Source organism: Elephas maximus, chromosome 22 (genome assembly GCF_024166365.1).
Source record: "Elephas maximus indicus isolate mEleMax1 chromosome 22, mEleMax1 primary haplotype, whole genome shotgun sequence".
NCBI classification, from domain to species: domain Eukaryota; kingdom Metazoa; phylum Chordata; class Mammalia; order Proboscidea; family Elephantidae; genus Elephas; species Elephas maximus.
In genome coordinates this window covers 14,336,060-14,579,852 of record NC_064840.1, presented here as the reverse complement: position 1 = coordinate 14,579,852, position 243,793 = coordinate 14,336,060, and the positions used below count along the sequence as shown (strand labels likewise).

The following is a 243,793-nucleotide window of genomic DNA, read 5'->3' as shown; positions in this document are numbered from 1 at the left end:
CTGCCGCCATTTTTGAATGATCTTCAGCATAATTTTTCTTCAATGTAGTATTAATGATATTGTTTGATAATTTCTGTATCCTGTTGGATCGTCTTTCTTTGGAATGGGCACAAATATGGATTTCTTCATAATTTTTGATAATCAAAAACATCTCCAGACATTTTTGTCTCCTGGGGTGCAAAACTGCCCCAATTGAGAACCACTGATGTAGGGTAAATAGCTAGAAATGGAATCACCAGGTCATAGGGCATGCACTTTCAAGTGTTTGCAGATCCCCCAAACTCTCCTCCAACATTGGTCCTTATTTACACTCCCATCAGTATAATTTCAAGTCTGGTGATTTGCTTGTTTAAACGAAGCTCAGCCACCTTCAATAAAGTGATTATTGCCTGAGTAAAGGACAACATGTCTGAATTTGCACAGTAGGGGTGGACGTTTAATTAGCCCTCTCTCTTGTGGCTCTGCTAATAAAACCATTAGGCTTTATTTAAGTGAACTATACTCTTCACACTTAATGTATTGATGAGACAATAAATATGGGCTGGTTAATGTTTCTCCCCTCTGTGGACATTTGTCTGCTGTTCTCTCTTTACTCACAAGAAAAAGATCCTTGAGGGAAAGGTATCAAATGAATAATTACGAAGTCCCTGGAGAAGGGGTTACCCCATCTTTTCAGGTACCCAAGAGTTAAATAGGAGAAATATGAGAGATGATATCCAGGGTTATCGAATGGAGTGAAGCTTCCTGGGAGTAAGTGTCATGTAATTGAATATCAGACTCACTGAAATCTGAGTCCTCTTCCCAGTGGGTTTAGGTCTGAGTCTCTGTTCTGTTTCTTAAGTGGGTGCTTACTAACCTTGAGATATTGACAAGGACAATAACATTTATTGTGTGCCAACCACTTTGCTAAACACTTGGCATACATTATCTCCTTTAATCCTCACAACAACCCAATGAGGTAGGTCCTGTTATTATTATTCCCATTTTACAGATGGGAAAATGGAGGCTCAAAGAGGTGAAAATATGCCTCAGGTACCCAGCTGTTACACGGTAGGGCTAAGGTTCAGATCCAGGTCTCTCTGGCTTGGAGTGTCAAACCACCAAAAACCAAACCAAACCTGTCGCTGTAGAGCCGATTGCAACTCATAGCTACCCTAAAGGGCAGGGTAGAACTGTCCCATAGGGTTTTCAAGGCTGCAATCTTCACAAAAGCAGACTGCCCCATCTTTCCCCACTGCAGAGCAGCTGGTGGGTTTGAACCGCCAACCTTCTGGTTAGCAGCCAGTCGCTTAACCACTGCACCACCATGGCTCCTTAGAGTCAATCCACTCTACTATTACTCTGACTTCAGTTTAAGAACTCTGTCGTTCATCACGCAGACTCCTGGCACCAAATCTGGCCCTGGCACTAATATGTGGCTTCAGGAAACACAGGTATCTGGAGGAGGTAATAGCTGTTCATTCATTCACCACTCCACCAAGCCACACGAATTGAAACACCATAAGGTAAGGCTCACTCGGTCTTGACTGCTAGCATAGGTAATTATTGTTTTAATTAGAGAAAAGAAATACCCCCTCATTTTCTACGCAAGACACTTTAGTATTGATTTCTGCAGGAGGTAACAGAATGATTCAGGGCAAGAAATATTTTTTATGTTATTGATTATAACAATTCCACATACATCAGTGTGTATAAGAAAGGGAGGCAGATAAATAGGGATGCTTAACATATGTTCATTCATTTTTTTTTAATAATATTTTATTGTGTTTTTGGTGAAAGTTTACCCAGCAAATCAGATTTCCAAGTTGACAGTTTCTGTACAAATTGTTCTGTGACATTAGTTATGTTTTCCGTGATGTGTCAACATCCTCTTTAATTGCGTTTCGGGTTGTTCTGTCTCTAGTGCTCTAGTTTCCCTGCCGCCTTATCTTATCTTTGCTTTATGGTAATTGTTTACCTTTGGTCTCATACAGATGGTTTTTAAAAGGAGCGCTGTAGTCACAGGTAACATCCTTTATTTTGTGTGCCAATCTATTATTTTGCTAAAAGGTGACCTTAGTGGATAGTTTTGGTTCAAGGTTCAAGGATTATTTCAGGGTGGTAGTCTCAGGGAGTCCTCTAGTCTCAACTGGTCTATTAAGTCTGGACTTTTTAAGAATTTGAATCCTGTTCTGCATTTTTCCCCCATTCTATCAGGGTTCTATTGTGGCCCTGATCAGAACGGTCCATAGTGGTAGCTTGGCACCATCTACTTCTGCTCATTTCAGGGTAGATGAGGCCATGGCTTGTGTAGGTTATTAGACCTGTAGACTAGTTTCTTCTCTGAGACTTTGGTTTCTTTCTTTTTCTTTTGCTCCTGATGAGTAGAGACCAATAGTTGTATCTCAGAAGGCTGCCTGCAAGCTTTTAAGACCCCAGACATTACTCACCTCACTACAATGCAGAACATGAACTTGATGAACTATATTATTCCATTGACTGAGTTGTCCTATGAGTCATTCACTCATTTTTTTCTTTCAACAAATACCAGAATGCATGCCTCATTTCTTCAGTCTATGTGAGTGAGGTTGTACATCTTTGCAACTGGTAGGAAAAGTTTTCTCCACATGAAGGTATCAACTGGATTTCCAGGAACTGTTTTCCAGAATGTCACTGTTGTTAGGTGCTGTCCAGTCGAATCCGACTCATAGTGACCCTATGCACAACAGAGCAATACACTGCCATCCTCGCAATCACTGCTATGTTTGAATCCACTGTTATAGCCACTGTGTCAGTCCATCTCGTTGAGGGCCTTCCTCTTTTTACTGACATTCTACTTTACTAAACATGATGTCCTTCTCCAGGAACTGATCCTTCCTAGTAACATGTCCAAAGTACGTGAGCTAAGTCTCGCCTTCTGTCTTCTAAGGAGCCTTCTGGTTGTACTTCCTCTAAAACAGATCTGTTCATTCTTCTGGCAGTCCATGGTATGTTCAATATTCTTTGCCAACACCATAATTCAAAGGCATCAATTCTTCTTCGGTCTTCTTTATTCATTGTCCAGCCTTCGCATGCATTCGAGGTGATCAAAAACACCACGGCTTGGGTCAGGCACAGCTTAATCTTCAAAGTTACATCTTTGCTTTTTAATACTTTAAAGAGGTCTTTTGCACCAGATTCGCTCAATGCACTCTGTCATTTGATTTCTTGACTGCTGCTTCCATAAGTGTTGACTGTTGATCTAAGTAAAATGAAATCCTTGACAGCTTCAGTATTTTTTCCATTTATCGTGATGTTGCTTATTGATACTGTTGTGAGGATTTTCATCTTCTTTATGTTGAAGTGTAATCCACGCCCAAGGCTGTCGTCTTTGATCTTCCTCAGAAAGTGATGTGAGTTCTCTTCGTTTTCAGCAAGCAAAGTTGTGTCATCTGCATATCGCAGGTTGTTAATGAGTCTTCCTTCAAATCTTGATGCCACACTCTTCCTCATTTAGTCCAGCATGTCTGATTATTTGCTCAGCATACAGATGGAATACGTACGGTAAAATGATATAACCCTGTTTTCAAAATAATCCCCCCCAAAACTTACTCCCTTAAAGGTCTCTAGTAAGACACTTAAGAGGAAGAAGGGGGACAGTTCAATAGTACTAGATCTCACCACTTCTCAAGAACTCAAAAAATGTGCAACTACGTGCCCACCAGTAAGGGCAGTCATGGTCTAGTGAAGTCTCTGCTTCTGGTTTTCCTTTTATGAAGTTTCTTCATTGCAAGTTTTCTTTTTTTTTTTTTTTTTCCTCCTTCTTCCCAAGTCCCCAGTGGTGACATAATGATAAAGAGCACAAACTCTGTATGATCTTGGATAAGTTACTTACATGCTTTGCCTCAGTTTCTTCATCCACATTACAGGACTAATAAAGTACCTGTCTCGTAGGTTTGTTAGAAGATTAAAGAAGTTAATATCTAAGGCACTTAGAACAGTGTCCAGCACAGATCTAGCACCATGCAAGCGCTGGTTCCAAAAGACACGGATACTATGTGACTTAAAATTGGAAAAGATGTGCACCACGGTTGTATCCTTTCACCATACTTATTCAATCTGTATGCTGAGCAAAATAATCTGGGAAACTGTGCTTTATGAAGAACTTCACCAGGATTGGAGGAAGACTCACCAACAATCTTTGATATGCAGATGACATAGCCTTGTTTGCTGAAATCGAAGGGAACTTGAAGCACTTACTGAGGAAGATCAAAGGCTACAGCCTTCAGTATGGATTACAGGAGAACATAGAGAAGACAAAAATCCTCACAAGTGGACCAAAAAGCAACATCATGATAAATGGAGAAAAGATTGAAATTGTCAAAGATTTCAATTTACTTGGATCCACAATCAATGCCCATGGAAGCAACTGTCAAGAAATCAAACGCAGATAACCCAAAACTAGAACACGAGACAGAACAACCAGATATCAACCCAGATAGGGAAATCACAAAAATAAATCAAAGCTAAAAGGCTCAAAACAGGGAAACAGAGACGTCATTATGTAAAAGATAACAACATTAAAACAAACAAAAAAAAGGGACTAAAAAATGTAGTCATAGATCTTTCATATGGAGAGGAAGTCAAGGTGATTGAAAGAAATAAGAGGTTGGTTTAAACTTACAAAAATAGGGGTAAATATTAAGGTAACCACAAAGGAAACTAACAATCCTACACATCAAAATAAAAAACAAGAAAAACATAAAGACTCAGCAAATACAAAGTCAACAACAATGAAAAAGAGGGAAAGAAAATATGTAAGGAAAAATGACTTAGCACAGAAAATTAAGTGGAACAAAGAAATTGTCAACAACACACAAAAAAAGATATCAAAATGACTGCACTAAACTCATACGTATCAATAATTACACTGAATGTAAATGGACTAAATGCTCCAATAAAGAGACAGAGAGTGGCAGAATGGATAAAAAAAAAAAAAAAATGATCCGTCTATACGCTGCCTACAAGAGATACACTTTAGACTTAAAGACACAAAGTAAAATCCAAAGGCTAGAAAAAAAAGTATCAGCAAACCACAATCAAAAAACAGCAGGAGTGGCCACATTAATTTCTGACAAAATAGACTTTAAAGTAAAATCCACCACAAAGGATAAAGAAGGACACTATATAAAGATTAAAGGGTCAATACACCAGGAGGACATAACTATAATAAATATTTACATACCCAACAATAGGGCACCAAAATATATGAGATAAACTTTAACAGCATTGAAAAGAGAGATAGACAGCTCCACAATAACAGTAGGAGACTTCAACACACCACTTTCAGTGAAGGACAGGACATCCAGAAAGAAGCTCAATAAAGACATGGAAGATCTAAATGCCACAACCAACTTGACCTCATAGACATATACTGAACACTCCACCCAACAGCAGCCAAGTAAAATTTATTTTCCAGTACACATGGAACATTCTCCAGAATAGACCACATATTAGGCCACAAAGCAAGCCTTAACAGAACCCAAAACATCGAAATATTACAAAGCATCTTTTCTGACCATAAAGCCATTAAAGTAGAAATAACAGAAAAAGCAAGGGAAAAAAAATCAAACACATGGAAACTCAACAACACCTTGTTCAAAAACTATTGGGTTATAGAAGAAATTAAGGATTGAATAAAGAAATTCACAGAATCGAATGAGAATGAAAAACACATCCTACCAGAACCTTTGGGACACAGCAAAAGCAGCACTCAGAGGTCAATTTATAGCAATAAATGTACACATCCAAAAATAACAAAGGGCCAAAATCAAAGAATTAACCCAAGAACTTGAACAAGTAGAAAGAGAACAGCAAGAGAAATCTTCCAGCACCAGAAGAAAGCAGGTAATAGGAAATCAAACAACAGATTAAATTGAGTAATTCTGCTGCAAAAGACCTTTTTAAAATCTTAAAAAGCAAAGATGTCACTTTGAGGACTAAAGCGCACCTGACCCAGTCCATGATCTTTTCAATCACCTCGTATGCATATAAAAGTTGGACAGTGAAAAAGGAAGACCAAAGAAGAACTGATACATTCGAATTATGGTGTTAGCAAAGAATATTGAATACACCTTGGACTGCCAGAAGAATGAACACATCTTTCTTGGAGGAAGTACAGCCACAGTGCTCCTTAGAAGTGAGGATGGGGAGACATCCTCTCGCTTTCTTTGGGATGTTATCAGGAGAGAGCAGTCCCTGGAGAAGGACATCATGCTTGGTAAAATACAGGGTCAGAGAAAAAGAGAAAGAGCCTCAATGGGATGGGTTAACACAGTGGCTGTAACAATGGGCTTAAAAAATAGCAATGATTGTGAGGGTTGCGCAGGACTGAGCAACGTTTTGTTCTATTATACGCAGGGTTGCTGTCAGTCGGAGCCGACTCGATGGCATATAACAACAATAATGTGTTTATTAATTTAAACATTAAAATAAAAAACTCGTTTATACTAAAGTGTTAACCCATTACCATCAAGTTGATTCCAACTCATAGTGACCCTGTAGGACAGAGCAGAACTGCCCCACAAGGTTGCCAAGGCTGTAAATTTTCGTGAGTACAGACTGCCACGTCTTTCTCCCATGAAGCAGCTGGTGGGTGCAAATCACTAACCTTCCGGTTAGTAGCCGAGCGTTTAACCACTGTACCACTAGGACTCATGGTACTCTCCCTGAAACTTTGCTTTTTCTGGACACTGCTTAAAAAAAAAAAAAAGTTACCACTGAGTCTCTTGCTACTCATGGCCAACCCATGCGTGTCAGAGTACAACTGTGGTCTATAGGGTTTTCTATAGCTGATTTTTCAGAAGTTGATCACCTGGACTTTATTCCGAGGCACCTCTAAGTAGATTTGAACCTCCAGCCTTTCAGTTAGCAGTCAAGTGCATTAATTGCTTGCACCACCCAGGGACTCCTGGACATTGCTCAACATCAGTGAATTCATAGTAGGGCAACTACATATTTGAGGGTGTGAATCACCGACATTCTTTGAAACATATCATTTAGTGATTACACAATCTATTTTAAAATATTAATAGTAGCAATGCCAGGCACTGTGCTAAGAGCTTTACCAACATTATCTTACTTAATCCTCCCAACAACCACGTGAGGTAGGTACTGTTATTATTCTCACTTTGCAGTTGAAGAAACAGAGGCTCCAAAAAGCTAAGGCCCAAGGCCAAGTCCTCCAGTTAGTGGGTGGTGGGATAGGGCAGGATAACTCTATTGTGAGCAGATTAGGGACTGTCAGATGCAGAACAGTGGGGAGAGAGTGATCTCCCCTCTTTCCCACTTTTTCATCACCCCCTTCTCCTCTCCCTCGGCTGAATCATGTGTCCCCCTGGCCAAGGCTGCACTCTGCTGCAGAAAACATCCAAGCGGCTGGGACCCGACCCAGCCACCTCGTGAGCCCAGCATTTCGAGGGGCAGGCTTCCAAACAGGGTAATAATCGTCCCATTAAAATTAATGTCCATGAAGTGAGCCGTTAAAAGTGTGCAGATTAAAAAGGGGGGGAGGAGGGAATTGTTCAATTTAAATCCAAAGGGCTTTTTAAATAGACACTGTATCTTCATTCTTGGAAGGCTGCACTTGGGCAGTGGATCAGGGCCCCTTTGCAAAGACTAGAAAGGATTAAGGAGGCAAGTCCCAGGAGAATGGGGAAATGGTTCTGGCCAGAAGCAAAGGGAACCGAGGTTTATCCAGGCCTCACTGCATGCCAGGTGCTTGGCATACATTTCTCACATTTAATCTCTGCCCCAATCCTGGGAGGGAGGTATTATACTCACAGATTACAGGGGGCAGTATAAAACCATGGTTAAGACTTTGGAGCCTGCAGCTGACTGCCTGCCTGAGTTGAGATGCAGGCTGAGCTTTTTACTAACTCTGTGAGCTTGGGCAAGAGACCTTCCCTGCTGTGCCTCAGTTTTCTCATCTGTAAAATAGGAATATAAGAGCACATTCTCCATAGAACTGTTGGGAGATTTCCCTGAGACAGCATGGGCTAGGATCTTAGACCAGTGACCCACACAGCAGGCTCAGTTAAGTGCTGGGTATTGCTGAAGGTAGGAAAACCGGCTCAGTGAGGGTAAACGCCACCAAGACCACACAGTAGCGCTGACAATCTGAGCCTTGATCTTTTCATTTGAACATGTGCAGAAGCCAAGGGGAAATAGCTCCTCCCGATAAATCTTCATAGGCTTCGAAGAACATTTTCCCAGGTACTAAAGGAATCATCGGGCCTTCCGGTAGGTAGCAAAGAGAGAATGGAAGGACCGAGAACCACCGGCATCTTGGAGCCACCTCTGGGGTCCTCCATTTCCTGGTTCCCAAAGTTGTCCCCAAAACAACTCTCAGTCCTCAGCCTTTACACAGTTTCTCTCCCAAGGAAACTTGGCCACAATGAGGGTGGGGGCCTGTGATTGCTTCTTTTTGGAGACTTAAACCTGTCCTTTAATCTTGTATGAACTTAGGGGCCTACATGGAGCTAGAGGTGTGCAGATACTCTGATGTGCTGTGGGGGAGGGCAAGCCCCCCCCCCCAATCGATTTAAGATTGGAAGATCTCATTCTCCCCCAAAGAATCCTGTGTCCTTCTCGCCCATCTGTACCTTCGCTAGTGGTGTGGTGACAACTGCAGAATTTCTCAACTGGAGGGGCACAAGGGCTGCTGTCAGATTGCAAAGAAGGGGAGCTAAAGTCCCCCTCCCCTCCGCCGGCCACTTAGGGTCGCCACTGCGCATTAGTTGGGGATCGCCGCTAGAAACTGTAACCCTGCTCGGATAAATAATATTCACAAAAGCAAGCAGACAAAAAGAAGAGTTTCCTTCTAGAAAGGCCCTTGTGAGGTTCTCTTGGGTGCGGGCGCTCCTTGCCGCGAATGTGTGTGTCCGCGCCCTGTGGGTTTAAGGACCGACCTCCCCAAACCACCCCTCCACCATCACTGTTACCTTGCTTCGGGTGCATTAGGGTCAGGCCGCGAATCCCAGGGGCGAGGTGGGGGAGTGTGCCTGGTGTGTTCAGGTGCCAGCTTAGCCCTGAATTAGGCAAGTCGGGTTGAATCTGGCCCTCCCATAAGGTTTTGAATCAACCCACCTCCCCAAAGCCAAACAACAATCTCGGAATATTTTTGAATAAAGCAGCAGAATTCGATATTAGCTTCATCCAAAACGGCAAACAAGCTTCCTCTTCTCGCCAAATCGGAACTGGAGCTGAATTCAGAAAAAGGGGAAAGAAGAAAACCTCTCCTCGCTTCCGCGGGGGCCTCCCGTAGCCCCCAAAGCCCAGGACCTCCGCAGCTGGGCGCCTTCTCGCGTCCCCGCGCGCCGCGCTCCTTCTCTCCCCCACCGCGCGCCCCTCGCTGCCGGCGTCGCTAGGGTTAAAAGTTACCTCTCGGTTTCTTCTGCCTGCAGCCCCCCCCCGGGGGCCGGATGATGTAACCCCCCTCCTCGCGCCCTCCCCGCCCCCCTCCACCATGTGACACTTTAATTAATAATAGCGCCGTCAGCACAACAAACGCACAACACAAGGAGAAACTTGGTGTCCAGGGGAGGCCCCCGGCTGCTGGAGCGCGGAGGCGGCGGCGGCGGCGGCGGCGGGCGCACAGGCCGGAGGGAGAGGACGCGAGGCGCAACCCGAGCGCGGGGAGAAAGCGAGGCGAGCGGTCATGTGTCCGTGCCCCCTGCACCGTGGCCGCGGCCCCCCGGCCGTGTGCGCCTGCAGCGCAGGTCGCCTGGGTCTGCGCTCGTCCGCCGCGCAGCTCACCGCTGCTCGGCTCAAGGCGCTTGGAGACGAGCTGCACCAGCGCACCATGTGGCGGCGTCGCGCGAGGAGCCGGAGGGCGCCGGCGCCCGGCGCGCTCCCCACCTACTGGCCCTGGCTGTGCGCGGCGGCGCAGGTGGCGGCGCTGGCGGCCTGGCTGCTCCGCAGGCGGAACTTGTAGGAACGCAGGGCATCTTGGTGGGGCCGGAGCCGAGACCCAGCCGGAGCGAGCAACAGGTACGCGAGCTAGAGCCAGGGCGCGGCAGCTGGGGATTGGAGACTGCGGGCTGGCCCGGGAGCGGGAGCACGACAAGTTTAGCTTTCTTCTTTTCCCTTCTCTTTCTCCCCTCTTGCCGGGATCTCCATCCCCTTCGACAGAGTCCCAGTCTCTCCTTCCAAGAATCACGTCTACAGTTTCGGTCCATTTCTCTTCTACTTCTTAAGCACATCTTGCCACTCCCTCCAGCCTGGTGGCTTGCGGGGTGGGGGGATGGGGCGACCGTTAGCCCCCACAAGCCCTTCAGGTAAACACACAATGCAAGTAAAAAGTGTGCTTGCTATGAGAAGGTAGTTTCAAGCCTCGGCAAATAATTATAATCTATCGCGGTTTCAAGACAATTTCAGGTCCCCTTCGAAGCAGTTCTCCGCCCCTAAGTCGCCACTGTCTCCATCACCTCTGCTTCCAGCCCGCTTCTCAGCTTTCTCCCCTCTGCGTTTCCGGCTGGCTCTGTCTTCCTCCCCAAGGCCCGCGCACTTTGCAGTTTCTCTCCACTCTGTCAACTTCTTAGCTCCTTCTCCAGTGAGGTGTCCCGTTTAGGGAGCGTCGCCTCATCTTCTCCAGACCTGACGGTTGGAGCTGCGATGGAGAAGATGTCCCCGAAGGAAGTTGGGATCGGAAGCCCTAAGGCAAACCCCTGAAAAAAAAAAAAATTTTTTTTTTTTTTTTTTTTTTTTTTAGAGAGGCCTTAATCTGAGCATTTATTGAGCTCCTTCTGGGTGCTGGGTCCGGTTTAGGGAGGGGATGTTTTGAGAGCAGGCAGTGGAGGTGCGGGTGTGTATTGAGCGCCTAGAGTGTTTGATACCATGGGAGGACGGTACTGAGCACCTACTGTGCGCTAGGACTTTGGAGTGAGGAAATTATTGAGCACCAGCTTACGCCATGCAGTGCTCTAGGCGCCTTGGGGGAACAAACGTGGGTGAGGAGCTCCTTAGAGGTTTTGGAGATGAGGAGAGCGCCACAGAGAAATTGGGTGGAGAGAAGCTGGCGGAGCCCATCAAAGGTGGGTCTAGGGCCGGAAGGTGAAGGTCGAAGGTGAGAAAGCCAGAGGCACCAGGATGAATACACGGCTCACGGGTACCCTGCGCTCAGATGCGGGCCAAGCCCCGCCGTGCACCGACACCTCGGGAAGCTGGCGCGGCGCCCGCAGGCGAGGCCCGAGCGTCTGCGCCCTCGGGGAGAGGCGGCAGCCGGAGCGTGGGGGTGGCAGCGCCCGGGGAGCTGCGGGGGTGCGCGGGGTGTGAGCCGGGAGCGCGGGCGACAGATGCCGCGTGGGCCGGCGCAGCTCGGGCGCTGGCGACGAGAGGTGAGCGCTTCAGGCCGTTCTCTGCCCGGCTCGCAGGCGGCGCCCAGATCCCGGGCGCTTGAGGTTCCCCTCCGTTGCTTCTGCCCCACCCGGAAGAGGGGCCCGGGGCTCCCTCGGCCGGAAGAAGCGTGGCCTGGGGCTGCCGAAGTCCGGACCGAGAAAACTGTTGGGGCAGAGCGCGGGAATGGAAAAAGGGATTCAAGCGAAAGAGAGAAGCGAGGAATTTGGGGGAAAGGAGAAAGGAGAAAGGAGGAGAGGGGAGAAAACACAGGCCTCGAGACCAGGAGGGAAAGGAAGGCCGGAGGAGCTAGAGCAAAACAGAAATTGAGTGGAGAACAAGTTGCAAGACAGTGGAAAAGTGAATTTAGAAGGGAAGATGGGAAGGGAGAGAAGTCTCCTAGACATGGGGGAGGGGGCCGGAACACGGCTTCCTCTGGTCTTGGTATCCAGGCCAGTCTGGGAAAGCGCTCCCTTTCTTGGGACTAGGGGGTGCAGGATGCTAGGCCCCCCACTCAGGGGGGGACTATGTGTGTCCGTGAAGGCGTGTGTGTGTGTGTGTGTGTGTTCAGGGTGGGGGCACTCCGGGACCTCGAAGGGGAGGCTGCGGGCCTGTAGGTGGCCTGAGGCCACCAGGAGGCCGCGCCAGGCGGACAGAGTGCGCCCCTCTGCGCCCGGGCGCGGGAGAACATCTGGGAGACTGGGGCCCACACCGCAGAGGTGACAGGCAGAGAGGAGTTTCTCTGGGGCGGCGTCTTGGTGGAGGGACGACGTCACAGAATTTCTTTCCCCTTCCTCACTATGTTTCTGCCCCAGTTAGTTCTCTGCTGCGTCCTGACCTCCGGTCACCCTCTCACGACGCCTCTAGGTTCTTATACTTTCCGCACTCTCCAACCTGGGTTTCCCCAGCAGCCACAACTTCCGGGGTTCCCCCGCTCCGGGGGGGCCCTGACCCCGGAAAGCCCCGTGGCTGCCCTCCAGCTCCACCCCTTCCGCGCTCCCCTCCCGGGCTCGGCCTGCCCTGGACCACTCCAGCGCTGCCAACATCCTGATCTGAGTACCTGCAGCTTTGAGCTTTTTTTCTGGTAGTTTTGGTTTAATTTGTGGAAACCTATCTTTTCCCAGGTCCAGTAAATTAGGAAGAAGTGAAAGAAGATCCACTAAAGAAAGGACAATATGTTGAGCTCTGTACGAACGTAGGGTGTTCTCCACCTTTCCTGACCCTATCCGAGCAACGGGAATGGTCATCAGTACCATAGATGTTTCAGGGAGGCCTGTCCCAGCCACAGAGGGCAGGAGTCACCACTTCTAATTCTTCTCTTAGATATTAAGGGTGGACTTACCTATATCTATATGCAGGATCAATAGTTTCAACAAACTTGTTTTAAATGTTTCCTGTGAGCCCCGCCATCCTTTTCTCAGAAGACATCTAAAAATGAAAGCCTGAGACTCAGTGTTCCCATATGTAAAATGGCGACAATAGCTGCACTTAATCTAAAGAGCTGTTGAGAGGACTGAATGAATTCATATACAGAAAGCTGTAGAACAGTGCCTGGTGCATAAGAAGCAGACATGAATGTTGTATTATAGTGCACTTAACATTTTTCTTTCCCAAAGTAGACAACATTTTACCATTGTTTTTGCTAGCAATTCCGCACCATTCTTACTTGCCCTCTTGGGAAGTCAGTGCCAGAAGGGCCAAGATAGCATAATGATTAAGAGCATGGGTTTAGGGGTCAGATGGAACGGATTAAGTCCCAGTCCAGCCCCCTGCTGGCAGTGTGACTTTGGGTAAGCACCCTTACCTCTCTGAGCCTATCCTTTATCTGTAAAATGGAGCTAAGACCACCAGAAGGAGCCCTGGTGGTGCAGTGGCTAACTGCTCTGCTGCTAACTGAAAGGTCAGAGGTTGGAATCCACCAGCCTCTCCGTGGGAGAAAGATGTCGCGATGAGCGAAGATCTGCTCGCATGAAGATTTCAGCCCAGGAAACCCGACGGGCAGTTCTACTCTGTCCTATAGTGTTGCTATGAGTCAGAATGGACTCGATGGCACCTAACAATAACTTCCCCTAGGGCTGTTGGGAAAATAATAGAAGCTCATCCGTTAAAAAGCCCAGTCCAATGCCTGGCACTTAGTGCACCCAAGAGGATGTTATGATATGGTTACCAGAAAACCAAACCAAATCTGTTACCATAGAGACGATTCTGACTCATGGAAACCCAACGTGTTACAGAGTAGAACTGCTCCATAGGATTTTCTTGGCTGTAATCTTTACAGAAGCAAATCACCAGGCCTTTCTTCCGCAGCACTCCTGGGTAGGTTCCAGCAGCCAAACTTCCAGTTTGTTAGTTGAGCACAAATTATTTGTGCCACCCAGGGCCCTATATATTATATGATTGGTTCCCATTCTTATTATTTCAAAGGGGAAACTAAGGACAAAAGAGTCCACTTGAGTCATCCAAAGGATCAAGAGCAAAGTCAGAACCGCAGTCTCTGTTTTTGAGGGCCTGCTTCTTGAAGATGCCTTGGGGAATGCAGGAGAAGAAAAGAAACACTGGGCAGCAAGCAGAGGGGTGGTGAGCAGTGAATTCTTGCACTAGTGAGATTCCCTGGGGGAAGCTCCTCAGGAGGCTGGGGAGGCCTGGAGGAGGATGGGTAGGATTTAACCAGTCACTGCTCAGAGATACAAGAGAGAGGAAACAAAAGATGCTTTATGGTGAGTGCTGGCTGGGGGAGGCGTGGGAGGGAGAAGAGAGGGGGCGGGAGGGAGAGGGCATGGAGCCTAGGAATCTGGCTGGGAAGTGAGGCTGGGATAGGCAGACTCCTGCCTTGGGACTGCACAGAAGGGAAAAAGGAGAACTCTGCAGGCTCAGGAGGCGAGGTGGTCAGCGGCATGGAAGCTAATGGGCCAGCAGGAGCCTGCTTTAATGAATTAATGACAGCTTGGCCCACCAGCCAGACTCGCTAACTAGTTCTTGGCAGGTACTTTGGGAATTAAGTGGTTAAACCTGCAGGCACATCCCGCAGGCCAGCCTCCCTCCTTGCCCGCTGCACCCCAGCCAGGATTACATTTACATCTTGAAAGCCTGGGCTTCTGCTAGGAGGCTGGGAGGGAGCTGGAAAGGATAGCTGTTGGGGAGGAACCCCGTGAAGGGGCCAGATGTGCAGGTCCCTGGCAGCCTTCCTGCCACATGGTCCCTGTCGAGAGTCATAGGCTTGTCTAGTGAGAGGCCAGCACAAAAGTGACAGAGCTGTGGATGTAAAAACAGCTACACTCAGGGATAATTAAATACACCCCCAGATGTGGCTGGGTGGACTTGGCAAGCTTCCTCTGGTTTTTGAAAAGTCAGCTTTTCAGACCTGCGTTGGGGGGTAGGGAGGGGTGGGATGGGGGCTTCTGTTTCCCTCCTTATCATCACTGAGTGAATTGTAGAATTTCACCAGAACAGTGAGCTAGCCCCTGGTGTCTTGCTTGTCACATAGTAGGTGCACATTAAATATGTGTTGAATCCATGAGTGAAAAACTATTCAAGATAGGTAGTATTGTTCCCCAAATTCAGATTATTTCACTCATTCAGCTATTAACTATTGCGTGCCTACAGTGTGCAGTGCACTGTGATACACGAAGGACCTAGACATATAAGCTGCTGCTCTCAGAGAGCTTACATTTTAGTGGGAGAAGACAGACAATAAGAAAATAAAGATTGTTCTAGCTACTATAGCTGTGTAACAAATTACCCCAAAATTTAGCAGCTGAAAACTATTTTATTATGCTCACACATTCTGTGGATTAGGAATTCGGGCGGGGCTTAACAGGGGTGACTTATCTCTGCTTCAGGATGGTGGGGGCTTGGAATCATCAAGAAGCATCTTCATTTATATGTTTGGCTGTTGATGCTGGGAGTCAGCTGGGATCTCAGTGTGGCTGTCAGTTAGAACACCTCCATTGAGCCTCCTCACGTGGTCTGGGCTTCCCACAGTATGGCAGCCTCAGAGCATGGTGACTCAGCTCCAAAAGTCGGTGACTCAGCTCCAAAAATCGGTGACTCAGAGAACAAAGTGAAAGCTGCTTCGCCTTTTCTGACCTAGCTTTGGAGGTCTTGTTGATTAGAAGTGAGTTTCAAGCCCACCCAAATTCAAATCAGATGCTACTTCTTGGTGTGGGGGAGTAGAACCTTCTACAGGTTCTAGAAGACCATGTGAAACAGGAGATATTGTTGTGGCCATCTTTGGAATATGCAATCTTATGCAGAGATAATTTCAGAAAGTGCTGAGGTTCTCTGAAGATAATCCGTGAAGGTCAGTGGAAGCTTGTGTGTTGCTATGGTGCTGGACTGGTTTCAGCAGAGCTTCTAGGCTAAGACAGGCAAGGAAGAAAGGCCTGGTGACCTACTTCCAAAAATCAGTCAGTGTAAACTCTGTGGGTTGCAATGGTCCAATCCTGTTGTGCATGGGCTTGCCATGAGTCGGGGGCCAACGGCATGGCAGCCGACAACAACAATGCAGCAGAAAGTGCCTGGGGACTCCTTACCCCTGGTAGCTAGGGAAGGCCACTTTGAGGAGGAACCACTGGAGTTGTGACTTGAATGACAAGAAGGACGTGGCCATGTGAAGACCATGAAAGACTAGGAAGTCCAGTGGCCTAGAGGTCAGACTCTGCACGGTGTGCATGAGGAAGGGGAAAACGAGCAGTGTGGCTAAGGCCATATGAACTTGGGGGAGAAGAAGCCAGAGAAGTAGACAGGGGCTAGACTGGACCATGGGTGGGAGTTTCAGTTTGAGTCTGAGTCTAAAGATTGATCAATGGGAAGCCACTGGACACGCTGAAGTGGGTGAGAAAAGCAAGCTCAGAGAGGTTTTCCAAGTAAAGGGATTCACAAATGCCAATGGTGAATGAGGAGACACTTAACAAGAGTGGGATTAGATAGGCTGCAATAAAGGGGACTGAATCCTGTCATCAGTCGTCACCCATTTGCAAACATGAACTGAGCACCAGCTCTGAGCCAGGCACTAGAATGCGGGGATGCAGACATGGCCAAGGCCAGGCCCCTGCCCTCCAGGTGCTCCCAGACTCCTTCAAGAGGCAGGAGGCCTGGCTCTGAGCCCTGCCCTAACCTCTCAGGGGAAGTGAACCACTTCAGCTCCAAGCCAAGGTCTGCAAGGTCCTATCGACCCCTGTGCCAGCTCAGACCTCAGTGTAAGGGGGCATGTTATGGATACTGGTTGCATTTCCATTGCCTAAGAACTTTCACCATTCAAGCTGGCATTATTTCCCCTCTGCTTCCTGCTGTAAACTACGCTCCTGCTATTGGGTGGGGGATTTGCCTCTGTCTAACCCACATCTGTGAGATGCATCCTTTTATTACTGCTGGATACCAAGAAAAGGAGAAAGCTCCTTTACCCCTGTCTTAGGTTCCTACAGTTGTCATTGAGTCGATTTGGACTCATGGCAACTCCACGAGGGTCAGAGTAGAACTGTGCTCCATTAGGTTTTCCATGCCTGATTTTTGGAAGCTGATTGCCAGACCATTCTTCCGAGGCGCCTCTGGGTGGACTTGAACCTCCAGCTTTTCATTTAGCAGCCAAGTGTGTTAACCATTTGTATCACCCATAACAAAGTGCCACACAGTGGGTGGCTTTAAAGAACAAAAATTTATTTTCTCATAGTTCTGGAGGCTCGAAGTCCAAATGCAGGGCGATAGGATGGCATGGTTTGTTTTTGTTTCGGTTGGGTGGCACAGTGGTTAAGAGCTTGGCTGCTAAACAAAAGGTTAGCAGTTCAAATCCACCAGCTGCTCCTTGGAAACCCTATGGGGCAGTTCTACTCTGTCTTACAGGGTTGTTAGGAGTCAGAATCTACTCTACGGCCCCGGGTTTGATTTTCTGGTTTTACTTCAGTATGATTTAACTGGTAGTATCTTCAAAGAAAGACCCTATTTTCCCAAACAAGGTCACATTCACAGGTACAGGGGTTAGGACTTCAACGCATCTTTTGTGGGCATATAGTTCGATCCGTTAACAGTCTGCTGTCTGGACAGAAAATCGGCCTGCCCAAATGGCTGCCCCACAGAGGTTTACCACCACGGAACCCTTGTCCTATGGGCTGCAGAACTGGGCAAGATGAAATTTTTTAATTGCTCTGGGAAATTTCATGTAATGTTCCTTAATTTTTTTGTGTGATTATAAAAAATATTGCAAATTCATTATCAAATATTTGGAAATGATGGAAAAAACTGTTAGTTGATGGTTTTTATCTCTCTACTGATTGTTAACATTTTGGTATATTTCTTTGCATTTTTTATAATGCATCGACAGGTACTTTAACAAATGGAATCACTCTGAATATATTATTTGTAATCTGCCTTTTTCAGTACATCATGGACATTTCTCCATGTCATAAAATATTTTTCTATCACATTCTTCTTAGTGGTTGCTTAGTATTTATTATAGGGGTTTTCCATCATTACTTCCCAATCTGCTATTCTTGGACATTTTGATTGTTTCCAACATAGTGAACAGCAGCATCCTTGTAGATAACTCTTGCTGCGTATCAATGGTTATTTTCTTAAAAATTTCTAGAGGTGGAACTTTGATATCAAAGATTGTGCTAATATTCTTTTATGAAGATTATCTAAAAAGCAGTTGGTGTCAAGTCAACTGATTCATGGCAATCCCTTGTGCATCGGAGTACAACTGCGCACTGTAGGATTTTCAGTGACTATTTTTTCGTAAGTAGATCCCCAGGCCTTTCTTCTCAGGTGCCTCTGGGTGGACTTGAACCTCCAGCCTTTCCATTAGCAGCCAAGTATGTTAATCATTTGCACCACCCAGGAACTCCGTAAAGGTTGTCTGAAGAGTATAAAATCTTGTGAAAGGGTCCATAAGGGTTTTCTAGACAAATATTACCATTTGTTCCCATTTCTCGTTCGTAACACTGACCATGTACTTAACGTGGCTATTGACTTGGCTCTTGAGCTGGATGTTACTGTCCTCAGCTAAATCTTTTGTCTCCTTGTTGAATGTTGTTTGTATCCAGGAGACCAAACCTTAGTGACATCACTAGGATTTGCAGCCTTTTTTCTGAAGTTGGGACAGGCATGCAAGGAGCCACGTGTGCTCTCACATACTCTAAAAATGGCTAGATGTCACTAAGGTTTGGGGAGCGTCCCTGCTTGCTTGGTTGTACTCAGTCGCCCTGAGGGCAGGAATTGTGTCAATTTGATATTATTGGGTGTAGCGCGTATTGTTGTTAGGTGCTGTCAAGTCTGTTCCAACTCACAGTGACCCTGCCTACCCACAGCCGAACAAAACTGCCTGGTCCTGTGCCATCCTCACAATCCTTGCTGTGTTGGAGCCCATTGTTGCAGCTGCTGTCTCAATCCATCTCATTGAGGGTCTTCCTCTTTTTGGCTGACCCTCTTCCTTACCATGCTCAATGTCCTTCTCCAGGGACTGGTCCCTCCTGATAACATGTCCAAAGTACATGAGACGATGTGCCATCCTCACTTCTAAGAAGCATTCTGGTCATACCTCTTCCAAGACAGATTTGTTCATTCTTCTGGCAGTCCGTGGTATATTCAATATTCTTCACCAACACCAGGAGTCAAAGGCATCATTTCTTCTTTGGTCTTCCTTATTCATTGTCCAGCTTTTGCATGCATATGAGCTGATTGAAAATACCATGGCTTGGGTCAGGTGCACAGTGCTTAATAATTACAGATAGTGGGAAACTAAGAAAAAGTAGCCTTGGGGGTCCTCAGAGAGTGGGGCTGTGTCAGGGGACAATGAAATGGATGGATTCAAGAAGAGGTATCACATATGCAGTCATTCTATGTTCAAGGACAGCCCCAGTTTAAAATATTTTAGCACTGTTTAGCAATAGGTAACCACTGGCCACCGTTTGTCTTACTCACCAATATTTTAGGCTGAGGCAGGGCAGCTTGGTGGAAAGTGACATGAACTTTGGAACCAGGCAGATTTTCTGATCAGGTCTCCAATCTGCCGTTTATCAGCTGTGTGACCTTAGGCAAGTCCCTTTACCTTCTGAGCCTCAGTTTCTTCATCTGTGAACTGGCAATAATAATAGCACCTGCATTTCAAGGGACATGGTGTATAAAGGGCCTGTCATGTAGTAGGCAGTCACTAGGTGTGAGTCACTGTAAGAGCTGACCTTGTCTTGTCTCTGTCATTAAGCTGTGAGCTCCTAGTGTAAGGGACACATGCTATGATCTAACTTAGCACAGGATAAACCATGCTGTTGGTATTCAGAAAATGGTGAAATGATGTGCAGTATATGTTGTCTTAAAAAAAAAAAAAAGTTGCCATTGAGTCAATTCCAACTCATGGCCACCCCATGTGTTACAGAGTAGAACTGCTCCATAGGGTTTTCTTGGCTGTGATCTTTACAGAAGCAGATCGCCAGGCATTTCTTCTGCAGCACCATCGAGGGAACCACCAACCTTTAGGTTAGTAGTGAAGAGCACACTGTTTACACCACCCAGGGACCTTGGGTGTTGTCCTTATTTGGTATAAAATTCAGTCCAGGGGTCAATATTCATGGCATGGATGGGAGCTCTGGGGACTTATCTGAGCCTTTTCCTTAAAGCAGTTGCTAATCCTGCCTCCCCAACAGCTGCTTAAGCCACTTGGCGAGGTCTGGGAGAATCAGAAAGACAGGGCTTCCCAACCTGGCCCATAAGAGTGGAGACCATGTCTATTTTGCTCATGACTGTATCCTAGAATGGTGACATGGTGACTGGCACAGAGGGGGCATTCACTAACGAATGAATGAATAAGGGTAGGCCTCAGGGAATTTGTGAACCCCTAGAAATTAGACATAAAATCAGCTGATTTCATACTCCTCTGCTTCTCCCTACCTGAGAGAGAAAAACCATAGTTTTATCCAATTCTCCAAGGATCTGTGACTCTAAAGGTCACAGCCAGAGCTCAACAGGACTTTGGAGACCATCTAACCCAACTCCCTCACCTTACAGATGGGGAAACTGAGGCCCAGAGATAGCACAAATACTCTTGTTAGGTGCCATTGAGTTGATTTTGACTCATAGCGATGCCATGTGATGGAGCATAACTGCCCCATAGGGTTTTTGAAGCTGCAGTCTTTACAGGAGCAGATCACCAGGTCTCTTCTCCCATGGAGCTGCTGGGTGGGTTTGAACTGTGACCTTTCGATTAGCAGCTGAGTGCGTAAATTCTAGTTGGTTTCAAATACTAGCTGACTCAGAGTATAAGAAAGTCTAAGTATCTAAGGAAGGGGTGGAAAATTGGTAGACTGTTGGGTTGAGTTGAGTTTTATTGGGGCCCTGGTGCAGTGTGGTTAAGCGTTGGCTACTAACCAAAAAGCTGGCAGTTCAAATCCGCCAACTGCTCCTTGGAATCCCTACTGGACAGTTCTACTCTGTCCTATAGGGTTGCTATGAGTCTGAATCAACTCTATGGCAACGTGTCTGTTTTTTTTTTTGAGTTTTAGTTGGCTTGCATATTTTTCCCCCAACACTTAAAAATCAGGCATTTTCATGTAGATGCCTGTATATCCAGTTTTCCTTGAAAAATGGAAAGATCAGATAACGCTGAGTCTATGTTCCCATATGGCAGCAACAGGCTGGAGATGAGGGTCAAAAACATCAACAGATGGGATGCAAACACTTCAGCTAGCTCCAGTCCCTAAAGGGTGCACTTTATTAGGCTCAATGCCTTTAAATTTGTGACCCTTGATTTAGGGGACCATCCAGCCAGACATTCCTTGACGCCTGTACACACCCTCACATGTATTCTATTTCAAATACATGAGATCATACTGTTCATGCTGTTTGGTAACCTGCTGTCCGCGCCCCCCCCCCAAAACTAGGTCGTTGGGGTCTCCCCATGTCTATGAAGAATGGTTTTCATCATCCTTTTTAGTGGCTGCATGCTATTCCAGTGCTTGGATGGACCATGATTGACTTAATCGGTCACTTCTCCCAAGGGACATTTCAGTCATCTCTCATTTTCTGACCCTGTAAACAAGGTTGTACCAAAAATTCTTGTTTGGACAACTTTGCAAACAGAAAGTGAAGTTCCTAGAAGTGAAACTGCTGAGTTAAGGGAGAAGCATATTTAAACATTTGGTACATATAAAAAAACCCAAGCCATTGCCATTGAGTCGATTCCAACTCATAGCAAGCCTATAGAACAGAGTAGAGCTGCCCCATATGATTTCCAAGGAGCGGTTGGTGGATTCAAACTGCTGATCTTTTGGTTAGCAGCCGAGCTCTTAACCACATCACTACCAGGGGTCTTTTGGTACATATGACTATTTTTATAGGTCACAGTTTACTTTAAGAAAGGTCTGCACCTTTTATTTGGTGTTGATTCTGTGCTGAGCTATTTCCTCCCAAATCTCAGTGCTTCTCCTTTTGGAAGTCAAGTTAGTTTGGCACTCAAGGCCCACCTACCATAATTTTGTAGTGGGTGGGAGCTAGGACTTTTCTAGTCTTTGTTCATAGACTTCGGGTACTTTGGGATTCCTTAGCCCCTGTAACCACATGAGTCAGGAGAAGCCTCTAGCCTGACACCTGTCCCACGGATTTGGGACTTGCCAGCCTCCACAATGGCATGAGCCATTTCCTTGAAATAAATCTCTCTCTCTCTCTCTCTATGCTTCACCGGTTTTGCCCCTCTGAAAACCTAGCCTAAAACAGTGGCAGGGGAGAGGAAGATAATCCAGGGGCTGGGGACAAACTGGGTGAAATAAGAAACCACCAGATGGTTATATGAGCTTGTCCAGTCGATTTGCCTAATGGTATTTTAAGAGTTTCTGCTCTTCCTCCTAGTTCAGTGGGTAGTACCTGGGGTATTAAAAGCTTGCGAGAGGCCATCCAATATACAACAATTGGTATCTAATCACCTGGAGCAACAGAGAAAGAAGGAGATCCAGGTATCAGAGACGGAAACAGTTTGCAGGTCTCATTGCCTCCGTGAAATACTACTTCCCTTGCCATGAGACTTTGGGTACTTAATTACTATTCATTGATAACATTGGTTACTATTCACTGATAGTTAAGGGGGTGGACAGAGGGGAGCAAATACTTCTTCCAGAGGCTATCAGATGGCCTCTTTTTTGCACACTCAAAACCTCAAAGTCTTCCTAGCATACGGATTCCTAACTTGCCAGTATAATCTATATGGATGGATGGAGGCTTAAGTGATAAGAGACCAAAGCAACCTTCTTCCTTCTAGAAGAATTTTTTTTGTGGAGAGCTTTTCCCCATGGATCTTAGGCACTAGGACAGCTGGTATCATTTGAGCTCCCTGGTTAAAACCAACTCTCTGAAGCCAAAGATGAAGAGCTGGGAGGTTGTCACCATTATTCTCTTGCACTGAGCACCTACTATGTGCCAGACATTGTGCTGAGCTCTGGGGACATAATGGTAGGCAGAAAAAAATAAAGGCAAACCCACTGCCATCAAGTCAATTCCGACTTACAGTGACCCTAAAGGACTGAGTAGACCCATAGGGTTTCAAGGTTTTAAATCTTTACAGAAGCAGACTGCCACATTTTTCTCCCACAGAGTGGCTGGTGAGTTTGAACCAACACTCTTTTGGTTAGCAGCCGAGCACTTTAACTACTGCACCACCAGGGCTCCTTAAATAAATAAGGTGTCTGTAGATGCACACAAAATACTTTGGGAGGCTATACAACCAGCTGTTAATACTGGCTGCCTTTGGGAAGGGGAGTGGGATTTAGGGTAGAGAAAAGGGAACTTTCCTCTTATTTCCTTCTCTCTTATTGGAATTTGTAACTTATCATTTGTACAAATAGTAAGCGCCAAAAAAAGGTATTTTTTAAATTAAAATTGGGTTCAAATTCTTATAGAAGCCAGATTTCCTGGACCCATTGAGACTGGAGGAAGCCCTGAATCTACTGCCCTGAGATAATCCTTTTTTTTTTTTTTCCTATTGTGGCATTTTTTATTTTAGTTTAGTTTTTATTGTGCTTTAAGTCAAAGTTTACAGATCAAGTCAGTCTCTCATACAAAAATTTATATACACATTGCTATATATATACTCCTAGTTGCTCTCCCCTCAATGAGACAGCACACTCCTCTTCACCCTCTATTTCCGTGTCCATTCAGCCAGCTTCTGTCCCCCTCTGCCTTCTCATCTCCCCTCCAGACAGGAGCTGGCCACATAGGCTCATGTGTCTACTTGACCCAAGAAGCTCACTCCTCACCAGGATCATTTTCTATCTTATAGTCCAGTCTAATCCCTGTCTGAAGTATTGGCTTTGGGAATGGTTCCTATCTTGGGCTAACAGAAGGTCTGGGGACCATGAGCTCCGAGGTCCTTCTAGTCTCAGTCAGACCATTAAGTCTAGCCTTTTTACAGGAATTCGAGGTCTGCATTCTACTGCTCTTGTGCTCCTTCAGGGGTTCTCTGTTGTGTCCCTTGTCAAGGAAGTCATCGGTTGTAGCTGGGCACCATCTAGTTCTTCTGGTCTCAGGTTGATGTAGTCTTTGATTTACGTGGCCCTTTTTGACTCTTGGGCTCATGATTACCTTGCGTCTTTGGTGTTCTTCACTCGCCTTTGCTCCAGGTAGGTTGAGACCATCTGATGCATCTTAGATGGCTGCTCGGAAGCGTTTAAGACCCCAGGCGCCACTTGCCCTGAAACAATCTTTAAACCTTGAAACAAAACTATTCCCTGAAGTCATTTTTTTAAAATAATTTTTATTGTGCTTTAAGTGAAAGTTTACAAATCAAGTCAGTCTCTCACATATGAACTTATATACACCTTACTACATACTCCCACTTACTCTCCCCCTCATGATTCAGTCTGCTCCCTCCTTCCAGTCTCTCCTTTTGTGACCATTTTGCCAGTTTCTAACCCCCTCTACTCTCCCATCTCCCCTCTAGACAGGAGATGGCAACATAGTCTCAAGTGTCCACCTGATACAAGTAGCTCACTCCTCAGCATCTCTCTCCAACCCATTGTCCAGTCCAATCCATGTCTGATGAGTTGTCTTTGGGAATGGTTCGTGTCCTGGGCCAACAGAAGGTTTGGGGACCATGACTGCCGGGATTCTTCTAGTCTTAGTCAGATCATTAAGTCTGGTCTTTTTATGAGAATTTGGGGTCTGCATCCCACTGTTCTCCTACTCCCTCAGGGGTTCTCTGTTGTGCTCCCTGTCAGGACAGCCATCAGTTGTAGCCAGGCACCATCTAGTTCTTCTGGTCTCAGGATGATGTAAGTCTCTAGTTCATGTGGCCCTTTCTGAAGTCACTTTTAAGCCAAACAACAGCTTAGCTCAATTAGTAAAGAGTGTTTGCCTTGAGCACTAAGCTCTTTTAAAGAATTATATACTGTATATGAGATCAAATTGACAACAGTAACTCTAAAGCACAGATGATAAGTTTAGGGGGCAGAGCCCTGGTGGTGCAGTAATTAAGGGTTTGGCTGCAAACCAAAAGATCAGCAGTTCGAATCTACCAGCCGCTCCTTGGAAACCCTATGGGGCAGTTTTACTCTGTCCTACAGGGTCATTGTGAGTTGGAATCGACTCCATGGCAATGGGTTTGGGTTTTTGTTTTTTCTTTTTTAGTCTAAATTAATGGTGGTTAAATTTGGAAAGACATGGTGAGAATGAAGACACAATGTGAAGAATGTAACCACTGTCACTGAACTGTACCTATAGAATTTGTTGAATGGGTGTCGTACTTGGCTGTGTATATATTTTCACCAAGAACAGTAATTTTTTTCTTTTTTTTTTAATTGGGACCTCTTAGGAGGGAACCTATGAGTCGGAATTGACTCAACGGTAACAGGTTTTGGTTTAGGAGGGAACCGAAGACTTCGAATACCTAACAACACTCTTCTCAGATGTGATTATTCCCTGCTTTTCCAAAGTTCATTTTTCACTTTTACAAAAGATCTACATTAGTACCTGTTTTTGACAACTGAAAGAAATCTGAAGAGGATTTCTGATTTTACAAAAAAAGGTAAAAAGCGGGAATAGCATTCACTGTTTTGCAGCGAGCTGTTAAAGGCAGTGTGCACCCCGACCATCCAGAGTACAGTCACCAGGCTCCTTCCCAGGGAACTACACTCAGCATCAAGCTGTCGTAGCTTTGAACTGCGTCTGTGAGCATCTGTGGTTTATCGCGATTTATTTTATTTATCCATTAGCAAGATGTGTCCTGAGGTATTAGAAAAGCCTAAGATGAATTAGTAGGTTATTTTTGGGGCCTGGGAATGTTTAAAAATTTTTCCCATATAAATTAATGGTAATCGATTCTCTGCTTTATGCCATTTCAGCTTATGAAAGGTTTCGTGGGGGAGGAGGGATCTTGTACAGGAAAAGGGGAGTGAGGGTCCTGATTCACTGAATACTGCAGTGAGGGTGTCACGGTTTGCAGCTCAAGAAGTCAGGACCCCGAGCTTTCACATTCCGCACCTGTGCCCTCCTCTTCTCTCCACATGAAAATAAAAAACAAACCAACCTTTGCTGTTGAGTCGATTCCGACTCATAGCGACCCTATAGGACAGAATAGAACTGCCCCATAGAGTTCCCAAGGAGCGCCTGGTGGATTCCAACTGCCGACCTTTTGGTTAACAGCCATAGCACTTAACTACTACGCATCAGGGTGAAAAGTGGGACCAGGGAAATTTTTAAAAAGATGTTTCATTACTGTCTTCAGTCTTGAGCTTTGGTTGTGAGTCAGCATCTGAGAAAGTTCTTTATGAGCCAAGGTTGAGAGGACACATCCCTAGTGCAGGACAGTGACACCTAGTTGGTGGTGGACTTGACGGTTTTAAAATAGCTTGCAACTATATAATTAATACTTGCTCCTTCCAAAAAAAGAAAGAGAAAACAATACAAAAGTATGTAAAGTAAAGCGATACAGGTACGCTTATTTCGCCCACACAAAGAAATGGAGGCCCAGAGAGGTTAAACAACTGGCCTGAGGTCACATAGATTTAAGCGTCAGAATCAGGATTCCAACTCAGGGATCCAGCTCCAGAGTCTGTGCTCTTATTTTGCCTCTCTGTCATACCTTTTTATGTGCTTAAGTACAGCCAGAATGCTCCTTAGATGCAAAGACGGCAAGACTTTGTCTTGCTCACTTTAGACATGACATTAGGAAAGACCAGTCGCTAGAAAATGACGTCATGTTCAGTAAAGTAGAGGAGGACCTTCCATGAGATGGACTGACGCAACAGCTGCAACAATGGACTCAAACATACTGATAATTGTGAGGTTGGCACAGGACCAGGCAATGTTAATATATAAGGTTCCTATGAGTCAGAGCTGACTTGACAGCAACCCACAGCAATACTTACATGCAGATATATATTTGCATGTGTATCTATCTATCTATAGATATGGAGCTCTGGTGGTGCAGCGGTTAAGAGCTATGGCTACTAACCAAAAGGCTGGTAGTTCGAATCCACCAGCCACTCTTTGGAAATCTATAGAGCAATTCTATTCTGTCTTATAGGGTCGCTATGAGTTGGAATTGACTCCATAGCAATGGGTTTGGGTTTTTTTTTTTTTTCAAATCTATATATATGAAACACATGCACACATATTAATTAAAGGAAAACCATCTGGGATCATGCTCTGACCATTTTCTTTTTTCAGTTAAGAATCATAGCCATTGTCCTGTCTGAGCACAGTTTAGATGTACCTCTTTCTACAGTCCCTTAGTAGTGTAAACGGTTAACACACTCAGCTGCTAACTGACAGGTTAGTGGTTCAAACTCACCCAGAAACACCTTGGAAGAAAGGAATGGCAATCTGCTTCCAAAAGGTCCCAGCTACTGAAAACCCTATGGAGTGAAATTCTACTCTGAAACACGTGGGGTTGCCAAGAGTCAGAATGAACTCAACAGCAATGGGTTAGTGAGTCATGAGATTAATTTAATGGGTCACAAGCAGCATTTAAATAGTAACTAAAATAGAATAAAAATAGATCTACCTCTTTCTAATATGGAGTCTTTCTAAGATGTGTGTAGCTTAACATGTTAATCTAGTCCTCTATCAATGGCCAGGTGGGTTGTTTCCAAGTTGCTGTTACTATGAATACAGCTGGAGGGAGCACCCTCAGGCATACGTCCTTGCACATTTATGTGACTATTTCTGTGTGCTGGATCCCTCGCAACTTTCTCCGGGTGGCGTACAGGGTTAAGCGTTGGACTACTAGCTGAAAGGTAAGCCACTCGAACCTACTCAGAGGTACCTGGGAAGACAGGGCTGGTGATCAGCTTCTGAAAGGTCACAGCACCGAAAACTCTGGAGCAGTTGTAGTCTGCACACAGTTCTAGTCTCACCACGAGTCGGAATCCGCTCTGTGGTAACTAACGACAACAGATCCCCAGCTTAGGGTGTCCAATTTAGATCCCTTCAAATGGCCCATCCCCTGATCATGGGACATGGTGACATGGTGTCCGTGGCACGGGAAACACACCTCTGTTGGTGCTGTCATGTTTCTGCTGTTGATGTGTCACTGTGGACACCAACCCAGACACGTAAGTGGGTGCAGGAATTGTCTGGTTAACCACCTCAGGAAACTCCCTTAGAAAAACGCCCTGTATACTCAGCAATTTAGAGGCAGAAGAATGAAAATCAGATAGGCTGCCTACAGAGAATGCTACCTAGAAGTGAGAGTGACGGGACTTGTGTCACGCACTTTGGACATGTTGTCAGGAGGGATCAGTCCCTGGAGAAGGACATCACACTTGGCAGAGGGTCAGCGAAGAAGAGGAAGACCCTCAACAAGACGGAATGACACAGTGGCTGCAACAATGAGTTTAAGCATAGCAACGATCGTGAGGATGGTGCAGGACCTGGCCATGTTTTAGTTCGGTTGTACATTGGGTCGCTATAAGTCGGAACTGGCTCGACAGCACCTAACAGCAACAAGAAGCAGGTCAAAAGCAGAAGGCTTGCAGTCATGAATTCTGATCCTTATGATGGTCAGCTAACGTGGATTGTGTGGTCCAGTGTTCATAACCCACCTTTTGGTGGCGTAGTGGTTAAGAGCTACATCCGCTAACCAAAAGGTCAGCAGTTCGAATACACCAGGTGCTCCTTGGAAACTCTATGGGGCAGTTCTACTCTGTCCTAGAGGGTCGCTATTAGTTGGAATTGACTTGACGGCAACAGGTTTTTTTGTTTGTTTGTTTCTTTCATGCAGCTATATGTACTGATCAGGGCCCAGGAAAGAGGCAGAGAGCACCCCCAAACTGAGAAATCACAGGAGAGTTTGGTAAAGGTTTGGGCCGGTATGGGCAGTATGTAGGAAACCAACAAGGAGTGATGCAATACCCCAGGGTTGGTGATGGAGGGGAGCTGTTACTACTCCTAGCCTGAAGGGGCAAGCGGAAAAAATAGGATCTGGATCTTAGAGAGGGGGCTATAGCTCTACCAGTGGGCCACCTGGCAGGAGCTGTGGCCAGCCTGTGTCCAGCAGGAAGCCAGAGAGCAAGAGAGCCTCTTGATGAGGTCAACATGTGGGGACACAGAGCATGGGGGCAGGGGAAGGAGAAGGTGAGTTTGGGTCTGGAGGGACGAATGGGCGATGTTGTAGCACACCATTCCTGTTCTTCCAAATGGAAATAATGTCATCTCTCTTCCTTCTCGCTTTCGTCTATATCAGCTGGTTTGCATTACACGCACGGCAATTATTGTGGAATGTTTTTATCTCCCCTGCTAACTCGTAGCCCTTGCTAATTGCCCACACTCCTCCCTCCCCAGGCTTCATCAACCATCTTTGCATGAGCTTCAACAGCTCCAGCGGGGCCCTGACCTAGTCATGCTGTTTCGGTCCTCTCCTTTTGCTTTCTCTTGGGCTGTTTCTTCTCCCTCTTCCCCTCCACCCTATCCTCCTTCTCTTCTCCCTTTTTCTGATATAATTAATGTCCCATAAACTCTACCCTTTTAAAGTATGTAAGTCATTGGTTTTTTGTATATTCAGAGTTGTGCAACTACCACTAGAATCAATTTTGCGGTTGTTATTGTGTGCCTTTGAGTCCATTCTGACTCACTGTGACCCTATAGGACAGAGTAGACCTGCCCAATAGGGTTTCCTAGGCTGTAATCTTTATGGGAAGCACATCTTGAGGTCCTTTCTCCTTTAGAGCAGCTGCTGGTTCCAACTGCTAACCTTTCGGTTAGCAGCTGAGTTCTTAACCATTATACTACCAGGGCTCCCTATGATCAATTTTTAGAGTATTCTTATCTCCCCCAAAGAAACCCTGTAGCCATTAGCAGCCACTCCTCAATCTCCGTCCCCCTAGCCCTAGGCAACCACTTAATCTGTTTTCTGTTTCTAAAGATTTGCACATTGTGGGCATTTCATGTCAAGGGAATCATGTAGTATGTGGCTTTCTGTGCCTGATTTCTTTCTCTTAGCATAATGTCTCCAACTTTCATCCATCCTTTTTTATGGCCAAATAATATTCCCTTGTATGGACAGACCACAGTGTATGTTTCCATTCATCAGTTGATGGACATTTAGGTTGCTTCTACTTGGCTATTCTGGATAATGCTGCTTGTGAACACTGGCGTCCAAGTTTTTGTGTGGACATGTTTTCATTTCTCCTGAGTATGTGCTGTTTCTTCTGCTCTGCCCAGAGTGCCTCATCTCCTCTTCCTGGGTAATTCCCTGATATCCTTCCACACTCAGCAGGGGACCCCATCTTTCTCCGAGGACTCCCCCTTTCCCACGTGAGCCGCCCATGGGCACCCAGGTTCATGCTTGTCACATAAGACTGTCATTATCAATTTCTTTCTGTCCTCCTCTGTTGGTGTCTGAGCCCCTCAAGGGCAAGATCGTTGGATCTTCAGCACCTTGAATGGTGGTTGGCATGCTTGGGAATAAATGAGTGACTGAATGAATGAATGAAAGAATGAGAGCAGAGGCTGTCTTGCAACTCTGCCTTGACGAGGGATCTATGAAATAAATAGATGAAGGTCCTGTTCCTAATCTGGAGGAGTGAGAAGATAGCATGGCTGTATTCTTGTTTTCAGACACAGAAGATGCTTATGTAAAGATCTAAGTCTGAAAACAGAGCAGGGTGTTGTGTGTGTGCAAGTGTATACTAAGCGAGCTTGCTACACGGACAGAGCTAATGTGGAGACCCCAAAGACTAGCTCTTGGGGACCTTTCTTCCAAAATCAGAGCTCGGTGTCTAGTTGCTGTCCCCATCCCCCCTCTGCCCCGACATACAATTGGAGGCTGGCTGTGCAGAGCCCTCTGCGCTGACGTCATCCCCATCAGCTGTCTGCATGTGCCTACTGACCGAAATCCAAATCTTTCTCTCTGCAGGTTGGTAAAAACCCTGTGTCCTTGGAGAAAGCTGGTTCCCGTTTTCCTGAGGGGGAGCTCAGAGCTTGAGAGGCGGTGGTTGGCACTTCGAGAAGGAAGTGAAGAATAAAGACAGCGCCTGGAGCAATAGTAGAAATGTGGAACAGGACTGGGGAAGCCCTTTGGCTATACAGCTGCAGAAACAGACACCCTGATGCTATTTACATACAGCTCTATATATTAAAAAAAAAAAAAAAGAATATGAATATTGCTAATCAGTGCATGCCTTGTCGAGGACGTGGTCCCCTTCCTTTTCTGCACCTTGCAATGTGAACTTTGATTCTCTTTCATGTCTGGGGCACCCGAAGAGAGATGCCTGCCGAGAGAATGTCCAAAGACTGGTGGGAATTAGCCTCAGAGTCCACCAACTGCCTGGGGGATAGATGCTGGTGGTGGAGGAGGGGAAATTGCAAAAGGCAAGATAGAAAAGACATTGAGGTGGACTGGGAGCCAATTTTGTGAGGGCGGTCTGGGATATCTCCATCTCTAAAAATCTTGACAAGTCCTAATCTCTCTATGTCTCCATACCTAGATAGATGGATCCCGCTGTCACAGCAAGAGAAATGGGATTTTTTTTTTTTTTTCCTACCGATTTGGTGTCTCTGGTGCTTTATGTAAATTTTGCCGGTGCTACCTGTGGTTTTTTTTTTTTACCTGTGTTTTTGCTGGTGCTGCCATGTTATTTTGTTGATAGACCTCTAAGGCCAGGGGACAAGAGAGATTTCTATTTTGCTGTTTAGGGTTTTTTTTTTTTTTAAAGGGAGGAGTCGCAAAAGTGCCACTTGATTCTTTATTCTCTTTATACTGGGATGGAGCCAGAAGTGTTGTGGAGCAAACCTTGGGCTCTGGGAGGGAAAAGAGAGGGGATGGCATTGAGTGACTCCATGGTTTCCAGTGATATGGAAAGGTGGCCTTATAGGTGACAAGTTTGTCTTCTTTCCACCCCTGCAGAAGTATCCTGGGAGTTCAGCCCATGGCCTCCCCCACTCCTCAAGGGGATTTCAGGGTTTAGGTTTTATGGATTAAAGAGCCAAGAAATGGCTATGTTCTGGGTCAAGGGTGATTTATAAGCAAGGGATGTTGGGGGAGGGAACAGGTCATTCAAATGAAATGCACCAGCGTCTCAATGACTGACAGACAGTCTACTTTTTCCAGGATAAGCTGCTATTTTCAGAAGTTTCTAGAAGGGCTTTAAAAAAAAAAAAAAAGATGTGTGCTGGACTGAGACTTGGCTGCAAAGACTCTTCAGGGAGCAATAATTATTTTTTGCTTTCATTTTTAAAAATCCAATAAAAACAGGTATTATTTCTCTGAACAGAGTATCAGGCACATCCATTTTCAAAGCTGAAATGGTGGGGTGTCAGGCTGCAGATTGAGATGGAGTCATTCTACAAGGCTGGCTTTGCAGTCACCACTCAATATGTATGGACAGGGGGTCCAGTGGGTTCAGTGGGCTGGCTGGCAGAAAGCCTTCCAGTTCTAAGCAGTCAGCAGAGGGATCAGGTGTTGTTAAGGTCCCTCCCCACATAGCCTTTGCTGCAAATAGCCAGGTCCCACGTCCCATGCTGCTGCAAGCTGGGAGCATGGTTTCTTTTCTTACTTTCTTTTTTATTAATCCATGCCTTATGTTTTCCTAAATAACCTTTGAAAGAAAAATGCAACCCAGAACTGCTGAAGGCAAGGGAAGCCCCTTCAGACACCTTTGAACTCAGCAAAGCGAAAAGGAAAGCTTGTTTGTGGGGGAACTTGTTTCTCAGCCTAGCTCAAGCCCTCCCTACAGCTGATGTGTGCAAGGCACAGGCACTTAAGCAGGGGTGGCAAGAGCAGCTGGTGACATCCCCACCAAGGCATGGACTTAGAGAAGGCAAATTAAATAGAAGGGTATGAGACATGGTCTCTGCTTATATTTAGGCACCTGTTAGCTGCTGGGTTTTAGCCGTAGCCTAGGTCTTTCCAGCTCACCCCATTTTCCGGGGGAGGGGGTTGGCATCGCTACTGTTGGATTTGATCACAGTTCTCTGCTTTTAGAAGCCTGTACCTTCAAGACCACAATGGGGACATACTTGGCCACTTAAGCACAGGAGAAGGGTGAAAGATCAGAGAAACCCTTGTTGGACCCTGACTTGCCTACCTTAATACAGCTCCCCTGAAGGATCCAAACTCCCAAATGGTGGGGTTGGCATTTCGGGCCATTTTGATTTCAATGAAGCCAAACTGCTGAGAGAGCTGGGCACCCATGACCTCCTGAGGATGCTTTACAGCCAAGTTCCTTGTACATAATTCTCATGTATTATTACAAACCGTGTATTTATCCAATCCCTGCATTTTCTTGCACATCATTCGAGTGCACTTCTCGACTGCCCCCGATTTTTGTCAAGGGGTTGTTTTTAATGCTTGTTTTTATATGAAATTTGACTTCTTGATGGACATTTGTATTAGGAAATTGAGGCATGATATATACACACATATATATATATGTATGTATGTGTGTATATATGTATATATTGCTCCCAGTGTCTGTCCTGTTGCATTACTGGATTGCATGAGATAGCGGGGTGGGTTGTTTTTCTTGTTACTATTTCCACAGTGTGCAAAGTGCTGGCACCATCCCTCCCTCTCTCTCTCCCCTTTTTCTCCAGCTGCCAAGGAGTCATTGATTTTGATTAGCTTCACTGTAGAGCATCCGTGAAGAGCGAGCGAGTGAGGGAGGGAGGGAGGCTTTGAAATAAATTTTAAAAAAGACCTCATCGGGTTTCAGCAGACAGTGGGGTGTGTGTGTGTGTCCGCACAAAGCAGAAGGAGGCCTCTGAGATCATCGTTTAGGTAGCTCACTGCATAATGAGGTGAGGGGCAAACGGAAGGGCCTCCTCATTGCTGATGGGGCTGCTTGCTCTCAGAGGTGGGGGTGGGGGAGGCCATAGAGTCTGGGGCCTCCTGGGACTTCAGCATCCCAGATGAGATCCATTCCCTTCTAGGAAGCTTCTCTCCCCCACCCTGTGTGCCACAAGCAAGTAAGATCTCTTTCCTCCCTTTCAAACGTGGGCTTCCATTTCGTATTCCCCTTGCCATAGGTGTACCATGAGTAACATGCCTCTTTGACCAGTTGCCGTGGAGCTGATCAGATGCATGGTGACCCCATATGTGCTCCATAGGGCTTCCAAGGGAAATAAATCAGCAAGCCTTTCTTCCAAGGTGCCTCTGGGTGGACTTGAACCTCCAACCTTTTGGTTAGTAACCGAGAGCTGTTAACTGCACTACCCAGGGACTCTGAAGTGTCTCTTTAGGGAAGCCTGCTAGCCCCACTGGCCGTTGTCCATTCTGTCATGAGTCTTCTAGGGCACAATTCGTGTCCCCCCCCCTTCATTGCGATGCTGGTGACTTCCGCTTCTTCCAGTTGTCACTTTTTTCCTCTTTTGATGAAAAACTAGTGATTTAAAAATACTGTCACAGAACAATGGAGCTGTGATTTCTGTTTCACAATTTATGTAGCTGATCTGTTGTATTTCAGACAGCTACAAAACACCACTTCCCCTTGCTGGGAAATTAGGGGATCCCTCCCCCATTCCTACACAAGTATCTTTTGGGATACTGGCTCACCCCCGTGGACTTTTTGAGGGTCCACCTGGTGTTCGAAGCTGCAGTGACTATCACACAAGTTTTGTTCCTTTGTGTTGATACTAATTCCTTTTCTGGATGTTCCCTTGAGTCAGCCTGGGTCAGTCAGAGGGTCAGAAGCAAGGGGGTCGAAGGAGCAGGCTAGACACCCTGGCCTTGACCCATGGGAGTTGATGGAGGAAGGAAATTGATGTCAAAGTCCTTTTGAAGTTTAAATAAATTATTTTAAAAGATTTCATTCACCCATTCAACATTTACTGAGCACCAACAATGTGCCAAGTTGTGGACACCGTCTTGAAGAGACTCACTTACTGATTGTGGAACCAGATGATGTTAGATGCCCCTTTCGTCTGCTTCACGATTTTTTACAGATTTCTTGGATCACCACTGTAACCCCACACCTTGCTGGCAGGTTGCTCTGTGGTGTTTAGCATGCTCTTGAGGCATCTAAAGGCTGTTAAAAATTTTTAGCCTATGATCTTAACTCATTCCCAGCATGGGAAGCCTGGCTTTTGCTGCTTTCCACAACCATAAAAGCTACTACTCATTGAGTGCTCACCATTCCCGAGCACTGTGCTGAATGCTTTGTGTGGAGTCCCCTCAGTTCTTCCTCACACCAACTCTAGATAATGACTCCCCTTTGGCAGTTTAGGAAACTGAGGCTCAGAGAAGTTAATCAACTCAGCCCAAGGCCACACAAATAGTTAAGTGGTTGACTTGGATTTGGTTACATCTGTGTGATCCCCAAGGCCATGAATGGACTGCTACGCTAGTGGGATCTCTTCCTGATGTCCTTCCATGGAGTTGTTTGTTCAAAGTGCACAGCAGGAAGCCTGACTTAGGTCTGCTGTAAAGTGTCACCTTTGGGGATCGTGAGAGGCAGGTTGGACAGTTTAGCTTGGGATTTTATATATTTATTCCCTACCCTTCCTGTTCCAGGTTTCCATAAGGTCCCAGGAGAAGCATCTAATTTGCATACAGGGTCCGTCCCACTTTTCTCCTAGAACATGGGATGCTTTTACTTCCTCCTTGCCCTCCCCCCAACCTGAGCCCCCAAGTTGCTCCCCAAGGTCTTTTGCACTATAAGTGTTGAGGAGCCTGTGTGCGTGGTAGGGATGGCTGTGGGGGTATTTGGAACCTCGGTGAGGCCCCTCACCCAGCCACAGAGGCAATAAGCTTGGGTATATTCCGTTCTGGTTTCTGACGTGGTTGGTTCATTCATCTTTTGTAAGAGGAATTTCATACCTTGGAGACTCTTTGTACATATTTGTAATGACTTTATTAAAAAATTGGTTGTGTACTTGTAGCCAACAGTCTTTGTGTTTTCATTTCCTTTTGGAAGGTTGATCCCCAAAGACTATGGGAGTATCTGGCTTCACAAGAGGGAGAGAGAATCCTGGCCCCTGTATCCTGCACACCCCAATCTTCCTTGGGGACAGAAGGCCAGACACTCACCTCCCTTCTCTGTCCTATTCCTAAGAATCCCCCAAGAGAAAGGTTACCCTAAATAGTACCCTTGGGTTGGGCAACAGAGTTTGGGAAACTTACCCAGCATTTCAAGGCCAGTAGACAAAACTATAATTAATGTATGGCATCATGTGATATGTTCATGAGCCTGTAGGTTGATTCTCTAGCTATGGGCAAATAAACCACTCTGGGTTGGGTGATTTTCACCTGCTTTTATCTGGTCTGAGATGTACCAGGAAACCAGGTTCTAGTATCTTCCTAAGAATGATGGGCGAAGGGCAGGTTGTTTTTCTAGAAAATCGATCCCCTCCTTTCCTTTGGAGACCCTTGCTCACCCTCAGTCCATGTGATTTAGGGGGGCTGATCCCATCCTTCCCACTCACTTCTATCCCTGTCTCCAGGCTTGACACCTGACCCAGGCCTGACTAGAGCTCTGTATCCCACAGACTATAGTAACTGTTTCAGGGACAAACTAATGAGAGTCAGGCTCAGGTCTCTTGTGGGAGCTTTAAGGAAGCTGGAACTGTCTTTGCTGGGGTTGTTAAGCTGGTAGAATGTGAGCATAGAGATGCTGGAGGCCATCTTGCACAGGATGCAACTGCCCGAAAATAGACCATCTCAGAGGTAAACAGCATCAAGGGATGGGGAGACATGCTTCTAGTGTCAGCACTGGAGCCTCTGAATCCAGCTGTGCCTGAAGCCTATGCCAGTACACAAGCCAAATGAAATCCTTCTTTTATTCAGGCCAGTTTGAGTTGATTTTCTAACACTTGGAGCCAAAAGGTTCTGGGTGATGATACTTTTCATGGTTGGCCTCATAACGTTGCCCTGAGGGGCAGGAATTGTCACCTAATGCTGTTAATTTACATTTAAATGTCTATCATAATCTGGCAGCACTTCTTGACCAGCCTCTATAGTCTGGGTCCATCCAACCTATAGTTGACCACTTAGTGGGCACTGTGGGTACCACACTGAAATCCCACAGCTTTGTGAGTTTTGCTGGAGCCTTCAGAGGCTTGCCCTTGGGCACTGGAGCCTCCTCAATGGAGAGCCTGAAGTGCTTGCAAGATCCCCCCACCAACTCACAGGCAAGGACTGACTGGCTCTCCTTGGGGACAGACAAACTCTGAGGTGCAATTTCTGCTCCAGAACTCCCTGCAGGATCAGGCTGAGGCTGGGACCTACCTTGAAGTCACACTCTTGACTGGCTTCTTCCCCTTCTCTGTCCTATTTCATTCATTTATGGATGGTTTCTACTGGGATGGGGGTGCTTCCACAGTAAATCACGTGTACCTCAGTAGGGTCTGCTTGAAGGATAACTCCACTGAACTAGGGCTTTGAGCCAGTTCTTCCTGGTTCAGTCATGGATGAGGAACCAAAACTGGAACAGATCCAATTTTTAAAAATTTTTTAAAAATTTGGGTGAACCAGATGGATAATTGAACAAAAAATTGAGTTGAGGCCCTGCTAGAAACCTAATCTCCCTCTTAGAAAACAAGGGCAGTGTACATGTTGTATAGCAACCAAATCTCTCACCTAATGGATTTTGAGCAGAGCAGGAAACGCCACTCAAAGATGGTGGCTGACTGAGCCACTTCGAATGTGTCATTCTCCACAGTCTTGGCAATAATCCAATCTCATGCATCAGGCTCCTGAAAGGGCTCACTACACCTCTTCCAAGTCTCCCATTCTAGGGCTTCAACCTGTAATTTTTGTCATTCCAGTTATCTCTCTGGATCACTCGAATTCCAACAATTTGAGTCTGTTCTGGTTTCGCTTCCTGGGCCACGAGTAAACCGGTTTAAACCGGTTGGAAGCCATATACATTGAACAACCATGTACTTCTCATTTGTTCTAAAACAGTTCCACTTGGTTCCAACAGGGGAAAGGAGAATCAAGACCACAAACACAGGTTACATTGAAGGGTGATATTTATCAGCAGACGGGAACTTACGACATTAAAAACACCACAGGCAGCTCTGTTTGGCTCAGAGCACAAGTACTAGAAGATTCCAACAGTCACCTCACATCTCCTCTCTCCAATTCCAAGTCATAGCAGTCTGGATGCCTCCCCAGTGTTTAGCACGCTCTCCTCTTTTGGAAGTGATGAAATTATACCCGGGTCCAAATCATGCCTTTTAATTCTATCGCATTTCTTATTCTCAAGTTCTTTTATATTTGTGGAACTCGAGTCAGTGAATCATAAAATATTAAGAGCAGGAGACTGTGAACTTGATACTTGATTAATCCTTCTTACAGCAAATGAGTTACAGAGCCGAGACGGGCAAAGGAGAGTAATGTTGTTCTTGATTTACAGCAGGGACTCCAGGCTGCTGTTGAACTAGCATTGGGGAAACCATGCAGCCCGATTTTCCTCTTTGACGCTTAGAACATGGCATTCTCCACATTTCCTCTTTTGGGCAGAAGTTAAATCCTCCCACCCACAAGGAAACCTCCAGATGGGGCTTCCCCGCAGAGGGTTTGGAATGAATAAATAAAATCCTAAATTAAACCAGCCCACCCACCCCCGAGCACACCCCACATATCATGCTCTTTACAGCATCAGAGGCATGGCTCATTATTTTCAGAATGTTAGAGAAAACCACTGGCATATTCACTGGTAAGCTACACTGTTACCCAGCAGGTAATATACTACATTTTGTCACCACGGAGATGGCTACAGGGAGTTAAAGTGACTTCCCAAATCCATGCAGAGTTTGGAATCAGAGGTCCCAGGTCTGACTCCCAACAAACAGCTTTGTCTGCTCCATCCCAAGCGGCCCCTTTAATAAGTCTTCTCCAGCTCTAATTTATTGTGCTTCCTTGGTGGCATCTGCAGGCAGGGAGATCTTTCTGACAAAAACCAATGACAGAAGCTCCTGTTGCCTTCCTTCAGTTACTCCTCAAGGCGTAGAGAATAGAGCAGCCACACCCATCCAGCCCCATTTCCCTTGGCTTCCCCTTCCTACTTGATTATCTGGGCAAGTGGGATTATAACATCACGGCCATTTCCATAGTAACAGAGCTTGAAAGATGCCACACTGCCCTGGAAGAGATGTCTTGCTGGGTACTGAGAAAGAGCCAGGGTTGTCAAGCAAAGGAAAAAGTGCTGGCTTGGTGGCATCCGGGGGCAGATGCCCTGAATCTACAAGGGTGAGGAGCATGTTAATACAGGCTCAGGATGAGGGGGTAGCCAGGGGCCCACCATTTCTTCTGGGGCTCGCAGGCTAATCTGCTTACCAGCCTTACAGATTGCTTTCTTGGTAACGCCGCGGGCACCAGCCGGTTGTGCTCAGGCTGACAATGAGAGAATAGAGTTGGGAGAGGGGTAGGGCAGGCAAGATTCCAGTGGCTTCTATGTGGTCACCTGTTCCATCGTATCTCAGACTTCTAAGGGGGGAGGGTCTCACAGGTGGAGAAGGAGTTTTGTTACAGACATTACAAAAAGAAACACTGATTGCAACTGTGCTCTTTGCCACCACTGTGGCTTGTGGAAAAACCCATAACATGGATCGTCCCTTTTGCTCTGAAGGCTACTGGCGGAGAAGACAATCTCCACAGGAGCTGTTGACAGGCCTGAGGCTTAAGTGAGGGAGAAGGCAAGGACAGAAGGAAGAGGAGAGAAATAAAGATGGGAGTGGTCCCCCGAAACTATGGCCCCACAAATACCCTGCTAACCCAGAACCAAAACCATTCCTAAAGCCCACTTTTCAGACGAAGATTAGACAGGCCTATAAAACAAAAAATTACACATGTGAGGAATGTGTGTCTTAGTTCAATCAAACATTATGAGACCAAACGGGCAACTCCTGTCAAAGAGCAGGATGAGAAAGCAGGAAGGGACAGGAACTGAAGGAATGGACACAGGGAATCCGAGGTGGAAAGGGGGCGTGTGCTGTCACATTGTGGGGACTGCAACCAATGTCAGAAACTATGTGTGTAAATTTTTGAATGAGAAATTAACCTGAGCTGTGAACTTTCACCTAAAGCACAATTAAAAAAAAAAAAACAAACAGATGGGAGTGGGGACTGGGTGGTACCCATATCTGGGCTGTAGCTTGCCTTTCTTGATACTCACATGTGACTCAGCATCCCAGGCACAGCCCAGAAAAATAGTAATTTTAAGGACCCAGTCTTTCTGTGGATTCGGCCGCTACTAGATTTTAGGAGATGATGTTCACTGTTAGCATACACTATGCAGTCCAACTCTTAACATGCTGCGAACCTGGACCACTGACCCTTAACCAGATAGGGCATCAGAGTCACCTGTTGTGATTTTTTAAATCACTTCTCCTGGGCCCTGCACCTGGGGCGTCTGAGCGGATGGTCAGCACTGGTGGGTAACAAAGCAGACTCTGAGACCAGGCAGGCCTGTGTTGGAAATTTGGCCTGCCACTGCTGGCTGGGTGACCTTGGGCGAAGTCACCACATCAAGCTCTGTGCCTCAGTTTTCTTATCTGTAAAATGGAGAAACAACAGTACCTCTATCATAGACCTGTTGTATTACCTAAGGAATCCCAAGCAGGATGCGAGATACTGTACCTGGTACATGCTAAGTGGTTGGTACATTAAATGAGTATAGGTATATGGTGGGGCCTAGCATGTGTACACTGAAGATGCTTCATAGTGACTCTAATCCGTGGTCCTGGGCCATTTTGTGGAGAGGCAGGGCTCTTCAGGACCCTCCCGGTTCACAGCCTTAGGTACTAGGTCACCACGAGTTAAAATAACCAAGAGGTGGGACTTTATGTATTATCAGTTCCCTTTCAACTGACTTCCATTGGGGCTGGAGGAAGGCTTCCCCATTTACAGGGGAAGGGTGCACTGCTCACACAGAACGAGAGAGGAAGGAAAAGGGAGGGCGGCAGAGGGCCTGGCATTGATTCCTCGGTTTCCGGCCCTAATACACCTGGAAGTGCGCAGAGGTGGCCCCATCCTTCCAGCATCGCAGGGTGTCCACAGCAACGGAGCGGCAGAGCGGGCAGGTGTGCTCGCGGTCCAGCCAGAGGCACAGGCACTCCTCGCAGAATACATGCTGGGGGGACAGGAATCAGCATGACCGGCCACTAGTTACTGAGCATCAACAGCATGCCTCCCTCGGCTCTAGGAGCTGGGGACACAGCGGCAAACAAAACAGACAAGCCCCACCCTCAGGAAGCTTGCATTCTTGTGGGGGAGATGATGGACAAAATAAATCACTAAAATACAGAGAAAGTTTGTGGTAAGTGGTAGGATGAAAAAGTAGGCAAGGGGTGGATACAGAGTGCTTCAGAGGGTTGTGATTTTAAACAGGGTGGCCTGGGAAGACTTCAGTGAGATTAGTGACACTTGGGTAAAACTTAAAAGATGGTGAGGAGTGACCCTGATGATATCTGGAGGAACAGCATTTCTGGTACCTGGAACAGCATGTGGAAAGGCCCCAGGGTAGGAGTGTGCCTGGTTGCTGGAGGAACTGTAAGGAGAAGAATATGGCTGAGCTGGGGCAGGGGTGAGGGGAATAGAGGAGATGAGGTCAGAGAGGTGCTGGGGAGGCAGACAGTGTAGGGCCATGTAGGGCATTGTGAGGACTTCGGCTTTTATTCTGAGAGAAGTAGGGAGCCCTGGGAGGGCTCTGAGCAAAGGCATGACCTAATTTGATCAATGTTTTAAAAGGATTCCTTTGGCTGCTGGGTTGAGTAGAAGGCAGGGGGACCAGAATGATCAATGATGAATGAGGCCAGAAGGCTCCACCATTTTCTGGCTCTATAAACTTAGGCAAGTGACTTAAGCTCCATGAGTCCCACTTTCCTCATCTGCAAAATGGGGATAATATTAGTAACCCCCTTATAGAAGGATTAATTAACACAGGAAAACTACTCTGACATGACAACCAAATGCAGTACATGATTTTTGATTGGATTCCGGATGGGGGAAAAAAAGCCCTAGCTATAAAGCACATTTCAAAAACAACTGGGGAAATCTGATTATGATAATATTATATCAGTTTTCCTGGCTGTGAAAGTGGAATTGTAGTTATGAGGGAGAATGTCCTTCTCCTAGGAGATGCACACTGAGTATTTAGGGATGAAGAATCAACATTTCTGCAATTTACTCTGAACTGGTTTAGGGGAAAAAATTGTACCAAGAAAAGGAAAATGGGGTAAAATGTTAATGATCTGCAAATCTGGGTGAGGGATAGAAGGACGTTCAATCTAACGCCCTTCAGCTTTTCTGTAGGGCTGAAATTATTCAAAATAAAAGGTTTGGGGGAAATAGTAATATAAAAATCTAAGCAAGATAAAGTAAAAAAATTAACATCACTTAGAATAATGCCTGGCAAATAGTAAGTACTCTACAAATATTACCTTTACTATAATTATTATCCTATGTTTATCATTTATTATCTCCTTTTCCAGGCCAGACTATAAACTCCTTGTAAACCCTTTCCTAGCACAGCATTCAGTAGGTGCCCAGTTGTAGATACTGCTCTACAGGAGAGCTCCATGGTGCTACGGGGGTGTATAACAGGATGGCCAGACTGATCTGGGTGTGGTCAAGAAAGGCTTCCTGGAGGTGGGGATGCATGAGTTGATGTCTGAAAGATGTACAGGAGTTAACTGGGTGGTAGAGAGAGAGCATTACAGGCTGAGAAGCTGCTTGTGTGAAGCTCCTGAATCCCGCCAGCATCCACATGACTGAGCTTGGAAGCCGATCCTTCACCAGCCTGGCTTTCAGATGAGACCCCAGCTGTGACTGACACCTTAACTGCAGCCTGTGCAAGACCCTAAAGCAGAGGACACAGCTAAGCCGTGGCCAGATTCCTGACCCATCGAAGCTGTGAGATCATAAATGTGTGCTGCTTTAAGCCACTGAGTTTCAGGGTAACTTGTTCTGCAGCAATAGATGACTGACACAAGAAGTGTATGAAAGCAGGTACTCTTGTCCAGCTGACCTAGAAGACCATGACTGTGTCTAGTGATCACACATTGAAAATGTGGGAAGGGATGTCTGAAGTACTTCGAAGATTGTGAAACATGACATTATTGAGAGTGCAGCTACTGCGTGTTGCTATGATGCTGAAAAGGTTTCAGTGGAGCTTCCAGACTCAGACAGACCAGGAAGAAAGCCCTGGCGATCTATTTCCAAAATAAGGAAAATGCTATGGGTTGCAATGGTCTGATCCACAACCGACCATGGGGATGGTACAGGACTGGGCAGTGTTTCGTTCTGTTGGGCATGGTGTTGTCATCAGTTGGGGGCCAACCTGACGGCAGCTAACCACCACCACCAGACAGGGAAAAGACATACACGCACCCCTAACCGCAGACCTTTGATTGCACAAACCAGGCCAGCTATGTCCAGACCTTTGAATTAAACACTAATGCTGAATATTGGTGCAGCGCACTATGATTTTCAAAACCCACGCATAGCTATCTTTGCACGTCATCTCATTTGACTGTATTAACATGCAGGCTTTCCAGACAAGTGTTTTCATTCTTGGGTGACAAATGACAGGGAGGGTCCCAGAAGAGAAATATTCTGCTCAGGATTAGGAAGTCAGTGCTTGAGATACTGTAGGTGCTCAATCAATAGCTGATGCATGAACGAATGGGTGGATAGACGGATGGGTGGATGGACAGATGGGTAGACGGACGGACGGACAGACGGACGGATGGCTGGATGGATGTAGGTGTCGGAAGCAGGTGCGAAGAGCTCTGATCTCAGCACGGCCATTCCTTCCTTCCTGGGAGGCAGTGTGTTGTGCACAGGCTCAGGCAGACAGGGGATTCTCAGGAATGCCCAGGAAAAGCACTTGCATCTTTTAATGCAGCCTTTAGAATGTCTCAGAACAAGAGGTTAAGCCTGGTGGAAAAGACATGGCCTCTGGATCTGGGTTTGAATCCTGACTCTGCTATTTAGGAGCAGTGGAACTGCGGGCAAACCCACTCACCTTTCTGAGCCCAAGATTCCTTCTCTAAAATAGGACTAATATTTCCTTCATGAGATGGCTGTGAGGACAGAAACAGACAAGACCTGGAAAAGCATCAAGTGTGGGCACAGTGAATGCAAAATCAGTAACAGTCACCATTCTCTTGCCCTTTTTCCTTTATATCATAAAGCATATTAAAACAAAGTCACCAAGAATTGCAGCCAGGTTGTTCTCTAAAAGCACTCTTAACTCTTCTCTTTAGCAAAGGACTCCTTCAAATGAACCAAGTTTCTGACTTCATGTTCCAAATGCCCTTTCCCTGGACCCCTGTAGCCTGAGCAGGAGGCATGCCGTAGATACTTGACTGACTAACTGGGCAGATGCACTCTGTCTGAGCCAAGAGTTCCAACCTCTGGGTATGCTCAGCATCTGCCTGACTAGCTTCAACAGACAGTCTGCTTCCCAGGCCTGGCTCTGGGCAGGAGAGGGGTGGGAGTTAAATACTGAGCTTAATTTGATAACCCTTTGAAAGGGAGACAGGATGTTCCATTGGCCTAGTGGGTTCTTCATCCACTCCTCTGTCTATCCATCCCACTCCTCTATTCATTCATCCATCATCCAACCATTCACCCATCTACCCACCTCTTCACCCATCCACCTGTCCATCCATTTGCCCATCTATTCGGTCACTTATCCACTTATACCTCTATCCACCCACGCTTGTACTCACCTGCTAACTCCTCCACCCTGCCACCATCCATATCCATCCATCCATCCATCCATCCATCCATCCATCCATCCATCCATCCATCCATCCATCCATCCATCCATCCATCCATCCATCCATCCATCCATCCATCCATCCATCCATCCATCCATCCATCCATCCATCCATCCATCCATCCATCCATCCACCCATCCACCCATCCATCCGTCCGACCTACCCCATCCATCCAATGTTTACTAAGCCATACTATAGCTCTGCTGCTAAACAAGGCAGACGTGGTCCCCAGTCTTAAATTGCTAATCATCTGGCACAGGTGAGACAGACCTGATACAACCATTTAACCATGCTGTGAAGGAAAAGCCCAGAGATCTATGAAACCAAATAGCTGGGAGCACTGCCTAGTCTGAAGAGACAGCATCAGAGAAGGCTTCTTTGAGGAAGCAACATTTAACCTGAAGCATTTATTCATTTGTTCACTCATTCATTCAATGCATTTAGGAATTCATTAGGTGCTTTCACCCATAAAGTCATCTCTACCATTCCAGGTCTGGCTCACAGCCCATCTCCTCCCCACGACAGAGCAAGACTAGGGTGTGTGCTTGTGCTTGGCCTGGGCATGTCTGTGGTCCTGAGCCACCACTGGGCAGGGTCATTGCTCCCAGATCTGGGACAGTGGTGATTCTTGTCTGGCCCCTCCCAAGAATTCTATCAGGTTTGTGAAGAGATAGTGGTACCAGGAGAAGAATAGAAGAGAGACAAACAGACGGAGGCTTGGAGAGATTGCCAGAAAGGAAAGAAAAAAAAAGACTCTGACCTTGGCATCATGCTCAAATAATCACTGCTACTGAAAAGGAAATACAGATGGTTGAAGCATATGAAAAGATGCTCAACCTCACTCATAATTAGGGAAATGCAAATGAAAGCTGCACGGAGATAGTGTTTTTCACCTGTCAGATTGGCAAAGCTCAAGGGAAAAAAAAAGGCTTGACAACGCAGTGTTGGTAAGGGCGGGGAGCAAGAGGCCTTGTCACACTCCGCTCTGGAGGCATAAACTGATACGCTCTTTATGGAGGGCAATTTAGCAATATCTGTCAAAACCATACACCCTCTGGCCTAGTAATTCCACCTCTAGGAATTTATCCTACCAAGAACTCGCACATGTGTGAAATGTATTGTGTGACAATAAACCCAAAAACCCAAACCTGTTGCCATCCAGTCGATTCTGACTCCTAGCGACCCTACAGGACAGGGTAGAACTGCCCCATAGGGTTTCTAAGCCTGTAATCTTTACAGAAGCAGACTGCCACATCGTTCTCCCACACAGTGGCTGGTGGGTTTGCAGCTGAGCACTTAACCACTGACCCACCAGGCCTGTTTGCGTGATAATAAGAGCTAGTATTTTTTTGACCATGTGCCAGGTGTGCTTCTAAATGATTCATCTGGATCAACTCATTTAATCAACACAATGGGCCCAGGTAGGTTTGATTAATCTCCCCATCTCCCAGATTATTCGTGACAGCCCTATGTGTAAAGATAACAGAAGATCATAAACTATTAAATGCCCATCAAGTGGAGAATGGTTAAAAAAATTGTGGCCTAGCCATAAAATGCAACGGTAGGCAGCTATAAAGGGAACTGGTGATAATGGTTTGCCTTCGTCGGTAACTAGAGGGTGGGAGGCTTGTCATCATTCTCTTCTTTGTATCTTAAAACAATTTTTTATTTTTTTAGTAACTCCCTATTGCCCCCTCTCCCCAACCCGTGGAAACCACTAATCTACTTCTGTCTCAATGCATTTGCCTAGTCTAGATATTTCATGGAAGTGGGATCATACGATATTTGTCCTTTTGTGTCTTATTTCACTCAGCATAATGTTTTCAAGGTTCATCCATATTGTAGCATATATCAGAACTCATTTCTCTTAATGGCTGAATAATACTTCATTGTACATGTATGCCACATTTTGTTCATCCATTCATTAGTTCATGGACACTTGGGTTGTTTCCACCTTTGGGCTGTTGGAAAACCCGTTGTCCTCAAGTGGGCTCCGACTCACAGTGACCCTATAGAACAGAGTAGAACTGCCCCATAGGGCTTCCAAGGAATGGCTGGTGGATTTGAACTGCGAGCCTTTTGGTTAGCAGCCGAGCTCTTAACCACTGCGCCACCAGGGCTCCTTGGCTATTGTAAACATTTTTCAGGTAAACTATTTTGGAATAATTTTAGACTTACAGAAAAGTTGCAAAGAAAGCACCCCTCACCCAATTTCAGTCTCCCCTAATGTTATCAGGTCACATGACCGTGGTACAAGCGTCACAAAGAAAAAATCTACATTGGTACCTAAAAAAAAAAAAAAAAAAAAATTCAACTCCAGAGTTTACTGGATTTCATCCATTTTTCCACAAATGGCTTTTTCTGTTTCAGGATCCAATCCAGGTCCCACACTGCACTGAGCTGTCATGTCTCCATAGTCTTTTTAAATTTGGAATTGTCCAAATATATGACCAACTTAAAAATAAATAAAATTAAAACCAAACAGTCGCTGTGGAGCTGACTCCAACTCAGGGCAACCCCACGTGTGTCAGAGTAGAACTACGCTCCGCAGGGTTTTCAACTCCTGTTGCTTTGGAAGTAGATGGCCAGGCCTTTCTCTCAAGACACCTCTGGGTGGACCTGAACCTCTAACCTTTCAGTTAGCAGCCGAGTGCGTTACCGTTTGCACTACCCAGGGGCTCCAAAAAATTAAAATTTTTGTAAAAAATTAAAAATAATCCCTAAAACTCCAAAACTGCAATCACAAAGTATTTTTTTCTAATGTACAAAAAGGATCCCTGGGAAGACATGGTGGGGGATAGATGCCTTCCCACTCCTTCAGGTCTCCAGGCTTACCCATTCCCCTAAAAGCCTCCCCAGTCTGGAATCCCTCACTTTCTACCCCCGTCCCCAGAGACAAGGCATGAATCTCTCTTACACAGCATTTATCACTGCCTGCCTTGTTTCATAGTTATTTATGTATGTGTCTGTCTCCCCAGGGAGGCCGTGAGCTTCGAGAGCAGGGGACAGTGTGTGTGTGCCCTCTGTCCCCCACCCTGATGTCTGCTGTGATGCTTTGACTCAATACACATTTGCTGAATTGATATCTTTGTCCCTGATGCTGGAAGGAGGTAAAGGGATGCCTTTGGGGAGTGGAAAGCAACTGAGCAGCACTTACCACCATATGACAGTGACCTACAACTAATAATGAAAACAAATGATAATATTGATTGTAATGATATTAACAGCAGCTTCTATGGCTGAATAATTCAAATGTAGCTCTTTTCATAGATGATCTCATTTAATCATAATAATAACTCTATGAAGTAGGCGTTATTATCATGCCTACAGCTCTGGGTGACAAAGTGACCCACCCGGCATAACAGGTACCTCTGGGATTCAAATGCAGGATATTCTGACCCTATGTCATGCTGAATTTGGTATTTTACCGATGAGGAACCTGAGGCTCGGGGAGGTGAAGTATTCACCATTTTATCATTTCACTGGATGGGTATCTGGTGAAGAACATGGACTCTGGGACTCAGACTGAGCCGAGTTTGAAATCTTGTCTTGCTGCATGTCCTTGAGCCTCAGGTTTCTCATCTACAAGATGGGCCACCCAGCTAGTAAGAAGCAGAGCTGAGATTTGAACCTAGGTCTGACTGATTCCAGTCTTGATTAGGCCAGATTGCCCCCAAAGACCCATCCCTGAGCCCCAAGGTCTGGTCACGGGACAGACTTTCCCAGCTTTCTCATGGGACCTTGCTGTCCCCAGCCTCAAGCCTCCCATGGCCTCAACCGAACCCCGCTCACCTGGCACACGAGGACCAGAGGCTCTCGGAACTCAGCCTGGCAGATGGCGCAGATATCACCGGCTTCCGTGCACTGCTGCCCCGTGGCCCGGACCCCATAATTCTGTGTGAGGGAGGAGAGGGACAAACTCAGCGCTAGATTCTCAGAGGCGCGACAGCCTCGGGGGCACTGTGAGATCTGTGGGGTGAGAAAAGGACCGCTTGGGCTCCCATGACCTCCATCGGGACCCTCTGAAGCCTACTCACCTGAGAAGTGCACAGAAGCTTCAAGGCTTTCCTAACGCCACCCACGCGGCCACAGATGTCAAATGACTGAAAGGACAACAACAGGGTGATAGTTGAAAGGGTTGTCCAGGTTCTCTCCAACCACCCCTGAACAACTGCCCTGTTATGGATTGAACTGTGTCCCCCCAAAAGATGTGTTGAAGTCCTAATGCCTGTCCCTGTGAATATGACCTTGTTTGGAAACTGGGTCTTTGAGATGTTATCAGCTAGGTTAATATGAGGTCATACCGGAGTAAAGAGGGTCCTGATCCCATCTGAGTGGTCTCTTATAAAAAAGGACAGACACAGGGAGAAGACGCCACGTGACAGTGCATCCCTAAGCCAAGGAACACCAAAGATCGCTGGGAGCCACCGAAAGGCAGCAGAGAGACATGGAGAGGTTGTCACCCAGCGTTCTCAGAAGGAATCAACATGACTGATAGCCTGATTTGGACTTCCAGCCTCTAAAACCGTGAGATAATAAATTTCAGTTCTCCAAAGCCACCCACTTTGTGGCATTTTGCTAAGGCAACCCTAGGAAATTAAGACAACCCCAGTCTTTGACTCAAGAATTTCTCAGAGCACCTCATCAGATTCGAACTTTCTTATCCCTGCCAGGTTTGCTTGCCTTTTGTCTTGTTGCTTTGTATCAATAGTCTCCCATTCTGCCTAGGCCAGGATTGCAAATATGTGGCACGCATACTACCTTTTTCCCTCCCGACCCCAGGACAGGCATTGCTAATTGATCACAGCACTCTTCTTCTCAGCCTGACCACCAAACCTAAACCCATTGCCACTGAGTCAATTCCAACTCATAGCAACCTTACACAGGACAGGGCAGAATGGTCCCATAGAGTTTCCAAGGAGTGGCTGGTCGATTTGAACTCCTGACCTTTTGGTTAGCAAACAAACTCTTAACCACTATGCCACCAGGACTCCTCAGCCTGTTCAGAGCCTGATAATCCTTTTCCACCCGGCACTCCAGTCAGCCACTACCAATCAGAATCTGCAAGTAGGATTAGCTCCGATGACTGGCGCTGCCTGGCTAGTCCTCCTGGGAGGCAGGAAAGAGAAGAACACATGTATTTTCCCCAGAGTTCTCTAAAGCCAGAAATAGAGAAAGAAAGAGGAGGGTATTTTTATTGTTAGGGAGAAAAATCAATTTGTAATAATGATGAAGAGAGAAGGACTGCATACTGATTTGAGGAGGTACAGGTTGTGCAATTTAAGAAGGACAGAAAACAAGTTTAGTGGCAACGTTTTCCGTCAGTTGAAAACTCCAGGTTTTGGGGGGCACCTCTGCCTGGGTTTCATGCTCTTCCTATTATCTCTAGCTGAGTGACACCTTGGGCAAGTTATGTTATCTCCCTGGGCCTCAGTTTCCTCATTCATAAAATGGAAGCAATATTGGTATGTATCTCAAAGGGTTGTTGTCAAGAGGACTGTGTGAAAGGTTAGCATATGCTGAGCTTCACAGGCAAGAAATTAGGGTGGTTGTCCCATGGGGACTCCCCAGTAACTCCTCCAGTCCCCAAGCCACCTCACCTTGCAGAGGCTGTAGAGAATGATCAGGACCCCTCCCAGGAAGTAGCTGTTGGAGGAGTCGTCGCCCATAATGTATTTGTACCAGAGCTGGATGGGGACAAGTGATCGGAACAGCTGGCTCAGCTCCTCGATGACTAGATAGAACTTTCCCTGCAACCACACCAAGAGCATCAATTATTATTAGCCATAAAGACCCAAAGGACCGAGTTGGGGGGCCCTGGCCTGAGCAGTAATAACATTTCAGGTCACTGGCAGACCATTAATCAGCTTTGGAAAGCACTCAGACCCACTCCTAATGGGGCCGAGATACAGCTGGGGAGATGCGGCCCCTGCCCACTGCCCTCGCCTGTAGCCCACCAGCCCTGAAGATCAAACCACTGAGTGTCGCATTTCAGGGAGGCAGAAACTGTACACCTCTGGCAGAGGACTGGAGCGTGGAGTCACTCCCTGGCTCCTGCTGCAGCCAAATGTGGGGCCCAGTTCCTGCCCCTGCACCCAGACACCATCTCCAGAGGGCTGACTTAGGCATGACTGGAGGCTGTCTCCGGGGCCATGGGCTGGGTATGGGCCACAGGGTGCAGGTGAGGCCAGGCCATGAGGCTGAGAGCTGGGGAGACACGTGCCCTCCTTCCCAGCTCCACCCCTTACACCCTCCAAGGAGGCAGGAGGAATATCTGATATATGAACATGAACTCTGGGACTCAGACTGAGCTGGGTTTGAATCTTGACATTGCTGGACGTTCTTCAGTCTCTGTTTCCTCATCTACAAAGTGGGAATCATAATTCCTACCTTATAGGATTGTTCTGAGGATTACATGAGCTGAACATGAAAAGCACCTAGAATTGTGCCTGACACAGAGCTTGTTGTTGTTAGCTGCCATCGAGTCGGCCTTGACTCGTGAGGACCCTATGCACAACGGAAAGACACGGTGCCTAGTTCTGCTCCATCCCCATGATTAGTTGCAGACTGGACTGTTGTGATCTATAGGGTTTTTGTTGCCTGATGTTCAGAAGTGGCTTGCCAGGCCTTTCTTCCTAGTATTCTTAGTCTGGAATCTCTGCTGAAATCTGTTCAGTGTCATAGCAACCACTAGCCTCCACTGACAGATGGCTGGTGGCCACGCATGGGGTGTATTGACTGGGAATTGAACCTGGGTCTCCTGCATGGAAGGTGAGAATTCTACCCTTGAACCACTACTCTTTACTTGGAACAGAGTCTTGCTGGGTGCCATCGAGTTGATTCTGACTCATAATCTGCCCCTCTTTTGTACATTTAGTTTGTCACTTTTTTTTGTTATAAAGAATGTTCATAATGTTTCCAATTGGCACATCCTTCACATGTCTCTGATTATTTTGTTGACCCCATGTGACAGAGCAGAACTGCCCCATAGGGTTTTCCAGGCTGTAATCTTTATGGAAGCGCCCTGGTGGTGCAGTGGTTAACAGTGGGGCTGCTTATCAAAAGGTTGGCAGTTAGAATCCACTGCATTCACTAAGCCGCTCCTTGGACATCCTATTGGGCAGTTCTCCTCTGTCCTATAGGGTTGCTATGAGTTGGAATTGAAGCAATGGCAACAGGTTTCGGTTTTTGGTATTGCCAGATGTTTCTCCCACAGAGCTGCTGGGTGGCTTCAAATTGCCAGCTTTTCAGTTAGCAGCTGAGTGCTTAACCTTTCCACCACCAGGGCTCTTTCTTGGTACGGAGTCAAAACCAAAAACTCATCACCGTGGAGTTGATTGCCACTCATAGTAACCCTATAGGACAGAGTAGAACTGCCCCATAGGGTTTCTAAGGAACAGTTGGTGGATTTGAGCTGCTGACCTTTTGGTTAATAGCTGAGCTCGTAACCACAGCACCACCAGGGTTCCTGGTACAGAGTAGTGGTCAACAAATTCTACTTCCCTTCCTCCTTTTGCCCTTGGACAAGTCCCTCAAGCTTTCCATAGCCTGTGCTATAAAATGAAGGTGAAAATAACCCTGCCTGTAGTTTCTAACAGACTTAAACACACATACCTAGCTTACTGCCAGCAATTCCATTCCCAGGTATTTACCTGGGAGAAATATAAACATTATGTCCATTTACGGTAGAGGCTAGACGAACTTCTGAGACTACTGCCCTGAAATACTCTTTAAACTTGGAACTCAAACTGCTCCCAAAGGTCACCTTCCAGCCAAATGACTGACTGGCCCATAGAACAAACAATATCACTTGTGAGTACTGTACTCCTCAAAATAATTGTCTAGATGAAACCAAATGGTTAACATTTACTCTAGACCAAAGATGAGAAGGGTAGCGGGGACAGGGAAGCTAGATTAATAGAAACAGAACCAAAATGGAAATAACGAGAATGCTGATACATTGTGAAGAATGTAACCAAGGTCACTGAACAATACAGACAGAAATTTTTAAATCAGAGTCCAATTTCCTAAACTTTCACTGAAAACATAAAATATTTAAAAAACAAAAATTATGTCCATTTGCATGCAAATGTTCATAGAAGCTTCATGCATCATACCCCAAAACTGGAAATAGCCCAAACATCCATAATGGAGGAAAAGACAAACTGTGGTATATTTATAAGATAAGATACTACTCAGCAATAGAATTGAAGGAATGGCTGACATGCAACAACATGAACGAATTTCATAGACATTAGTGTCAACTCAAGGACACCAGTCCTAAGAGTATATACTATATAATTCTGGTTTATGCGGCTTTCTAGAATAGGTAATGCTAAACTGTGAGTACAGAAATCAAATCAGTGGTTGCCTGGGGTAAGGGGTGAGGGGAGTGAACCTCCAGGGGGCAAAGAGCAATCTTGATGGGAGCGTGATGGAAATATTTTATATTTTAATTGAGATGCTGGTTATATGGATGTGTATGTTGGCTAAAATTCATTGAAATGTATGCTTCATATATTTTTGTGCATTCTACTGTATTTAAATTATATCTCAGTAAAGCCGATTAAAACAAACAAACATACAAACAAGTAACACTGTCTCAGGCATCCATAGCCTTAAAAATACAAATAATCTTTGCTCCAGCAGTTCTACTTCTAGGAATGTATCTTTACAAAATAACCGGGGAGAGGTGCAAGGCTGTGCCAGTTGGAAACATCACTGCAACACTCTTTGTAACAATAAAACAGGAAAAAGGTAACAAACTAAAGATACAAAAAGAGGGGCTGATTCTGGCAGAACTGGACAGCAGAAAACCATGTAGCCACTAAAAAATTATCCTAGAAAAATAGTAACTTCACAGTGAAGAAACAGGCCATGGGACACATTAACCAAACAGTCAAGATTATGAAAGACAAAGAAAAAGCCAAGGAACTGTCAGATGGGAAAAGATTATGGAGCCATGGCAAATAAATGCAATGTAGGATCCTGGATTCAATCCTAAAAAATCCTAGATGAGAAAAAGGACATTAGTGGGACAATTGGTGGTTTGAATAAGGTCTGTAGTAGTTAATGGTATCCACCCTAAGTTCCTGGCTTTGCTCACTGTTCTATCATTATGTAAGATGTTAACATTAAGAAAAGCTGGGCGAAGGGTATATGGGAGCTCTCTGCTCTATTTTTGCAACTTTTAAGTCTAAAATTATTTCAAAATTAAAAATTAAAAAATATTCATCCTGGTAAAGACTGTTATTAACCTATGCTGCATACAAAATGATTCATTTTCTTTGTCTTTTTCCAATTTTTTTTTGTACTAAGCATATATGTTTAAATTGGAGAGAAAAAATAAATGTTATAAAAATATATTGTATATCCGTCAGATGGATGATACCTAGCATGTGGATGGAGACTTATAAAACCAAAAAAAACAAGCCCAGTGCCGTCAAGTCGATTCTGACTCATAGCGACCCTATAGGACAGAGTAGAACCGTCCCATAGAGTTTCCAAGGAGCGCCTGGTGGATCTGAACTGCCGACCCTTTGGTTAGTAGCTGTAGCACTTAACCACTACGCTACCAGGGTTTCCAGAGACTTATAGCCACCCCTTTATATTCCATTCTGATGGGCAGGGATCCCTTGAAGCAGATGTTCCCACATCTGCCAAGGATCAAGGACACTCACCCAACTGCCTGACCTTGTGGCTGTTTGGCCCCCTCCCCATTGTGAGATCCCCATTTCCCAAGGGACTTTCCTCTCCTTACTCCCACAAACATCCCTCTGGAGCCTGTGGGAAGGCAGAGGGGGCTGCGGAGGAGAGATGTGGGAGATGGCCACCATCTTTGTTTTACATGACCAATGGCATGATGGGATACTGGACCAATGGTATAGCTGCTCAGTGAATGACTAGGGCTGCCCCATCCTGTCTATATCTTGACAGCAGGCCCCAGGCTCTACAGAATACCCATGTTTTGGACTTTGTTTTCCTGAACCACCTGACTTCAGCTGCCCCACACTTCCCTCTTTTCTCTCAAATTCCTCAAATAATGCATGTTCTATCTCATCTAGGATCAACAGCCCAGTCTCTCCCAACTTTCCACTTTTAACTTGCTTTTGCCATGCCTCTGTGACTTCAGGGCATTCCCAGAGAACGCTCCTTTCCTGTCTTTGTGTTTTTCTTCCTCCCTCCTTTCATCCGTCAATCCACCCTTCCTTCTTCCCTCCCTCTTGCCTCCTCTCCCATCCATCCATTCAACATTCCTTCTTTCCATTCATCCTCCCACCCATCCATCCATCCGTCTTCTTTCCTTTCTTCCTTCCCTCCTGTGGAGAGCAGGCTAGCTGAAAGCAAATGTAGAAGCGAAAAACATGTGAAGAAAAGAGATAACGAAGATGATGTAACCTAGAGGAGAAAAACCACCTTATTAACAGAAGACACTGGGACCAACGAAGTCACAAACAAGGACTTATCAATACCAACCAAACGGGCTCAAAGAGCTCCAGTGTGTACAAAACAAGGGACACTATGACTCAGCTTTACTTGGAGTCATAACCAGAGCCACCTCGGTCATACGTTGTGGACTCGGAGGCAGCGGGTTGCGGCAGCTCACCTGAGCTTACTCCCAGGTCCTAGAGACGTTGCTAACTCAGTCATATGTTGCAGACTGGGAAGCAGTGGGCTGCGGCAGCTCGCCTGGGCTTATTCCCAGGTCCTAGGGACGTTGCTAACTCGGTCATATGTTGTGGACTGGGAAGCAGTGGGTTGCGGCAGCTTACCCGGGCTTACTCCCAGGTCCTAGAGACGTTGCTAACTCGGTCATATGTTGCGGACTGGGAAGCAGTGGGCTGCGGCAGCTCGCCTGGGCTTATTCCCAGGTCCTAGGGATGTTGCTAACTCGGTCATACATTGAGGGTCGAGACTCAGTGAGCTAGGAAACAGTGGGCTGCAGCAGCTCACCAGGCTTACCTTAGTTCACTCCCGAACCGACACATGTTGCTTCAGTCATACGTTGAGAGATAAGGGATAATAAGCCCTTGTCCTCAAGGGACATGACAAAAATCCACGAGAGATTCTCAGGGACCGAGGCTGATGTGACATCTGAGCCACCAATGATGGCGTGGTCAAGAGTTGGCCTGGACCAGAGAACAACAAAGCCCAAATACCATCCTCATTTGCCGTAAGCTTGCTTGCTTTCCCTCTCCTTTCCCCTGGTGAATTGAGATCTCTGGCATCCAGGGTAGCCAAGAACCTGTGTGCCTAATAACTAATGAAGACATTGTGGAAAGACACAAATCGTCTGGAGTAGTCATTGCGACCCCCTCCTCATGACACCTCTCATCCATCCATACATCTATCCACCATCTACCTTCCCCTTACTCCTTCCCTCCCTCCTCTCACTTTCCCACTATACTCCTCTCTCTCCTGTTACTGAGTGCCCACTGTGAACCAGGCTCTGGTGATATCAAAATAACTAATACATCATTGCTGTCCTCAAGGAACTTGCCACCTATTAAGGAAGACAGCAGTAAACAATTTATTACAATATAGTGTAGTAGAACTATGCTTGAGGGAAACACCAGGGGAACCCGGGAGCAAAGCTGAGGTATGGTGTGTATCGGGGTGGGGGTGGTGATGGTGGTGGTGGTTAGGCAAGCCTTCTAAGAGAAGGTATCACCTAAGGTGATGTTGAAACCTTTGCTACTCAATGTGTGGTCCATGGACCAATAGCATCAACATCTCCTAAGTGCTTGTGAGAACTGCAGAATCTCAGGACTAACCCCAGATCTCCTGTATTGGAATCTGCAATTTTACAAGGTCCCCCAGGTGATTTCTGTGCACAGTCATGTTGGAGAAGTGCTATTTTAATGGGCAAGTAGGAGTCAGGCAGGTGAAGGGAATGTGGGGAGGACAAGGGAGAAAGAGTGAGAGAAAGGATGGCTAATGCCCCTGTGCTCTGTCAGTGGGCAGTCTCCTGCTCAGTCTGCCTGGCTTCATGGCATGTCAGGACACATCCACTAGATAAAAGGTCTTATGTCCCTGTGTCTCTGGGAGTCTCTGCATTCTGGTGTCTGGCTGACTCTCCTGACAGATCCTGCTGGCCCCCTTCTGCTCCCCCTCTTAGGTTAACCTCCCATAACCAGGCTGGCTTAGTGGTTGAGGGCAGCCTTGAGAGCTAGACAGCCTGGGCTTGGAGCCTGGCTCTGTCACCTACCAGCTTATTATTCTTATTTAGACTTGATCACTGTCGTTGGATCCCTCAATCCTCAGAGATTAGCTGTGAGTTCACCCCCTATCCCAGACCCTAAGCTTCTCACTTGTCTATTGAGGTGATCTAGAAGAGAGTTCAGCAAACTTTTTCTGAAAAAAGACAAGACAGCAAATACTTTGGCTTTGCAAGCAATATAGTCTCTATTGCAGCTACTCGACCGTGCCCTTGTAGAGTGAAATCAGCCATGGAAAACATATAAGAAATGAGCATGGCTGTGTATCAATAAAACTTTACTTACAAAAACAGGTGAAGGGCCATATTTGACCTACAGTGCATAGTTTGTCAATCACCTGGTCTAGGATATCAGAACCGACATAAGTCACAATGGGGACTCCAACACATCCCTAGACTTTCTCAGGAGGCTCAAATGCCAGCCTCTTCACCCTTCCTTCCTGTTCCTTGACTACACCAAGCTCTTCCTTTGCTGATGGAGCACCAGTCCCCCTACTCTTTGTTGGTAGTCTCTGGGTGGTACAAACAATGACCGCGCTTGGCTGTTAACTGAAAGGGTGGAGGTTCAAGTACACCCAGAGGCACCTTGGAAGAAAGACCTGACAATCTACTTCCAAAAAATCTGCCATTAAAAACCCTATGGAGTCTCATTAGGGGGACAGCAACTAGGAGTATATAGCAAGGTATATACAAATTTTTGTATGAGAGACTGGCTCGATTTGTAAACTTTCACTTAAAGCACAATGAAAATTTAAAAAAACCGAACCCTATGGAACACAGTTCCACTCTGACACACATGGGGCTGCTGTGAGTTGAAGTCAATTCGACAGCAATTGGTTCTACTCTTTGCTGAGCTAACACCTACCTATCCATTTTTTGGGTCTCAGTTAAATGTTACCTCCTATGAGAAGCCCTCCCAGGCTCCTTTACTAAGTTTGATCCTCCTGTTATACCCTCCCAGAGCACCCTGAAGCAGTCCTTCAAAGTGCTTCTCACAATGTTTTAAAAATTATCTTAGTATCTGTCTCTCCCACTGCAGAGACAAGATAATTTGCTTTGTGGCTGCATCCCCAGCATCGAGCACACAGCAGGTGCTCATTTAATACTCGGGGGCCTCAGAGGCTAAAGCTCACTTCTAGAGTTCACTAACGGAGAAGGAATGTTGGAACATGGGAGAGAGAACTTCTCTGTGTAAGCAAGCATCGATGTCACGGAAAATGAAAAGGAGTGAGTGCTCCTGTGGCACCATGTTAGAGGTAGCAATTAGCTGCGGAGGGGCGGGCCACTTTGAGAAGGAGATAAAACCACCGGGGAAAACTGGGCATATCCCAGGGAAACCATGTCTGCCTAATTAAGCAGTTTTATAATTCCAGGTTTCTTAAGCATGTTATTTCTGACGACCACCAAATAGAGTGTGTGGCTTCTCCGGGGTGTCAGAGAACAAGGAAAGCAAACAGACGCTGAGCAGTCTGGCTTCCCTGCCACCTGTGACGGGGGAATGGGGAACGGTAGCAACTGCTGTGGAACGTGCTTGGGCACCGAAGGTTCTCCGCCTGGATTCTGATACTCGGGGCGGGAGCAGTCGTGTTTGGAAGGCGGATTCTATTCTGACTTTTCGGGTGGGATGGAAGGTGGGGTGGAGGGCTTGACAAAAAGTGAAATAGGAAACAACAGAGGGCTGACTCCAGAAGGGGGTGGTACGTGAAGGAGAGTGGGATGCTGAGAAGCAAGGAGCAATGAACAGAGAAGGGGAATTTTTTAAGGGAAAAAACACATCTACACAGGAAAGATGATTTGAAGAATTACAGGGATGGGGAGGAAGGGAGGAGACACAAACTCAGAGCGGTTAGTGGTACAAATGCATCAAGGATGGAGAGGCAAATGAAAATTTTTTTTCTCTGCATCAAGATTAATAATGAATTTTTATACAGCTCGGCCTCTTTACCAATCTCTTTCATACACACTCTCTCATCTAGAGGCAGGATGGTACAGCGGTTAAGGGTATGGGATTTGAGATTCCAAGTTGAAATTTGCCACTTACTAAATCTTGATTTTGGATGCTAATTTTCACCTCTCTGAGCCTCAGTTTCTTCATCTGTAAATTGGGGATGATTTTATACATATATATGAAATCCTCTTTGCTACTCCCTCACTGAGCGTCCAGAGGTCACCTTCCAAAAAAACAACTTGCACACAAATCCCTGTTTCAGGGTTTGCATCGGGGGAACCTTGTGAACTTGACAGTGCCTACTATATACGGTTACCATGAGCATCAAACTGAATCAGCACTTCTCAAAGTATGGTCCAGGACCTTTCCAGAGGGTCAGTGAGGTCAAAACTACTTTCATAATAATACCAAACCAAAACCCGTTGTTGCAGAGTCCATTCTGACTTATAGCCACTTTACAGGACAGAGTAGAACTGTCCCATAGAGTTTCCAAGGAGCGGCTGGTGGATCCGAACTGCTGATCGGTTAGCAGCCATAGCTCTTAACCACTGCACTGCCAGGGCTCCACTTCATAATAATACCAAGACATTACTTGCTTTTCACTCCCTCTTACAAGTACACTGTGGAGTTTTCCTGAAGTTACATGACATGTAATGTTCCAACAAATGTGAGAATCTTGGTATCTTCTATTAAAAACCCCTTGAGGTGGGGTGAATTCTGACTTACAGTGACCCTACAGGACAGACTGGAAGTGTCCCACAGTGTATCCAAAGCTGTAAATCTTTACAGAAGCAGACTGCCACATCCTTCTCTTGAGGAGTGGCTGATAAGTTTGAACTGCCGACCCTGCAGCCGAACACTTAACCACTGTGCCACCAGGGCTCCTTATCATCTATTAAGCCAGTCACTAATGAAATTTGCAAAAATGTAAAACAATGCCCCTTCACAAAAACAAAAAAAAAAATTTTTTTTAAGTATAGGTATGTTTCATTTAAAATATTTACGTTAACAGTGTAATGGGTTAATTAGTGTTCCTTTAATTAGTAAATAAGTATTGTAAAAAAAACTCTCAAAAGATCGTTGGGGGTCTTAAACAATTTTTAAGAGTATAAAGAGGTTCTGAGTCTAAAATATTCAAGAATCTCTGAATTTAAATAAGCCATGTAAAGCACCTGGCAGAGTAAGTGCTCAATAACTTTATTACTGCTGTTGTTACCTGTTTCATTGATTAGGCTATGAGCTTCATGAGTGTAGGCAACCATATCTCGTTCCCCATCTTTCCCCTGTGGCTAGCTAGGGTGTGGTGCTAGCTACTGGCTGTCACCCCTGCATCTCTTTTTCTCTTCTTCCTTAGTACTACAGCCCTCAATTTCTTAGTTGGATGCACAGCTATCTCAAATGAAGACTACATCTTCCAGCTTCCCTTGCATTTAGGTGTAGATAGATATCATTTTAGTCGCTAAGACATAAATGTAAGTGTCATGTGGCAATTTCAAGGAACTTTTGGCCTTATTCTTCCCCCTTTCTTCCATCCTGTGGTCTGGAGCTTAGATGTGACGACTGGTACTCTAGCCACCACATTGGACCATGAGGAGGAATCCCACACCCTAGAACTGGTAGGGCAGTAAGCTGGAAGGAGTCACCATACCAGGCTTGGACTGCCTATCTTTGGACTTTACATGAAAAAGACATAAATTTCTCTTTTATTTAAGCCACTATTATTTTGGGTTCTTTGCCCTTTGTCTCTTACAAGTTGGTAAGACCCTGGAGTCTGAGCAAGCATGATGGTGAAGTCATGAACTCTGGAGTCAGGTGACCTGGGCTTGAATTGCTGGGTGATCATAGGCAAGTTGCTTCATCCCTCTATGCCTCAGTTTCCTCATCAGTATCTACCTCCTAGGATTTCTGGGATGATAAATGAACTAATTGACTTGACGGCACTAGGTTTTAAATGAACTAAAGCATGGATAGCACTGAGTTCAGTGCCTGGCACATGGTATGTATTCAGTAAGCGTTAGCTATAGCCATGGCTAGCAATTTGGCAACCATTAAAAAAAAAAAAAAACAGACAAAATGAATTAAGCCTGATTAAACGGGATGGCAGTGGACCAGGAAAACAGGGTGGGAAAGAATACATTTGTGATATGAAGTCAATGTTAAAAATGTAGAGTTTGAAGTAAGCTAGCTAGAGTGTATCCTTTGTGGCCCCATGGCCTTCACAAATTGCTCTCCCTTTCTGGGCCTCAGTCTTCTGTTCTGTGTAATGGGGGTGTTGGTCCAGTTCTGATATTCTGGGCCCCAAGCACTGTTACAAGAACTAGTGATTTAAGAGTATGCATAATTGTGTCACTTTTGGTTCTAACTGACAGAAAGCTAACTCAAGTAGTTACACAAAGAAGGAGATTTATTGGGTCACAAAACTGGGAATATGGAGGTACCTCTGGCTTCAAGTACAGTTGGATCCAGGAATGCAAACAATGTGGTCTAAGATCTTTCTATATTGCTATACAGCTTTGTCTTTCTCTCTCTCTCCTCTTCTTCCATACCTCTCAGCCTGGGTTGTCTCAGCTGTTCTTGGTGTGCAGGCCTCATTATCTCCTGCCAAGGGGATACTCTTCCACCATAATGGCAACGATAATGATGACGATGATAGTTCATCTCCTACTATGTGCTAGGGACCACTCTGCACACAACAGTCTGAGTTAAGTGCTATTAACACTCATTTTACAGATGACGAAATGGAGGCACAGAGAGGTTAAGTAACCTGCCTCTAGTCACACAGCTAGAAGTGCTGGATCCACCTATATCTGGTAGGAAAGATGGCCACTGGCAGCTCCACGTCAATACTCTTACAGCTTGAATTCCAAAAGGAAAAGTGACCCTCTTCCTTCCTGGGTACAATTACCAAATCGAGTGGAAGGTATTGGAAGCCCTGCTGGAGTCCAGTGTCCACTGGTAAAAACCAAGGTCTCAGAATAAGCAAGGTGATGGAGTTCCATTATTGGTCAGGCCCAGTCACATGGTGGGACAGCGCTGTGACTCACAGTCACCTTGAGGGAGAGGACACCCCCTTAACAGAAAGCTAGCCAGAACTACTGCAGGAAAGGAGACCACATTTAAAAGCCCTCCTTTAACTTGGGGGGAAAGTAAGCAGAAATTTCTTCTAGCCTCCATTGTCAGAAGAGCCCCTGGGAAGTCCAAACAGTCATTCTGTCTCTACGGTGATTTTCCCTCCTTTGCTTTCCTTCCCCTGGACTGCTTGTTAGAGCCTAACGGCCACAGGGGATGGGGCCACATTTCCTGCTCTGAAACGAGCAGGCTGGGCAGGTGCAGGGGCCTGAAAACAAAGACTTGTTTTCCTGGGAAGGTGGCCTGCAGGTCTGTTATGATTGTAGGGCTCTGGTGGGGACAGCTGCTGACAGAGCCCTTCAGAACAAAATAGCCTGAACACCGACCTCTGGAATGCTGAGCTGATGGGTGGAGGGGACAAACCACCCAAGCCAGGTCTGCTCCATCTTGAGAAGGCTTTAAAGGCAGGGGGAGGTTTGACAAGTAAGTTTAGAACTAACGTAATCATGAGAGAAAGTCGTGTTGATGCGGGGGGACAAGCAATGGAAGAAAGTCTAGAGGGGGATGCAGTAAGGGAGGGAGGGGGTGAGATAGAAATAGAAGGGGAAAAGGGACTGCAGGCAGAAGAGAGGGGAGAATGATAGTCACAGGCCTGAATAAAAAGGGAACCTGGGAGGGAGAGACCAGGAGAGGTGGAGGTGGAGAGGAACCAAATTTATCTCTTCATTAAGCACTTACTATGGGCCGGGACCACCATCCATCTGTCAGTTTGTTCTACTATGGGAGCTTGTGTGTTGCTACGATGCTGGACATTATGCCACCAGTATTTCACATATCAGCAGGGTCCACCCATGGCGGACAGGTTTCAGTGGAGCTTCCAGAATAAGACAGACTAGAAAGAAAGGACTGGCAGTCTACTTTTAAAAATCAGCCAATGAAAGCTTCATAAGTCACAACAGAACATTGATTGATATAGTGCTAGAAGATGAGGCCTCTAGGTTGGAAGGTGCTATAATAGTTGCAACAATGTACTCAAACATATCAATGAACATGAAGATGGCATGGGGCCAGTGAACATTTTGTTCTGTTGTACATGGGTTGCCATGAGTTAGAGCCAACGTGATGGCAACTAACAACAACACGGACCAGGAATTGCACATCAGATCCTCCCCATAGCCTTATGAGGTAGGTATGGCCAATTTCCATTTCTCAGGTGAGAAAGCGCAAACACAGAGGCAGAGGAGGGAGGGACAGACTGTCGGAGGCTAAGCAAGTGAGAGGATTACAAGAGGGCAGAGGGACGAGACCAGTGGAAAAAGGGAAGGACAGGGATGGACCTGGAGCCCTGGTGGTTCAGTGGTTAAGAGCTATGGATGCTAACCAAAAGGTTGGCAGTTCAAATCCACCAGCCACTCTTTGGAAACCCTATGTGGCAGTTCTAGTCTGTCCTACAGCGTTGCTATGAATTGGAATCAACTCAAGAGCAATGGGTTAGGACAGGCTCATAATTCAGTGATGAAATTTTCTTGGTTGAACACTTACTACCTGCAAGCTGCGCCCAGACTCTAACAACAAACAACCCTAGGAGATAGCACCAGGTAACACCAGTTAACAGTTAAGACCAATTAGCAGCAGTTAACAGATGAGTAAAATAGATACTCAATGAGGTGAAGCAACTTGTCTAAAATTGCCAAAAAGCAGTAGAGCTAGGATATAAATCCAACGTGACTTCCCACCTGGCATTTTGAGCCACTAAGACAGGGAGACTCAATGAGAGAAAGTGTGATGTGGGGAGAGAGGAAGAAAAAAGAGAGATAACGATAAAATTCAGAATAATGGTATCTTTGACAGAGTACTGACTGCAAGGGGTCACCAGGAAGCCTTCCAGTTAGATGCTGAAAACGTTATAGAACTGCACTGCCTAATACAGAGCCATTCATCACATGTGGCCACTGAGCACTTGAAATGTTGCTACTCAGAACTGCAATGCACCAAAAGTGTAAATTACATAGGGGGTTTCAAAGCATTCAAAACCCCAAACCAAACCCATCACCGTTGAGTCGATTCCGACTTATAGTGACCCTGTAGGACAGGGGAGAACTTCCCCACGGGGTTTCCAAGGAGCTAGTGGTGGATTCGAACTGCTGACCTTTTGGTTAGCAGCGGTAGCGCTTAACCACTGTGCCAATCAAAAGGAACAACAACAAAAAAAAAGAGGTAAAAAATCTCCTTTAAATTTTTTATACCGATGACGTGTTGAGATGATTGTATGTTGGACATATTGACCGAAATAAAATATATTCTTAAAATTAATGTCACCTGTTTCTGTTTACTTTTTTTAATGTGGCTAACTGGAAAATTTTACATTGCCTATGCGACTGTGTTCCATTTCTATCGGATAGAGCCGTACGATACCCTGATCTGGGTAGTGGTCAAAAAAAAAAAAATTTTTTTTTTTATACAAAATTCACCGAGCTTGTATACTGATAATTAGAGCACTTTACCGTACGCGGGTTATATCTTAAAACAAAAAGAAAAAAAAAACAGCGAGCAAGGACAGAACGATGCCGAGAGCGCGGCCGTGGGGGCGGGGCCGGCGGCCGCGCGTCGCCTGGCAACGGGCGCTGCCGGTGACGTCACCGGCCGGCGGCGGCCTTCGATCCCCGCCCCCCCCCGGGTGGCGCGGGCGGGCCGGGCCGCCTGCCTCCTCCTCCCCCGGGCCCGGATGAGATCACCGCGGCGGGCGACCGTCCGTCCCCGCGCTGCCAACGAATCGACTCCTCGGCGAGCGCCGGCATCTCATGATCTCATGGCCCCGCGGGACGGCGCTGGCCGATGAGGTCACAGCCCCGCGCCCCGTGCCGCCCGTGCAGCCGACTCCGGGCTGGTGCCTCCCGTTGCCCCTGGCCAGTAAGAGACCCCGGGCCTGAGGTCCTTTTGGCTCTCTGGACAAAGGAGCTGGCCGTTTGCGAAAGGCAAAGGTGTCGTTTCCATTTTTTTTCGACGTGTCTTCGCCCGCTCACACCAGCCCTTTTATTTGAAAATGTCATCCGAGTGTCCCCTGGACTTGAGCTCTGGAGCGGTGCAAGGTGACTAGCCTGCATCATTTCACAGCCGCCCGGTGAAGGAAGTTTTGTTCTCAGCCTTGTCTTAACAGACCAGGGAGCGGAGGCTCAGAGGGGTAAGGGACCCGCCCCAGGTTACCCAGCCAGGGAATGGTGGCGCAGGCACATGAATCGAGGTGGTGTTAGTCCTTTGCCTTCCCCTCTCCCTAGTTTACCCAAAAGGCTTTTGAGGAAGTCACCTCCGCACCTTTTCCTCAGTTCCTCTTTGCTCTAGTGGGAACAGTGACGATAATGGCCCATACGCTTGCTGGTGTTCATGATGTGCTGGGCACGTTATATTGAAGTCACTGTTCCACATGACACACCCACCAAAGAGGTATTATTACATGAACCATTTTACAGATGAGGTACAGAAGGCTCAAAGAGGTGAAGTGACCTGCTGCCGAGCCAAGATTTATACCCAGGCTTATTTGATTCTCCAGCAGAATCTTTGTATTACTCTCTAGCACCTTCTCTGGAAAAAGATGAAGCCTCTCCTGTTGACAGTGGACAAACCCCCCCGCCCCGTCCCTCGTCCTCCCCTCACCCCCATTACAGGGCTCCACCCTTCACTTGCCCGCAGCAAGTTCTCCATCGCTGCACTAGACCTGGGGTTACAACATGTGCACTAACACAGCTGCTTATGAACACAACTTCTCAGCAGACGTCCAGCAACACACTCCACCAAGGTGGACAGGGAGCAAGAGACAGGACATTTCCTGAGCTCTGTGCTGGGCTAGGCACTGTGCCAAGGCCTGTAACCACAGGCAAAGCTGTGAGGAGGGCGAGTATCACCAGCCCCATTTTGCAGATGAGAAAACAATTTAATCTAGTCAGATGACAAAGACGTTTCAGCTTCGATGTCATTTCCACAGAGAAAGCCCCATTATGCATTTATTTGTTTAACGGTGATTTTGATTTCCCGAATTGAGATCAGGGGCCCTGTCTGTTTCATTCACTATCATACTCTCACACGAGTGCCTGGCAGACTGTAGACACTCCATAAATAACTTTGTAGTGAATGCTAAGAATTAGTGGCGCAGGCTGCGGGGGAGTGCTGATATTCAAATCCAGGTTTGTCTGAGCGTGAAACTTGGGCTCATTCTGTACTTTCTAGGAAGTCTAAGCCCCTTGACGTATGCACTTTACTCAAAGTAAAGTCCCTCTGCTGCTTAGTCAGGGCCTATTAATTCTGCATTTACTACAGTACTGGTAAGTTTGATGTCTAGTTTCCCTTGCTTGGTAACAGAGAGGAGGAGACAGGAGGAAGAACTTTGGTAGGAAATTGTATGTGGAAGGGAGAAGGTTATACTGGTCTTTAATAATCGCTTAGCAAGGAAGGAGATAGAAAAACTACGAAGAGTTGGTTCCAAGGGCAAAGGGAGGGAGAGAGGGAGAAGGATGGAACCCAGGAGGCATACACAGGGGGTTTCTAAAGCACTAGTAAAAATTTCTACTTAAGCTGGGTATACAGATATTATGTTGTTTTAAAAAAATGCCACAAGCGGAAAATGCACTTGTCTACCTTTTTTTTACTGACTATATAACAGCTCCATGAGCAGGTAAGATTATTACTTCAAATTTGCAGATAATGGAATCTAAGACTCAGTTTCAGAAAAGTTCTTGAAGTGGCAGAGGTAGGATTTGAACCCAGGTCTGTCTGATGTCAACTCAAAAAAATGCTCTTACTTACTACTGTCTCCTGCCTCCTGATAAGGGGACACTTACTATTAAAGACCAGAGCCAGGGAAAATGTGTGTCACCTTCTCCCTCCCACCCCCAATTTCCTACAAAGATCTTCTCTCTGCTCCCTGGCTCCCATGCCCAAGATGGGGAAGAAGCCAGAAAGCATGCTGGTGGCCAGGATCAGCCTCTTTGCTGAGGTCCCTGGGGCCAGCTGCAGGGAGTCCTTGGGGTCAGGCTGTGGCCCCACAGGAGCTGCTAAGCTGCAAGAAGAAATCTGTCTGCCAACAGTAATAGTGAGGAGCTTAATTTCATTGGCCATGGTTCCAGTGATTTAAGAGCCTCAGGTCCATGAACGTCAAGGGCCCAACCCACGTGCCCCAGCAACATGGCAGGGGCAGGGCTCTGCTCCCCTGGACCCAGGAGAGGCCTAATTATAAGGTGTTGATGATTAAGCCTGGGGTGGCCTGGGACCCTGTTAGCTGCGGAAAGGTGGCCTCTTCCCTCTGTCCTGGTCCCAGGTGGATGGTTGTGCTTATCTGTCCCTGTGTCACCTACAATCTTGGGCACAAATGCTCTGGGCCTCAACTGCCCAAGCCTGACTGCCTCCCAAAGTACAGGGGGAAAAGTGCAAGGGAGAGAAGGAGACAGAGATAGGCAGAGGCTACCTCCTTTCCTGCAGGTCTAGAGCCCACGACTTGGAACTAGACAGATCTGGGTCCCAATTATGGATCTGTTCTTTTGTTTGGTGGGAGGGGGGAAGGGAAAGGATGACTTTGGCCCAGTCACTCCTCTGGGCCTCAGTTTCCTCATCTGCAATGCGGGGGAAGTGATAGGCTGAATAATGGATCCCCCAAAAGATGTACATGTTTTAATCCCTGGAGCCTGTGAATATGTTATTGTACATGGAAAAATGAACTTTGTCAATGTAAGTTAAGGATCTCGAGCTAGGGAGATTATCCTGGGCGACCTGGGTAGGCCCAGTGTAATCACAAGGGTCTGAGGGATGCGGGAGGGCCAGAGGGAAGGAAGCGGATGTAACGCCAAAAGCAGAGGCAGCGAAAGAGGAAATGTGACAACAGAAATAGAAGTTGGAGTGATGCTCTTTGAAGATGGAGGAAGGGACCACAACCCAAGGAATGCCGCTGGCCTCTAGAAGCTAGAGAAGGAAAGGAAACAGGTTCTCTCTTAGAGATTCCAGAAGGAATCACCCTGCTGACACCTTGACTTCTGCCCAGTGAGACTGATTTTGGACTTCTGACCCCAGAACTGTACGATGATAAATTTGGGTTGATCTAAGGCCCTGTGTGTAGTAATTTGTTACAGAAGCAACAAGAGACTCATGCAGGGGAGAAATTGTTCCTCACCATGAGGACCATCAGGACGGACTAGTCAGAGCATCTCACTTTAAGATCTCTCCCTTGATGGCTGGCTTCCAAAGCAGGATGGGAAGAGGTCAGAAAATACACCCAAGACAAGCAGTGGCCTCTGGTGCTGTGATTCCTTGCCATCTTTCTGACTGTATGTCCTACCACCAGGGCCCAGTGTAAAATGAAAATGCAGGACCCCTTATAAAAACAGTATTAAAAATTTTAAGATGGCAACCAAAAACACCAACCTGTTGCCCCTGAGTCAATTCTGACTCAGAGTGACTGTACAGGACAGAGTAGAACCTCCCCATAGGGTTTCTAAGAAGCGGCTGGTAGATTTGAACTGCTCACATTTTGGTTAGCAGCTGAGCTTTTAACTGCTGTGCCACCATGGCTCCAAACCAAGTGCAGGGCCTTTCTAAGCATGGGCCCTGTGCGACTCACAGATCACACACCCATGAAGCCGGCCCTCCTCCCATTTATCCCCTGACTGCCATTCTGCTCCAGCCACACTGGGTTGCTGCTCCTTGAACTCACCAAGCATGCTTCCACCTCAGGGCCTTTGCACATGCTATTTCTTCAGCCTGGAATACACTTCCTGCAGATAACTGCACGGTAGGCTCCCTTGCTTCCTTCAAGTCTTTGCATAAATGTCTCCTTCTTAGTGGGCCTTCCCTAACCACCCTGTCTAAAAGAACAGCCCCCCACCACTCCCACCACGGCACTCCCTGCTCTCTTTTCTCCACCTGATACATTTCATATTTATTTCAGCATCTCGTTTATTATCTATCTCCCCAGCAGTACTGTAAAGCCTTGTCTTATTCACCAATGCATCTCCAGGACCTAGAACAAGGCCTAGCATAGTGTAGGTGGCCAAACAAAAGCAAAAACTTGTTGAATGAGTGAATGAATGAAAGAGCCTAGGACAGTGCCTGGCCTATAGGAGCTGTGTGGCGATTGGCTGCTGTAATGACTTGCTATCATCAGACTCCTGAGGAATGACGGGAAGGAGCAGTGTCATGTCTTCTGGGGCCCCTTCTCCTCTGCCTACTTTATTTTTTCATTAAATAATAAACAGTGGCTACCACTTATTGGGAGTCCCTGGATGGTACAAATGGCTAATGCGCTTGGCTACTAATTTAAAAGGCTGGAGGTTCAAGTCCACCCAGAGATACCCTGGAAGAAAGGTCTGGCGATCTACTTCCAGAGAATCTGCCATTGAAAGCCCTGTGGAACACAGTTCTACTTTGACACACATGGGGTCGCCACAAGTTGGACTTGATGGCAACTAGTTTACCACTTATTAAGCCGCACTGATCAAAAGGCTTTATTCACAGGCATGATCTCCTTTAATCTTCCCACTGAAACTATCCCCATTTAACAGATGAGAAAACTGAGGCTTATTAAAATCTAGTGACTTACCCAAGGTCCTATGGCAAATGAGTGGAGCTGCTGCGACTGAACCTGTTCAGTTTTACTCCAGCTCTAGCAGACCATTTCCACTGGTCTGGCACTGCCTACTTTAGAGAAAAGGAGCCCTGATGGCACAGTGGTTAAGTGCTTGGCTGCTAACCAAAAGGCCGGCAGTTCGAATTCACCAGCCGTTCCTTGGAAACCCTATGGGACAATTCTGCTCTGTCCTACAGAGACACTATGAGTTGGAATCGACTCAATGGCCATGGGTTTTGGTTTTGGTTTGGAGAAAACATGCCTTTGCAACACTCAGTCATTAGTTACTTAGTTCAATGTATGTGTTTTGAGTGCCTACTTCGTGCACCGGGCGAGGGATAAAATGAAACAGACCAGAGACCTGGTCTCTGGCCTCACCCAGTTTGCATTCCAGCGAGACAGACAAACCAGTAATTACAACATTGCATGATGCATGCAAAACAGAAGCAACCCAGGGGAACATGCAGGTGAGTGGTCCTACCAGGCCAGGGTTTGGTCAAGGCTTCCCAGGGGAAGTGCCAACTAACCAAAGACTTGAGGGAAATTAGGAGTCAGCCTGACGGGACTGGAGCTAGGGAGACAGTATTCCCAGCAGAGGGAACAGCCACTGTGCCTTTGGCCAGGAGGAGAGAGGACAAACATGTGATTCGTGAGGGAACTCGGAGACATTCATACATCTGGAAAGCGGTGGGGTCTGCTCTAGAACCTTTTGACAGACTGAAACTGAGAAAAGTCATTTGTAGGTTCCCTCGACCCCCTTCCTTCCCCCAAAGGAAAGGAGGAGCTTCTGGAGAAAAATGAGTGAGTGCAGGCCAACCTCAGCCACCCACCCACAGCAGGAGGAGCAAACGACAGGAACCTAACCTCACCTGGGGCTGGCGTCCCCTGTGGACGGGCAGCCCCTCACACAACCAGGAGGGAGGTGAAGTGGACGCCGCTGAGGCCACCTCAGGGAGCCTGGTTACCTCCCTAATCATTCAGGTGGAGAAGAGGCAAATAATCACCACTTAGCTGGCTAATTAATCCCCGCAGCACCCCAGAGTGGTGGCTGCAGCTGCATACCCATAATGTGGTTTGGGAAGGTGGGCAGGGCGGGTCTGGGAGCCAGGGTGTGGGCCTCCCTGCCTTGCCCTTCATGCACATTCATACCAAACATTTATCTTTCACTCACTCACTCGTTTGCTGCTCATTGCACACCTACTGTATGTCCCTGTGCATAAGAACGAGCATGGCAGACATCATCATCGCCTTCATGGAGCCTGGAGTCTAGTGGGGATGAGACATTCAACAGTTACCCAGAAATACGGAAATATGCACAGGCCACACTGTCTCCACCTTCTGTGTTTTGGCTCCAGCTGTCCCCTCTCCCTGGCATGCCCTTTTGGCTTCTCTTCACCCACCTAACTCCCATCCATCTTCTAAAACTGAGCCCCAAGGTTGCCTTCTCTAGGAAGATTTTGCTGGGGGCTGGCTTAGGTGGCCCTTCTCTGTTTTCCCACAGGCCCTGGGGTTACTGCTTCCCTGCCTGCCACCCTGCCAGAGTATGAGCTTTGAACTTGAAAGTCCTGCGTCTGCATAGCCTAGCATGGTGTCTGGCACTTGGAGTCTAATAAATGTTTGCAGGATGAACACATGAAAAGACAAATTACGTGACCAGGAACCAGTCACTCTTGGTCCTTGGTTTCCTCATCTGGAGGATGGTGGGGGAAGAGCCTTCCTTGGTGGTGCACATGTTTAATGTACTTGGCTGTTAACCAAAAGGTCAAAAGTTCGAGCTCACCCAGAGGCACCTTGGAAGAAAGGCATGGTGATCTACTATAAAAAAATGAGCTGCTGAAAATGCAATGGAGCACAGTTCTACTCTGACTCCATGGGGGCACCAGGAGTTGAAGTCAACTAGATGACAGCTGGTGGTCGTGGGTCTACCACCACCCACTGGTCGGTCTGTTGTACTGTGTGCTTTGCCTCCTTTTGTGATGCTGGAAGTCATGCCACCAGTATTTCAAATCCTAGCAGGGTCACCCATGGTGGACAGGTTTCAGTGGTACATCCAGACTAAGACAGACTAGGAAGAAAGACCTGGTGATCTGCTTGTGAAAATCAGCCATTGAAAACTCTATGGGTCACAATAGAACACTGTCAGATATAGTACTGGAAGATGTGCCCCCTAAGTTGGAAGGCACTCCAAATCACAGTGGCTGCAACAATGGACTCCAGCTTACCAAGAATTGTGAAGATGGTGCAGGACCAGGCAATGTTTTGTTCTGTTGTACATGGGCTCGCCATGAGTTGGAACTGAGTCGATGGTAACTAACAACATCCTGGGTCTAACAGTCTGTGAACAAGTGGGCAGGGGTGCAGCTCAGCCTCTGAGGGATCTGAGGCCTCAGGAATGTCATCTCTAATCATCTCAGTTTGGGCCCCGTCAAAGACAGGAGCAGACCAAAGCCCTTTTGGAATCCCTTCAGCCTTTGCTGAAGGGGCTTGTGGATGCGAGAAAGTTCTCTTTGCCTGCGAGGAACTGAAACCGACCCTGGCCCGCTTATGCACGAAGGGACTTTGGAAGGATTCTGAGTCATCTCAAGCTTCCAAGAAGCACTGGATCACCAGACCTCACAAAGGGCAACTCGGGAAACCTTGCGGTACGAGTGGGAGCGGAGAGCCTCTCCTTTTGACCAGCGCTGCTCCCACTCTGCACAGCAGTCACCTGGGGAGATGGGTAACATGCAGACTCTGAGGCAGCAGGACCATGGAGGAAGCCCAAGATCTGGCTTTCAGGCAATTGCTGTGAAGGGGTCTCAGTTCTAACCATCATGCCCGGCCTCTGTGGGAAAGTGTACTGGGTGGGCCCTGGTGGGGCCAGGCACCCGCCCAGGATGGTCAGTGATGGTGAGGGGAGCAAGGGCACACCCAACAGCCATGACCCAGCACCGCTTCCTGGTATCCTGTTGTTCTCAGAGAAGAGTGTGCCTTGGGGCGGGGCGGTGGCTCTAAGCGCGGTAGAGCTGGCCAGCTCTTTAGACAGTGACCATCAGTGCTGGTGAAAAGTGTCATCTTTCAACCTGGAAAAAATGATTCCAAAGGCTCAGTGCTCTGGAAGGGGCTGGGTGGGGGGTTAAGAGGTGGGCTCGAGAGTTTAAATAGCAGCTGTGTTCCTAATTTCCCCAGGAGGAGGCCTGGCCGCCACTCCTCTGTGCTGAGTGTTTGCCATTAAAAACAAACAGTATCATTTGGTTCAATATAAAATGAATTAAAGGAAATTAAACTGCAGGGGCCATGTGGCAAGCCCTGTCCCCCATTGTCTGAGACCGTTTTTCATCAGCCCCAGTGGGGGAACAACAGCTTGGGGGGTGTGGAGCAGGCAGGAAGAGAGAGCTAGATAATACAGAATACGAAAGGCCCATGCAGAGGCTGGGTTCGGGAAGTCCCAGGTGTCTGCTTGGGCCTGTCCCTGCTGCATCCCTTGTCAGCAGAACGTAGCCTTTGAAAGTCTCCCAGGCAATGGAGTGAAGGGAACAAAACAAAACAAAAACAACAACAAAAAGTGATATGCTGGCTCCTAAGACGGAGGAGGGAAGGCTGGGATAGCTGAGAAAGGAGGAGGAGGTGGGTCCGAGGATACTGGAAGAGGTGGTACCTGGTGCAGGACTGGTGGGGAGCCATTCTAACTGACTCAGCTGCCGAGTAGTTGCTGCTACCATTTGAGTTGGGGAAACTGGGTCAGCAGGGCAGGAGGTGGGGGTGGGGAAAGATGGACACAGAGGTAGGACTGTATACGGGGTTAAAAGCATGGGCTCTGGAACTAGACTGCCCAAGTTCAAATCCTGGCTCTGCTACTTAACAGCTGCGTGACCTTAGCAAGTCACTCACCCTCTCTATGCCTGCAATACCATTTTCTTAAAATGCTGTCTTGACACAGTTTTGAGGCTCTGGCTGGAGGCTGGTCCTTTCCTCCTTCTTGAGCAGTTAAGTCCACTCTCCAGCCACTCCCCTTATCAGGTTCTCAGCTCCTAGACCACTACACACTCATCCTAATTGTCCCAGGGCCAGCTACCCAACAATTAGGAGCAGTCCCTTTGTCCCCTGAACCTGCAGAAATATTCAAAATGCCCAGTCCCCAGGGAGTCCCCACAACCTAGCCAACCCCACCTTGCTTGCCATACATAATTCGTCTCCTACAATTCCAGCTTGTGATTACCTTGTCCCTGGCACACCTCCGTGTGGCCCTGCGTCATGGCCTTCTGTGCTTCCTTGTCTCTGGAACCTGTGAGCACAGTGAATCTAGTAGTTACCTTTCACGGCCTTCCTGACTCCTGTTTCCTGCATCACACCTGACTCACCCTTCCACCAATCCGTCAGAGCAGTACCTCAGTTTCCTCGTCTGCAAATTGGGGGTAATGAGAGTCTTTATTTCATAGAGGGAGCCCTGGTGGCACACTAGTTAAGAGCTCAGCTGCTAACCAAAAGGCTGGCAGTTCAAATCCACCAGCTGCTCCTTGGAAACCCTATGGAGTAGTTCTATTCTGTCCTATAGGGTCACTATGAGTTGGAATTGAATTAATGGCAACAGGTGTGGTGTTTTTTTTTTTGCTCCATAGAGCTGTTGGGAGGATTTAGTTAACACATATGAAACACTCAGCACACTACTTGGCATATTAAAAAGCTATTTACTAAATTATACTACCATGTACTATTTATGATACCATTACTGTTGCTCTCCAGGGGCATCTCCCTTGGTGTTCAGGAGATAGGGCCTCAAGTCATAGCTCTGTTACATTGCTGTGTGAGCCTGAGTAAGTGAACGTGCCTCGCTGAGTTTCTCATAGACTAAAGGGGGATAAGCATCCTGGGACACAGACTGCTATTGCCTCCCAATATTCATTCTTTTCTTTCTCCTTTAAAACAATCTTGATTTTTGCCTAGGTCTACTGTCACACTGATGAGCCCTGGTGGTGCAGTGGCTAAGCGCTCAGCTGCCAACCTAAAGGTCGGTGGTTTGAACCCACTAGCTGCTCTGCAAGAGAAAGATGTGGCAGTTGACTTCTGTAAAGATTACAGCCTTAGAAACTCTAGGGGGCAGTTCTCCTCTGTCCTATAGGGTTACTTCAATGTGTTATCGACACCCAGCTGCAAAATGTGGCTCCCCAGCCTCCCCTACAGCTAGTGTGACTCAGTGGTGGCCAATGAGATAGAAGTGAAATGATGGGAGCAATTTCTGGGAAGTCACCTTAAAAGGGAGAAGGACTCCTATGAACGCTGACGCAGATGTCCTACGTGAAACAGCAGTGCACAGGATCCCGAAGCATATTAAAAGGATAATATATCAAATAGGGCTCCTTGCAGAAACTCAAGGGTTAGTAGGAAACCTGATGATGTAGCTCTTCCTATGAACAGGTCTCAGGAGAAAAATCAAGTGCTTTTTGATCAAGCCCAACAACCTTTTTTGAATTAAAACTTCAGTAAGTTTTACTGTGATGGAGACTTCCTTGACATGAGGCATCTGCCTCAGCCCATTTAAAAATGGGGCCACTGAGGCTCAGCGAGGTTCATCAAGGTCCCAGAGGCAGAAGAAGGTGGTGTGGCCGGGACCTGAATCTAAGTTTAATTTCAGAGTCTGTACTCTTTCCTTAACCCTATGATTCTGCAGAGAAAGACAATTTCTTTTTTATGAAACTGAAGACCAACCATTGTTTTTTCATGTGCTGTGGTATCGTTTATTTAACTAATCCCCTGTTAGTGGGCAGTTAGGTTGTTTCCAATTTTTCTTTAATTGGACATTTGTATGGATAAAACTTTCTTTCCATCTTTAATCATTTCCTTAGGATACATTAATAAAAGTAAAAATACTACATCAGTGTCTGAGACTGTCCATTTTCGGATTCCTTCACTAAACCTGAATATTTCCATTATTTCTGGACTTGGAAAATTTGATTGGTGACAGTGGTATCTTTTTATTTTACTTAGCACCTCTTTGATTATTAATCAGGACTGAATAGTGAAAGACAATTTCTTAGCCTTCTGTATGGGCTCTAGAATCTTCTTAGCAAGGACAGATATGGAGATAAAGTTTTTAAAGAGCATAAAGCACACTAAACTTCAGGTAATATTAATATTGCTAATGATTAGTATCTTTGTTGCTGACTTTCTGTTCCATCTGTGAAAACTGATGATGAGAGAACTTTAATAACAGCTGTAGACAGACAGATCACCCTTCTGGGCTCACACTCTGTCTTTGCTGCTGGCTGGCTGGGTGACTTCACCTCTCTGACCCTTGGTTTCCTCCTCTGTAGAATGGGAATAATAACATTACCAACCTCATCGTGTTGTTGACAGGACCAAACGAAATAATGTAAATAAAGTACTTCACACAGTAGTTAAATAAGCCAACAAGGAAAAAAACAAAAACAAAAACCTGACAAATATTAACTGTTATTGTTATATCTTAAAGAGCTGGGTTTGAGTCTTAGCTTTGCCACCTACAAGCCTAGTGACTCTCGACAAACCAGTTAGTCTCCCCAAGCCTCAGTTTTATTTATCTATAAAATGGGTATAGGTAAACCTGACCATTCATCTCACAGGGCCAATGTAAGGATTTTTTTTTTTTAAAGAGGTGGGTTACATCAGTGAACGACAGACGTGTGTCTGTCCATGGAACTTATAACCCAGTGGAGGAGATAAGTGACGGGGGTGGTGGGAAGGTAAAGGAGAGGCACTAACTGTGTCTTGACAGGGCTGTGGGGAAGTAACACCTAAGCAGAGTCCTGAAGAATCAACAGAGTCAGCTGGGCAAAGAGGGCTAAGCAATTCAAAACCATCCAAAGAGTCTCTAGAGGAATCCCTTTCAAAAGTCCTTAATCCAAACACAATAAGAAAATCCAGGATTCTTAAAAAAACAGAAAAAGAAGTTAACTTTTATATAGTGCATACGAGGGGATGTGCAATTGAATCTTCTTCGTAACAACTTTTCGAGGTAGTGTGGTGGGCAGGATTCTAGGGTGGCCCCTCAATATTCCTCCCCTTGATCCCCAGTACTGTGAATATGATGAGATGTCATGTTACCTGACAAAGGGGATTCTGCAGATGTAATGAAAGTTAGTAATACGTGACTTCGGAGTTAATCAAAACAGAGATTGTCTGGGTGGGTCTGATCTAATCACATGAGCCTTTTAAAAGCAGAGTTTTCCCTGGTTGGTGCAAAGGAGACGTCAGAGAGATGTGAAGCCTGAGGGTTTGAGATATTGTTGCTGGCCTGAAGATGGAGGGGGCCACATGCAAGGACCAGCTAGTGGCCTCTAAGAGCTGAGGGGAACCCCTGGCCAACAACCAGCAAGAAACGAGCAGCTCAGTCATGCGGCTGCACAGAACTGAATTCTGCCAGCAACCTACATGAGCCTGGAAGTGGATTCATCCCCAGCGCCTCCAGCTAAGATCCCAGTCTGCTGACACCTTGGTTTTGGCTTTGGGAGACCCTGAGCAGAGAACTCAGTCAAGCCCGCCTAGACTTCTGACCTATAGGACAGTAAGCTAATAAACAGGAGTTTTTAAGACATTAGCTGCTAACCAAAAGGTTGGCAGTTCGATTCCATCCGCTGCTCCTTGGAAACCCTAAGGGGCAGATCCACTCTGTCCTACTGGGTCCCTGTGGGTAAGAATCGACTCGATGGCAATGGGTTTGAAGTTCGTGGTAATTTGTCAGGCAGCAACTGAAAGCTAACATAAGCCTGTTGCTGTCAAGTTGGCTCTGAGTCACAGAGACCCCATGTGTGTCAGAGCAGAGCTGTGCCCCATAGGGTTTTCAATGGCTCATTTCTTGGAAGCGGATCGCCAAGCCTTTCTTTCAAGGTACCTTTGAGTGGGCTTCAACCTCCAACCTTTAGTGTTAGCAGCTGAACACGTTAACGATTTGTAACACTCAAAGACTCTGGAAACTAACATAAAACCGAATCTGTTGCTGTCGAGTCGATTCCAACAACTAATATAGGTACATACTATTCTGTTTTACAGATGAAGAAACAGAAGCAGGGAGAGGTGAAGTAACTTGCCCAAGGCCACACAACTGGTAAATGGCAACAGGTTTCTCAAACAGGATTTGAACACAGGCATCTGGCTCGAGTTCATGCTTTAACCATTATGCTATATTTTCTGTGTAGCCCTGGTGCTGCAGTGGTTAATTTCTTGGCTGCTAACTAAAAGGTCGGTGGTTCAAACCCACCAGCAGCTCCGCAAGGGAAAGATGTGGGAGTCTGCTTCCGTAAAGATTAAAAAAAATAAAAAAACAACCCATTGCCATTGAGTTGATTCCAACTCATAGCAACCCGATGGGACAGAGCACAACTGCCCCACAGGGTTTCCAAGGAGCGACTGGTGGATTTGAATTACTGACCTTTTGGTTAGCAGTCAAATGTTTAAACCACTGTGCCACCAGGGCTCCTCTGTAGACGTTACAGCCTAGGAAACTTGATGGAGCAGCTCTACTCTGTCCTACAGGGTCACTACAAGTCAGAATCAACTTGATAACAATGGATTTGTTTTTTTTTTTTATCTATAAGGAACAATCTCCAAGACAGATATTTAAGTGTGTAAGTAAAATGACAGCTAAGTATGTAATATTACCATTGGTAAATATAAAGGTGGATTAAGAGAATACATAAATTCATTTGCTTTTATATATATATTGTATATACACATACATATATAATAGCTATGAACGGATTCAGGGATAATACTGTGGTTTCCACGGAGAAGTGAGTGCCTAGGGTCAGGAGGAAGGAGACTTTTCACTGTGTACCGTAAAACCTGTGAAAGTCAGAGCCTGTGTAAGGCACAAACCTGTTAGAGAAGGAAAACTCAAATATTTTCCACTACTAGACTGTTACGGAAAGGTGGTATGCTGCACCCTGTCAAAGGTGGGAAACTTGAGAGACCTGGAAAAACAGGGCAGTCCCACAGAGTTCTGGCTCTCACAGATTTCAGTGTACCATTTTGGATACTCTGACTTTTCAACCCTGTGATTACATTATCTATTAAAAAAAAAAAAATCCTTAAAGGGATGGCAAAAAGCTGGGAAACGTCTGAATGAATGCAAAAGTGTTCAACAGAAGAGAGAACTACAGGTGAACTGGTGGGTGGGACAGGTGACCCAGGGCCACAAAGCAAACCTGTAACCCAGGTATCTCTAACTTGGCACTATGGACATTTTGGGCTAGATGATTCCTTGTTGTGGGGGAGATACTCTGTGCATTTCATGACATTGGTGGTTCACTGGTAGAACTCCCGCCTTCCCCACAGGAGACCCAGGTTCGATTTTGGCCAATGTACCTCATTCACAGCCACCTGTCAGCGGAGGCTTGTGTGTTGCTGTGATGCTGAACAGGTTGCGGCAGAGCCTCCAGACTAAGATGGACTAGGAAGAAAGGCGTAGCAATCTACTTTTAAAAAGGAGCCAATGAAAACCCTACGGGTCACAATGGTCTGATCTGCAGCCAATCCTGGGGATGGCGCAGGACCAGGCGACATTCTGTTCCACTGTGCGTGGAGTCGCCCTGAGTTGCAGCTACCAACAGCAGCAGCATCCTTGGTCTCTATTCACTAGGTGCCAGTCGCACCCCCTTCCCCAAGTATGACAACCAAAAATGTCTCCAGACATTGCCCGATGCCTCTTGGGAAGCACAATCACTCCAGGTTGCGAAGCATTGCTTTAGCCCTTTCCAGCATCCCACGTAACAAAGCTCTGGTTCCTGGAGGGGCGCGAACACACTGCCTTTATGCCTAGAGCGTGGAGTGTTGCAAGAACCACAGTGCAGACCTAGAAACTCAGAGCTCCCCGGCGTAGACAGGTGTCTGCTTGGGAGGGGAGGAGTGGAAAGGGGGAAAGCTTGCCCTCCAAGAGGGAAGATGACTCAATCAACGGGAAAGCACTCTGAGGGCAAAAGTGCTGGGTTCAGGGCCCAGAAACTGTAGGGATTTCAATGGCACAAAAAGCCTCGTGAATCTTCTTGGCTCTCACGTTTGAGAAAACTACTTTTCTTACTTTGGTCTGCCCTGCCCTCACCCAATCCTATACTCAGAGAAAAGTGCTCTATAGGGTTTTCAGTGGTCGATTTTTCTGAAGTTGATCCCCAGGACTTTCTTCCAAGGCACCTCTGAGTGGACTCGAACTGCCAACCTTTCAGTTAGCAGCTAAGCACATTAACTGTTTGCACCATCCAAGGATTCACTGTAAGCGAACAGGTCCTTAAATAACGTGGAATTGGTGAGAGAAAGGAGAAGTGGCTGAGAAGAGCTCTCTGCAGCGGGGGATAAGCAGGTGGAGGGCAGTGGGGGTTTCCTGGTTGCTGCCTTCCATGCGGGAGACCCAGGTTTGATTCCCGGCTGACGCACCTCAAGCACCGCTACCGCTTGTCTGTCGTTGGAGGCTTACATGTTGCTGTGATGCTGAACAGGTTCAAGGGAGCTTCTAGACTATGACAGAGTAGGAAGAAGGGTCTGCCAAGCTACTTCTGAAAATCAGCCATGAAAACCCTATGGACCACAATGGTCTAATGGGTGACCGTGAGTTGGGGTTGACTTGACGGCAGCTAATACCAACAACAGATAATCAACTATTAACAAGGCACTTCACTCAGCCATTAATATCTATTACACGCTCAAGGCAGACCGACTCTCAAGACAGACCTAGTGGCCCTTATTCGCATGAGCTCACATTCCAATGGAGAGAGAAAATCAACGAACAATCTGATCATTTGAGATACTGGTAATACATGATACGAAGGACATGAAATGGGGCTATCAGAGTGGTAGTTTGTGGGAAACTATTTTTAATAGTGTGGCCTAGTACAACCTCTCAGAAAAAGTGACATCTGAGCCAAGAGTTGAATGATGAGAAGGAGATGACCATGGGAACATCAGAGGAAAAATCGCTCCAGGCAGAAGGAATGGTATGTGCAAAGGGCCTGAGATGGAAGGCACTGGGCGCATTGGAGGGACAGTGGGGTTGCCATTGCGACTGGTCCAGAGTGAGCAATGTAAAGAGCCACGGGTGATGAGGTCAGAGTGGTGGGCAGGCACCAGATTAGACAAGGCCACAACATATGGGTTATATATAAAAGTTATTTGAATCCAGAACCAAAACCATTCCCAAAGGCCATCTTCAGACAAAGATTAGACTGGACTATAAAATATAAAACTTGTGAAGAGCGTGCTTCTTAGTTCAAGCAGATACATGAGACCAAATAGGCGGCTCCTGTCCAGAGGCAGGATGAGAAGGCAAGAAGGGACAGGAGCTGGTTGGATGGAGGTAGGAAACCCCGAGTGGGAAGGGGGAGTGTGCTGTCACATTATAGGGATACAACTAGTGTCACATAACAATATGTATATGCATTTTTGTATGAGAAATTAAATTGAGCTGTAAACTTTCACCTAAAGCACACACACACACACACACACACACACACAAAATTTATCTGGATCTATAATCACAAACGGCAGCTCAACACCCAGCCAGAGTGGTGGTTTGGGTTGAGTTTGAAGACCAGTGGCTGCCATCTTTAACCTCATCCTCATCATAGCTGGCCAACCAGCCTGATTCTCCTGGGAGGCCCAGGTGTGCAAGGATGCCTACCAGACCCTCCTGTGTCAGGAAGCAGGTGGGAATTGGTGTTGCCAGAGGAATGATTAAGAACAGGAGGAAAATGAAGAGATTCCCAAAGTCCCCAGACAAGATGGCTCACTCAGCTTCACACGTCGGGGGCCTTCGAGCAAACCCAAATACCAACAGCCCTTCCAATAGAATAATGATCATATTAAAAAGAAGCCCATCCTCTCCGTGGATGGTGTGGAGGCCCAAGGAAGAGCATCTGTGCTGTGAGCCATTAGGGGTCTCTGACAGATGCGCTCTTACCACCCTCCCACCCCAGCTGCAAATGAAGACCTGTCCTTTTCTTCTCCCCAGACAAGGATTGATGAGGATTTGGGACAGCACTCAGACAGGCAAGAAAAGGCTGTGAACCTTTTCCAAGCCTGCAATTTATCTTGAGGAGACTATTCACATCACTTTTCACAGGCTGGATTACGTTGTGACCTGCAACATTAATCTCACCGAATAAAATAGTAATAATCAAAAAGAGGGAGCTGGACAGTTGCCAGGGAGGCATTAATAACTGTCGCCCATAACTCGGTGGTGTAGGAAAGGGGTACCGGGTGCCGTCCCCGCCCCCTCAGCCCCCAGCAGCGCCTGCTATACAGAGAAGGAAGGGAGGTAATTCTGGCCTGGCTATGGGGGAGTTTTGTGTAGATGGTGTATGGACACTTGACTCCTACGTCAACGCTGAGGAATTTTCCAAACAAATGCAGGGATCTTATTTGGGAGTGGGTATTTTTATGTCTAGTAGCCAAGAGCAGTGGTTCTGGAGTTGGACTGCCTGAGTTCAAATCCCTGCTCAGCAACTTACAAGCTGTGTGGCTTTGGGCTAGTTGCTTCACCTCTCACTGCTTTTGTTTTCTCCTCTAAGAAACAGGGATAAAACAGTACCTGCCAGGAACATAATATAATATGATGCCACCACTATGCAAAACAGTTTGGCTGTTTGTTGAAAGCTTAAACACAGAATCACCATATGACCCAGCTACTCTGCTGCTGGGAGTACACCCAGAAGAACTGAAATCAGGCATTCAAAGAAATACTTGTACACGCACATTCATAGCAGCACTATTTACAATAGGTAAATGGTCAAAACCAAACCAAACGTCCACCAACAGATGAATGGATCAACAAAGGTGGTATATCCATACAATGGGATATTCCGGAAAAAAAAGGGAATGAGGTACTGACACACGCTACAATGTGGATGAGCCTTGTAAACCTTATGCTGAGTCAATGAAGCCAGACACCAAAGGTCCCACACTGTATGACTCCATTTATATTAAATATCCAGAACAAGCATATTTATAGAGACAGAACACAGATTAATGGTTTCCAGGGGCTGGTGGAAGAATAAGGAGTGACTGCTTAATGGCACGGGGTTTCCTTTTGGAGGAATGAAAATATCTCTGAACTACAAAGTGGCGATGGTCACGCAACACAGTGAGTGTACTAAATGCCACTGAATTATACACTTAGAAATGATTAATTGTTGTGTAAATTTTGCCTCAACTAAAAACACACAAAAACCAAATAAAATATAAAAACAAACAAAAAGGAGCAGGAGTTAATCAAGACACGAGAAGGGGGATGGGTGTTTGAGGCAAAAGGATCAGCAGGTGTAAGGGGAGCATGCAGCCCACTCTGGAAGCTCTGTGGCCTTGGCCTAGTTACTCAGTGCCTTAGTGCCTCAGTTGTCTCATCTGGAAAATGGGATAAGAAGAGTATCTACCACATGGGCTGCTGTCAGAATGCAGTAAGTTAACGTGCGTAGGGTCGTTATGCGTTGGAATCGACTCAGTGGCATACAACATGTGTAAAGAAATGAAAGAAGTAGGGTCTGGCTAAAGGAGAGAGAACAGAGTGAGGGGGCAGGAGGGAGTGGAGACCAGAAAGGATGCTGGACAGGTAAGGACCAGCAGTGGAAGGCTGCATAAAGCTCACCTGCCTCACTGGTACGGGTGATAATGAACCCACATCCTCGTTAAGTCTTTTTATCTTTTCGGCATCTCAAGCGGGACATTGTTAACACCTTAGCTTTCTGCGGGAGAAACTCAAGAAGCCAAGGGACTGACTTGCCCAAGACCCAGTGGCTGAAAAGTATCAGGGTTAGGGTTGGCCCGGGTGCTGTGGCATCTGGTCCATTTAGTGCCTAGCAATAATCCCTTGGTCCTAAGCAGCAGCCACGGCCTTGGGAGTTGGAAGACTTCTGTTCTTATGCTGATTCTTTAACCGATAAGCTGGTATTTTCTGGACAACTTACCTCACCCCTCTTTGAGCCTCAGTGCAGTAGGCTGAATTAGGGCCACACGAAGACACCAGGTCCTAATCCCTGGAACCTGTACATGTTACCTTATAAGGAAAAAGGGTCTTTGCGGATGTGATTAAATCAAAGATCTTGAGATGGGGAGACAATCCCAGATTACCCAAGTGGGCCCTAAATGCAATCACGTGTGTCCTATAAGAACGAGGAGGGGGAGAGTTCATACACAGAAGAAAGGGAGACAGTGTGATGACAGAGGCAGGGAATAGAGTGATGCGGCCACAAGCCAAGGACAATCAGCAGCCATCAGAAGCTGGGAGAGGCAAAGAATAGATTCTCCCTGGGGCCTCTGGAGGGAGCACAGCCCTACTGACACTTACATTTTCGCCAAGAGATACTGATTTTAGACTTCCTTTCTCTAGAACTGTGAGAGAATAAATTCCTGTTGTTTTAAGCCATCGTTTCAGTACGTTCTTACAGCAGCCACAGGGATATTCTCAGCTTTTCATCTCTCTGAAGAGGTGATGATAAATTCTCTCTCACAGAGGTGTGGGCAGCCTTAGATGAGTCAGGTCATGGGAAAGAATCCAGCAAGAACCCCGAATGAGTAGGTGATGAGTAACCATTAGCTTCTTGCCTTCCTTATCTTTCTCTCAAATTCACTGTAGCTCTAAAGACCTGGGCTGCAATTCTAATTCTACCACTACGAGACACTGTGACCTATCCAGTGTTCGATCTCCTCATCCCTAAATGAGTGTAATGGTACCTCTATTACTGTTCTAAACCAAGCCAAACCAAACCCATTGCCATCGAGTTGATTCCAACTCAAAGGGACCCTACAGCACAGAGTAGAACTGCCCCACAGTGTTTCCAAGGAGTGGCTGGTAGATTCGAATTACTGACTTTTTGGTTAGCAGCTGCACACTTAACCACTGCACACGAGGCTTCCATTAGTGTCTTAGGGCTACTGTAACAAATTTCCACAAACTTGGTAGCTTAAAACAACAGAAATTTATTCCCCTACATTTCTGGAGGCCAGAAGTTCAAAATCAAGTGTTAGTAGCACCGTACTCCCTCTGAAGGTTCCAGGGGAGAATCTTTCCTTGCCTCTTCCAGCTTCTAGTGGTTCTAGGCATTCCTTGGCTTGTGGATGCATCACTCCCATCTCTGCCTCCATCTTCACATGGCCTTCTCTGTCTCTGTGTCCTCCCTTTCTCTTCTAGGGACATTTGATGATCTAATCTTGAGGTCTTTAACCACATCAGAAAAGCCCCTTTTTTTCCCAAATAAGGTTGCATTCACAGGTTTTGGGTGGACATTATCTTTTGGGGGGCCACCATTCAACCCACTACAGTGCTTACCTCAGATGATGTCATAAGGCTAAGTGAAATAATTCATACCTAAAGCATTCTTAGCATAGAGTCTGGAGTACAAATTTGCTACGCAATAATTCCAAGCTATTATTGTTAAGGCTATTATTATTCTAGGCAGTCACTGCTGAGCTAGCTTTCTCACGTGCCTAGGTTCACATCTCCTGTCCTCAATGGTCATTCCCCAAGATCTCTTTATCATCTGCCTGCAGGCCTTTGCCTATGATCCACTGCAAGGCATTACTGCCACAATTTCCCCCTCTTGTGTCCATGGCAGACATCACTAATCGATCACAGAGCTCTTTCCTTCTGAGCCTCAGTTTTCTTTCTAAAACATGCTCCTAGAAGCCACGGAGTGTCAAAACCTATTGGGGCTATTCTCCCCTGAGAGATGCAGAGCCCAAGGCAAGTCAACATGCTTCTCTCTCTCAGGTAAAATTTGGATGAAGAGGCAGCCTTCAACAATGAAACTTAGAAATGTAGGAACTTGGAGAGTTGAGATGTGACAGAAAGGCAGATACAATGAAGAGCCATGCTCAGCTTAAAGGACTTATAAGAGGTAGATGATGGACAAAAAACAGTGGGCAGTGGTGGTTTCAGTGGCAGAATTCTCACCTTCCATGCAGGAGACCAGGTTTGATATACACCAATGGACCTCATGCACAGCCACCACCTGTCTGTCAGTGGAGGCTTGTGTGGTGTTGTGATGCTGAACGGGTTTCAATGGTGCTTCCAGACTAAGACAGACTAGGAAGAAAGGCCTGGCAATTTACTTCTGAAAGTCAGGCAATGAAAACTCTATGGATCACAACGGTCCAATCCACAAGCATTCATGAGGGAGGTGCAGGACTGGGAAGCACTTTGTTCTATTGTGCACGGGGTTACCATGAGTCGAGAGCCAACTCAATGGCAGCTAACAATAACAACAACAGTTACAGCAGATGGGATCTACTAGGTCAGGTTCTCTTTATTTTATATGGTGACATCAACTGTGCCTGTTCCCGTCTTTACTCCTCCAGAAGGCACTTTGAGTGCCTGCATAATTAGCACGATTGGGGTTGCCTGGTGGCCACAGCCAGTGCCTACCTTGGACTTGACAGCCAGGATGATCTTGGGCAGGGCCACGATAAGGCACTTGAGGGCGATGGTGATATACTTCAGCACAAAGTCTGCGATCCCCACGATCCACAGCAGGTCGAAGAAATCCAGCGTCTCCAGGTTGGGCTTCAGGAATATGAGGCTATGGGGGAAGATTCCCAGAGTCAGGATGCTCACTGAGGGCGTGACCCTCAGCAGCTCTGCTACTCATACTGGGAGCCATGTAATATTATTGAACAGGGACTCAGACATCTTCACCCTATCCCTGAATCTGCTACTCATCTGTTGTGTGATCTCAGGAGAGTCTCTTAACCTCTCTGAGCCTCAGTTACCCCAAGGGTTAAATGAAGAGACTGGCCTAGAGCACTGCCGTGGTCCCTCTAGTTTTATGGGTCCACAACAAGCTTCACAAGAAGAGAGGTGGAAGGAAAGGAAGGAGGAGGGGAAACTGATGTGCCAGGGACTCTGCTAAGCTCTTTACTCACTGTATCTCATTAAATCCTTGCAACAGCCCTGCACAGTGAACACTGCTTATCTCCACTTTATAAGTGAGCTGCTAAAGCTTGGAGTGTCCAGTCCCCAGTGGGGATGGTGCAGGACTGGGTCACCATGCTTTGGGGCCCGACTCTGTGGCAGCTAGAAATAACAACAAAGCTCAGAGTTACCCAAGCAAAAGGTAACTCATTTGTGATAAGCACAAAGACATTCGCGTCAGAGACCTGAATGTGAATCTAAGCTTCTCCATTTATTTACTGCCTAGCTCTGCGCAGGTAACATCATCTCGGAAAGCCTCAGTGTTCTCATCAGCAAAACAGGAATCACTCCCTCCCTCATGGTGTTGTTGGCAGGATTCGATGTGATAATGGACACAGCGCAGTCTCTGCCATGCAGCAATGATGATGAAAACAGAAACTCTACAAGGCAGGCACTGTTATCCACCCCATTTAAAAAAAAAAAAAATTTTTATCCACCCTGTTTTCCAGATGAGAAAACTGAGGCACAAAAAAGGTAAAGTAACATGCACAGGGTCACACAAAACGGAAAGGACAGAGGTAGATTTGAGCCCAGGCATCTTGGTTGCAGTTAGGGCTCTCAGACCTAATACTACAGCAGTGTTACTTAGAGCGTGGAAACCCATTTTACCTGTCCGTGACCAGGTAAGTTAAACTTGCGCTCAATTTCTGTACTTATCTCGTTGCAGACAGACAAGAAACAGTTCTCAGCGTGGTGCTGGCCCATGGACCACACTGCGAGTAGCTCTGGTCTCCACCACCTCTGAGGATGATGATGTTATTTGTAATAACAGCAGCTTAAATGTTTCTGGCACCTTACACCATGGCAGCCTGGCTCCTTGCACTTTATATATTTCAACTCATTTCATTTTCCCAAAGATGCTATGAAGCAGGTACTACGACTGTCCCATTCTGAGTAAAGGAAACTGGGGCACTAAGAGGCGGAATGACTTGCCCATGGTGTCTCAGCTAGAATGTGGAGCTGGGACTGGAAGCGGCACTCAATCTGTGTGGGTTCCCCTCTCCTCTCTTCTCACTGGATTAGTGGCTTTGAGCAGAGGCCAGACTGAGTCCCATCTGTCTCCGCCAAAGCAGGGAACAGTATACACAGCACAGAATAGCTGCTTTCTAAATGCTATGCAAGTACTCTGCCAGGCTGTCTGAAACGGGTGCAAAGTGAGGCCTCCTTATTGTAGCACGGTAGGAGTACAAGGGGAGGCGGGCAGAGATAGTTCAGTGGTAGTATTCTCACTTCCATGCAGGAGGCTCAGGTTTGATTCCTGGCCAGTGCAACTCATGAGCAGCCACCGCCCATCTGTCAGGGAAAAGCTTGCATGTTGCTATGGTGCTAAACAGGTTTCAGCAGGGCTTCCAGGCTAAGATGGACTGGGCAGAAAGGCCTGGCAATCTACTTCTGAAAATTCAGCCAATAAAAACCCTATGGAGCACCACAGTCTGTTTCACACCAATTATGGGGATGGTGCAGGACCAGGCAGCGTTTCGTTCTGTTGTACACTGGGTCACCGCGAGTTGGGGACTGACTTGACAGCAGCTAACGATAACAGGAATGCACTGGCCTCTGTTTTATTTTAAAAAATATCTATTTCTATTAGAAAAAAGAAAAAGAAAACAATACATTTCTATTTATAGTAAAAACCTTAAAAAAGCTAGAGCAGGGCAAAAACAACGTTAGCAGGCAAATGTTAGCAAAAAAATCTATGTTGGTAGGCAATCGCTTGTAAAACCACCAGTGTCCTTCCCACATCCCAGCTCTGTCTCTGAGGGATTCCTTGCCTTCAAGTCTGAGCGGCCATTCATGTAAGGTCGGTGGGGTCCCGTAGGCTCTAGCTGTCTCCCAAGGAGCAAAGTATACTTGGGGGACTTCTAGGCCCTTCCTGATGAGTCTCAGCCCAGGGAAGGCTGGGGCTGAATCTGCCCAGGATTCAGGGACCAATCCCCAACATCTGGGATTCTTAATCCCGTCACTTACCAGCTTCGTGACCTTTGGCAGATAATTTAATCTCTTTCAGTCGTTCCTAGTTTCCTCATTTCTGAAACCAGAAGCAAGCTAACTCTTACCTTATCCACTTGAACAGGCTAACTAGGAAAATGAAATGTTAAAAGACAATCGAAAGTTTCTGATAAAGTATGAAACATTTGACACATCATAACTGTACCATAATTAATATTATTATTTTATGACTAATTACTGTAATTACTGGCAGTGGCACCTAATGAGAAATAAAACTGACAATAAAATATTTATCAGTTCATATGACTGGTGTAAGGAGCCCTGGTGGCACAGTGGTTAAAGCGCTCAGCTGCAAATCGAAAGGTCAGTGGTTTGAACCCACCAGCCACTCCATGGGAGAAAGATGTGGCAGTCTGCTTCCATAAAGATTACAGCCTTGGAAACCCTATGGTTTCCTGAAGGGTTGCTGTGAGTCAGAATCAATTCAACTGCAATGGGTTTGGTTTTTTTCATAACTGGTATGTTATTAGTTACATAGTTAATTAAGTTATTATAGTTCTCTGATAGTGTCATTGGGATGGAGATCCTCCTTTCTAGGAATATAACAGTGATGGTGATGTCAAATCTTTTAGTTCCTAGAGGATTAAATTAAATTTCTAGTACTTTAAAAATAAATACAATTATCAACCTGTGGAAAAACACCCTTGCACCCCCCCAAAAAAAAAAACTAACAGGAAAAGCACAAAAATGATGAAAAGAGAAAATCCTGATAAATGCATTTAACACCAACCAATGCCTCTGAGATAAAACACACAAAGTGTAAGTCAGGTCTCCATCTAGCTGCAATCATAGAAAGATAACAGAGAGGGCCGACTGTGGAAGTCAATCAGCTAGCCTGGGATTATCACAGGGAAAGGCACGACCACAGACCAAAGAGGGACCTAGGACCACCAAACCCTCCCTGTATTATAAACATGGCAGGGTGCCACCAAAAAAGGAGTCCTGGTGGTACAACAGTTAAGTGCTCAGCTGCAAAGAGAAAGGTTGGAGGTTTGAACCTACTCAATGGATCCAAGGAAGAAAGACCTGGCAATCTGCTTCCATAAAGATTACAGCCTAGGAAACTCTATGGGGCACCTCTGCTTCGTCACGTGGTATTGCTGTAAGTCAAAATTGACTTGATGGCACCTAATAAGAAATGGGTGTATAAACCAAATTTAGGAATGCAAGTAGGCAGCACCACAGACAATCCCCCTAATCAGTGGTACAAACAGATTCAGAGAGGTATGGAGCACAGTCAAGATGCGGAACAAAGAAAGGAAGGGTTTTTGGTTGGGAAAAAAACATACGTAAAACTAAGCAAACCTGGGAACTGTCTGAGAAGTTTCTTCTGCTAACCCTGGTCAGGTCGGCACAGTTGATAGGTTATTATCATTTTACACTCCTTCTATTAACCAAAAAGCCTGGTGGCATAGTAGTTAAGTGCTATGGCTGCTAACCAAAAGGTCAGCAGTTAGAATCCACCGGGTGCTCCGTGGAAACTCTATGGGGCAGTTCTACTCTGTCCTTTAGGGTTGCTATGAGTCGGAATCGACTCGATGGCAATGGGTTTGGTCTTTTGGTTTGCTATTAACTAATGGATTCCTGTGGCACAGGTAACTGTGTTCACCACAGTTCCCCCTTCCTGGGAATAGACGAAGACTACATTTCCTAGAAGGAGCCCTGGTGGTGCAACAGTTAAGTGCTTGGGTGCTAACCAAAAGGTTGGTGGTTCGAATCCTTCTAGTGATTCCATGGGGGGAAGACTTGGCGATCTGCTCCTGTAAAGACTGCAGCCTAGAAAACCCTATGGAGCAGTTCCACTCAACTGCACATAACAGCAGCAACAGCATTTCCCAGCTTCCCTTGTAGTTAATTTGGGGCTGTGTGATTGGGTTCTGGCCAATGGGATGTAGGTAGAAGGGATAGTCACCACTTCCAGGAAGTGATGTTCCCCTAAAAGCCCTTGTGGGAGTCCTTGCTTCCCTATCTTCCTCTGCCAAAGTGACCTTGGAGGCTACATGTTCCAGATGGTATAGCTAAAAGATGGGGGAAGGCTGTCCAACCTGCATTGGGTTGTGAATGAGCAAGAAATAAACTAATGAGAAAGTTTTTTGTTTTACCCAAATGCTGTTGAGTTGACTCTGACTCAAGACAACCCCATGGGTATCAGAGTAAAACTTTGCTTCATAACATTTTCAATGGCTGTGATCTTTTAGAAGTAAATCGCCAGGTCTTTTTTCTGAGGGACCTCTGGGTAGATTCAAACTGCCAACCTTTCAGTTAGTAGCCAAGTGTCCAATTGTTTGTGAAAGTAGAAGTTTGTTATAGCAGCAATGGCAAAACTGATCCTGACTGATACAATTGTGCTGTATGGAAGGGATCATGGATGGGAGAAGGTGGAGACTCAAGCTCGACAGAGTCGGTCTGGGATTAGTGCTGTCTTAGTCAGCCCAGAAGGGTTGGATTCTTCCAAGTAAAAGAGAAAAAAAGGGTGTCAACGGTACCATCCCTACTTCCAGAGGAGATGGGCAGCCAACCACACCTAGTTCTCTGATGATGTCACTGGGATTGAAATCCTCCTTTCTGAGAATATAGTTAGCAAGGTGGTGTCAAATCTTTCCAATTCTAGAGCAAAGAGCAGAGGTTCTTAACCCAAGCTGTGCATGTGAATCAAGAGGGAAGTTTCTGAAAACTGCTGATGTCCATTCCAACTCAGCCCAATTAAAACAGAATTTCCAATGCACAGCAAGAATTAAGAACCAGAAAACACTTGAGAGGTTCTCAAACTTCCGCATGCCTCAGAATCACCTGAGGTGGAGAGGTAGGGGGAATGGAAATCAGTAGATAGCAGACAAGTGTCAACTTCGGTGAAGGGGAGGACGACACACAATACGGGGGAAGTCAGCACAACTGGACCAAAGTGAAAGCATAGAACTTTCCTAGACACATCCAAACACTTTGAGGGACCAGGCAACATCATAAAAAAGGCAGATTCCTGGGCCCCACCCTAGAGATTCTGATTCACTAGGTCTGGGGTGGGGCCTGGGAATACACATTTTTACAAGACACTCTCTGGGTGATTCTGATGAGAGATGGTGGTTAAGACCCTAAGCTCTGGACAGAGTTGGCTGTTGGGTGGCTGGCTCTGCTGTCCAGAGCCATGTGACTCTGAAAACATGTACTTGGCTTCTCTAGGGCTCTGTTTCTTCACCTGGGAAATACACATAGTGATACCTTGCTTGGTCACTGGGAGGACAAAATAAGAAAAGGTGGTGTTGGTATCACCTGCAACCAGATTTGAGATCTGAGACAGCAGTAAGGAAGAGGAGTCTGCTCTGGTCCGTTTCTCTCCAGCCACTCTGGCTCTCTCGCTCTGTGCTGCCAGTCTGATTCGGCCCTGGCTTGACGAGGGCACAGAGGTCTGAGCCTGTGAACCTGACCGTGGCCAGAGAATAGCATTCAGCTGGAAATCTACCGAAGGTTCTGGGAAACTGCACCTCCTCTGCTCCCCACCAGGAACCACATAACTAATGCAGGATGTGAGATGGGTGTTGATGCCTTGGAACAGCCTCTCCAAATTGCTTTTTTGGGGTGGTCTTCAGAGGGTAGGGTAACCGTTCATTCCTCAAAGTGCATTTTCAAGGCAGATGAACATCATCAGAAAGCCTGGCTCGAGTTTCACCTTGTCCTAGAGGCTCTCCCTGACGGACATTCTTCCCCTCCTTCTTTCTCTCTTCCCCCAGCCCCCAGCTCATCCACAAGAAACTCTTCTTTCAATCACAACAGTCCTGCTGGTTTCTGCAGTGGGCACCTCCAGCCTGGTGACATTCTCTAGCTCAGTGACTCCCTAATATTTTTTTTTCCCACCATTACATACTGGTTTTTTACTTCATTACAGTTTAAAATTAGAATCGTAATACAAATTCATTGTAAATCTTCCATCTATTCAAATCAAACATACATATTTTTAAATGAATCTAAATTTATTCCACCTAAAGGACTGCTCTTTATTAATCCTTTGGTGTTAAAATCCCTTTCTTTTAGGATATAATGGTGGGGGGGGGATCATCATTTTTTTTAAGATGTTCTTAATTAAAAGAACATGTTGGTATACATGGTGGACCCCTGGACTTTGTTTTGGGGATGTTTTAATGGTCTGTGAAATCCCAAAGTCTAGGAACCATTTTTTTTTTTTTTTTAATAAAAGCCATTAATTTATTGAGAATCATGGTTCACTATGACCATAGCAATGTAAATATTGCATTTGAAAGCCGTAGTACAAGCAGCTAACATTTAACTTGCAGAACAGTTCAATTTAACGAGCACTTAAGCAGCTCTTGCCAGCTCAGCACTACCGTTGTTGTTGTTAGGTGTCGTTAAGCCGATTCCGACTCAGAGACCTTACGTGACAGGGCAGAATTGCCCCCATAGGGTTTTCTATATTCTTTCTGTATTCTTTACAGAAACAAATCGCCAGGTCTTTCTCCCACGAAGCTGCTGGGTGGGTAGGAGCTGCCAAGCTTTCAGTTAGCAGCTGAGCACTTAACCGTCGCACCACCAGGGCTCCTTAAGCTTGGTATTAGTTAATTTATTTGTATTCACCTGTAATAATGACGTGGTATGGAAAAAACTCAGCATGCCACCATAACTGCCTAAAAGAGAAGACTGTACTTTTGCACGGTGTCTGGCTGTGTAAACTATTGATAAAAAGAACACAGTATTCGGCGGTGCCTTAACCCAAAACCCTTAGCTGATTCTGACTCAGAGCAGCCCTATAAGACAGAATAGAACTGCCCCATGGGGTTTCCAAGGAGTGGCTGGTGGATCCAAACTGCTGACCTTTTGGATAGCAACTGAGGTCGTAACCACTGTGCCACCAGGGCTATTTTTTGTTTGATATGGATCTGTGACTTCCCCTCGGTCTCCTAGGACCCTTCCGCAAAGAGCCCTCAGATTCTGTGGAGTAGCTAACATGGGGTGTCTTCCCAACCCGTGCCTCTCTACTCTGAAAACCGCTCACCACAGCCATTCTCGGGTAAAACCCCTACATCCCCACTGGACTCTGTGGCCCTGTCCTGCCACAGCTGTCTGGGCCAGGACTAGACCCCTGACCTACGAAAAGCCAATCAGGGGCTCTTCTCTTGAATTGCAAAGGAGAAATAGAGACTGCCAGCAAAAAAATCAAATCATGCCAATAGCTGGACATCAGAGTGAATGTCCATGAATTCTGGCTGTCAAATTCCGGAAATTTCCCTGGTTCCTGTCTTTTTTTCAGGCCTTCTTCTTAACCTTTTCTTGAATTGTTTGAGCCCCTGGATCATGCAATGCCTAAAGAAAGAATGCCCGACTGGCTAAAGTAGTAACCCTAAGGGCCCTATTTGATAGGTTTTCTTAATATAGTTCTGGGCACACACAGCGGAAGCTTCAATAAATGCTACCTGTTGACTTAAAGTAATACACTGCTAAATAAAAAAGAAAGGGTTATTAAATGGTATGTTCTGTCTGATAAAACTTCCATAACAAATATGCACATATACGTAAAAATTAAGAGTTTCTGTTGGGTGATTGGAAACCCTGGTGGTGTAGTGGTTAAGTGCTATGGCTGCTAACCAAAGGGTTAGCAGTTCGAATCCACCAGGTGCTCCTTGGACTGGGTTTGGTTTTAGTTTTTTGTTGGGTGATAGGATTGGAAATGATTTTGGGTTTTTTTTTATGTGTTTTCCAACTTTTTACCATTAAAAATAAACTACTTTTGAAATTAGAAGAATAAAGTTAATTTTAAAATTCAGAGACTAAGAAAAGATACAGATGAACCTTAAATGCATATTGCTAGGTGAAAGGATCCCATCAGAAAAAACTACATACTGTACGATTCCACCTATGTGCCATTCCGGAAAAGGCAAAACTACGGAGACGGTGAAAAGATCAGTAGTTGCCAGGGGCTCCGGGGGGCAGGGAAAAGGATTAATAGGTGGGGCATAAGGTATTTTTAGGGCACTGAAACTATTCTTCTAGATACTGTAAAGGTGGAAGTGACAGACATTTGTAAACACTCATAGGACTATACAATGCAAAGAGTGAACTCTAAGGTAAACTATGGACCTTAGTGATACCATATCAATATCAGTTCATCAGTTATAACACAGATACTACACAGATGCAAGGGAATAATAAGAGAAACAGTGCACAGGCAGGAGAAGGAATAGGAGAACTCTCTGTACTTTTTGCACAATTTTCCATAAACCTAAAACAGCTCTAAAATATAGTTATTAGAAAATTCTGATATATTTATTTATTTGACAAATATAATAGTGCAAATGCTATGAACTAAGCACTACGCTGGGCACCAGGGGAAACTCACTCCTAACTGACTAGCAACAGTCCTGAAAGAACTTAGTAAAGACAACTTTTGGCCTTTTAACACACTTATGTGAGTGAGCGAGCGAGGTCCTGCCTGCTTAGTTAACGCTGGCAGATCTAGGAGGGCAGCTTCCTTGTTTCAAAAGAATTTCTAGGGGGTGGGCTACCAATGTGATGGGGATATTTTAAGGAAGTTTATGCTAAATCAGGGCTAAGTGATCCATTTGATTTCTCTGGTTTTGCCGCACGCCTGTCACATTGCACAGAACGCTGCGGTAATAAGTCACCTGAGAAGTTACATGACTGGGTCAAGAGCCCTGTACCCTTGTTTCTGCCCAGCTCAAACCAGATGAGTAGACATTTTTACCCTCTAATTAAAAAAAAAAGCACTATTATTTTTATGAAAAAATACATATTCATTACAAAAAAACTATAAAATATAGATGACTACAAAAAAATAATAACCCACCTATCTAAAAAATTACAAAAAAACTATAAAATATAGATGACTACAAAAAAATAATAACCCACCTATCTAACACCTAGAGAAATATAACTAATATTTTAGGTTAGGGGTCTGCAAACTTTTTCTGGAAAGGGCCAGAGTGTAAATATTTTAGGCTTTGTAGGCCATATGGTCTCTGTTGCTATGACTCTACTCTGCCACTGTAGCAGGAAAGTAGCATGTAAATGAATGGGTATGGCTGTGTTCCAATAAAACTTTATTTATAAAAACAGGTGGATGGCTGTAGTTCGCTAACCTCTGTTTAAGTGTGTATCTTTATAGACTAAAAATATATATATATACATTAATATAATTTTTAAAAGCTATTACATTCATAAGGAAGAAAAAAGACTGAAGAGACAAAAGGCTACACAGTGAAAAGTAAGTTTCTGATCTATAGTCCCCATCTCATGGTCAGCTACTGTTCCAAGTTTCCCATGCATCCTTCCAGAAATATTCTAGGTCTGCACTGTCCAATACGGAGGCCACCAGCCATACTGGGGACTGAAATGTAGCTAGTCTGAAATGGCACGTTCTGTAAGTATAAAATATCAGGTTGCAAAGTCTTAACATAAAAAAATGTAAAACATCTCAGTAATTTTTTATATTGATTGCTTATTGGAATGATAACATTTTGGGTACGTCCAGTGAAATAAAATCTACTATTAAAATTAATTCCACCTATTTCTTTAAAAAAACTTTTAATGTGGTTACTAGAAAATGTAAAATTACATATTTGGCTCACATTGTGTTTCTACTGGAGGGTGCTGCTCTAGATATATGTGTGTATATAACAGGGAGGAATTTGAAAGTTACTGCTACATCATTCTCAGGTAAAGGGATTCGGTGTCCCAAGCCCACCAAGCCCCGACTCCCCTTCACACCATTGTAGGAGTGGAACTCTCCTGCTGACCTGTTGTATAGCTGCTGAGAACTGAAGGTGTAGAGCACATACAGGGTGTTCCCCGCCAGAAAGGCCAAGATCCACAAGATGACCAGCACCGACCTCTTCTCCTGGAGAGAAAGCAAGAGACCTGTGGGAAAGCTGCAATGCACCCATGGCAGAACACTCTAGAATGTTCCGTGATGAGTACCAACTTTTTCCTTTCTTGAGGGTTTGGAGAAGGCAGAGCTGATGCTGAATGGAAGGACATGAGCATCTTTCCATTTCACTTGAACTCAAGGGGTGGTCACAGAGAAGCTGACAGAGTGGTGGAAACCTTCATGGAGAACTATCCAGAAACGCAGGAAAGCACTGTGGTTAGCAGCACAGACTCTGGAGCTGAACAGTCTAGGTTGAAACCCTCGGTCTGCTACCTGGGAACTGTGCAGCCCAGGCAAGCCACTTAAACTCTCTGTATTTCCCTATTCTTATCTGCAAAATGGGTATATTAGTAGCTACGTTGCAGAGTTCTGAGAACTTGTGTACATAAAATGCTGAAAACTGGCTGGCACACAGCTATCTGTTAACTTACATTTATTGCTAAGAACTGAGGCACAGAGTGGTTAAGTAACTGTTGCTCAAGGGCACATGTTTTAAGCCCCAGTGTCCTCATTTGGAAATGGGGTGTTGTTAAGGATTAACATTTCTACAGGCTGTCCCTGAGTTATGAATGAGATCCATTCCTAAGTGTGTTTTCAAGAATTTGTAGGTACATCAGAACAGGTGCATATGGTTCTTATTTGGCCTTACCTGCCCTGGTGGCACAATAGTTAAGAGCTTGGCCGCTAACTAAAAGGTTGACATCTCAAACCCACCAGCCACTCCTTGGAAACCCTATGGGGCAGTTCTACCCTCTCCTATAGTGTCGCTACAAGTCGGAATCAACTCGAGGGCAAAGGGTTTGGTTTGGTTTTGGTCTTAGTGCAAGACAAGGGCCCTTGTGGTACAGTGGCTAAAGCACTCAGCTGATAACCAAAAGGTCGGCAGTTCGAACCCACCAGCTGCTCTGTGGGAGAAAGATGTGGCCTTCTGCTTCTGTAAGGATTTATGGCCTTGGAAACCCTGAGGGACAGTTCTACTCCATCCTATAGGGATGCTGTGAGTTGGAATTGACTCGATGGCAGTGGGTTTGGGTTAGTCCAAGAAAAGGCTCAAAGACTTTTCAGTGATTTAAAAGCTGCATGTGTACCAAGTGAAGGTGATTGTGATGAAGAATTTGTTGCAAGTGGGGGTTGGTTCAAGCGTGTCAACGTGAGGGTGAATTTACGTAACATTAACGCACAAGTACGAGTTGTCTGTGAGTCAGAAATTCACAACATTCAGTCTGGTACAGACACATATTTCAGGCTCACTAAATGCTAAGTCTGATTGTTAAGGCTTTATGACCCAGCAGTAGATTCAGATCTACTGGTTAGAAACATCTGCTCTAACTTTTCCTGGAATGGACTTCTGGGACACTCCCCAGGGCTGGTTGTTCATTGCAGAGCCGTATTTATAGGATGGAATTCAAACTCATACACCTTGACCATTAAAGCCCTTCACAATCCAGCCCCAAGTATCTTTCTCCATCCTCATTTCTGTTTACTTTCAGAAAGAGAAACGGGAAACCTTTCTCAATTTGTCATTTCATAGTAGCTTCTCGGCCTGAGAGCAAATCCTTGGAAATGTTCGGAGGAGGTACAGAGCAGAGCGTGTGTACCCTGGCAGACAGACACAGACCCCTCTGCTGCTAATGCTCAAACCTGCATCTTTTCCTGGACCAGGGTGGCTGCAGGGCTGGGATAAGATGAGGTCATAACCTTCCCAGTGTAACCTTGCCTGTGGTCTCAGTAAATGCTCAATACGCACTGTCTCCAGACACAGCCCAGTGCCCCACGTGCTGTTATGATACACATGTCCACAGAGTGGACAAAATAAATGGTGCATCTCCATCTACCCATTATTCCAGGAGCATTCAAGGTCAACGACCCTAGAAACCACCTCAAACAAACCAACTGCTCTTATTTATCAATGGGATTAATCCACTTGGCAGTCCTTTTTACCCCAATAAATAACAGACTCCAGTTTAATTCTCGGTAAATCCAGATCAACGGTGGAGCAGAAAGGGGGCAGAAGCCATGCTCTGAGCAGTTACACTCTGAAGGACAAAGGGGGTAGCTGTCTAGTAAGAAACTGAGATTCCTAAGCTTTCTGACAGTCACATGGAGCCTCTTTCACAGGAAATACACGCATTCAGGCAAAACGCCACGTGTAGCTTCATAGGGTTCCAGGACTCCTAGAAGCCTGCCCACGGATCCAGGCACACTCTAAAAAAAAAATACTCTAGGCCCCTAAAATTCAACTCAAGGCCCCATCTGGGTCTTATTGCCTTTGAGAGGGAGCCAGCCTCCAAAGCCTCCCACTGTGGTACTGAGTTTACCTGCTGTTTTAACAACAGCAGCAGGAGTTTAAATGAAGTGGATGAGACTAAGGGTCAAGAAGAACCTCTGGCTCCAGTCCCAATTGTGGACCTCAAGGTGCTCATGGGTCAAATGGAGGCTAAGCTGTCCTCTATGCCTCAGGGAAGCCTAAAGCAATTTTGAGAAAGCAGAGGGCACAGAGAAAGGTCAAAGGTGAGGACAATCACTATGAGATCCCATGTGCAGTAGAAATCATAAGTGTAAAAAATATATGAAAAAAAAAAAAAACTGCCATTAAATGTTTCCTGTGCTAAATACCTTCCATGCACAATCTCATCCAGTCCTCTCAATGGGTCTATGATGTTAGCACGAAAAGACCCTTCATCTGAGGCAGCAACCGGAGGCTGAGGTTACCAAGGTAATCTGTTCAAAAGCTCACAGTGGGTGGAGGAACTGGGATTTCAACCCAGGATGGGCATAGGCTCTGGGTCAACCATCTGGGTTCAAATGCTGAGGCCACCACCTACACTGGCTGTGTGACCTCAGACAAAGAACTTGGTGTCTCTGAGCCATTGTTTACTGATGAACTGGCAAGATGACATATGCAGTGGGCTTAGACTTGTGCTAGGCAAATAGTCACTAAAAAGCCAATCTTACAGCGGACTCACGATGATGGTGGTGAAACCCAGTAGCACCAGTGGAACGGTCTTCACTGTGAAGGTGGGTTGGAATTGAGCTAACAGACTGAATGCCAGAAGGGTGAAAGGGACTGGGCCAGGAGCACACAGAGGATACACTGCTCCTGGGGGCTGCAGGAGAAGGATGGCATTTCTGGGGATCTGCCCACAGGTGGCTGGCAGAAGAATGGTCACCAAAGATGTCCACATCCTAATCCCGGCAATCTGTGAATACGTTAAGTTCCATGGCAATGGAGAATCAAGACGGCAGACAGCATTAAGGTTGTGATTCAGCTGACCTTAAAAAAAAGGGGGGATTATTCTTGATTACCTAGGTGCACCGAATGTGATCATAAGAGCCCTTGAAAGTGAAAGGGGGAGGCAGAAGAGAGTCAGAGGGAAATGTGACATTGGGTGAATAGTTAGAGAGAAGCAATGCTGTTGCTTTGAAGATGGAGGAAGGGGCCATAAGCCAAGGAATGTAGGAGGCCTCTAGAAGCTGGAAAAGGCAAGGAAACAGATTTTCCCCTGGAGCCTCTAGAAAGTAATATCCTGATCCCTTGATTTTAGACCCATTTTGGACTTCTGATCTACAGAAGGGTAAGGTAATGAATTTGTGCTGTTTTAATCCACTAAGTATGTGATCATTTTTTGTAGCAGCCACAGAAGACTAATACACCAGGTGACTCACCTTCAGCGAGACCTGTTCTCGGAGCGTAGAGTTGGCGTAGGCGAAGGTACTGGCCATCCCAATGCACACAGCAATGCCTGCGGGATAGAGGAGGGTCCAACAATACTGACTTATCATCAGGCTTGGCACTGGGCCTGTGAGGGCCTGTGAGCAAAGTTAAAAAAGACCCATCCCTGGTGCCCTCGGAGCATACAGGCTACTCACACAAAAAAAACTCACAGAAGAGGGAAAATCCCACTTCTGGAGGGTTTGGGCTGCCATGTAGACGACTGGGAACCCTGACCCACTCTGAGGATAGGCATCTGATTTAGGGATGGAATTTAGGCCACTGTGGGGCATTTTACTGCACTATAGGACTATGGGCTCTGTAGACCTGGGCTCAAACCCAGGCTCTGCCACTTCTTCTGTGTGTGAGCTTGGGCAGGACACCGCACCTTTCTAAGCCCGTTTCCTCATCTGTAAAATGGGCAGAATAACAACAGCAGGCACTTTGAAGTGATAATGTCTAAATTGTATTATCTCTAGCTTTAGTAAATGGTATCTATATCATTTCACTGTTAAAAAGAACCCAAAATACGTGTTTGTAATAAAAGCACACAAAGAAGACGGCAACACCATAAAGAATTAAAGTGTAATGTTAAAGGAGAAAAAGTTTCCAAGCTGACAGGTAAATATCATCCAGGCAGCAGGGAGACATACTTGAATTTTTTTCTGTATTTCATTTCATTGTTCCCAAGCTTTGCCAAGCTGGAATCCTGGAGTTTTCCCTGAGTAGTGATTTTTATGGAGTCCCTGGGTGGTGCAAGCAGCTAATATGCTCAGCTACTAATTGAAAGGTTGGCAAGTCAAGTCCACCCAAAGGTACCTTGGAAGAAAGGTCTGGCAATCTGCTTTCAAAAAATCTTATGGAGCAGAGTTCTATTCTGCTATACAGGGGGTTGCCACGAGTTGGAGCTGACTTGATGGCAACCAGTGGGTTGAGTGATTTTCACATCCTACTTTTGGTTCCCGTAGACAGGATTCACATTTTATACAATACGCTGAAGCTGTCATGCTGCTCAGTAAAAAAAATTAAATATCATGCTCGGAGCCAGCTTTTACTTTTTTCACAGTATACGGACTCCAGGTATTTCCCCAAATCGGCTTTGTAAGAGATGGTGCGTTTCTTCACTGGATACATAGAAAATCAAAACTAGTTAATGTCACAATCTCTCCTTCTACTCTCCTATTTGATTAAAAAAAAAATTGCCAAGTGAAGAAGAAAACAACCACACTCAAGAACAAAACTTAGCTGTGCGTATGCCGAAATTCAAGAGAAGGTGGGGCATGGTCACTTCCATTTCCAGGACTAGAAAATGAGTTCATCCAGTAGCACGCCCCCCCAAGAAACGTGGGGTGCTTTGAGTTGGCTGGTGATTTGGGGGACAAATAAGCCTAATCTCCTCTGGATATTTTCTTATGGCAGGCAGTAGGCTACGCGGTATTTCCTACCATAAGACAAATACAACCACTTTGAGAATTCCTTTGGGGCACAGCAGCATCGTGACCACAAAACAAAAAGAAATAACCGTAATAATAACGGTAGAACACCCATCGTTTATTGAATGTTAAGTACGAGCTAGGTACTAGGCTAAGTACTTTATGAATCATTACCTTATTTCCTAACAATAATAGGTGATACCTATTGAGCAGTTGCTATGTACTGGAGCCCTGGTCGTGCAGTGGTTAAGCACTTAGCTGTTAACCAAAAGGTCAGCAGTTCGAATCCACCAGCTGCCCCTTGGAGCCCTAGAGGCAGTTCTACTGTCCTATACGGCTGCTATGAGTTGGAATTATCTCGATGGCAACAAGTTTGGTTTGGTGCTATGTGCGTTTCTTTGCTAAGTATTTTACGTCTTCATGATAAATATCAAGCGTGTAATTGTTTATGCCACCCAGGGACTCCAAAAGATACAATAAAAATAATAATCTACACTTACACAGCACTTACTACTTGCAGGCACCGTCCTAAGTGCTTTACAAGTATTAACTCATTTAAACCTCACTGCAATTCTCTGAAATATGTACTATTAGAATCCCCGTTTTATAAATGATGGAACCAAGGCGCAGAGAGGTTAAATAACTTACGTAGAGCCACACAGCTAGGGAGAGGCAGAGCCAGGATTCAGACCTTATTTACTATACTGCTTCACACCAACCAACCATCTGAGGACATTTCTATCATTACCACTTCCAGACAGATGATAAAACTGAGGCTCAGAGAAGGCAAGTTACTTGCCCAAAGTCACACAGCTCATCCGTCAGGATTTGAACCCAGGTCTGACTTAGAATGCCACACCACTATGCAAAAGGAGCCCTGGTGGCACAGTGGTTAAAGTGCTCAGCTGCTAACTGAAAGGTCAGTGGTTTGAACTTACCAGCTGCTCCAAAGGAGAAAGATGTGGCAGTCGGCCTCCATAAAGATTACAGCCTCGGAGACCCTATGGGGCAGTTCTACCCTGCCCTATAGTGTATCTGTGAGTTGGGACTGACTTGACGGCAATGGGTTTGGTTTTTTGGGTTTTTAAGCACTATGCACCACGTCAGAGCCCTGGTGGCACAGTGGCTAAGAGCTCAGCTGCTAACCCAAAGGTCTTGGAAACCCTGTGGGGTTGCTATGAGTCAGAATTGATTCCAGGGCAACTTTTTTTTTTAATGCCGTCTGCCTTTACAGCCTTCACCTGGCCCGGATTCACAGGTTCCAGGTGATGCCCCAGGCTAACCACACCCAGGCACTCACCCAGCTTATGCTGGAAGCAGACTTTGGCCAGGAGAATCAGGATAAATGGAAGCCCTTTCTGAAGCCAGCAGATGACAGCCTTTAGCTCTGACAGGGCAGGGGCGGGCGTCCCGGGCTGGTCATCGTTCCCCTCTTCTGAGTGCCCACGGTGGTCCCCGCCCACGTGCTGCAGCAGCGAGCTCCCGCGGTGGCCGTGGTGGAAGTGGTGCGGGGGCTGGCGGTGGTGGTAGGCACCCCCCTGCCCCCGGTCCCCGGCCTCCTCCCTGGAGGCCGGCATCTGGATGAACACGTCTCCGCCACTGGCCGAGGACCCCAGCACCAGACTGGACGGGAAGGGGTTGGCAGGGATGCTGCCTGTGGGGAGGCCGGTTAAGCCAGTTAAGCCCGAGAAGAGTGCTGGGGGAGAGGTGGTTTCTGCCTTCAGACTTTCAAAGACGCCACCTTCATCCACACTCGCCTCGGAGCTGAGCGCTTGACTGCGGTTTCTGGGGGCAGGGGGAGAGAAAACCCACCAAGTCAGGCAGATAGAAAAATAGACACCATTCCAGTGGAAGACTGGGAGCAAACAACAGTATCAGCAATGACAGAAATAGGGTCATAACCTTTATTGAAAACTTCTTATGTGCCAGATACTTTTCTAAGTGCTCTGCCTAACAAAATCATTAAATCCTCCTATTAACCCTGTGGGTTGGTAATAATAACAACAATAATGTAATAATAATATAGAAACTAACCGCTACTGTGTCAACTCCCACTCACGATGGCCCCATCAGTATCACATTAGAACGGTGTTCCCTGGGTTTTCTACGGCTGTGGCCTTTCGGAAGTAAATCACCAAGTCTTTCTTCTGAGGCACCTCTGGGTGGACTGAAATCTCCAACCTTTTGGTTAGCATTTAACCATGTGCGCCACCCAGGGACCCCTAGTAATAATATCCTTATTTTACGGATTAAGAAATTGAGGCACACCCTGAGAGTACGGCCCCTGGACACACTTAAGCTCAGTAATGAAGTCACTCCTGAGGTTCACCCTTCAGCCAAAGATCAGACAGGCCCATAAAATGAAACGAGACTAAATAGGCACACCAGCTCAGGGGCAAGGACTAGAAGGCAGAAGGGGACAGAAAAGCTGGTAACAGGGAGCCCAAGGTTGAGAAGAGGAGAGTGTTGACATGTCGTGCGGTTTGCAACCAACGTCATGAAACAATGTTTATTAATTGTTTAATGAGAAACTAGTTTGCTCTGTAAACCCTCAACCGAAGTACAATTAAAAAAAAAATAAAGAAACTTAGGCACAAAGAAATAGGTAACTTGCCCAGAGTGGTACAGCTGGTAATCAATGCTTTAAGGGAGACTCGAACCCAGGCAGACTAACTCTAGAGTCCACATCTTAACCACCATACTTTACTGAATAGGAAGCACAGAATTCTACGACTCTAGAATAACCTCAGAACTCAATGGCCCTGGCTCTAGAATCAAGTTCAACGGCTCCCAGTTCCCAAGGGAGTTCAGCCTTGGCCATAGGTGGTATTTGGGGGGCAGTAGATTGTAATGGGAAACCTGGTTGCGCAGTGGTTAAGAGCTATGGCTGCTAACCAAAACGTCGGCAGTTTGAATTCACCTGGCGCTCCTTGGAAACCCTATGGGGCTGTTCTACTCTGTCTTACAGCGTCACTATGAGTTGGAATTGACTCGACGGCAGCAGATTTAGATTTTAATGGGAAGAAGACTTAACAAAGAGGCCCATATTCAAACCCCAGCTCCATCCTTTCCAGAGGCCTTAACAGCCCTGCACTCAGTTTCCTCAGCAGGAACCTCATTCATGCAAAGAATGATTCCTGTGGCGGGATCACATTTAAAAACACCCCTTGCATTGTACCTGGTAGACAGTAAGTGCTCAATAATCATCTCTAGTCCTTATGGAAGACTTCAGGCCTCTGGTGTCGGAATCAGGCAAAGGGTTCAGTGGCCCTTTCAGAGCCACTGCTGGAGGAACAGAGAGCTTGGGGTCACACCTCTGGGAACCAAAACCCCAAAAAAACCAAACCCATTCCCATCAAGTTGATTCTGACTCATAGCGACCCTACAGGACAGAGCAGAACTGCCCCGTAGAGTTTCCAAGGAGCGCCTGGCAGATTTGAACTTTAGTTAGCAGCCGTAGCACTTAACCACTATGCCACCAGGGTTTCCCTTCTGGGAACAGAGAGCCCCAAACTGGGTATAGTTTCTCAGGGACACCCTGTCCAAAGGTTCTGGATACCATCTCTCTTCTCTTGGACTTCTTCTCAAATAGAATCATGATGTGGAAACTCAATCTACACAACAGATATAAGTGCTTGATGTGTGTATGTATGTGAGGGGCAAAGAGCCCCCAAGGCACCTCCACAGATCCTATGACACTCCAAATATACCCTGAGCTTACTGAAAACAAGAGCTGAGTTTCGTTTCTCCTCCGGACTCAGTCCTGGGGCACACAGTGGGTGCTTAATAAATGTATGCCCCGTATCTTCTAGTCAAAAAATGCCAGCAGGAAGGAGGCTCCAGAGAAGGTTTTATACCACTTTCACACTTGACCCTGTATAATCTATTTTTCACTCAGAAACCAGGCTGCGTTTTTAAAAAACACATATGCGATCATTTCACTATTCTTCCAGGGCTGCCCATTCTAGACTGCTTGCTGCAGCCCAAATCAACCCCCACTTTACAGATAAAGAAACTGAGGCTCAGACAGATGCACTTGCCAGAGTTTATGATCCAGCTGTAAACTCCAACCTCACCATGTGCCTCTTTCTCACTACTCAAGTGCTTCCTTCTGTAGGGCCTTTGCACTGGCTGCCATCTCCACCCCACCTCATCTGTGTAACTTTAGCTCATTGATCAGATTTCAGCTAAAATCTTTCTTCCCAGGTGGAGCCTCCCCTACCTCCCAGACAATGCCAAGCCCCCTGCTCCGTGTTCATGTTGCACCTTGTTATATGTTGAATTATATCCCCCCCAAAAAAATGCTAACGTGCTAACGTTCTAAACTCCTGTACCTCTGAATGTGACCTGACTTGGAAACAGGGTCTTTGCAGAAGTAACCAAGTTAAGATGAGGTCACTAGGGTGGCCCTAATCCAATATGACTGGTGTCCTTATAAGGAGAGGAGAGAAGACACAGGCAGATACATAAGGAGAAAGCCATGTGACAATGGAGGCAGAGACTGGAGTGATGCATCTACAAGCCAAACAATGCTGGCAACACCAGAAGCTCAGAGAAAAGCACGGAAGAGATTCTCGCCTAGAGCCTTCAGGGAGAGTATGGCCTTGAAGTTGAACTTCTAGTCTCCAGATGGTAAGAGAATAAATTCTATTGTTTTAAATCACTCAAAAACTAAACCAAACCCACTGCTGACGAGTTGATTCCAACTTGCAGTGACCCTATCAGGTAGAGTAGAGCTACCCACTAGGGTTTCCAAGGCTGTAAACTTTTATGGAAGCAGACTGCCACGTCTTTCTCCCGTTGTGCAGCTGGTGGGTTCGAACTGCTGATCTCTCAGTTAGCAGCCAAGAGCTTTTAACCAATGTGCCACCAGGGCTCTCTTTAAATCATCCAGTGTGTGGTAATTTCCTACAGTAGTTAGGAAACTGATACCCTAACCTCACCTGCATGGGATTGACCACAGCAATCGTTTTACTGCTTATCTCTTCTTCTACTCCTATCAACCTTTCCCAATACTGGCCGCACACTATCATCACTCAGGGGAGCTTTAGAAAAAATACAGGTGCCCGGCCCCACTGTAGACCAGCTGAACCAAAATCTTAGAGTGTGGGCCCAGGCATTTATATTTCTTTCAAGTCCTCCGCCACTGCGTTAGCCTAGGCCTTGCTCCAGGGGACCAAAGACCACTGCCATTGAGTTGATTCCGACTTAGAGCGACCCTACAGGACGGAGCAGAACTATTCTGCAGGGTTTCCAAGTAGCGGCTGGTGGATACAAACTGCTGACCTTTTGGTTAGCAGCCAAGTTTTTTTTTTTTTTTAGCAGTCAACTTCTTAGTCACTGCGCCACCAGGGCAGCACACACAGAATGCTTAATAAATATTATTTGAGAGAATGAATGAATGAGCAAACTAAAGGCTCTGAGAAGGCCTGCAGTTGAAAAAACTAGCTTTGTTTCAATCCAGTGTTTCTCAAACTTATTTGATCATGGAATTACTACCTTTTTTTTTTTTTCATGGAAAGCCTATTAATATCTTGCAGAACCCCTGTTAAACAGTAGAGGCAACACCAGTCTGGAGAAATCTCAGGGCTGGTTCCTTTGGCTTTGAAAACTTGACCTAGGGTTAAGTTTTCATAAACATTGTACAAGGTAGGGTACTTGTTGAAGACAGCTACTCATTCCCTGGGTGCCCTGTCCCTGCTGGCTTTTGGAGCCAGGAAGTGTGTGGTCCAACTCCTTTGGGTTCTGGATAATAATAATAATAGTATTAATAGTGACAACAACAACCAACACCATGGCTATAATCCTCAAGGGTCCTTGAGCTTTTTCTGCACTTCAAGAAGCTGATCAGAAAGCAGAAATCCTGGCAGGTGCCCATGTTGGCCCATGTGGGGACTATCCTCTCTCACCTGCTGTCCCATGGGGCCCTAGAAAGCCCTCCCACCCTCCTTGAACTTGCCAGCACTCTGAGTTCACTGGGCTCTGGGGACCTTGGGTATTCTCAGGGGATACTCTGCCCACCAAGGGGCTTTTTATAGCTGGCCTGCCTTCCCTGGGCCTCTGCCCAGCATGCAGCTGAGATTTCAGCCTCACCAAGAAAGAATATTCCTTAGGGGCAGAGGCTGTGTTTCCAACTTTTTCATTTAAGGGCTGGAGCTTGAGGCAGCCCAGGAGAGGAGAGCAGGATTGAACCGTAGCTGAAATATGGCTGGCTCAAAGCACAGACTTCGGGGGGCCAATGGACTGGGCCCATATCTCCGCCCTGCCATTTCCTGCCTGTGTGACTTTAGGTAATTGGCTTCCCCTGGGTGATTCTGGGCTGTCCCCCTCACCATACGAAGCCCAGTGCTCCCTGATGGCACCAATATGCGGGGAGCCTACCTTTCAGGTGGAATGTTATCCGTGTTGCTGCTGTGGCGCCTCTGCATTTTCCTTAACACCTGAAAGCCAACACAGGGCGTGAGCCAGTTTCCAATCGCTCCCATTGCCTGTCAGGTTGCTATGGTAATCATAGGGCGGTAATAATCATACTTCACATTCCTAGAGTACATATACATTTTCAAAGCCACATTTTGGTCTTTTAAGCCATTCAGCCCTCAATTCAACGTTCAATCCTATGAGGACGGAATTGTCAGCCCATTTCACAGATGAGGATGAAGAGACCCAGAGAGGGGTCTGAAGGGAAGGTGAATGGAGAAAGGAGTGAATCAGGCAGCAGTTGAAGAAGGGGCTGGAGGTGGTCAAGTGAGCAGTGAATGACTGGGAGTCAGGAGACATGGGTTTGGGACGGATGCTGCCCTGAACTTGCTATGTACCCCTGAACAAATCAGTAGGCTCTCTGGCCCTCAGATTCTCCACTGTTAAACAGGAAAGGGTGGAGTGGCTGACCCCAAAGCTTCCTTCCCTTCTCACATTTAATAAAGTGGTAATGGAGACGTGAGTGCTAATGGAGACACATCACCTGGTTCACTGTGAGGAGCCACATGGACTTCAGAACTCCATGTTGACGACACCTGGGGTGGGCATTCAGGGCTCCTGGTGGGGTTGTGATCCCAGGATCCCAGAGAGAGCAGGCCTCCACCTCCTTTTTCTCTCCAGAGGGATGCACAGGTCAGGGGAGCTTGCAAGACTGCAGACCCTGGATGGGACAGATACCTGCGTGAACAGTCCATGGGACACCTTGAGGACACCAGTACTCGTAAGTCTTGGAACATCATGAGTAGCTACAAGCAGATCATTCCTTCTGCTCAACATGTCTCCTTAGCCTCTCATTGGCCCCTCTGTGGACTCTTGAGGACAGTTATGACCTTCATGTGTTTCATCCTATTGTCAAACTATGTGTTCTGATTGGGAAATACACAAAACATGCATTGGAGCCTCCAATAGCTTGTCAATGAGATAAGAATAAAATCCAAGCTCAGATTAAAATCCATGACTACAGGTTGTACCTGATATGCCCTCATCTATGTTCCCAACCTCATTTCTCTGCACTCTACCCTTCTGCCACTGCCCCCCGCCCCGGCCATACTGACCTTTCTGTTCCTTCAACACGCCAGCTTGTCCCTGCCTCAGGGCCTTTGTGCTTGCTGTTCCCTCTCCCTGGAATGCCTTTCCCTGTGAATGTTGCATGGCTAGCTCCCTCAGGTCAAATGGCACCTCCTCCCAGTGTCCTCTCACCTCAGGATCCCTCTTAAAATTGCCCTGCTTTGTTATTTATTTACACACTTGCTTAATTGTTTCTGATCTGTCTCCCTTAGAATGTAAACATCATAAAAGCAGGGATCCTGTCTGCTTCATGGGCCGCTCTACCTCAGCATCTAGAACACGGTCTGGCACAGAGTAGCACTCAGCAAGGATTTATTCAATGAATACATTTATAGGTTTCCCAGTTACCTTTTCCTAGATTCCTATTCCCTCCACCCCTTTCACCACGGTTGTTGTTGTTAGGTGCCATCCAGTCGGTTCTAACTTATAGCAGCGCTATGTACAAGAAAACAAAACACTGCCCAATCCTGAGCCATCCTCACAATCGTTTTTATGCTTAAGCCCAGTGTTGCAGCCACTGTGTCAATCCATCTCATTGAGGGTCTTCCTCTTTTTTGCTGACCCTCTACTTTACCAAGTATGGTGTCCTTCTCCAGGGTCTGATCCCTCCTGACAACATATCCAAAGTATGTGAGACGTAGTAGTCTCACCATCCTTGCTTCTAGGGCGCAATCTGGTTGTACTTCTTCCAAGACAGATTTGTTTATTCTTTTGGCAGCACATAGTATATTCAGTGTTCTTTTCCAACACCACAATTCAAAGGCATCAATTGTTCTTCGGTCTTTATTCATCGTCCAGCTTTCACATGCATAGGAAAACCTTATGAATAGCTCTTTCACCGTAGGGAAGAAAAAAAGGCCATATATTTTCCATACATAGGTTTAGCATCCTTGGATATTTTTTTGTACCAGAACCAAAGATGGTATCTGATCCTCAGTTCAGGGCACCATTAAAAAAATCCCATTGTGTTGAGTCGATTCCAATTAAGAGTTACCCTACAGGACAGAGTAGAACTGCCTCGCAGGGTTCCCAAGGCTGTAATCCTTATGGAAGCAGACTGCCACATCTTTCTCCCATGGAGCGGCTGGTGAGTTCCAACCTCCAACCTTTTGGTTAGAAGCCAAACACTTAACCACTGTGCCACCAGGGCTCCTTTCAGGGCACCATTATTGGCTGTTTAATTCTGTTTAATCCTAACCCTGATCAGCCTTTTTGAGGGAGCAGCACCACTTAAGCCTCTTCTCGCCTAGAAAACTAGCTGAGAAATGGGTCATTACATAAATATTTTTCAAGAGCCTGCAAAACTCAGCTTAATGCCCACCCCACCCCAATTATTCCTCATCACCTGCAAATCCTCTTGGCAAAAAAATACAGTGGTCTGAGGTTCCATCCATAAATCTGACAAAGCTTCCTAAATCAAATGCCCCAGCTTCTACTTTCAGATGCTAGCTTTCGAAAGGGTTTCAGATTCTCCGTTGGAATTAGGCCGTACATAATTATTCCAACATCAAATTGTGGAATGTATTTTTTGCATGTGGGATGCATCTGAATGACAGAATGAAACGCTTTTTAACCCTTTGCTTCATAAATCATACCTCATCCCTATGAAAAATTACATCAAGACTTTTTGTGCATGCGATGTTTAACGTTGCATCCCCGGGCCGCTACAAGGCTGCACCTAAACACATGCAAGGGAAGGACTTCTGCATTACTTGAATTGGAAGCAGACAGGTGCACGTCGGATACAACGTCGCGAGCGTTTCTCATTCCCGCTACCAAAGCACAGCGCAGAACGCTCTAGAGCTGCAAGGGCAGGAGATTACACCGAACGTTCGGGGGGGGAAAAAAAAAACCCGGTTCTCTTTTTTACCTGCCCAGACAATTCAGCAATCACAGCAGCATCGTTCACGTCTCGTCAAGCCAATCACTCACGCGCCGCGGGAAGCACGTGACTTCCGAGTACTTCCGGCCTCCAGTTCAGCTCTTTCTCAGGGTTGCCTCGGTTTGAGATAGAACCCGAGTACAGCCACTCCGGCCTTACGCACACGATTGCCCGCCCCCTTTCCCGGGCTATAGCCAATAGGAGGCCGCCCCTCCTCAGGGACCAGTGAGCTGAGGCGTGACGCGCGCGGAGGAGGCGGGGCGCTGGCCGAGGTCACGTGGCGCGGCGCGCTCCGGCGCGGGGAGGCTGCCGGGAGTTGGTGGGTCGCGGCCGTGGGGCCGGCGCCCGCCTGAGGGGATGGAGCTGCCGGGCACTTAGGGGCCATGCCGCCCGGGCCCCGGGGTTGCCGCGCTCCCCGCCCCGGCCGCCACACCCCGCGTCAGCGCCGGGATGGTGAATTTGGCGGCCATGGTGTGGCGCCGGCTGCTGAGGAAGAGATGGGTGCTCGCCCTGGTCTTCGGGCTCTCCCTCGTCTACTTCCTCACCAGCACCTTGAAGCAGGTCAGTGGCCGCCCTCCTTCCCATCTTTGCTTCGGGCGCCCCGGGGAGCCGCCCTGGCCGCCCGGCCCCTCCCCGAAGCGAGGGAAGCTGCCGGAGAGGCGAGGAGTTCTCTCTCGGGTCCACAGACGGGCGAAAGGACCTGCTGGTTTCATCGATGCCTGGGAGCAGAAGGCGTGGGTTAGGCCAGGGGCAGGGCTGGGACTAGAACCCAGTCCGTGGGCTGTTAGGCTGTTGTTATTCTTCTTCTAGTCGCCAACGTGCATTCCAGTCCCAGGCCCTGTGCTGAGAGTGGGGCGTGCATTTTCGCGCTTAAACCTCGCAGCAGCCCTGGAAGATGGGGGGCTCCGTATTACTACGGGGAAACCAAGACTGGAGAGGTGGAGGTGACTGGGGCCAGTAAGTGAGCCGCAAAATCAGCATAGGCGGGGCTGCCAGTCGTTTATTTTGGGGCTCTGCGGTTCCACCTGGGTGACTCACCAGGCCCAGTGAGGTGCCCTTTCTGTGCATAACCTGGTTGAGTGGAATTTTCTTCTCCCCTCCTTCCTTCTGAGCTTTTCTTCCCTGTGGCAATTTCTGGGAGAAATGGCAAGGTGCCTTGGTGGTAAATGTTACCCAAGGCATTAATAAGTTTGTTTAGAAGTCCAACTTGAGCGTTTGAGTTTTTAGAAGTGGACAGCTCTGGTGTGTGCTCTTATCCTGATGTAATTATTGAATGCTCCACCTTTCCCTCTCAAGAGTCAAGTTCGTAAATAAAATGTGTAAAAGAATAGAAAATAAGCGATGTGAACACCTGACTTTAGGCAAACAGGGGCTGAGTGTTGTAAGCCTCTTCATTGGCTGGAATGTATGGGTGAAGTTCATGTGAACTGCTGTGTTTCTGTGACTTGTGTTTTTTGCTACTCCACAGACGCCTTCTCATAGTCGAGTGTTGTCTTTTCTCTGATGGACCTCTGTTGAATGTTCCAAGATTCAGTCCTCTGCCTTCTTCTCTACCTGACGCAGGTGATTTCCTCTGGCCCCACTGTTTAAATACCAGTTGTATGCTGTTGATATTCCAATTTATAGTTCCTGCCTAGACCTGTCCAGAAAAACCCAAATTCTTATGCCCAGTTACTTACTTGATAGATCTTTTTGAATGTGTTGTAGACTTCTCAAACGGGGCCGAAACAGAACTCTTGATTTTCCTCCGCCTGCTGTCTGCCAACACTTGTTCCTCCCCTAGTCTTCCCGGTCTCCCGGAATGGCATTACTGTTCACCAATTTGTTCAACCTGTGAATACGTCATTCTTCTCTTAATCTCACTCCCTGTGTCCAAACCATGGCTCTGCCTCCTCAGTATATCCTAAATCTGTTCATCTCTCCTTAGAGTCCAGCTGCTATTGTCATCTAAACCACTGTCATCTCTTGTCTGGACCACAGTAGTAGCCTACAGCAGGTCTTTGCTTCCTTACTTAACCTATAGTCTATTCTCGACCTAGCAGTAGGGAGGATAATCTTTTTCAAAAATCAATGCAACACTCCCTTGAGCTTAATTCTTCCTTGGTTTCCTGTTGTGCTCAGATCAAAATCCAGACGGAATTCCAAGATCTCTGCATGGTTGAATCTTTTTGTCATTTCAGGTCAAACTAACCATTAACAGCTTTCAGCTGTACCCAGTGGCATAGTCAAATTACTTCCTTGCCCGTTGACCTGCTTTATTTATTTATTTTTGGCGATAGGGATCACTTAACTGAACATTTCTTGATACTTGTTTATCTGTCTCTCCTCGCTCTCCTTTTTAGAATGAAATTTTCTTGAGAATAGGAATCTTACGTGTCTTGTTCATAGAATCTCTAGCCCCTAGAATACTGCCTGGCACTTCACCGACACTCAAATATCGGTTGAACAAACATTGAGTGTTGATCTTTCTAATTGCAATAGCTTTTCCTTTTCTTCTCTCTGGCACACTCCTCCTAATTTTTCCTCTTGTGGCTCAGATGTTGCCCACACTCACCTTCCCCTATACCTGCCATTTAAGCACTCCAGGGTGCCTTGTTCCTTTTTTTTATTATATTTTTTATATATTTATTATATATATATATATTTTATTATAGCGTGTCTTTTTTTTTCTTATCTAACTCTGTGATCTAGGGGAGGGATGATGATGACAATTCTCTGAAACCATTGGCAAATTATTAGTTTTCTAAGTTTCTCTGCTTTCTAATTTCCCCAACGTGTAAAAAACACTGTTCTGTTTTGTCTTAACACATTGTATTATGCAGTCACTACTTCTGAAAAATCAGCCACTGAAAACCCTATGGAGCACAGCTCCACTCTGACACACATGGTATCTCCATGAGTCGGAATTGACTTGACAGCCACTGTTTTTTTGTTTTTTTTTTAATTATCATTGTGGCCAAAGGTCTTTCCCCCTCTGAGATGTCTGAACTTCGCAAAGAGAGGGCCTGCCCGTTTTGTTTCTCTATGCCCAGCACTCAGTGCTGAACCTGAAACAGTGCCCAGTACATTTTTACTAAATTAAAGAACCAGCCCGACCTGCTCTTTTTTTTTTCCCTTCAAACTTAAGCATATTTCTCAGGTTCTATACTGCAGTTATGAAAGGAAGCCCTGACCTGCAAGCCCGGGGAGCATAGATATAATGATAATGGCGGTTCATGCTTACTAAGCATTTGCTGTGTTCCATGCTCACTTTCTTATGTGTTAACTCTCTGAAACGTACAGTAACCCTATCGCCTGATTCCTGGCTGAGAAAGGTGAGGCACAGAGAAAAGGGTTTGCTGAAGGTCACACTGTGGGTGAGCATTCAAGCCGGGGGCAGCCTGGCCTCAAAGTCCATGCCTGTGACCACTGCACTAGGGCTACTAGTGATCCAGCTTTGCCACTCGATATCTCTAAGGTTAGAGGTGCCTCTATTATGAGGGAGTTGAAGTAGATGATCTCTGAAATCATATGAACTGCCCATTCCCTCCCCTGCAATTTTTCTGAGAAAACATCAGCCACATTTTTAGTGTCTAAAAATATCTGAAAGTAATACTTGCCCATTATGAAATCAGACAATAAAGAGATGTAAAAGAAAATGTACTCATTGCGCCTCAGTTTTCTTTATTCTCACTCCCTTGAGATAACCATTGTTAAGTTTGGTCTCTATTCTTTCGCGCCATCTCTGTGGTTATATAAACTTATATTTAAAAATGCCGGCCAACCTGCAGGTGCGTGAATGAGAAATAAATGCATATTGTTTTATTCTGCCATGTTTGGGGGTGGTTTCTTATGCAGCATTGTTGTGGCAATAGCTGACTGATACAAACATGATATACCTTTCCGAGTGTTTGCCTTCTTTGTGTCCCTCAATAACACTTAAACATTGTCTTCAAATAAGTTTTATAAATTTAAGTTTATTCCTAGTCGTTATTATTTTAATTTATATTTCTCTGACTGTTGGTCAAGTTGAACGTTTTATGCTTTTCAATAATTTGAACATTGAGCTTCTTATGTTGCTTTTTCATATTCTTTGACCATTTTACTATTGGCTTGTCTTCTCTGTGTGTGTGTGCTTTAGGTGAAAGTTTACAGCTCAAGTTAATTTTTCATGCAAAAATTTATACACGTTGTTATGTGACACTAGCCACAATCCCTGTAATGTGACAGCAGATTCCCCCTTCCCACCCTGGGTTTCCCAAGTACATTCAACCAGCTCCTGTCCCTTTCTGCCTTCTCATCCCGCCTCCAGACAGGAGCTGCCCATTTTGTCTCTTGTATCTACTTAAACTAAGAAGCACGCTCTTCGTGAGTGTTATTTTATGTTTTATAGTCCAGTCTAATCTTTTTCGGAAGAGTTGGCTTCGGGAATAATTTTAGTTCTGGGCTAACAGGGAGTCCGGGGGCCATATCTTCTGGGGTTCCTCCAGTCCCAGTCAGACCATTTGAAGTCTAGTCTTTTTACTACAATTTGGGTTCTGCATCCCACTTTTCTCCTGCTCCATCAGAGAGAGACTCTGTGTTGTGTTCCTTGTCAGAGCAGTCATTGGTGATAGCTGGGCACCGTCTGTCTAGTTCTTCTGGTCTCAGGCTGATGGAGCCTCTGGTTTATGTTGCCCTTTTGTCTCTTGAGCTAATATTTTCTGTGTCTTTGGTGTTTTTCATTGTCCTTTGCTCCAGATGGGTCAGGACGAATTGATGCATCTTAGGTGACTGCTGGCAAGCTTTTAAGACCCCTGATGTATTGGCTTCTCTTTTTAATCACAGTGGAAATTCTTTGTATGTGAAACACTCTTCCTTTGTGAAGGTTCAAGAAGAGAAGTGGATTCAGGTCTGCCTGATTTTAAAGCCCCTGTTCTTAATTCTTAACCATTGTTACAGAGATAAAAACAGATAATCTGTACAATGTTTAAGAAAAAAAAAAATTGAAAAATTTTGAGTTTGTGTGTAAATCCTTACTTCCAGTTTCTCTTGAAAATCAAGGCGATTTGGCAGCAGTGGGTCTACATTCCAGTCGGGCAGCAGGCAGAGGGAACTAAGTCAAGGCTGCATCCTTCGGATTCTGGAATATATTTTGCCTGCTGGGCCATACCCTCATGTATGTTTTCAGCCTTACCTCCTGTGTTAGTTATCAGCGTAATTCACAAATAACCTTGTTACCCTTCTTCTGGGCACATGGGGGGATCAACTCTGCCACCTCTTTTAAGTTAGGAGCGGCTGTGTGGCTTCTTTTGGCTAAGAAGATGTAGGCTGTCACTTCCAGGCAGCTTTGGGTAGTGTACGTTGCCTTTGCTCCTTTGCTGGCCACGTTGATCTTGGAGGCCACGTGTCGAGATGGAGTCCCCTTCATGTTGCCTGAGAGATTCCTTGACTCACTGCTTTCACTTAGTACAGTGTTTTTGGGGTTCATCCATGTTGCAGCGTGTATCAGTGCCTCGTTTTCTTAATGTAAATATTCCATTGTATTGATACACCTTTTGTTTATCCATTCATCATTAGATGATCATTTGGGTTATTTCCACCTTTTGGCTATTATGATGCTTTGAATATTTGTGTACATGTTTCTATGTGAATAGATGTTTTCATTTCTCTGGGGTATGTATCTAGGAGTGAAATTGCAGGGTCAAATTGTAACTATATTTAACTTTTTGAGGGACTACCAGGCTGTTTTCCAGAGTGGCTGCACCATTTGCTGTGAATTTAAGAAAGTACCACTTGCCAAGTTTTTGGGTCGTTTCAAAGGTGAATAATCATAATTATCTATTAAGATACTTCACCCATTTCCAATGACAGATCTTTGTGAGGTGTGTTTTCTTCCTCTGCATCGACTAAAACAGCATATAGCAACAAATTAAATGCAGAAGTAGATATGAGAATCCAGCTATTTTCCGTGAAGCCAGACATCAAAGAAATTTGCAAAAGTGTAAAAACATTACCCCTCTTCTCACTAATTTTTTTTTTTAAATCAGCTTTTTTTTCCACAGAAGCATGTTATTTATGTCACGTGTAATGGGTTTATTATTGTTTTCAAATGAATTAATACACATTTTAAGAGTTTACGTTGTAATTTACAACGTGGTAAACATCAATAGCAATAACCCACATAAAGCCACATAATGGGGTCCTTGGTAACGTTAGGAGTCCTAGGACCCAAACCTCTGAGAAGCGCAGACCTAGCCCGCTGTGACTAATGCTCCCCTACAGGCTGCAGCTTCCGTCACCTGCCGCTCCCTAGCTGTGTGGCTCCCTAGCTGTGTGGCTCCCTAGCTGTGTGGCTCCCTAGCTGTGTGGCTCACTAGCTGAGTGGCTCACTAGCTGAGTGGCTCACTAGCTGTGTGGCTCCCTAGCTGTGTGGCTCCCTAGCTGTGTGGCTCACCAGCTGAGTGGCTCACCAGCTGTGTGGCTCACCAGCTGAGTGGCTCACCAGCTGTGTGGCTCACTAGCTGTGTGGCTCCCTAGCTGTGTGACGCCAGGCAGCTTTGCTTCCTCTTGCCTAGCCTCGGGTTCTTGATCTGTAAAATGGAGATGCGGCATGGAACATCCAGGGGCTTTTAGGATTAATGGAGAAGGGGCTATGAGAAGCTTCAGAGCCCCGAACGATCCTTAGCTCTGCTTCAGTGAGACTATGAGCTCACGGAGCAGATGCGGCAGCGTTTTGCCTAGAGAACAGGTGTTTACCCTCTGCTGCTTTGAATTCCTCTTTTCTTTCGTTTTCAAGTTAATTAATGCTTTGGGGGATAATTTTAAATCGTAGAGATGGGAGCATAGGAGGAATTAGTGGCAATGGTGGGGATGCGATTAGGGGAGAGGGTTGGGAATGATGAGTGGTGCCAGGTGACTTGGATGCATTTATTTAACAGATGTTTAGTGAACACCAACTGTGTGCTAGACCCTGTTCTGCTAGATGCAGTGTAGAACAAAGCAGAAGGGGCCTTTGCTCTCCAAGAGCCTATATTCTGCAAGAAGGTAGGAAGGACAAATAGTAAATAAGGAAAATTATTCTGGATCATGATTTCTGATGTGAAGAGAACAAAACAGGATGATATGATAGAACGATCCTAACTCTGTGTGGGACATCAGAACTGCGATGAAAGAAATTCAGAATTTGGGAGTTGCAAGGGACCGTAGAGGTCTTCTCGTGTAAATAAATGCCCTCATACTTGTACAAGTGGTGCAGCTCCTGAAAGTTTCCGAGCTATTCGCCTGGCTCTTTGAAAATATGGTAACATCTTCAGCTTTAAAGTAACTGAGTATGTAAATTACTGCCAAGCCAGACACTATCTAAAGGGTTGCTCTGAGTCGGAATCAGCAACAGGTTTAAAGTGAAGTGTGATAAACCGTAGGAGAAAGTTGCTAATCTGGTTTTTTGTTTTGTTTTTCACTAATCACCAGGGTTCATTTATTTTTTTCAGAAAATTTGTAAAACATTACACAGAGTAAAGGAGAGAAATAATTACCTGTAATCTTGCCAACCAGAGGTATCCACTATTTATATTTTTTCTACTGTTTTTCCATAGATTTTTTTTTCTCAATATAGTTGAGACATACCACTTCTTCATATAACATATGAGTTTTCCTCCATCATAAAAAGCTCATTGTAAGCATAATTTTTTTTTATGAGGAGAATCTCCCATTATCTGGTGGTACTTAAGCTTGCCCGAATATTGGACATCTAGTATACCTTCTGATCTTTATCACTTTGTTCTTTTTTTTTAAGAACCAAAGTACATTTTTAAATGACAATGCTGCCTTGTGCTTAACAACTTACATGGAAAAAAATTTATCTCATTTGACTCTCAGGATAACCCCTGAAAAATACACAGGGCAGATGTTAATATATCCATTTTTTAAAACTGAGGAACTCTGATTAAGCAACAAACGTTAGTAATTAAAAAATACTCCTGTAGCTCTTCACAATTTATGAAGAAAGTTCTTGTGTATTTTTTCACTCCTTTTTGCTCCTGTTCTTTTCTTTGTCCCCCAGTGCACCACATGTGGACAGCTTTTGTAGCATCTACAGCAAGTTATTGCATTGGTTTATGTACGTATCTCTTTATCCACCACTTTGGAAGCTGTTTGAGGCTAGGGACCCTCTCTATGTTTGTCTCTGTATCCTTAGTACATTGTAAGAATGCAATAAATACGTTTTGAATGAACCTTGAATGAAAAAAAATATATACAGGGAAAAACTTAAAACTGAGACAATCTAATAGGATCAGTGGAACAATTTGGGAAAGTTCCCCTGAAGGACTCCCCCAGTGTCCCTTCACAGCACCCTCTGCGGGACTGGGCCTTTGAAAAAGTGAGGGAGTGCTACTTCATTACAATTGTGTGCCGTCTTGGCACTCTCACTTATCTGGCTCTTTGGCAAAGTCTTGAATATTCATGTTTGAAAACAAGTTCAAGTGCTGGGAGAATTGATTTCCTGTTTATCAGGAACGAAATTATGTTGAAGAGGTCCTTCCGGGATGTCGTCAACTTTTTTTTTTTTTCCCCAAGGAAGACTAACAGGGTAGTTTGGGAGTAATGTTAAGAGCATTTTAACCTTGTCATAGATTCAGTTTACTTATGTTGACCACCTCTTAATGGTCTTTATGGCTATTTATCTAGGGTCGCATTTGAAGCTCAGTGTAGCTTGCATATAGCTTGATTATGCAGTTACCTGATACGCTCCCAGCAGGGCAGAGAAGTATGAATTTCCGTGTAGTTACACAGCGTGCACCAAAGTGATCGCTTCATATCCCCAACGCTTCTCCGCTTAGCGTCTCACGCTAACTGAGGAATATAGGTGTTGTTTTTGATAACCTGTCCTGCTTCTGCTAGAGACCACGATTTCCTTTATTTTAATTTTTTTCAGTGCTTTCCTTGAAAAGAAACCAAAGGGGGGGAACAGAATACAAACTAAAGCCACCATGAGGGACTGTTTTATGCCTAGTAAATGAAAGAACAAAATCTGGTACTTGTGATGGTAAAATTGTAAGCACTATTGTTGTAATGCTGGCAATCCTAGAAGCAATATAACCTTTGGGAAGTTATTGGCTTCGTATAGCGTTGACAGTACTTCCGGTAATATTTACTGCAACACGTTATTCAAGGGAATAGAAAAAAGCTCCACGTTTTTATTGCAGTGTTATCGATGACAACAAAATCCTGGGATGGGCCTAGATGTTGACTAGATGTTGACGTGTTTACTAAATTATAGCTTATGAACATGATGGATTATTATATAGTCTGGAAAATGGGATTATCGAGACAATGTAGGTACTTGAAAATTGGTTACTGTCCAATTAGTGTCAAGAAGAACTGAATATAAAGCATACTAATTTGTAGTGTAAATGCCAGGGGTCAAAGGCTAGACATTAATATGCAAAAGTAAAAAGCACTTTATTTATGTGATTGGATTGTGGATGATATTTTGTCTTTAATGTTGGTGATTTATTTTTTTAGTAAACTTTTTTATTTTGGAACAATTTAAAATTTACAGCAAAGAGCAATAGTACAGAGTTTCCGTAGTCTTGTCACCCAAATTGCCCTGTTAATAATCTGTTTTTCATAGTATCTTTATAATTTTTATTTTAAATTAAAAATATAAACATTCCAAAGGGGACAAAAGACGTTAATCATCACCAGTATCCCTCCCATGTTAGTAGCCTGGAGTGTACCTTTGTGCTCTTACATACGTGTCTGTGTATATTATTGTTATCATTAGGATAATGTAATTTGTGATAATACCATTCTGCAACTTTTTTCACTTAATATACCATGGAAAACAGGAGCCCTGGTGGCACAACAGTTAAAGGACTCGGTGGCCAACTGAAAAGTCAGCGGTTCGAACCCACCAGCAGCTCTGCAAGAGAAAAGACCTGGTGATCTGCTCCCATAAAGTTGACAGCCTAGGAAACCCTATGGGGCAATTCTACTCTGTCCTAAATGGTTGCTGTGAGTTGCCATCGGCAGCACCCACCAAAAACATACCATGCTCTCCAGCCATGTCTGTTTTAAAGAAATACTGATTCCCAGTATTTTTGCTGGATTCTCAGTTAGTTTACAATTGGGCTCAAGAATCAGAATTTCTTAAAGCTCCCTACATAATATAATGTCGAAGTCAGGCCTAAGAACCAGTACACTAGATAGTTATCAATCGTAGCTAGGTTTTTTTTTTTTTTTTATGGTGTGGCTACGCCGGTATTTGTTGAGTCATTTGTTGAGTCATTTGTTGATGAGTTTCCAGGTTTTTTCCATCATTTAAGCAATGCTGTGTGTAATTAAACATTTTCATGCATCCTTATACATTGATGGTCTCTATAGGATGTTGTTATGTGCCATCAAGTCAGGTCTGACTCCTAATGACCCCATTTACAACAGAACAAAACGCTGCCCAGGGCTCAAAAATGATTTTACTGGTCAGGAGTGTATGTGGGTATGTGCGTTTTAAATGTTAATAGTCCTTCCCAGTTCACTTTCCTAAAGAAATTTTAGTAACTGTAAGGATTTTTTTTCTTTTTTATATGTGTAAGCTTTACCATCAGACTTTCAAGGTTAGTCGTTTTTGCTTAAACAATGACACATGACAGATTATTCTTAATGGCAGAAGCCACAGAACACTGGCACTCTCGTTACAATGGTAGAATGTTTAATGTACTCAAAAAGCCTTTAGGAGGGAATCTTGTATTGATTGTTTTGTTTTCTTAACAATGGGCTTAAGCATTCAGAAGATGACTGTCATGCTTGGCTTGTTTTCTGGCACTCAGGCACCTTCTTCTTAGTTCCTTTAACAGCAGTTTTGAAAGCTCGATCCCACCTAGCTTCAAGGCTAGGAAAAGGGTGGTCTAAACTCTTTCCTCTGGGGTAACTCTTCACTCTGGTATGTGGGTAAAGAAAGGGATGCTATAAACGTTACATACTCAGTATTCTTTCATAGAAGGGATTTACAAGTTGACATGCTTCATCTTGCCCCAAGTTGGCTTCCTCATTCAGTATTCCCGTACGTGCACTACTGCAACACTCCTAACTGCAGATGAAAGCGGCCTTGTGCTCCAGAGGTGTTGGGTATTGCCTGAAATGACAGTTGAAACATTTCTTTGAAGTTTCCTCTTTTCCTGTAAAAGTTTGTTCAGGTTTTGTATTCTGTTCCACAGTTTGTTTTAGTGTCAAAAAATGTGTTGAAAGACTTGCCGTCAGAAAGGAAAAGCTCAAAACTCTTCCCCATTCAAAGGTTTTCGTAAAGTTAACACTTCAGGAATATGAGGCACATTTGTAATATGCACGTAACCCGGGGGCCCAGCGTGTAAGTATGACAGTTCTAAAGCATAACCCTAATTTCTTTTACTTCCAAATCAAAAAACCCATTGCTGCTGAATCGATTACAACTCCTAGTACCCTATAGGACTGAGTGGAGCTGCCCCATAGGGTTTCCAAGGAGCGGCTGATGGATTTGAATTGCCTACCTTTTGGTTAGCAGCCAAGCTATTAACTATGTGCCACCAGGGCTTCACTTTTTTTCCAGCTTTATTTTAATTTTGTTTTATGACATTGACTCTGACTTTGTTTATGTGGAGGAATACAGATGCCCGTTGTTCAGGCTTTTTACAGCATTTCTGTCTTCTCGCTGTAGTTTCTATGCGAAATTGGTGAAAATGAGAGAAACCATACTTTAACTTTGTCATTTATGGTCTCTTTGTAGGAGGAGAGGGCAGTGAGAGATCGGAATCTCCTCCAGGTTCAAGACCATGATCAGCCCATTGCCTGGAAAGTACAGTTTAACTTGGGCAATAGCAGTCGGCCAAGCAATCAGTGCCGTAACTCCATTCAAGGGAAGCACCTCATCACGGATGAACTTGGTAAGGCTGAGTCTCCTCCTCTCCTGCAATCGGTGAAATACACTGGTGGGGCCATTTGTAGGGCATTTTATAGGGATTTCTCTACGATACATTTTTCCTTTCATTTCCAGCATTTCTCACATCTTCTCTTTCTTGCCCCACTCATTGTTTGAGGATCCCCTTAATGTCAGAGAAGCTTGGTTTGATAACTCTTAAGCGTTCTTTGTGCCTGTAATTTGTCATTTAGCATTTGATCATGCGTTGGTCCCCAGGTGACGGCTTGCCAATCTCCCCATCCCCAGTGTTTTCTAATCTTGCCACCCTTTGCATCTTGTTGGTAAACTCTATAGGATAAGAGTTCAGTTTTCCTCCTCGGTAACCTCAATAATGCCCTTGTGGTGTTAGCACTTAGGAAACGTACTTGTTGAGTGACTGATCAAATAGTTTCAAATGAATTATAAACACATTCAAAATGTGTTACTGTTGCAGCTAAAACATGAGTTTGTTTGTTTTGGGGCTTTCTCCCGGAGCTTTCTTGCTTCCTTGTAAGCTTTAAGAGAGGAGCTTCCTGCATGGGTTAGGTGGCTAGCCTAGACAACTGGTAGAGCTCTTCTTTCTTCCTACTGGGCACTGTGCGGAAAGCCTTTCTTAAATATTTCATCTGATTTTTGCAAATCATAAACACAGCACCATTACCACACTAAAAAAATCCAATTGTTCCTTAATGTTAAACAGCCAACCAGCGTCCAGAGTTCCCTGATGATGAATATTTTTCTTTTTCAACAGGCAGTTTGCAATAACCTGTTTTTCTATTTGTTTGCAAAAATAAAATTTACTCTTTTTCAAAGATTCCTAGAACAGTTGGGTTATTAACCTGACAGTGTGTATTGATACAGGGAGCCTTGTATTAGAATCTTCATCTATACTTAAGCTAAACAAAATGAAGATACATACTGTCCTTACAATGAAGACCACAATGCCCTGTTGTTTAAAAAAAAAAAAAAATTCTTTCCAAAAGATCTCAAAATTAACAAGTAATGTCATCAAGAGATGAGAGATGAAGGAAGGAGTCAGGAAGACTACCCAGATAGAGTAGAAGAGCTGGAAAATTTTGCACAACTAAAACACTCTACTCGGCAATGATGCCACTTACAATCTCTGTTTTTATAGTCCCACTTAAGAAACAAATAATGTGGCAAATAACCTTTTTTTTAACAGAGTAAGGTTTAAGAGAATAGCAGAGGAAAATTACTTCTGCAACTTATACAGCATGTCAGTGAGTAAAACTGGACAAGGACCAAGTATCTTGACTTCGAGTTCAGACTGTATGACATTCAGTGAGAAAATATGAGATGTTATATTTTAATATTTAGCATTGAATTATGAACAGCTTGTCATGTTCTTTTGTCTTACCTATCAAAGGAGATTTTTTTCTGATTCATTTAGGCAAAACACACTCTCAGGCTCCTTGTGTAAAAAACTCCCAAGATTCAAAAATAAATACATAAAAATCCAAGAGCCACAGGTTTTACCTCAGCTCTGTGAAAGGGGGAGAAGAGGTAAGTTGGCTTAATAAAGAAAACTTCCAAGAATTTATGCCATTTAGAAAACTAGATGCCAGCATGAATATTGCCAGAGCAACACATTATTAAATAAGACAACCAATTAGAATTACAAACTTTCCGGAGGCTGGGAATTACTTTCCCAGGTCATAGCAACACACTTGGAGGTTGTGATCTTACAGGACTCATTGGAAGTAACATTTGCACGAGTAGATTGATGATGCAGAATAAGAACTCTTGATGAGCTTTCTTTGAGAAGAAGTTAGAAGGACCTGTGTGGCTTTCAAGGCCAAGTATTGGAAGTTAGCACTGGGAGGAAAAAGAGGGCCTGAGAAGCTCACACTTATGATACGATACGGAAAAGAAGGGGGAAAAAAATAATTTCAACAAGCGGAGCTTAGATCACATAATATCTGGTATCTTCTGGATGCCGAGGCCATAGGGTTGTTGTGCATTTGTCATTTTGGGCAGAATTTTGAGAAAAATGCTGACTTATTTGGATTCATTTTGTTTGTTTATAACCCCCGTGACAAAAATTAGTAGGAATAGCTAAGGTGACTCCCGGAAACATTTACTGTGGTATTAGAATCCTGCCGTCTTAATTTAGAAGACAGAATTGCCTTGCCTTGTTAAAAAAAAAAAAAAGGCATCAGCTCCCAGGTAACTGGGCCTGGTTCTGTTAAGTGAGGGCTTCTTTAGTCTCTTCCCACAGTCATCATTCTACTGGCAGCCACTTGCTTTTGCTCAGCCTTTGTTTTCCAGAGTAGTTACTGACAACAACCTTACACTTCACCAAGTCTCAGTCTCTGAGGATTGAGAAGCTGGGGCATTTGGACTGGAGTGATGCTAGTAACAGCTGCTCTGTACCTGAGAGCCCGTGCGTGCACCCATGGGCCCGTGCGTGCACCTGGGGTTTCCCAAGGGCCAGGTGGTATCCCTCATGGACTTATTCTACATTTTTCTACCCCACTCCCAGAAGGATGTAGAGAAATGTCGATTTAGCAGCTCTGAACAATAAATTAACTCTTGTAAAGAGATTCTTTCCCTAAAGTTGAGCATGAATTAACTGGGTCGGAGGGTATGTATGTGGATAAATGATGGGATTTGAGAACCAAAACCGAACCCATTGCTGTTGAGTCGATTCCGACTCATAGCAAAGCAACCCTATAAGACAGAACTGCCCCATAGGGTTTCTAAGGAGTGCCTGTTGGATTTGAACTGCTGACCTTTTGGTTAGTAGCCGTAGCTCTTAACCACTATGCCACCAGGGTTTCCATGGGATTTGAGGGATAGAGGGAGTTAAGAAGTTGCTCTGCCTTGCGTATTAGAAAACTCTGTATTCCCTAATGCTGACGGTTATTGAATCCTGGCATTTGTACTTATAAACAACCTAAGTTAATTTATAAAGGTCAGGTAATAGCTATTTACTTCTTTAAAAATATATAAAAAAATTAAAGGCACTGAATAAATGGCAGGAATTCGAAAGATACTTCTAAAGAGTTTTTTCTAACTTAGAAGGCTCTCACCTTGATTTTTTTTTATTTTCAGATTTTGTCTGAAAAAGACTGACATTTTTCTTCAGGCGTGATGAAAGATAGCCTTGCAGAGGTTAGCATAGGAAAATGTGGACGTGGTTAAATCAGATGTGTGACAGCAGACTGAAGCGTAGGCGGGCTGTGGTGTGGAACCTGGTTATAACCCGGGAGTGCGCATTTCCCGTAACACATTCTGTCTGACCTCTGGCTCTTTGGTGCTTGGGATGTTCCGGGCTGCAGATTCTGTCTCTGGCTTCTTCGAGCGCGGTATTGGCATTGTTTCTGCACGATCAGGGATGGGAGGACTGCTGGCTTTATGCTAAGGTTAGTCTCTGACTTTCAGGATATGTTTGTGAAAGGAAGGATTTGCTGGTGAACGGTTGCTGTAATGTCAACGTCCCCAGCACAGAGCAGTATTGCTGCAACGGCTGCCTGTCTAACGGCTGCTGCAGCGCGTACGAGTACTGTGTCTCCTGCTGTCTGCAGCCCAGCAAGGTATGTGGCGTCGCCTCGTGCTACACCCCCTGTTCCTTTCTGCCTTTACTTCATGGTGAGTGCTAGACTCTTCGTGTGAGAGTCTTTTGAAAACAGAACTGGGAACGGAGCTTTGTAGGTGTCAGAAAATTGCTGCTGTGAAGTCGCCTTTGTCTGCAAGGGAAGGAGATGGTGCTCAGTTGCTCGAATGGTTCTTCTGCAGAGTGGACCATTGTATTGCTGTTCAGGTAGCTGATGAATAAGATACCCAGCTCCCTCTCTGTCCCTGTAGCCACATTCTCTTAGTTAAGGAGAGATATCCAAGGTTACCTTTTGCTGGCTTCATCTGGAATTTATTACAGGTGCAAACTTTTGTTTCCATAGCAACTGCTCCTGGAGCGCTTCCTCAGCCGGGCAGCCGTGGCGTTCCAGAACCTCTTCATGGCGGTAGAAGATCACTTTGAATTGTGCTTGGCTAAATGCAGGACCTCATCCCAGGTCAGAAGCTGTAATTTCTCTTGCTGGGGGATGGGCAGGTGAGAGGCAGGGGCGAGACAAGGTGTGCTCAGGTCATTTTTGTGATATGATTAGGGAGAAATGACTCACGTGAAGCCATGTCAAGCATTGTTTGGTTTTGTGTGGCATAATGGTAGCATTTAGAATGGTAAAGTAAGATTTATATAAATCAAAGTCTAATCAGCTCGTATCTCTCCTATCTGAATTGCATGTCTGCGCATTAAGTGGGAGCTTAAAATTATTTTTAAGTCTGGGTGGTGTGCCTTAATTCCTGAGAGAAGTTCTCTCCACTCTGTCAGACTGAAATTTGACTAAGGTTTTGCAGCAGCCACTTGTTTAAATAGTAATTTGTTCTGTGCAGAGTTGCGATTTATTTTAGAACTTCAAGGGGATGGGCAGGTGGGTATTCAAAAATACATGAGTAAATCTGCTGGCTGTCAAGCTCTCAATACTTATTTGCATGCTGTCATTAACTGCTTTGTCCTTTGGGTACCACATATTGCACCTGCTGCTGCCAGCGTCTGAAAGTCTTTAGTCTTCCCTTCGCTCTCTGTATTCTTGTCTCCCTGCTTTTGTGATTGGGCATTTGTCGTAGCTCTTTGTGCAATCCCCAGACATGTTTTTTACGCAGGCACGCTTCTTCTGGCTTCTATTCATGGTGCGTCCCAGATTGTCCTGGCTTCATCTATGATAACCGAGTTATTTGTCATTCTCCAGAACCCTCGTACCCTTGGTCAGGCTTCTGTATTTCACCTTTTGATTTTACCCCTCTTTCATGTCTCTGCTTTGCTCTGAGCACGTTCAGCATCATTGGATCAATATTTCAGGGATTATAACGAGCATTTGAAAACATTAAGAAATTCCTGATAGTCTTGTTTTGCTTGAAGAGCTTTCCACTTGAATGGGCTCTAAAGGAAATGTGGAAGAAGGCTGAACACATGACTCATTTTGATTCAGAGTCTCTCTAATTCTGAGAAATGCTAGAAAAGGTGAAGTGTTTTTTTCCTTAACTGATAAAACCCAGGAGTTCCAATCTTCAGTGAAGCTGCTATGCTTTCTGACTGTTTTTTATTGTAAAGAGAGACTTCCCAATTGCCATTCAATTTGTGTTGATAACAGTATCCCAAGAAAGAGAAGATTTGGCTGTGTGTCTGTCAAATTGGATTAATACTTTCAATTTATTTGCTTAGCATTGTTCTTGGGCTAATTAACGAACTCCAGACTAGCCAAAAACTCAAGTTGCTTGTATGAAAACAAATTGCTCAAAAATTAGCCATTGGGGATGATTGTCTGCTTGAAAGCACACTTGCAATTTGCTGAGCCAAATAAGGCTTGAGTGGTGGTGTGGGGTTTGGCTTGTGTGCCAGACCTGTAGGTACATAAACTTTGTGGCAGCGACTCGAAGTGCATCTCCTTAATCTCTCTGCAGGGTTCGGTACCCAGAGCTGAATTTCTTTGAAGCACAGGATCAGGCACAAAATACCTATTGGTTCTTAATCTCACTTAATATAATGTGAGAAAAATCAGCTGTCTTGAGATACCCAGGTTACAGTCAGGTTGTTAAAAAAAAAACTCACTGGTGTACATAAAAAGAAGTGTGCATGCCATTTTAATGTGCATTTCCATTTTAATACTCTTCTGTGACAGCCTGTGTCAAGTGTTCCTCCTTGTTCCAGAAAGTGCCTTGGAGCCTTTTAGTGATATTTGGAGATGGATGCAGGCAGGCTCCTATAGGGAGTGTCTGATGGCAGTCCTGTTGTGACTTTTGCCATTCTGTGAGGGAGGTGTCAGCGAAACTCTACTGTCTCTCACGGCGGTCTTATCTTCCCTCTTGCCAACAGAGCGTGCAGCACGAGAACACCTATAGGGATCCCATAGCAAAGTACTGCTATGGAGAGAGCCCTCCCGAACTCTTCCCTGCGTGATGGGCACAGAGGACTTAAAGCAGGGTGAAGAGGGCGCTGCAGAAGAACTACCAGCCTGAAGCCCGACTTCGGTGTTCACGCTGCCTCGGCGGAAGAAGACAAAGGCGGCGTGAAGAAACCTTGGCTTTGACCCTTTCTTGTGTTGTACGCTTTGGCTTCACTCAGTGCCTGGGCTTTACCAGATGGAACTGTACTGTAAAGCAGCCTGGAAACTCCAGCTCCCTCACCTGGAAAAGACTAAACTGCGGGCCGAGCTTCCAGGCCTGGTGACATTCTTGGATGACTCTACGGTTCCTGCAAAGGAAATCATGACTTGTGTTACCTCCATGTCAAAACTCAAGTTTTCACTTACACTTTTGACCTGGGCCCTTCCACTGTAAAATTATTTATTGAATTTCTTTGGTGTAGTAGGAAAGGTACAATGTTTTGTGTAGGAAAATGCATTGCCTTTCTAGTTGACTATATTCAAGGAAATTTAGTTGTTTATTGTTGTCCTGTGTTCTTGTATTTCATGAGTTAAATTATCCTGTTGCCCAGGTAAAATGTTTTGTCTCTTAGAACGTGGATTTTCTCTCTAGGAGGTTATTTTTGTTTTTGTTTTAACAGCATCTTCCAGAGTGGGCCCTGAACACCAACCTTCTAACCATACACTGACATATAAAATTACCCGAAAAGTTGAAGACACTGTTCCATTCTAATCACATGCAAGATCTACAGCAGTTGGTACTCTAAGACTTGCAGTTGCAAAAGTGCATAGCTAGCCTGTGTTTAGAAAAAGAAAAGAAAGCCCAACTTCCTGTCAAAGCGCTGGAAAAGACTTTCAGGCATGCCCTGGGTCAGGGGAGGGGGCTGTGTTTGACCGTCACGGCTTAGAGGATGCGGGCTGGTGGGTTGCAGTATGTCCTGGATCCACACACTTGAGAGGCTCCTTGTTTTTCCGCTGTAACACTGAATCTCTCTAGCTTGAGGCTTAAAGTATTAGGTCCTAAGGTCAGGCTATTGTGCCCCTTCAATAGTACTGCTTTTTGATTTCAGGAGCCACGTTAACTCACAACCCTTTTAGAATCCCCCACTATCCCTGGGATTGGACAAGCCTCTTTCATTTTCTTGGTTGTTCACATTGTGGACCTAGGAACAGGGCTCACCACTCGCCATCTTACCACGTGGAGTTTACCCATCACGTTGAACTTACGTCTAGTTTTACGAGGAGCTTTCAGTGCTTTTTTCTGTGACGCTTTCTCCTTTGGCCGTGTTTGTCTTCCAGTATGTTTTTACAGTATGTAGTGGTAATCCTTAACTTCCTCCTCCTACCTTTCACACTTACCTTCCCAAAGTACTTTGCTTCTCTAAATAAGCCTTCTTAAAGGGTCAGCAAAAAAGAGGAAGACCCTGGACGAGGTGGATTGACACAGTGGCTGCAATAATGGGCTCCAACACAGCAGTGATTATAAGGATGGTGCAGGACTGGGCAATGTTTCATTCTGTCGTACGTAGCGTCACTATGAGTTGGAACGAACTTGACAGCACCTGACAGCAACAACAGAGGCAGAACTGTGAGGCAGTTCTTTTTTAATGCTAGACCCAAAGGAATTTACTCTGTTGGCATTGTACTTCTTGGAGTCTCTCTGTATTCAGTGGTGCTAAATCTTTGCATGTGAAAGAATTGTGGCACGTCTAGATGTTTTACCATCTTACTCCTTTTGGTAACTCAGAATTTGAGTGTCTTTCCTAGGTTGTCATTGGTGTCAACTTCTTCTTTGAGCTTATTTTAACTCTTGAGCAATATAACACAGATTTAACGTGATGAGATTGTGTTGTAGGTCAACCACGTCTACTGACCAGTCCTCTCCAGCTTGGTATTTGAAAAACACATTGTATATTTCTAGTGCTTTCCCAAACAATAACTGTCACCCTTGGAGAGAGAATTAAGCCTGCTTGTATTCCCACCTCATTGATGAGGAAACAGCGAGAGGCGAACTAACTTCCCAGAGTCCCCACTGAGACTTAATGGCAGAGCCAAAACAAGAGCTTCATCTCCGACTCCTGGTCCAACGCACTTTCCACCGCTTCTTATCTGTTCCTAGGCTGACTCATCTGTAAACATCTCCCTCAAGGGTGTATATGTTTCAGTTGTCCAGGTCAGAAGAGGGAAGAGGTGGCGTAAATACCAAATTAGGTTGATAATCCAAAGGTCATTTTCCTTTGGCCATGGAATATGTTTTTTGTACTGTCTATTAGGGGTATGTTCACTGTTTTGCAAATTCGCGACACTTCAGACTGCATAATGAAGCCAGGACACTGAAGGACCTGGAATGTCGTCAGCCTCCCTAACCTTCCAACCAAGATTCCTCTCTGCCCTCCACTCCCTGTTCTCCACTCTGATTTGTTTCTAGAAATAGGGACCTTGTCATATTTTGTATACCAGAGCCCAGCAAAGTGTGTGATACATGCTTAGAGTTTAGGAAAGGGTCATAGAAGGGGAGAAAACATCTTTGGTTAGGAGAAAATGTGTTATCTGTTGGGTGTTTTGGGCTTAAAGGTAATTTGGTAATTCAAAGTCTTTTCCCCTCGTTCTGATTCTTTTATTTACCGGAGCTATAAAGATGAGCTATGGGCCTAGCGGGAAAGGAAACGTACGGTAGAGTATGAACAGAGCTCTGATACTTCCCCCCGCCCCCCCAAAAAACTTAAACCCATTGCTGCCAAGTCAGTTCCAACTCCCAGCTACTCTATAAACCAAAAACCAAACGCGCTGCCGTTGAGTCAATTTTGACTCATAGCAACCCTATAGGACAGAGTAGAACTGCCCCATGGAGTTTCCAAGGAGAGCCTGGCGGATTTGAACTGCTGACCTCTTGGTTAGCAGCCATAGCACTTAACCACTATGCTACCAGCGTTTCCCAGCTACCCTATAGGACAGAGTAAAACTGCCCCACAGGGTTTCCAAGGCTGTAATCTTTCCAGAGGCAGATTGTTACTCTTCGGTTTCACGGAGTGGCTGGGAGGTTCGGACCGCAGACCTTTCTGTTGGCAGCTGGGTGTTTAACCGCTGTGTCACTAGGGCTCTTTGGGCTCTGATACAGGCACATCCAAAGGAGAGCGTGATCACCTCCATGGCTTGGAACCCTGGGGCTGGTATTGGTAGCTCTTGGAAAAAGAGGCAGGGTTTTAGGGTAGTGATTACACCTTTCAGCGTGCTCCCCAAAGATGATTCAGAGGGCCTCAGGGGAATGCCTCAGTGATGGTGAGTCCAGGGGAACTGGGGGAAGGGTTTCTAGCAAAGCTTTTACCGCCGTAGGATTCGCAGATAATTTGGAAATGTGTGGAGATGTTGCTTATTTGGGATACTATTCCTAGGCAGGGTAGAATCCTACCTTGTAGTTAGTAACTAGGGGTCCCTGGGTGGCACAGATGCTTAAACACTCAACTACTAGCCGAGTGGTTGGGGATTCGAACCCACCCAGAGGTGACTCTAAAGACAGGCTTGGTGATCTGCTCCGGAAAGGTTACAGCCTTCAAAATCCTGTGGAGCATATACTCTGCACACTTGGGGTTGCCGTGAGTTGGAATCGACTGATGGCAACGAACAACAGTTAGTGACTACGGGTTACTAATGGTGTGGTCTTGGGCAGGCGTCTTACTGAGTCTCTGGCCTTTCATCTGAAAAATGAGGATAACGACGTCTGCCTCCCCTGGGTTGTTGTGAGGTGTCAGTGTGGGAAAGGACCCTGTGGGGACAATGTCAGGTCATAAGCAAAGGTGGAGGAAAGTGGACCCCTGGTGTGGAAGGGTAATCATTACATCTCTTTTTTATTCCGTTTTAAAAGCAACTTATGCATGACTTTTTTCTGGACATTTTTCCTCTAGAAAACAGCCTTATAGTGGACATCCTTCAATGTTACATATTGTTGCTGTTAGGTGACTTTGAGTCATTTGCGACTCATAGTGACCCTATGTACAATGGAAAGAAACACTGCCCAGTCCTGCACCATCCTCACAATCCTTGCTGTGTTTGAGCCCATTGTTGTAGCCACTGTGTCAATTCATCTTGTTGAAGGTCTTCCTCTTTTTTGCTGACCCTCTATTTTACCAAGTGTGATCGCCTTCTCCAGGGACTGGTCCCTCCTGACAACATGTTGAAAGTATGTGAGACGACGTCTCGCCATCCGTGCTTCTACTGAGCATTCTGGCTGTACTTCTTCCGAGACAGATTTGTTCGTTCTTCTGGCGGTCCACGGTATATACAATATTCTTCGCCAACACATAACTCAGAGGCATCAGTTCTTCTCTGGTCTTCCTTATTCATTGTCCAACTTGCACATGCCTATGAGGCCATTGAAAACACCTTGGCTTGGGTCAGGCGCACCTTAGTTCTTAAAGTGACATCTTTGCTTTTTAACACTTTAAACAGATCTCTTGCAGCAGATTTGCCCAATGCAATGCATCCTCTGATTTCTTGACTGCTGCTTCTGTGGGTGTTGATTGTGGATCCAAGTAAAATGAAGTCTTTGACATCTTCAGTCTTTTTTCCATGATGTTGCTGGTCCAGTTGTGAGGATTTTTTTTTTTTTATGTAGAGGTATAATTCACACTGAAGGCTGTGGCCTTTGATCTTCATCAATAAGTCCTTCATGTCTTCTTCCTTTCAGCAAGCAAGGTTGTGTCATCTGCATATCACAGGTTATTAATATGAGTCTTCCACCAATCCTGATGCCCTGTTGTTCTTCATATATCCCATCTTCTCAGATTACTTGCTCAGCATACAGATTAAGTAAGTGTGGTGAAAGGATGCAACCCTGACGCACACCTTTCCTGGCTTTAAACCATTCAGTATCCCCTTGTTCTGTTTGAAAAACTGCCTCTTGGTCTAAGTATAGGTTCCTCAGTTAAGTGTTCTAGAATTCTCATTCTTTGCCATGCTATGATCCATGTAGTCGAATGATTTTGCATAGTCCATAAAACACAGCACAGCGTCTTTCTGGTAATTCTCTGCTTTCAGCCATGATCCATCTGACATCAGCAGTGATATCCCTCATTCCACATCCTTTTCTGAATCTGGCTTGAATTTCTGGCAGTTCTGGTCAATGTACTGATGTAACTGCTTTTGAATGATCTTCAGCAAAATTTTACTTTCCTGTGATATTAATGATATTGTTCGATAATTTCCGCATTCTGTTGGATCTCTTTTCTTTGGGATGGGTACAAACACAGATCTCTTCCAGTCTTTTGGCCAGGTAGCTGTCTTCCAAATTTCTTGGTCTAGATGAGTGAGCGTTTCCACCGGCGCACCCATTCGTTGAAATATCTCAATTGGTATTCTGTCAATTTCTGGAGGCTTGTTTTTCGCCAGTGCCTTCAGTGCAGCTTGGACCTCTTCCTTCAGTACCATCGGTTTTAGATGATATGCTACCTCCTGAAATGGTTAAACATTGACCAATTCTTTTTGGTACTGTGACTCTGTGTATTCTTTCCACCTTCTTTTGATGCTTCCTGCGTCATTTAATATTTTCCCCCTTAGAATCTTTCAATGTTGCAACTCAGGGCTTGATTTTTTTTCTTCAATTCTGTTGGCGTGAGAAATGCCGAGTGTATTCTTCCCTTTTGGTTTTCTGTCTCCAGGTCTTGGCACATTTCATTATAGTACTTTACTTTGTCTTCTGAAATCTTCTGTTTGGTTGTTTTACTTCATCAATTTCTTCCATTTACTTTAGCTACTTGACATTCAAGAGCAACTTTCAGAGTATCTTCTGACATTTTTTGGTCTTTTCTTTCTTGTCTTTTTAATGACCTTTTGCTTTATTCATGTCCGATGTCCTTGATGTCCTTCCACAACTCATCTGGTCTTCTGTCATTAGTGTTCGTTGTGTCAAATCTGTTCCTGAGATGGTCTCTAAATTCAGGTGCGATATCGCAGAGATTGTACTTTGGCTCTCGTGGACTTGCTCTCATTTTCTTCAGCTTCAACGTGAATTTGCTTATGAGCCATGTTCCGACTGATGATACTGAGATATTCCATCGTCTCTTTCCACAGAGGTAGTTGATTTGGTTCTTGTGTATTCCACCTGGTAAGGTCCGTGTGTATAAAACCAATCCCATTGCTGTCGAGTCAATTCTGACTCATAGTGACCCTATAGGACAGAGTAAAACTGCCCCATAGGGTTCTCGGGGAGCACCTGGTGGATTCAAACCGCGGACTTTTTGTTTAGCAGTTGTAGCTCTTAACCACTGCACCACCAGGATTTCCTCCATGTGTATAATAGTCGTTTATGTTGTTGGAAAATGATATTTGCAATGAAGAAGTCATTGGTCTTGCAAAATTTTATCATGTGATCTCCAGCGTCATTTCTATCACCAAGGCCATATTTTCCAACTACCAGCTCTTCTTTGTTTTCCGCTTTTCCATTCCAGTCATCAGTAATTAACACTGCATCTTGATTGCATGTTTGATCAATTTCAGCCTGCAGAAGTTAGTTCAAATCTTTTAATTTCTTAATCTTTGGCCTTAGCGGTTGTTGCATAAATATGAATAGTCATTGTTAACTAATCTTCGTAGGCGTATGGATATTATCCTATCACTGACAGTGTTGTACTTCAAGCTAGAGCTTGAAATGTCTTTTTGACAATGGACAATGAGATGCCATTCCTCTTCCGTTTGTCATTCCCGGCATAGTAGACTGTATGGTTGTCTGATTCCAAATGGTCAGTACCAGTCCATTTCAGCTCACTAATGCCTAGGATATCAATGTTTATGTGTTCCGTTTCATTTTTGATGACTTCCAGTTTTCCTAGATTCATACTTCATACCTTCCGTTTTTGGATTATTAATGGCTGCTTGCAGGTGTTTCTTCTCATTTTGAGTCAACGCCACATCAACAAATGAAGTCCCAAAAGCTTGACTCCATCTACGTGATTAAGGTCAACTCTGCTTTGAGGAGGCAGCTCTTCCCCAGACATCTTTTGAGTACCTTCCAACTTGAGGGGCTCATCTTCTGGTACTGTATCAGACAATCCTCTGCTGCTATTCATAAGGTTTTCACTGCCTAATTTTTTTCAGAAGTGGACTGCCAGGTCCTTCTTCCTAGTCTGTCTGAGTCCAGAAGCTCAGCTGAAATGTCTTCACCAAGGGTGACCCTGCTGGTATTTGTAATACCAGTGGCAAAGCTTCCAGTATCGCGTCAACGCACGAGCTACCACAGTACGACAAACTATATAATCATTTTTTAAAAAATTTATTTTGTTGCTGAGTGTATAATTATTTTTAATGGCCACATAGTGTTCAGTTGCTTGGATATGCAATAACGTAGTTAACCCTGTATTGAAGACATTTATGTTGTCTCCAGGTTAGGTTTTTTTTTTTAACCACAAATAATGCATCGATATCATTTTACATACTTTTTGTATACTTATTTCTGTATATTTATACACTTACCTAGAAGCCTATGGGAGTACCTGTTAATCCATATCCTTGATAATCCTGTGTTATCGTGTATTAACTCTTTGCTGGTGAATCTCAATGTTCTGTTGTCGTTGTTAGGTCCCGACTCATAGCAACCCTACATACAACAGAAGAAAACTGCCCGGCTCTGTGCCATCCTCACAACCGTTGTTGGGTTTGAACCCATTGTTGCAGGCACTGTGCCAGTCCATCTCGTTGAGGGTCTTCCTTTTTTTCACTGACTTTGTACTTTACCAAGCATGATGTTCAGTGTTCTAATTTGAGTTTATTTTCTTTCTACTGGGGTGAACCCTTTTCCATGTTTTGATGGGCCATTTGTGATTCATACTTGGTGAATTGCCTGTGTGTGACCTTGGCCAGTTTTTCTGCCTTATTCATACTGATTACTACAGAACGTCCTTAAACGGAGGAAGCCTGGAGCCTGTTGCGTTTTCTCCTTAAGTCCTGTATTACTCAGAAGCAAGTAGCTCATACATCACAAGCCAGCTTTTCCAGTTGATCTAGGGCAGTGATTGTCAACGGGATGATTTTGTCCCCCAGGAGACATTTGGCAATGTCTAGGGACATTTTTTTCACAACTTGGTGAAGGCTTGGGGTGCTATTGGCATCTAGAGGGTAGAGGCCAGGGATGCTGCTAAACATCCTACAGCGCACAGGACAGCCCCCCACACCAAAGAATTATCCGGCATAGAATATCGGTAGCGCCACAGAGGAGAAACCCTGTCTCAGGTCGTATATCTCCCTTCGGCTGAACAGAGGAGCTACCAGTAACCTAGTGCTGACTTTATTATTTCCCTGCACTTGCTTTCTGCTGTGCTGAAGAGCTGCTGATTAAATTACCCTGAAATTCCCACAGGACACGTGTACTTCCTTGCAGGTCTCTACCAGCCCAGCGCTGCCTCCAGGTATGGCATTGTTACTCTGCCGTGGTGTTCTTACTGCAATAACATAATCCACGAAGTGCAGAAAGCCTCTTGTCTGCAGAACGAACTGGAGGCTTGTAAACCTCTCCCCTCCCTTCCACAACAGATTTGCTCTCATCACTGCCTCGGCAGCTGTATTTTGAATGGAGTTACTTTGAGGACAGGGGGATGGAAAAAAGGTGCTAACTGATCTCAGTTAGAAAACCAGTTGTTCCATAAAGAAAATATTACATGAAACAAAAAACAAGCTTATTGCTGTCAAGTCTATTCCAAATAATGGTGACCCCATGTGTTATAGAGTAGAACTGCACTCCATAGGGTTTTCTTGGCTGTAATCTTTATGGAGGGAGCCCTGGTGGCACAGTGGTTAAACTCTTGGCTGCTAACCAAAAGATCTGAAGTTTGAACCACCAGCCGCTCTGCGGGAGAAAGATACGGCAGCCTGCTGCTGTAAAGATTACAGCCTAGAAAACTATGGGACAGTTCTACTCTGTCCTACGGGGTCGCTATGAGTTAGAATTGACTCCACGGCAACAGGTTTGGTTTTTTGGTTTAACCTTTATGGAAGCAAATCTACAGGCTTTTCTTCCGAGGTGCCTCTGGGTGAATTCAAACCGCCAACCATTAGGTTAATAGTCTAGCGAAGACCATTTGCGACACCAGGGTACTTAGGTAAATAAACCCAACAAAAATTCATTGCCGTCGAGTTGATTCTGACTCATAGCAACCCTATAGGACAAAGTGGAACTACCCCAAAGGGTTTCCAAGTATCTACTGGTGGATTTGAACTGCCAACCTTTTGGTTAGCAGCCTGAGCTCTTAACCATCGTGCCACCAGGGCTCCACTTAAGTAAATAGTAACAATAAAAAAGTTAAGAAGATAGTGGAGTTATTGGTGTTTTCTTTCCTAACACAAGTGTTTCTCATGTGGGGTGTGTTGTCTTCCAGGCTCTTTTCCTGTGAGGCTTTTTTCCCCATAGAGTCACAGTTTGACTGCAGCTTTGTGTATCAATGACCCCATTTTCATTTAGTCAGATTACTACCACACTCCTGGTCCAGTCTGCTTTCACATAAAGGGAGTTAAACAAGTGGCCCACAGCAGTCTTGCGGCCAGGTGGTGGGTGCAGCAGAGGGGTTCCGTTCACGCGGGCAGACTTGTTCGTGAATGGGACCCCGGCTGTTGTCTTTGTTCGTACAACTTTATTAAGTTCAACTCCAAAACTTTCTATAAAATGAAAGTACAGTCCCTGATAATGTAGTAAAAGAAACAAAACAACTTTCCAGTCACAGCCAATGGGTGAGATAGGTTTTCAAATACTTTAACAGAAGTTCAGTTCCCTGGTTTCTCAGGACTGCATATTTTACGGGATCGGTGGGACCAAAACATGCCGCTATTAAAAACGCATTGTTTGTAAGTGAATGTGTTCAAAGTTTTTGGTAGGGTAAATAGTTTCTTCAAATTTGTTGGAATTTTTTCATAGGTAAATTTTGTGTTCAGGGTAGAGTAAGCAAGCTTCTGGTAAGTTTGCAGTCAAATAATCCCAAAATCAAAAGTCAAAAGGGTGGAAAGTCTAAATGAGACGTCACTATTGTCACCGAAATTCAAGATTTTAGACTATGTTGGCCACGCCTTACTATTTCTGACGAGATGTGTGTGTTTTCTATCCTATAAAGGATTGGGGTGTTGTATCAAGTTTTATTGGGGGGATGTCAAGATAGAAAGAAATGTTGAATTAAATACTTCTTTGCCGCTTAGCCCTTTGTAAGTATCTGGTCAGTTGATGCTAATTTGAATGGTAAATGTGATGACATTATATATGCTTCTCTGGGTATATTTCCATACTTTGGCTGTGTGTGTGTGTGTGTGTGTGTGTGTGTGTGTAGGTAACAACAGGAAGTATGTGATAGCATCCTAATTTTATTGACTAGAACCACACAGGCATTAATGACCTTGAGTAAATTAACCTTTTCTGGCTTTGGTTCCCACGTTTGTCAAATGAGAGTGATTGCCAAGGTAGCTTACAGATTTTTAAAATTCTGGGTTTTGCATGTGGCCAAAGGCCCCATAGCTTGACCAGACCCCTCAGACCCCTTGTCTCCCAGCAGTTTGGTCCTAGGCTTTGATTCTCACGGGGTGAGTGGGACGAGCCACCTGGAGCCTGCTTTCCTCAAACCAGGGCTCTCACCCTGCACTCTTGATGATTTTGACTGCACCTAACTGCTTCTGCCTCTTCTTCTGAAATTTTTAAATAGATGCCATGTTCTTCTCAACGTATCACTGCTGCTCTGCGCCTGTGAAAACAGCTGCCGTGTTTTCCATCATGAAAACAGCTGCCTTTTGGCAGGGAAGCACAGAGCTGCTCTACATAAAAAAAAAAAATAGTTGGACCTTAATACAGTGCTAAATTACGTAGGTGTGCTTAACCCCAGCTACTCAGAGCGTCTTGGAAATCCTATTTAGGACTTACGTAGTCATTGCTCAGTAAAAGGTTTTCCTTCCACTTCTTTGTACTTACAAAGCAGAAACCATAAAACGTAGGAAATTGCAAAGAAATGAAATTGTTCCAAATTAGTTATCTTCCTGCCCCCCAAAGGTAACTACTCATTGAAGTGGTGACATAAAGCTTTGCCTGGATTTGGTAAATAACTGTGTATTTTGTATTTGTATGTAAATAAAAGTAGACTCCTGCCACACGTATAATTTGTAAAATAAACAGTTCCCGATGGGTCGATTTAATCCCATCTTAGCCAGTCCATTTGCAGAGCAGAAAATGCACAAGCTACTTATGTCTTCCTGCATCTAAATTTGAAGCCAAGAGAGAGGTTAAAGCCGTTTTACCTTTCCACACCAGTTTGGCTTTGAATTTCTGCATCCGTTTTCCTTGACTGATTATGCACAGTGGGGAGAGAAGTCTTTTTGTTACTGGCAAATAAATTACAGCCATCCCCGTCCCCCCCTCCCCCGCGACCGGAGTTGATCTACGCAGGCCAGTGCATCTTGGCGTTTCGACTCCCACTTTCCTGAGGGAGCTGAGAGAGATGGGGAAAATTCCACTCCAAGACTCTTAAGCAGGGCATTCATTTTAGTCAATCAGTAAATGCAGAAATTAAAAAAAAAAAAAGGGTCAGGGAAGGGTATATGGGTAGTCTTACTGGGTGTCTGGTGCAGTGAGAGAAATACCTAAGCTCAAAAAACTGAAAACCAAGCCCATTGCTGTGAAGTTGGTTCTAACTCATGGCGACCCATGTGATGGCAGAGTAGAACTGCTCCATAGAGTTTTCTTGGCTGTAATCTTTATGCAAACAGATCCCTGGGCCTTACTTCTGCAGTGCCACTGAGTGGGTTCGAACTGCCAATGATTAGATTACCAGCTGATTGAAAACCGCTTGCGCCACCCAGAGCCCTTTTATCTAAGCTCAAGATAGCCCACGAGTCCCCCAAAGTCAACTCTGCTCTGTCAAGGCCTGCAGTCTGTAGGACAGGCTTCCAAAAGAGCATAAAGGACCGTGGATTTTAAAGTGATCTTCAGTGCTCCAGGTGACTCATCAGTGGGCAGTGTGTAGTGCTGGAATCTTCTGTACTCTCCTCCAGAGGCTCAGCAGCCCTGAGTCTCCTTCCCTTGGGGGACTCAGTTTCTTCCGGGAGGTTTCCATTTTGGCAGCAGCTCTGAATGTGCTCTTAGAACTCAGCCTGTAGCATGCGGACCCTTCCTGGCCTTTGCCTTCAACCTGCTCCGTGCCGACTTGGAAACCGGAGATAAACACTATTGCAGGCAGCTGAGCAGGAAGGCGGATTCGTTTATTTGACACAAATAAGCTCATTGACCCCACTGAGCACCCGGAGGAACTGTGTGGTGGAGTTCAATGTGATCTTAAAACCCTCTCTTTTCACTGCAGCCTTTTCAGACCTTGAAGGACAGCAGCAGAGATAAAGGACGCTTGTGGGCACTATTTCAGGGGAAGGGATGGGGGAGAGGACTGAGGAATGGGAAGAAAAGGAATGGGAGAGGAGCACGGACACCAACAGTTGCCTGCTGTACCACTTGGTGGCACCAATTCCACAGGTTTTCTGCCCTTAGTAAGGTCCTTGTCAAAGGATTGTGGGACCTGTGTCTGTGCGGAGCTCCCCTCTTTCTAAAACAATGAAACCGTTTTTATAGCTGCAGAACCATCTGGTGGTGCTGACAATTCAGGACTCTTCCCTGGGTCCTGTCATTTTTGTAGACAGGGACTCAGGAACGTAGCCCTTGGGGAAGAAAGACAGGGGTTCCTCTGGTGCAAGGTAAGACCCAAGGCTTAAATAATCGCCTGTAGCCCATGGCCACCCCTGTTTCTCTCCCTGTCATTCACCAAGACAAAAGGTGGGATGGGCCTCAACCATTTTTATCCAGGCAAGGAAAACCAACATTTATGTAATACCTCCTGTGTGACATTCTCCACATGCAGTGACATGTTCAAACTGCACCGTCTTCTGACACAGGTTTGGTTTTTAATGGTGGTAGAGTATATATATAACAAAATCTGTCATTTTATCATTTTTAAATGTACAGTTCAGTGATGTTACATTCACCATGTTTTACAGCCATTACTATCCATTTCCAAAACTTTTCATCACCCCAAACAGAAACTCAGTATCCATTAAGCAGTAACTCCTCATTCCTCCCTCTTCCCATCTATGCATTTGCCTCCTCCAGACATTCCATATAAGTGGGATCATAGAATATTTGTCCTTTTTTGTCTGGCTTATTTCACTCAGCGTAGTGTTTTCAAGGTTCATCCATGTCATAGTATGTATCAGAACTTCATTTCTCTTGATGGCTAAATAATATTCTATTGTATGGATAACATTGTGAAAGATGGGAATTCTAGAACACATAAAGGTGTACTCATGAGGAACCTGCACATAGACCAAGAGGCAGTTGTTCAGGCAGAACAAGGGGATACTGAGTGGTTTAAAATGAAGAAAGGTGTGCATCAGGGATGTGTCCTTTCACCATGTTTATTCAATCTGTATGCTGAGCAAATAATCCAAGAAGCCAGATTATATGAAGAAAAATGGGGCATCAGGGTTGGAAGCAGGCTCGTTAACAGCTTGCCATATGCAGATGACACAACCTTGCTTGTTGAAAGTGAAGAGGACTTGAAGCACCTATTGATGAAGATCAAAGACCACAGCTGTCAGTATGGATTATACCTCAACATAAAGAAAACAAAAACCCTCACACCTGGATCAATAAGCAACATAATGATAAACAGAAAAAAGATGGACGTTATCAAGGATTTCATTTTACTTGGATCCTCAATCGACACCCATGGAAGCAGCAGTCAAGAAATCAAAAGACGCATTGCATTGGGTAAATCTGCTGCAAAGGACCTCTTCAAAGTGTTGAAGAGCAAAGATGTCACCTTGAAGACTAAGGTGCGCCTGACCCAAGCCGTGGTATTTTCAATTGCATCATAAGCATGGGAAAGCTGGACAATGAATAAGGAAGACCGAAGAAGAGTTGACGGCTTTGAATTGTGGTGTTGGCAAAGAATATTGAATATACCATGGACTGCCAAAAGAATGGACAAATCTGTCTTGGAAGAAGTACGGCCGGAATTAGATTACCAGCTGATTAAAAACCGCTTGTGCCACCCAGGGCCCTTTTATCTAAGCTCAAGACAGCCCACGTGTCCCCCAAAGTCAACTCTGCTCTGTCAAGGTCTGCAGTCTGTAGGACAGGCTTCCAAAAGAGCATAAAGGACCGTGGATTTTAAAGTGATCTTCAGTGCTCCAGGTGACTCATCAGTGGGCAGTGTGTAGTGCTGGAACCTTCTGTACTCTCCTCCAGAGGCTCAGCGGCCCCGCGTCTCCTTCCCTTGGGGGACTCAAATCTGCTGCAGAATACCTTTTTTAAAAAGTGTTCAAAAGTGAAGATGTAGCTTTGAGGACCATAAAAACTGTGTGGAGCAGTGTCTGACCTCCAACCTCACAAGGGGGAAGGAGAACCAAGATCAATAGCACAAGGCTGACTCCCACGAGGTGAATGCCAGACAAGCCTCCTCTCTCCCCCATCTTGACTAATTCTGACACCAACCGTCCCTCCCATAGCTCTCTCTACTGGGTTCGATAATTCCTTGCAGTGGCCACACACAACTCACAGATCATACTCATGATTATGGGGTTTATTAGAGAAGTAACAGTTACAGTGCAGGCTCAGGAACACTCAGGATACAGTTCTTCCATCAGGACAGCCTCTCCCCAGCTGTGCTCACAGGCACTCCTCTCCCTGGCCCTAGGCCTTTGCCCAAAGGTGCTCAGCTTTCTCTCTCTGTTGGCTGGGAAGTCCACCCGCTGTCTCCTGCTGCCGGGTCTCTGCTGCTGGGTGTCTCTTGCCACTGCATCTCACGGTCTTCGGGGTTACACCTTTCTTTCTCTCTCTCCCTCTTGGACAGCTGCTTCCAGGAGCTTCTCAGTGCAGGGATCCCAGGTCCAAAGGATGTGCTCTCTGCTCTTAGCTGTTCTTCCTTGGTGGTGGTAGGATCATCCTATATGCTCTTTTTTTTTTTTTTTTTTAATAATTTTTATTGTGCTTTAAGTGAAAGTTCATAAATCAAGTCAGTCTCTCACATATAAACTTATATACACCTTACTACATACTCCCATTTACTCTCCCCCTAATGAGTTGGCCCGCTCCCTCCTTCCAGTCTCTCCTTTCGTGACCGTTTTGCCAGTTTCTAAACCTCTCTACCCCCCATCTCCCCTCTAGACAGGAGATGGCAACACAGTCTCAAGTGTCCACCTGATACAAGTAGCTCACCCCTCACCAGCATCTCTCTCCAACCCATTGTCCAGTCCAATCCATGTCTGATGAGTTGTCTTTGGGAATGGTTCGTGTCCTGGGCCAACAGAAGGTTTGGGGACCGTGACCGCCGGGATTCTTCTAGTCTCAGTCAGACCATTAAGTCTGATCTTTTTATGGGAATTTGGGGTCTGCATCCCACTGTTCTCCTGCTCCCTCAGGGATTCTCTGTTGTGCTCCCTATATGCTCTTTTTTAATGCAAAACTGACCAGTCCCCTTGGTGAACCACAATTGCCCTATCATACATCCCTCCCCCCCATCACCTGTGTGGGAACTCAAGATCATGGCTAGAAAGATAACACATAAAAGTAATTAATCCACTGCGAAGACCAAGGTGTGCTTGATTCAAGCCATGGTATTTTCAATCACATCATATGCATGTGAAAGCTGGACAATGAATAAGGAAGACCGAAGAAGAGTTGACGCCTTTGAATTGTGGTGTTGGCAAAGAATACTGAATATACCATGGACTGCCAAAAGAATGAACAAATCTGTCTTGGAAGTAGTGTGGCCAGAATGCTCCTTAGAGGCAAGGATGGCAAGACTGCGTCTTACATACTTTGGACATGTCAGGAGGGATCAGTCCCTGGAGAAGGACATCATGCTTGGCAAAGTACAGGGTCAGCGAAAAGAGGAAGACCCTCAACGAGGTGGAATGACACAGTGGCTGCAACAATGAGCTCAACCATAACAACGATTGTAAGGATGGCTCAGGACCGGGCAGTGTTTTGTTCCGTTGTGCATAGGGTCGCTATGAGTCCGAACCGACTCAACAGCATCTAACAACAACAACATGGTAACTCTAATTTTTTGAGGAACCACCAAACTGTTTTCCAAAGCTGCTGCACCATTTACGTACCCAGCAGCAACATGCAAAAACCAAAAAACCAAACCCGTTGCCGCTGAGTCAATTCTGACTCATAGCGACCATGTAGGACAGGGTAGAACTGCCCCATAGAGTTTCCAAAGAGTGCCTGGTGGATTCAAACTGCTGACCTTTTGATTAGCAGCCATAGTTCTTAACCACTATGCCACCAGGGCTTCCAGCAACATGTGAGGGCTCCAATTTCTCCACATTCTTGTCAGCACTTGTTGTTATCTGTTGTTGTTGTTTTTTTTAATCCTAGTGGGTATGAAGTGGTATCTCATTGTGGTTTTGATATGCATTTCCCTAACAATTAATGATGTTGAGCATCTTTTCATGTGCTTATTGGCAATTTGCATATCTTCCTTGGAGAAATAGCTATTCAGATCCTTTGCCCATTTTTTAATTGGGTTATTGGTTTGATTGTTGTTGATTTGTAAGAGTTCTTTATGTAGTCTGTATATAAATCCCTTATCAGATAGATGGTTTGAAAATATTTTTTCCCATTCTGTGGGTTGTATGTTCACTTTCTTGGTGGTGACCTTTGAAGCTGAAAGGTTTTTAAGTTCGATGAAGTCCAGTTTATCTGTTTTTTTCTTTTGTTGCTTCTGCTTTTGTTGCCTAATACCACTTGATTTTTAATGGATGATGATATTCCTTAGAATGGATGTGCCCTAAACTCAGTAGGATGTGCCCTAGAAAACTAATTATTTGATTCTAGTTTGCATGAAGTTGTTTTAAATGCCCCCCACCCCCCCCCCCCGAAGTCTTTGTTCTGGGGATTGTCTGGAGTTGAAGTTCAAACCATTTGCAAGTTTTATCAGATTCCTGTAGCTGTTGTGAACACATCGTTGTTCCACATGCCTCTTTTTTTTTTTTTTTTACAGTGTGCTTAGCAGTGTTTAAACCTCTCCAGGTAACTGACAAGGTGCACAGGTCTCCAAGTGGCACAGCTTCAGGTGCCCCCGTCCTTGTCATTTCATTGCCAATGGTTGCACTAATGCCACCATGCAGAACCTTGTCGCCATCTGCTGGCAGAGCCGAGCAAGTGCAAGGCCGGGAATCAAGATTCTACAGATGTTCTTTTCTGTCTTTCACTTGCCCATCGCCGCTTGTCAGGTACCATCGGCTGATTGTTTTCATTCTGCCCTGCACCTGTGGCCGTCCACCTTTGGAGGTGGTATTAAATATTAAACCACTTACTAAAATTGTATCTTTTCCAGAAGGGAAGGAAGCTTATAACTCTTGGTATTTCATCATCGAGCAGGCAGCAATACTGTTTGCAGGGAAGGTACAGATCACTTCTTGTATCATTAATGTTTGTGTTATTGTCATTATATCTGTTGAGTCCCTGATAATGCCAGAGTTCTTTCACGTGTGTCATCATACCTGCTTCTCCCAGCCCACCCAGGTACCTGTATTTTCCCTGCTTTGCTGATGAGGAGAATGAGGCCAAAGGACTGACCTTTGATTGTTCCTGGAACAGCACAGACAACTTTTTTTTTTTTTTAAATAAATGATAGAAAGTCAGAATGCAAAATCATTTGTGCCTAGTGTAGTGTCTTATACTCAGGAGGTGTTTTATTCGTATTTATTGGACGAATGAAGAATAATTAATGACTCCTGTGTCCTGACTCCCAACACAGTTTTCTTTTCAGCGTACTCAGCTGCTGCTTTCTTTCTCAAATGCTTCAGTCTTTTCAGTAAGTACCTGCAATGTTGTTCAGTGAGAGCACGTGTTTATAACTTTTCTTTCAGTCTTTCGTGAAAGGGGTAAAAATGTGATTTTTTTTAAATGTGCAGGAAAACTTGTACACACATGTTCATAGCGGAATTATTTATGCAGTAAAACCTGCAGGAGCTGGAACCAATGTAAGGCGGGAACCTGTCAGAGAAGGAAAACTCAAATATTTTCCATTAAAAGAAGTGATAAGACTGCAGCCTGTCAAAGGCGGAAAACCTGTGGGACCCGAAAACACAAGGCATTGTCATCGAGTTCCTGCTCTCTCAGGTTTCACCGTAATAGCCAAGAAGTGGAAAGAACCCGAACGTTCCATCAGCAGACGAATGGATAAACAAATTGTGGTCTACAGAATACAATGGAATATCATTTGGCAATAAAAAGGAATGAAGTACTGCTTTGTGCTACCACATGGATGACCCTTGAAAACGTGATGCTAAGTGAAAAAAGCCAGACACAAAAGGCCACATATTATGATTCTGTTCATATGAAATGTCCAGAATAGGCAAATTTATAGAGACAGAAAGTAGACTAGTGGTTGCCTAGAGCTTGGAGGTTGCGGGGATTGGGGAGTGACTGCTAATAGGTACAGGGTTTCTGTTAGCCGATGGGAATGTCCTGGGATTATGGTGATGGTTGCACAACTCTAAATATACCAGAAATCGTTGAATTGGTTTAAATAGATAAGAATTTATGATATATTAATTATATCTCAATAAAGCTGTTTAAAAACGTACACTGTAAAGCTTTGTACAGAGTTAGATGTGTATGTTTGTGTGTGTGTGTATGTAGGAAGGAGCACTGGTGGTGCGGTGGTTAAAGTGCTCAGCTGAGGACTAAAAGGCTGGTAGCCGCTCTGAGGGAGAAAGATAATGGTAGCCTGCTTCTGTAAAGATTACAGCCTTGGAAACCGTGTGGGGCAGTTCTACCCAGCCCTATAGGTTCTCCGTGAGTCTGGATTGACTTGATGGCAGTGGGTAATGTGTGTGTGTGGTGGGTTTTAATTGGGGCCCCTCAAGGAGGCAGTGGAACGCAGCGTGGAGAGCACAGGCTTTAGCGAGACAGACCTGGGCTTAATCTCCAGCCCTGCCCCTTACTGGAGCCCTGGTGGCAGTGGTTAAAGCGCTCAGCTGCTAACTGAAAGGTCCACCAGCTGCTCCTTGGAAACCCTTTGGGGCAGTTCTACTCTGTCCTATAGGGTTGCTATGAGTCGGAATTGACTCAACAGCAACGGGTTTGCTGCTTCTTCCTGGAGCATGATTTTATACTAATAATTCCTCATTCTGAATCTTAGTTTCCCTATTTGTAAAACAGGCATGAAAATACCTCCTCACAGGCTTTCTTTGGATTAAATAGATAACATTCGTACCATTTCTTGTGCGCGCTGCATTCAACAAATATTCTTTCCCATCTCCTTCCAACCCTCAGATATTATGCTTTTGTGACCTTCACGTGAGTGAAATGGCTTTCTGTTAAGTACACTTGGCCCTCAAAAGCTTCTAGTGGTCAGTGTAGCTGAGTGGATTCTAAATGTAAAACAAGGGGTTTGGACTAAGCTGAAATCCTTGCAGTCGCAGCAGCGGTTTCCTTGTGTAGGTGCCCTCCCTGAATTAAGGTGTTTGGCTTAGACTGGTTCTGTTCTACATCACAGGATCCTAGAGTGGTGCTCTGTGAGTTTGTGGGACCCACACCGTTGTCTCCGGCTGATTCAGAACTGACAGTGCACCGTCTCTAAGAACCAGTTGCCATCAAGTTGACCTTGACTCATGACAACCCCATGTGTGTCAGGGTAGAACTGAGCTCAACGGAGTTTTCAGTGGCTGATGTTTGGAAGTCGATTGCCAGGCCAAGGTGTCCCTGGGTGGACTTGAACTTCCAATCCTTTGGTTAGCAGCTGAGTGCATTAGCCATTTGCATCACCCAGGGACTTTGCACCGTCTCTAGGCCTGGTACTTTTCTCCCCTCAGGCTGGTGACTCCCAGCCCTCCCTTTACCAACTCATTCTGTAAGGGGCTGATTTACAGAGGGGCCTTATTACAAAGGGGGACCCTGGTGGTGTGGCAGCCAGCAGTTTTTCCTACACTCTCTGAAGTAGCTCTCTCCCTAATGAATAAGGACCCTTCACGCTACTCAACGTAAACTGTGTGTTTTATAAAGGTAAATAAGGATGTATTTTGGCTGGGAAAAATGTAAGTGGTAACTAGATATATTCCTGCCATCCCCAAACCGACACATTGCCTTGGTCCTGTCATCAGACGCCCTAGGACCCGGATGAAATCGACGTTATCACTGCCCCCACCCGCTGCATCCAGGTGACCTGATGAGCCCCGTCCACAAAGACCAAGGCTCTTCTTCAACCACCTGTGTTTAGAAGAGGCCCCACCCAGTGGGCAGTGCTCAGATGGGGAACCGAATGCCCAAAGATGGAATTTTCATTGGTGGGCATTGGAGAGGGGGAATGTTTTGGATAAATTGCCAGGGAGGGCTGATGCTGTGATTCTTATGAAAAAGATACCACGGAAGGGAGAAAGAGTCCCCTGGGCTTTTACATTTCCAGATTCTCACTTGCATACTTGTTGTTGAGTGCCGTCGTCGTCGAGCCAATTCCGACTCATAGCGACCCCATGTGACAGGATAGGGCTTCCTAGGCTGCAGTCTTTATGGCAGCAGATTGCCAAATCTTTTCTCCTGCGGAGCCATTGGTGGGTGGGTTCTAACGGCTGACTTTTTGGTTAGCAGCTGAGCGCTTAACCATTGCACCACCAGGGCTCCTTACTTTCCACACTAGGGGAAAATAAATGCAAATTCCCTTTTGCTTAATAACCTTCCTGCTGTCGAAGGCCTTTATTTGGGGTCTAGTGTTAATAACCATACGGAGACTACAGGAAAAGGGGAGCTGCTGAGCAAAGAACTGAGAGTAGTGGGTTTGATTCTGACAGGGGAGACCAGGAAATGGGGGTCTGTTTTCCTCTCTAACCCTTGATTCAGTGAGTGTGATGTGACAAGATTGACAATGGGACTTTGAAAGACTTAATGAAACACAACACAGCCAACCTGTAAAGTAGGTAATATTTCCTTTTTTTCACTCAAGGAAACGAGCCACAAGAGGTGACTTGTCCAGGGTGGAGGAGTGAGGAAGTGGGGAAGCGGGATTCAGACCCAGCCTGGCCTGGTTCCTGAGCCCTGCCACATGGTCTGTTGAACCACGGTGCAGTAACACTAGGTATGGGGTGACTTACAGTTAAGGTAACCTGTGCTTTTTCTTGGTCTCTCTTGTGCCTTCTGTCTACAACATACATGCATCAAAGTTGAGTATTGCCCTGAGTAACCTGTCAAAGTATGGAGAAATTTTCTCTCCCTCGGTGGGCCTGCTATTTCTATATTTTGAACTAGAGTGCTGAGTTGGGGAAGTCCCATGGTGATATAGACAGCTGGAGATGTATCTATGTCTTGGGTCAGGGCTAGGGTGGAAGAATGGAATTAGACCTGCTGCCGTGAAAGGTTATGGTTGGTCAGATGCCAAGAAACCGCGTAGTGCAGGGGTCGCCAAACTTTTCTGCTAAGGGCTGGATAGTAAGTGTTACTGGCTTTGAAAGTGATATGGTCTGTGTTGCAACTACTCAGCTTTGCTGTTACGGAGCAAAAGCAGCCATTTACAGTACATTTACCAATGGGCATGGCTGTGTTCAGTAAAGGAGCCCTGGTGGCACAGTGGATAAAGAGCTTGGCTGCTAACCAAAAGGTCGGCAGTTCGAATCCACCAGTGCTCTATGAGACAAAAATGTGGCAGTCTGCTTCTGTAAAGATTTACAGCTTTGGAGACCCTATGAGGTAGTTCTACTCTGTTCTATAGGGTCATTATGAGCCAGAATCAATTTGACAGCAGCAGGTTTGGTTTGAGTGTTCCAATAAAACTTTATTTACAAAGATGGGAAGCGGGCCAGATTCAGCTTGTACGCTGTAGTTTGCTGATCCATGGCTTAGTGGACCAGCCTAAATTGCTCAGATTCCTTTCCTAGTATCATCCCTTACATTAGAACCCAAGTGCTACAGTAGCTGGAGTCTTCTCCTGAGTCCTCCCCAGGAAGATTGCTAAAGACAATGAAAGGCCACCTTCAGCGAAGGAACTTGACCCAGTGGAAGCAATAGGGATTTAGTTGTTTAACCTCACAGCAGATGCTGAGAAAGGAATATTGTGCTCCCTTCCAGAGAGGGCTGGGTGTTTTAATTAGCTAATGTCAGCAAATTGCTTTGAAGGAAATTGTAAAATGTTTCGTGCTATAAGCGCCAATAATTCTAATCAGCTTTCCTTAAAGATACCACCTGGAAGGGTGATATTTTGTTGATTGAGGTCCGTGCCTGCAAAAAGAACCTGCAGATGACAAACAGTTTTTATGGTAACAGAACTGAATATATATGGCTCTGGGATGTTAAACCCTGCAAATGGAGGGTTTTTGCGAGAGCCTGGTAGCTGCGGGCATTAAGTATGTGAACCTGTCCATTTGTTGTCACTGACCTTGCCTTTTGGATTTTTAGCCTGTGCACCAGGGGCCCTGCTCTGCCGAGTCAAGGTTATGGAGAGGAGGAGGCTGGCAGCCGCTCAATCAGACAGCAGGGCCAGCTCTCAGGTAACCCAGTCGGGGGGAGATGTGTGCATGCGCTGGGGCTCTTAACAGCTGGATAATGAATTTGCTCTCCAACATCCTTGTTTCGTGTGGTGGCAGCAGCAGCATCTGATCTGTGTCACTGTCAGAGCAAGTGAGATGTAGTTAATACGGACTTAGCCACTGAGATGTATCGATTTGGAATCTCCAGGCTATGATGAAGTCCCTGCGAAGTAGGTGAGGCCGGGCTGTGTGCAAGAGCAGTTTCTCTGCCTCCGCACCGTTGCTACTTGGGGCAGATAATTCTTTGTGGTGGGGGCTGTCCTGTGCGTTAGAGGATGGTTAGCCACATCCCAAGGGCACTGTTGGTTCAGTGGTAGAATCCTCACCTTCCACGTGGGAGACCCGGGTTCAGTTCCCAGCCAGCGCACCTCATGTACAGCCACCGCCTACCTGTCTGTGGAGGCTTTTGTGTTGCCGTGATGCTGAACAGATTTCAGCAGACCTTTCAGGCTAAGATGGACTAGGAAGAAAGGCTTTGCGATCTACTCCCTAAAATCAGCCAGTGAAAACGCTATGGATCACAATGGTCCGATCCACAACCAATCATGGGGATGGCTACAGAACGGGGCAGTATTTCGTTCCCTTATGCATGGGGTTGCCATAAGACAGAGGCGGACTTGACAGCAGCTACAACAGCAGCAGATCCTTGGCCTCTATCCTATCCCCCAGTTGTGACAACCAGAAACGTTTCCTGCCATTGCCAGGTGGCCTTTGGGAGTGACATTGCCCTCAGTTGAAAACGACAAGGTCAGGCTTAGAAGTCACTTTTTTCATGGACACACTTGAGTAGGGATCTAAGAGACAGGGCCCTTGAGATGGAAAAGCAGGGCATGTAAGCATGCTTCTGGAGTCCTCTTTGTCTCACGCCCTCATCCAATCCGTTGTGAATCCCAGTGGCTGCATCCTGACAGTTGGTTCTGAATCAGACCACTTCTTACCACCTGCTTTCCTCTGTCCGTGTATATTCTTCTCACCTGCCCCTGCTCTGGCTCGAGCCCCTACCATCTCTTGTTTAGATGAGGGCAGCAGCGTCCCAGCCAGTCCCCCTGTGGCACCTTCCCCCCATCCCCAGACTGTTCTCCTCCCAGCAGCCAGAAGACCCAGCGTAAGTTGAAGTGAGAGCATGTCACAGTCCTGCTCGAAGCCCCCCACATGCCAACATGCTCGCACTGGAACTTTTTTATCACTCCAAACAAAGTCTGTGCTCATTGAACAATAGTTCCTCACCCTCCACCACCCCACTAACCTCTAATTTACTCTCTGTCTCTATGAAGTCTAGGAGTAGACTACTACCCTATATGACCTTGTTCCTAAGGGAAGTCCAGATACCTCATAAAAGTAGAATCATACAATATATGTCCTGTTGTGTCTGGCTCCTTTCACTTAGCATAACGTTTTCAGTGTTTATCTGTGTTGTAGCAGGTATCAGAATTTCGTTCCTTTTTATGGCTGAAGAATATTCCGTGGTATGGATGGACCACATTTTGTTATCCATTCATCTGTCGACAGAGACTTGGGTTGTTTCCACCTTTTTGCTATTGTGGATAATGCTGCGATGAACACCGGCACACAAGTATCTGTCTGAGACCCTGTTCACAGCTCTTCGGGGTATGTATCTAGAAGTGGAGTTGCTGAGTCACGTGATGTTCTGTGTTCAGCTTTTGGAGGAACCACCAAACTGTTTTCCACAGCAGCTGCGCCATCCTACGTTCCAACCAGCAACGGAAGAGGGTGCTAGTTTCTCCACATTCTCGCCAACACTTGTTATTTTCCTTTTTTTAATAGCAGCCATCCTAGTGGGTGTGAAGTGGTAGCTCATGGATTTGATCTGCATTTTCCTAATGACTAACGATGTTAGTCAAAGCCACTTCTCCCTCCTCCAAGTACTCCTGTTTACGCTCCTGGTGTTTGCACATTACCCCTCTCCACCTCTTCACAGAGAGGGTGGAGTACTATAAAGCAGTGATTAGGAGATGCCTGACCTCGCCTTGAAGTCCTCCCACTAATTTGAGCAGGTTACTTAACTGTCTAATACTCAGTTTGCTGATCTATACAGTGGGAATACCCCCCAGCTCTCCGCATTGTCAGGAGGATTAAATTGAATGAGCAGTGTTTATCCCTCAGCCTGGTAAATAGCAGGTATTCACGGAAGAGTCGCTGTTGTCACTTCCTTCTTGCTGGGGCTCTCTCTTGACCTGGTCACACGCCAGGGCTCACCAGCCCCCTCCCTTCCCCTCTACCATTTTGTTCCTGCTGCCTCTCTTCTGTGTCATCTGTCCCCATGAGCACCTCCCCCCTCCTGCCTATCCTTCCTCTCTCCCTCCCTTCCCAGCATGCTCATTTCATCACTGTGATTACACCGTATTAGCCACAGTGATTGTTCTATGCCTTGGCACCTCATTACTGAAATAAAGTTAACATTAATGGGAGTCCTGCAGCTAATGCTTCTGCTCACCTCTCCTGAAAATGCATTCCAGTGATTAGCAAGAGAGACACATGCATATATTCATTTGAAAACTGCTCCCCTCCTCCACCCCCCACCTTGCCTTCTACCCACCGGCACTGCAGAGGTGTGGACCAGGGGGCCTTTTAACTGCCAACAGGCAGAGGAAGTGGCCCTGAAACCACTCAGAAGTGGGGCAGGTCAGTGAGGGCAGTCAGCTCTGTGCCCCTAGGACACATACCCTTTTTTTTCGATATGTGCACGTAAAAACACATCCACCAAACAAAACAAGCAGGCCTTGGTCTCAGGACACACCCGGGTTTGTCTCCTAGCCCTGCCACTTACGAGCAATGAGAACTCAGTGAAATGGCTTTCACCTTCCCTCCGTTGAAAGGGCCCCAGGTGGCCCAGTGATTAAGAGCTCAGCTGCTAACTGAAAGGTCGTCAGTTCGAACGCACAGGCACTCTGTGCGAGGAAGAAGTGGCAGTCCGTTTCCATAAAGATTACAGCCTTGGGAAATCTATAGGGCAGTTCTACTCTGTCCTATAGGATCGCTATGAGTTGGAATAGACTCCATGGCAATGGGTTTTCCTCTGTTGAAACAGGGACAGTAGCATCTTGACCTCTAATACGCCTGGAGAATTAAGTTAGAGGACGACTGTGGAAGAACCCAGCACTGCGCTCTACCACCTAGACAGTTCGCTTCCCTCACCTGGCCTCTGGCTGGTGCCAGAGGTCAGACGTGTCCCTGAGTTGCTCACAGCCCTTTCCACTTCGTGTCCTGAGGCCGTCCTATCTCCTCTTCCTCTCAGAAGCTGGTGAGCCCATTCAGTACACAGCACAAAGAAGAGTAATTGCTTGGTGGTGTGTTATAATTTGTGAGAACTTCAGTGAAACTCTGCTGGCCCTCAGGGAATCAGCAGACAAGTAAATGATCGTCCCCGGATGACTCAGGAGCTGGGCTCCCGGTCCACGCAGGTAACTGGCAGCCCTGATTTTGCGCACTTTCTCCGTCCTGATTAAACCCGGAGACGCGACAACCACGGTGCCCATACCACAGGGCAGCAGCAGCAGCAGCAGCAGCAGCAAAAAACGGGAGCAGGAGACAAGTCGAGGGAGGCGTGGGACAGTGATGAGATTCGCAGGCGTGTTACTCACCCTCCGCGTCAAGGAGACATTTTCAAAAAGATTTGACACAACGTACTCATAGATCCCTGTGCCAAAGCGCAAGGTGGAGGCCCCCCGAGTACTTTAAGCCGGCTTCTGGGAACAGAGCAGTCCGTATGCGTATTATAATCACACCGCCCCAATTCCCCGTTCAGCAGCTGTTCCCACAAAAAGGGACAATAGTCCAACCCCACCCCTTTTATAGCTGATTTCAGTCTTGTCTTTGCCCGTGCCAATTCTTTGATCAGTTTTCACTTAGGATCTGTAGGGCACGTTACAAAGTGCTTTGGGCTGTCTGCCAACAGGCACCTCACGAGAACATGACAACAGCCCAGAAGTGTCAGTGTCGGGAGAGAGACAGAGAGCACCGAATGCCTTTTAAAAAATAATTATATTTGAATTTTAAAAACTATCTTCATAGATGTAAGTGGATTCATTTATATGGAAAACTATGCTGGTTCCTCCACCCTTTTAATATTTGATGTCCCATCAGCTTCTCTCACTGTCGGGATAAGCATTCTGGGGATTCTTGGGGACTTTTTGGACTCCTAGGTTAAGGAAAAGCAATTGGAGGGCCAGAGTGCGTTATTTCTTCCTCATTCCTTGTTTGTCCCCCTTCCTCTTGCATGTCAACTAGGTGCTTATTGCAAATTGAGGGTAGAGGATTTGAGGGGGCAAGAGGGCAAAGGAAAGTTGAAAAATAAACTATGTTTGTTACTCTTGGTGGTGGTGGTAATAACAAAAGTCCCTTGCCGTTGAGTTGATTCCAACTCATAGCAACCCTATAGGACAGAGGGTCTTTTAGGAACCTATAGGTCACAACTGCCCCTGGTGGTACAGTGGTTAATCACTTGGCTGCTAATCAAAATGTCGTCAGTTTGAATCCACCAGCGGCTCCTTGGAAACCCTCTGGGGCAGGTCTGCTCTATCCTATAGGGTTGCTATGAGTTGGAATAGACTCGATGGCAACAGGTTTGGTTTTATATGGTTAATCTTTACAGAAGCAGACTGCCATATCTTTCTCCCACAGAGCGGTTAGTGAGTTCTAACCGCCAACCTTACGGTTAGCAGGTGAGTGCTTAATCACGGCATCACCATCTGCCCTTTATTGAAGCGTCAGGGTGACAGTCAGCCACAATGAGTGTTTACATACTTAAACATCTAGTTTAATTCTCACCAGTACCATTTTATGGTTGAGAAAAGGAAGTCTAGAGAGGAAGAAACTTGTTCAAGGCAACCTGCTGTTAATTGGTGCACTGAGATTTGGATCTAGGGCTAACTCTAAAACTATGGTTCTCAAATGTTGGTGTGCTCCAGGATGGTTAGGGGACACTACTAATAGTCACTTTTCCCGGACCCCGACTGAGCTATTGTGATTCAGAAGGTCTGGTGTGGGACCCGGAAATCTGTATTTTAACAAGCACCCTTCTCCTATATAGGTTCTCAGAGAACTACAGTGAGCAAAATATGCTCTCAAGTCTAGGGGTTTGACTGGTACCCTGCATGACCTCATTCCTAAAGGAACTTGAAGCAGCTTTCCTAAAATATTTTAAGATAAAATGTCAAAGAGAGGTAAAGAGAGTTGGGAGAGACTTACATGTGGAATTCATGTAGATTTCATACACAGGAGCCTGTGTGAGGGCCTGCAGTTTAGACTGCTCATTCCGCTCTGAGCTTCTCTTCCCTTCTTCCTTCCTTCTTGCTTCTTTCCTTCCTCTTTCCCTCCCTTCCTCCCCCACCTATCTTCAAGTGACATTCATATAACATAAAATTAACCATTTTAAAGTGAAAAATTCAGTGACATATTGAGTACCGTCACAGCATTGTACAACCATCACCTCAGTCTAGTTCCAAAACATTTTCATCACTGGCGAAAGAAACCTGTGCCCGTGAAGCAGTCACTCCCCAGCCCGACAACCACCAGTCTGCTTTCTGTCTCCATGGGTTTGTGTATTCTGGATATTTCGTATAACTGGGACCATACAATATCTAAGCCTTTGTGACTGGCTCCTTTCACTTAGTGTAAGGTTTTTGAGATTCATCCACATAGTAGCATGTGTCAGGAATTCATTCCTTTTTATGACCAAGTAATATTCTAGTGTATGAATATGCTGTAATGTGTTTATTCATTCATCCGTTGATGGATATTTGGGCTATTTCCATCTTTTGACTACTGGAAATAGCGTTGCTATGAACATTCGTGTATGTGTATTTGTTTGAACACCGGTTTTCAGTTTTGAGGGGATAGATTTAGGAGAGGAGCCTTTGAGTGCTGCAGAGAGTTAAGCACTCAACTACTCACCAAAAGATTGGTGGTTTGAACCCACCCAGAGACACCTTGGAAGACAGGCCTGGCAATCTGCTTCTGAAAGATCACAGCCTGAAAAACCCTGTGGAGCAGTTCTACTCTGCACACATGGGGTCGCCATCAGTCAGAATCAACAAGATGACAACTAACAACAACATATCTAGGACTGGAATTGCTAAGTCATGTTGTAATTTCATGTTTAAGTTTTTGCGTAACCCCCAAACTCTTTTCCACAATGACGACTTTGAGCTTCTTACCAGCCCAAGCAAAGAGTGAAATAGGAACAGTGAGAAGATGTATCCAGCTCCTAAAGTAGAGCCTGCCACCAGAAGCACAGCTACTCCGTACCTTTTGGCCTGCAATCCATTGCTCTGCTGTCTCCTCATTAAGAGGCTCCACTGCTGTCGTGGAAAATAGTTAGGAACGCCGCTGAGTAAACACTGTAGGACTATCATAGGGCAGTTCCTTCAGGACAAGCCAAGGCACAGTGCCAAAGAGCCGTTCTCTAAAAATAGACCTGGAGAAAACCGAGCCGAACTGTTTCAAGCCTGCTTTTCTTCAGAGGCGTCATATAGTTCTGTGTGTTCTGAAAGGGATCCCCGAATTCCTCGTTAAGAGTGCTGGCCTGCTTCAGCCGCTTCATTCTCTCCAATTCCTTTGCCTTGTGAGTCCCTCCTGCCCTGGGGAGAAGAGCTCAGCAGGGGCCTCTGCTTTAATGACCAGGATGCAGCTCTTTAAAGCGTGCAAAGCCCTCGTCCTCCAAACCCCGGCCAGTTTGGCCCTTCTTCCTCCGGCATGCAAGAAAAGCCGCTGTCTGGCTGAGTGAGCTCTGCTATAAATCAAAGTGTCACCACTTAGCCAGTAGAAGTGATTTAATTAATCCGCCGTGTTGTCCCCTGAGCATCACTCCACCTGACTGCTAATCAACTTCCATCAGCAGGAGGAAAATACAGGCCCCCTTTTTCTGAACCGCGTTGCATGAGATGAAGGAGGCCGGGGCTGGGGGGGGCAGGTTAATTGCAGCAGGGGAGCTCAGACTGTCACAAGAAGAAAGTCTCTGGTCTGGCATCTGTAGGCTGCCTCTTCATACGCCGTCGTCCCCGTCTTGGGCGAGCTGCAGGAAAGGACCACTTTTTAGTGATATTAATGTAGACATTATCTATTGTCCATGTCTATTTATCAGAAATAATAACTTTCCTGGAAACCCATGACGGCTGGCATATTGCAAAAAGAGGAACCGTTCTTTCATCACACATCCAATATTTAGACCATCAAACACACACCCGCACCCACACGCACCCACTCTTCATGGGTAATCAGATAAGACTGGGAGTCTATGTATCTTATCTCTCCAGCACGGGCAGATTTTTGACAGATGACCACCCCGGTTTCTGTCACATTCATGCAGAATAAGTGCAAACCATTTCCTCCTCCCACAGCGTAATCAGGCAGGTCTAGTTAATGCTGTATACTTTGAAGGTGAAACCAGCTGTTGGTAGTGAGAATTCCAAGTGCAGGATACTTGAAAGCTTCTAGAAGAGCCTTAAACCTCCTTGATTCTATTTATGAGTGGTAGATAGCAGGACTCCGTTTTACAAATGGAGAAACCAAGGCAAACACAAGACTGGGAAATTCCCAGGAAGTTGCAGAGCCAGAATGGGCATTGGAAAACAAGGATCCATCCCTTATTGGAGAAAGTGCCCAGGATTCTGTCTTAAAACATAGACTTATCAGGAATTGGGTTCTTTTCTGATTACTGAGCACTTACGCTATAAAAAGAAACTCGTAGAAAGCCTCTTTAGTGGAGGACCAGAAAATCTTTGATCAGATCCAGAAAACTGACATCTTGCATCAATTACACATGAACTTTTTTTTTTTTTTTTCCAAGTAGGGGAGATCCCCCAAGCAAACTGGGGTCTGTACTCTGCTTATGTGGGCGAGTCTTACTGTCTTTAGGAAATGGGGCAGGGTCAGTGTTTGCCTCCTCAGGAACACTGTTTCAGCACAAATGTGCTTGGGAGCAGAGCCTTCGTTCCACTAAAGCAAGCTGGTGGATGTGCCTGTAAAAGGAAAGCACTTGGAATCTAATTCCCCTAAAGTGGAGCACCCAGGGCAGGCCAGGAGCTTTGCTAGGCACCTACCCATACTTGGCTTCTTTTTACGCATTGTGAACACTGAGCTGGGGCCACCCCTAGAGTTCTGGATGGCCAGCAGGATGGGTAAGAGAGCACTCCTCCATTTTTATAAAGTTGGAATCTGGTCAAAAGGGATATCTAGGTCAGACTTAAAGGGAAAGAGTTGTCCTAAGAGAGTGAATGTCACCTAAAGCTGATAGCCTGGTGAGCGGCTGATGTGTGTGTAGCTCATCCAACACTAGGGGGCAGTATTACCTCCTTCTCTGCCTTCGTTGTTAGCTCCCTTGGAGTTGATTCCGACTCATGGCGACCCCACGTGTACAGAGTAGAACTGTGCTCCATAGGGTTTTCAAACCTGTGACCTTTCAGAAGCAGATCACTAGGCCTGTCTTCTGAGGCACCTCTTGGGGCAGAGGGTTTGAACCACAAACTTTGGGCTAGTAGTTGAGCACTTAACCATTGTGACTTCTCTGGGAATAGCTTTTCCTCTTCTGAGGGAAGGCTAGTGCTTCCTGGGCAAGGGAGATGGGGGTGCAGGCTTCCCCAAAACTCAACCTCATAGGTACCTAAAGAGAGAGTGTCCCCTCTTGCAGAAGGTAAAGCCCTGCCCCGTCTGTTGCTGGCTTCCTCTCCTTGCTTTTGCAAGGGTTTGGCGGGGCAGGCGTGGGTAGTGCAAAAAGGGCTGGACTGGAGCTACATAGAGCTGGCATGGAATTCTAATTGGTCTACTGAGTGTCCGTGTGGCCCCATTGGGACTCAGTTTCCTTATATGCAAAATGGGAATACCCATCTCCCAGAACGGTTGTTAAGGATGAAATGGGATAATGTATCTGAAAGCCCTCAGCACAGGACCAGGCATATAGACGCTGCTGCATAAATGCGGTTTCCTTCTTGTCCTTCGCCTACCCTTTCCTTCCTTCATGCCTTCGTTCTTTTCACCAGCCCTATATATAATCTGTGCTACAAAAGTGCTAAGTCAGACTTCAGGACCCCAGATCCCAGAGTCTCACAGAGACCCTGACCCTGCTATACCTAACTCTCTCTCAGGATGGGGAGGTTGCACGCCTCTCTCATCAGGCCCCCCATCTCACCGGGCTGGGACCCCTCTCTCCCCGTTGACCAGGTGGTTACCGACACGGGGAAGCAGCTGTTCTCATTGTGGGCTTCTCTTTTCAAGGGTTTACGCCACAGCCATAAAACTGCACTCCAGACTGAAGTTTGGCATGTAGGGTCCAGCCAGGGAGCCATTTACTTGTTTGTTTGTTTATTTTTATACACAATTTAGAAACATCTGTGCTGACGTTTTCTGGGTCACAGACAGGCAGAGTACAAGGTCGCCGCTTCTCTGGTGCTGGGGCCTAGCGCATCTGTAACTGGAAAGCACAGTGGTTTGCCTTTGTTCTCCATTTCATCATAAACATTTCATTCCAAAGAAAAAGCAGCTGATTGTGCCCAGGAGTTACATTGTATGCAAACAGGTATGCATTAAATGGAAGTCAGTGAGAAATGGGAAAGCCATTATGGAAGCCAACTGCAAGGTCTCTGCCACTGTCTTTTAAACAAAAGACCTGCCGCTGGGAGTCGGCTGCAGCCCCTTTCTGCTTCCTTGAATTTGTTTCTGTTTCTCAGTTAATTCCTTTCTCACAACAAAGATGGTAAAGTTGATGCCCAGGGGCTCACTGAGGGCAGGTGAGTATATGTATTTGTTCAGAAAACATTTATTGAGCATCTGTTCTGCCCTAAGAGCCTCTGGGTGGTACAGAAGCTGCTGTTGAGTTGGCCTCTAACTCCTGGGGATCCCATGCACGGTGGAATGAAACACTGCCTGGTCCTGCACCATCCCCGTGATCATTTGTAGGTCAGACTCTCGTGATCTGTAGGGTTTTCATTGGCTGATCGATTGCCAGGCCTTTCCTCCTAGTCCATCTTAGTCAGGAAGCTCTGCTGAAACCTGTTCAGCATCATAGCAACATGCATACCTCCACTGACAAACGGGTGGTGCCTATGCATGAGGTGCATTGGAGAGAATGGAACTCAGATCTCCCACCTGGAAGGTGAGAATCCTACCATTGAACCACACTCCCCACCTCTGGGAGCTGTAGAAGGTGATAAATAAGACCCAGTCCTTGCCCTTGAGGACTTCACAATTCGTGCGAGGCAGATGGACAGGCAAACATAATTATAAGACAAAGTGTTGAAAGGCACCATGGGGAAATAAATTAATGTTATGAGAATCCAAAGGGGGAATGAGGGAAGGTTTCACGAGAAGTAGGAAAGGAAGAAGGACCTTAGGGGGCAACTGGAAGAATTTCTAGAAAGACCAGAAAAAAACAAAAAACAAACAACCCATTGCCATTGAGTTCATTCCAACTCATTGTGACCCTATAGGACAGAGTAGAACTGCCCCATAGGGCTTCCAAGGAGTGGATGGTGGATTTGAACTGCAGACATTCTGGTTAGCAGCTGTGACTCTGAAAAAACACACCAGGGTCGTCAGATAGCATGATTTGATTATTACATGCCATTTCATATGCCAAGCAGTATGCTAAATGCTTTAACATACATCATCTCATGGAATCCTCTGACAGCCTGCGAGGGGAAGGGGGTATTATCCCTGTTTTTAAAAAAACCCAGAGAGACTGAATTGCTTGGCCAAGGTCACGGGCTAACCAGTTTAGGAGAAATGAGATTCCCAGGTCTGCCTGTGCCTGGTGCTCCTCTCTTTACCCCCACGCCGCCTGCTTGGTATGACTTGAATGTAGAAGATGAAACTGGAGAGGTGCAGGGGGACAGATTGCAAAGGACTTTTCACGCTGTGTTATAGAGTTTGGACCCTTTTCTGTAGGCAGTGGGAAGCCGGCAGAGGTTTTTAAAGTGGATATTGATTCCATTACCAATGGGAGATGGAAAGAAGAAATACCCTATGTTGGTGGGGCTGCAGCCTGGAACCGAGACCACCTATCCGAATTCAAATGCCACCCACCCAGCTTCTTGCCCAGCCTTCCAATATGGTCAGCCATTCAGCTGAAAGAGTCATGCTCTCCATGGGGAAGAGCCTGCTAGTGACGTGGAGAGGGAGTCTTTTTCTTTTCTTTATGCTTTTTTGGCTTGGATATGCTTTTTTGTTTTTTGCTATAAAGCTTAAAATCAAGTTAAAAAATACTAAGTGTTATGAAAAGAGAATGAAAGTCAAAGTCTCCTGTCTACCCCTGCCTCGCTCTCCAAGTGTAACCTTGTATGGGTTTCCTGAAATTTTCTATTCACATGTATATATACAAATACACGTTTATGCATAGCCTCCTTTTTTGGTTTTTAATTTTGTCTATTTTTGGCCAGTTAATATATGCACATGGTTCAGCATTCAAAAGGGTTTTACAGGGAAAAATTTCTTTTCCTGCTGTCCCCAGCCACCCTGTTCCCTCCAGTGTCACCATTTTCTTATGTATCCATCCAGAGATAGTTTATGCATATGCAGCTAATACTTAAATGTGTTATTTCCGTTTTTTATGCAAATACTATGTAGCATATGCCATATTCCTTGTTCTACTTCTTGCTCTTTTGCTTGGTGATAATAAGTTTTAAAACTCCAGTATTTAGACAGTGCTTACTACGACCTGAGCCCTGGGCATGGTGGTTAAGAGCTCGGCTGCTAAGCAAAAGGTTGGCAGTTCAAATCTACCAGCCACTCCTTGGAAACCCTATGGGGCAGTTCTACTCTGTCCTATAGGGTCGCTATAGGGTCGCTATGAGTCGGAGTATATATACCTTAAAATTTGTTGTTGTAGTTGGCTGCCGTCAAATGGCCCCTGATCCATGGTGACCCCATGAGTGTAGAACAAATGCTCTCTGGTTCTGTGCTATCCCCATGAGCACTTGTAAATCGGACTGTGGGATCCATAGGATTTCCAGTGGCTGATTTTCAGAAGTAGATCACCAGGCCTTTCTTAAATTTTTATAGATCTTACTAAATTGTGCTCCAAAGAGCTGCACCATTTACCCTCCCCCAGGCATCTGTGGAAGTGCCACCCTGCATACCCAACCCCTACCCAGGCATTATTGACTTGTTCAATCTTTGCCAATCGTACTGCCGGAGAATTAGCGCATTTTAATTCTAATACATTATGAGTAGGTTTCTGTGTGATTATTGGCCATTTATATTTCTTTTACAAACTGATTTTTTATATCCTTTGTATGTTTTGTGTTTTGGCTCAGACTTTCCGATAGAGATCTATAAAACTTCAATGTATCTTTTGGAGGGTGTATACATTTCAGCTCATAACACTTAGGGAGCTTAGAGCTAGGCACACAGCAAGTGCTTTATAAATGTACCTATTACTGTCTTCAAGAATTTCTTTGGAATATGAGAGCCTGTTATGTTTTTTGTCATCTTTGGTCAGCAGTGCCATACAACAGTGCCATATAGGGGAACAGGGTCAGTGAATACTAACAGAAATGAGAAGGGTGGTCCTCAAAGAACTTCTGCTCTGCTAGGAGAGATGCCACAAACACATACGAAATGAACACCAAGGGCTGCAAACCCAAATGCCTGTGGGGGACAGACAGGCACCCATTATATACTTTGTGCATATTAAATCACATAGGAATAATCTTTTTTTTTCTCACAAAGAGATATTCTTTCTCCATTTTTCTTGAAGCTCGCTCAGCTAGATTTTCTCATGTTTAATGGAGGCCTGGCTACAGATAAATTGTTCTCTACCATAAGAAAAACAACCGTGCACATGAGATGATAAATAGCAGCTGAGCCCAGCCTCAGAATGAGGGAGAAGAAAGGGAGCGGAGGGGCCAGGCAACCTGGGAAGGGTGGGCCCCATCTCCAGGGACCACTCCTGGGGGTGGGGAAGGCTCCGCTGTTTTCGAGAGAAAGCAGATATCTAGATTTTTATCTACCATTTTTAAACGTTGGATAGTAAGATAATATGCTGGACCAAGAAAACATGCCTGCAGGGATGAGTTTGGCCCGTGGGCCCCACGGTTTGCAATCTCTGAGTTTGGCCCGCCTGGTTAGAGGACAGACGTGCCGATTAACATGCATTATCGCATGAAAGGTATTGCCTAGGGAAGACATTTTATTTCTCCAGATGACAAAAGTATCATAAAGGAAATCTGAAAAGAAAGGAAGATTGTTGTAGACTTTACTACTCCACCTCACGGCTGCCATCATCTGCCGCCCAAAGCTGCGTTTTGGGGAAAAGATAAGATGGAAAGTATAGTGCCTTCTCATTCCCTGTTAGGTCCAAAAAAAGATCTTCAGGGTTCATAGTCCTGAGGTCACCGGGGCAACTTAGTGGAAAGAGCTTGGGCTGCAGAGAAAGTCCTTAGTTCAAATCCTGGCTCCACGTTTATAGGCCGTGTGACCTTACCGGTTACCGGTTACCGCTGAAGCAGCTCTGATTCTCGGTGACCTGTGCACAAGAGAATGAAACATTGCCCTGTCCTGCATCATCCCCATGATTGCCTGCGTGTTCAAGTCCATCGCTGCGGCTGTTGTGCCAGCCCATCTCGCTGAGGGTCTCCCTCCCCCCGCCGGGCCTCTACATCACCAAACATGATGCCCTTCTCCAGCGACTGATCCTTCCTAACGACGTCTCCAAAGCAAGCAAGTTGGGCAGTGTTCTGTTGTGATCCATAAAGTTGTCGTTGGCTAATTTTCAGATTGCCAAGCCTTTCTTCCTTGTCTGTCTTAGTCTGGAAGCTCTGCTGAAACCTGTCCACCGTGGGTAATTCTACTGGCACTTGAAATACTGATGCCACAGCTTCCAGAATCATTGTAACACGCAAGCAACCACCATACGACAAACTGACAGGTGAAAAAAGCCATTCCCCACAGACTATATCTTGTATAATTCAGTTTTTTATGAAATGTTCCGAATAAGCAAAGCCATGGAGACAGAGGAAATCCTGGTGGTGTAGTGGATAAGTGCTATGCCTGCTAACCAAAATGTTGGCAGTTCAGATCTACCAGGCGCCCCTTGGAAATGCTATGGGGCAGTTCTGCTCTGTCCTGTAGGGTTTGTGGGGTTGCTATGAGTCAGAATCGACTTGATGGCAATAGGTTTTGGTTTTTTTTTTAAGGGACAGAAAGTAGATTAGTGGTTGCCAGGGAATGGAGGGTCGGGGTGATTGGGATTAACTCCTAATAGATACGGGGTTTCTTTCAGAGCAGATAAAAATATTTTAAAATTAGATTGTAGTGATGGTTGTACATCGTGAATATACTAAAAACCATTGAACTGTACACTTTAGATCGGTGCATTGTATGGTGTGTGAATTATATTTCAAAAATCTGTTTAAAGAAAAAGATGACAGGGTTTATGCACCGCGGTGGTATGCCTTTGCCACATACTGAGATACTGAGACAATATCAGTCAGCATTATCCTTGAATTCAAAGGACAGTGACATAACTGCTGATAATTATGACCTGTTCAATTTGTTAGCTGTTGGGAGGCATAAGCAAAAATAACCCCAGTTCAGATTTCCATTACTGGTTCACTGTATCTTTCTCATATTATTTACTAATATGATATTGCAAGTCCATACCCAGCGCAAGTAGGCAGTCACGTTACTTTTAGGTGAGGGCAGGAGAATTGTAAGAATGCTTGTACCTCTTCCCATAATCTGTCTAGTTCTGAAAGAGGGAAGTCCCACTACTGTGCCACCAAGCCCAAGTATGTGAACAGAAAGAGTCTTGGCACATGGCCACCCAGTCCATCTTGTTTACTACCTGCTGCGGGTTTTGTGCATGTGCAGTTAAGTTTTCATTGTGGCTGTAACTCAGGCCTTTCTTTTCCAGTCTTTGTCCTCTAACTGTCGCACCTCCCTGGGTGCATGAACCCCAGTCAGGAGGGTTAAGTGAAGAGTCCTGGGTCATCTTTGCAGAGCGAGAAGAACGAATGAGGGCAGCCAGTTGGCAAGAACCAGATTCTGTGTCTGGCCTCAGCCTTTCCTGCTTTCTCTCTCTTAGTGGCCTCCTCCTGTCAGCCTCTCTGGAAACCCTGGTGGTGTAGTGATTAAGTGCTACGGCTGCTAACCAAAAGGTCGGCAGTTCAAATCCACTAGGTGCTCCTTGGAAACTATGGGGAAGTTCTACTGTGCCGTATAGGGTTGCTATGAGTAGGAATCGACTCGATGGCAACGGGTTTGGTTTTTTTTGGTCATTAGCCTGTCTTTAACTGGCCTGACACACATGCTCTCCATGGAGCATGCAAATATAGTTTAGAATGGTGTTTTCAGTGGTAGAATCCTCACCTTCCATGAGGGAGACTCGGGTCGATTCCCAGTCAATACACCTCATGTGCAGCTACCTCTATCTCAGTGGAGGTTTGCATGTTGCTATGATGCTGAATGAGTTTCAGCAGAGCTTCCAGACTAAGACAGACTGGGAAGAAAGGCCTGGCGATCTACTTCTGAAAACCAGCCAATGAAAACTCTATGGATCACAACAGTGGGGATGGCACAGGACCAGGCAGTGTTTCATGCCATTATGCATGGGGTCACCGTGAGTTGGGGACCAAGCCGATGACAGCTGACATAACATAATAGAGAAAGGCACCGCTCTCCATTTCTCTCCCAGCTCCCCTTGCTGAGAGCAGACCTGCCAAAGTCCTTCCCAGCCCCTTGTCCCCAGAGCACCTTGTGGAGGGTTTCAGGCTGCACTTGACTGATTCCCTGAGTTTGTACGTTTGTTTTGTTGCCCTTCTCTTCTCTGAACTCTAGGGTCAGATGCCCTTCCTATTGCTTTTTGCTTGTTTCGTTGTTTCACACTGGACTGTCACTTAGCAAGCTTCCTGCCTGAATGGGAAGAGACCGTCTAATGAAAGTCTCTCTTCACTCTGGTGGCCCCTGAGCATTAATGGCCTTTGGAAGCAGATATTGTCTGACTTCCGGGAGCTCTAAAGTGCTTGACCTGCAGATAATTACAGAATGACCTACCAGACAAGGAAATGTTTGTTTACACTAAAGCTCTGCCGCCTCTTCCTGGCCTGGTCCTCAGGGGAGAAGTTTGGCACCAGTATCCCAGTCCATTGTGAGTCTTTCCTCTTGGTTTCCGTCCTGGCCCCTCCTCTTGGACCTGCAGGCAAGGCGGACCATTAAAAGTACATCGAGTGAGGGTTCTCCCTTGAAAAGTGGGATAACCTGTGCAGGTGCACTGTCCTTGCTTAGCCACGTGTGGGGCAGATATTTATTGAGCGTATACTACAGCCCAGCACTTAAAAACGGGGCCTACAGCGAATAAGTCAGAGTGCGGCATAACATTGAAAGTGAGGGGGGAGGCTGATTTTCAGATTTCTTAAATACCATGTTCAAGACGGTAAACTTTATTCAGTAGACAATGGGACCCCTTTGCTTTCTTTTAGGGTCTCAGTACCTAGGTGGCACAGATGGTTAAGTGCTTGACTGCTAGCCAAAAGGTTAGTGGTTCGAACCTACCCAGAGGTGCCTTGGAAGACAGTCCTGGTGATCTGCTTCCTAAAGGTCACGGCCTTGAAAACTCTATGGAGCGGTTCTACTCTGCACATACTGGGTTGCCACGAGTTGGAATCAACAGCCACTAACAACAGCAGGGACTCAGTGGCCTTCTGCAAGTGTCAATAAACTTTATATATATATATAAAACAAAAAAAACCAAACCCAGTGCCATTGAGTCGATTCCGACTCATAGGGACCCTATGGGACAGAGTAGAACTGCCCCATGGAGTTTCCAAGGCACGCCTGGCGGATTCGAACTGCCGACCCTTTGGTTAGCAGCCGTAGCACTTAACCACTACGCCACCAGGGTTTCCATATATATATGGAAATAATGCATATATGTATATATGGGTTTCCATATATATGGAAATAATATATATAGTCCATATATATATGGAATTTTTATATATATATAAAATATATATGCGTTTCTATGGAAATAATATATATATATGGAATATATATAATATATATACATATTGGAAACCCTGATGGCATAGTGGTTAAGTGCTACGGCTGCTAACCAAAGGGCCGGCAGTTCGAATCCGCCAGGCGCGCCTTGGAAACTCCATGGGGCAGTTCTACTCTGTCCCATTGGGTCTCTATGAGTCAGAATCTACTCGACGGCACTGGGTTTATATATATATATAATATGTATATATATATATGTAAAGAGGCAGGTAGTAAGTATTTTCAGCTTGGTGTGCTATACAGTCTCTGTTGCAACTACTTTATCGTGGAGGCTCTGAAGTACCGTAGGCAATACAGAAATGAATTGACATGGCTGTTTGCCAATAACATTTTATTTCTGGATGCCAAAATTTGAATTTCATGTAATTTTCATGTATCATGGAATATTAGTGTTCTTTTGATCTTTTCCAGTCAGCTAAAAAATGTGAAAGCCATTCTTAGCTCGCAGGTAGAGGATTGGATTTGGCCCGCGGGCCAGAGTTTGCTGACCACTGGCCTAGAGGGATACAGGAAGTACAGAATTTGAAACCTAAAACGAAAAGTTTCAAATTCTGTGCTTCCCCTGGGTGGGTTTGAACCACCAAACATTTTGGTTGGTAGCAGAGCGCTTAACCATTTGCGCCACTCAGTCGCTGAGTGCCTAGGAGATCCTGTTGGCTACCAAATAAAGTTTAACGTCTTGAACATGACAGTAAAGTTTAATGTTTTGAACCTGCTGTTGGTTGGTTGGCTAGGGACATTTGCCTTCTACCCTCAACCTCCTTTCAGTAAAACAGGAATAATTCTAAAAACTGAGCTCCTGAGATGGGGTTAGGTGGGGCTGGAAGCAGCGGGTTCTGTTAAAGCAATCCTGACTCACATTTCACGGTGTGAAGTACCATGGATGCATTTTACCACCAGCACCATCTCTCAGACCCGGGCCTCTCTGGGTCATGTAAGGTTCATGTGAAGATGAACGTGTCTGATAAGGAACCCGGTGACATCCTGAAGATGTATGAGGGGGAAATGGAGCCAGGGTTGGTGCAGGATCTTTGGAAGTTTCCCGCGGTGTGAAAGTCACTTGAAACAAAAACCCAAACCAAACGATTTCCTTCCGTTTTATTTATGGAGGAATCAGCAATCCTCTTTCCCCGCCTCCCTCCCCTGCCTTCACCTCTCACAGTTTCATTTCTGTGTGTGTCTTAAGTGGCCCGTGCTGAGCTCTGCCTTGGGATGTGTCATCATGATGAATCACAGTCTCTGGGATCGGGTTTCCCCCACCACAGCTGCCTGGAAGAAGCCTTCGAATGGCTTCGAGTGCAAGGGTACATTCTCTAGCCACCCTTCCTCTCCCCAACCCCCACACAAGTGCAAATAGTAATAACCCAGCCCAGAGTGCTCAAGGGGAACATTTTCTTTGCCTTTGTACCTCTAAGACCCACAATCCAAGGCTGAAACTAATTCACTGGCAACCTTGAATTTCACCACCAACCTGACCTCTTTCCTCTACAAGTGTCCGGCCCTTCACCTGCTTTCATGGTTCACATCAGTGTTGGCTGCCACTTAATTTGAGGGGTAAAGAAGTGATTGGGGGAGAGCAGAGTCCATTTTAGGGAGCCACACTGCCCAAAGCACATTGCCCTCCTTGGAGGACCCTTCTGTGGTGGAAGTCATTCATCTTCCTGGATGTCTGCAGACACATCTTCCGTGGGTCTCCTTCCATGCAGGAGACCCTGGTTCCATTCCTTGGCAGCATGCCTCATGTGTAGCCATGATGCTGAACAGGTTTCAGTGGCGCTTCCAGACTAAGATAGACTAGGAAGAATGACCTGACGATCTATTTCCAAAATATCAGCTAATGGAAACCCTGTGGATCACAACTGTACAACCTGCAAACAGATCACGTGGATGGCACAGGACCGGGCAGGTGACATCGCATTCCATTGCTCATGGGGGTTGCCATGAGTTGGGAGCCAACTCAGTAGTAGCTAAGGACAACAACAGCATCAACGACAACAGATACACCTGACACCTCTTGCCCCTGCTTTGCCTCTGGCTCATTTGTTGTCCTGTTTCACTTTTTTTAGTCACACCTCCCCCCCCCGCCCCCACCTTCTTGGACTGGAATTATTCTGGATTGTCGTGGAGAAAAAAAAAAGTGCAGCGTTTCAATCTGTCACCCAGTGGTTGTCTCTGTCCCCAAAGGCAGCACATCTTGTGACAGCTGGTTCAGAGGAGCAGCTCGGTCTTTTCTGTCCTCCTCCTGCATCTGTAAGCCTGGGTCTGAGTGGCTCTTTCATTTTTGTCCCTTTAATCCTGGGATGCATTTGCTTTCGACAAGGTTGATAAGCCTTGTTGAGAAGATGATTGTTAGTGGATCAACTAGATGTAAACTCCTGCAGGATTGGAATCATGTCCTGTATTTATTTATTCTGTACGTCTACAGTGCTTGGAATAAAATATCATTCTAAGATCACTTATGAGTTGATTGGCCAAATCTCCTTCTTCCAAAGGTGATACATCTCTTGGATCCCACCCTTACTATGCTGCCCGAGGCCCTCCATAGTCTATTCCTTAGACCTTAACAATAACCTGCTGTTTTGCTTTCCTTTCCATTTCCTTAGACTTTTCAAATGTTTGAGCCTATTGTTTCCACATTTTGGCTTAAGTGAGCTTGATTGGCCTTCTGACATTTATAGTAGAATTCTCTCTCCCCTTGACCGGATGCCAGGTCGAGGGCAACAGCTCATTTCTCTCATCTATTTTCGTATCTTCAGTGTTATCAGAAGGCCTGGCTCTTAGTGGAGACTCAACCATGTGTGTTGAGTGAATGAATGAATGAGAAGAAGGCATCTTTTTTAAGTCTGGGTGCGTCTGCCTGCCTCCAGCCCTCTCTTATCCCAGCCAGGATGAATTCTTACTCCAAGCAAAATTCTTCTAGTTCAGCATTTACTTGTATTTACTCTTCCAAAAGGAGAGTTCAGAAGGGCCCGAGGTCAAATGACTTTGAGGAATGCTGCATATTATTTCCACATTTAGAGAGTGGCCACGTGTTGCATTCGGCAAATGTGCTGCAAAAGACCTCTTTAAAGTGTTGAAAAGCGAAGATCACTTTGAGGACTAAGGTGCGCCTGACCCAAGCCATGGTATTTTCAATTGCCTCATATGCATGTGAAAGCTGGAAAATGAATATGGGAGACTAAAGAAGAATTGATGCCTTTTAATTATGGTGTTGGCAAAGAATATTGAATATACCACAGACTGCCAGAAGAACGAGCAAATCTGTCTTGGAAGAAGTACAGCCAGAAGCAAGGATGGCAAGACTTCATCTCACACACTTTGGACGTGTTATCAGGAGGGACCAGTCCCTGGAGAAGGACATTATACTTGGTAAAGTAGACCCGACCGACCCGACCTGTTGCTGTATAGAGTTGATTCTGACTCATAGCAACCCTATAGGACAGAGTAGAACTGCTCCACAGGGTTTGCAAGGAGTGGTTGGTGGGTTTGAACTGCCGACCTTTTGGTTAGCAGCTGTAGCTCTTTACCACAATACCACCAGGGTTTCCTGGTAAAGTAGAGGGTAAGCGAAACAGGAAGACCCTCAATGAGATGGATTGACACAGTGGCTGCAACAGTGGGCTCAAGCATAACAACGATTGTGAAGATGGTGCAGGACTGGGAAGTGTTTTGTTCCGTTGTACATGGGGTCACTATGAGTCGGAACTGATTCGACGGCACCTAATGACGTGCTTTGGCATTTAAAGACTTCCACATTTAGAGACCTGTTTAATTTTGCTTAATCCTGAATTTTCCAAACGCATCTGACCTTGGAAACTTTGTTTCTCAGAGCATCTCTCAGAACTAGTCTTTCAGGATTTGAGAGTTCAGTATGTGCACCTTGTACCCTCACTTGTAAAATGTAATAACACAATGCCTGCTGCCTCAGAAGAGTTATCTTAGCTAGCAGCACCTGAATGTATAGTTGGGTCCTTTGTCCACAAAAATGTATATTAGTAACACAGACGTGCACGGAAGTGGACGTGTTAAAACGACACGGCTGTATGTATCATTGCACTCTCACAGTTCCCTACGGTGCAACACCCACAGGTAGATATGTTCACACGCTCATTCATTAGTTCAACAAACACTGAGGTCCCACTGCATGCCAGGCACTGTTCTAGGCACTAGGGATGCAGCAGTGGGAAGCAGACATGGTCCGTTATGGATAGAATTGTGTCCCCAAAAAGTCGTGTTGAAAACCTATCTCCTGTACCTTTCAGGATGTAATCAGTTAGGTCAGGAGCCCTGGTGGCACAATGGTTAAGTGCTCAGCCGCTAACCGAAAGGTTGGCAGTTTGAACCCACCCAGTGGCTCCATGAGAAAAAAGACCTGGCAATCTGCACCTATAAAGATTATAGAGAAGAAAAACCTCTGGGGCAGTTCCACGCTGTCATATTGGGGTTACTGTGAGTTGAGAATCGGCTTGACGGCACCTGACAGCATCAATTATTACATGAGTTTGTACTGGAGTAGGGTGGGTCCTGATCCTATATGACTGGTGTCCTTATAAAAGAGGAGAAGAGAGAGACAGAGGAAGGACACCTTGTGATGCCGCAGCTTCAAGCCAAGGGACCCCTGGGGGGAAAGAGGCAGGGAACAGATTTACCCTCAGAGCCTCCGAATGAGTCAACACAACCGACACCCTGATCTTGGACTTTCAGATTCCAGAACTGTGAGACAATAAATTTCTGTACTTAGAAGCCACCCACTTTGTGGTTTTTTTTTTTTTAATAGCAACCCTGGGAAACCAATGCACAGTCCCTGATCAGAAGGAGTCTGACAGTCTAAGAAACGAACTAGTAGAGAACCGCTCATCCAGACCTGCACTGGGGAAGCGAGTCAACCTCAGAATCGTCATCCTTAAGGTAAAGGAGGCTGTTATGCTCGTTCTGCCGCCTGTCAGTTTGTCGTACTGTGGTGGTTTGCGTGTCGCTATGATGCTGGAAGCTATGCCACTGGTGTTTCAAATACCAGCAGGGTCATCCATGGTGGACAGGTTTCAGTGGAGCTTCCGGACTAAGGCAGACAGAGTAGGAAGAAAGGCCTGGCCATCTAGTTCCAAAAATCAACTGATAAAAACCTCATGGATTACAACAGAACACTGACTCGCTTGCTTTGGGCACAACTTCAGGAGAGATCAATTTCTGGAGGAAGGCACTGTGTTTGGTGAAGGAAAGGACCAGCGAGGGCAAGGGCGACCCTCAGTGAGAGGCATTAGCACTGTAGATTCAATGATGCCAGCCGTTGTGAGGAGGATGCAGGACCAGGCAACATTTTGTTCTGTTGTACGTAGGGTCACCATGAGCCAGACTTGACAGCAGCTAGCTAGCCAGCTAGTTAATGTACTTTAAAGGTCCCTTCCTGCTCACAAAAGAGATTGTTCTATGAAATAAAATGACTTCTGTAGAGGCAGGGACTTGCCTCAGATATGTTTGGTTTATATAAATGCTGTGTTCTGGACCTAGTTTGTATAAATAAGAAAATTTAAAAATGATCCCATTATCAAATAGACATGCATATTCTTTTCTGAGGTGTTTAAACCTCAGTTCGAATTGATATTCAGTTCGCAGTGCTGTGGAACGGTTCAACTTTAAAGTCCTCCCTCCTCCGCCTCAGGTAATGTGTAGCTAAGATGCACAAGGATAGCAGTGGTGGAGAGGTGGCATCTATTAGAATCACCTGGGCCCTAGGGACAGCTCTTCAGCTACCTCCCATCTCTGAATGTGGCTTGTCTGGGAGCGGGAGACATGGTGGCTGACCAGGTGAAGGGTAGGAAAGCTCCCAGGTGGTTCACTACACACCTGCCCCCGCCCCTTCTGGTTAAGAACCTGGAACCAACAGTGGGAAGGAAGCATCTTATGGGGTAGGATGGTCTTTGTGCAACAGAGAGACTCATTGCCCACAGGTGTCCACTTTGCAAATATGAACTTTACTCCGATTGGGTTTTCTTAAATCGGGGCGCACTGGTGGGCTATCTCGGGCTTCCACCTGTGTGGAAGGGCCGGTTGTCTCATACCTGGACAGGTCGGCCGGGGAGCATCTGGAACATCTGCCTGCAGGCTGCACCCATTGCCATCAAGTCAATTCTGACTCATAGCAACCCTATAGACAGAATAGAATTGCCCCATAGGGTTCCCAAGGCTGTAAATGTTTACCGAAGCAGACTGCCACATCTTTCCCCTGCGGAGCGCCTGGTGGCTTTGAACTGCCAACCTTTAGGTTAGCAGCAAGTGGAGAGCTTAAACACTGCTTGAATAGCCTTCTCAGAGAAGAGGGGAGGAGAAGCAGCTGGAGGGAGGGGTAGGAGGAAGGGGACAGCTCGCCTGTGTTCAAGGCGGCAAGCACAGATGTTTGCAGCAGCAGATGGCAGACTCCAACAGAGCCCTCCACACTCCTGCTGGCCCTGCAAGAGATGGGAGGGAGGGGCAGCCGGCGAGGCTCCTCTCGGAGCTGTAGCCTCAGGCAGCAACCTCAGCTTCTGTGGCATGGTGTGCACGTCCGATCCCCTTCCCAAGTATCGATCCTTGGCTGAGAGTTTATAGACATCCTGGAGAGCTCAAGTCTAGCTGCAGGCTTAGTAGTGCTCCTGAAACGATCGGTGCCAGGAGGCCGTGCCACTGCATTTCTGAGAGGCTGGCAAAACCTCCGCGTGGCCGCTAAGTAGAGGAGCGAGAGGCCCAGGGCACACAGCTGCTCTTGCTGGAGATGACTGTGCACAGATCAGCCGACCCTTCAGAATCCCAGACTGATGAGGCCCTTCAGATCAGGCCTGAAGAAGAAAAGAGGCCCAGCAAGGAAGCCTGGGCCCACAAGGGTTCTATTCCTCACACTCAGTGAAGGGGTGAATTTCCCGGCAGGCGAAGGGGCAGGAGAGAATGGGACAGTATGCAGCACCACCACCCTTGCTTGCCCTTCAGGCTGGCTGCCCCTCCTCCAGCTCCGATGCAGCCTCAGAGGAACCCATCCTTTGGCAAACTACCACCAGTCAGCGGGGTTGGCCCTGGAGCTGGAGAGGGGGAGCTGTAGGGTGCTGGTCCTGGCTCTGCCCCAGTGGCTTCTGCCCCCGGAGGAGTTCCTACCCCTTTGAGACTTTAGTTGTCCCATCTGGAAGGAACAGAAAAGCTACCACGTCCTAGGGGCCAAGTTCCTCTTGGGCCGACCATTGAAGAGCCCCCATGAGAGGCCGGCAGGGCTGTGGGGCAGCTGGAGCAGAAGCCCAGAATTCAGGGCCCAGGGGTTCTTTCCCAGCCTTAGTGCGGAACCTGGGAAATATAAGATACTGTACACATGGACCTGAAAGTGAAGGCGCAGGGAGGAGGGGCTGCCCAACACCATGAGCAATGGAGTAAATAATAGCAGTGACAGTGAAAGCCAGCCCTACAGCATGCTTGCAGTTAAGTGTTAACTAAAAGTGCTTGTTAACTGAAAGGTTGGAGGTTCAAGACCACCCAGAGGTACCTCGAAAGAAAGGCCTGGTGATTGAGTTCTGAAAAATCAGCCATTGAAAACCCTATGGAGCATAGCTCTACTCTGACATAAATGGAGTCACCGTGAGTTGGGGTCAGCTTGACAGCAACTGGCTTGGTATTGGTACTTGGGTGCTCTATGAGAGAGAGAGAGAGAGAGAGAACGTGAAGAGGTCAGGGCAAGAAAACCAACAGTAAAGAGAAGTGGAAGCTTCTCAGAACACAGAACACTGCCTCTGAACATGAGCTCTTGGATGCAGACACTTGAATGGCTTCAAATCTCAGGGCAGCTCACTCTTTTCTTAACCCCTGTGTTCCAGGCTCTGTGCTGGGCTCTAGGTAGCTGCTCTTTGTAAGCAAGCACGTGTGTGTCCTGCACCGCTGCCCCCCTTTTGTCCCCAGTCTGGGTGCCTCTGGGGCAGTGAGGTCTTGGCTGTATGGAGGAGCTGACTTGCCTCGGCTCCCATTTGTGATGGGCTGGCCCCCCATAGCAGCCGCTGCAACAACATTTACTTTGTACCGAGGCCAAGAGAGAGAGCATGCGTGCGAGCCTACCCATTCCAAAATGTTTCTGACAAAATCTGGCACTCCTGGTTCTAATCAAAATACTGAACTTTGGAACACATTAACATTCCACAGCCCTCACAGGGAAGGAGAATTCAGCCTAGACGACTTCAGTTCACAACCACAACAAAAATAGCTTCTCCCGAGGAAGACACATTATGCTAACAAGGTCACTTTTGTTTTGCTTCCCCTGCCATATGCACGAGTGGCACCAGGGGCTGGGTTTGGTACCAGCTTCCTCTGCAGAGAGTAGATGGAAGCCGGGTGGCACTGCAGACGGCTTCTCAGCCTCCTGGCAAAGGGTGCCGGCACGGAGTTACCTTCAGACTTCCCCAGAAAGCACGCAGGCAGATGGAGCCCCGGTCTCACCCAGCCGCACTCTGCTCTGAGCTCTGCGCGTGCAGAAGGTGTGACGCCAGCAGATAGCAACAAGCAGGTGGGACTCAGAGGAGAGCGAAAAGCACGACAGGATGGGAAAGCTATCTTGGTCTTGAAAAACATCCCAAAACTCCACAGAATGCTCGCCCCGGAGAGATGGGTGTCTGAGTTCCAGAAGGAGAACAAAGAAAAGAAGTGTGATTTTGTCTCAGTTTTTTTTCTCTCTCTCTCTCTCTTTTTTCCTTTTTCCTTCTACTTCCAAGTTTCAGCCTCTTTCAATTATTTTGCTGTGATTTTGGGGATATTCAATAACCTACCTTCACCTCAGTTTCCTCATGGGTATCACTTGTACAAGGAGCCCTGGTGGCACAGTGGTTAAGTGCTCAGCTGCTAACTGGAAGCTTGGCAGTTTGAACCCACCCAGTCGCTCCGTGGAAGAAAGACCTGGCAATCTGCTACTGTGAAGATTACAGCCTAGAAAACCCTGCGGGGCAGCTCTGCTCTGCCACATGGAGTCATTAGGAGTCTAAATTAACTTGACAGCACTTAACAACAACATGACTTGTAAAGACCTCACACAAGTGATTTGTTTTTGTTAGCTGCCATTGAGTTGGCTCCCATCTTATGGGAACAAAACGTACTGGATCTTGCACTATCCCCATGATCAGTTGTGGATTGGACTGTTGCGATCCATAGGGTTTTCGTTGAGTGATTTTCTTCCTAGTCTATCCTAGCCTGGAAGCTCCCCTGAAACCTGTTCAGCTCCGTTAGCAACCTGCAAACCTCCACTGACAGAAGGGTGGTGGCTGGGCATAAGATGCATTGGCTGAGAATCGAAGCTAAGTCTCCCACATGGCAGACAGGAATTCTGCCACTGCCCCACTGCTGTCCCCCATGCAGTGATTGCCCATTGCCCCACAGAGTTTCCATCGCTGTAATGTTTACGGAAACAGACCGCCATATCTTTCTCCCGTGGAGTGGCTGGTGGGTTCTAACTACCAACCTTTTGGTTAGCAGCTGAGTGCTTAACCCTTGTACCACCAGGTCTCCCTAGTGCAGTGATTAGGAGTGTTAAATGAGAGGAAGAGAATGTAATTGCCTAGAGGCACCTGGCCAAGGTTCTTGAGAGAACACACCTGTATTGTGAGCTTTGTGGCTTAAGAGTGCTTTTATGCACACGGTCTAGTAAGATCACACAGCGGCCGTCTGTAACACTTTCACGTGAGTTAAAATATTAGTCTGTAGTTATTTCCTTTGTAAGGCATAAAACTGGGATTAAACACAGGTTTTTGGTTACAAAGATAATGCTTTTTCAACTATACCAGTGATTTAAGAAAAAAAAGACTTTATTTTTTAGAGCAATTTTAGGTTTACAGAAAAATTGAGCAGATAGTACAGAAAATTCCCATCTACACCCTCTCCCCACACATTTTTCCCTATTATTAACATCTTTGCATTAGTGCAGCACATTTGTTACAATTGATCCAATACTGATACATTGTTATTAACTAAAGTCCATAGTTTACGTTAGGGATCACTCTTGGTGTTGTAAAGCCCTGTGGGTTTGGACGAATGCATGTCATGTGTACATCATTACAGTATCATAGAGAATAGTTTCACTGCCCTAGAAATGCTCTGTGCTCCGCCTACTCATCCTTCCCCGCACCCCAGCCTCGGGCACCCACCAGTCTGTTTACTGTCTCTATAGTTTGCCTTTTCCAGTTGGAATCATACAGCATGTAGCTATCTCACACCAACTTCTTTCACTTAGCAGTATGCATTGGAGGTTCTTCTGTACCTTTTCATGACTTAATAGCTCATTTCTTTTTTATCACTGAGTGATGTTCCATTGTGTGGATGTACCACAGTTTATTAATCCATAAATAAGTCATGGATGACTAATAGATAAAAAATCATGAATGTACATAAAAATGTCATATATAATTTTAAAGGGTTATGACCCACTGAAGCCATGTACCCCTGGTAGGAGTCCAGGGATTTCAGTTAATTCTTACAGTATACCTGCTAGGCGAAAAACAAAACAAAATAAATTGTAGTAAAATGGAGGAGGGATCCTTAAAATGCCCAAACATAACAACATCCTTCTTGTCGTTAGTTGCTGTGCAGTTGGCTCCCACTCATGGCAACTCCACGTATCAAAGAATGAAGCATGGTCTGGTTCTGCACCATCTTCATAATCATTGGTATGCTTGAGTCCATTGTTTGTGTATTTTGAGTACCTTCCAACCTAGGTGGCTCATTTTTCAGCACTTCATTGGACAATATTCCCTTGTGATCCATAGGGTTTCCTTTTTTTTTTATTCCTTGTGCTTTAGGTGAAAGTTTATAGCTCAAGTTAATTTCTCATACAAAAATTTATACTAGTATTGTTATGTGACACTAGTTGTAATCCCTGTAATGTGACAACACACTCTCCCTTTCCACCCCGGGTTTCCCGTGTCCATTCAACCAGCTCCTGTCCCTTTCTGCCTTCTCCTCCTGCCTCCGGACAGGAGCTGACCATTTAGTCTCATGTATCTTCTTGAACTAAGAAGCATACTCTTTACGAGTATTAATTTTGTTTTATAGTCCAGTCTAATCTTTGTCTGAAGAGTTGGCTTTGGGAATGGTTTTAGTTCTGGGTTAACGGAGTCTAGGGGTCATGTCTTCAAGGGTTCCTATAGTCTCAGTCAGACCATTAAGTCTGGTCTTTTGAAGTGAATTTGAGTTCTGCACCCCACTTTTCTCCTGCTCCATCAGGGATTCTCTGTTTTGTTCTCTGTCAGGGTGCTCATTGGTGGTAGCCAAACACCATCTAGTTCTTCTAGTCTCAGGCTGATAGAGTCTCCAGTTTATCTGGCCCTTTTGTTTCTTGGGCTCGTATTTTCCTTATGTCTTTGGTGTTCTTCATTCTCCTTTGCTCCCAGTAAGTTGGGACAAATTGATGTGTCTTAGATGGCTCCTCGCAAGCTTTTAAGACCCCAGATGCCACTCACCAAAGTGGGGTGCAGAACATCTTTCTTAATAAACTTTGTTAATGCCAATTGACCTAGATGTCCCCTGAAACCCTGGTCTCCAGACCTCTGCTCCTGCTACTCTGTCCCTGGAAATGTTTGGCTGTGTTCAGGAAACTTCTTAGCTTTTGGTTAGTCCAGTTGGGCTGACTTCTCCAGTATTGTGTGTTGTCCTTCCCTTCACCTTGTCTACTGTCTATTAGTGAATTCTCCTCTTCCTTTCCACCCTTGTAACCATGAAAGACTATTTTCTTCTGTGTTTAAACCTTTTTTTGAGTTCTTATAAGAGTGGTCTCATACAATATTTGTCCTTTTGGACTGACTAATTTCACTCAGCATAATGTCTTTCAGATTCATTCATGTTGTGAGTTGTTTCACAGATTCATCATTGTTCTTTATTGTTGTGTAGTATTCCATTGTGTGAATATACCATAATTTGTTTATCCATTCATTTGTTGATGGGCACTTAGGTTTTTTCTGTCTTTTTGCTATTGTGAACAGTACTGTAATCAACATGGCTGTACATGAATCTATTCATGTGATGGCTCTTATTTCTCTAGGACATATTTCAAGGAGTGGGATTGTTGGACAATATGGTACTTCTATTTCTAGCTTTTTAAGGAAGTGCCAAATTGATTTCCAAAGTGGTTGTACCATTTTACATTCCCACCAGCAGTGTATAAGCACCCCAGTCTCCCACAACCTCTCTAACATTTATTGTTTTTTGCTTTTGGATTAGATCTAGCCTCATTGGGGTGAGATGGTATCTCATTCTAGTTTTGATTTGTATTTCTTCAATGGCTAATGATCGTGAGCTTTTTCTCATGTATCTGTTAGCCACCTGAATGTCTTCTTTGGTGAAGTGCCTGTTCATATCCTTTGCCCACTTTTTAATTGGGTTATTTCTTTTTGTTGTTGAGGTTTTGCAGCATCTTATAGATTTTTTTTTTTTTTTTATAGATTTTAGGGAAACCCTGGTGGCATAGTGGTTAAGTGCTACAGCTGCTAAAAACCAAGAGGTCAGCAGTTCGAATCTGCCAGGTGCTCCTTGGAAACTCTATGGGGCAGTTCTACTCTGTCCTATAGGGTCGCTATGAGTTGGAATCGACTTGACGGCAGCGGATTTGTATAGATTTTAGAGATTAGACCCTGATAGGCCATGTCGTAGCCAAAAGTTTTTTCCCAGTCTGTAGGTTGTCTTTTTTTAGTCTTTTGATCAAATCTTTTGATGAGCATAATTGTTTGATTTTTAGGAGCTCCCAGTTATCTAGTTTCTCTTCTGATGTATGTGCACTGTTAGTTATGGTTTGTATTCTATTTCTGCCATGTATTAGGGCTCCTACTGTTGTCCCTATTTTTTCTTCCACGATCTTTATGATTTTAGATTTTATATTTAGGTCTTTGATCTATTTTGAGTTGGTTTTTGTATGTGGTGTGAGGTGTGGGTCTTGTTTCATTTTTTTGCACATGGATATCCAGTTATGCCAGCACTATTTGTTAAAGAGACAGTCTTTTCTCCATTTAATGGACTCTGGGCCTTTGTCAAGTATCAGCTGCTTATAGGTGGATGAATTTACATCTGGATTCTCAGTTCTGTTTCATTGGTCCATGTGTCTGTTGTGGTACCAGTACCAGGCTGTTTTGACTACCGTGGTGGTATAGTAGGTGCTAAAATCAGGTAGTGTGAGGCCTCCCACTTTGTTCTTCTTCTTCAGTAATGGTTTACTTATCCGGGCCTCTTCCCTTTCCAAGTGAAGTTGGTATTTGTTTCTCCATCTCATTAAAAAATGTTATTGGAAGGTCAGCTCAACTGGACTGGACTGGACCAAAAGCAAAGAAGTTTCCGGGATAAACTGAATACTTCAAAGGTCAGCGGAGGAAGGGTGGGGGTTTGGGAACCATGGTTTAAGGGGACTTCTAATTCAATTGGCAAAATAATTCTATTATGAAAACATTCTGCATTCCACTTTGAAATGTTGTGTCTGGGGACTTCAAAGCTAACAAGCGGCCATCTAAGATGCATCAATTGGTCTCAACCCAGCTGGAGCAAAGGAGAATGAAGAACACCAAGGTCACACGACAACTAAGAGCCCAAGAGACAGAGGGGGCCACATGAACCAGAGACCTACATTATCCTGAGAACAGAAGAACTAGTTGGTGCCCGGCCACAATCAATGACTGCCCTGACAGGGAGCACAATAGAGAACCCCTGAGGGAGCAGGAGATCAGTGGGATGCAGACCCCAAATTCTCATAAAAAGACCATACTTAATGGTCTGGATGTGACTAGAGGAATCCCGGCTGTCGTGGTCCCCAAACCTTCTGTTGGCACGGGACAGGAACCATCCCCGAAGACAATTCATCAGACATGAAAGGGACTGGACAGTGGGTGGGAGAGAGATGCTGATGAAGAGTGAGCTAATTATATCAGGTGGACACTTGAGACTGTGTTGGCATCTCCTGTCTGGAGGGGGGATGGGAGGATAGAGAGAGTTGGAGGCTGCCAAAGTTTTCACAAAAGAAGAGACTAGAAGGGCTGACTCATTAGGGGGAGAGCAAGTGGGAGTAAGGAGTAAGATGTATATTAACTTATATGTGACAGACTAACTTGATTTGTAAACGTTCACTTGAAGCTCAATAAAAGTTAATTTAAAAAAAAGTTATTGGAATTTGGATCAGGATTGTATTGTATCTGTAGATCACTTTGGGTATAATAGACATTTTCACAATTTTGAGTCTTCCTATCTGTGAGCAAGGTATGTTTTTCCACTTATGGAGGTCTCTTTTGGTTTCTTGCAGTAGCGTCTTGTAGTTTTCTTTGTATAGGTCTTTCATGTCTCTGGTTAGATTTATTCCTAAGTTCCATAGGGTTTTTGTTGGCTATTTTTCAGAAGTATCACCAGGCCTTTCTTCCTAGTCTGTCTTCGCCTGGAAGCTCAGCTGAAACCTGTCTCCCATGGGTGACCCTGTTGGTATTTGAAGTATCGGTGGCATAGCTTCCATCATCACAGCAATATACAAGCCATCACAGTAGGACAAATGGACAGACGGGTGGTGGCGTCTACCCTGAAGTTAAAGAAAAATTCATTAGAATAGCTCCTTCAGGATTTTTTTTGTTTTCCTTAAAAAAGACAAATAAAGAAACTTTGATTTCGAGGTGAATTGAATCTGATTTGTGAGAGGTCAGGGTGGGTTGAAATGAAGGGTCTGCAGGGACTCTACATTTGCGTCACTGGTGCCCCTGGGGAGTAGGGGAGAAAGGGAAGCCCAGGGTCTTAAGTGGAAACGACAGTTGGTTCAGAACTAAGCTGTAACACCAGGCAAAGGATTTAAAAGATGGAGAAAAGCCTTGGGGCTATTTGGAAGTGTTGATTGGATTAGGACTGAGATCCCTCCCTGCTGGATTGAGGCTGTGCTCTACCTGTGGGCCTCGCTCTCCGCTTATTAGATGAGGAAGCCTTTGTACTGCTTGCCCTAGCAAGGAACATCCCGGGCAGACAGTTGCCACCTCTGGCCTAGGTCCTGTTCATTTGTTCACTTTTATTACTGTCCTTCTTTAGGTAGTGTTAGGGCTGTGAGTGGGAGATGAACCTTTTAGTAATTCTCAAGGTTCCTTCCAGCCCTTTGAGTCTGGATGTATGCTCGGCTTAGGCAGTAGGGAGAGTCCCTGGGTATTGCAAATGGTTAGTGCGCTTGGCTGCTAACCAAAAGGTTGGTGGTCAGATCCACCCAGAGGAACCTTGGAAGAAAGGCCTGGTGATCTATTTCAAAAAAAAGCAGCCATTGAAAACTTGATGGAGGTATAGCTCTACTCTGACACACATGGGGTTGACATGCGTCGGGACCGACGACAACTGGTTTGGTTTTTGGTTTAGGTCGTAGGGAATAAATCAATAAGGTTGTCACCTTCTTATAGCCCAGAGTTCTCACTCTGGGTGAACCCACTAGGGCTCCTGGTTTGAAGATGAACAGGGAGGAGCTGTGTGTCTCAACTCTTCCCAGAGGCTGTGCCCAGTGGCTCCCGATTCAGGCCTTTGCTTACGAATACTGGCCTCCCACTTTCAGGCTAATGACACATTTTCCAGTCTCTTTGCGTTTTGGAAGAGAGACTGACAGAGAGATAGCGTTGGGAATCACAATTAGAGTTTCCTGCCGCAGAGCACACGAGATGAGAATTGATCTAAAACCTTTTACTGCTGTCATTTACTGAGTGCTGGAAAGACATACACATAAGTCAGCAGAGGAAAACTCAGAATCCTGGTGTCTAGCTGCATGTCAACAAAATAATATGCAGGCTACTGACACAGAGAGCAAAATCAAGCAACACCGCAGCCTGAGCCTTCTCAGGCTCCAAAAATATATAGATCTTTGCCTCTGCCTTTATTATGCTTGTAATCAACTTTATCGAGGTATAATTGACATACAATAAACTGTATCCATTTTGAGTGTAAAATTCGTTTTTTTTTTCAGTTGTAAAAATATACATAACAAAACATATGCCTTCTCAGCAATTTCTGCGTGTAGAATGCAGCGACACTAATTGCATTCTTCAAGGTGTGCAGCCATTTTCACTGTCCTTTTCTGGGTTGTTACACCCCATTAACATAAATTCAGTGCTGCCTAAGCAAAAACTCCCTCTTTCCCTCTCCTTCCTACCCCTGATAAACACTAATAATCTTTGCTCTCTGTGTATTTGCTAATTTAATATAATCGAGGTCATATCATTTTGTTCTTCTGTGACTGACTCATTTTGTTCGACATAATGTTTTCGAAGTTCACCCATATTGTGACATGCCCCAGGACTTCTTTTCTCTTTATGGCTGAATAGTAGTCTATTCTATGAAGAAATTGAAGATTTTTTTATCAACTTCTGTGGTTTGAAATTGATCAAACATGCAGTCAAGATACATTGATAGCTACTGGTGATTAGAATGTGAAAGTTGGAAACAAAGAAGAAGGATCAGTAGTTGGAAAATATGGCCTTGGTGATAGAAACGACGCTGGAGATTACGTGGTAGAATTCTGCAAGACCAAACACATATTCATTGCAAATACCTTTTTTTTTTCAACAACATAAACAAGGACTATACACATGGACCTCGTCAGATGGAATACACAGGAATCAAATCAACTACATCTGTGGAAAGGATGATGGAGAAACTCAGTAAAAATATCGAAGGATACAGGAAGCACCAAAAGAAGATGAAAGGAATACACAGAGTCACCATACCAAAAAGATCGTTTGATGTTCACCATTTGAGGAGGTAGCATATGATCAAGAACTGATGGTACTGAAGGAAGAAGGCCAAGCTGCACTGAATGGAATGGCAAAAAATGAGGCTCCAGGAATTGAAGGAATACCAATTGAGATGTTTAAATAGGCAGATGCAGTGCTGGAAGTGCTCACTCGTCTGTATCAAGAAATTTGGAGGACAGCTACCTGGCCAACCCGACTGGAAGAGATCCATATTTGTACCCATTCCAAAGAAAAGTGATCCAGCAGGATGTGGAAATTATCTAACAATATAATTAATATCACATACAAGTAAAATTTTGCTTATCATTCAAAAGGAGCTACAGCAGTACATCAACAGGGAACTGCCAGAAATTCAAGCCAGATTCAGAAGAGGACATGGAAGGAGGGATGTCATTGCTGGTGTCAGGTGGATCTTGGCTGAAAGCAGAGAATACCAGAAAGATGTTGTCCTGTGTTTTATTGACTATGCAAAGGCATTCGACTGTGTGGATCATAACAAATTATGGATCACATTGCGAAGAATGGGAACTCCAGAACACTTAATTGTGCTTATGCGGAGACTGTATCTAGGCCAAGAGGCAGTTATTCAAACAGAACAAGGGGATACTGCATGGTTTAAATCAGGAAAGGTGTGCCTCGGGTTTGTATCCTTTCACCATACTTATTCAATTTTTATGCTGAACAAATAATCCTAGAAACTGGACTATATAAGGAAGAATGTGGCATCAGGATTAGAGGAAGACCTGTGATACACAAATGACACAACCTTGCTTTCTGAAAATTAAGAAGCACTTACTACAGCCTTCAGTATGGATTGCACCTCAACATAAAGAAATCAAAAATCCTCACAACTGGACCAATAAGCAACTTCATGATAAATAGAGAAAAGATTGAAGTTGTCAAGGATTTAATTTTACTTGGATCCACAATCAACAGCCATGGAAGCAGCAGTCAAGAAATCGAATGACACATTGCACTAGACAGATCTGGTGCAAAAGACCGCTTTTGCAGAGATTGTGTTAAAAAGCAAGGATGTCACTTGAGGTCTAAGGTGCGCCTGACCCAAGCCATGATATTTTCTTTTCTTTTTTTTTTTTTAATTGTGCTTTAAGTGAAAGTTTGCCGTTCAGATTAGTTTCTCATACAAAAATCTATGCATACATTGTTATGTGACCCTAGTTGCACTCCCAATAATGTGACAGCACACTCTTCCACCCCGAATTTCCCATGTCCATTCAACCAGTTCCTGTCCCTTTTTGCCTTCTTATCTACTTGAGCTAAGAAGCACTGTCTTCACGAGTATCATTTTATGTCTTATAGCCCAGTCTAATCTTTGAAACGTTCTAAGCCATGATATTTTCAGTTGCCTCGTATGCGTACAAAAACTGGACAAAGAATAAGGAAGACTTGAAGGAGAATCGATGCCTTTGAATTATAGTGTTGGCAAAGAATATTGAATATATGATGAACTGCCAAAAGAACAAACAAATCTGTCTTGGAAGAAGTATAGCCAGAATGCTCCTTAGAAGCAAGGATGGTGAGGCTACATCTCGCACACTTTGAACACGTTGTCAGGAGGGACCAGTCCCTGGAAAAGAACATCATGCTTGGTAAAGTAGAGGGTCAGAGAAAAAGAGGAAAACCCTCAAGGAGGTGAATTGACGCAATGGCTGCAACAAAGGGCTCAAGCATAACAATGATTGTGAGGATGGCACAAGACCAGACAGTGTTTTGTTCTGTGGTACATGGGGTCGGTGTGAGTCGGAACTGACTTGATGGCACCTAACACCACCACCAGTGTATTGTGTGTATATACCACATTTTGTTTATCGATTCATCTGTTGATGGATATTTCCATTGTTTCTGTCTTTTGGCTATTGTGAAAAGTGCCATAATGAATATTGATGTGCAGGTTTCTGTTTGCATTCCTGCCTTCATTTCTTCTGGGTATCTACCTAGGATTGGGATTGCTGGATCATATGGTAGTTCTTTGTTCAACATTTTGAGAAACCACCCAACTTTTCCACAGTGGCTGTACTTTAAATGTAAAGTTTGATGAATTTTTACAAATGTATACACCCAGTTGACCATCACCTCAGTCAAGATTCAGAACAGTTCTACTGTCATCCCCACAAATTCCTTCACACCCCTTTGAAGTCATTCTCTCCTTTACCTCTGGCCCCAGTTAACCATTGATCTGCTTTCTGTCATTACTGGTTTGCATTTTAAAAATAATTTTATATAAATAGAATTATACAGTATGTACTATTTTGTGTCTGGATTCTTTTGCACAGTTTCTTTTACTGATGTTTGAGATTCATCCATGTTGTTTCATATATTAGTAGTTTGTTCCCTTTTCACAATAATAGTATTGTAGAGTTTGTTTATCTGTTCATCTGTCGATAGAGATTTGTGTTGTTTCCAGGTTTTCGCTGTTATGAATAAAGCTGTTATAAACATTTGTGTACAAATCTTTGTATAGACATATGTTCTCTTTTCTCTTGGGTAAATACCAAAAAGTAGGTGTATTTTTTTTTTTTAGGTGTATATTTAACTTTGTAAGAAACTGCCAGAACTTTTCTAAAGCAGTCGTACCATTTTTATATTCCCACCAACAATCTATGAGTTTCGTTGCTCCTCATTCTAGCCAACACTTGATATTGTCAGTCTTTTTCATTTTAGCCATTCTAATGGGTGTGTGGAGCCTGGGTGGCATAGCATTCGGTTACTAACCAAAAAGGTCAGCAGTTTGAATCCACCAGTTGCCCCTTAGAAACCCTATGGGGCAGTTCTTCTCTGTCCTATAGGGTTGCTATGAGCTGGAATTGACTCCACGGAATTTTTTTTTTAATGGTTATGTGGTAATGTCTCATTGTGGTTATTATGTACATTTCCTTGATAACTAGTGTTGAGCATGTTTTCACATTCTCGTTCGCCATTCATAAATCTTCTTTTAGGAGTATCTTTCTAGTCTTTTATCCATTTTTTTTTTTTTTTTACAAAAATTAGGTTGTTTGTCTTCTCATGATTAAGTTGTAAGAGTTCTTTTAAAATTCTTGGTATAAGTTCTTTGTGAGACATATGTATTTTTGCAAATATTTTCTCCCAGTCTATAGCTTGTTTTTCATGCTCTTGACTGTGTTTTTCAAAGAGCAAAAGTTTTTATTTTCAATAGTTTATCAGTTTTTCCTTTTATGGTCTGTGTTTTCTGTCTCTTAGAAATCTTTACCTACTCTGAGATCACAAAGATTTTCTCCTATGTTTTCTTTTAGAAAGTTTATAGTTTTAGCTCTTATATTTAAGCCTATGATCCATTTCTAGTAAAGGTTGATGTTTATTTTTTCTCCATACAGATATCCAGTTGTCCAAGCACCATTTGTTTTAAAACTTTTCTTTCTTTATTGAATTGCCCTGACATCTTTGCCATAAATCAGTTAGCCATATTCCTATGAGTATATTTCTAAAGTCTCTTTTCTGTTCTATTGACCTATATGTCTAATCTTTCGACCAGTACTACACTGTCAGGCACGTCTTCCAATTTTGTTATTCTTTTTTAAAAATTCACTTTGTCTATTCTGGGTCAGTTGCACTTCACATAAATTTTAGAATCAGCTTGTCAATTTCCACATAAAACCATGCTGGAATTTTGATTGGGGTCACATTGAATTTATAGATTTATTTGAGGAGAATAGACAACTATTTGATTCTTCCAATCCATGAACATGGTATATCATTCCACCTTTTTCAGTCTTTGAAAATTTCTTTCAGGAATGTTTTATAGTTTTCATTGTAAATGGAATTTTATTTTCTATTTCAGTTTCCAATTGTTTGTTGCTCCTCTGTCCACCCCCCCCCTTTTTTTTTTTAAAGTGATCTCTTCCTTCCTGGCTGTAGCCTGAAATTAAATATACCCTCTTGTCCTGGACACTATTCATTCTCAGGGTTCAGTAGATCTCCATCAATGGCTTAGGCATGATTGGCAGTGATAAACCTACATATTCTTTCTTATCAAAGAATTTACAGCTATTCATGGGATAATCGTCAGCTCGTGAAACAATTTCCTTTCTATTACTTTCCTCCTTTCTCCCAGGTCCCACAGTCCTACCTCCTCCATGAAGCCTTCGAGAAAGACGTGACATGTTCTCTCAGATATCTTTCAACATTGATTCTTCTTTTACTTCCCACCATACTGATTACCATTATCCAGTTGTTCTTCAGAATGAAGGGATTTTATGTGATTTAATGCCTCTGTGTCTTAGCCCTTTCTTTGTCTTAAATGATCTTTCTCAGTTTTCTCCCTTGAGAATTACCAGTGGGCCCAGTTCAAAGTTCACCTTCTCGGTTGTTTTTCTAAACATGTCAGGTAAAATGAATCATCTCCTTGCCTGTACTTCTACTGGAGAATCTATCACATTGTATGTAACCTGAGGACAGAGCCACTTTATTCATTTGGGAATAGAGCTCAGAGTCCCAGAATACTTTTTACATCTCCTCTAAGGTTCTGATTCTCTCTGTGGGTCTTCATTCATTTCAGGTATGTATTTTAAAAAATTTCAATCTGTAGATTTGTAGATTAATGAAAAGGACAAGGAAGCTTCTGGGACTCTGTGTTTTTAATTTTCTATCTCAGGAATTTTATCATTAGGAAATATTCTGAACAAACAAGTATTTGGGGCCTTATCTAAATGTCTTTCTATGTGGAATTGCCCCCTCTTTTTAAAATCAAAATATAAAAACAGTCTTTTAATGTAAATACAGTACCCCAGGGTTTCTCCGCTTCGGCACTATTGACGTTTTGAACTGGATAATTCTTTGTTGTGAGAGCCTGTCCTGTGCATTTTACGATGTTGAGCAGCATCCCTGTACTTCACCCACTAGGTGCCAGTAGCACTCCCCTCCTCAGCTGTGACAACAAACGTTGCCAAATGTCCCCTTCGGGCCAGAATTGCCCCCAGTCGAGAACCACCAGAGAATACCTGAAGGAGTTTGGAAATTTTAAAGCACAAGTTGTGAAAATGGTCCAGATTTTCTCTTTCTGTTTTCTTTTTAATACTTTACTTGTCTCTTAAGGCTGCTCAGCACTGAGACTACTGGCCTTGTGAGTGTATCGCATGACCTGGCATTTGCTTGCTCCTGCCTGTGTACATTTGGGACCCATGGGTGGCCTCATTAATGCAGAGGACAAAATTAGTGCCCTGCTTATTATAAAGACTCAAGGGCCTGAGGAATGCAAGAAATCAAACTGCTGCTCTGGAATGCAGAGCCGTGTTAACTTCACTTCCAATGCCCCAGCATGTTTTTGTTTTAATGTTTTATTGTGGTTTAGGTGAAAGTTTACAGAGCAAATTAGTTTTCCATTCAATAATTTGTACATGAAGTGTCCCATGACATTGCTTGCATTCCCCTTAACATGTCAGCACTCTCCCCCATTTCTGCCCTGGTTTCCCCGTTACCTTTCATCCAGATTTTCTACCCCTTCCTGCCTTCTCATCTTTACTTTTGGGGAAACGTTGTCCTTTTGATCTCGTATAGGTCATCCCTTTATGGAACACAGTCCTCTCAGGGTGTTATTGTTTATTTTATGGGCCAGTCTATTATTTGGCTGAAAGGTGGTCTTCGGGAATGGCTTCAGTTCTAGGCCAGAAGGGTATGTTAGGGCCATAGTCTTGAGGGTTCCTCCAGTCCTGATGCTCCAGAATCTTCTAAAGCCCTTGCCGACTTCTCCCCCAACTCACTGAACTAGAAGGAATAAGATTGTGGTTTTAGAAGAAAGACCAAGAACCAGGAGTGGAAATCATTTGGAGGAAATTTAAAAATAGTATGTGTAAGAGGAGACTGGGGAAAGCAACCAGATGGGTACACCGAGCCTTCCAGAACAAAGTGTACTTCCTGCAGAGGTTTCTAGAGTACTGAAACAGCAGTCCTCATTCTCAGGCAGATTAGATAGTGACCCTTTTGAATGTAAGTCTGTTTTTTGGCTAGAACAAGAGGAAGGTAGGGCTTATGTTTTGAAAATAGTCTTTAACTGCCTCCTTTACACAACACTTATCTTTGGTTTCCATTTGAATGTGACAGCATTGTAACCTGGACTGTGAAGCTCCCACTGTTTTGATTGAAGAGCAGGTGTCCCCATGGAATTTGGAGAATGCTACTATCAGATTGGAGGCCCTGCCTTGGTTTTTCCAGTCTGCCCTGTGGTGTAAATCCCTTAAATTGTAGGACAGATATTTATTGAAACAGGAAGCTGTTTCCTGCATATTTTTTTTTTCAACTGAGGTAAAATTCACGTAACATAAAATGAACCGTTCTTAAGTGTACAATTCAGTGGTGTTTAGTACATTCAGTGTTGTGCTGTGCAGCCATCATTTCTATCTAGTTAAAAAACATTTTTATCATCCCCAAAAGAAACCCTATGCAAATAAGCAATCACTTCTCATCCTCCCCACCCCCACATCAATCACTATTCTACTTTCGGTCTCTATGGATTTGCCTATTCTGGTCATTTTGTATAAATGGAATCATACGATATGTGATTTTCTCTGTCCGTCTTCTTTCACTTAATATAATGTTTTCGAGTTCGTTCGTATTGTAGCATGTACTGCATTCCTTTTTATGATTCAGTAACTTTCCATTGTATGGATATACCACATTTTGTGTATCCATCCATCGGTTGATGGACCCTTGGGTTGTTTCTACCATTTGGCTATTGTGAATAGTGCTGCTGTGAACATGTGTGTCGCTCATACATTTTGGAAGAGTGTCAGTAGTCCTCAGCGTAACACCCTCATTCCTTAGTATGACACTTGTTGTGAAGCCCCTTCTCTCAAGACTTCGTTTCACCTGTTCTGGACATATCCCTATTTATGGACTGTTGTGGCTGTGTGCTGTTAAGTCAATTCCGACTCATAGTGACCCTGTAGGACAGAGTAGAACTGCCCCATAGTGTTTCCAGGGCTGTAATCCTTACGGGAGCATATTGCCAGGTCTTTTCTTCAACCAAGTCGCTGGTGGGTTTGAACTGCCGATCTTTCAGTTAGGAGACAAGTACATAACCATTGCTTCACCACCAGAATTACTTATAGTTCCTGGAATATGATTAAACTTACCTTCCAGCCCCTGTGTCTTTGTACAGGCTGTGTCCTTGGCCTGGAATGCTTTCTTCCCTCCCTTCCTCACCTGTCTCTTACTTGTCCTACAAGACTCAGATTAAGTGTCACCTGTTTTGGGAAGACATCCCCAGCAGGGCGTACCTCACTTTGCAACCCATCCCCAGGCTGGATTAGGTAGGATCAGACAACCAAGGCAGGGGCACATGTAGAGCAAGAGATGAGGAATGCGATGAGGGCCCCGGCACTGGTGAACAGGCAGGGGAGTGGAGGACATGGTGGGGGGGAGGCAAGATATTATTATGAAGGGTACTGGGGTATCAGGTTCTTACTGGGGGTAGCTTTTCTGGCTTAAATGGGACAGGTGGGCTCTATATGTTCCAAAGTGGCTGGTTCCTGAAGCTCTTTCTGCTTATTTCGGTCACAGCTTTTACTGTGTTATTCGTAGTCCATTAGTCTGTCTGTCTCCTCTAATAGATGTGGAATTCTTTAGAAGGGACCCTGTGTTGTCATTAGTCTCTGGTTCCCAGCCCGGCCGAGAGCCTGGAACACATAGCAGGTTGTTCATGATAAAATGAACAAGTCAAAACAAGATGTTAGCCCACTGACCAAAGAGGCTGGATTAAATTTTAAGACATTATTAAATTACATATATTTCCTATCAATATTAATTATTAAACAACTAGGATGCATTTATATTAAAATAAATTTATGGCCATTTGGCTGGCCAAGAGTGAAAAATTCCTGAAAACAAACACACTTCCTAAGGAAAGCAGGCTCCTCCTTGTTTATTGAGCCTATTGATGGAATCATTTTCTAAACAGCTTTATTGAGATATAATCCACATACCATATAATTTACCCATTTAAAGTGTACAATTCAGTGATTTTTATACATTGACAAAGTTGTGCAACCGTCACCAACAAGAATCCCAGACCCAGGTCTTAAATGCTGGCAAGTGGCCATCTAAGATTCATCAATTGGTCTCAACTCACCTGGAGCAAAGGAGAATGAAGAACACCGAAGACACAAGGTAATTATGAGCCCAAGGGACAGAAAGGGCCACATAAACCAAAGACTACATCAGCTTGAGACCAGAAGAACTAGATGGTGCTCGGCTATAACCGATGACTGCCCTGACAGGGAACATAACAGAGAACCTCTGAGGGAGCAGGAGAGCAGTGGGATGCAGACCTCAGATTCTCATAAAAAGACCAGACTTAATGGTCTGACTGAGACTAGAAGGATCCTGGAGGTCATGGTCCTCAGACCTTCTTTTAGCCCAAGACAGGAACCATTCCCAAAGCCAACTCTTCAGACAGGGATTGGACTGGACTGTGGGATAGAAAATGATACTGGTGAAGAGTGAGCTTTTTGGATCCAGTAGAGTCATGAGACCATGTGGGCAGCTCCTGTCTGGAGAGAAGATGAGGGGGCAGAGGGGGTCAGAAGCTGGCTGAATGGACACGAAAATAGAGGGTGGAGAGAAGGAGTGTGCTGTCTCATTAGGGAGAGAGCAACTAGGAGTACATAGCAAAGCGTATATAAATTTTTGTATGAGAGACTGACTTGATTTGTAAACTTTCACATAAAACACAATAAAAATTAAAAAAAAAAAAATCCCAGACCCATTAACAGTCACTCCCCGTCCCCGCTACATCCCAGCCCTTTAGAGTCTTAAGTACTCTGAGCACCGGGCCCCCCCTTGCCACCCCACTGGATGTCAGGTTGGAACATCTATTGTACTGAGAACATTCTTCCAGGCGACGATAAGAGGGAAGAAGGAACAGACACAACAGGGTAGAGAGGCAGCAGATATAGATGAAATTGAGACTTAGGGATCCTTAGGAGAAGGAAAAGTAGAAGATGCTGAGAGAGAAATAGGCAGGGAGGGCTGAACCCAAGAGTATCCCTTAGGAAAAGGTTGCAGGGTTCATTTTTATCAACCAAAACAATGACGTAATGGAAATTAGGAGTCGGGGACGTTATTGGAATGAATGTACCCATCGATTACACAAGTTGCTGACACGTGGCAGCAGAAACGTTGCTGGGTGATCTGTCTCAAATTCTTCCCCTGACGTTTTAAAAGGAAGTGATGAGCATCACCCAAGAACCCCTGTTCATACTCCTTTATTATGTGGATGAGGTAAGTGATCTGCCTGATGGGTTTTAAAACTCCTAATTTGATAGGCCCCTGAGCATGTCAAAATGTCTGCTGGATATAAATATCTGATTTAAATGCAGGTTTCCATCCTTTTCCACTATGTTCAATAAACATAAAGTAGGTCCATTTGGAGGACTTTTCTTTCCCCTGATGGATGAAGAAGAGTACTAAGGGTTTCTTTGGTAAACAGAATGTTGTTGTTGTTAGTGGCCATCAAGTCGATTCCAACTCATGCCGACTCCATGTGTTCAGAGTAGAATTGCTCCGTAGGGTTTCAAGGCTGTGACCTTTCAGAAGCAGATCACCAGGCCTTACTTCCAAGGTACCTCTGGGTGGATTTGAGCCACCAACCTTTCAGTTAGTACTCCAGTGCGTAACCATTTGCAACACCCGGGGTACCATAAACAGAATCATGGTGGCTCCCAAAGATGTCCATGTTCTAATCCCCATAACCTGTGAAGATGTTACCTTATATGGCACAAGAGACTTTGCAGAGGTGACTAAATTAATGCAATGGAAAGATCATCCTGGATTATTTGAGTAGACCCAATGTAATCACAAAGGTCCTTAGAAGAGGAGGGAAAGGAAGGTCAGAGTCAGAGAAGGAAATATGATGATGGAAGCAGAGATCAGAGTGATGTGGGGCCACAAGCCAAAGAGTGTGGGTGGCCGCTAAACCCGTTGCCATCGAGTTGATTCTGACTCGTAGTAACCCTATAGGGCAGAGTAGAACTGCCCCATAGAGTTTCCAAGGGGTGCCTGGTGGATTCGAACTGCTGACCTTTTGGTTAGCAGCCATAGCTCTTAACCACTACGCCACCAGGGTTTCCCAGGTGCCCTCTAGAAGCTGGAAAAGGCTAGGAAATGGATTCTTCTCTAGAGCCTCCAGAAGGAATCGGCTCTGCTGATTCATTTTCCTCTTCTAGTATCCAGAACAGTAAGATCATACATTTGTGTTGTTTTAAGCCACTTGATTTGTGGTACTTTGTTACAGCAGCAATTGGAAGCTAATACAGATTTCTACCTTAAGTTTGATTTTACTTTGAGACCATGGCTTTTTGTATTATAATAACAGCTCGCAGTTACTGAGTATTAACCATGTGCCAGCAACTGTGCCAGGTGCTGAACAGACCTCAGTCAGTTCTCCTGGCAGCCTTGCGAGGTAGGCACCATCGTTATCCTCATTTTGTAGATGAAGAACTAAAGCTTGGAGCATCTCTCTCAACTGGTGGTGCTTTTGCCCCCCAAGGGACACGTGGTAGTGAGTGTCTGGGGAAATTTTGGTTGTCACAACTGGTGAGGGCAGCTTCTGGCATCTAGTGGGTGGAGGCCAGGGATGCCACTAAACACTCTACAATGCCCAGATCAGCCCCCAGCAACAAGGAATTATCCAGCCCGAAGTGTCAGCAGTGCCGAAGTTGAGAACCCCTGGGCTAAACATCCTGGCCCATGAGGCTGGTGAGTGGCTGAGCCAGAGCTCAAATCCTTGATCCCCGAATCTGTGTTTGAAACCAGTAGTTCTGTCACTACCGTCACAATGTATTTTAAAAGCATGTGGTACAGAGCAGCCAGAAGCCTGGAAAACAACGTGGTGGAAAAATGGTGGGCAGGGAGCAGCAAATATTTCCAAGCTTGGTGAACCCGGCGGAGCTGCCAGCTGCCGTCCCCAGGGCTCTGCCTAGGCCTCTTGGAGGAGGGTGGAGAGCAGGCGGGGCCGTGCATGAATCAAGGGTCAAGTAACTCCAGTTCAGGAAGTAATATCACTGGAAGAGCAGGCGTCACGCTGAGGCCATGAGCTGGGACAGAGGCATCATATTAGGAGAGGTTGAAAGTGGAGCAGGAGGTGGGTGGAGAAGAGACAGTCCAGGATGAAGAGCTGTAGGTGACCTCAGAGTGCCAGGGCCAGTTCTCGTTGGCTTTGGGTTAAAGGGACATGCTCATCTGGACAAGCCCGAGTTAGTCCGTTTGGACGAATGCACAGCTGGAATGTCATTTGCAGACTCCGATCTGCATATGTGCGTCCAAGGGCCTGTAGGTCAGTCTGTGCCCATGAGGAGCTGTCTATGCCCCTGGCGAAGGGCTGTGATCACATTTCCCGTGCCGTACGCACTGATCACTTCTGGAAGGTTTAGGCGTAGCACAGCTTTTGATTTTGCTAATTCAGAGCTTCTAGACAGGCGAGGAAACTGCTGATGGCTGCAGAAAGACCGGAAACACTGATTCTCACCCAGAATTCAGTGTGGGGCAGGTGGGATTAGCATATATCTAATGCGGGTTCTGAGTAAGAGGCACAGAAGAGAATTCCTGCTTCCAGCTCTGCTTTGTCGACAGGTCATGTGCACCGATGGGAAAAGTGAGGCACCTAGCCATTACTTTTGCTTTTTTTTATAGATGAAGAAATTAAGGCTCAGAGAGTTTTAGTAACCTTCATGTTTTTCTCATACAGCTGATTTGGTCCCAGGCTCTTTCCACTACACCCAAAGAATGTTCCTGGAGGATACTGGGCCATGCTCCAGCATCCTGTGTGATTTCAGGCAGTTCACTTTGTTTTTCAGACACCTCAGTGTTTTTATCTGTAAAATGGGAATCATAGTATACCTTTCCGGCCACAGATAAGTCGAATGAAGTTAGACAATTTTTGTGAAAGTTGTTTGAAAAATATTATGTGTTATATAGAGGCAAGGGGTGTTTATTATCAGGAATGGCTTCACCAGAAAGTCTTCACATAAAAGAAAAGAGATGGCTCAGCAAAGAGTCATGGATGAATTGCCAAAATATTTACAGAAATCGTCACCCTGGCTTAGAGTGCTGAGTCTTTACTCACTTGAGATAATGAATAAAGTTCTGATGTAGGTATATTCCCTGTTTGAGAACTTATACCTGGCTGGAAGCCACTCCCCATAGGAGGACAGCAAGAGATTCTGAATTGTTTTAAGTTGAAAGCGGGGAGTGGGGGGGGAGGAAGATAAGCTTTATGTTCTTCTACTCATGCTTCTAGGCACTCGTAACCGGTATGTTAGAATTTGATCACAATCATACCATGTGCTGTTTTTGTCTGTTAACTTTCTGTGGTTCCTGTCAGCTTGGTTATAGAGAAAGGAGGATGGGAGAAGAGAGTGGGCGGGAGGTTGCATAGGTAAGCAGTAAAAGGAAAAGGACATCAGGAAGAAAAAGTCAGGCAAGATGAAGAGCACTGAGTAAGAACCTAGACGTCTTCATCAAAATTGATTTTCGACTGGACAGGTCTCTACTGTGCTTTAATGTTGTATTTATAAATCTAGATGAGACGTGGAAAACACATAGTGTCCACACAGAATAGACCACATCCAGCACCGTGGCAGACATCATTAATCAATCATGGCAGCCCAGCACTCCAGGCAGCCACGACCAGTCAATGAACCTATCTGTCGTCTCTGAGCTAGGCGATAAGCTTAGGACATAAATTTTACTGCATTAATTAACTTACTTAATTCAAAAGGCTTTGGCTTAAGCTGCTTATTGACTATTTTAGTCGCCCCTGGCTTTTTTTGCAACCTAACAACATCACCTTTTTTTTTTTTTTTTAAGAACATCACCTACTGAACACTCATTGGACACCCGGCCTTATGCATTCAGTTCTCACAAATGTTCATGTTCTGGAAACCCTGGTAGCATAGTGGTTAAGTGCTACGGCTGCTAACCAAAAGGTCAGCAGTTCAAATCCACCAAGCACTCCTTGGAAACTATGGAGCAGTACTACTCTGGCCTATAGAGTTGCTATGAGTTGGAATTGACTCAATGGCAACAGGTTTGGGTTTTTTTTGTTTCATTTTCTAGGTGAACAAAGCTCTTCCGAATAAGATTTCAATCTAAGGAGAAGTTCCATTGCTTACAAAGCGTTTGAAAACACCTGCTCTCGTGTTTCAGAGATGAGTGAGGCATTCCATTTGTTCACCAGTGTTCATTGCTAGGTGGTATAGATTTTAGATCTGGGGAATACAGAAGAAGTTATTACCCTCGAGAAACATACTCATGGGGTGGGCAAGACAAGCACCCGTGATCGATTAAGGGGGAAAAAAAAACACGGGCGTGTTTGTGCAAAGAGAGTGAGAGGGTGTCTTAGTTACTTAGGGCTTCCATAACCAAAAAAAAAAAAAAAAAAAGGAAACCACAAGTGGGTGGCGTGAAAGAACAGAAATTTATTTTCTCACAGTTCAGGAGACCAGAAGTTCGAATTCAGTGTGTGGCTCTAGGGAAGGACCTTCTAATAGCTGCCGGTGGTCCTTGGAGCTCCTGGGCTTGTAGATGCATCAGTTGTGTGTCTGCCTTTCCTGTTGTGTCTTCCCCTGGCGTGTGTATATGTCTCTGTGTCTATTCTACTCTTTTTATAAGACACTGATGAATGATTAGGTTTAGGACCCACCTCACTCTGATATAGGCTCATTAACATAATGAAAGAAACCCCCTACTTCCAAACAGGATCATATTGACAGGTAGAGGGGCTAGGATTTTGACATTTCTTTTTGGGAGACACCATTCAATTTAAAACAGAGGGAATTAAAGCAAATATGGCAAAATGTTAACAATTGTTGAATGTAGTAAAGGGTATTCAGGAGTTCATTCTGCCAACTTTGCTATAAGTTTAAAACTTTTTCCCAGGGGTGGCGGGTAGGTGGAATAAAACACAGACACAGAATAGATGTATTTGGAAAAAACAACACTTCATCCATGAGCTCTTTGCCGTTCTGTTTTTTCTTTATTGAAATGTAATTCACGTAACATAAAATCCCCCCATTTAAAGTTTACATGTCAGTGGTTTTTAGTATATTTACTATGTTGTACAACTATCACCACTGTATAATTCAAGGGCATCTCTATCACCCCTAAAACAAACCCCATACCTACTAGTCCTGGTGGCGCAGTGGTTAAGAGCTTGGCTGCTAACCAAAAGGTCAGCAGTTTGAGTCCACCAGGTGCTCCTTGGAAACCCTATGGGGCAGTTCTGTTCTGTTCTGTCCTGTAGGGTCGCTATGAGTCAGAACTGACTCCGTGGCAACGGGTTTTTTATTAGCAGTTAGTCCCAATTCCATTCCATCCCCTGACAACCACTAATCTCTTTCTGTCTCTATGGATTTGCTTATTCTGGACATTTCATATAAATGGAATCATGAAATATTTGGCCTTTTGTGACTTACTTCTTTCACTTAGCTTATTGTTTTCAAGGTTTATCCACATTGAGACGTGTATCAGTACTTTGTTCCGTTTTGTGGCTGAATAATACTCCATTGTATGGATATACCACATTTTGTTTACCCATGCGTCCATCGAGGGACATTTGAGTTGCTTCCACTTTTTGTCTATAATGAATAATGCTGCCGTGAACATTTAAGTACAAGTTTTTGCGTGGACGTATGCTCTCGTTTCTCTTAGGTATGTATCTAGGAGTGCAATTTCTGGGTCACACACCAACTTTGGTTTTAACTTACTTGAGGAACTGCTGAAATGTTTTCCACTGTGGCTGCGCTGTTTTACATTCCCACAAACAACGTATGAGGGCTCCAGTTTCTCCACATTCTTGACAACATCTCTTATTGGTTTGTTTGTTTTTTTTTGGTCACCGTTGTTTTTGTTTTTTTTAAATTATAGGCATCCTAGTGAGTGTGAAGTGGAATCTCATTGTGGGTTTGATTTGCATTTCTACCACTTCTGTTTTTTATTTTAATTTGATGGACTTAGGAGAAACTGGCAGCTGAGATACTGGACCTAGAAAAGCAGGTAAGGCTTAGGTTGTTGTCGTTAGGTGCCTTTGAGTTGGTTCAAGGCATAGGTAGGGGGTCTTAAAAGCGATTGCATTCTGCCCTTAAGAATCATCTTCTTGTGCTATCAGACTCCCCCAAGTTGTTGGCTGAGACTTGTATTAGTTTTTTATTACTGCGCAACAGATTGCTACAAGCTGAGTGGCTTAAAATGCATTTATTAGCTCACAGCTCTGTAGGTCAGAGGGCCAGCACAGTGTCACTGGGTTCTCTCTCAGGACCTCACAAAGCTGAAATCACAGTATCATCTGGGTTGAGTTCTTGTCTGGAGGCTGTGAGGGAAAATCTGCTTCCAAGCTCATTCTGGTTGCTGGTGAAATTCAGTTCCTCGCTAGCTGTGAGCTGCGAGCCACTCTCAGCCTCTAGATGTCACCTAAATTTCTTGCCACACAGCCCCCTCCATCTTCAAGCCAGCAATGTGTCGAATACTGTTCATTCTTTGAATCTGACTTTTCTGTCTTCAACTCTAGATCCAAATTTAAAGGGCTAACGTGATTAGGTCAGACTCACAACACTTAAATAATCTCTGTACTGTATCTTAGGGTCAGCTGATTTGGGGCCTTAATTACACCCACAGAATCTCTTCATAACAGTTCTGAGATTACTGATGATTGAATAGCTGGGAGAGGTGTATGTATAGCAGAGGCCTGGAATCTTGGAGGTCATCTTAGAATGCTGCCCATCATAGGCTTTTGACTTGAATGCTATCCCTTCTGACCACAACTTCAAAATGTTTTAATGCACCAGCCATATGAGGAGTTCCAGCTTTATGGCTGACATCAGACAATGACTGTTGGAAGTCTGACAGTATTCTGTAAATTCCTTGATGTTGTCTTTACTGGGTCTTGTCATTGATTATTTAATTGATGGCTTCTGCTGGCTTTAGGGGTTCTTAACATGTTGATAGGGACCTTGTTGAACCTTGACAAAATGACAAATTGCACTTATACTTCCTTTTTTGATTCTGTGGCTCTTTTGGAAGAAATACCCTCTGATATGCTTGATAAAATCCGCTTTGGTGTGCCCAATACGGACCATTGAACTTTTAAGGAATTGTAAGCAGAAAAAATGAGTGTCTGCCCACTTTGACACAAGCACTATTTCTGGGTGTGCTCCCCATGGTGGACATTAGCTTTAGGAAATGTTTTCTATTCTTGGTCATATCATTCCCTTTCACTGTCTAGTAGTTTAGCTCTCATGTTCTTCAACAGGAATAAATAAATGGCCCCTTATCATATTAAGTAGAATGAAGTAAAGAGCAAACACATTTGAGAGCTAAGGTGACTTTGAAAGAGAAAGACAATGGGAACTAGCTTCCATGGCTGAGGTCAAGTCAGAAGGAACTAGAAATTTTCTCTCTCTCTCCCCTTCTCTTTCCCCCTCCCCCCATCCTTTCCTTTTCCTGCTGCTGAAATACAGTTGCTTCTGACTAGCCTAAAAAGAGCATTTTCCAGTGTATGTTCCCTGGGGAACTAGTTTCATAAAATGAGTAATAGGTGCTAAGTGAAAAAGGCTTCTGTGGCCAAACAGGTTCTCCATTCAAGTGTATTATACATCCAAATGGAGAAACAGGAGGTTGTGATTTCCAAACTTACTTAGAGGTTGGATACTCATATGGTTTTCCATTTCAGAAATATTTATAAGCTTAGACCTCTAAGGAATGTGCCTTGGGAAAACGAATTCTTTGACTTGAGAAAGTAGGCAGATGTCTGTAAGCATATTTGAAGCACCAGTCCAGAAATGGACACCTGTCCACATTAGGGTTAAAAGTACATATATTTGGGCCCTAAAACCAAAAACCAAACCTGTTGCCGTTGAGTTGATTCTGACTCATAGCGACTGTACAGGACAGAATAGAACTATCCCATACTGTTTCCAAGGAGCACTTGGTGAATTCAAACTGCCAACCTTTTGGTTAGCAGCCATAGCTCTTACCACTATGCCACCAGGGTTTCCATTTGGGCCATATGTATATATACCCAAAAAAACCCAAACCCACTGTTGTCGTGTCAATTCCGACTCATAGCGACCCTGTAAGACAGAGTAGAACTGCCCTGTAGAGTTTCTAAGGAGCGCCTGGTGGATTTGAACCGCCAGTCCTTTGGTTAGCAGCCGTAGCACTTAACCTCTATGCCGCCAGGGTTTCCAAGATATATATATTCTTATATATATATATATGTATGTATGTGTGTGTGTGTATATATATATATATATTTCTGCCTCAAATAAGTTTCCCAATGGGATTATTTCCTAATCTCTTCATAGCCTATTAATGCTATTCTCAATTTAGCCCTAAAAGTAGCCTGGGAAACCCCAGTGACAATTTTATATCTAGTAAATGGGGAAGAAAAGGAAATTAATGTTTATTGATTATCTCCAATGTGATGGGTGATTTGTGTATTTTATCCCATTGAAATTTCACAATAACCCTGATGAAGTACGTGCTTATTACCCTTATCTCTTTAATGCGAATGCTGAAACTCAGAGAGGTTAAGCAGTTTGCCTATGGTCACACAGCATGCAAAGAGCGAGGGCGTTCGGATCCAGGGTTGTCAGGCTCCAAAAGCTTCTCTTCTTCCCAACACACTCCCCTGCCTCTGTCCTTTTTGCTGATGTATTTTAATTCACAAAGTAAACGAGCACACCGAACATTAGGTGTAGATCATTGAAAATTGAGCTATATTTTCCCATTGATCAGCACGAAGTTTTCGGAGATGCTTTTTCTTCGTTTCGAAGAGATCATGGCTTTGGATTCCTGCATTCTCAGTTTCTCCCCTTCTTCCCTCTTTTCTATCAAGTGATTAATGGTCTGAAAAGAAACTTTTATCCTGCACTAGGGAAACCTAACTTTGGTTTCATTTGTCTTCCATATTTCTATGCTACGTAAAGGGAAGCATACATTTGCATTTATTCACATAATTATGGAGAGCTTTAGAGTTTTTTTTTTTTAGAGTTGGATAGATCTGGGTTCAAATCACTTGGCCTTTGGCACATGATTTCATTTCTGTGCCCGTTTCCTCAATCTGAAAAATGGGATGATAGAAAATACCCTCCCATACTGAGTTTCTGTTAAGGATGATGGGAAAATATGGTGACGGATAGTGGTGATGGTAGCACAATGTGGGGAATATACATAACGTTACTGAATTGGACACACAAAAATGATTGAAATGGCAGGTGTTTTGCTATGTATATTTCACCATGATTAAAAAAAAAAAAAAAACCCTTCCAGAGGGCAATTTAGGACTAAATAAGATCATGAAATGGAGAAATCAATTTAAAGCATTATATAGGAGTGCTTATTAAATGTTACCTTCTCTTCTACTTTGGTATTGTGGCATACTGTTGGCGATTAAGATGAAAAAAAGGGATAAAAGAAATGTCAGGACACCATCTAAATGGCTCTGAAGCTAGTTACGAAGGCACTAACACCTGCCTTCTCATGGCCCTTTGCAGTTTTACTAGCTCGTTTATGACCAGTCAGTACCAATTCAGACTATACGTGAACATTCAAGTAAACAGTAACATACATTAATATTAACCAAAGAACAAATATTTGTGAAACTCTCCTGGCCTGCATGTTTACCTTTGCTCTGAGAAACCTAGTTAGCAGAAGTAACATCAAACAAAAAGGCGATTCCCACCTTCCAGGGAAAGTTATGCTCCGTGCTTGCCTGGCCAGTGCTCTGGCTACCGTCTGTCCTAAATCAGGAAAGACACATTAGCCTTAAAACACAAGGTGTTCTTTTTAACCTAAACATGTGTCACTTCAAAACGCTCTTATCTTGGTATCACCAAAATTAACCCAGCGCCTTGTCCCCCCCCCCAGAAGATCATCTTGTTGAATTAAAGAATATTTACAGAAACGTGAACTCCGTTTCCCTCCAGATTTAACTCCAAAGAAGACGAATAGGTTTTGTTTTGTGGCTGAAAATAGTTGGGCTCCTGGAAGATATTTTCCCAAGGAGCATGGTGGAAGATAAACTAGCCTGACTTTGCTCAAAATAAAGCTATGACAATGTTCGTTACCCAGACTTCCCAGCTCTGACCTTCGCCTGACCTTTGGTGCATGACTTCCTTTCTGCACTCGTTTCCTCAATCTGTAAAATGGGACGATAGAAACTACTCTCCCATACTGAGTTTCTGTTAACAATGACGGAAAAATTTGGTTTGAGTCAGACTTTCAGGGCTCAACAGATACAGCAGCGGGACTTCTCGCTTTTGCCAGAAATCTTAACTTCACATTAACACCAAAAAAAAAAAAAACTACTCAGGTTGACTCCAACTCATGGTGACCCATGCGTGTGAGTAGAACTCTGCTCCGTAGAATTTTCAGTGACCGATTTTTCAGAAACAGATCACCAGGCCTTTCTCGTGAGATGCCCCTGAGTGGACTCAAACCTTCAACCTTTCAGTTATCAGCTGAGTGGTTAACCTTGTCTGGATTCTTCCATATTCTACATGACACACATACACGCAACAAATAGTTCTCCCATTCAGAATTATTAGTTGCCCAGTTGACTCACCCCTCCCTCTGTAGGGCAAAGAAAGAATGCTAAAGGAATCTGGAAAACTTAGCGCCTTCCCACCCACTTAACTGATGCCGTACCCATTGTGTACACACTTCCTGACTCATTACACTCTGCCCCTCAAGGTTTCTTCAGGGTCTCCTAATAACTGCTGAGGGCCGGCTTCACTCTGCGAATACTGGAGCGGCAAGGTTTTTCCATCTTGCACACTATTGCTCTTATGAGTCCTTTGGCATGCATCCCCCAGATAGTATAGATTAACCCGATTTATTGCCAACCCTGCTCCCAGCCCTGGCGAAGGCAGGCTCAGCCACTGAACTGCACAGCCTCAGAGTGAGTGCTTTACACAGAGCCCATGAAGAAGGTGACAGCTGAGCCTCCCTCTAATAACTCGCAGTGGCAGATTGGAAAAAATGGTTCTTGGTTTTCATATTTGGAGGGGTCAGTGGGCTGGGGGAAGAGGGGAGGTTGTCGGTGGTGGAAGACGTGTTCCCTTTTTGCAGATACAGAATTTAAAAATAGTGCCTCAAGAAAATCGTTGCAAACAAGAGACCGCAGGGACGCTACCGAGAGAGACACGAAGAGGACGTTGCTATTTCTGTTAGCTGCTTGGGTCTGCACAATGAGTGGTTTAAAAAAAAAAAAAAACGGGGAGAGGGAGGATAGTGAGTTTTGAGAACTACAAAATGCTGTTTTCCAAGGCGTCTATTCATAACTGGTGTGTCTCAAGCCTGTAACAACATAACTTCTCTCTGAGGACAAGTGCAGGTATACTGTATACTCTCCTCCCTCTTTCCTGGACAGGAACAAAAATAATAATGGAGATGAGAATCCGAGAATCCAGATACCCAACTCCAGCGTGTTGGCCCCATCCCTGGGAATTTCCCTGTTGAGTACAGCCTAGTTCCTTTTTTAAAATTCTGGTTCACATCTATTTCCTTTACCTCCCTCAGCGAGCTCTTCCTGAGGAGAATAACCTGGTGAATACAGCCCAAAAGCACAAAGATTGAGTCAAAGTCATGCATGACCTGGGAAGTGTTGCCATAACAAAAGATACCACAGATGGGTGGCTTTAAAGAACAGGAATTAATTGTCTCAGAGTTCCGAAGGCTAGATGTCCAATTCAGGGCATCATCTCTAAGGAAGGGTCCTTTCTTGTCGGTAGCCTTGGAGTTCTTTGGTGTTCCTTGCTGTTTCTTGGTGATCTTTGGTGTTCCTTGGTGTTTGTGTTCCCCTGGTGTATGTCTTTGTGTCTATTCTGCTCTTTTTATAACTCAGAAGTGATTAGGTTTAGGACCCATTCTTCTCCAGTATACTCCATTAACTTAACAAAAGAAAACACCTACTTGGAAACAGTGTCCTATTTATAGGTAGAAGGGTTAGATTTCAACACATGTTTTGGGAGGACACAATTCAGTTCATAACAGGGAGTCATTTTGTCAGACTTTAAATACACAAACAAGTACATTTTTCCACCAGCTTCCCTTATAAGAAAAGGCTTATGTTAGGATGAGTAGACGTTCGTTTCTGCCCAGCATGGTCCCAGTTTATGCATGTTGTCCCAGTGTAATTACTAATGCCATGCCCTTTGACTCTCAGAAGTGTCCTGGTTTGGATGATACGTTATATGTTCACTCTGTTTATGGAGAAAGTTGTAAACTGGTGTCATTTGAGAAGATGAAACTGGAGGAGCAAGGTAGTACACCCTGTAGAGACTTTTAGGTTGATGTGGCATTCAGAAATGACAGCTAAATGTGTAGCCTTTGGGGTTTGAGGAGAAGAAACAGATCAAAAGCAGAGTTTCAGCTTGAGTATCCCCAGTGTGCTGAGCCAACAGCCTTCAGTGTCACTGCTTGGTCTAAGGCAGCGATTCTCAGCTGGGGATGATTTTTCCTTCAGGGAACATTGGGCAATGTTGGGAGACATTCTTGGATGTCACAACTAGGGGAGAGGGTGCTACTGGAGTCTACTTGGTGGAGGCTGGGAATGCTGCTGAACATCCTACAGTGCACAGGACAGCCTCCATGACAAAGAATTGCCCAGCACAAAATGTCAGTGGTGCCAAAGTTAAACTCTGATGTAACAGATGCAAGGAAGAAGAGAAGAGGAAGGAGGAGGAAATGAGCTTTGACATCAAGAGCATCTTAGGCTGGGTTCTCTAGAGAAGCAAAACTAATAAAGTGTGTATATATATGCTGTTTTTCAAAAGGACAGTAGTTATTATCCACAGGGCTTTGCTCTAAAATCCTAAGGGTCAGCACTGTGATTCACCAGTAGAGGCCTGCCAAACACCTCAGACAGGATCTCTATCTGCCAGAGACACTTCCAGCAGCATTGAATCAGCCAGATCGTATGGCCCAGGTGGCAGAGCAGCTTGCATGCCAGCCCGAACCTGTTAGAGAGCCTTCTCTTATACTGGGCCCCACTCAAAACTAGCAGCTTTTAAGATAAATAGGCCAGAGTAGCACACCCAAATGAGGGATATGTTGCCTCCAAAATCCAAAGAGGCTCACCAGGCATTGTGCCTCCTTTTTAGTTGTGGGAGGGGCCAGATGCAATAGCTTATCCTTCACTTTAGAAGGAATATCTCGACATGCCCCACACCACTGGACCCCTAGAAATTTCACTGAGGTGGACGGCACCTGAATTTTTGTGGAATTTATTTCCCACCTTCTAGTATGCAAATGTTTTACCAATAAGTCCAGAGTCTTTGACACTTCTTTCTTACTAGGTGTCACGGATTGAATTATGTCCCCCAAAAATGTGTGTATCAACTTGGTTAGGCCATGATTCCCAGTATTGTGTGGTTGTCCTCCATTTTGTGGTTGTAATTTTATGTTAAGAGGATTAAGGTGGAATTGTAACACCACCCTTACTTAAGTCACCTCCCTGAGCCAATGTAAAGGGAATTTCCCTGGGGAGTGGCCTGGACCACCTTTTATCTCTTGAGATAAAAGGAAAGAGAAGTAAGCAGAGAGTTGGGGATCTCATACCACCAAGAAAGCAGCACTAGAAGCAGGGCACGTCCTTTGGACCCTGGATTCCTGTGTCTGAGAAGCTCCTCGACCATGGGAAGATTGAGGACAAGGACCTTCCTCCAGAGCTATCAGAGAGAGAAAGCCTTCCCCTGTAGCTGACACCTTGAATTTGGACTTTTAGCCTACTTTACTGTGAGGAAATAAATTTCTCTTTGTTAGGTATTCTAAGACACTAGATCCAATCAGCATAGTGTCATTAATGTAATGGACCAGAGTGACATCTTGTAGAAGGGGAAGGCAATCAGGGTCCCTGCAGACTAAATTATGACATAGGACTGGAGTGTTGATACACCTCTGAGGTAGGACAGTGAAGGTGTATTGCTGGCCTTGCCAGCTGATGGCAACTGCTTCTGGTGTTCCTTCAAAACTGGAATCAAGAAAAAGGCATGCATACCAGGTCACAGGAGATGTTATTAATTTGCTGAAGCAATGACACCACATCTGAAACAGCAGTTACAATTGGAGTCACCACCTGGTTAAGTTTACAATAATTCACTGTCATTCTCCAAGATCCATCTCTTTTTTGCACAGGCCAAATAGGCAAGTCGAATAGGTATGTGGTGGGAATCACCACCCCTGGATCCTTCAAGTCCTTGATGGTGGCAGTAACCTCTGCAGTCCCTCCAGGAAAGCGGTATTGCTTTTGATTTACTATTTTCCTAGGTAGGGGCAGTTCTAATGGCTTCCACTTGGCTTTGTGTACCATAATAGCACTTATTCTACTTGCCAGGAATCCAGTGTAGGATTCTGCCAGAGCTGAGTATATCTATTCCAATTACACATTCTGGAACTAGGGACATTACTACAGGATGAGTTCAGGAACTCATTGGACCCACTGTGTGACGAACTTGAGCTAAGACTCCATTAATAACCTGACCTCCATATGCCCCCACTCTGGTGGGCCACAGTGATGTTTTGGGTCTCCTGGAATTAGTGTCAGTTCAGAGCCAGTATCCAGTAATCCTCAAAAAATGTTATCATTTCCTTTTCCCCAGTGAACAGTCATTCTTGTAAAAGGCCATAGATACCCCTGGGGAAGGCTGGGAGAAAGATGAACAACACATTTTTGGCAGTGTAGTGGAGGAAACCTGCCATCTCCTTCATTCAAGGGATTGTGGGTCTGTAATCTGGCTCAAGTCTGGGAATTGAGTAAGGGGCCGTGACTCTATTCTGGCAATTTGAGTTAGACTGCCAGTTGCTTTTACCTAGAATTTTTCTGCTTGTACAGGTCAAGTAAATATATAGTAGATTTCCCATCAATTTCACTCTTAGGGACAACATGACTAGGTAGCAAATGTCATAAGTCTGTACAAGTTAAACTATTCTGATTACTGCTTTGACTCTGCTGTCCCTTACAGTAACCACACTCAACTTGTCTTTGTAAATCAAGTGCTGCCAATTTGCCCCTACCTCCACAGGGTTCCCACAGGGTTCCCACAGGGTTCAATCAGCCCCATTGTAGTTAGGTGTCTTAATTCAGTGAGGGTTGTTACCACTGTCAAATCTGACTTACATAAAATAGCAATCGCAGTAGTCTCCAGGGATCCTGGGGCTCCCTTCACAGATTTGTTCCTCCCCATTGTGGTAAAAGGTGTGTCCTCTGGGTCTGTGGGTCTAACCTCATAAATCTATTCTAACATGCCAATTTCCCTAAGCCTGTGGATGCCTTCCTCTACAGTCTACCAAGGCAGGCCTGGTGCTTCAGCTTGATTTAGTGTAGGCCACCGCGCAGTCAATGCCTCAGCAAACCATCCAAATAAACTTAGATCCTTTCCTAACCTCTCGAGCTGAAACATTGAATGAAGAATCTGTGCTTAGTGGACCCGTATCAATAAACTCGGACTAATCCAACTTTATGCTCCTGGCACAATTATCCCACACCCTTAGTAGCCATTCTCACATATATTCCCCAGGTTTCTGTTTGTACATATTAGAAGAGTTAAGCAGTTTTGGTGGAGTGTAGTGTGCCTCCTCCTAGATCACACTTGGGACTTCACCTTTTGGGCCTTGCAAGGACTTAAGTCTAGTTATATGTTTACAAATGGGTGGAGGGGTTGTTTCTGAGAACATTCAGCAGTGTCCTGTAAGGCATCTGCCTGAGGAGATCTCCCAGGTAATGACTCAGATGCCGCCCCAGGTGATATCTCAGACAAAGGCTCTTCAGGCACAGATGGGCTAATCTCATCAGTTGGGGTGAGAGGGCTGGTTCTGTTGGCAGGAGTGATCCAGTGGAATTTAGGGGTTCAGTGTCCCCAGCCTCCTGATTGTCTGCCCATATGTTCCCATCTCAAGTTTCCGGATCCCATTTCTTCCCAACCCATGCCCTCATTTTAACTTCAGACACCATTCAAGGTTGGGAATTCAGTTGGCATTGTAATTCAGCCACTCTTAGGATACGACTCTGGGTTTGGTTTTGGGCAATATTATCTCTGTTACTACAAGAAATAAGGCTTTCTTTCAGGGCACAAGTAGCAACTTTGAGGTTGCTTATGCAGTGCTTGAGCTGTGACTCTGAAACCCTGAGCTCATCTCTTTCTTTCACCCCTTTGTCTAGCAAAAGTAAGACCAACTAACCAGCTTCCTTATACTTATCATTCTGATGAAATTGTAGAAAAATATCAAACATGTGATCACCCAGAGCCTCACCTCTTACCAATACTTGATCTATTGCTAGTGATCTTTTGTGTATTTCTATTGCCGCTTCATGGCATGGATTAGCAGTGCCCTCTTTACTACTGGAAGCGGAGTCATCAGCATCTTTAAGACTAACCAGACTTTAGAATCAATTTAGAAAACTCATCCTTACAATTTTGTTTCTCTAGAACCACTCTTGGTACCAAATATCTTAGGCTGGTTTCTCTAGAGAAGCAAAACCAGTGACATATATATATATATATATATATATATATATATATATCTGGTAGTGCAGTGGTTAAGAGCTACAGCAAGCTACAGCTGCTAACCAAAACGTCGGAAGTTTGAATCCACCAGACACTGCTTGGAAACCCTATGGGGCAGTTCTACTCTGTCCTGCAGGGTTGCTATGAACCGGAATCTACTTGATGGCAGCAGGTTACAGTTTTATACATATGTATGAGCTCTTAACTACTATGCCACCAGGGCTCCATATATATATAGAGAGAGAGAGAGAGAGATTTATCTCAGAAAATGGCACACTCGGTTGTAGAAGCTGGCAAGTCCCAAGTGTGTGGGTCAGGCATCAGACTGAAGGCTTCTCCTGACTCACGTAGCTGCAGGGACTGACAAATCAAAGATCAACAGGCAGTACAGCAGGCCGCTGGCTCAAGTCCCAAGAACTGGGGGTCAGTTGATGACGAGCTGGATGTAGGATTCAGAGTGAGCAAAAGCCAGCAAACTGTGCCAGAACGTCCATATGTATTGGGTGCAGGCCGCATCTCTTTCAGGTGATTGGCTGATCACATCATGGAAGGGATTACATTATATCACATAATAGAGGATAAGTGCATCATTACATAACTGCCAATTTACATCATTACGTAACTGCCAAACTGCATCATTCCATAACTGCCAGACTGTATCATTTACATAACCGCCAAACCACTGAGAATCATGTCCCAGCCAAGTTGACATACAACCTTAACCATCACAAAGAGGGGAGATGGAGAGAAAGAAGCAAAAATAAGAAGATGCATACTATAAGGAGTGAAAGATAGAGCCACTGCATGGGAGTCAGGAAATGAACTTGGTTTTCCATCCGCCTCTCCTGTTTTTTTTTTTTTTTTTCTCCTGTGAGCTTGGCCCCCTTCCCAAATTAATGAATGCCTTTTCCCCTCTGCCTCAGTATCTTCCTCTGTGCAGTGTGCAATGCCTTGACTGCCTGACATCACGGCCAAGAATGACTTTGTAAGGTGCTTTGAGAAGTTCATATTGCTTAACCAAGCATCTATAGTGGGAAGGCTTCCTGTGACAGCCTCCATGCCACCCACCTGCACCAGTGTGCAGGTCCTCAATTTCTGAGCCTAACCAAGAGAGGGCAGCTCCCACCATCCACACCCCAGAGCTGGGAGGTAAGAGAGTGGGGAGAAGGCATGGTGATGGTCGTAGGGTAATTCCCAAATGCTTTTCCATCTAACACCAACAACTGTCACCAACACTAACTCCTAAGAGATTTGCTTGTGTTCCAAACCACCAATTGATACTCCCAGAACACCCAAATGACGCCGGGCTTGTACAAGTCCTGTTTTATCCATTTTAAGGTGTTATGGGCTAGTGACCCAGAATGCAGAGAAGCCCAGAATGTGGAGAAAGCCTGTCCCCACCCCCAATCCTCTTTGGCCTTGTGTGTAAATTGGTATATTTTAATATGTATGCACATCGTAATCCCAGATTACGTAATTGTCTTGGTTGCAAGTGTTCACCTGTCTGGTCTAAATTCAATTTGCAAATGTTCCTGTTTGGGTCTGTATAAATATTTATTAATGATGAGGTCAGAGAAAGCAGTAGAATTCAGCAAAGGCTCTTTATGAACACGGGAATGACAGTAGGGGCAGGGTAGACTCAGGATCACATTTCAAGGGCTTAGAAGAAACCAGACTGAGCTTAAATGAAATGAGGCAATGAGCTAGTGCAAGATGTTAATGGAAGAGGGAAATTCAAGCCCGGTGACGAATGTGCTGTTTCTTCAGGACCTTGCTGCTGTCGTTTACTCTATCTTGGTGATTTGAGTCGGAATCGACTTGACGGCACTGGGTTTGGTTTTTCTGGTTTGGTGATTTCCCTAAGTGCAGGAGAGAATGGTGAGAAATCTTTATGCCAATAAAAATATTTGCAAGCCACTTTTTTTGGGGTGGGGGAAAGGGGGTGTAAACCCACCTAGAAGGCTAACGTACACACTGGTGAACTGGCAAATCAAAATGACCAGAGAATTCACCTTCCAACAGGGGAAAGGTGCTGTATAAATACCGAGAATTATTTTCATTAGTCCATGGGTCACACTTGAACAGCTTCTACTGCTGGGGTTTATTGGCCCTGGCATAGGTCTTTGGGTTCTGGAAAGGGGGAGGAGAGGGCTGCTTCAGTTACAGACAAAATATATGACTAGCCTGGTGCCAATTAACCTCCCTTTAATTGATAATTAATTTTAAAACCTATTTACTCTCCCTGGAACAGCTGAGACTTTAAAAAGGCCACTGTGAAAACAAATGGAGAATAAAGTCATCTCTCAGGAAATAAAGGGGGTGTCTCGGGGGGTGGTGGAGCCCTAGTGGTGCAGTGGTTAAAGCACTCAGCCGCTAACCGAAAGGTCGGCGGTTCGAACCCAGCAGCAGCTCTGAGGGAGAAAGATGTGGCAGTCAGCTTCCGTAAAGATTTACAGCCTTGAAGACCCTGTGGGGCAGTTCTACTCTGTCCTGTAGGGTTGCTATGAGTTGGAATCAACTCAATGGCAATGGGTTTAGTTTTTTGAGTCTCGGGGAATGAGAGAGAGCAGGCCTTTTGGGTAAGCCATTTTATTCAAGGATTCTGAATATCCATGAAGGTGACAGGCCAGAGTCACAGGGTAGTGACAGCTTTCTTCTACGTTCTCTGTCTCTTTATGTCCCCCTGCCCTTCAATCTCTGGTAGGGTGTCTTAGTTTCCTAGGGCTGCCATGGCAAAAATATCACAAGTGGGTGGCTTTAAAGAACAGAATTCATTGACTCGCAGTTTTGGAAGCTGGAGATTGGAATTCAGGGCGACAACAGGGCTATGCTCTATGTCAGCTCTAGGGGAATGTCCTCTGTGGTTTCGTTCTGCTTCTGTAGCCTTGGGCATTTCTTGGCATTCCTTGGCTTGTTGATGGATTCTTCCGTGGTGTCTTCCCCTTCTGTGTCACTCCCTTTTTATAAGACACCACTCTGAAAGAATTAAGACCAGGACCTTCCCTACTCCGGTATGACCTCATTTGATCCAACTGATAACAAAAGAAAAGCCCTATTTCTCCAAACATGGTCACATTCACGGGTACGGGGTTAGGACTTCAACATAACTTTTGGGGGAGATACAATCTAGTCCATAACATAGGGTGAACAGCCATTTTGGTATACCTAGGACTGAGAGTTTCCAGGGATGCAGGGCTTTCAGTGCTAAAAGCAAGAGAGTCCTAGCCCTACACCCTGGTCAGATCCTCTAGATTGACTCTTTTCATTGTTGCCTCCCTCCTTTAGTCTCCAGACATTTGCCTCAGTCTCCCCTCAACCCTGTTTGGCAATGCTCCCCTCCCCGCTTCAGCCCTAGAACTGTGTAGGACTCATTACTGAGTGCTGAGACTGCAGCATTGGTGAACGTCCAGAGAGACTGAGCTATCAAACGCCTTCTTTTGGTTAATTGTTTAGAAATAGGTTTGTTATTATTTTTTTTCTGACTATAGAAGCAACTAGAACATGCTGACTGGAGTAAGAATGCCAACAAACTCAGATAACGCAGACGAAACATGAAGAGAAAAAACAGATCACCCTGAATCTCAACACCTGTGGACAACACTGTCAATATTTTTGTGACGATCCTTTCATTAATCTTTCAAACACTGAAGTCACATACCTTTTGGTCAATGTCATATTTCATTCGTCCACTCTTGAGTGGCCTGGGGAGAATATAACTGTGTCTCCACGGCATTTGATCATTCAAGATACTTGGAAGAGACCCAGACATGGAGATTCTACTATTTACAACATAATTTGATGATGGCTTTGGTATTTTCCACTGTTGCTAATGAAAAATGCAGTTTGGCTGGCTCATCTAGAATGAAGTCCAAAAAGTAAGAGAATTATTTGTTTGATGGTAATTAAGAATTATTTTTTGGAGGGTAGGAGAATTATTAGCTTAATGAGTGAACTTGACTATGCTCAAGATGTGATGTGAGATGTTTTGGAGGGCTGTCCTTGGGCACGATGTAGGCCTATAGACCAACCAGTTACTCCTGCAGAGTTTAAATGTGGTAAACTAGAATCTCCCTTCGTCCCTCGGGATCTCCGAGCTTCACAGGAGGCACTGTGATTCAGCGTACAGTAAAAGATCTGTCAGTTTGAAACTTCCAATTCCCTGGTGAGATGTGGATGTGAGAAATCTTCCAGTGTCTGGCAGGGGAATTGGTAAAATACCTAAGTACTGGACGAGTGCAAATGCCCTGTCTGTATATAAAAAACACACACACAACCTGAAGAATGTAACCAGTGTTACATTCTGTTACATTCTATTAGTGAACTTGACTGAACTTAGCTGGTTGGTCAATAGGTCTAGACTGTGGCCAAGGACAGCCCTGCAGAACACCTCCTGTCACCTCTTGCGCACAGTCAAGTTCACGCATTAAGCTAATAATTCTCTTACCCTCCAATATTACTTCTGCAGTAGAAGCTCCAGTCAGCTCCTATCCAATTAAATAATGGAATCTTAGGCCTCGAAGGAATCTCTGGAAATCCACTGCTTCTGGAAATACTGGATTTACATAATGCTTATTTTGTCACTCATTATTCACTTATTTTATTTCCTTCCTTCCTTCCGCCTTCCATCCCTCCCTCTGGTGAAAAGTTTCCTCTAAAGCTAAGCTATCTGGGTACAAACTCTTGCTCCTTCGTTACTAGCTGTATGTCCTTGGGCAAATTACTTAACTTCTTTATGCTCAGTTTTTCTCATCCGTAGAACAGGAAGAATAACAGTACATGCCGCACAGGGTTATCATAGAGATTCAATGAATTAATATGCATGTAGTGCTTAGAACAGCCCTAGCATATAGGGGCTCGATAAATGCTGTTATTGTAATTCATTCATCCAACTAATATTTACTGAGTTATTATTATGGAGCAGGCATTGTGCTGGGGTGTGCAGACTTACATCAGCAAGAAAACATGATCTCTGCCCTGCTGGAATCTATATTCCAGTGAAGTGAGATGGTCAGTAAACAAATACACAAAAAAGTAAAGTAATTACAGATCGAGGTACATCACCTGAAAGAGACAGGACACTACCATAGAGAATAATAACATGTGCTCTTTGGCTATAGGATGGTCCAGGAAAGCCTGTTTGAGGGAGCTATGTTTAAGCTTTGATCCAGGAGTCAGGGAAAACTTTCCAGGCAGAGGGGATTGCTGGTGCAAAGTCTAGAGTTGGGAAGGAACTTGGTGTGTTAGAGAAACTGAATGGAGGTGGGCCTGTGTGGCTGGAGTAGAGCTAGAGGGAGCATGATGGATGAGGTTGGAGAGCTGAGCAGAAACCTGTTGTACGGCGCCTTTTTTTTGGTAAAGTGTGCATAGCCAAAGATACATACTTTCAACAATTTCTACGTATACAATTTGGTGATGTTGGTTACATTATTCAAGGAGAGCTACCATTCCTGCTATCACTTTTCACGTTATTTTACCACCATTATCTCCAACTCACTTCCCCCTAAGCTTCCCATTACTGGCTGTTTTGATCAGAGATTCCGCAGAAGAATTCTGATCAAAGGGAGGGGTGGGGGAAGTGAAGAACAGAATCTCAAATTCTCAGTGCAATCCACATTTTCTGGCACTATTGAGGCTGAATGAACTCCCGAAACCGTTGCCCTGAGATAATCTTTAAAACTTAAACCAAAACTATCCCCAGATGTCTTCTTTGAACCAAAAAATAGCATATTTTAATTACTAAAATCTGCTTTGAGCATTGCGCTCTTTTAAAGAATTAATCTATGTACAGAGCCTTTTAGTGGGATACAACTGGAGGGCTTTAAGGAGGCAAGTGATGTGGTTTAAGTTTTTAAATGATCATTTTGACCACTGATGGAGGAGGGACTACAAAGGGGTATATTAGTCCATTCTTAGGGTTAACAACAGAATCCACTCTGACTAGTTTAAACAGAAAAGAGATTTATTTATTAGAGGCTATTTTTTTTTATTAGGTAGCTCACAAAATTATGGAAAGGGCCAGGGAACCAGACCTGAAATTAAGCTTTGAAGAACAGCCCCCCAAAACAATGCCTCTGAACAAGCCTGATGTTAAAATCTCTGCTGCCGCTGCTGGGTACAAAATGCCAGGAACCCAGCTGTCCATTACTGCTCCAATGTCACATCTTGACTCTGCAACCTTTGGGCAACTACTGCTGCTGTTGTGGCCACACAAAGCTGGGAGCCTCTGCTGCCCCCCACGCCAATGAAAACAGACTCTCCATGCCCACTGTGTGCAGCACGGCCGGTGTGTGTATTCTGAAGCATAGCCTGCAAGGGAATCTGGGACTTTGCATCCTGACGGGTAAACCATGGAGAAGGTGGGATTCACATGGAAGAATTCTTTATTCCAAGAAGATGGGCAGCCAAGAATATGCAGCGGTCCATGTACATGGGGAGAGAAGGTACAAAGGACCAGCTGGGACGCTACTGCAATCATCCAGGCAAGAGCTGTTGGAGTGTGGACTTGAGTGAAGTTCTTGAAATAGTACATTAGAGGGATCAAAATGTAATTACAGGTAGAATCCATAGGAGTTGTTAATGGCTTGGGTATGGAGGGAGAGAAGAATTAAGGAAGACTGCTAAGTTGCTGGCTTGTAGTCTATAGGTATTTTGCCCATATTTTTCTAAGCAAAAATAAAGATACTTCATCCAGCAAAAGGATGGACTTTCGAAATGAAACAAATCCTGGGAAATTGAGGGGATACAGGATCTACTTACACCTGTTACTTACTAGTTTATCAATTATCCAGCACATTGTCTAGCACATTCTTTTGCATGAAGCTTCCATATATATGTTAATTACTCCCAGATACGCAGAGTATGAATAACTGAAAGGAACTAATAAACCTGAGCTATCATTTTAGCTCCTTGATCTCCCATCTATCCTTCTCTCTACACGGCTTGCAGACTCTTTGGGGTTTCAGCTCCACTGGGACAGACGTGCTGAGAGGCAGGCTGAGGGAGGTGGCAGGAAAAGCCCCGTCATCCTGACTGCCTGCAGGAAGTCAACTTCAACCCCACGTGCGTCAGAGTAGAACTGCGCTCCATAGAGTTTTCACTGGCTGTGACCTTTGGAAGCAGATTGCCAGGCCTTTCTCCTGAAGTGCCTCTGAGTAGACTCGAACCTCTACCCCTTCAGTTAGCAGTGAGCGACCAGGAACTCCAAGGTACATTTTTAAGTCCTTTGTATCTTGAAAACAAAGTCCCTAGATGGTGTGAACTGTTTACACTCGTCTCCTAATCAGGAAGTTGGCGCTTTGAACCCACCCAATGGCACCATAAGAGAAAGCCTGGTGATCTGCTTCTGTAAAGGGTGTAGTCAGGAAAACCCCATGGAGCTCAGTTCTACTCTGTGATTACCATGAGTTGAAATTGACTTGATGGCATTGGGTTTGGTTTGGCTTTTATCTTGCAAACCTTAGTGAGGTGGGCAGGTGGATTCAGTGAAGGAGTCGCAAAGCCGTCATCTTGAGCATGTCTGTATCTGCCTTTGGCTCATATAGAAACACATTCCAAAAAAATAACTCTCAGACTCTGTAGATTTTGTCTTAGGGACCTCCCCTCCCAGGGTATTTGCATTTTTTAAAAGGCCAAGGAGAGGTCAGTGTTATCCCAGAGTAATGGGGCTTCATGGTAGTTCTAGAAAACACCCTTTCTACAATCCCTTATTTGCACCCTCAGGGTCCCATCCCCTGGCCGCCACTACGACTCTCAGTGTTGGCCTTGTTTGGGTGTTGGCTTCTCACACTTTCCCAGAAATGCTGTGGTTTTTGTGACGTGTCAATTTGACTGGGCTTGACATCGTTTCCCAGAATTCCCTGCCCTGGACATTTCTGGTGGAAGAGACACAAGAAAAATTCTTCCAGTGATTTGGAGGATGCAAGGGGAGCAGCAGGCCTTTTGTAGCTCACACACATCATTGCTTAAGTGCTGGCTCACCTTGTTGGCTCAAGGCAGGGCCAGGGCCGTTCCCCTGGGTATCCCCATTACCTTCTCTGACTCCTGGGCCAAGTATGTGTGTTTAGCTCCATGACAAAGGGCCTTGGCTTGTGTAGGACACCCACACCACCAAGGTCAGAGGCAGTGAGAGCCAACATTGACTTCAGTTCATCTCATGGGGTTCCAGCTCGTGGTTTTCGGTTCTACCTTGCTCTTATCGCCTCACCTTCCAGCCCTCAACCACTCCCAACTGCCTGTCCTGGGAACTTCAAGCTCCAGCTTCCAAGGACAAAGACACCAGCCTTAAAAACAGCGACAACTGTGCTCATCCAGCTCCTAATTGCACAATTGCCTATAACACACACACACACACACACATACTTGTATATGTGTGTAAGTATGCAGAGTGGCCCTGTTTTAGTCATCTAGTGCTGCGATAACAGAAATACCACAAGTGGATGGCTTTAACAAAGAGAAATTTATTTCCTGACCGTAAAGTCAGCTAAAAGTCCAAATTCAAGGCGTCAGCTCCAGGGGAAGGCTTTCTCTCTTTGTTGGCTCTGGAGGAAGGTCCTTTCCTCAATCTTCCCATGGCCAAGGAGCTTCTCAGGTGCAGGGACCCTAGGTCCAAAGGAGGTGCTCTGTTCCTGGTGCTGCTTTCTTGGTGGGATGAGGTCTCCAACTCTCTGCTTGCTTCCCTTTCTTTTTATCTCTAGTGAGATAAAAGATGGTGCAGGCCACACCCCGGGGAAACTCCTTTTACCTTGGATCAGGGAGGTGACCTGAGTAAGGGTGGTGTTAAAATCCCACCCTAATCCTCTTAACATAAAATTACAATCACAGAATAGAGGACAACCACACAATACTGGGAATCATGGCCTAAACAAGTTGACACATATTTTTGGGGGGACACCCTGCTTCTCTGATTGAACCCTGGCTGGTAAGCACGCCATGTTCAATATCACCTTCCTGCCTCCACCTCCCAGTGCATTCTTCATTCTCTACCAGCGCCCCACTAATCCAGTCATTTATTACCCACCTGTCATTTTAGAGTCACCTGGGTATCAGCAAATGAATGATGCCGTTCACTTCCATAAACATTGAATGGTTGGGTATTACAGGGATGCTGCAAGGGAAGGAAAGACCTCTGGTAAACCTGGGTAGCCTTGAAGGAAATCTAGAGTTGATCTGGCTTTGAAAGCAAGGATGGGACTTCCACGCACTAGAAAGTGGGAGAGAGCTTGGCAGGAACCTTTCCTTTCTGAGAATTTTTCTGACATTTACTGTCCGGACCTTATAGCTCTGGGCTTGTGTACGTTCTTCCTTCTTGTTTGATTTTCCCATTGCTTTTGCCACTGGATTTTCATAGCCATAACAGTTACCACTTACAAAGAGCCCACTCTGTGTCAGATGCTTGCTATATATTATCTGTAATGCTTACAGTCCACAAGTTGGTATTGTTATTTCCATTTTACAGATGGGGAAACTAAGGCTTACAAAAAGACTCAGGCTGTGGGCACAAGGCTGCACAAATGAGTAAGTGGCAGAAGTGGGATTTGAACACATATTACTCTGGATCTAAAGTCCACACTGTGGCCCACAGGTAAACCTGTGTCCCTGAAATGCTGCCCAGTCCCATGCCATCCCCAAACCAACAAAAATCAAGCTCATTTTTGTTTTGCCATTGAGTTGATTCTGACCCATAGAGACCCTCCCTATAGGACAGAGTAGAACTGCCCCACGGGGTTTCCAAGAAGCTGCTGGTGAATTTGAACTGCCAACTTTTGGGTTAGCAGCTGAGCTCTTAATCACTGTGCCACCAGGACTCCAGGCGCCATCCCCGTGATCTGCTATTTTAGGGTCATCTGGGTGTCAGACAGTTACGGATCAGACAGTTGTGACCCATAGGGTTTCATTGGTGGATTTTCAGAAGTGCATTGCCAGGCCTTTCTTCCTAGTCCGTCTTAGTCTGAAAAAAAAAAAATTCCACTGAAATCTGTTCAGCATCTTAGCAACATGCAAACCTCCACTAACAGGCAGGTGGTGGCTGTGTTTGAGCTGCATTGGCTGGGAACCGAACCCAGGTCTCCCGCGTGGAAGGCGAGAATTCTACCACTGAACCACTGCTGCCCCATCCACAATGCCTTCTCCTATCTCCTTAGCTGGCTCCTTTTCTCATAAGTGACAGGGAGCCAGAGAGCAGGAAAAAGGTTTCCCTTGCTTGCCCCTGCTTCAGGCAGATTACTGGGTATTTTTAGCAGCTTAGCGAAGTCTCCAAGTAAAACGGGCACAGGTTTTGAACTTGCCTTGTCAGCCCTGCCTCCTGAGTCCCCAGCGAAATGTTTACGGCCAACTCCCGGCAGCTTTGCTGATGCAGCCGGTAACGTTTATAACCGTAATCAAGCACTCTGAGAGCCCCAGCACTGATTTCTGGCCCATCTCTCTCCTGTAACAGAAGATTTGTCAGTCGAGGAGGTTTTCCTCCTGCGCAACATTAGTTTTAAAATAGCTCAAGCCCAGCTCTGAGGAGAGCAGGAGGCCTTGGCCACAGAGATTTATATTGGAAGTCACGGAAGTACATTTATTTTACCTTCCTCTTTTTCCCTCTTTGAGGAATTTTAAGACATCATGCAGGAATATTTCTAATATGTCAGGAGAAAGGCTTGTTTTACCCTGAAAACAAAGGACTGTGTGGTACTCGTTGATCAAGAAGAGTTCCATTGGCGCTCACCCATGGGCAGCTCAGGTTTAGATCATTTGAGACCTCCTTACTTAGTGCTTTTTTTTTTTTTTAGTGCTTGGCCCTGGGGAATATGCTGGAACTCCTCTGTGGCAATGGTGATCACCTCCACTGTCTGTGGTGGCTTGTGTGTTGCTGTCATGCTGGAAGCTATGCCACTGGTATCTCAAATGCCCACAGGGCCACCTATGATGGATAGGTTTGCAGAATGCAGAAATTATCAAACAATATCATTGATACCACATGCAAGTAAAATTCTGCTGAAGATAATAAAAAAATGGTTGCAGCAGTACATTGACAGGGAACTGTCAGAAATTCAAGCCGGATTGAGAAGAGGACATGGAATGAGGGATATCATTGCTGATGGCAAATCGATCTTGGCTGAGAGCAGAGAATATCAGAAAGGTGTTTATCTGTGTTTTACTGACTACACAAAGGTGTTTGGCTGTGCAGATCATAGCAAATTATGGGTAACATTGCAAAGAATGGGAATTCCAGGACACTTAATTGTGCTCATGAGGAACTTGTATATAGATCAAGAGGCAGCTCTTCGAAAAGGACAAGAGGATACTGCGTGGTTTAAAATCGGGGAAGGTGTATGTCAGGTTTGTATCTTCAATCTGTATGCTGAGCAAATAATCCAAGAAAGACGAATGTGCATCATCAACAACCTGCCTTACACAGATGATACAACGTTGCTTGCTGAAAGTGACGAGGACTCGAAGCACTTACTGATGAAGATCAAAGACCACAGCCTTCAGCATGGATTACACCTCAACATAAAGAAAATAAAAATCCTCACAATTGGACCAATAAGCAACATCATGATAAACGGAGAAAAGATTGAAGTTGTCAAAGATTTCCATTTTACTTGGATCCATAATCGACACCCATGGAAACAGTAGTCAGGAAAGCAGACAAGGTATTGCACTGGGCAAATTTGCTGCAAAAGACCTCTTTAAAGTATTAAAAAGCAAAGATGTCACCTTAAGGACTAAGGTGCACCTGACCCAAGCCATGGTATTTTCAGTTGCCTCATTTGCATGTGAAAGCTGGACAATGAATAAGGAAGACTGAAGAAGAACTGATGCCTTTGAATTATGGTGTTGGCGAAGAATATTGAGTATACGGTGGACTTCCAGAAGAAAGAACAAATCTGTCTTGGAAGAAATACAGCTACAATGTTCCTTAGAAGCAAGGATGGGAAGACTTTGTCTCACATACTTTGGACGTGTTGTCAGGAGGGACCAGTTCCTGGAGAAGGACATCATGGTTGGTATAGAGGGGTCAGCAAAAGAGAGGAGGACTCTCAACAAGAAGGGTTGATCCAGTGGCTGTAACAATGCGCTCAAACACGGCAACAACTGTGAGGGTGGTGTAGGACTGGGCAGTGCTTCGTTCTTTTGTGCATAGGATTGCTATGAGTCAGAACCTAACAACAATGGTGATCATGCTTTAGTTTAACCGCTGAAGGCAGGGTTGGCAGAAGGAAGGTGCACTAGAGACATGTCACTTGTTAGTTTTAGTTTAACAGAAGAGATGGCAGTGCCTTGGTTTGACCTGAGCCTTGTAACAACATGAAATCACAGCCTAAGCCTGTTTTATAGGCAGGACAAAAACCTGTAGCCATCCACTCTAAAAGTCTGGGAGGGACAGGAACACCTGTCCAAGATAAAAGGAGGGAAGTCATCCTGAGGGCTATCGGAATCGCCTCTCATCTCCCATTTGTCCTATCCTCAGGGGACCTGTGGCCAGCACAGTCAGGCTGAAAATCTGGGAAAGGTCTCCCTGCCTGCCTGCCTGCCTCCCGCTCTCCCTCCCTCCTTCCTTTTTTCCCTTCTTTCCCTCTCTTCCTCTTTCTTCCTTTTTCTTTCCCTTCCTCCTCCTTCCTTCCTCTCCTCTGTCCCTCTTTCCTTCCTTTCTTGTTCTTTTCCTCCTCCCTCCCTCCCTCCCTCCTTCCCTTCTCTTTCTTTCATTCTTCCCTCCCTCCTTTCTTTTTTCTTTTCTTCCTTCTTTTCTTCTCTCTTCTCCCTTCCTTCCTCTTTCTCTTTATTCCTTCTTCTTTCCCTTCCTTCCTTCTCCTTCTACCCTCCGTTCCTCTCTCCCTCTCTGTCTTCCTCTCCTCTTCTCACTCCCTCTCCCCTCTCTCTTTTTTCCTTCTCACCAGGAAGCAGTATGTTGCTCTGTGTGATCACTTCCCTGAACCATCACTGCCTCCCTTGGTGACCTCAGGCAAATCATTTAACCTCTTGTTTTCTCAAGTTCCCACATCTGTAAAATGAGGATGGTAACCCTGCCCAGCTCCCCAGGGTGCTGTGAGAACAGATAAATGCACGTGGAGCCTGGTGAGAAGCCTGGGTGGAAGGTGCCTGTGTGAGTGCGTCAGGTTGTTATGTCAGTGGCCGCCTGTTTCCAGGCAGTGGAGCAGCTGAGACCAAGGCCAAGTTGATGGAATTCCAGCCCTTCCATGGGTCACCCCACCAGGGGACTAAATGCAGGGGGCTGCCGAGAGAAGAAACGACAGCTGAGACTTAAGTTCAAACCACAAAAGAGAAGGTTGGGTCCCTAGGGAGTTCTTATCTTTAAAAAATCCAAACAAGTTTGCCCAAAATTCCTGATAAGTTTCTCACTTCAGGAATTGATCACCTTCTATTGATAACTCACCCTGAGAGACAGCTACCCACTCACACACCCATGCACAGTCACATATCCCATGGAATCTTGTTGTTGTTAGTGCCATCGAGTCGGCCCCTGACTCATGGCCCCCAAGTCATGGTGATTCAGACCACTGTGATCCATCCGTAGGGTTTTCATTGGCTGATTATCGGAAATAGACCGCCAGCCCTTTCTTCCTAGTCTGTCTTAGTCTGGAAGTTCTGCTGAAATCTGTTCAGCATCATAACAACACACAAGCCTTCGCTGACAAGTGGTAGCTGCACATGAAGTGCATGGGCTGGGAATCGAACCCAGGTTTCCTGCATGGAAGGCAAGAGTTCTACCGCTGAACCATCAACGAACGTCTTCTCTCACTGAATCTTAGCTCTTCATAAAAATGGTAGAATCCTAGTTGTTAGCATTCTTTTAGTCTGCAGGCAACCTTTGAGAATAACAATAACAATGCTGGCTACTATTGCTACTCCTGCTGTTACCATCTCTTCAGCCCCCTCCTATATGCCAGGCTCTGTATTTAACGCTTTGTGATACTATCTTGTTTAATTCTCATGTTCTGTTATTATAGCCAACTTACAGATAGGGAAATTGAGGAACAGAGATGTTGAGTAACTTGCCTGAGGGCTCCACAGGTAGTCAATGGTAAGACCTGATAAAAGCAATGGACACCCCCCCACCAACGTACCTAAATCCATGCTGTCAAGTTGATTCCGACTCATAGCAACCCTATAGGATAGAGTAGAACTGCCCCACAGGGTTTCTAAGGAGTGGTTGGTGGATTTGAACTGCCAAACTTTTTGGTTAGCATAACCAGTGCGCCGCTAAGGCTCCCAAATGTACCTAAAAACCAAAACACCAAACCCAGTGCCGCCGAGTCGATTCTGACTCATAGCGACCCAATAGGACAGAGTAGAACTGCCCCGTAGAGTTTCCTAGGAGCGCCACCTACTTGCATACAAAAACTTTTCTCCATATAATGTGTTGTTTTTTTTTTAGGGTAAAAACATCACAAAGTTTAGCAAAGCAAAAAGAAAGTTTTTATTCAGCATATTTTCAAAGAGGCAAAAGTTGGAAATGGACAAGCATGCTGCCAGAGCCATGTCTGCCTGAGTCCAGGGAATATCACAGAATAAGCAAAAGTGGGAAAATGGACAACCCTGTTGCCACAGCCATGTCTGGCCAAGTCCAAGGAATATTACAGAATAGGCAAGAATGGGAAAACAGACAGGCATACTGCTGCTGCCGTGTCTGCCTGAGCCCGAAGAGTGTTAGAGTCATCGGTGTATATTAACGTTACAAATGGGCAAAACCATTGAAAGCTGCACCTGTTCACAGATTGGCTAGAAACATTTCGAATCGTCTTTCTTAATAATCATTGGTACAGGTTTCAGTAAGGACAGCCAGGAGGGTCTTCCCTGGTCCACCAAATCTTACTATTTCTTAAAGGCTAATAAAGGGAAGAGTGTGAAGTATGTGGGTCTTTTGTGCTCTGTTTATGATTTGTTTATGTGAAAAGTTCCCCAGAAGATATTTTCCAAGATTGTCCTAGCTAAGGCCTTTATACCTCAGGGCCCAGTTGATGGGTCCTTGGGAGTCCTTGTGAGTATAGCTCCAGCTGGGTCACATTCTAGGGCAGGGAATAATGGCTCCAATAAAAAAAATAAAATAGTACCCCCTAAATCAAATATCATGCGGTTCCTAAACTCCTTAGGGGCCAAAGGATACCAGACTTAGAACCCCCACACTAGAAGCTAAGGTTCACATGGAGTCATGACGTCTTTATTATTATTTTTTTTTGTATTTAAAAAATTACATGAGTAATGCGTTCTCATTGTAAAAGATTCCAGCAGTCTAGAAGGATCCTTGGTGAACCTGCAAGTCCCCACCTCCACCTTATCCCTTCCTCTTGGTCTCTCTGTGCCCCACCGAGGTAGCTACTGTTAACACTTTGGGGGGTTATTCTTTTAGTCCTTTTAATCGAATCCTAGAGTTATAAGTGACTTGCCTGAGGATACCTGGACAGTTAGGCGCCACAGGAGAAGGGATCCGAGGTTTGGTTCCCGCCTACTTTCCAGTACACTTTGCTCTGAGCTATCTAACCATCTTGAACTACTGACTGGAGAGGATTTTTCTTTCTAAAATGCAGTGAGGAGGGGTTGATCTTGTCAAAGCTTCTGAAAGAGGAAATGGAGGGGGGAAAAAAGAAAAACTTACAGTAGATAAACACAGTGTATAGCCATGTATCTATACATAGAAATCACCCAAAGCAGGAAATAATAGCACTTTGTACTTAAATGGATGTAGCTATGTATGTCTCACATGGAGATGAAAGGATAAGAATAGGGGTGGGCAAGTATCTTAATTAGGTGGTTCCCCCAGCATTACCAAGGTAATTCATGTTTCAGAATTGAGGTCTCTTCTGCCTCATCTAAAACACTCAAGTGATTATGGCAGCTTAGAGATGGCCACACCAGTGTTTTAGTCTGAAATGTTGCCCTTGAAAGTGGGGTGTCCATGCTATCGTTCCACCTCTGCCATCAGCCTACTGAGAGCGTATGAACCTCCCCCGTCATTCTTTCATTCTCCCTCCCTCCCTTCCTTTCTCCCTTCAACAGATGATTAATTGTGCGCCTGTAATGTATCAGGCCATCCCCCATCTGTCAATTGGTGGTACTGTGGTGATCTGGGTGTTGCTGCGATGCTGGAAGCTATATCACAGTTATTGCAAATATCAGCAGGGTCACCCATGGGAGGCAGGTTTCAGAAGATCTTGCAGACTAAGAAGGACTAGGAAGGAAGGCCTGGCGATCTGCTTCCAAAAATTATCCAAAGAAAACCCTATGGTTTTACACCCGGAAACTGAGACTCAGAGAGATTTAGGAGCCTGGCTTCTGTCATACAACTGATGAGTGTAAACCTAGGGTGAGAACCCACTACTAGCCCAGAGGAGCCCTGGTGGTGCAGTAGTTAAGAGCTCAGGCACTAGCCAAAAGGTTGGCAGTTCAAGTCCACTAGCTGCTCCTTGGAAACCCTATGGGACAGTTCTACTCTGTGCCATAGGGTCGCTAGGAGTCAGAATCAACTGGACAGCAGTGCGTTTTGCTAGCCCAGAGCCTTTTTCCTATACTGTCAGCCTTTCATGGTTTAAGTCTTTCATATACTCTGTTTAAAATGTTTACCTTATCTACGTACAACTATGATTAATTATTTACTATAATTAAAAACAGATTTATAGTAAACAAAAAGATTTATTAAAATGTTTTCCAGAAATTGCCCAAATTCTTAAAAAACATAATTTAAGGTTTTTTGTTTGTTTTTTCATTTCTTTAAATGTATAGTTTTGTTTGGCAAATTTATACAAAATATTAAATTTCTATTTTAGAACTTAGTTTATATTTATGTAACCAAACAAACAAAAACCAAATGCAAAATTCCAATTCATAGGGACCCTATAGGACAGAGTGGAGCTGCCCCATAGTTTCCAAGGAGCACCTGATGGGTTTGAACTGCCGATCTTTTGGTTAGCAGCTGTAGCTCTTAATCAGTGCACCATCAGGGTTTCCATTTATGTAACCCACCCAAAACCCAGTGCAGAGTATCCTAAATTGATGTTTATCAGGACGCCTCCTTTAACCTTGATGGTTTATACCTTCCCTTGAAAATATAAGCATCTTTTCGTTAAATTGTTGTTCCCAAAGATAATTCTGGAAAAAAAAAATGAACTAAACACCTATAAATTCTTCTTTACCTTTGTTATAGTGTAACAATTTATCGTCTAACCCACGGTAGTCTATCAACTCAGTAAGGCTTAGATTCTTGTTCTCCTCAGACTTAGCTGACCGCAACTCATGAAGCAACAGCTGGCTACAGCATCTGCACCTAACTTATTAGCAACTGTAACTGAGAGAGGTCATTCTTCGGTCTACATTTTGTATCATTTTAAAAAGGACTTGCTTTCTAACAACTTAGCCTCGTTCTAATCAGTAACAGTTATGACATTAAGTTCGATGTGCCGCTTCTGTTTGTTTGTAATTAGCACATATCTGAGAATTTCCAGGGACCACATAAAATCCCCCTTGTTTCCCTTAAGCAGTACAAGTATTCAAAATGTTTCTAGCCAATCTGTGAACAGGTGCACATTTCAACGGTTTTGCCCATTTGTAACGTTAATATACAATATGACCCAAATAGTACAATATGATCCAATTGTATCTCCTAAATCAAATATCATGCGGTTCCTAAACTCCTTAGGGGCCTAAGGATACCAGACTTAGAACCCCCACACTAGAAGCTAAGGTTCACATGGAGTCATGATGTCTTTATTTTGTTTTTGTATTTAAAAAAATTAAATTTGTAAGTCCCGATGGAAATGACAGGCCCTCCCAATAAAACCCCATCACTGTTGAATCGATTTCGACTCATAGTGACCCCATAGGATGGAGTAAAACTGCCCCATAAGGTTTCCAAGGTTGTAATCTTTATGAAAGCAGACTGCCACATCTTTCTCCCACAGAGCGGCTGGTGGGTTCGAACTGCCAAGCTTTCAGCTCGCAGCCAAGTGCTTAACCACTGTGCCACTAGGGCTGCTCACCCTCCCAATAGCTTCCCTTTATGAAGCAACTGCTAAATGCGGGGTGCGTCATTTAATGCACACAATAAGTCTAAGAGGCAGATAAAGGTTTTCCCAGTTCATAAATGGACAGAGGCTCAGAGAGGTTAGGTGACTTATCCAAGGTCACACGGCCAGGAAGTGGCAGAGCTGGGATTTGAGCCTGTGTGTTTACCCCAAACCTGCACTGCCCAGATCCCCCACCCACCCAGCCAGGCACTAGCTTGCAGATTGTCATGTTGTTAGGCCAGTTGGTGACTGCTGGCAAGGATTCTAATCACCCACATAAGACACTTAGCACATTTCACTGCACACAGAGCTAGCTGCCCACCGGGGATTAAAAGGCCTTTCTATTCTGCTGTGAATTGTTTCAGCCGCACAACATCTCCTCAAAGTGGGCAAATACAATTAGCTCATTTACAAATGAGGAAGCTGGGGAAGTTACAGCATTCCCAAAAGTCACCCAATAAGTGAGAAGGACAGCCAAGAATAATAAATAATATTATTTCACGAGGCTCTCACTCAGTGAACCTATGGGCTTCCTGGGGTCCCGGGGTCCTCAGGCCAGTCAGAGGGTGTTTCCTGGCTCCGACCTTTCAACAGCAACGCTGCCCTGCCAGGGCCGAGGTCTGGGGCGCACCGTTTAAATCTGGGAGTTATTCAAACTGTCGATGTCAGCTCTGACCACCCCAAGCATTTCCTCCTAATTATTCTTTTCAGATCATAGCTCAATTATTTTTTTCCGTCAAGAGAACGGCACTATGTATTTTGTAGTGGCAGAAATAATACAGATTTTGCCTAATGGAAAGGCTTCCAGGGTTACTGCAAAGATGAATAGATTAGCATTCCAAAAGCACTTTGAATCCTAGACTGAGAGACAGGAAGCGAAGGGCAATTCTGTTGTTATTCATCGTAACAATAGTGATTGATTTGGGGGGGGGGGTTCCATTGATAACCCTTTGCTTTTGCTATGAAAAATAGGTTGAACAAAAAAAAAAGTCACTACTACCTATGGGTATAGAGAAAATTCATACTCTCTGGTCTCCACTGAGCCATTTCCGTGGTATTCTCAGATACATATTTTCAGATTCCAGTGACCAATGTGAGTAATAAAACAAAACAAAACCCATTGCCGTCAAGTTGATTCTGACTCATAGCGACCCTACAGGACAGAGTGGAACTACCCCATAGGGTTTCCAAGGGGTGGCTGGTGGATTCCAACTGCTGACCTTTTGGTTAGCAGCCAAGCTCTTAATCACTGCACCATACAGGCAGGGTATTCCTTCAAGCTTATTTATAGTCTGCAAACTGTCAAAAGGAGGCCTTACGTCTGAGATACAGCTGCTTCGGTTTTCTTTTAGGGCTATGTTGTTGTTCTGAGGTGCCATTGATTTGGTTCCACTCAAAGTGACCCTGTGTACAAGAGAATGAAACACTGCCTGGTTGTGCGCCATTCTCATAACGGTTGCTGCGTTCAAGCCCATTGTTGCAGCCAGTGTGTCAGTCCATCTCTTTGAGGGTCTTCTTCTTTGCTGACCCTCTACCAAGCATGATGTCCTTCTCCATGGACTGTTCCTGATAACATGTCCAAAGTATGTGAGATGAAGTCTTGCCAACCTCGCTTCCAAGGAGCACTCTGGCTGTACTTCGTCCAAGACAGACTTGTTTGTTCTTCTGTCAGTCTATGGTATATTCAATATTCTTCTCCAGTGTTTTAAAGCTTGGAGGGTGGGCTCTTGGAGAGTTCCGCCTCCTTACAGAGAGGTAAGCTGAAGGTCAGTACACCTCATGCACAGCAGCCGCTTGTCCGTCAGTGGGGACTTGTGTGTTGCTATGATACAGAACAGATTTCAACAGAGCTTCCAGATTGAGACCAGGAAGAAAGGCCTGGCAATCTACATCCAAGAATCAGCCAGTGGAAACGCTATGGATCGTAAGGGCCTGATCCACAACCAATCATGCGGCTGGTGCAGGGCCGGGCAGCATTTCATTCACTTGTGCCTGGGGTCGCCATGAGCCAGGGGCCGACTTTGTGACAGCTAACAACTACAACACAGAGGGTAGGCTTCAGGGCGCAGCTGGGATCAGATTCTGTCTCCAGACCCTCGAGGTCATTGTTATTTCCACTGCTCCCTACTTACCAAGGAAAATGTCAGTAGCAACCCCTCTGTGACCTGACGCTCACACCCAGGAAGGAATTCTGCTAACACTGAATCTGGAGCCCCTAAGAGCCACCTGAGTCCCCTCTTCAAGCATCCTTGCTTTCAGGCGGGCCGGTTTTCTGACAATCGTCTCTTAATTGCAATGCCGCCTACTGGCCAGAGTAATCATTGAAGTCTTACGGGTCTGTTGGCTGGGCATCTGGGGCTATTTATGTTGTGCCTTGAGCAAAGGAAAGCTTTATTCACATCAACATCTGCTCCAGAGAGGTCTGAAAAGCTCAATTATTCAGCAGAGTGAGATGGAAAGATAAAAACCCGAGTGGACAAGTTTAAGGGCATCCTTTGACTCATTTGATTTTGAGGGGCCAGAAGTCCTGACTTTTTACATCATTGGCTTCAACTGTTGCCCGAAATGCTCCAATCTCAGCTGTAATTTTATTCTATAAATTCCTACAGTTTTTTAAAAATGTGTATATCACTAATGTTTTTAGTGAAAAGCTTAATTCCAAGACAATAGTTTGCCTCTTACTTCTTTGAATTAAGTTTCAATTCATAAAGTTGGGTTAAGATGGGGGGGCCCGGTTCGGGTCCGCGTGGGGCATTTGCTCCGTACCTAGAAGCGCTGGGAGGAGTCCTGGCCCCCGAGTTGCCTCCTCTGACCAGCAGCCGGCCAGCAGCTGAGTTCTTTGATATTCCACCTTGTTTCCTGTCCAAAATAAATGATGGGAACAGTGCTGGCTCCAGTCGCATGGAGTGGCCGTCTGCTGGTGCCATCTGATTTCTCAGCAGGCAAAGCCGCCATCCAGGATGCAGTGGTCACCAGGGCAGGCTTAGAGGCTGCAGGTGGGGATGTGACCTTGCCCTTCACATGGGGAAACAGCCTACCGTGGGGAGGGCTTTGCATTGTCTCAGGTTCCAGTCCCCAGAACGCATGCCATGAGTTTACCTGGGCCTCTGATGGACTGCCAACTTGCGGTATGACCTTGGGCAAGGCCCTTCCCCTCTCTGGGCTTAATTGTCCTCGTATGTAAATGAAAGGTCATCATCATTGTCACCACCAGCATCGTGATAATGGCTAATGAGTACATCCTAGACACCCTCCCTTAGTACCCCCAGAGGACCCTCGTGGTTGGTATTATCATCCTCGTTTTGCAGTTGAGGAAGCAAGACGCAGAAAGGTTAAGTCACACGCACGCCATCACAGTAAGTGGCGCAGCCAGAATTTGGGCTCAGATGGTGTGACTCTGTAGCCTAAGCTTTTCACCTCCCATAAAATAATAAGTGCTTTCTGTACATTCTCTCTGTGACTCCTCAGGGCAGCACATGAAATAGACTTTGTCACGACCCACATTTTATAGATGAGGAAAGGTCTCATGACATCTTTTCCACCTGTGAGAAATCTGTTATTTTGAAGTTCAGGAGAACGGTAACAGAAACATAAGATTAGGAAGGTCACTACCCAGACTTCCTGTTGCCGGAGGGAAAGGGAGAGAGCACACTGAGGAAAGAGTAAACGAGAAAAGAGAATCCAGACTCCTCAGCCAGGCCAGCAAAGCCCTCTCCAAGCTGCCACGTCAGCTTCAGCTCCCACTGGCCTTTAATCACTACAACCACCGCTCATTCGTCAGTTTGTCATGCTACGGTGGCTTGCGTGTTGCTGTGATGCTGGAAACTATGCCACCAGTATTTCAAATACCAGCAGGGCCACCCATGGTGGACAGGTTTCAGTGGAGCTGCCAGACTAAGGGAAACCCTGGTGGCGTAGTGGTTAAGTGCTACGGCTGCAAACCAAAGGGTTGGCAGTTCGAATCCACCAGGTGCTCTTTGGAAACTCTATGGGGCAGTTCTACTCTGTCCTATAGGGTCACTAGGAGTTGGAATCGACTCGATGGCACTGGGTTTGGTTTTTTGGTTTTAAGACAGATTAGGAAGAAAGGCCTTGTGATCTACTTCTGAAAATTAGCCAATGAAGACCTTATGGGTCACAGCAGAACATTGTCCAACTCACTTGCTTTGGACATGTCATCAGGAGGAATCAATCGCTAGAGGAGTACCTCATGTTTGGTGAAACAGAGGGCCAGCGAGGGCGTGGAAGACCCTTAGTGAGGTGGATTGGCACAGTAGCCACAGCAGTGGTCTCAAACATGCCAGTGATTGTGAGATGACACAGGACAGGGCAGCGGTTAGTCCTGTTGCCCTTATTAAGGTCACCGTGAGTCAGAATTGGCAGATACTACTTATCTGTTTATCTAATCACTACAAGCCTGTGACCAAAAATCCCTTGCCGTTGAGGTGATTCCGAATCATAGCCATCCTATAGAACAGAGTAGAACTGCCCCATAAGTTTCCAAGTTCCAGCTGATAAGTTTGAACTGCTGACCTTTTGGTTTGTAGCCGTAGCTCTTAGCCACTGCACCACCAGGGCTCCACAAACCTATGAAGAAGGTGTTTGTTTGGTTCCTCCTTTATAGGGTTGCTATGACTCAGAATCGACTCTACAGCGATGGGTTTGTTTTTGGGGAGTCCTGGTGGTGCAGTGGCTAGAAGCAGTGACTGCTCACCAAAAGGTTGGCAGTTCGAATCCACCACCTGCTTCTTTGGAAACCCTATGGGGCAGTTCTACTCTGTCCTATAGGGTCACTATGAGTTCGAATCCACTCGAAGGCAATAAGTTTGGTTTTTTTGGTTTTGTAGAATGAGGAAGGCTATTATCATCCACCTTTTAAAAAACAAACACCGAACCCATTGCTATCAAGTCGATTCTGACTCATAGTGACCCTGTAGGACAGAGTAGAATTGCCCCGTAGGGTTTCCAAGGCTGTAATCTTTATGGAAGCAGACTGCCACATCTTTCTCCCACAGAGTGGCTGGTGGGTTCGAACTGCTGACCTTTTGGTTAGCAGCTGAGCACTTTACCACTGTACCACCAGGGCTCCAAGAGAGGATAAATAAGGTGCCCCAGAGCTAGCATGTGGAGGGGCAGGACTTGAACCCAAGCCTGTCTGATTCCAAAGACCTAGCTCTTCTGCCCTTTGCTGTCCTGCCTCCTGTCCCCTGATGCTCTGCTCTGGCCACTCCAGGCCTCCCTATCCTCCAAACACTGCAGATACGTTCTGTCTTAGTTACTTAGTGCTGCCGTAACACAATATACCACATGTGGGTGGCTTTAAAGAACAGAAATGTATTTTCTCACAGTGCAGGAGTCTAGAAATCTAAATTCAGGGTGTGGCTCTAGGTAGAGGTCCTTCTTTGTCTGTTTCAGCTTCTAGGCGCTGCCGGCAATCTCTGCATTCCTGGGCTTGCAGATGCATCTGTCTCCATCCTAACAAGGCATCTCCCCCCCCCCCCCCCATGTCTATTCTACTCTTTTTATAACTTAGAAGTGATTAGGTTTAGGACCCACCCTACTCTGGTATGAGCACATTAAGACAGCAAAAGAAAAACTCTATCTCCAAACAGGATCAATTCCCAGGGACAGGGGCCAGGACTTAAATACACATTTGGGGAGGACACAGTTCATTTTCTAATGCCTGTGCCTTTCACGATGGAAACCCTGGTGCCATAGTGGTTAAGACCTACAGCTGCTAACCAAAATGTCAGCAGTTTGAATCCACCAGGTGCTCCTTGGAAACTCTATGGGGCAGTTCTACCCTGTCCTATAGGGTCACTGTGAGTCGGAATCGACTCGATGGCAACAGGTTTGGTTTTTGTTTTGGTGCCTTTCACTGTGCTGGTTCATTTGTCCAGAGTGCCTCTTCTTCCCTTGACTGTTGTTGGATTCCTTTATGGCCATCCCATCAGGGCCAGCTCAGGGCACTTCTTCTGCAAAGCCTTTTCTGAAACCTCAGGCAGAAGTCACACCTCTGAATCTGTGTCCCCAAGCTCTGTTATGGAAAGGAGAGGCTGGATGATGATGATGACATTAATAATAATAATTGTTTTTATTATTATAAAAATTGGAACCTTTATTGAGTCCTTACTGTGTACCAGTGCTCAGCATTTACATGGAGCTCATCTGTTCCGGTCACATCAACCCTATGGAGTGAGTGCTCTTATTAGCAACATCTTACTGATGCACATACTGGGGCTCAGGGAAGTTAAGTACTTTCTAAAGGCCTTTCAGCCAATAAATTCCTGTGGTTGTACCGTGGTAAGTAGTGGAGATGTGATGATGAAAGCAAGAGATCAGCATAATGGAGGAAGGGGCCATGAGCCAAGGAATGCGGGCAGCCTCTCACCACTACTGTCAAGTCAATTCCAACTCATAGTGACCCCATGGGGTTTCCAAGGCTGTAAATCTTTACGGAGGCAAACTGCCACATCTTTCTCCCAAGGTGGCTGCTAGAAGCTGAAGAAGCCAAGGAAACCGATACTCCCCTGAAGCTTCCAGAAAGAATACAGCCCTACCGACACCTTGATTTTAGACTTCTGACCTCCAGAACTGCAAAAGAATACATTTGAGTTGTTTTAAGCCCCAACACAAGTTAAGTGGTAATATATTACGGTGGCAATAGGAAACTCATACACGTGGATCTGCTTTGCAAGAGAAGAGGCTGTCGTTGTGCCGTCAGCACCATACTCACTGCCCACTATATAGGAGGACCCAGCAAATGTTTGTTCAGTGAAGATGTCTTGCTGGGTGTTATTTGTGTATAAGACTGTCAGTGGGTTTCAGCCCCCCACTTCCGGCTCATTGGCTTTTAAACCCAGATCTCCTCAATCTCGGCCTGGCCTCTCTGTACGTCACTCTAGATCAGCAGGCAAGTCGCCCTCCTTGTTCTGCAAGCTCCTATTTGAATGAATGGCTCTTTCTGTCTATATAAGGGATGATTGTTCCCAATTATTTGTATGTCTCTATGGAAACGTTCCTTAAAAATACTATATATCAACTTGAATTTTCCAGCAGCAATGTCTCTGGAACATTTGTCTGTGGCCATGGGCTAGGTTTACATTGAGGGAGGAGGTACTTCCCTTCCATTAACTCAGCAGCGATAGATAAGGCAATGGAAAAGCAGACTCTGGCCGCCAGGAAGCCTGAGCTCTGGCCCCCGGCCTGCCCTTGACGTTCTTTGTCATCTTGGGCAAGTCACTTCACCCCCCACCTCCAGTGACTTCCACTTCCTTATTTCTAAAGAGGTGTTGAACCAAATCATCGTCAGTATTCCTTTCTGCTCTGAAACTCAGTGTTTCTGTGAGTCCTTGGGGGGAACAAATGGTTAAGGGCCCAACTGCTAGCTGAAAGGTTGGAGGTTCTAGTCCACCCAGAGATGTCTTCGAAGAAAGTCCTGGCAATCTTCTTCTGAAAACTTAGCCTCTGAAAACTCTATGAAGCACAAGAAATGAAGTTACGATGGATACCACAACGGGGATGAACCCTGAAAGCACTGTGCTGAGCGAAATAAGTCAGTCACAAACACTGAACAAATACCGTGCGATCTCACTTACAGGAAATAAGCAAATATATAGAAACCAAAGGTTTTTAATGATTACTAGGGGTGGGAGGAGTGGGACAGGGGAGTTTTTGTCTGGGGAGCATTAAGTTAATGGTGGTGGAATATTCTGGAAAAGGATAGAAATAATGGTGGCACAATAGGAAAAAGGTAATCGGTGCCATTGACTTGTAAATGTGGAAGTTGTTGTGTTGGCGAATGCTTCGGTGTATGTATTTTATTTTCAGCACCCAGAAAAAAACCAAACCCAGTGCTGTCGAGTCGATTCCGACTCATAGCGACCCTATAGGACAGAGAAGAACTGCCCCATACAGTTTCCAAGGAGCGCCTGGCGGATTTGAACTGCCGACCCTTTGGTTAGCAGCCGTAGCACTTAACCACTACGCCACCAGGGTTTTCACCAAAATTAAAAAAAAAAAAACTGCACACGCACACAAAAAATCTGTGGAGCACAGTTCTACTCTGACACACACGAGGTTGCCATGAACTGGAGTTGACTTGTGGCAAGTGCTTTTTTATTTACTGTTAGTCAGAAATGATACTGTTCCACCTACTCGACAGCCTGATTTCCCACCACTGTCCATTTGCACTGTGTTCGAGTGCAAGCTATTTACAGTGCCCTGAGTGTAGCATGGTGGCGTAGTAGCTAAGTGCTACGGCTGCTAACCAAAGGATCAGCAGTTCGAATCCACCAGGCGCTCCTTGGAAGCTCTATGGGGCTGCTCTACCCTGTCCTATAGGGTCACTATGAGTCGGAATCGACTCGATGGCACTGGGTTTGGTTTTTTTTTTTTTTTTTTTGGAGTGTGGCATGATAATAATAATAATAATGCAATATACACTTCCCATTTGATGTTTCTCTGCTGAGCACTTTACATGTATAATCTCATTGAATTCTCACTGCCCGAGGAGTAGGTATTTTATTCCTGTTTCACATGTGAGTAAACTTAGGCTCAGAGAAGTTAAGTAACTTCCCCAAGGTCACACAGCTAGTAAGTGGCACAGCTGATATTTAAGTGAGCTGAATGTTTTCAGCAAGCACTCTTGACCACTGTAACATGCTAAGGGCTCTTCAGTATTTGAAGAATGTTTGAATTAATGAATCTGTAAATCATTCCAAGAAACAAAATAGTTATCACATATCCCTGTTGGTGCCTGAATGTTTCCAGCCCTGAGCTGAGGGTGCATGTAGGAGCTTCCTGGTTGGTTTAGTTCATGCCTGCCTTGGAGTCACGGATGTGGAAGAATAACAAAGTCTGAAGCAGGGCTTTGGACCAGTTTGCTTCAGTTTTTGACCCCCTGCTGAAAATTTGCATCAAGGCTCTGAATCTGTTCATTCCGGTTCAATGCTCTGCTGAGAAGTTGCATTTCTGCCCCAGATATACTGAATCAGAATATACAGTTTAACAAGACCCCAAAGTAATTCTAATGTATAATAAACTTTGAGAACTCTACCAGCTGTTCTCAGGATTGGTCCCTCATCAACGGCATTAGCATCGCCTGGGAACTTGTTAGAAATGCAAAGTCTCAGCAGGGGATCGAACCGAAACAAATGGTTGGAAGTTCTGATCTAAAGCAGTGGTTTGACCTGTTGAAGCCCACCTCCCCCCCACCCCCTGCGCTGAATCAAAAGCCTCAGGAGGAGAGTGTCCAAATGAATGCATTTTATTGCTTCTGGCTCAACTACCACCATTCATAGCATGAATTTCTCATTTGTAAGCTCCTTCTGAATTTGCATTATCCAACACAGGACTGAGTTAGTTACATACAGAGATACCACCACATCAGCTCCACTTACCATGCAGTAGACCAGGAAAGAGTTTTGAGCTAGCCAGTTATTCCTGCCTCTCGGCCCTGCTGCTACCGTCAGCAGCCTCTGTTTTGTTTTAGAATAAGGACACCAAGCAGGTTTTCGCAGCTCCTTCAATGAAAAATGACATTATCACTTCCTCTGTTCACTTCCCCCTTAGTGGCTAGTTATGGAGCGAAGAGAAAACATGAGCGTTTCCCCTGTACGTCACTGAAGGACTGTTTAAAAGAAGACCTTTGCTTCGAAGGTCTAATCGTGTCTAAAAGAAGACCAGTCTGAGGTCACTTCCAGAGCTGCTATGGTTGTGGCCTGAGTAGTTTCCAGAAGGGCACAGAAGAAAGCGTCTTTGGAATTTGTACTAGCCTTATTTTTCCTAGGGTGGATCCATTCTACCTTCTGTGACAGCCTTCTATTTCATGCTAATCAGTTAGAGCAGTGGTTCTCAACCGGGGGTGGTTTTACTCCCAGGGGACAGTGGGCAAGCTCTGAAGACATTTTTGGTTGTTAAAACTGGTAGGGGTGGTGTACTACTGTCACGTAGCGGGTGGGGGCCAGGGATGCTGGTCAACGTCCTACGGTGCTCAGCAGAGCCCCTCACAACGAAGAATTGGCCAGCCCTTCATGTCCGCAGTGCCCGAGGCTGAGAGCCCCTTGGCTGGAGAAGACAGCACATGCTCTTCAAGGCAGGAAGGTGGGGCTCTGGGAAAGCCTCTGATGGGGGACATTTGGGCAGTGACCGGGTGGAGGGAAGGAGTGTGCTGAATGGGTGGGTGTCTGGGGGTGGACAGGCTGGGAGAAGGGGCACACCAGGACACAGGCCACAGGTCAGTAAGAGCAACACACTACACGCAAGAACTGGGGGTTCCAGGATGAGCCTGATGGCACCTGGGGGGTTTCCAGCAGGACCATGACAAGCTGCCACTTAAACTTGCACAGTGTCCTCCGGCGGCTAGGTAGAGAACTGCTTGCGGGGGCAAAGGTGCAGCAGGGGACCAGGTGGGAGGTTGCTGTTTTCAAAACAAGAGATGTAATGCTGAGATGGACAACCCTGAAATAGAGAACTAGGCATTGTAGGTCAAAAACCCAGCTGCTATTGAGTCGATTCTAACTCAGGGTGACCCCATGTGTGCAGAGTAGAGCTGTGTTGCATGGAGCTTTCAGTGGTTGATATTTCAAAAGTAGGTTGCCAGTCCCTTATTCCAAGGTGCCTCTGGTGGACTGGAACCTCCAACCATTTGGTTAGCAGCCTAGTGCATGTTAGCCATTTGCATCATCCAGGGACTCCGTTGTATGTTTACTGCAAGCCTAAAACTCTGCCTAGTTTTTGTGTGTTGGCAGGGGCAGGGAGGGTGCATAGTAGGAAAGACATGCTTTAGGCCCACGGGAACATGCGGTATCATCAGAATATGAATACGAGTACAAGTTGCATTTAAGAGTCTGATGCTTGTATTAGCATTGAGTATTATAGAAGCCTACATGCCTGAAGTGTTGAAAAGCAAAGTGAGGACTAAGGTGCGCCTGACCCAAGCCCTGGTGTTTTCAATCGCCTCATATGCCTGGGAAAGCTGAACAATGAATAAGGAAGACTGACGAAAACCGATGGCTTTGGATTATGGTGTTGGAAAAGAATATTGAATATTCCATGGACTGCCAGAAGAACAGACAAATCTGTCTTGGAAGAAGTACAGCCAGAGTGTTCCTCAGAAGCAAGGATGGTGAGACTTCATCTCACATACGTAAGACATGTTATCAGGAGGGACCAGTCCCTGGAAAAGGACATCATGCTGGATAAAGTAGATGGTCAGCAAAAAAGAGGAAGACCCTCAAGGAGATGGGTGGACACAGTGGCTGCAACAACGGGCTCAAGCATAGCAAAGATTGTGAGGATGGCGCAGGACCTGGTGGTGTTTCGTTCTGTTGCACATGGGGTTGCTATGAGTCAGAACCGATTCGACGGCACCTAACAACAACAACAACACAGCCACATCCATGTCGACTTTGTCTCTGTTCAGTCTTAAGGACACCTCTTAGCTATTTACTCAATAAAACTGAATTAGCACCTGTGATATACCAAGCCAGGCTGGGCACTGAGGCTCTGAGGCTCTGAAAACGCACTGTAGGAGTAAGAAGGAGAAAACACAGGCTTAAGGTTCAGTGGTTTGCCTCCAGTCACTTAACCAGCTGTAGGACCTTCGACAGTAAGTTTCTTCACCTCTCTAAGCTTCAGGTACTTCATCTGCATACTGGAAAAAGATAATACTAACCACCTCATGGGATTGTTGGGAAAGGAGCAAGTACCTTAGCACCATGCCAGGTAAACAAGAGTCTTAATTAATGGCAGCTACATAGGAATGAAGGAGCCCTGGTGGCGAAATGGTTAAGCACTTGGCTGTTAACCAAAAGGTTGGCACTTTGAACCCACCAGCAGTTCTGTGGGAGAAAAGACCTGGTGATCTGCTCCCATAAAGCCTGGGGAACCCTATAGAGCAGCTCTGCTCTGTCACATAGGGTGGCTATGAGTCAGAATTGACTCGAAGCCACCTAAGAACGACAACAACACACAGTAATGAGATGCTTCCCCTTGTGGCCCAGGAGCTCCCAGCCAGAGCAGAGAGCACCAAAGAGAAAACCATTTAGTCTCACCATCTTGCTTTAAAGTCATTTTTGAGCTCATCCCTTACTGGAACGAATGTCCAAGATATATTATTGTTAAGTGAAAAAAGCACACTGCAAGAGTGTGTGCAGAGCATCACCCCAATATTGTAAAAGAAGAACTTTTATATATTATATATGAATATGTAATAGAGTAAGTTATAAGTGATATACATATATGTGTATACGTTATAGAAATTTCTAGAAGGATACTAACTGAACCATCAACAGGACTTGGCTCTGTAGAGTGGGATGGGGTGGGGAGAACTTTCAGTGGTGACAGAGACAGTCATGCTCACTAAATGTTCCCCAGTGCTCCCTTTGTTTAGTCCCCATGGAGCTAGAGGGGAGCTGAGTGACTCTTTGTGGCCATTGGGCAGCGAGCATGTCTCTAGGTCACTTCTGGGCTAGGGCATTTGAAAGTAGGTATGAATTCTCCTCTTTCTGTCTTTCATTGCTGCAGTAACTCTGGAAGCCATATATTGAGATGGGGCGAGAGTCCCTGTTGTCCTGTATCAGACTTTGTGCAAGTGAGAAAGTTGTTACGAGAGACTAAGATTTTAGGGTTTCTTTGTTACTGCAGCCTTGGCATACCTATCCGGACTAACTCACACTTTAATTTGTATATGCTTCTGTACAGTTGGATTTTTCTACATCAAGCATGTGGATTCTTTTAAATTAAAAAGAAGTCTTAAAAGTTGAACTTTGCTATGGTACGGACCATTCTTATGACTTCAACCAGTTGCCGTCAGGTTAATTCCAACTCATGACAACTCCATGTATGACAGAATGGAACTGACCTTCATAGAGTTTTCAACTGATGATTTTTTAGAAGCAGATTGCCAGGCCTTTCTTCTGAGGTGCCTTCAGTTAGCAGACTAGCGTGTTAACCATTTGCACTACCCAGGGACTCCTGTGACTTTAACCGGTTGCCGTCGAGTCCATTCGGACTTATAGCAACCCTATAGGACAGAGTAGAACTGTCCTGTGGGATTTCCAAGTCTGTAATCTTTATGGAAGCAGACTGCCACATCTTTCTACTGTGGAAGGACTGGCAAGTTTGAACTGTCAACGTTTTGGTTACCAGCTGAACGCTTAACCAGTGTGCTGGCAGGGCTCCTTCCCATGGCTTTAGAAACATAAAAATTCCTGCAAACACAGCTTGTTAGACTCAGGAATTGACCAGTCATGGCAAATCTAGCTGTTCAGTGCCAATGTAGATGCCGAATCTTTGTACTTGGGTGTAAGCCTAGTCGTTTAAAGGGCTTCCAGTAGTTTGGGGACCTGTGGGACTTTATGACTTAGAAAGGAAAAGGGGGAGTAAGAACATTCAGGAGGATAATGCTGAAAACACCTAAGGCTGGGAAGTCGAAGGCAAGTTTCTATCTGTGAGGCTGGCCTGTCTGAGCTGGTGGGCTGCCTCTTTTCCTTTTAGTATCTTTTTTTGGAATTACCCCAGCAGCCCAGCCAATATCTATAAATAAACAGACCACGATGATCTGTCCCTCTAGTGCTGCCATTGTCAAAACAAAGGAAAGTTGCCTGTTCCTGGGTCTGCGTCTTCCCTGACCGCCCTGAAGCCTCAGTGGCATTCAGGTCTCCAGAAAGAGATCTTAGCGGCTGGTGAGGAATGAATCCTCTAAAGTGTTTTCAGCTCCAGTCCCTGGACACAATTTAAGGACAGTCAGCCAACCACTTGTGAGGCTAAGTGGGAGGAGAAAAAGGCAGAGAAAGGAAGCCATTCCTTAGCGCCGGTGGGACTAAATGAGAAGTAGCCTTTAAGCCGTTCGATTTTTTAAGAGCTGCTTTCGCAGTGGCATAAACTTGCCCTCCTATCTTGGCGATGGAGAGCGTCTTGAAGTCACAATGCCAGGGTTGCTTGTGTTGCACCTTCTCTTCCATTAAATCTTTACTGCTGAGAAACTGGGCTCCCAAAGGCCTAATCAGCCAACACAGGAGCTCCTTAATCCTCTCATTCCTAACCCTTGTGCTGCGTTTGGATCTGTCGGCACCACTGCCCTCATCGCTCAGACTTTAGTAAAACTTCCCCCCCAAAAAGTACTTGGTCAAATGACTTGATTTCTCTGTGTCTCGGTTTTCTTGGGTTATTGAGGGAGTTTAGTGGAACTGTGCTTGGAAAGCACCAACCACAGTGACTGCCACATAAACAACAGGTGCTCAGCAATTGCCCGTTAGGGTTGTTATTATTTCTCGCCTCCCTCTTGCCCATCTCAGTTAAGGGCATCACCAGTCTCCTAAATCAGTACCAACCAGTTGCCATCGAGTTGATTCCAACTCATGGTGACCCCATGTGTGTCAGGCCTTTCTTACGAGGTGCCTCTGGGTAGACTCTATAATCTCCTAATTGTTGGCTCCTCTCATTTACACTGTCCACATCCAATCCACCACCACCTCCTCTTTATTCTGCATTTGTCATGTTTATTAATCCTGTACCCTTCTTTCCTCTCTGCTGCCACTGTGCAACAGCTTCCTAACTGCTTGCCTCCTATCTTTTCTTTCTTTCTTCCCCCAAAAGAGAGAAACTTGATCCAACAGCTGAGAGTAGTCAGTCAGGTCGGTCCAGCGGGAATTTATGCATATGCCCATTTATCCTTGAGGATGGGTTATGCTTTTGTTAGTTCGTTTTTGTTTTTGAAAAAAGGTGGGAAAATAAAATCAACATCAATACCTACTTGTGTGCCAAGCTCCTGACACATGTTTTTGCATGTAGTCATCACAGGAATCTTTTTAGGTAGTTGTCATTATCTCCAGTTTTACAGAGGGGAAATCAAGGCTCTGAGAGACTACATGGCTTGGGCAAATTCAGTGACAGAGCTGGGATTCATATCCAAATCTCTCTGACTTGAAAGTACCTGTTCTCCAGAAAAAGGATATTAGTGGAAAACGGGTGAAATCGGAATCAGATCTGTAGTTTACTTAGTGATAATGCACCTATGTTAGTTTCCTGGTTTTAATCCTTGTGTGATTATTACGGAGTCCCTGGGTGGAGTCCCTCAATAGCTCTTGGCTGCTAACTGAAAGGTTGGAGGTTCGAGTGTGCCCAGAGTGCCTTGGAAGAAAGACCTGGTGATCTGTTTCCAAAAAATCAGCCATTGAAAACCCTATGGAGCACAGTTCTGCTTTGACACACATGGGGTCATCATGAGTTGGAATCGACTTGAAGGCAACTGGTGTGTGCCATGTGTTGGAAGTTATGTAAGATGTTAATATTAAAGAAAGCTGGGTGAAGGGTATACAGGACTCTGTACTATTTTTGCAACATTTCTATAGGTCTAAAATGATTTCCAAATGAAAAGTTAAAAAAAAAAACCCAAAAAACATAGCTGCTCCCTCCACTATATGCCATCTGTGTCTTTCACTGA

At 45.1% G+C, this 243,793-nt stretch overlaps 3 protein-coding genes and 1 non-coding gene across 6 annotated transcripts; 2 read left to right on the top strand and 2 right to left on the bottom strand.

Moving 5' to 3' along the window:
* Positions 1-9,676: 9,676 nt before the first annotated feature.
* Positions 9,677-31,058, top strand: HRK (harakiri, BCL2 interacting protein). The gene is made up of 2 exons (XM_049866720.1): positions 9,677-10,008; positions 30,680-31,058. Exon 1 carries the CDS (start codon positions 9,677-9,679, stop codon positions 9,950-9,952), a length of 276 nt encoding a protein of 91 aa, XP_049722677.1. The 3' UTR covers positions 9,953-10,008; positions 30,680-31,058.
* Positions 31,059-38,331: 7,273 nt separating this feature from the next.
* Positions 38,332-110,828, bottom strand: RNFT2 (ring finger protein, transmembrane 2). 2 transcript variants are annotated; one of them, XM_049866532.1, is made up of 11 exons: positions 110,695-110,828; positions 108,241-108,434; positions 107,661-107,719; positions 102,580-103,064; positions 99,801-99,877; positions 96,004-96,104; positions 85,688-85,841; positions 50,091-50,240; positions 48,528-48,593; positions 48,283-48,384; positions 38,332-40,835 (listed from the first exon to the last, which is right to left on the bottom strand). In XM_049866532.1, exons 2-11 carry the CDS (start codon positions 108,262-108,264, stop codon positions 40,701-40,703), a joined length of 1,353 nt encoding a protein of 450 aa, XP_049722489.1. In that variant the 5' UTR covers positions 108,265-108,434; positions 110,695-110,828; the 3' UTR covers positions 38,332-40,700. The 2 variants fall into 2 exon arrangements, with proteins under 2 accessions (XP_049722489.1, XP_049722488.1); XM_049866531.1 differs by having other exon boundaries at positions 108,241-108,417.
* LOC126066182 (small nucleolar RNA SNORA15) lies at positions 92,816-92,956 on the bottom strand. Its single transcript, XR_007515034.1, has one exon. It is a non-coding gene; the product is annotated as a small nucleolar RNA SNORA15 (small nucleolar RNA).
* A 155-nt stretch (positions 110,829-110,983) lies between the features above and the next one.
* Positions 110,984-134,285, top strand: SPRING1 (SREBF pathway regulator in golgi 1). 2 transcript variants are annotated; one of them, XM_049866468.1, is made up of 5 exons: positions 110,984-111,267; positions 122,429-122,585; positions 126,005-126,156; positions 126,520-126,633; positions 128,493-134,285. In XM_049866468.1, exons 1-5 carry the CDS (start codon positions 111,157-111,159, stop codon positions 128,574-128,576), a joined length of 618 nt encoding a protein of 205 aa, XP_049722425.1. In that variant the 5' UTR covers positions 110,984-111,156; the 3' UTR covers positions 128,577-134,285. The 2 variants fall into 2 exon arrangements, with proteins under 2 accessions (XP_049722425.1, XP_049722426.1); XM_049866469.1 differs by lacking the exon at positions 122,429-122,585.
* Positions 134,286-243,793: the final 109,508 nt, after the last annotated feature.

Excerpts from the sequence above, each read along its gene's own strand:
- HRK (XM_049866720.1), top strand. The coding sequence starts at position 9,677 with ATGTGTCCGTGCCCCCTGCACCGTGGCCGCGGCCCCCCGGCCGTGTGC.
- RNFT2 (XM_049866532.1), bottom strand. The coding sequence starts at position 108,264 with ATGTGGCTCCTCACAGTGAACCAG. Across the intron at positions 99,878-102,579 it reads CTGCTTCCAGCATAAGCTGG|GCATTGCTGTGTGCATTGGG; the intron begins GTGAGTGCCTGG and ends TCTATCCCGCAG. Across the intron at positions 48,385-48,527 it reads AGCTTCTGTGCACTTCTCAG|AATTATGGGGTCCGGGCCAC; the intron begins GTGAGTAGGCTT and ends TCCCTCACACAG.
- SPRING1 (XM_049866468.1), top strand. The coding sequence starts at position 111,157 with ATGGTGAATTTGGCGGCCATGGTGTGGCGCCGGCTGCTGAGGAAGAGA. Across the intron at positions 111,268-122,428 it reads TCACCAGCACCTTGAAGCAG|GAGGAGAGGGCAGTGAGAGA; the intron begins GTCAGTGGCCGC and ends GTCTCTTTGTAG. Across the intron at positions 126,634-128,492 it reads AATGCAGGACCTCATCCCAG|AGCGTGCAGCACGAGAACAC; the intron begins GTCAGAAGCTGT and ends TCTTGCCAACAG.